Source organism: Phocoena sinus, chromosome 6 (assembly GCF_008692025.1).
Source record: "Phocoena sinus isolate mPhoSin1 chromosome 6, mPhoSin1.pri, whole genome shotgun sequence".
Lineage (NCBI taxonomy): Eukaryota > Metazoa > Chordata > Mammalia > Artiodactyla > Phocoenidae > Phocoena > Phocoena sinus.
Genome location: NC_045768.1, coordinates 6,980,036 through 7,202,211, shown reverse-complemented (window position 1 = coordinate 7,202,211; position 222,176 = coordinate 6,980,036). Strand labels below are relative to the sequence as shown.

The 222,176-nt window shown below is 50.9% G+C and overlaps 10 protein-coding genes across 30 annotated transcripts; 6 read left to right on the top strand and 4 right to left on the bottom strand.

The window, feature by feature from the left end:
- The first annotated feature begins 7,367 nt into the window (after positions 1–7,367).
- On the top strand, positions 7,368–23,012 carry TBC1D13 (TBC1 domain family member 13). Of its 4 annotated transcripts, XM_032634679.1 has the most exons (13): positions 7,368–7,518; positions 8,630–8,703; positions 10,322–10,362; positions 10,965–11,026; positions 11,181–11,280; positions 12,136–12,218; positions 13,973–14,132; positions 17,020–17,070; positions 17,164–17,230; positions 17,743–17,906; positions 18,840–19,000; positions 19,195–19,252; positions 20,385–23,012. In XM_032634679.1, the coding sequence occupies exons 1-13, from the start codon at positions 7,496–7,498 to the stop codon at positions 20,448–20,450; spliced, it is 1,110 nt and encodes a 369-aa protein (XP_032490570.1). In that variant the 5' UTR covers positions 7,368–7,495; the 3' UTR covers positions 20,451–23,012. The 4 variants fall into 4 exon arrangements, 3 of the variants coding, with proteins under 3 accessions (XP_032490570.1, XP_032490569.1, XP_032490568.1); XM_032634678.1 differs by having other exon boundaries at positions 7,369–7,518; positions 17,020–17,230; XM_032634677.1 differs by lacking the exon at positions 7,368–7,518 and adding an exon at positions 7,581–7,642 and having other exon boundaries at positions 17,020–17,230.
- Positions 23,013–23,134: 122 nt separating this feature from the next.
- On the top strand, positions 23,135–27,486 carry ENDOG (endonuclease G). Its single transcript, XM_032634685.1, has 3 exons — positions 23,135–24,618; positions 25,806–25,915; positions 27,139–27,486. The coding sequence occupies exons 1-3, from the start codon at positions 24,109–24,111 to the stop codon at positions 27,419–27,421; spliced, it is 903 nt and encodes a 300-aa protein (XP_032490576.1). The 5' UTR covers positions 23,135–24,108; the 3' UTR covers positions 27,422–27,486.
- On the bottom strand, positions 26,843–34,599 carry SPOUT1 (SPOUT domain containing methyltransferase 1). Of its 4 annotated transcripts, none has more exons than XM_032634681.1 (12): positions 34,520–34,599; positions 33,842–33,887; positions 33,402–33,527; positions 31,981–32,140; positions 31,676–31,765; positions 31,525–31,574; positions 31,166–31,323; positions 29,645–29,717; positions 29,449–29,547; positions 28,861–28,963; positions 28,573–28,720; positions 26,843–27,645 (listed from the first exon to the last, which is right to left on the bottom strand). In XM_032634681.1, the coding sequence occupies exons 1-12, from the start codon at positions 34,553–34,555 to the stop codon at positions 27,577–27,579; spliced, it is 1,158 nt and encodes a 385-aa protein (XP_032490572.1). In that variant the 5' UTR covers positions 34,556–34,599; the 3' UTR covers positions 26,843–27,576. The 4 variants fall into 4 exon arrangements, with proteins under 4 accessions (XP_032490572.1, XP_032490574.1, XP_032490575.1 ...); XM_032634683.1 differs by having other exon boundaries at positions 31,166–31,296; XM_032634684.1 differs by having other exon boundaries at positions 28,622–28,720; positions 31,166–31,296.
- Positions 34,600–39,123: 4,524 nt separating this feature from the next.
- Positions 39,124–72,489, bottom strand: KYAT1 (kynurenine aminotransferase 1). 4 transcript variants are annotated; one of them, XM_032635415.1, is made up of 14 exons: positions 72,297–72,463; positions 52,011–52,222; positions 49,540–49,598; positions 47,200–47,347; positions 44,046–44,195; positions 43,879–43,965; positions 43,508–43,636; positions 41,147–41,267; positions 40,726–40,802; positions 40,508–40,597; positions 40,202–40,388; positions 40,043–40,122; positions 39,787–39,873; positions 39,124–39,689 (listed from the first exon to the last, which is right to left on the bottom strand). In XM_032635415.1, the coding sequence occupies exons 2-14, from the start codon at positions 52,119–52,121 to the stop codon at positions 39,624–39,626; spliced, it is 1,392 nt and encodes a 463-aa protein (XP_032491306.1). In that variant the 5' UTR covers positions 52,122–52,222; positions 72,297–72,463; the 3' UTR covers positions 39,124–39,623. The 4 variants fall into 4 exon arrangements, with proteins under 4 accessions (XP_032491306.1, XP_032491305.1, XP_032491309.1 ...); XM_032635414.1 differs by having other exon boundaries at positions 39,124–39,873; positions 72,297–72,465; XM_032635418.1 differs by lacking the exon at positions 52,011–52,222 and having other exon boundaries at positions 72,297–72,462.
- A 6-nt stretch (positions 72,490–72,495) lies between these two features.
- On the top strand, positions 72,496–97,996 carry LRRC8A (leucine rich repeat containing 8 VRAC subunit A). Of its 5 annotated transcripts, none has more exons than XM_032635411.1 (5): positions 72,496–72,640; positions 75,992–76,098; positions 76,972–77,029; positions 89,863–92,027; positions 97,054–97,996. In XM_032635411.1, the coding sequence occupies exons 4-5, from the start codon at positions 89,871–89,873 to the stop codon at positions 97,327–97,329; spliced, it is 2,433 nt and encodes an 810-aa protein (XP_032491302.1). In that variant the 5' UTR covers positions 72,496–72,640; positions 75,992–76,098; positions 76,972–77,029; positions 89,863–89,870; the 3' UTR covers positions 97,330–97,996. The 5 variants fall into 5 exon arrangements, with proteins under 5 accessions (XP_032491302.1, XP_032491301.1, XP_032491299.1 ...); XM_032635410.1 differs by having other exon boundaries at positions 76,945–77,029; XM_032635408.1 differs by lacking the exon at positions 76,972–77,029.
- Positions 97,997–99,094: 1,098 nt separating this feature from the next.
- Positions 99,095–111,901, top strand: PHYHD1 (phytanoyl-CoA dioxygenase domain containing 1). 3 transcript variants are annotated; one of them, XM_032635419.1, is made up of 12 exons: positions 99,095–99,209; positions 102,040–102,118; positions 103,506–103,664; positions 106,674–106,749; positions 106,826–106,873; positions 108,062–108,117; positions 108,203–108,265; positions 108,913–108,934; positions 110,257–110,385; positions 110,483–110,599; positions 111,272–111,398; positions 111,551–111,901. In XM_032635419.1, the coding sequence occupies exons 2-12, from the start codon at positions 102,086–102,088 to the stop codon at positions 111,789–111,791; spliced, it is 1,071 nt and encodes a 356-aa protein (XP_032491310.1). In that variant the 5' UTR covers positions 99,095–99,209; positions 102,040–102,085; the 3' UTR covers positions 111,792–111,901. The 3 variants fall into 3 exon arrangements, with proteins under 3 accessions (XP_032491310.1, XP_032491312.1, XP_032491311.1); XM_032635421.1 differs by having other exon boundaries at positions 111,503–111,901; XM_032635420.1 differs by lacking the exon at positions 99,095–99,209 and adding an exon at positions 101,761–101,776.
- A 2,435-nt stretch (positions 111,902–114,336) lies between these two features.
- On the bottom strand, positions 114,337–116,444 carry DOLK (dolichol kinase). Its single transcript, XM_032635413.1, has one exon. The coding sequence runs from the start codon at positions 116,138–116,140 to the stop codon at positions 114,524–114,526; it is 1,617 nt and encodes a 538-aa protein (XP_032491304.1). The 5' UTR covers positions 116,141–116,444; the 3' UTR covers positions 114,337–114,523.
- On the top strand, positions 116,402–162,789 carry NUP188 (nucleoporin 188). Of its 3 annotated transcripts, none has more exons than XM_032635405.1 (44): positions 116,402–116,580; positions 124,481–124,535; positions 125,504–125,577; positions 128,398–128,482; positions 129,049–129,129; positions 129,611–129,655; positions 132,593–132,685; positions 132,822–132,941; positions 135,252–135,463; positions 136,817–136,931; positions 137,576–137,776; positions 138,671–138,760; positions 141,121–141,186; positions 142,171–142,290; positions 143,062–143,188; positions 144,648–144,800; positions 145,001–145,127; positions 145,332–145,419; positions 145,514–145,590; positions 146,303–146,417; positions 147,566–147,686; positions 147,805–147,871; positions 148,545–148,673; positions 148,981–149,120; positions 150,297–150,403; positions 151,432–151,638; positions 151,758–151,927; positions 152,439–152,508; positions 152,913–152,980; positions 153,411–153,606; positions 156,203–156,280; positions 156,597–156,682; positions 156,925–157,070; positions 157,288–157,469; positions 158,749–158,949; positions 159,100–159,192; positions 159,555–159,713; positions 160,062–160,199; positions 160,843–160,917; positions 161,005–161,229; positions 161,357–161,488; positions 161,707–161,780; positions 161,914–162,043; positions 162,182–162,789. In XM_032635405.1, exons 1-44 carry the CDS (start codon positions 116,435–116,437, stop codon positions 162,356–162,358), a joined length of 5,361 nt encoding a protein of 1,786 aa, XP_032491296.1. In that variant the 5' UTR covers positions 116,402–116,434; the 3' UTR covers positions 162,359–162,789. The 3 variants fall into 3 exon arrangements, with proteins under 3 accessions (XP_032491296.1, XP_032491297.1, XP_032491295.1); XM_032635406.1 differs by having other exon boundaries at positions 161,095–161,229; positions 162,182–162,788; XM_032635404.1 differs by having other exon boundaries at positions 160,843–161,229.
- A 1,108-nt stretch (positions 162,790–163,897) lies between these two features.
- SH3GLB2 (SH3 domain containing GRB2 like, endophilin B2) lies at positions 163,898–189,517 on the bottom strand. Of its 2 annotated transcripts, XM_032635964.1 has the most exons (11): positions 189,271–189,517; positions 184,894–185,035; positions 183,939–184,067; positions 170,966–171,099; positions 170,598–170,690; positions 168,411–168,473; positions 166,706–166,729; positions 166,093–166,182; positions 165,657–165,757; positions 165,014–165,254; positions 163,898–164,680 (listed from the first exon to the last, which is right to left on the bottom strand). In XM_032635964.1, exons 1-11 carry the CDS (start codon positions 189,331–189,333, stop codon positions 164,573–164,575), a joined length of 1,188 nt encoding a protein of 395 aa, XP_032491855.1. In that variant the 5' UTR covers positions 189,334–189,517; the 3' UTR covers positions 163,898–164,572. The 2 variants fall into 2 exon arrangements, with proteins under 2 accessions (XP_032491855.1, XP_032491856.1); XM_032635965.1 differs by lacking the exon at positions 168,411–168,473 and having other exon boundaries at positions 189,271–189,490.
- A 3,422-nt stretch (positions 189,518–192,939) lies between these two features.
- Positions 192,940–221,024, top strand: MIGA2 (mitoguardin 2). Of its 3 annotated transcripts, none has more exons than XM_032635458.1 (16): positions 192,940–192,997; positions 195,464–195,629; positions 196,593–196,803; positions 198,622–198,734; positions 199,661–199,778; positions 200,205–200,314; positions 204,429–204,546; positions 205,469–205,569; positions 206,170–206,285; positions 207,235–207,307; positions 207,461–207,547; positions 216,549–216,647; positions 216,888–217,022; positions 217,791–217,844; positions 218,777–218,893; positions 219,112–221,024. In XM_032635458.1, the coding sequence occupies exons 2-16, from the start codon at positions 195,486–195,488 to the stop codon at positions 219,316–219,318; spliced, it is 1,803 nt and encodes a 600-aa protein (XP_032491349.1). In that variant the 5' UTR covers positions 192,940–192,997; positions 195,464–195,485; the 3' UTR covers positions 219,319–221,024. The 3 variants fall into 3 exon arrangements, with proteins under 3 accessions (XP_032491349.1, XP_032491347.1, XP_032491350.1); XM_032635456.1 differs by lacking the exon at positions 192,940–192,997 and adding an exon at positions 193,088–193,265; XM_032635459.1 differs by lacking the exon at positions 192,940–192,997 and adding an exon at positions 193,180–193,265 and having other exon boundaries at positions 195,464–195,703.
- Positions 221,025–222,176: the final 1,152 nt, after the last annotated feature.

Here is a 222,176-nt window from a genome sequence, read left to right as displayed (position 1 = left end):
CTTATTTGCCCCCCCCCACGCTTTCATTCTCCAAATAAAGCAATTTTGGTTCTTTTAATGATCCTCTTCTCTTCCATAGGCTCAAATAATTTCTTCCCTACTAAACACTTTTCTTGCTCCCATCTATATCCTCGTCCTTCTGGTCTCAGTTTAGATGCTGTTTTCTTGACGAACCCTTTCTTGACACGACCCTCCTAATAACTACTTTTGTGGATGTTTTCGTTCTGCACAGTATCTTTTAGTCTTTAACTATGTGTAAGCATGTTTGTGCAATTTTGAATCCTTTAAAAAGCCTTTTGATTTTGAATTCTCAAAACAAGACGTGCTTGTTTAAATAAAAAATCTAAACATTACAGAAATATAGGGTGGAAAAAATGAAAAGTCCCATTCAAACCCTAACCCAACCCCAATTTCATTCCCTTCCCCAGAGGGCACCACTCTTTAACAGTTTGGTGAGTATCCCCTTAGTCCTTTAAAAATTTGCATGCATATGTAAGAGCTAAAACTATAAAATTCTTAGGAGAAAATAAAGGCATAAGTCTTTGTGATTTAGGGTTAGGCAATGGTTTCTTAGATATGACACCAAAAGCATAAGCACAAGAGAAAAAAATAGACAAACTGGATTTCATCAAAATTTAAAACTTTTGGGCTTCCCTGGTGGCGCAGTGGTTGAGAGTCCGCCTGCCAATGCAGGGGACACGGGTTCGTGCCCCGGTCCGGGAAGATCCCACATGCCGCGGAGCGGCTGGGCCCGTGAGCCATGGCCACTGAGCCTGCGCGTCCAGAGCCAGTGCTCCATAACGGGAGAGGCCACAACAGTGAGAGGCCTGCGTACCGCAAAAAAAAAATTAAAAACTTTTGTGCTTCAAAGGGCACCATCAAGAAAGTGAAAACACAACTCACAGAATGGGAGAAGATATTTGCAAATCACAAAGCTGGTAAAGAACTAGTAATCCAGACTATATAAAGAATTTATGACTAAATAATAAAAAGACAAGTAACCTAATGTAAAATAGGCAAAAGAGCTGACTAGACATTTCTCCAAAGAAGATACGCAAATGGCCAAGAAGCACACGAAAATATACTCGACATCATTAGTCATCAGGAAAATGTAAATCAAAACCTCAAAGAGATACAACTTCATATCCTAGGATGGATACAATCAAAGAGATAGACAATAACAAGTATTGGCCAGGATGTGGAGAAATGGGAACCCTCCTACGTTGCCGATGGGAACTTAAAATGGTGCAGCAGCTTTGGAAAACAGTTCGGCAGTTCTTCAAAAAAGTTAAACATAGAGTTATCATATAACCTTGCAATTCCACTTCTAAGTATATACCCAAGAGAAAATTGTCACAGCACCATTATTCGTAATAGATAAGAAGTAGAAATAACCCAAATGTCCTTCAACTGGTGAATGAATATGATATGGAATAATATAGTCATACAATGGAATATTATTTGGTGAGAAAAAGGAATGAAGTAGTGATACATGCTACAATATGCATGGGACTTGGAAACATGGTAAATGAAAGATACCAGTCACAAAAGATGATACATTTATGATTATATTCCTATGTCCAGAATACACAAATCTATAGAGACAGAAAGTAGATTAGTGGTTGCCTAGGGCTGAGGGGGTGGGGGAGAATGGAATTACTGCTAATGGGTACAGGGTTTCTTTTTGGGGTGATGAAAATGATCTAAAATTAGATGGTGATGATCATTGCATGGTTGATGGATGATAGTTGTATATGTACAGCTCTGTGGATATTCTGAGAAACAGTGAATTGTTCACTTTAAATGTATGCTCTAAATGTATTGTATATGTGGGGCTTGCCTGGTGTCGCAGTGGTTAAGAATCTGCCTGCAAGTGCAGGGAACACAGGTTTGAGCCCTGGTCCGGGAAGATCCCACATTCTGTGGAGCAACTAAGCCCGTGCGCCACAACTACTGAGCCTGCACTCTAGAGCCTGTGAGCCACAACTACTGAGCCCGCATGCCTAAAGCCCATGCTCCCCAACAAGGGAAGCCACTGCAATGAGAAGCCCATGCATCACAACAAAGAGTAGCCCCCGCTCAGCACAACTAGAGAAAGCCAGCATGCAGCAATGAAGACCCAAAAAAAAAAAAGAAAAAAAAAAAACGGTATGTGAATTATATCCCAATAAAGGTGTTAAAAATGCATTTATAAACGTGTATATGTAAACTCATAATGCAGGATGGATTTAACAACATAAATAGGATCATACTATACAAATTGTTCTGGGACATATTTTTATCACTTTTTATGTCAGATCATATAATCCTGTTTAATTCTTTAGAATGGTTGCATTGTATTCCAATAATTGCACAATCTTCTTATTGGTGGAATTTGGTTGACAAATTTAGGCAGAAGACCTAAATAGACATTTCTCCATAGAAGACATACAGATGGCCAAGAAACACATGAAAAGCTGCTCAACATCACTAATTACTAGAGAAATGCAAATCAAAACTACAATGAGGTATCACCTCAAACCAGTTAGAATGGGCATCATCAGAAAATCTACAAGCAACAAATGCTGGAGAGGGTGTGGAGAAAAGGGAACCCTCTTGCACTGTTGGTGGGAATGTAAATTGATACAGCCACTGTGGAGAACAGTATGGAGGTTCCTTATAAAACTAAAAGTAGAATTACCATATGATCCAGCAATCCCACTACTGGGCATATACCCAGAGAAAACCATAATTCAAAAAGACACATGCACCCCAATGTTCATTGCAGCACTGTTTACAATAGCCAGGACATGGAAGCAACCTAAATGCCCATCGACAGATGAATGGATAAAGAAGATGTGGTACATATATACAGTGGAATATTACTCAGCCATAAAAAGGAACAAAATTGGGTCATTTGTAGAGATGTGGATGGATCTAGAGAATGTCATACAGAGTGAAGTAAGTCAGAAAAACAAATATATATTAACACACATATGTGGAACCTAGAAAATGGTACAGATGAACCCGTTTGAAGAGCAGAAATTGAGACACAGATGTAGAGAACAAATGTATGGACACCAAGGGGGGAAAGCGGCGGGGGGGTGGAGGTGGTGCTGCAATGAATTGGGCGATTGGGATTGACATGTATACACTGATGTGTATAAAATGGATGACTAATAAGAAAAATTACATAAAAAATAAACATTAAAAAAAGAATATGAGGGCTTCCCTGATGGCACAGTGGTTGAGAGTCCGCCTGCCGATGCAGGGGACACAGGTTCGTGCCCCGGTCCGGGAAGATCCCACATGCAGCCGAGCGGCTGGGCCCGTGAGCCATGGCCGCTGAGCCTGCGCGTCCGGAGCCTGTGCTCCACAACGGGAGAGGCCACAACAGTGAGAGGCCCGGGTACCGAAAAAAAAAAAAAGATTGTCACTATAAAAAAGAATATGAAAAAGAATGTATATATATATGTGTGTGTGTGTGTGTGTGTAACTGAATCACTTTGGTGTACACCAGAAATTAACACAACATTGTAAATCAACTACACTTCAATAAAATAAATTTTTAAAAAATTTAAAAAAATCTCTCATAAATTCTACCAGACACTTAAGGGGTAAATATACCAAATAATACCAGTTCTACACAACTTCCATAAAATTGAAGGGGAGGGAAGACATTCCTACTCATTTTATGAGGCCATCATTACCCTGACATGACAAGAATATAAAACTATAGACCAATATCCCTTGTGAATATAGATGCAAAAATTTTAACAGAATTTTCAACAGAATAAATACAGAATAAACTGAATTCGTATTTTTGTTTGTTTTTTTAATAAATTTGCCATGCGCAGGCTTCTCATTGCAGTGGCTTCTCTTTATTGCAGAGCACAGGCTTTAGGCGCCCGGGCTTCAGTAATTGTGGCACGCGGGCTCTAGAGCGCAGGCTCAGCATTAGTGGCGCACAGGCTTAGTTGCTCCGCGGCAGGGAAGTCCTCAAACTAATAATTGAGTTTAGCAAGATTTCTGGATATGAGCTCAAGAAAAGCAATTAAAAATAAATAATAGGGGGCTTCCCTAGTGGCTCAGTGGTTGAGAGTCCGCCTGCCGATGCAGGGAATGCAGGGTTCGTGCCCCGGTCCGGGAAGGTCCCACATGCCGCGGAGTGGGTGGGCCCGTGCGCCATGACCGCTGAGCCTGCGCGTCCGGAGTCTGTGCTCCGCAACCGGAGAGGCCACAACAGTGAGAGGCCCACGTACCAAAAAAAATAAATAAATAAAACCAGCGGAATTCCCTGCCGGTCCACGGGTTAGGACTCCATGCTTTCACTGCTGAGGACCCGAGTTCAATCCTTGATTGGGGAACTAAGATCCCGCAAGCCGCGCAGCACAGCCAAAAAAAAAAAAAAGAAGAAGAAAAATAAAAAAGAAACCACTGAGGAGAACCTATAATATTTCAATATATAAAGTTAAAAAATTTTTATTAGTGCTTGTCAAATTGCTCTGTGAAAAGTCTGTACAGGTTAACTCTCTTTAAAGCTGTTTGAGAGAAGTCTGTTTCTCTACAACCTAGTGATGGTAGGTGCAATAAATACTGATGACTTTTCCCAGACCAAGAGGCACAGTATGGTTGTTCAATTCATATTCCTCTGAGTATTAGTCCAATTTATTGTTATTTCAGGTTCTAGTGAGACATTTTTATTTCTTCTTTTTTTAAAAAATAAATTTATTTATTTATTTTTGGCTGCGTTGGGTCTGCGTTGCTACACGCGGGCTTTCTCTAGTTGTGACGAGCGGGGGCTACTCTTCGTTGCGGTGCGCGGGCTTCTCATTGCAGTGCCTTCTCTTGTTGTGGAGCACAGACTCTAGGCACGCAGGCTTCAGTAGTCGTGACACGCAGGCTCAGTAGTTGTGGCTCGTGGGCTCTAGAGCGCAGGCTCAGTAGTTGTGGCGCAGAGGTTTAGTTGCTCCGCTGCATGGGGGATCTTCCCGGACCAGGACTCAAACCCGTGTCCCCTGCATTGGCAGGCGGCTTCTTACCCACTGCGCCACCAGGGAAGTCTCATTTCTTCTTTGAAGTGCCTGCTTATAAGCTTTGCTGTCTTACCTCCTTCAGGTGTTTGCTTAGACATCACCTCAGAGCAGTTTTCCTGACCCCCTATGTAAAATTGCAGCCCCTCCCGCTGCCCACTCCTGTTTTATTTTCCCCTGTCGGAATTTATCACCATTTGATGTACCATTTAGTTTACTTATTTACCTTATTTAATGTCTAACTCCCCTCACTAAAATGTCAATGCTTCGAAGGCAGAGATTTTTGTCTTTTATTCACTACTAAATTCCCAATACCTAGGACATACCTGGCACGTCGTAGGCACTCAATACATTTCTTGAATGACTGAATGCTTTTTTTTTTCTTCTTCTTCTTGGGGTGTTTGTCTTTTTCTTGTTGATTTAAGAACTCTCTATACATTAGGGAGATTAACCCTTTATCATAAAGGGTACATATATTTTCCCCTGTTGATGCTTGTCTTTTCCTTTACCATTTAGAGACTGAGAATTTTAGGTAGTTATATATCTGTCTTATATTTCATGGCTTCTGGGCCTTATGTCTTCCTTCTCCGAGATTCTAAACATTTTTCTATATATATTTTTTCTAATCCCATAGGATTTTTCCCTTGCAGAGCTTTAATTCATTCAGAATTTACTTTCCTGTCAGATGTCAGATAAGAACAGACCTTTATTTTTTTCCGAATGATAGCCAACTGTCTTTTTTTCTTAACACATTGTTTGTGTTTTTCCCTGTCTTTCTAATCAATCTTTCAAAGGGCTGGTGGTATTTTTTTTTAACCTGGAAAAAATTCCTGTCCTGTTGTGCAACTAAGTCAACATTTATTCATTTCTTATATTTCATGCAAAGGAACATAATCTTTGTATTCTGATGAAACATTTATCACAGTACCTAGCACATAGTGGGAGCAGAAATTTTGGGATGAGTGAATAAAGGAACGGGTCTCCCTGTGCTTGCTCCATGGAGTAGTGAAATCCTGGTGGGCAGCAGCTGAGAGCTGGAGGGGCTTTCGAGATTATACAGTCCAGTGACAAACTTTTCACCGATCTGTGGAGAAATTTAAAAAATAAGGACAGGAGTTCCCTGGTGGTGCAGTGGTTGAGAATCTGCCTGCCAATGCAGGGGACACTGGTTCGAGCCCTGGTCTGGGAAAATCCCACGTGCTGCAGAGCAACTAAGCCCGTGTGCCACAACTACTGAGCCTGTACTCCAGAGCCCGTGAGCCACAACTACTGAGCCTATGTGCTGCAACTACTGAAGCCTGCGCTCCTAGAGCCTGTGCTCTGCAACAAAAAAAAGCACTGTAATGAAGAGTAGCCCCCACTTGCCGCAGCTAAAAAGCCAGTGCGCAGCAACAAAGACCCAACACAGCCAAAAATAAATAAATGAATTTATTTAAAAAAAGAAAATCTGCCAGCCAATGCAGGGTAGAAGGGTTTGATCACCAGTCTGGGAAGATCCCACATGCCGCGGAGCAACTAAGCCCGTGCGCCACAACTACTGAGCCTGCGCTCTAGAGCCCGCGAGCAACAACTACTGAAGCCTGCACGCCACAACTACTGAGGCTGAGCACCTAGAGCGTGTGCTCCACGAAAGGAGAAGCCACTGCAAGGAGAAGCCCGGGCACTGCAACAAAGAGCAGTCCAGCTGGCTGAGCGCAGCAATGAAGACCCAACGCAGCCAAACATAAAATAAATAAAATTACCCTTCCGAAAAAAAAAAAGACAATTATGCACATATGCATATATAGGTGTAGAGAAAAAACTGAGAGGCTGCCAACTTTTTTCTTGGGAAGGATCCTGAAATTTTGGCTTTCCTTTTCTATTGTCCTGATATTATGATAAATTTCATGTTCATGAAATCCAAAAGTCAAGGAAACACTGAACTGTAGTCTTGCTCTTCCATCCAATGTTTATTGAACCATCTGCTCTGTGCAGTCACTGCTATAGGCCTCGAGGTTTCAGCAGTGAAAAGACCAGCAGGCAGGCCTTGTATAGTTTAGCAGGTAAGGTCTACATCCCTGAAACGATAACTCAATAGCTTATTGCAGGTGATGAACGTGTAAGGAAGAGGACAAGGTGACAGGTATACTGCCTAGTTGGAAGCTGAGGCCCAGGAAAGGTCAAGGAATAGCCTTGGGGAGCACAGACTGCGCGGTCACCTGCGCGACCTCAAACTTGGCGCACTAGGTCCGCGGGCCTCGTAGGTGGGGGAGCGGAGGCGGGACCGTGTTCCCGGCGTTCTCTTGCCCCGCCCACCCCGCCGAGCCGCCAGACGGCAGAGCGGAGAAGGGGTGGCACGTGAACGGGGCGGGGCGGAGCGGAGCAGAACGCGCGCGCCTGAGGCTGAGTTTCCGGTCGGAGGCCTTTGCCCAGCGCCCCGCGTCCCTGAGGGGCGGCGGCGCTGGCGGCGGCGGAGGCAGCGGGGGGATCCGGAAGTCAACACCATGTCGAGTCTGCACAAGAGCCGGTAAGGGGCCATTGGGGCAGACCAGCCAGGCCGCTCCTGGCCAGGTTGCCCATTCTGACCTGCGGAGGGGGCGCGCGGATGCGGCCATGAACCGAGACACCCCCCGCCCTGCCCCTGGCAGAAGGTTTTGGGCGCCTACTTTCCAACCTCTTTGCTGTGGGCCTGAGGGGGGCACGGAGCGTGGACACCTCTCCTGCCCCTCGGTGTCGCCCCTTTTCTCGCTTTCTGTCTCTTCCTCACCCTGGATCCCTTCCCCTGGTGTCTTCCCCTTCCAGGGCCTCGATGCCCGATCTCACCCCCACCTCCCGTCCTTTTTTCCCTTGTTAACCCTTTGCCCCAGTACCTTAGTCTATCCAGATGCTCCCCGTCCCACGTGTCCTTTTCTTACTAGAAATGCTAGAAAACCTGGATTCTCCAGTTTGTTCTCTCCTCAGGCCAAATCCTGCAGCGTTGGCTAATTTTGCTCTCTCTTCAGTTTTCCTCCAGGACTTGTTTTTTTTTTTTAGTTTAATTTTATTTACTTTTTATACATCAGGTTCTTATTAGTTATCTGTTTTATATATTAGTGTATGTATGTCAATCCCAATCACCCAATTCATCCCCCTCCCCACCCCCCGGTGGAGCAGGACTTGTTTTTTAAACCTTTTGTCCTTGCCTGCGGGCAGGCCCAGAGGTCTTCTAATGGTTATACATTTGAGCTTGGAATGCTGATTACACAGGTCCTCATCTACAGATCAAATTACTCCTGATTCCTAGGGTTTTTTGAGTTCAGATAGCAGCAGTGTGTTGGACCTGGCCAGCAGGAAGTGCCCAGTAAATGCCAGCTTACTAAATATTAGAATGTGTCTAATTTCATGGTGCTCATATGAGAACCTCTAGACAAGAATATCTCTACGTTTCTGGGCTTAGAGGAAAAAGTGATCTCTAGTTCTCCAAAGCTGCCTTTGGCCAGGTTTTGCTTGAGCTTTGCACATCTGTATGTCCCGAAGGGGAGGGAGGAACAGGTTGGAGACTGGTGGTGTAAGGGAGCTGTGGGCTTTAGGAGTGGTCGCTAAGCCTGTCATCTTGGGGTTTGGTTGTGCCTCATTTGCCTCCCCCTCCCTCCTTCTAGGATTGCAGATTTCCAGGATGTCCTGAAGGAGCCCACGATTGCCTTGGAAAAGCTTCAGGAACTCAGTTTTAGTGGTAAGAGGCAACTCTCCATTTTCAGGGTTTTCCTAGAGCAGCGTTGTGACTAAGATGGAGGGGAGGGTGCCCAAGGCCACACCTGGCCGGTTCTGGGGGCCAGCCTGCCTTTTGGGGCCATCTCCAGCTTCTGTGGAGCTGAACAACCAGTGACTACCCTGAGCTTGGAGGGGGTTCCTGGAGCAGTGGCCACAATTAGCATGCCTGTAGGCCTTAGACAGGGTGCTTATGGGCCTATAAATGATGCTGATTGCTTCCTGAGAGTAACTGGAGGGCGGAGGGGAGACTTCGTGAGCTGAGGTCAGGTCTTTCCTCATTCCTCAGCAAGCTTCCTGTCTTGTAGAATTTGGTTAGCTACAGAGTGGTTCCTGGTTCTATCCCTGGCTTAGAATCAAAGCTAACTCAGGCAACAGTGAACTTTGGTTAATGGTAAGATTCCAGCCTTGAGACACTCACTTTAAGGAGCTGAATCCCAGCAGCTTTTGACTTTGCCCTCCGTGGCCTGTTAACTTCGCAACACAGAGGCTTTTGCTTGTCTTTAAAAATACCCTAAGGTGTTCTGGGTAGCTTCTTGTGACTGCTCTGCCCTTGTAACTTTGTCAGCAAGTAATGCTTGAGTTGCCCCCCTTCATCCCCATGCAGATTCTGAGGTGGGGGTATTAGCTCCTGTTCACGGTACTGGGGAGACGGTAGCAACAGCTGCTTTAGTGAGGTTCATGATAGTATTTCAGGAGAAGTTTGTCTTTCTGTTCAGGAGTGATATTTAGGCCCTGAAGATCTTTTTTTTATTATTTTTAAAAATATCTTTATTGGAGTATAATTGCTTTACAGTGGTGTGTTAGTTTCTGCTTTATAACATGGCCCTGAAGATCTTGAGGGGTTCTGGCATCTGTGCTGAGCTGAAGAATCTGCCAGACCCCAGGGGTTGCAGCCTGCTGAGGTGGGCTCTAGAGTCAGACAGACCTGTGTGTGAGTCCTTGATTCCTCTAACTTTACAGATGAGTTTCTTTATCTGTAAGATGGGGACAATAATGCTGATCTTCCCTACTTACTAGGGCTATAATGAGGATTAAGTGAAACAATGTCCGTAAAGCCCAAAACACTTAGCATTCATAGCTTTGTTTATATTCCACAGATACTTATGGACTACCTGTTGTGGGCCATGCCCTGGGCTAGGTACTGGGACTGTAAGACAAATTTGGTCCTCGTCTTTCTGGGGCTTACCCAGTAGTAGGGGTTAAAGGTGTTAAATAAATATACAAATCACATTATACGATCCCATTTGTGGTGGATGTTGTGAAGGAAATGCAATGGAGTTATTATTGTTTATGTCAAGGGACCTGACTTTGTTTGGGAAGAGATGGTGGTTGGTAAAGGCTGCTCTGAGGAAGAAATATCAAGGGTGAGAAGGTGTTATCCTCCAAAGAACATTCCAGATGGGCCATGGAGAGAGAGTACACACAGGATTAGCATCTAGTCTAGTGATCTTTCTGGCAGAAAACCATCCTTGAAGAAGTAGTTCTTGCCCACTCCATTCCCTGCCGACTGGCTCCGAGGTGGAGGACTGGGGGGTTCTGGGACTCTGCGGGGGCGTGACCTTTGCCTGCTATGTCCACAGGCATCCCCTGTGAGGGCGGACTGCGGTGCCTCTGCTGGAAGGTGGGTGTGCCTGGGTTGGAGCTTCTGCTCTGCTGAGAGTCCCTGGGTTCCTGCATGGGCTGCCCCCACCTCTGGCCCCTTCTTCCTGTTCTCTGTCTTTCCTTGCTTGTCCCAGGAAGCTCTTCTGGGAAGTTCTGTGTTTTCTGTTTCTCTTGGCGTCCCCTCCAGGATCCCCTTGGGGATGGAACACTTTGTAATGCCAGCGAAGCCCTCTGCTTCCTGGTCCAGACAGCTCAATGGTAGTGATGCTTATTGGGACAAAAAAAGGCTGCGCTTCGCCTAAAGCCTTTTGCTGAGGTGGGAGCAGAACCCCGGTGTCCTGGTTTCCAACCCCTTTGAGCACAGAGTTTTATTATCGTTTGGAAGAGTCTGTGTGAGGAAATGCAGTAGAAAGGGCTGGCTCAGGATGAAGGTGGGGGAAGCCAGTGGGGAGAAAAGGGGAGGCTGCCCCCAGCCCATGCCTGTGTTCCTGGGTTTTATTTAGCCCATCTTGCTGTCTCCGGGGTTTATCAGACATTTTCTTTGAGGCCTCTCAGCCTCCATCTACTTCCAGGGTTGGGCTGGGGGGCTCGCCAGAGCTTTGCTCTTCTCTCTCTCTGCAGATTCTCTTGAACTACCTCCCCTTGGAGAGAGCGTCATGGACCTCCATCCTGGCCAAGCAGAGGTGAGACCCTGACAAAGGCGGGTGATGGGAGGCCCTTTGTATCAGACAGAGCAGGTGGTGTGAGCCCGGCCCACTTCCTGTTGCTGCTGCTGCGCTCCGGGCTCCCTGGGTGAGACCTTTGGGGATCATCCCTCTCTCCTCTTCTCTCCTACAGGGAGCTGTATTCTCAGTTCCTGAGGGAAATGATCATCCAGCCTGGCATCGCCAAGGCCAACATGGGTGTATCCAGGGAGGATGTGACCTTTGAGGACCATGTGAGTAGGGGTCCGCAGTGGGGACCGAGGCTGCAGAGTGGGGAGAGGTGTGGGCTTTGGAATGGACTAGGTCCCTCATGCCAGAGGCCAGGTGCAGCTGCTCTTGGTCCCCTCTGGCCCTCCCAGTACCTCATTTCTGCATTTAGCTCCTCAGCCCCTGAAGGCTGTTGTCTCTCCCTGTTCTCCGCAGCTCTGGGCCCAGTCGGGACTGTAAGCAATGACTGGGATCACAGGAGCGTGTGTGTGCAGCGCTGAGCCAGGTCCTCCACGTGCATTGTCTCCTTTCCTCCTCAGTCCCCTTCCTCGAGGAAGGTTCTGTGATATTATAGTTGAAGGGAGTTAGAGCCGGGTCAGCGGGAGGATAAACTGCCTTTGTGTGGCCTGGAGGAAGCCTCGTTCCAGCCACAAATACCGAGCTCCTCCCTGGTGCTTTGCAGTCGGGAAGTGGAGATGGATTGGACCCAGGCCGACTGGAATTGGCAACTCAAAGTAGTAATGAGTTAGATTCAAAGAGACCTAATGATACAATATTCATTCATTCAGCAGGCAAGTGTTCAGTGAGCACCTGTTACAGGCAGCATTCTAGAGCTACAGACAGGAAAGCCAGAGTCCTTGCTGCGCAGGGAGGTACTCAGAGCGGACTACGGGGCTCGGCTGCCGGGTGTGGAGTGTGATCGTGCTTTGGGAGGCTGCACGAGGCCTGTGCTGCCCCCCAGCTAGCTCACAGGCTGTCTCAGCGACAGCTGCGTCTCTGCTGGGAATGCTGGTTCGGAGGCACTGCTCAGGCCCCCAGACTGGTATCTGTCCCTGGGCTTCTAGCCGGCCGAGGACAGAGCAGCTCGTTTTCCCTGACAGCCACTCAACCCTAACCCCGACAGCCGATGGAACACGTACTTCAAGGACAACGAGGTGCTGCTGCAGATCGACAAAGATGTCCGGTGAGCCGGCCCCTGGGGCTTCTGGGGGATTTCCAGTTCTTCTGCCCTGTCCCTTCCCAGCCCAGGCCCGCAGGGGCGTGTTTGAGGAACTGCTGGTGAGTTGTCCTGGTAGCTGAGTCCAGGCCCTAGTGATAGCAGGCCTGGGCTGGGGCTGGCGGTGCGGTGAGTGCCCTGAGTGCCCGGCTCTCCTCTCTCCCTGCCTTAGTTTCAGTTGTAGCCCTGGCGTCTGTGGATTCATCTCTTCCTTCCTTCAGCAAATATTGAGACCCCGCTACATGGCAGGCTCAACGGCAGGCTGGGCGTTGAACGCGGAATAGACAGACATGGCCCCTCTCCTTAAGGAACCTAGAAGCTGGCAGGGAGGACGGGAAGACGGATGTTCAACAAAACAGATGTTCCGTGTCACTAAAGTTTGTGGAGAATGCTCTGAAGGCAGAGTTCAGGGTGCTTCAGGGCACCCTGAGGTCGAGAAGCCTCGCCTGAGGCGGCAGCTGAGATGAGAGGAGCGGGCACCTTGGGGCAGGAAGGAGGGGAGGGGAGGGGAGGGCCCTGTGGTGCTGGGCAAGGAGCTGCTGTGGGAGGCCCTGCGAGCCTGCAGAGCTTGGCTGTCCGAGGAGCAGTGCGAAGGCCTGTGTGCCTGCGGCCACACTGGAGGCAAGCAGGGGTCGGACCACCGCTCCATCCCAGGGGTGTGGGTCAGGCGCGCAAAGGTTTTAAGCACGGGAGCGACAGGGTCAGAAGTGTGTTTTTTTAAAACTGTGAGCTACGCTGTGTGCGTGTGCATGCCGCTCCTCCTGGTGGAGAAGTGTGGAGACGCTGGCTGTGCTGTCCTGTTGGGTGGGCGAGTCTGGCGGTGGGTGACTCTCCCACAGGGCTGGGTGAGGAGCCGGCAGGCCTGTCTGCAGTGGACCCAGTGCTTAGAGCTTGGGTTCTGAGTCTGCCCGCCTGCTTTCAGTTCTGCCTTCACCGTTTGTGTTTGCAGCCCCTCGCCACCTGGGGCTGCTCCTCTCCTGTGCTCATTGTGCCCGCAGTGGGACCCAACCCTGGGCGGCTCAGCCAGGGGGCAGAACAGGCTCTTGCCTCCTTCCTTCTCAGTTTGGAGCCTCTACTCACCAGGTGTTTAATAGCCCCATTTAAGTCAGGAACCACATCTTGAGCCCAGTTCTGGGGAAACAGGTTCTTACCCTGGTAGTGATTATAGCACGTTGTTCAGTGTTTATAGAGGGCAAGTTCGCAATGTGCTCTGTATAAGATCTTTGGAAAATGTGCGTGTACTGCAGTACATATATTTTAAAAACTTGATCACGATCTAGAGCCTGTCTCCCAACTTGCTTTTTTCTCTTGCTCTGTCTTGAGCATCTCCTATGTCAGCTGTGTAACATTCTGTTGTATAATGTGTGGCTTAACGGAACCTCTTTTACCATTTTAAGCCACAATGCAGTTAATACGTTTTTACATATGAGATATTGTTGACATGCAAAGACGTTTGTTTTAAGAGAAGAGTTAAGACCCTAAGGACACTTAAAAATACATATGCGTGTGTGTGTGTCTATTTGCAAATACACGTAAGATATATGGGTATGTATACATATACTGTGACTATATTGCTTTTGAAATAAAATGTTATTAATTTAAAAACACGCACACACATACAAGAGGCTTTGGGGATGCTGGGGCATCTGGCAGCAGGGTGCTGGTGGGATGCCTAAAAATTCCACGCTGAGTAACAGTCCTCTCCTGTTCCGTCTTGACAGAAGGCTGTGCCCAGACATATCCTTCTTCCAGAGGGCCACCGAGTACCCCTGCCTCCTCATCCTGGATCCGCAGAATGAGTTCGAGACCCTTCGTAAGCGGGTGGAACAGACGACACTGAAATCCCAGACGGTGGCCCGGAACCGGAGCGGGGTCACAAATGTGAGAGGCAACCTGGCAACCCCAGGGACGCCCCGTGATGGCCTTTTCCTTCCTGCTTCTCTTGGACTTGTGGCCACGGGCCATCAGACCCCTGACCATCTGCCCCGAGAGTTACCCAAAGCAGCCTTGGTCCTGCCCGGTCCCCCTCCAGGCTCTCTCTGAAAGTCAGGCATCAAAGGCTGGTGTAATGGGTGTGGGGGAGGGCCCTGCTGTGCTGTGAAGGAGCCACACTTCTGGTCTGTGGTGTAGACGGCGCTTGGAAAAGTAACTACCAGTGTGATGAGAAGGTGCGGTGGGAACAGTGATGGGGGGAGCCGACCTGGTCTGGGCATCAGGGAAGACTTCCCTGAGGAAGTGACATTTAAGCTGAGGCTCCAAGGATGAAGAGGAAAGAGACTTCCAGGTGGAGAGGATGGCATGTGTGGACGTCCTCAGGCCGGAGAGAGCTGGGTGTGTTCAAGGAAGGGAGTCCAGCATGAGGTGGGGCGGGGGGGGGGGGGGTTCGGTGGGGAGGGCTGCCGGAGGATGCTGGAGAGATGAGTGGTGGTGAGGCCAGCGGGGCCTTTATCCTGAGGGCTGGGGACCCCTGCACCATTCTAAGAGCAGGGATGTGATTTAAGTCTGCCTTTATACAAGATTTGACTGGCGGGGATAGGAATGGAGGTGGAGAGGCCGCCTGGGAGGCAGCTGAGGTGTCCAGGCAACAGGGGGTGGGGGTGGGGGCTGGGGGCTGGGGTGGAGTGGGGAGGGGTGTGAGAGACCTAGGAGAAAAGAATGGTAGGTCTTGTGCTGGCCGGGTGATGCCGAGTGTTTGAACCTCGGTCTTCTAGCAGGTTCCTGTGGTTCTGAGAAGCTGCTTGTAGCTAAACAAATATGTTGTCTTGTTCCTTAATTCACACCTACTGCTTTGGCACCTGGAGCTTTGACTTGTTCCTCACAATTTTTCGCTGTCTTCCAACAATGGAAAAATCCTCTGTAACCTCCAACAAGTTAAGCTCGTTTCCCCCAAGTGGAGTGACCGGTCAGGGCTTTGTGTTTCCAGGAGAGCAGCCGTTTTCCACCACAGGGGTGACGGGGCCGTTCTGGCTGATCCCCGGGTGCCACGTGCTCACGACAGCTGGGTGTGTCAGGAGGTGCCACGTGCTTGGCTAAGTGGCCCCGTGGCTGGGTTGGTGGCCCTGCTGCTTGGCTGCTGTTCTAGCTGCCTGGCAAGATGGGGACCCGGCTTCTGTCATGCATTTTACTACAGTAATTGGTGGCTGAGAACTGATTTTAGGTTTGGACCTGGTCCTGGTGATAGAGAACCGGACCGCAAGCTCCATCGCTAGACCTCTGGACCAGTGGCTGGGCAGTTTTGAGTTTAAGCAGACTGTTTGATCCTGGGCAACTAACACCAGACTCACCTTGCTGGGCCTCCGCCTCTTCTTCTGTAAACTGGGTGTAATTATTTCCGCCCTGTCTGGCTTTTGAATTGCCCAGAGGGTGAAATGAGGTCATGGCTGTGCAGATTCCTGGAAAGCAGTGGGCACTCTCTGAGGCCTGGGCCTCGGGTTCTAGAGTGAGCTGGTCTGGGCTCACTTTAGTGCGAGACGTCTGATGAGTGGCCTAACATTTCTGAGCCTGTTTCCTCATCTTGAAAATGATGTTGAGAGAGTATTCTAGGCCGTTCAGGGCATTAAACAGGAAGGCTTGTGGAGCTCTGTTCTGCAATAGAACACTCTGGGTAAACATTAGTGATGTGTGTGTCTGTGTGTGCACACGTACACGCATATGTATATGTGTATACGTGTGTATATATAGTGGAAAAGGGAGTTTCCTGTTTTCAGGACCCTGGGCTTCCAGGACAGTTTCATACTCTGTCCCTGCATGGGTGTGCCTGTGGCTCTCATACAGTTAATCCCAGGCACCTGAACCTTTACGAAGCTCCCAGGGGATCCTGATGTTGGGGACCTCGGCTCTATTGCATGAGTTTTCAGCGGGGATCATCTCTTCATTCATCTCCCAACTTTTTCTTATGAAAATTTTGGAACATTCAGAAAAGTTGAAAGAAGAGTACAATGCACACCTATATACTTTCCACCTAAATCCAACAGTTGTTAACCTTTGGCCATGTTTGTGTGTGTGTCATACATAGACAGACGTCCTGACCCTTTGCCTCCAAGTACTTCAGCAGGCATCCCGTGAGAATAAGGACATCCTCCTTACCATTGTCTCATCTACGGAGATTAACCATAATCCATAACAAGACCTCACATCCAGTCCAGGATCGGGTGTCCTCTGTCGTACCAAGAATATTTTGGTTGTTTGAAATCCAGACCAGCCCCTCTTCAGGGTTCATGCGTTGCGTTAGGATGTTACGTTTCTTTAGTCTCTTCATCTGGAGCATGCCTCCACCCCCGCTTCCTCAACATTGGACTTTTTTGAAGAGTCTTAACCAGTTGTCTGTTTTTGATATACTTTTATATTTTTTTTAAGTTTTTTTTAATTGAAGTATAACTTACAATAAATGCACAAATCTTAGGTATACAACTAGATGGACTTTTTCTTATGTGTACACCCGTGTAACTGCCAACCAGATCAAGACACGGAACATTCCCATCATCCAGAAAGTTCCCTCACGCCCCTTCCTAGTCAGTACGCCTTCCCTCAGAGGTAAGCACCATCTGACCTGTATCACCATAAATTAGATTGCAGCCCAGCTGGCTTGTAGAGCGTTGCACATTCTGGATTTGTCCGCTTGCTCCCGGTGGTGTTGGACGCCTTCCTCTGTGCCCTGGGTTGCCCATGAGATGGAAGTTAGGTTTCGGCTTGTGGGTGAACATATCCGGTGAGAACATACTGTCGGTAGTGCCACCCACCTTAACGGGCTGCTCCTCTTCTCCCCCAGATGAGTTCCCCGCACAAGAACGCGGCGCCCTCAACCGTGAACGAGTATCAGGTGCTGCCCAACGGCTGTGAGGCCCACTGGGAGGTGGTGGAGCGGATTCTGTTCATCTACGCCAAGCTCAACCCTGGCATCGCTTACGTGCAGGGCATGAATGAGATCGTGGGGCCCCTGTACTACACCTTTGCCACCGACCCCAACAGCGAGTGGAAGGGTAGATAAACGGGCTCCAGGCTAATGGGCTTTATTGTGTCTAGCTGTGCAGCTCACTTTCCTCCTTTGGGCCTTCATTTTCTTGTCGGATAAGCGGGTTGGCCTGGATCATCTCAGATCTTTTCTGGCTTGAACTTTCTAGAATGTTAGATGTTTACTGACCACTTGCTATCTGTAACTGAATTTCTGGTAGAGGAGATGAGCTGTATATACAGGAAGCTGAACGATAGAAAGGATTTAAGTAAATCACAATTTGAAAAAATGTCAGCAGAAGAGTATGTAATCAGTCGCTGAGCTGGTGTACAGCATTGTCAGGTGTGAGAAGAAAGAAGTGATGTCCTTAGTCGGGGGTGGAGAGTGGCCACGGACAGAGGAGGGGCGCAGCCTGACCAAGGTGGGGTGACTTGGTGAGGCTCAGAGGGGAGGGGTGTCTCGCGTAGCTGAGCGGTGGGGTGGGACACGGGAGGGTGCCAGTTCTCTCACGGCTGCCCTCACCCTGCCCGTCTCTCCCAGAGCACGCTGAGGCGGACACCTTTTTCTGCTTCACCAACCTCATGGCTGAGATCCGGGACAACTTCATCAAGAGCCTTGACGACTCACAGTGTGGCATCACCTACAAGATGGAAAAGGTGTACTCCACCCTGAAGGATAAGGACATGGAGCTCTACCTGAAACTGGTGAGGACCCCCAGCACCACACGGGCCAGGGCAGACAGAAGGGGGCAGAGGACGGCAGGCTCCTGAGCATCCCAGGCCCAGGGTGAGGACTGGCTGGAGCCTGGGGCTTGGACGTGGCTGCTGCTGCCAGGGAGTGCTGAGCCGGGTGCCGAGGTGGGGCCGGGGGACCTGGGCAGCAGGTGGTGGGAGCCTAGCGAGCTGGGGGTGGGGGAGGTGGATGCAGTGCCCCGTGTGCCAGGCGCGGTGCGGGGCCTTGACTGTGTGCTGTTAGTCCTCTAAGAAAGGAAGTATGAACTTCATTTTTAAAAATTAGTGGAGTGGCATTCCATGTTTATTTCAGGAAACAGTTCAGTAAAAAGGATATTTACTTATAAACAAAACAAGTTTCATGAACAAGAAGATATATATATAAACATATCTTTTTAAGCAAATATGGAATCACATCTTGCTGTTTTGTAACACGCTTTTTCGGTCAATAGTGTTTGCTGTGGCTGACCAGAGGGCTCGTCTCCATTGGGAATAATTGCCTTGCAGGGTTGCCGTGTGGAGTAAATAAGTGAGATATTTACCATGTTAAGCACAAGGCCAGACACGTAATGAGTGCCCAATAATGGTTTCTCTGTCCATAAATCCAGAGTTATAATCTGTGTAGTGTATTTATTAATCTAAGGAGCTGATATAAAAGTTCGGGTATCTGGCTTCTCTCAAAAAACCATCAGACGATCTGACAGCATTGGCTGGCAGCAAGCAGGAGCTGCCCCTTGCACTGAGCGAGGCTCCCTAGGCAGCTCCGTGCCATCCCCGCCCCAGCGTGCCTGGCGCTTACGCCTGGCCTGTTGCTTATATGAATTCATGTCTAACAGGTTGCATGGTGTTCCGTGGCAACCAGCCAACACGGATTCTTGCACCCACCCTGCACCTCTGTCTCCCCAGCAAGAGCAGAATATCAAGCCCCAGTTCTTCGCCTTCCGCTGGCTGACACTGCTGCTGTCCCAGGAGTTCTTGCTGCCTGATGTCATCCGGATCTGGGACTCCCTGTTTGCCGACAACAGCCGCTTTGATTTCCTCCTTCTGGTCTGCTGCGCCATGCTTATGTGAGTGTGGCCGCGAGCAGGGGGCGGGCGGGGCCTGCTCTTGAGAGGCTGGTGAGAGCTGCTGGGATTCTCAGGCGAGCATCAGACCAAACTTGCTGCGGGTGCGGTGGGGCGGCAGGAGTGGGAAGGGGCCCGGCGGGCCTGCACTCAGAGTGGCCCAGGGGCCCAGCACTTTTGTTGCTTGTTTTTCTTAGACTGATCCGCGAGCACTTGCTGGAAGGGGACTTTACGGTAAACATGCGGCTCCTGCAGGTAATGGAGTTTGGAGGGGCAGGCTCAGTCTTCAGCCATGAGACAGACACTTAGCAGGCGGCCGCCCCACGCCAGCTGCTGTGATAGGCTGCGTCAGGATCAGGAGAGGGTAGCAGGGCTTGAGTCCAGACCCCTGAGGCAGGTCTGTGTTTGGATCTGGGTTAAATCTGGCTTTGCCACTGACCTTGAGTGTGGTGTGGCCTTGAGTGAATGACTTGGCTTCTCTGAACCAAGCTGGTTCAGAGAAGCCAAGTCATTCACTCAAGGCTGTGACTTATTACCTAGTATGTGGTAATAATGCCCGTTGGTAATCGTGCTCAGACCAGGGGAAGGAAAGCGTGGGCCTTAGTGGTTAAGAACATGGGCTTGAGGGCTTCCCTGGTGGCGCAGTGGTTGGGAGTCCGCCTGCTGATGCAGGGGACGTGGGTTCGTGCCCCGGTCCAGGAAGATCCCGCGTGCCGCAGAGCGGCTGGGCCCGTGAGCCATGGCGGCTGGGCCTGCGCGTCCGGAGCCTGTGCTCCGCAGCGGGAGAGGCCACAGTAGTGAGAGGCCCGTGTACCGCAAAAAAAAAAAAAGAACATGGGCTTGAGAGTCAGACGATTTTGGGTTCACATCTTTGTTCTCCCGTGCTAGTCATGTGACCTAAGCTATGTGGCAGCCTCTCTAGGCCATAATTTCTTTGCCAACGCCTGGCCTGAGGTTGGTTTTCAATAAACTTCATTGACTAGATCTATAAAACGGGCCGATTCACAGTAAGCCCTCATTGGGCTGTTGAGGTGACCCAGTGAGCTAGTACATGGACAGTGTCCGGCCCTATTCCAGGCTCACTGTCAGTGGAGGTCAGGGTTCGATGGCAGGAGTGGGGAGAGGTGAAGCAGGTGGTCCTTGTCCTAGGGAAGGGGCTGTGAGACATTTTGGGTGGTGACTAGTTGGGTTGGTTAAGTTAACTGCTGCAGTGGGTGTAGTATAGCTCCATGCAAGGTTTGGGCAGACTGGGCCTATCCTGTGCTCCCTATCCCTTAGGCCTGGGGTCCAGCATGGTGACAGGTCTACTGGAGAGGGCTGGGGGCAGCAGAGGTGGTGAAGGGTGAGCTGAATTCTCAAGCATACTGTTGGCCTTTCCCCTGCCCAGGATTACCCCATCACAGACGTCTGCCAGATCCTACAGAAAGCCAAGGAACTCCAAGACTCCCAGTAGCCTGGCGGCAAGAGGCCCAGGTTTGGGAGAGAAGCCACCGCCGACGCCTGTGCCCTGGCTTCTGGGACGTGCAGGAGCCCGTGGGGTCCCAGCCAGCGGGGCCGCTGCAGGATCAGCCCGCTCCAGGCCTCTCACCCTGGTCGCTCCCACCGGGGGCCCGCTGGGCCCTGTTCTTCCCAACCACCGAGCCCTGGCTCCTCCCCCCACTCCACCCCTTCAACCCTGGACCCTTGGCCCAGGCTGCTGAGCAGGGCAGGAGCTTGTGAGGTGGTGTCCTGGGGCTGGGGCAGATGCGGGCTCTGCGGGCAGGCAGGGGCCCCTCCCTGCCTCTGCTCTGCTTCTCTCTTCCTGCTCTCCTGCTCTGTCTTCTGGGCGCTGGTTGGGGAGGTGCTTGGCAGATGAGCCAGAAACCACTTCTGGAGGTTGGTGCTTGGCCTTCTCCACAGGGAAGGTGACACCGTGAAGGAGCTAAGAGGCTGCCAGGCCCAGGTCTCACCCTCTGTCTCTGCCACAGAGTGTTTGTGTGTGTGTGTGTGTGTGTGTGTGTGTAGTTGTGGGTTGCTGTGTATGTCTTCTAATCCCCCTCGCGTGTGCTTCTCTTTCGTCTGTGTGTGTTTTCATGTGTATGGAGGGAGGTGACTCCCTCTTGGTCTTTGCTTCTCCTTGTCTGTCTCTGCCTCCGTCTCCCTCTCTCTCCTTCCACCTCTTTCACTGAGGGTGTGTGGCTGTCACTCTGTCCGCCCCTCTCTCCGTTGCTCACTCTCTCCCCTCTCTTGGGGTTGCCTTATCCCCCGCCTCTCCCCCACCCTCCTCGCTATGCCCAAGAACCCTGGAGACAGAATGAAGAGTCTGGCTGAGCCAGGCTCCTGGAAGTCAGCCTTGACCTTCGCAGCCTGTTCCCATCTCCCAGCTCTAGGCTCCCAGGGCCCCCAGTCCACAGTGCCTCACTCGAGGGCCCTGAACCCTTGCCCCACCACAGGATTCTTGGAAACCCAGAGTTGCTGAGAATTAATAGCCCATGAAGCTTTGAGCCTCACCCACCTGCCCAGGGAGGGAGTGGGGAGGTGAGGGAGAGCTGGGTCTTCCAGAGGTTCCCCCAAAGGTCCTTCTCTCCCAAAAGAAAAAGGACATTAAGGTTGGGATCCAGGTACTTCTAAGGTGTAGTCGTTCCCATGGCTTCCAGGTGCCGGCCCAGGGCAGGCGAGTCCCATAAAGGGCGGTGGGATCAAAGGGAGTCTCTCTGGGCCAGGCGTGGCCAAGCTCAAAGGCCTGGGTCCTGTCAGGGCCAGGAGAGCCATGTCTCCCTCAGGCAGGGGAGCTGAAGGAGGTGCAGGCCCTTCTCCGGTCACCTGCCGGGCTGCTCCCAGGATGTGGGGCCCATGCCTACCGAGTAGGAGCCGCCGGCTCCTCCCAGGCTGGGCTGTGGGACTAGTGGGCCTATTCTGACCAAGGCCCTCCCTCCTTTTGTGAGGAGGCAGCTGGTTTGCATCTGGAAGGCTGGGTAACGTAGCACGTAGCACGGGTCCTCTTCGTCTCCCCAGACTGGCCAGCAGGGACCCTCAGGCCCCCCGGAAACATCCTTAGCCTGACAGCCAGGACTTGTGGCTATGGGCCGGGGACAGCTTTCCCAAGGAGGCGCCTTTCCAGGCTGTCCATTGGATGCTTCTAGGACTCCATGCACTTGCCTTTTTCCTCCTCCTCTCCCAGCACAGTATTTGGGAGGTTTTTACTATTTATTCAGACTCCTGGTTATTTATTGCAGGTTGGCAAGTGCTTGATTTGGGGATGAAGGGTAGGGCTCGAATGGTGGAAACCAGCTGGAGTCATGGTCTTCCTGACTTTCCAAGGTCAGTCAACATCCTCTCCACCTGCTTCTGGGACCTTCCTTGTTTTCCAGCAGGTCCTGCCTGGGAGGGCCCTGAGCTCTGTAATAGAACTGGGTGTAAGGGAGACAAGAGAGTTGGTATCCTTGCCAGCCTCCAAGACACTGGCATGGGGTAGAAACGCTGCTTCCCAGCAGCCTGGCTCACCCTCTTCCCAGAACTTGTCAGCTGGTGGTTCAGTCACAACTTGATCCCTTCACAGCCTGTCGCTTGGGCCACAGCCTGGGTCCCAGCAGACACTGCCCAGGACACCTGATGCATTGCCTCTTGCCTGTCCCTCTACCTTCCCTCCTGGGACCATACTAGAATCACTGCATTTCATTTGCCTCAGTGGCAGACCTGGGTCCAGTGCCCTCTCCTTGACCTTGTGATGAACGTCAAAAGAGCACAGGGACCACGTCCAGGTTAGACTGAGCTCGCCAATGGGAGGACCTGCCCTTGGCAATTCTCCCTCCCCAGACTCTCAAGGGAGGTCCCCAGAGAGCTAGAGACCCCAGGCTTCCTGCGTGGGAAGCTGCCCCCAGGACTTAGGACGCTTAGAGAATGGGCTGTATGAATTCAGCAGGTCTCATTCCAAGGGTCAGAATGTTAAGTCTGCTTTTGTTTTTTCATCTGTTTCGTTCTTTGAATCAGTGCTGTTGATGACAAGTTGTCTTTAATAAATCATGTGTTCTTTGCAGTGGGCATTGGTTCTGTGAGGGGCTGAAACCTTCAAGACCTCTGAGCAGGAAAAATGTTTGAGCAAAGATGGAGTCAGGAAGCTCTTAGAATGGTCAAAGGAAAAGGTTAGGAAATTGTTGGAAGAGCCTATTCAACTCTTCAACAACTGCAATTTGCAGTTGTAGGGAGGAGAGAGTGTGCACTGGGGCAGAAGGTATTATTACATTATGATTTCATAGCAAGTTATTTTTTAGATTGAGAAAATTTTGAAATTCAACAAGTCGTTCACAGCCCACAATCTGGAGAAAATCACCGATAACATGTTGGTCTTCTCTTCGTTGATGTAATTACTATTATATAATTGTCATTTTCTTGATACGGAGTTTTGTGTATTGTCTCTCCCTTCACGTTAGGTGGTGAGCAAGTTGCTGTATGATTTAAAAATATTTTTATGGTCTAGATACTATTCTAATGTGCTAAAAATGTCCGGAACCAGTGCCTATTTCCGAATATTTTGCTTATTCCCCGGCCTCTATTATAAGTAATACGGTGGGGAATCCTTGCATCCCTGATTTATTTCCCCAGCTCAGTCTTCTAAGTGATTTAGAAGGTATGAACCTTTTTAAGGCTTTTTTTTTTTTTTTTTTTTTTTTGGTCCGCTGGGGGCTTGCGGGATCTTAGTTGGCGGAGCGGGAAGATCCCTCGGTGGAGACCAAGGCGACCTGGCGGGGCGGAGCCGGCTCTGGGGGCAGCCAATCACAAACCGCGACGGTGATGCCACGCCCTTTCAGCGCCCAGTCTTAACAAGGGCAAAGGAAGGGCCCTGGGAGGTCCAGTTGGGCCGGTTCTGACGCCTGGAAGGGTCCCGGGAGGTCCAGTTGGGCCGGTCCTGACGCCTACTGTTGGCTTCCTGAGTATAATATTAATAGTTTGGAGCGCTCGGGAGTGGAAGGGACCCGCGTTCCGCTGTCTCATTCCTCCACTCGGCGCTATCCTCGCGGTGGGCCCCGCAGGCCTGTGCGGCCTCTTTCAGAGCCTCCCGGGTCGGACGCGTGAGGTCGAGGCTTTCCTTCGTCTCCGCGGACCGCTCTCCATCCGCGCTCCGGCCACAATCCATGGCCAAGCAGTTGCTTCGGGGCGGCTTGACCCTGGCGCTGGGCGCAGGACTGGGTGCAGCCGCCGAGGGCTGGCGGCGGCGGGCGGGCGCACGGGCGGCGCCGGGGCTGCTGAGCCGGCTGCCCGTGCTGCCTGTGGCGGCGGCGGCCGGGCTTCCCGCCGTGCCCGGGGCTCCGACGGGCGGCAGCCCCGGCGAGCTGGCGAAGTACGGGCTGCCCGGGGTGGCGCAGCTCAAGTGCCGTGAGTCGTACATGCTGTGTTACGACCCGCGCACCCGCGGCGCGCTCTGGGTGGTCGAGCAGCTGCGGCCTGAGAATCTCCGCGGCGACGGCGACCGCCGCTCCTGCGACTACCACGAGGACGACTCGGTGCATGCCTATCACCGCGCCACCAACGCCGACTATGGGGGCAGCGGCTTCGACCGCGGCCATCTCGCCGCCGCCGGCAACCACCGCTGGAGCCAGAAGGCCATGAACGACACCTTCTACCTGAGCAACATCGCGCCCCAGGTATCGCCTGCGCCCCCCGCCCCGGCGGCGGAAGGCGAGGCCACCGCTCGCCTCTGAGCCTCGATTTGCTCCTCTGCAGATAGGAAAGCTGCCGAGTGCGCGCTTTACGCCAGGCGCCTGGTTAAACACACCGCGCGCCGCAGGCGGAAGGGACGGAGCGGTGGGGCGCTGAGCACCCACTCTGCACTCTGATCTTAACCGAGGGCCCCCGGGCGCCTCCCTGATCTTCAGTTTCCTTGTCTGTAAAATGGGGATAAAACGTTATTCACCTACCTCGTGCAGAGGCGCTGAGGAACTGAGGACACCATGCACGTAAAAGTACTGAGCACACTTTCTGGCACACGGCAAGCATTCAGTAAATACCAGCTATAATGAGGGAAGTGATTCTCGGAGAGACAAAGGGACTGGCACAGTGTCACAGTGGGAGGAGACCCAGGCAGCCTGCCTAGAGGACTCTGAGCTTTCAGCCATTGTCCTACCCTGCCTTCCTTCCAGGAGTAAAAGGAAAGATAGCTGCACGCAGTGGCTGTTAGTAGCAGTTGCTGTGCGCCTGGACTAGCCGCCCTACCTCTAGCCCTGTTCCCACCAGGGCCTGATACCCACGTGGAGACGGATGTCAGGCTCTGAGTGAGGCTTGTGAGGTCCTAGCCTCTCTGACCTGACTGTGCTCACCCAGGAGCACAGTCCCCTACCCATTTGACTAGACGCCGTGCTGAGGACTGGAGAGCTCAAGTGGTGGAGTCAGGAGCAGATTCCTGACCTTCCCTGCTGATCTCTGCATGCGGTTCAGACTAGGAAAAGGAAAGGAGAGATGGTTAGGAGAGCTGGTCTTCCCACGAGCCCCTGGGGGCAGTGGGCAGGACTGTTTCTATCTGGGAGGTTTGCTCCTTTCCTTCATATGGCTCTTTGGAGCTGAGAAACAGCTTTGAGACCTGGGATGCTAGTTCTCCCACTCTAGCTGGACGAAAGTAGCACCTCCTTGAGCTCTATCCAGGCCCCACCCTCGTGACTATGTAGGCTAAGTGACTCTCCTTCCATGAACCTGTTTCCTCCACCTGCTTGTTCCCACCCCCCACCCACGCTGGAACTTTCTGGCGCCATGCCAGTGCCAGCCCCTCAGGGCCTGGGGCAGCCCTCTGACTGCAAGTGTCCCAGTCAGTCTCACTGAAGCCCACTTCTCCTGCCAGGTGCCCCAGCTCAACCAGAATGCCTGGAACAACCTGGAAAAGTACAGCCGCAGCCTGACCCGCACCTACCAAAATGTCTATGTCTGCACGGGGCCTCTCTTCCTGCCCAGGTAAGGCTAGAGCTGGGGGGCCTGGGGACACTAGCACCTCCCGTTCATCCCGTCCACGCTTCCCCCAGGCTCTGTGTCAACACCACCAGGTCCCCACTCATCTGGTTTCTTGGCGAGTCTGTCCATTCCGTCTCGGGCCCCCCAGTTTTACTCCACAGAGACCTTTGGGGTACCCACCTAGACATCTCCGCTGCCCGTGGGCACCAGGCCCTGAGTCTACCCTGTTCCTCTCTCCTGTGTCATCTCTTTTCACATCCACCTGACTCTGTGTTCTGCGTGGGTAGAAACCCTTGCACTAGGCTCTCGCCTTCGGGCTCCCCTACTTGGAGCAGTCTTCCCCTATGCTTCCCCTGGAGCCAGGTTTGAACTCCATCTCCCTGACCCTGAGCCTTTACTCTTGTCCCTCTGCAGCCCGGCCTCCCAGGTAGAAGGGACTGAGCTCTTCTGAGCTTGCTTGGTGATTTTCTAGCCTGCTGAGCACTGGGATGAGTGAGGCTAGACGTTGTGGCCACACAGCTGGCTCTGCCTGGGCTGGAATCCAGGCCCTGTCACCTCATTTCTGGGTGCCGTGGGCAAATGAACTCAACATCCTCTCCTGTAAAATGGGGATAATACCCACTAGCTACCACGTGGTTGTTTAAGGGACAAAGGGGGATGGTGGATGTCACCGTAGTAAGGGCTCAGCACAGGCTTGCTGAGGCGCTGGCTGGGACACTGATGTACTTTAATTAGCAAGTGCCTCCTCTGGCCTGCTGAAATGGAGCGGACGCCGTGAAGGCTTAGCCTGAAGTCACCCATCCGGTGCTCCGGGCACCTGCTCTGCCCTGGGCCCTGTGCTGGTGCGGGGAATTCTGCTGCCACAGCCCTGCCCATTTGGTGCCCACCCTCCACAGGGAGAGACAGACAGTAGTCAAGGGTCCACACGGATGAATGTGAATGAAGGCCTGATCCTTTCTGCAGCGTTTATTGCCACCACCCACTCTACCTGACCCAGTGTTGGACATGAAGAAAACAGGGGAAGAGTGAGTCTCTACCCTGCAGGGAGCTCCCAGCTTCCTGGGGGAGCCAAGCAGGGCAAAGAAGCCTCACGCTGAGGGGTGGTCCTGCAGGTTGACACAAGCTGGAGGTCGGGTCAGGGAAGGCTTCCTGGAGGCGGTGGCCTTGGGTCTGACCAAGCCCCCCAGGAGCCCTAAAAGGCCATGTGTGCCTGGGTCTGCCCACAGGACGGAGGCTGATGGGAAGTCCTATGTGAAGTACCAGGTAATTGGCAAGAACCACGTGGCGGTGCCCACCCACTTCTTCAAAGTGCTGATCCTGGAGGCAGCAGACGGGCAGATCGAACTCCGCTCCTATGTGATGCCCAACGCACCTGTGGATGAGGCGGTCCCGCTGGAGCGCTTCCTGGTGCCCATCGAGAGCATTGAGCGGGCCTCAGGCCTGCTCTTTGTGCCAAATATCCTGGCACGGACAGGCAGCCTTAAGGCCATCACTGCAGGCAGCGAGTAAAGGCAGCCCCAGCCAGACTGTGGGGTCGGGGGGACTGGGTCGAATTAAAGGTGTTCATTTTTGGAGACAAGTCTTTGGTGTGTCTGTCCCAGGTGACCCATGGGAACCTCTGGCTTCACCACTGCTTCTGTGCCATCTTGGGCCCGACAGAACCTTCAGCTGGGCCGGGCACCTGCGTGGGTGAGGCCAGGCTGCAGGGCAGCCAGGGAGATGAGGATGGCTTCCTGGAAGAGAAGCACAGCAACAGGCTGGGGCCTGGGAAGCTAGCGGGTGCCCCACTGCCCAGGACCCAGCCCCTTGGGGTATGCTGCCCTCAGCAGGGCCTGGGGTAGGGGGGTTGTGAAGCACAGGCCCAGCTTCATCCTGCAAATCTTGTCACTGGCCAGGAAAGGGCCTCACCTCTCTGCTTCTAGGTATCTTCCTCTGTAAAATGGGGATGACCGTAATAGCTGCCTCCCAGGGTCGGGGAGGGGGAGGGGGAGGGGTTGGTGATGGGCAGGAGGGCCCTCTGTGCAGCTGTCGGAAGGGTGGGAGCAGGGATTCCTGCTGGGAGGCTGTAGCTGGCAAGCGTGCAACACCTGGCCCTGGCAGGGCTCTCAGGGACAGGTAGACTGAGGCTGTCCACCTGTTTGGTCACCACCCTTTGAGACCAGTGGAAGGAGTGGCACCTTCCCCCAGGAAGTGCCCACAGGTACAGCGTTCTGTACTGCCCTCAGAAGTGGCTGCCCAGGTGGAAGGCTCTCAGAGCTGGTCGCATCCTGTCCCCCGTGGGACAGAGGTGCCAGAGAGGAGGGCTGCCCTGCCCACCAGGGTCAGACACGGGGTAGTGGAACACGGAGCGTATAGCTAAGGGAACAGGCCTAGAGCAGGGATGGGTGGGGTCTCCTGGGTCAGCCAGGTGCTCCTGGAGCAGCTGGATGGGCACCAGCACCCAGGATTCCCAACTCCCAGCCTACTCTCAACTTGTCCCTGCTGCAGTTCTGCTGTGGTGAGAGGCCAAACGGGGCGAGGAGGCTGGCTCGGGGCAGCCCTGGGCGGGGTGGGGGACCGGGAGAAGTTGCAGCGCCCCACTTTGGACGGACCCCAAGGCTCCAGCCCCTGCTGATGGTGAGCAGGCTGGGCCTGGAGGTCGGGGGGGTGGGCGGGCTCACCTCGGTGCGGATGGTGCGGCTGCCCTGCTTGGGGCAGGTGTTGACGTACCGGTCGAAGAGGACACTGGGCTCAGCCACCTCCAGGTTGGGGTCAGCATCCACTCCAGCTTCCAGCCCTTGGAGGCCCCCAAACACCACGAGAGCGTGCCTGGCGCCCACAGGAGGGGGGTCACTGAGTGCAGCCCCCAGGGCTCTCAGCCCCCCATATGCGCAGAGGCCCGGTCCGTATAGCTCTGCCCCCACCAGTCCTGTCCCCTGCTGCGTTCCTCCTCCCCTGGCTGGACCCACCTGAAGTTGGGAAGCTGGGCGGAGGCCACGTCTGAGCCTCGCTCTGATGTCCCAATGGTCAGGTCATAGCCGTCCTGGAAGGGGGCCTCAGCAAACACAGCACCTTGTGGGGAGGCAGGCTCACTGGGGGCTCTGTTCCCCACAGGCCACTGCCACGTGGCTGCACGTGCGTGTTGGGGGGCGTGGCTTAGGTAAGAGAGCCACAGCCAGGCCCCTCCCTCTTGCTGGGAAGTCAGTGGTGGAACAGGCAGAGACCATGCGTGTACCAGCTTGGGGAGACAAAGCAGAGGGTGGGGAGGAAGGAGCTCCAAAAGCAAGTAGTGGACCTCTGACTTATCTGGCCCTTTTGCCCCCATTCCCGACCCCATGGCAGACATTATTAAAGATGCTTTTCCTCAGAAGTCCTTAAAAGCATTCCAGGCAGTGCACTCAAGGAGACCAAGGCCCAGAGAAGGAAAGGCACTTGCCCAAGTCACACGGCAAATGAGTAGGGTTAGGACCCCGGTCTGACTTTTGGGTCAAGCAAGGCTCTCTGTGGCCTCCCAGAGAGAGAGGACGGATATTCACAGGAGGAAGCTCTGTCCTTACTGAGGCAGGAGGCCAGGCGGACCGTGTAGCCCCAGTAGAGACCAGCTTTGGTGCGAGGGTCCTGTGACGACACAACTTTTCCACGGTAGGTCTTGCTTTCTGGAGGGGAAGCAGACAGGCTGTGAAGACGGGGTGAGGGGACAAGGAAGTGGCTCTGAGCCCGCAGGCGGGCCAGGCTGGGGACGCTTTAGGGTACCTGGGAGCTGCTGCTGGTTCAGCCGCACCGTCACCCGGAGTCCAGGCTCCAAGTGCTTGTCGATCTTCACCTCCTGGGAAGAAGCCAGAAGAAACTGGTGCTGTCCGCCGCAGGAGAGCGGGGGTCGCTGCTCTCCCAGACACAAGGGCACCCCAGGGGTCCACGTCACCCTTCGAGCCCCGCTCCCCGGCACCCGGGCCAGACCTGCTCACAGAGACCATTCTTTTATTATTAATTAATTAATTAATTTTGGCTGCATTGGGTCTTCGTTGCTGCACACGGGCTTTCTCTAGTTGCAGCGAGCCGGGGCTGCTCTTCGTTGCGGTGCACGGGCTTCTCATTGCAGTGGCTTCTCTGGCTGCGGAGCACGGGCTCTAGGCGCACGGGCTTCAGTAGTTGTGGCGCTCAGGCTCAGTAGTTGTGGCTCTTGGGGGTCTAGAGCTCAGGCTCAGTAGTTGTGGCGCACGGGCTTAGTCGCTCCGCGGCATGTGGGATCTTCCCAGAGCAGGACTCGAACCCGTGTCCCCTGCATTGGCAGGTGGATTCTGAACCACTGCGCTACCAGGGAAGTCCAAGAGACCATTCTTGCAAAACGACTACTGCAAGACACTGGTCCAGGCCTGGCACAGAGTAGGAAGTATTTCATGAGTAGATTAAATCCCAGTTTCCTACATTTTGGTGCCTATGCCACTTACTAGCTATAGCAGTTTGAGTGGTCACTTAACCCCTCTGAGCCTTAGTGTCCTAATCTGTCGAACAGAAGATGTTCCGTAAATAATACCTATTGTTACACTGCAGGGGGCCTGGCATGAAGTAAATGCTGACTACATAGGAGCCTGTGACGAAGGACACTTGATGTTTGCGTTTTGTCCCAGTTTTAGTTTATTTTTTCCCCCCACCGCGCTGCATGGCTTGTGGAATCTCAGTTGCCTGACCAGGGATTGGACCCACGCCCTTGGCAGTGAAAGCGTGGAGTCCTAATCAATGGATTATGAGGGAATTCCCTTGTCCCAGTTTTGAATTCAGGATGGGACACTTTCTCTTTTGAGGGTTTCACATTCATTTCTCTCTTCATCTGGGTCTGGGTCATCCTGTTCTGTTTTTAGCCAGTTACCTCAGATCTGTTCTTTTTGAGGGGAGGGGATCCTCATCTGTTTAAATGTTTCTGCCTCCTTCTCTAGGAGACTTAGGATTAATAGGTGGCAAATGAATGCTCCGAGCCCTGGCTTGGCAGCACCCTGGAACAGCCCCAGAGGCATTGTGAACTTGATTTTCCCGGGTTTTGTTTTGGTTTGTTTTTCGTATAAGGACTATCTTCTGTTGATTTGATTTTTCTAAAACAGTAAATTTTGCTCCTGGCTTTATCTGTTGAGCCCCATTTTAGGCACTTCTCTGGCCCAAATCTGCATCAATGGGGGACTGGCAGGCAGAGATGCCTGGGGCCAGGGCTCCCTACCCATGTGCCCTCCGTAGCCAGGGTGTGTCTGGGAAACGTGTCTCGACCCACCCTCCAATTCCTACCTTCTTCATGCCACAGTTGACAAAGGAGCCCTGGCCCGGCCGGGTGGGCCGGTCCACCACGATGCCCTCTCGGAACTCGGATTCCTCATCCTGACGCATGTGGTGAGGGCTGTCCAAGGGGTTCAGGAGCCCTGTGGTTGGGGAGGGCCAGGAAGATTCTGGGAGGTGCAGAGGCACACGGAGGGGTAGAAGGTAAGGCTGGGAACCCTGGTTCAGGTTCCAGCTCTGCCACAGATCTGCTGCTTACCACCAGCCACAGGCCTTGCCCTGCCTGGGCTTGCTTTCCCAACTGTATCATGATTTCTCAGGGTCTGGGGGATGATCCATGGGAAATGGGGGTCAGCCACCCCCAGCCTTACCTGCAAACTGTAGATCCTGATGCTTGGGGAAGAATGCTTTTCTTAGGTACCTAGGAAAGGACGCACATCTCAGGGAGGCCACCTCCCATCCGACCTGCACCGTGACCACCCCTCCCACATGCTCTGGCAAGTCTGTCCTTCATGCCCTTACTGTGGACACTCTAGGTACTGCAGGATCCGGGCCAGCTGCACGCATGCCTGCCCCTTCTTGCCGACTCCCCTGAATTCCCCCTCCACAGTCCTGGAGAGAGAAAGAAAGGGCTCAAGCCCACCGGGTTTCCTTCAAGAGCTCCTCCCCCCAGTATGACCTCTGCAGCGCCCCTGCTTTGCAACTCGACCCGCCAGGGTTACAATGGGGGCATTCAGACAGGATCCTCAGCCCAGGCAAGTAGGCAGGGAAAAAAGGGAAGCCCAGCCAATCATGGCAGCCCCGGGGCCCGCTGGATGGCCCCTCACTTGGCATCTTGGCCCTCTTCATCAAACACCACAATCTCATCCACACAGAAGATGGTGCAGGCTCTAGCAATCTGGCCGGCCAGGTAGGTGCGAAGCTCGGGCGACTGGGCGTTGTCCAGGATGGAGCCCGGAAGGGCCACGCTCAGGGTGTAGTGCCGCCCTGGGCAGGACAGGGGTGTTCATGGTCAGCCAGAGAGGCCAGGGCCATCCCTCCCCTCCCTTGCTCTAATCCCAGGGCCCAGAGTTAGAGAATTTTCCTACTGTGAGGAGTTTTGAGCTAAGCAGCATAGATCCAACTCCCCTCTCTGGGCCTCGATCTCTCCAGGAAGAAAATGGAATCAGGTCTCCAGGACTCCCGTAAGAAGGGCGTACCACTGGGCCAGGCAAGGGAGTGGTTAGAAGAACTGACCTATATTCACATCCTCTGCCCCCTACCGCCTCAGTTCTCCAGGCGTCAAATAGGGAAGATAATGAGTTAATATTTATTCTTAGTGCCTTTTATATGTGCACGTTTAACCAATAATCCTAGGAAGTAGGTACTACCATGATCCTGATTGAGAGGTGGGGAACCTTCAGCCCACAGAGGTCAAATATGTGACCCAAGGTCACACAAAAGGTAGGACAGCTGGCTTCAGAGGGACCACCACACTTTCCCTCCCAGAGTTGTCCAAAGGGAGCCACAGGAGATAAAGGGCTTTCCTGGTGTCAGACAGCTGACATGCTCAGTTTCTGTCCCCACTGTCACCATCATCACTGGTAACCACTGGGCTTACAGAGTACAGTATGGCCCCCTGACCCTCCAGACCTTTGGGTCTGGCCGAGGAGGAAAGATACTACTTGTTAGGGTAGATCCAAATGTACGAACACGGAAGGACATCCAGGACACAATGTGGGATGAGAAAAAACAGCTCCAGAAGTACGTGGATAAAGCAGTCTCAACTTTTGTAAAACTGTATCTGTATACCTCCCTATCTCTATATAAGTGGGTGTTAACATAGCTGGAGAAACGTTAACTGCAATGTTTGCTGGGATTTTTCCTTTCTTTATTGTTTTCTGTATTGTTTGGGGAGTTTTGTTTTGAGCATGTATTATTTAATGAGAAAAAAGAGACATTCTTATTATGAAATCAAAATAATTAAATGAAAAGTGAAATTAAAGCACAGTGATCAATAAAAAAGGAAAAAAATTAACTATCATATTACAATGATGAGGTTCTAGAGGCATAAAGTGGTGATATATGATGCTTACCCTCCACAGAATCGAAATCTACCTAAGTAGGAAGTTAGGACTCAGTTTTCTGGGTCCCTCCCATTCTCTGAGCCTCATTTTCTCCATCAGGACAAGATGTCTGGACCCACTGGCCCCTAAGGGCCCTTCCAGCTGTAACATTCTCTGCCCTACCGAGGGCCCAGCTTGCTCACCCCGATCCTCCCTCTGGGCAGCTGCCTCCTCCTCCTGCTGTCGCTTTGCCTGTTCCTCCTGCACTCGCTGCCGCTCCAGTTTCTTCATCATCTTGAGATCCTTCCACTTCTTTTTCTCCTCTTTTTCTGGATAAGAGGACATCCCGATTGGTGGAGGGAAGAGGGACTTGGAGGTGAGGAGGACTTGGAGCAGTCCAGGAGGTGATGTCCTCTCAGTAGGGGCAGCCTGGGCTCTCCAATGCTGCTGAGACAGCAGCCAAAGGCGCCTCCCAGGGCTCTGGCCCCGTCTTCTCCATTTTGGGTACTGTGGGACCTAGAGGGGCCAAATCTGGTGGCTTTTCCCCAAGATTCAGCTGTGCACTGATGGAGTGGCCTCGGGGAGAGGTGAGCACAGACGCTCAGCTCCCCATCTGAGCCCACCGCCCCGGTCCCTTACTTACTCTGTTGCTTCCATTTTCGCCACTCCACCCTCTGGCCATGTTCACCCTGGAGTAGGGGTGGGAGGAGATGTAGGAGTGAGGCTGAATGGTCACACCCGAGAGGAGGTCCCACTTGGTGCTCCACAGCTGTCCCCTCTCTTTAAATGGAGGTGGTGAGGAAACGAGGAAACCCTCCCCCCGCCCCCCACGCCACACTCCTGCTGCCCAGAGAAAGCGTCAGGAGGGCAGGGACCTGTCGTACCCCCAGTGCCTGAGACCACACCTGGCACACAGTAAGCGTTCAATAAATTGTTTAATGAGTTCCCACTGGAGAGAAGAGGAAACAGGTTCAGGGGGACAGGACCTGCCCACTGTCGCCCTGGTGTCAGAAGAGATACGCCACAAAAGGGCTCGGAATTCCGAGCCGGGTCCGGTCTTCTGAATCCGGGCCCCGGGCAATGAGTTACCCAACGCAGCCCCGGCTCCGACTCGAACCCCGGCTCCCACCTCGAACCCCGGCTCCCACCTCCGGTTCTCATCTGGACAGGGGTGCTTGAGGCCATGAGCATGTGGCACCTCGGGGACTCGGGCCGCGGAGCAGCGACGAGCAGGGCCAGGCCCCGCCACGGGCCCCCAAGCGGCTCTTTCTCCTGCCTCCACCCCGCGCCCTGCCGCGGGATCCCACATCCCTCCACCTACCGGGCCGCAGGGCCTCTTCCTCCCGCGCTCCGCCATGTTCGTCGCACACCGTCGGCCCCGCCCAGCCAATCAGACTCACCCCTTCCGCCAACACCTCCTCCGAGCCGTCCAATCGGAGAGCCAATGGCGTGCGAGGGCGCGGCCTATGCGCCGGGCTGAGGGAGTGTGTGGGCCTGGGACTGGTTCCTGGGGGCGGGCTCCCGGGGGTGGGCGGGGCTCATCGCAGGCCTGGGCGTCCAAAGACGCACGGTATCCGGTTCTCTCCTGAACCCTTGGACAATAGGAGAGCTACCCTCTCTCCTCCCGTCGGGCGCGAAACTCAAAGCTCAGCTTGGTTTTACACATGGGGACCCTGAGGCACAGAGCTGGAGTGTGATTCAGAGCTGGCAATAATTTAATCCAATTATTTTATAGATTCGTTCATTTACTCTCTTTTAATTATCAGACTTTACTTTTTTAGAGATTTAGGTTTACCGAAAATTGAACAGATAGTACAGAGTTCCCACATAACCCCCACTCAGTTTCTGTTGTTCACATGTGTTAATGTGTACATTTGTTATAGTTGATGAACCTATATTGATGCATTGTTCATAGTTTACATTAGGGTTCACTCTTTGTGTTGTACATTCTAACAGTTTTGACAAATGCATAATGTCATATATCTACCGTTACAGTATCATACAAAATTGATTCACTGCCCTAAAAATCCTCTGTGCTCCACCTACCTCCCCCACTCCTCAAGCCCCTGGTAACCACGGGGACCCTGATCTTTTTTACTGTCCCTATAGTTTTGCCTTTTCCAGAATGTCATATAGTTGGAATCAGACAGTATGCAGCCTTTTCAGACTCCCTTCTTTCACTAAGCAACATGCATTTAAAGTTCCTCTAAAGTAGGAGATAGATGGGCCCCTGGGCTGGACAGCTGGGGTTTGTCAAGTGGAGTAACACTGAAGCTGTGTTCTCACCCAGATGCTCCAAGGTCAAAGCTAGTGGCAGAAGCTGAGCTCTGCTGAAGTAAAGAGATAAGATAACCACTCCTGAGGTCAAGGAAAACTTCCTGTCTGGACATGTGCAGGAAGGCTCCTTGGGGGTCAAAAAGGGAGGGGGCACCACCCCATAATAAGTGTGGACATATACACACAGGCCTCTGCGGTGGAATCCATCTTAGCAAAAAGTTGCACACGCAGCTTGGGGAGGGTCCTAGGACCAGTCATGTGTGAAAAAAGAAACGAGATAATTGGCCAAAGGTAAACAAAGACCAGGAAGAACTGTCCTATATAAGTGATTTAAATCGCCTCTTTACTCCACTCCTCCCCATTAGAAAGGATGCCCACACCCTTTCTCTCTGGGTGTGTATTTCTGCCTAGCTTCGACTTAAATGAATAAACTGTTTCTCTGTGTGCTCTCCCATAGTGCTGTGTCTCTAATAATAAACTTTGTACCTGTTTTTTACAGTTTTTGCCTCCTTGAAACATTCTTGCTCTCAAATGGGGGAAAGAGCCAGGGCCACTTTGCTTCTAGCCTCTAGCCCCTGGTGCTCTAGCGGCTAGGATTCCTGGTTTTCATCTGGGCTACGCAGGTTCAATTCCTGGGCAGGGAACTAAGTCCTCACTGCTGTCTCTCCGAGATCTCCTCCATATCTTCTAATGGCTTGACAACTCATTTCTTTTTCTTTTTTTTTTAATAGTAGGTTGAAGATATAATTTTTTAAAATTTATTTATATTTATTCATTTATTTGGTTGCGCCAGGTCTTAGTTGCGGCTCGCCGGCTCCTTAGTTGTGTCATGCGAACTCTTAGTTGCTACATGCATGTGGGATCTAGTTCCCTGAGCAGGGATTGAATCCGCGCCCCCTGCACTGGGAGTACGGAGTCTTAACCACTCCACCACCAGGGAAGTCCCCGATAGCTCATTTCTTTTTACTGCCGGATACTATTCGTTGTATGGCTATGCCACTGTGTGTCTATCCATTCACCTTTTGAAGGACATTTGGTTGCTTCCAGTATTTGGCAATTATGAATAAAACTGCTGCAAATATTCATGTGCAGGTTTTTGTGTGGACATGAATTTTCAGCTCATTTGGGTAAATAGCTGGAAGTCTGATTGCTGGATCCAACAGTAAGACTATGTTTAGCTTTGTAAGAAATTGCCAAACTGGGAATTCCCCGGTGGTCCAGTGGCTAAGACTCCTTGCTCCCAATGCAGGGGCCCCGGGTTCAATTCCTGGTCAGGGAACTAGATCCCACATGCATGTAGCAACTAAGAGTTCGCATGACACAACTAAGGAGCCCACACGTGGCGACGAAGATCCTGTGTGCCGTGACTAACACCCGGCGCGGCCAAATAAATAAATAAAAAGAAATGGCCAAGCTGTCTTCCAAAGCGGTTATACCAGTTTGCATTCCTACCAGCAAGGAATGAGATACACTTTCTTTTTTAAATACTAAATTTGAGTCAATATTCATCCAATCAACAAATATTTATCAAGCAGATCCTATTTTGAGGCTGGAACTCCCTGTGCTAACCGCCAGGGACACAATGGTAGGGAAAGCAGATACTCATCTGGAGTTTACAACCTAGTAGAGGAGAGATTCATTTCTAATTCAAAGTGTGTGTTAACATTACAGGGGTTGTGTTTATTTCACCATTCCCCGCTCTCCCCTATCTGAATGAAAGGCAAAGTCATTTATGCATCTCAGGTTGGCTGAGGTTACTCAGTCTAAGATCTGGAACCTCTGTAGAGTCACAGATTTGAGTTATGGGCAGATTCTGGATTGGTTCATGAGACATGAAACCTTTGGTCAGGGTGGTTCTATCCAAGAAATCTATGGGTTTACCCCATTGAGGACTTTCTTATCATCAGGCTATGTGTAGTATGGCAAAGGGGCTCCAACCCTGAGCCTCTGAGTTGTTATTTTGTTTCATAATCTTGACTTTGGAACAGTGATATAGTATTACAAAGTCATAGTTGGGAAAGGAAGAAGTGTCCTGGGACTTCCCTGGTGGTCCAGTGGTTAAGACTCTGCACTTCCAGTGCAGGGGGTGCAGGTTTGATCCCTGGTCCGGGAACTAAGATCCCATGTGCCACCTGGCCAAAAAATAAATAATTTTAAAAATTAAAAAAAAAAAAAAGGAAGTGTCCTGTCATAACACCAAGTATGTTCCAAACAGCAATTCTCTGACACCAAGTGGGTATCCTACACTTCAATTAAATTCTGACAAGTTGGCACAGAACTCATAGGTTAAGGGATCAGTCCCACAAGACTGTCTCCCACTTCAGATGTCAGCAGCAAGTGGGGTCACCAGCCACCCCCACTTCTGCCTGGCCGACTACAAATTCCAGCATTTCCATGACCACCCCCCAGATTCAATAATTTGCTGAAACAATTCACAGCCCTCACGAAAGTGCTATACTTACAATTAGAATTTCATTAGAGAAGATAACAACCCAGGAACAGCCAAATGGAAGAGGTACATAGACTAAGGTCTTGGGAGAGGGGGGTGCAGAGGTTCCATGCCCTCTCCGGATGGGCCACCCTACCAGCTCATCGATGTGTTCACCAACCCAGAAGGTCCTTGAGCCTCAGTGATTCAGGGTTTTTATGTGGGATTTTATTACATATGCACATCTGATTAAATCATTAGCCACGTGACTGAACTCAATGTCCAGTCCCTTTTCCCTCCCTGAGGTCTGGGTTTGAGGCTGAAAGTTCTGACCCTCTAATCACATGGTTGAAGGGGTTCATTTTGAATAACAAAAGACACTACTAACACTCATGAAATTACAAGGGTTTTAGGAGCTCTGCGCCAGGAACCAGGGACAAAGACCAAATGTATTTTATCATCCTATATGTTCCCATCAGCTCCCCAGTTAAATATGTGATATGAGCAAAACCCATGAGCTTGCTATGCAAATGCAACTTCAAGACAATTCCCCAGCACCACCTTCCAAATGATTTCAGGAGTTGCGTTGCTTTCCAGTGGGAGGCCCACCCCTGGGATCAAATCTCATTTCTACATTTTACCAGCTGGATGGCCTCAGGTAAGTCCCCTCACCTCCAAAGCGGTTTCCTCACCTGTAAAATGGAGGCAGTAACTCCTGTCTCAGAGGGTCCTTTAATGAGATGGTGTGCATCCAAGTGCCCGGCATACAGGGGTGAGCAGTAAATGTTAGGGGAAACATTCCTTTCCCCTTCTGTCTAATTATGTAATCCCTGGCAATCCTGGCCTGGACTCTGATTCCTGTGGGGTGTGACTGTCCGAGTCTTCCCTGTTAGACACTCAACTGAGGCCCCCATCACACACACACACACACACACACACACACACACACACACACACCACACCACCACCACCACCACCACCACCACCACCACCAACAACAACGGTAACACACACCATCTGAGCCCCTAGGCCTGGTTTTACCATTAACTAACTGGGTGGCCTCAGACAAGGTCCAAGTCCCTGCCCTTCTTTGGGCCTCAAAACACATTTGTACAAAGAGTCTGGGATCTGAGGTTCAGGGAGGTGGGAGTTGCGTTCCATTCTGACTAAGCCCCCATCTGCAATCAGCACCAGGGTGTGAAGCAGAGAGAAGCAGCCAATAACAGTTTGAATAACTTAAAACTTTATTATGGGCAAAAGTACTGGCTTGAACAGTCAAGCCTAAGGGCAACTTTCCAAAATCAAGCTTAGATAAGGAAAGGGAGGGATGCCTGAGGCCTGGATGGGGCCAACGCAAGGCTGGGGCCAGTGCTGAGACCCAAGGTCAGTACACTATTGAACTCTGCCCTCTGAGTCCCAGCTGAGTCTGGGGAGGCCAGAGGGGACCCAAGACCATGTAGCCCAGCACAGGGAGGACCAGGGAGAGGCCTCGGTCAGGCCTCCTTCACCTCTGCAACAGGAACACAGCTATGCACCATGGGGAAGTGCTCCTGACTGTCCCAAGACCAAAAGGGGGGCTCTTCCCTGAGGTTATTCTGTGTTACAGAGAAGAGATCCTCCAGTACCATCTACCCCCAACCTGGGAATGGCTGAAACCTGGACAAAGACAGAGCCCTGCAGAGTGTCAGGGAGCAGGCAGTGCAGGGCCCAGGGGGTGATGTCAGGGCCTAAGCTCATCCTTCCACTTCTGTAGCTTCTTGTCCATGGCCCGGAGCGTGGATTCATCCTGCACCAACACAGATTGGTCCTGCCCCTCTCCCCATACCCGCAGGAGGCATGGGGAGGCTTGAGGAGGTCTTCCCTCCCCCAGGCCTGTCCTTTACCTTCATGAAACAGAAGCGGATATAGTGGTCAAAGAGCTCCTGATGTGGCACGCTGCAGAAGATGGAGACCGGGATGGCCATCAAGCCCTGTGGAGGAGGAAGCCCATGTCTCAGCGGCCCCACAGCCCAGCAGGCCTCTGGGGGGCTCCAGGGGGTCAGAGACTGGACTTTGGCGCATCAGCCCCCTGGTCAGGCACCCTTAGCAGTGCACAGCCTGTAACACGTACACAGCGGCCCTGGCAGAGGCCCAGCCCACCTTGTTCTTGATCATCCACTTGACAAAGCGTCTGTCGTAGGGCTCATCTGCAGCTCCAGGCAAGTTGGGCATCTTGCTCTCTGGGGGACAGAGGCCAGGCTGAGCCCTGAGCAGCCTCCAGGACCCTGTACCTGGCCCAGCCCGGCCAGTCCCACTCACTGAATTCCGAGATGTCTGTGATGAGGAAGTAGCTGCCCTGGGGGATCACGGGCCTCAGGCCTACAGACTTCAGGCTCTGTATCATGTGGTCACGGCAGCGCTGTATGGCCTGTGGGAGCTGCACAAAGTAGCTGCTGGGTTGGCCGAAGTGCAGTTGCTCCCGCTCAAAGCTCTGGGCTACTGCAGCCTGGGGAGGGCGGAGGGACAAGCAGGTCAGGTGTGACCTGACCTTGGAGCCAGCCCGAACTCCTTTCTTGCCCCACTCCCTCCCCCGGTGGGGTGGGTCCTGCCCCCCCCCCACTTCACCTGGGCCTGTGTGGGACAGTGGAAGATGGAGTTCTGGTGCATGGTGCGCAGGTGCTTCAGGAGACTGTCCGGGCCTAGGACCCAGCCCACCTGGACCAGGAACATAGGTAGGGGGTGAGGCTCTTCGGGGCCTGACCAAACCCTTTCTGGATTTCCAGGCCAGACTCGCCTACCAAGGCTTGTAGAGGGAGGGGTCACCCCCGCCCTCGTTGACTCACCTTCCAGCCTGTGGCGCTAAAGGTCTTGCCAGCGCTGCCAATGGTCAGGGTGCGTTCCCACATGCCAGGGAGGGTGGCTGCCCAAGGCCAAAGAACGCAGCCGCTGAGATGGGGGTGGGGGCAGGGGAGGGGTGGGGGCTGGACCCCAGCAGGCACTCAGGCTCTCAACGCTCCGGATTCCACCATGTGCTAAGCTACTCCCAGGACTTATTTGAGCTCACCCTCATGACAACCCTGGGAGGCAGGTGCCATGTGTTCCCCTGTCCTCAGAGAGGTGAAGTCACTGCCCCAGGTCACCTGACCTGTGTGGGTCTAGACCCCTCGGTCCTAATCAACAGGCCTGCGCTGACACCCAGACTGGGCTCAAGGCCCTGCCACAAATGTCCAGGGGAACGGGGGCACCCTGGCCGGCTCGGCTCACCGATGCTGACGTGCTGGCACCCGTCGTAGACCAGCCACTGGTAGACCTCGTCGGTGATACACACCACGTCATGCTGCTGGCACAGGCTGGCCACCAGCTCCAGTTCTGCCCTGGAGAACACCTGCAGGGACCATCCCCAAACAGAGAGGCCTACTTACAGAGATGAAAAGACAGGGCCAGAGCCGGTGCTGAGGGCTTTTCTGTCCCATCCTATCCCTGCAACAGTGACCCTGTGAAGTTGGTTGTGAGATAACAGAAAATGCATATATATATATATGTGTGTGTGTGTGTATATATATATACATACATATATATGTGTATATATATATATGTGTGTGTGTGTGTATATATATATATATATATATATATATATACACACACACACACACACACACACACACACATACATATATATATATATATCTGCCCCAATTCCTGGCACAGAACTCCTAAAACCCTTGTAAATTACTAAGTGGTAAGAGCACTAGGAACATCTTTTGTTCTAATACTTGCTCTTTGATCCTGACCTAGTCACAGGGCGGCTCTGGAAACTCTTGTAAATTCCTAAGTGATAAGAGCACTAGAAGTGGACTTCCCTGGTGGCACAGTGGTTAAGAATCCGCTTGCCTTCAATCCCTGGTCTGGGCAGATCCCACATGCCGCGGAGCAACTAAGCCTGTGCACCACAACTACTGAGCCTGTGCTCTAGGGCCCGTGAGCCACAACGACTGAGCCCTCGTGCCACAACTACTGAAGCCCATGCGCCTAGAACCTGTGCTCCACAACCACAACAAGAGAAGCCACCGTAATGAGAAGTCCGCGCACGGCAACAAAGAGTAGCCACTGCTCGCTGCAACTAGAGAAAGCCCGTGCACAGCAATGAAGACCCAACACAGCCATAAATAAATAAATAAATAAATAAATAAATAAATTTATAACCAAAAAAAAAAAAGAATCCGCCTGCCAGTGTGGGGGACACGGGTTCGAGCCCTGGTCCGGGAAGATCCCACATGCCACGGAGCAACTAAGCCCGTGCGCCACAACTACTGAACCTAAGCTCTAGAGCCCGTGAGCCACAACTACTGAGCCCGCATGCCACAACTACCGAAGCACACATGCTCTAGGGCCCGCATGCCACAACTACGGAGCCCAAGTGCTGCAGCTACTGAAGCTTGCACACCTAGAGCCTGTGCTCCGCAACAAGAGAAGCCACCACAATGAGAAGCCCATGCACCGCAACAAAGAGTAGCCCCCACTCGCTGCAACTAGAGAAAGCCTGCACGCAACAACAAAGACCCACTGCAGCCAAAAATAAATAAATTTAAAAAAAAAAGAGCACTAGAAGCATTTTTGCTCTAATGAGGCAACTCTAAGTGGGCTCTTGGATTGGGGCTGATCATCAGAAAGACGAAGCCATATTGTAAGTTTGGAATTTTCTCCAGAGAGGGCAGAGGGGCTGGAAATGGAGTTGATAATTGAAGCCTCCATAAAAATCCCAATAGGACAGGGTTCAGAGAGCTTGCAGGTGGGTGAGCACATCCAGGTACCAGGAGCTTGACACACCCCAGCTCCACAGGGACAGAAGCACCTGTGCTCGGGAACCTCCCAGACCTCACCCTACATGTCTCTTCATCAGGTTGTTCATCTGTATCCTTTACCGTATCCTTTAATAAACTGGTAACTGTAAGTAGGTGTTTCCCTGAGTCCTGTGAGCCACTCTAGCAAATTAATTGAACCGAGGAGGGGGTTGTGGGCACCTCAGATTTACAACCATAGGTCAGCAGCACAGGTGACAACCTCGACTTGTGACTGGTGTCTGGAGTGGGGTGGGGGGCAGCCTTGTGAGACTGAGCCCTTAACCTGTGGGATCTGACGCCATCTCCAGGTAGACAGTGTCAGAATTGAATTAAATTGAGTTGACTTGTGGGACACCCAGCTGGTCTCACAGAATTGCTTAGTGTGGGAAAAAAAAACACATATCTGGTGTCAGAAGCGTTTTGAGCGTGATAATGGTGTGACAGTAAAGGAGAGACACAGGTGGAAGCCTGGGTCTTCCTTCACATCAGTTCTGTCATGTTCCCATTTTCCAGATGAGAAACTGGAGAGGTGAAGTCACTGGCCCAGGTTCATGGGCAAGTCATGGAGATGTCCAGCCCGCTCCACCACCCGAGGCCTGATACCTTCCCTGGGGATCCCTGCCCCAGGCCCTGGGACGTCTGGGAGCTTCGGTCCTCAGAGCTCATCGCAGGTAGTCCTCCCACTTCACAGACAAAGAAACTGAGGCCCCATGGCAGCACAAGAGTAACAGAGCAGGGACGTGAGCCAATCTGGAGGGGTCCCCAGAGGAGGTCTCTCAGGTACCTTTCCCAGGGGGTTGTTGGGTGTGTTGAGGATAAGGGCTTTAGTGCGAGACGTGAACTTGCTGGCCAGCTCCGTGGGGTCCAGCTGCCAGCTGCTGCTGGAATCCAGTTCCCCATCCTGGTTGGGGCTCTGCAAGGAGGTGGGAGGGGGTGGCAATACTTACCCACATGACTTTCATCTCAAGAAAGTCAGCCTTCCTCCCCCCAGGTATCTCTCCCCACTGTCTCTCCTCTCGGGCTCTGGACACCCCTCTCCTCACCCTGGAGAAACTGCCCTCCTTCACTTCCTTCCTTCTTTCCCACCTCCCAGGGTTCAACCCAGCACACTCCTTGGACCCCTCTGCCCACCCACACCCCAACCAGCATCCTTACCGGCTTCAGGGACACAAACACAGGGCGACCCCCTGCCATCAATGTCATGGGCTCATAACAGTCAAAAAAGGGCTCGATGATGATGACCTGGTACAAGGATCAGATTGGCTGGGGTCGGCACCACCCTGACCCTTCACCCCCACCCAGCCCTGGCCTTGCCCACTCACCTCATCTCCTTCGTCCACCAGGGCCTGGAAGGCTGTGAACAGGGCCCCATAGGCACCCACAGTCACCAGCACGTTCTTGAGCGGGTCTATGTCCTGTCCCAGCAACTTCCCGAAGAAACTGGCCAGGATCTTCGTCAGGGGTGGATAACCCTGCCGGGACAGCAGGGGTCAGCGGCCTGGTTCAGCCTGGGCCCAGCCTCCCACTCAGATGCATCCAGGCAATTCTAGCATCTTCCAGCAGCAAGCCTTGGGGCAGAGTCAGTTCCTGTGGGGTGAGTTCTTTCATCTCCATCGCCAGCGCATGCCATAAAGCCTGCTCTGTGCCAGGCCTAGCATCCAGGGCTGGGATCAGTGGGAAACCAGACAGAGTGTATGCCTTCGTGGAGCACAGTGCAACGGAGCCCTCAAAATAGCAGCAACTCCACACTTTAAACACCTCCCTCTAAGTTTAAGTAGCACTTTTGTGCCATCTAATCCTCTTGGCAGCCTTGCAAAAGAGGTATTATTTGATCCCCACCATTTGACTGGTAGAAAAACAGTGAGCCAGAGAAAGAAAATGACTTTCCCAAGGTCATGCCAGTTGAAGTGCAGGAATAGGACTTTATGTTGCAGCTTTGGAAGTACCCCACTTTGAGAGGAAGACTGGATCTGTATGCTTGTTTGTTGAGGACACTTATAAAACACTCCAGGCTGGGCTTCCCTGGTGGCGCAGTGGTTGAGGGTCCACCTGCCGATGCAGGGGACACGGGTTCGTGCCCCAGTCCGGGGAGATCCCACATGCCGCGGAGTGGCTGGGCCCGTGAGCTATGGCTGTTGAGCCTGTGTGTCCGGAGCCTGTGCTCCGCAACGGGAGAGGCCATAATAGTGAGAGGCCCACGTACTGCAAAAAAAAAACCCCAGACAAACAGACAAACAAAAAAAAACACTCCAGGCTAAGCCAAGGGACTGAAACCTAAGGTCTAGAACTTAACTAAATAATTCACTAAACCAGAATTGACTACATAAAAATGAAAAATTTCTGTACAAAAAATATCCCATGAGCAAAGTTAAAAGACAAAGAGAGGAACACTGCAACATAAGAGAAAGAAATAAGATATTTAATATATAAAGAGCTCTTTCAAAGCAATAAGACAAAGATATACACCCAAATGAAAAAAACAACGTCAGGCATGAAAGAAAAAGTCCTGAGGCCCAATATGTACATGAAAAGAATGAACATTCCTGCCAGCTCTGAGACCAGCCTGTTGGTGGGTATGTGAGTAAACCTTACTAGAGGGCAATTTGACAATATCCAGCACAGGCTGAAATGCTTACACCCTTTGATTCTCTAGTTTTACTTCTTGGGATATATCTGAGAGAAATATTTACATATGTGTACAAAGGGATACACAAAGAGATATTCACTGTGGCATTGCTTAATAGTGAGATAACCAAACCAGATCATCAGTGTAGGGCTGGGTAAATAGATTATGGCACATCTAGGCAATCGGATACTATGCAGCCATCAAAAAGAATGAGGCTAATGGAGTACATATACACAATGGAATACTACTCAGCTATGAAAAATAATGAAATAATGCCATTTGCAGCAACATGGATGCAACTAGAGGTTATCATACTAAGTGAAGTAAGTCACAAAGAGAAAGACAAATACCATATGATATCACTTATATGTGGAATATAAAATATGACACAAATGAACCTATCTATGAAACAGAAACAGAATCAGGGACATAGAGAACAGACTGGTGGTTGCCAAGGGGGAGGGGGATGGGAGAGGGTTGGATGGGGAGTTTGGGATTAGCAGATGCAAACTGGTATGTATAGAATGGATAGACAACAAGGTCCTACTATATAGCACAGGGAACTATATTCAATATCCTATGATAAACCATAATGGAAAAGAATATGAAAAAGAATGTATGTCTGAGTCACTTTGTTGTACAGCAGTAATTAACACAACATTGTAATTCAACTATACTTCAATAAAAAATAAATAAAAAAAAAAAGAATGAGGCTGTTTTGACATGGAAAGATGCCTATATCATACTATTTAGTGAAATAAGTTATAGAACATTACTAGAGTATGAGTCCATTTGTGTTAAGAAACACAAATCTCACATATGGGCATGTGAATGTGTGTGTGTTTATACAAGCATTTTTAAAAGTTAAAAGTTCAGGGGACTTCCCTGGTGGTGCAGGGGTTGAGAGTCCGCCTGCCAATGCAGGGGACACGGGTTTGGGCCCTGGTCCGGGAGGATCCCACATGCCGTGGAGCACCTGGGCTCGTGCACCACAACTACTGAGCCTGTGCTCTAGAGCCCATTATCCACAACTACTGAGCTTGCGTGCCACTACTACTCAAGCCCACGTGCCTAGAGCCCGTGCTCCACAACAAGAGAGGCCGCCACAGTGAGAAGCCTGCGCATGGCAACGAGGAGTGGCCCCTGCTTGCAGCAACTAGAGAGGGCCCAGGTGCAGCAATGAAGACCCAACACAGCCAAAAATAAAATAAATAAATAAATTTATAAAAGTTAAAAGTTCAAAAGTCTAAACACTCAGCAAAGTAGCAAACTGTTAGCAGTGGTTACCTCTGGGTGGTGGCACTGGAGGGAACTTTCCCCCAGGGCGATGAGATGCACACCTAAGTTTAAGAAACTACTCCAAGGGGGCAAATATTTACTCTGTGGTTCTTCACAGAAAGACTTCGGATTTAGAGTCAAAACAATCAGCAGCTTGTCTTTCAGGGTTAAGCTTAGGTGTCACCTCCTTCAGAAAGCCCTCCCTGATCTCCCAGGTCTCATTCCCTCCTTCTTGCTCCCAAGTACCCCATTCTCCTCCATCACAGCATATCAGCTACCTTTGTCTTCTGCTATTGTTTTGGGTTTTGGTCTGCTTTTCCCACTAGACTATGAGCTCCTGGCTCATGCTTTTTTATCTGTCTTTCCCCCAGACCATGAACTGTTCCAGGGACTGGAACAAAGGAGACAGTCAGTGAACACTGAACCATGACCAGACTGAATTCCCGGGGCTCTGCCCCATGAACCCTGACACTCAGATGGGCCTGCTGCCCAAAAAGATCTGCTCCGTCCTCCCCTGGGACCTCCTCAGAGGCCCATGTCCAGGGACCCCCCAGAGGGGCTGGTAGACTCACAAATGCCTTCGTGTACTGGTTGAGCATGAAGTCCCCACTGACGGCGTGCTGAAAGGCTTCCACGGCGAAGTCTGGGGGTGGGAAGTCTGGGAAGCCTTGGCCCAAGTTCACGACATCAGCCTCACTGGCCAGTTTGACAAACTCCACCCTGGGCAACAAACAGAGAGTGGGTACCAGCCCAACCCTCCACCCCGACCTGTACTTCTGCTTGCTTCCAGGGCAGGGTGAGCAAGGCGTTGGGCTCCTTCTAGAAAAACTGCATGATCAGCATCCACCCTGGTCTGGAGATCTGTTCGTGGTCATAACTGGTTCCATGCTGATCACATGTCTTAGCCCAGGGGCTTTCCAACTTTCCACCACGATCCATAGTAAGAAATCACTTTTACATCCCAAGCTCTGTAGAGCACAAACGTGGACTCAACTTTCTCCTTCCGGTGTGATCCACTGCAGTATTTCCCATCCTATTCTACTCTAGTCTTTAGAAATACTTGGTGAGCGCCCCGAAATGGATTTCATGACCCGTTCATGTGTCTCTCAGCACCACACTTTGAAATGCTTGCTCACATCATCTCTGATAGTCTATGAGGCATGTTCTGCTCCTTGATCACAGGGGGGACGGAGAAGCTGCGGTTCGGGCGACTTGCCCAACGTCTCCCAGTTAGCACTGCCAGCCTTTGGTGTCTGAAGCACCAGTTCTGCGCTTGACGATTACCCTGGACAGACTGGGGCCTGCCATCTGCCGTCTCTGGCCCCTGACCATCTTTCTTCTGGCCCTGCCTAGTGGCTACCTGTTCAGGGAAACTGGAAGAGAGGCTGAGAGGCTGAAGAGGCTGGTATGCAGTTCCAGGTCGGTTGGGGGCAGAGGGGTCAGGCTGGGTGGAGTTGAATTTGCATAACAATAAATATCATTATGTCTAAAATTGGTCATTTTCTCTCCAGAGCGCCACAGTGTCTCTGAAGACAGAGTTGCTGAAGCTCAGAGAGGCCAGTGACCTGCCCAGAGTCACACAGCCGCTAAGGCAGAGCTGAGATGCAAAATCAGGTGGTGGATGTTCCATGGTGGCTGGGACAGGGGAGCCAGGCTCAAATACCCTACGGAGACCAGCTGCCCTGTGGGTTGGGCCTCTAGGGTCCTGATCCTCAGGCCACCACCCTGGGGTCAGCAGGAACCTGGGACCTTTCATGGCCCTCATCCCTCCTGACACTCCTCTGCTGTCCCGTGCATTCCTCCCAGGCCAGCTCCTGCTCTGCCCTGCCTTCGCATGAGACTTAGCCTCTCCTGGCCTCAGTCCTTCCTTCTGTACAATGGGTGTGACGGGTTCAAGAGTCTGCTGGGTCTGTGAGTCAGGAAAGATTCTTCCTGTCTCTCCCAGCCAGTCATTTCCTCCTTCGGAGTTGGACTTTACCTTATCTGAAAAATGGGCCATAAGCCTGCCCACCTGCCTCACAGAGAGGACAGAGTGTGGCAGCCTGGGGAACAGGACCCTGGAGGCCCAACCTAGAGGGCAACCGGACCCTACAGGGCCTTTGGGCCCAGCTCCCCCATCCCAAACACCATGGAGCATCAGAGGAGAAGATGGAGGTGGAAGATTTTTGCAAAACACAAAGCGTTGTACAGCAGGGGAGTTTGAAAGAAAAAATGGTTCTCTTTTTGGTAAAAACAACAGCCAATGATTTTTTTTTTTTAAACATATAGAGGTGGCTCAATGCCCTTGGCCAAAGGTAGAGCGGGCCAGGAGCAGTGGCTGGGGGGAAGCGGGAAGGTCATTAAATCTTTCTCACACATCTTCCATTGCATCCATCGAATCACGGGTGACAAGGGGCACATATGCCTCTCATATTTAGAATAGGTCAATAAAGAAAAGATGTCGACCTCTGCAAGTGTTGGTGAGGAGCTGCCCGTGTCTTACCTTCTTATATTCCTTAGCTTAGCTTGTTCTGTACTAAGTGTGAAATGAAAGAATCCCTGGAAAGCCCTCAGCCTGGTGCCTGGGTAATGCCTGGGTAATGGCCATCGCTCACATAGTATGTCACCTCATCCCCCCAGGCCCTTCAAGGGAAAGGGAATTACCTCCATTTCCCAGATGGGAAACTGAGGCTCAGAGCAGGCGAGTCACCGGCCCCAAATGCCACAGCCAAGCAGGGCGAGGCTGAGATCCGAACCTAAGCTGGCTGCTGGGGGTCTCACCTCTCAGGAGCTGTGGCTACAAATCTTCCCCCGTCCGAGTGCGCGGCCGTCCTGGGTACCACTGAGTTACTGCCAATCCAGGGACCGCCAGCCCTGCCCTGCCCTCGAGCCCAGGGGACCCCCACACCCCTCCCCAGCCCCGCCCAGCTCACCATGGGTTGTGGTCAATCCCATCCAGCCTTCGAGCCTGCAGCCGTTTGGTCATGGCGAGCTGAAGACAGAACAAACGGAGGGTCAGTGGTGGAGGCCCAGCAGCCTGGGCCTGCCCGGGAGGCAGCTTCTCTGGGGCCACAGCCTTGGTGCCCACTCCTCCAGGCGGGAGGCAGAGAGCAGGGCTCCCAGACAAGACAAGGGGGCGGGGTCTCCCGCCGCCCCGCTCAGCTCCTCCCACTCCAGCAGCCTGGACTCACCCACCTGCCAGCCCAGGGTCCACGTATCCTGGCACACAGCCTGGATTCCATCAGGCTAAAGTTTGACCCAGGAGGGGCTGGGGCCGAGGAGGAGGGGCAGGAGGAAGGGGGAGAGCAGAGCACGGGAAGGATCGTGGTGACAGTGACTGCAGCAGCTTCTCGCTAAGCTCTTCCTTTGACTTCTCAGGACCACCTGGCTGGTCCCGTTTTACAGATGAGAAGATGGGGGAGGGGGAGCGGGGAGAGGGATGTGTTCAAGGTCATACAACAGATACACTCAGACTCGGGGCTGTTTGAGACGAGGCCACGTTCTGACTCAGGCAAAGAGGACACTTGCTCGGTCCTAGGGGGCTCAGGGGACCTCCCCTCCCCTTCTCTATGTTCCTTCCAGGCCAGCTTCCCCCTCACCCGCAGGTGTGCAGACACTGGCCAGGCCTGAGAACCACCAAACTCGGGTCCTAAGCCCACCTTGGCTGGGTGACGTTGCACAGGTGCTTTAGCCCCCCTGGCCTCAGTCTCTCCATCAGTATAATAGGGGCATAGGCTCTGTGGTCCCTCCCAGCCTCCTGGTCCTGTGGCTTGGAGTCTCAGATGGCCGGCAGGTGGTGGGGCCACAGCTGTATCTAACAGTGAGCCCCCACTGTTCCTCATGGGCTTAGTCCCCACAGCACGTCTATCAGAGGGACCAGGATAATCCCCACGTAAAGATGAGGACACTGAAGCTCAAAGAGGTTCAGGGACTTCCCCAAGGTTGGAGGAGGAGCTGGACAGGACCCTGGTCAGGGTGGTGGCAACAGCAGGGCTCCTAGTGTCTGGTCCCTGCCCTGGAGAAGGGCATGGGGACCATCTGTATACGGGCCAGGCTTTTCCATCACCTGGGAGTCTTGCTGATGGGAATGATTTGCAGAGAGCCCAGCATGGGGCTGACACCTAGTAGGTGCTTTGCTAACATTGGCAGCCCTGTCCCTGACACCTCTCACCAGACCTGGCACTCAGAACATGTCAAAATAGTTAAAAATGAGAGCGTGATCCCTGCCAGGGAAAATCATGTCATCACCCAAACGTTAGTCAGCAGTGATTATCTTTAGTTGGTTAGTTGACAGATGTTTTTCTTCTCTTCCTTATAATTTTCTTATTTCCCAAATTTTCTAAAATAAAGGTTTTATTTTTATGATTAAAAAATGTGGGAGAAAATTACATTTTAGAGGAATGTTTGTAAATATGATATACCAACATCAATAAAACAGGCTACAAAATAGCATGTACAGGATGATTATATTTTTAAAAATATACCCTAATATATATTTTTATGTATATATATTTTTTATGATCATATGTGAATAGAAAAAAATTTAGAAGGAAACATACCAAATGTTAAGAAAGGTTCTCTCTGAGTGGTGGAATTATAGGTGATTTAATTATAAGTGTACTTTTCTATGTTTCTAAGTTTCTTGTATGGAGAGCATACCATGTTTGATTCTGTGTATTTTTTGCACATTGCACTTTCAGATGTGTCTTAGAATCTACAGCATGAGTTTAACTGGCAATTTCCCCACTTACTAGTCCATAAAATAACAGTGCATCTTAATATTGACGGCATTATAGGTTCAATGATATAAGGAATTACGTTTGAATCGGGTATGCATCATACTTAAAAAAATAAGGTGAAGATGAGTCAGGGCAGTGGGGGTGGGTGGGTAGAGGTTGGAGTGAGGGAGTTTGTGGAGGGCTGGGGTGGGCGAAGGAGTAGAGGGGTGCAGGGGCACAGAGAGAGAGCAAAGGGGGTGGATGGAGTTGAATGAGTTCAGGAAGAAGATAAAAAAGGAGGGACTCTAGAAACTTGGGGTGCTCAATGGAGTGACCTTTGAGTATGTCACACACTACTTGGATAAGTGAGGAACCAGTGCCTGTTCTTGAGCTTATGCATAATGTATTTATTCAGCCAACATTTATGAAGTACCTACTGTGTACCAAACACTGGGCTGGGCCCATGGGGTGATGCGGAGGCAGCAGCTCCGAGGAGACCATTCAGATGCATAGCTACAAGTTCTAGATTAGAAGCAAGGGCAAGGGAGAGGCCCACATCCAGGCTGCGGTCAGAGAAGGCCTCCTGAAAGAGGAGGCTCATGCACAGCTTTGAAGCCGGAACCAAGCCAGATCCCAGGAGCCCTGGGGCACGCAAGCAGCAGAGCACGAGGGGCTAGAGCACTTACAGTCTGATGCAAACACCGGGCGAGCGAAGCTCCAGACTTCTTTCCCCGGAAGGGCCCCACCAGGTGCAAATAGATGGCCGCCGCATTCCTGAACATGCCTCCCAGAGCCATGGGGCACTGACGACGTCTCCTCCAAGGGCAGAGGAGAAGAGAGGAGAATGCCCTGGCCAGAAAATGGCTCCGAGCTCAGGACTTGGGTCCCCCACACAGCTCTAATAACAACAACAACAGTAAGTGCTAATATTTATTGAGTCGTCCCCGTGTGCCAGGCACGGCAGCAAGTGCTTTGCTGCATGGCTATCCTTCAGTCCTTGAAACCCTGGGACCCCTTCCCCCGCAGCAACCAGAGTGACCCTTTCAAAGTGTAAATCACCTCTAATTAAAAAATGATCCAGGGACTTCCCTGGTGGCACACTGGTTAAGAATCCACCTGCCAATGCAGGGGACACGGGTTTGAGCCCTGGTCCGGGAAGATCCCATGTGCCGCAGAACAGCTAAGCCCGTGCGCCACAACTACTGAGCCTGAGAGCCACAACTACTGAGTCCCTGTGCCACAACTACTGAAGTTCATGTGCCTAGAGCCCGTGCTCCTCAACAAGAGAAGCCACTGCAATGAGAAGCCCGCACGCTGCCATGAAGAGTAGCCTCTGCTCGCCGCAACTAGAGAAAGCCCGCGTGCAGCAATGAAGACCTAACACAGCCAAATAAAAAAGATCCAGGGACTTCTCTGGTGGTCCAGTGGTTGAGACTCTGTGCTCACAATACAGAGTGTAAGAGTTTGATCCCTGGTCGGGGAACTAAGATCCTGCATACCACGTGGCAGCCAAAAAAAAAAAAAAATCCAGTTGAAGATTATGGATGGCCCCTAACATTGCAAACAGAGTCAACCTTACACGTTCTGACTCTGGAAACACACATATCACCTGCAAATTATTGCTGTGCTAAAACCAAATCTAAAGCAGATCATGCCTCTGGATTACTAAAATACAAGGGACAGAAGAACATGTTAAATTACACCATGGAGATGCAATTAACAAATTCAGACTGATGGAAACTCTATAGAACAAATGACCCTGTTTCTTCAACAAATAAAATGCAAGAGGGAAAAAAAGTCTGGGACTTCCCCGGTGGCACAGTGGTTAAGAATCCACCTGCCAATGCAGGGGACACGGGTTTGATCCTTGGTCTGGGAAGATCCCATATGCTGTGGAGCAATTAAGCCCATGCAGCGCAACTACTAAGCCTGCACTCTAGAGCCCATGAGCCACAACTATTGAGCCCGAATGCCACAACTACTGAAGCCCGTGCACCTAGAGCCTGTGCTCTGCAACAAGAGAAGCCACTGCAAGGAGAAACCCATGCACTGCAACAAAGAGTAGCCCCTGCTCACCACAACTAGAGAAAGCCCCTGCGCAGCAACAAAGACATAATGCAGCCAAAAAAAAAAAAAAAGCCTGGAGCGTTATAGATTAAAAGAGACTCAACAGACATAAATTAACAAGTGAATGCCTTGGGGCTTCCCAGGTGGCGCAGTGGTTGAGCGTCCGCCTGCTGATGCAGGGGACACGGGTTCGTGCCCTGGTCCGGGAAGATCCCACATGTCGCGGAGCGGCTGGGCCCGTGAGCCACGGCCGCTAAGCCTGCGCGTCTGGAGCCTGTGCTCCGCAACGGGAGGGGCCCCAACAGTGAGAGGCCCGTGTACCGCAAAAAAAAAAAAAAAAAAATTAGACACTTTTGTGTCTCAAAGGATACCATTAAGAAAGTGAAAAGAAAACCCACAGTATGGGAGAAAATATTTGCAAATCATAAATCTGAATCTCTCCAAAGAGATACAAATGGCTAGTAAGCACATGAAAACATGTTCAACATCATTAGTCATTAGGTAAATGCCACATTAAGATACCACTTCATATCCACTAGAATGGCTATAACAAATAAGACAGATAATTACAAGTGTTTCGAGGATGGTGAGAAATTGGAACCCTTGTATATTGCTTCTGGGAATGTAAAATGGTGCAGCTGCTGTGGAAAACCATCTAGAAGTTCCTCAAAATGTTAAACATAGAGTTACTATATGATCCAGCAATTCTGTTCCTAGGTATACACCCAAGAGAAATGAAAAAAATATGTCCACATAAAATCCTGTACATGAATATTCATAAGCAGCATTACTCCTAAGAGTCAAAAAAGTGGAAACAAACCTAAATGTCCACCAACTGATGAACAAAATGTGCTAAATCCATATGATTTAACAATATCATTTGACAATAAGAGGGAATGAAGCACTGAATCACGCTACAACATGGATGAACCCTGAAACATTATGCTAAGTAAAAGGAGCCCATTACCAAAGGCCACAAATTGTACGATTCCATTGATATGCAACAGGCAAATCTAGAGAGACAGAGACTAGATTAGTGTTTGCCTTGGGCTGGGAGTGGCATGGGAGGTGAGGGTGGGGAACGACTGCTAATGGGTACGGATGTCTTTTATTTTTTTAAGATTTATTTATTTATTTATTTTTGGCTGCGTCAGGTCTTAGATGCGGCGTGCGGGTTTTCTCTTCTCTAGTTGTGGCGCGCAGGCTCCAGGGCACATGGGCTCTGTTGTTGGCGGCACGTGGGCTCTAGTTGAGGCATGAGAGCTCGGTAGTTGTGGGGCACAGGCTTAGTTGCCCCATGGCATGTGGGATCTTAGTTCCCTGACCAGGGATCGAACCCGCGTCCCCTGCATTGGAAGGCGGACTCTTTACCACTGGACCACCAGGGAAGTCCCGGTATGGGTGTCTTTTTGCTGTGATGAAAATGTTCTAAAATTAGATTGTGATCATGGTTTCACAAGTGTGAATATACCAAAAACCACTGAATGGTACACTTTAAGGTTGAATGGTGCGTGTGTTATATTTCAATAAAGCTATTTTTTAAAATTGCCAAGGTTTAAAAAAAAGGCAGTGCCCTGGTAGTGGCCACGGGGATGTGTCTCTGCACTGCCAGGAGCCTAAGTGACAGAGGGGACGGCTGTGCTCAGAAATCCATCCCCATCCTTAGCACAGAGGCCGTGCTTCCAAGGGCTGCTCCCAGCCAGTGCCCAAAGGACAGTGAGACAGGCTGTTGCTGGGACATGTGGCCCTCTCAAGGACTCCCACTGGCTTTCCTGGAACTTTCTGAGAACTGCACTGCATCTGAGACTTTTCCTTCCTTCCTCCCTCCCTCCTTTTCTTCCTTCCTTCTTTCCTTCTCTCTCTCCTCCAAGGGGGTCAGAATACAGCCCTAAAAAAGAAGTGGGTGTCTGGGCGTGAGGGGGACTGTTCTAGATTAAAAGACTAAAGAGACACTACTCGGCCATAAAAAAGAATGAAATAATGCCATTTGCAGCAACATGGATGTAACTAGAGATTATCATATTGCAATACAAGTGAAGTAAGCCAGAAAAAGAAAGACAAATACCATATGATGTCACTTATACGTGCAATCTAAAATATGGCACAAATGAACCTACCTATGAAACAGAAACAGACTCACAGACATAGAAATCAGACTTGTGGTTGCCAGCGGGGAGGGGATAGGGAGAGGGATGGACTGGGAGTTTGGGATTGGTAGATGCAAACTATTACATTTAGAATGGATAAACAACAAGGTCCTACTGTATAGCACAGGGAACTATATCCAATCTCCTGGGATAAACCATAATGGAAAGGAATATTAAAAAAAGAATGTATAGGGACTTCCCTGGTTGTCCAGTAAGGGAAAATGCACACCAGGGAACCATGGAGTGTCTCAGTGAAAGGGTCTTAGAACTTATTATAGGACCTATAAGGGAAAAGAATCTAAAGAAGAGTGGATACATATGTCTATGTATAACTGATTCACTTTGCTGCACAGCAGAAACTAACACAGCATTGTAAGTCAACTGCATGCCAATAAAAATTTAAAACAAACAATTCGCTCCTCAAAAAAAAAAAAACCTAGCTTAGGATTTGGACTTTGGTGGGGTGATTTGGGTGAGGGTCCAAGGCGTGGGACTTTGCTCTGGATTGGTGCTTTCAGAAACAGGGATAATTTTATGGTTGGAGATCTCAATAATTTTATTTATAGGGAGGGCAGGCTAGAGTGAGACTAGTTATCATGGTAAGGAAGCTGCAGTCCCTCGGATTAGCCAGGAGAGGGGTGTGCTTGGTGTTGTGTGGCTTCAATAATATTCGGGTTTGTCTGTGTTTAGACATGATTATGGAGGGTCTTGTTTTTTTTTTTTTTTTTGCGGTACGCGGGCCTCTCACTGCTGTGGCCTCTCCCGTTGCGGAGCACAGGCTCCGGACGCGCAGGCTCAGCGGCCATGGCTCACGGGCCCAGCCGCTCCGCGGCACGCGGGACCCTCCCGGACCGGGGCATGAACCCGCGGCCCCTGCATCGGCAGGCGGACTCCCAGCCACTGCGCCACCAGGGGAGCCCGGGGTCTTGCTTTGTCTTGATTCCTCAAGGTCACAGGATGGCTTTGTCTGATGTCGATGTTCCGCGAAATTGTTCAGGTGCAACGCAAGACCAAATCTGTAGGTGCCGGACAGCTCCTGGATTCCAGATTCTGCTTTTCTTTTTTTTTTTTTTTTTTTTTTTTTTGCGGTACGCGGGCCTCTCACTGCTGTGGCCTCTCCCGTTGCGGAGCACAGGCTCCAGACGCGCAGGCTCAGCAGCCATGGCTCACGGGCCCAGCCGCTCCGCGGCATGTGGGATCTTCCCGGACCGGGGCACGAACCCGCGTCCCCTGCATCGGCAGGCGGACTCTCAACCACCGCGCCACCGGGGAAGCCCCTGCTTTTCTTTTTCTAAATCCTCATACCAAGAATAAAATCCAAAGTCTTTCCCCTGTACCATGAGGCCGTATTAGATCAGACGTGAGGCCTCCTGTGCCGGGGATATCCTGCCACTGTCCGTTTTGCTTGCTGTCCCCTAGCCACACTCACGATTCCTGTCTGTTAGTTGTTCTCCTTATTCACTCTCCTTATCCTACAGCAGCGCCAGCAAACGTTTTCTGCATTGGGCCAGTGCAAATATTTTAGGCTTGACAGGACAGACAGTCTTTGCTGCAGCTTCTCAAGTCTGCTGCTGTAGTGGGAAAGCAGCCTTAGACAACACGTACACAACGTACACAACGTACAACACGTACACAACAACAACAGGGCGGCAGCGGTTTGCCCTGTGGCCTCACGTTTCCGATGGATCTAAGGAGAGGTGTTGATATTTCATTTTGCTCAGCTTTTTATTCAGAAGGACAGAGTAACAACTTCTAAGCTCCTTATGTGCAGGACTGGAAACCGGAAGTCCAATATAACCTATCTGTTCACACCATTTCATAACTATCAGTACAACGCTCGAATTTTACTAGAGAGGGGAAATAAAAGGAGAGTAATTTATAAACCAGTAATGGATATTTTAATATGTAAATGCTCAGGCCTGTCCACACTAGAAGGTTCTAGGAAGTAGAGAGCTGTTGGCACCTGCTTATAAGAAATGTCTGACCTAAACTAGGCAACTCCCTAGCCTAGTCCCTTCTAAACCCCTCCTAACCTAGCCTCTTCCTCTAAGGTCTTTCAAAGCATCTCAGAGCCCTGAAAACTAGCCATCTGTCCAAAGGTGGGGCAATTCCTCCTCTGTTCCTCACTCCATCCTCAGCTTCTGCCAAGCATGTTCTCTGGCCAGGCCCTGACATAGCGCTGAGACTCCAGTGTGGACCAGGCCTGGTGAGAGATGCCCACAAACACTGTCTCCTTCATTATCCAGCAAGTATTTCCTGACAAGTGCAAAAATGTGTGTTATGGCTCGAATTGTGTCCTCCAAAAGGATATGTCCAAGTCCAAACCTCTGGTACCTGTGAATATGGCCTTATTTGGAAATAAGATCTTTGAAGATGTCATCAATTTAAGATAAGGTCATACTGGATAAGATTGGACCTTAATCCAGTATAATTTGTGTCCTTATAAGAAGAGGAGAAGAGACACAGACATTCAGGGAGAAGGTCATGTGAAGATGACGGCAGAGATTAGAGTAGAGCACCTACAAGCCAAGGAACACCGAGGATTGCTGGCAGCACCGAAGCTAAGAGAAAAGCGTGGGCCAGATTCTCCTCTGGAGCCTTCAGAGAAAGCATGGCCCCAGTGACACCTTGATTTTGGACTTCTGGTCTCCAGAACTGTGAGAGAATAAATTTCTGTTGTTTAAACCGCCCAGTTTGTGGTACTTTGCTGCGGACGACCAGGAAACATACAGCGGGACACTAGGGGGCGCTGGGGACACAGCCCCCCGCATGCAGGAGTTAGGGAGGGCTCCTTGGAGGATGTGGCCTTCCAGCTGAGTCCCAAAGGAGGGAAAAGGGTGCCAGGTGGTGCAAAGGCCCGTGGAACAGAACTGAGAGATTCCAGGAGCTGGGAAGTCAGTCCGGCCAGAGTTCACCCTCTAATTTCTCAGAATCGAGAGTACTCCCTGGAAACCGGAAGTACTCCCTGATCCCTGTGGATCCAGAACCAGAGCTTGGAGCAACAAAGGGCAGTGTGATTATTATCTGAGGAGGGGCATTCCACCATGTGTCATGTCAGGGGGTGGTTGTCGGCATGCTTCAGCTTCCCTCAGCCAGAGGACAAGAGGCCCACGGCTGGGTCTGAGCCCAGTGCTGGTTATAGTGGGCACCTTGTGACCACTGCGTGTTCTAGGGGGACCAACCATCCTGCTTGCCTGGGATTGAGGGGTTTCTCGGGATGCAGAACTTTCAGTGCTAAAACCAGGACCATCCTGAGCAAACGGGGATGGGTGGTCCCCTCAGATCGGCCAAATGTAGGGCTGCTGCTCCCGTCCTGTGCCTGATGTCCTGCTGACTCCTCCAGATGGGCTTAATCCTATGGGACCCCCCTTGACCATCTTCTGACCACTTGGTTCAAAATCTGTGGGTGCCTGGTAGGCTGATCCTCTCTCTGACACGGTCGCCCACATCACTCCATGTCTATGATTTCTGTCCTTTCTCCTAAGGTGGCTACACCTCCTCTGCCCCAAATCATGCTTTCATCATCTCACCAGATTACAGAGGTAGGAATAATATTAACACAACCAGCTCTAATTTGCTCACTTGGCACCAGGCACTGCAATAAAGACTGTACTTATGTCATTGGACCTTTTCAACAGTCCTGGAAAGCAGGTGCTATTCTTACCTCCATTAATAAGCAAGGAAATTCATAATAATGAAAAAATAATAACAAACACTCAAATGGAGCTCCTGAAGGTCGGGGGAGGGTCTGCATCCCTGGATACCCAGTAAGTGGCAGAAACTCACATGGGAAAAGATCCCAGCTTGTGGCCCTTTCCTCTCCTCTGCCCCAATCTCAGCCCTTCACCCTCACTGCCAGCTCTCAGGAAAGGTGGTACCTTGGGGCTGGAGGTGGTACCTTGGGGCTGGAGGTGGCCTGGGACACCTGGCTCCATGGAGGGCGAGGAGAGCCTGTGCTGGATGAGGATACGCTTAACCAGTCTCGCTGCCTCGGGGCTGGGGCTGGAAACCAGGTTGGGGCTTTCACTGCAGAGCACTGCCAGGGCAGGGGGCGGTGTGTGTGTCCGGGTGAGTCTGTGGGCACGGGAGTGAGCGTTACACTGCACCCCCTGTGGGGCAGATTTGTCCTGCCAAACATTTGGTGCTCCCCTGGGATCAGGCACCAAGCAGACCCCTGAGGAGAGGACTAGAACACAGCCTTTGGGGTCACGCAGACCTTGGCTGTGTGACCCAGGGCAAATCACTTCTCCTCTCTGAATGTCAGTTTCCCTGTCTATAAAAAAAATAAAAATAAGATAATTCATGGAGGGACTTCTCTGGTGGTCCAGCAGTTAAGACTCCATGCTCCCAATGCAGGGGACCCAGGTTCGATCCCTGGTTAGGGAACTAGATCTCGCATGCCGCAACTGAAGATCCCACATGCCACAACTAAAAGATCCCGCACGCCACAACGAAATCCCACGTGCCGCAGTGAAGGTCTGGCGCAGCCAAATAAATAAAAATAAAATAAATAAATATTTTAAAAAAGAGATAATTCATGGAAAGCACTTCACTTAGTGCCTGGCACATAAAGGGTGACCGTAAATGACAGGTTTTTCTATGTTTGTTTTGGCCACACCACACAGCTTGCAGGATCCTAGTTTCCCAACCAGGGATCGAACCTGTGCCCCCTGCAGTGGAAGTGTGGATTCTTAACCTGGTTATTGGACCACCAGGGAAGCCCCAGTGACAGATATTAATAATAGAGTGGGCACTTTTTGGAGCTAGATGTGTGTGAATTCACACATGCTCACTGGTGGGGCTGACTTCTCCGTCAGATCTCCTCAGGAGGCTTAGTGCTGAGGGCCTGTGATAGTTTCAGGAGCCTATGAAAATGTTTTCATTTTAATTTATTTTAAAATAAGAAATAAAGAGAATATAATAACAATGAATTGTATAATAATGAATCCAGCCTGGAAGATATCTGTTATTTACACCAACATAGTTGTAAAATATAATTTTGTTTTTGTAAAATATAACTTTTATTATTATCTTTTAATGGAGAAAGGGGTCCATGAAGTAAAAATGAATAGGGTTCCTGAAAGTTTTAATGTGACTTTAAACATGGGTATATCTGTGTGTGGTTGTGACGTCATGTGCAAATAACAGTGTTTGAGGGATGGGGGGGTGGGAGCAACTGGGAGATTGGGACTGACATATATACACTACTATGTATAAAATAGATAACTAATGAGAACTTACTGTATAGCACAGGGAACTCTACTCAGTGCTCTGTGGTGACCTAAATGGGAAGGAAATCTAAAAAAGAGGGGATATATGTATACGTATAACTGATGCACTTTGCTGTACAGCAGAAACTAATACAACATTGTAAAGTAACTATGCTCCAATAAAAATCAATTAAAAAAAAAAGTGTTTGCCCTTGAGCACTTGTCCACGTCTCTGTGTTTGTGAGCATGTGGGCGTCGTGGGGACAGTTTCCAGGAACTTGAAGGGGAGCGAGAAGCCACTGGGGGTCTGAACCGAGGGCAGGAAGGGCACAGGTGGCCACGTGGGCTGCCCTCACCAGCAACACTGCCTGACGTCAAGGCAGGAGGGGAAGTGGCTGAAGCTGCCAGCAGGGGGCATGAAAAGCCAGCCCTGTCTAGACTTCCAGGTAGCTGGCCCTGAGGATCCACACATTAGGCCACAGGACAACTTTCATGCCTCAAGAGGGGGCTGTGGCCTCACTTCATAGAAGAGGTCCACCGTGGGGAGCTTGCTGGTCCAGGCCCACCTCGAGGCAGGACTGCTGGCCTCCCAGTCCAGGGTTCTCCCACTGACTGGGCTGACCTAGAGACCTCCACAGGAACTCATTCATAAGCACCTGGGGGCTCTCACCGGGGACCCATTCAACTCATTCAAGGGCAGCCTTTCCCAGGCCACACCCACCTCCAACTCCCCATGTGCCTCATCTCTCATCTTCCAGGAGGCAGGTCTTCCCTGGACAACTCCTCTGTAGCCCTGAAGTCTATGCTAAGGGTAAGGACAATGGCCTTTTATTTACTGCACACTTTCTCTGTGCCAGGCTGCCGGCCGAGCACCTCACAGGGTCCATCACTTTATTTATTTATGAATTTTATTTTATTTATTTTTATTAGTCATTAGTCATCAATTTTATACATCAGTGTATACATGTCAATCCTAATCTCCCAATTCATCACACCACCATCCCCACCCCCCCGCGGCTTTCCCTGCTTAGTGTCCATACGTTTGTTCTCTACATCTGTGTCTCAATTTCTGCCCTGCAAACCGGTTCATCTATACCATTTTTCTAGGTTCCACATATATGCGTTAATATACGATATTTGTTTTTCTCTTTCTAACTTACTTCACTCTATATGACAGTCTCTAGATCCATCCACGTCTCAACAAATGACCCAATTTCGCTGCTTTTTATGGCTGAGTAGTATTCCATTTTTATATATATCCACTCGTATATCCATTCGTTTGTCGATGGGCATTTAGGTTGTTTCCATGACCTGGCTATTGTAAATAGTGCTGCAATGAACACTGGGGTGCATGTGTCTTTTTGAATTATGGTTTCCTCTGGGTATATGCCCAGTAGTGGGATTGCTGGGTCATATGATAATTCTATTTTTAGTTTTTTAAGGAACCTCCATACTGTTCTCCATAGTAGCTGTATCAATTTACATTCCCACCAACAGTGCAAGAGGGTTCCCTTTTCTCCACACAGGGTCCATCACTTTTAATTCCACCAGAAAGGTTCCATCAAGAGGCTAAGTCACACATCCAAGGCCACAACTAGCATGTAGCAGAGCCGGAATTTGAACTCAGGACACTGACTTCAAAGCCTGTATTCACTGCCACTGTGGAGCAAGGGGAGGCTCTGAGCAGTGACATGACGGCCCCTTAGGCCACTGACTCCTACTTCCAGAAAGAGCCAAAGAAGCACAGACTGATAGGTGTTCAAGGGGAAATGAGAGAATTTGGTCCAGTCGCTCACATTTTACGGATGGGGATACTGATGACCAGGGAGGGGAACTCACCAGCCCAGATTCCAGTAGGACCAGGTCACCTGAGTCACAGTCCTGGCATTTTTCTCATCCTAGCAGGCTGCTTAGGACATTATGCACATGGCCCAGAGGAAGCTGCTCAATAAACTTTTGCTGAATGAGAGAATTAATGTCTACTCTCCAACCAGACTGTGAGCTCCATTAGAACAAGGACTCTCCTCTGTTCATCTTTTTACTGTCAACATCTGGTTCAGGGACTTAGGTGCATACCTTTTTATCGCTTCAGCAAATATTTATCGAACTTCTGTTATGTGCTATGCCCTAGGCTAGCCGCCAGGCACACAAGGGTGAATAGGATACCTTCCTTTCCTTCAAGGTGTGCACACAGAATGAAGGAGACAAACAAGTAACCAGACCATTCTAATATAGTGTGAGCCTTAATATGCAAAGGATTCTTATAAATCAATAACAAAAGCCCAACATCTCAATAGAAAAAAAAAAAGTGTGCAAAAGATATAAATTCACACAAAAAAGAAAATAGCCAATAAACTTGAAAAGATGCTGAATCTTGTCATAATTAACAAAATGCAAACTAAAGTGAAACACTATTTTCTGCCTCTCAGGCAGAGAATAAGAAGATTAAGATCCACCAAGTCAACACTATGGTGCACTAAAAGTCATTGGTACAACTTTCGGAGGGCAACTTAATAATAGTGACTTATATTACTCTTTGACTTAACACTTCATCTTCTAGAAGTATCTTACAGGAATATTCATACATATACATAAAGAGGTATCCACCTGGATGATTTGTGCAGCATTGTGTGTAAGAGAGAAAAACTTGGAGACAATCTGATGTCCATCAGTTGGAGGCTGGTTCAATTTGTTATGATTTATCCATACAATGGAATATTGTGCAGCCATCAAAAGGAATGAGATCACCCCTAGCATTCTGACATAAAAAGATATTCAGGTTACATGAAAAATGCGTGTTGATTTCAAAACTTACTACAAAGCTACAGTAATCAAAACAGTGTGGTACTGGCATAAGGACAGAAATACAGACCAATGCAACAGAATTGAGAGCCCAGAAATAAGCCCAAGCGTCTATGGCCAATTGATTTTTGACAAGGATGCCAAGACCATTCAATGGGGGAAACATAACCTCTGCAACAAATGGTGGTAGGGGGACTTCCCTGGCAGTCCAGTGGTTAAGACTTCACATTCCAATACAGGAGGTGTGGGTTTGATCCCTGGTCAGGGAGCTAAGATCCCACATGCCTCGCGGCCAAAAAACCAAACAGAAGCAAATTGTAACAAATTCAATAAAGAATTTAAAAATGGTAAACATCAAAAAAAAATCTTTAAAAAACAAAACAAAACAAATGGTGCTAGGACAACTGGATAGCCCCTCGCAAAAGAATAAAGTTGGACCTCTATCTCACTCCATCTACAAAAATTAACTCAAAATGAAACAATGACCTTGATCACATTCTTGATAGTGTCCTTTGATGCACAAAAGTTTTACATTTTTATGAAGTCCAAACATAGAATTACCTTATGACCCAGCAATTCCACTCCCAGGTATATACCGGAAAAAAATAAAAACATATGTCCACAGAGAAACTTGTACATGAATGTTAATACCAGCGTTATTCATAATAGTCAAAACGTGGAAACAACCCAAATGTCCTTCAACAGAAGAATGGGTAAATTAAGGTATATTCATACAATGGAATATTATTTAACCTTAAAAAGGAACAACAGACATATTGATACATGGTACAATACAACTTGGATGAACCTCGAAAACATTATCCTAAGAAGTCAAGCACAAAAGGTCACCTATTGTGTGATTACTTTTATAGGATATATCCAGAAGAGGCAAATCCATAGAGTCAGAAAGCAGATTAGAAGTTACCAGGGCCTGGGAGGGGGAAATGTGGAGTGATTATTCAATGGGTGTTTTTCTGAGATAATGAAAACATTTTGAAACTAGAGGGAAGGGGTGGTTGCACAACACTGTGAATACACTAAATGCCCCTGACCTGAACACTTTAAATGGTTAATTGTATGTTATGTGCATTTTACCTCAATTTTAAAAACGTATGGTAGGAAAAAAAGGCAGGTTGAAGACAATATACTCCATTTGCGTTTTAAAATTATACAGATAGATACATATGTGGTGGTACATGCATACACATACACAGTCCTCACGTCCCACTGTACTGTGGGACTGTAAAAATGACCATGCAAGCTGAAATCATGCAAAGAGAACTTAATTAATGGGAAAAATTATGATCGTTCTGTGACCTTTCAAAGTTGTTGTTGAAGCATTAAAAACTCTTGATGGTCTGTTACACATGTAGAGACAAATGAAAAAGTAGTAAAACTAGTAATAAATTTAATACTTATTAAATTACTAGTGTAATTTAAATTAAAAACATTGGAATTCAAGAGTTTTCTTTCTTTATCAAAATGTATCAAGGACAATCCAGCAATCCCACTTCTGGGTATACAACCAAAGGAAGCGAAAACCCTGTCTCAAAAGATACCTATACTCCCATGTTCATTGCAGCATTATTCATGAGAGTTAACATTTGGAAACAACCTAAGGGTCTGTTGATGGTTAGATGGATAAAGAAAGTGTAGTATTTATGTATATACAATGGAGTATTATTCAGTCTTTAAAAAGAAGGAAATCCTGCCATTTGTGATGACATGGATGAAACTGGAATACATTATGCTAAATGAAATAAGCCAGAAAGAAAAAAGACAAATACTGCATGGTATCACTTATACAGAAACAGAGTGTATAATAATGGTTGCCAGGTGCTTGGGGATGGGGGAAGATAGGGAGGGGTTGATAAAAGGGTACAAACTTTCAGTTATAAGATGAATGAATCTGAGGATCTAACTGGTGACTATAGTAGATAATACTGTATTGTATAATTGAAATTTGCTGAGAGAGTAGATCTTCTCCCTAAAAAAAGGGTAACTATGTGAGGTAATGGATGTATCAATTAACTTGATTGTGGGAATCATTTCACAATGTATACATATATCAAATCATCACATTGTACATTTTAAATATATTACAGTTTTATCTGTCAATTATGCCTCAATAAATCTGGGGAAAATTATCAAGAGTAGTTTGAACAGTGCTTGCCTTCTTCCTGTAGTGTAACTTGAGATACAGAACGAGCATCTTTTCTATGCATTGGTGAGTCATCATACTCCTTTCTAAGTTTAGATCAACTTAAAACATTTTATCCTTTGTACTTTCAATGTCATGAAATATATCTGGCAGTTCCTTTAATGTGATGTTTTTGCTGGCATCACTTCCTCAGGACAACTTCATCCTTTTTGTCAGAACCACTCCCATTCATATGTCGATAGGTGTACCTTCACCAAGTTTCCCTGGCTGCATACCTAGAGTTTCTGGAATAGCAAATAGCTGTGGTGTCAACATTCCCAGAGCCAGCTATTTTTTAAATCACTCCATTTACCTTCAGTTCAAATTGCACTTTCAGTGTTATCACTCTGCATTTCTGTGCTGCACTTTCATGTGTGTTGGCCAATTCCCTCTTTTGCTGATACATTTTTATAAAATGTCACATGGGTTTATCACAGGGAGACGGGAGGCAACACAAGGACATGCTTTGCTGTCTGTGTAGGAACCGAATAACACGCATGGTGACCAATCAACAACAGGCTTTGAAAGAAGTGGTGTAACTGGTCACTGGCCATTATGCATCTGTCATTTCCACAGCGATTTGTGGATGGAAGAGCTAGCAGCGAAGTCCATACTTAATGCAATTACTCACAGTTAACATAACATGGCAACTGAAATTTGAACAGTGTTATTGAGGGACTGGTGTTATTTAACTAAACCGTGGTATCTGAAACTCATACAAAGCAAGTACTGCCTGATTATATACTGTATATGTTTGTGCATGAATTATTAACAGTGGCTCTCCCTGGGATTGGCTTGGGGGGGGTGTTATAAACTTCCATGTAGTTTTTGTTTTGTTTTGGTTTTTTAATGAGGCTGTGAAGTTCTGGAATCAGACTGTGGACTGAAGTCATTTACTAGCTGTGTGACTTTTGGAGAATTACTAACCCTTTCTGAGAATCATTTTTGAAGTGAGAATAATGATAGTTCCTGCCCCATGGGTTGCAGTGAGAAGTCAATGAGACAACACGTGAAAACCACTTAGCCTGGTGCTGGGCAAGGAGTCAGTGTTCCACAAATGTCATCATTGTTATTGTTATTACTAAAATTTAGTCTGAGAAGTGCTGAAATGCAGGCAGCTCTTGGGAGGCCAACCCTGCCTGGAGAAGGGAGCAGAGATGCACCAGGTGACCTTTAGGACACCTTCCTGTGCAGCCTCCCAGACATCTGAGGTCACAGGTTTCCTTGCTGCCAGGCGAGGGGCTGGCACCCGGCGGTCAGTGCCCTGCCTAACACACGCCTCCATCAATCCGGGCAGCTATTGGCCACCTTCTCAGCCAGAAGGCACCACGACTAGTGAACAGCAGGTGGGTGACCCTTTGGAACACGCCTCAGCGACCAATACTCTGGCGGCTGATGTCAGCTACACCTCCCGCTGGGTACAGCCTGTGTTGAGACTGGATAAAGTCCAAAGCCTCCCTAGCCTGGCCTTTGGAGCTGGCCTGAATCCAGACTCTGCAGCTTCCATGTTCTCTCCTCTTCCAGACATACGAATCCTTTGCTCTTGAACAGAGGTTGCCCATCTTTGCTCAAGCTGTGCCCTGCCTGACATGCCCTTTAATCTGATCCCCCTGGCAGGGCTGAGCCCCACCTCTCTCCGCCTCCTCTGTGAAGCCTTCTGGGTCGGCCTGGGCCTTCCTCTGAACTCAGAGCACCTACTATGCACCTGCCCCCCTGTGCTAAACTCTCATCTTCACAGCAGCCTATGGGAAGGTGTCATTGTCCCTATTTTGCTCAAGAGGAGAATGAACAAAGCTTACTCAGCTGAGAGAGCCTGAGCCGGGATTCAAACCCTGGTTCGTGTATTTCCAAAGTCTAAACTCCCCCCCCCCAATCCTTCTTTCAGGAGGTGGGTGCTGCTGCCTCTATCAGCTCAGGAGCCCATCAATCCCTGGGGACAGGAGCCACGCCTACAGGAGCCCATCAGTCCCTGAGGACAGGAGCCACGTCTTTTCCAGCTTCCACCCTGCATGGCAGCTTGCAAGGACAGGCAAGGTGATTTTGTCTTTGCAGCCTAGCCCCACATCACCTAAGCCAATTCTGTGCAGTAAGGATATTTGGTTTTCTTTATTTATTTATTAAAAAAATTTTTTTTTAGGGCTTCCCTGGTGGCGCAGTGGTTCAGAGTCCGCCTGCCGATGCAAGGGACATGGGTTCGTGCCCTGCTCTGGGAAGATCCCACATGCCGCGGAGGGGCTATGCCCTTGAGCCATGGGCGCTGAGCCTGTGCGTTGAGAGCCTGTGCTCCGCAACGGCCCGCGTACCGCAAACAAACAAAACAAACAAAATTTATTTTTTCAATTTTTTGGCCGCGCGCGCAGCATGTAGGATCTTAGTTCCCTGACCAGGGATTGAATCTGCGCCCCCTGCGGTGGAAGGGTGGAGTCTTAACCACTGGATGGCCAGGGAAGTCCCAAGGATATTTGGTTTTAGTGTTTCTCAATAGTGGTACACTTGGTATTTGGGCTGAGTCAGTTCTTTACTGGGCAGATCTATACAGTGCCTAGAATGATGTTTAGCACAACTGGGCTCAAAATGTCAGAAGCCCCTTCCCTCTCCAGTTACTGAGAAAATACAAACCATGGCACCTCTGGAGAAGAGGCCTGGGAGGGGGTACCATGCCCAGGCAAGACCAGTCTGTTACACGAAAAACCACAGAAGATGAAAGCTTGGATTTGGAACTTGGACTTGGATAAAATGGTCCCAGCTCCATTCCACTAGCTATAGGATCTTAGTCGTGCCATACCAGGGTTAGCTTCCTCATCTGTGCAGTGGGGACAATAATAATGCAATCACCCCCAGAAAGCACGTAGCACAGGTCCTAGCCTACTTAACATGTCAATGACAATAAGCTAGTAACATTTAAACCTATAAGACTTTCCATAAGGGCTTTCCTGGTGGTGCAGTGGTTAAGAATCTGCCTGCCAATGCAGGGGACACGGGTTTGAGCCCTGTTCAGGGAAGATCCCACATGCCACAGAGCACCTAAGCTTGTGCACCACAACTACTGAGCCTGCGCTCTAGTGCCCGAGAGCCACAACTACTAAGCCCGCGTGCCACAACTACTGAGCCTGTGTGCCACAACTACTGAAGCCCACGCGTCTAGAGCCCGTGCTCCACAACAAAAGAAGCCACGGCAATGAGAAGCCCGCGCACCGCAAGGAAGAGTAGCTCCCGCTCACCGCAACTAGAGAAAGCCCGCGCGCAGCAATGGAGACCCGACGCAGCCAAAAATAAATAAATAAAATAAATAAATTTATTTTTAAAAAAAAGGAATGCAAGAAACAAAAGAAGCAAAACTAAAAAAAAAAAAAAAGACTTTCCATAAAAATTAGTTAACCAAAGAGGACAACAAAATCTCTTGCAGTTAATGAATCCTGATTTTTCTGTTAAGTTTGCTTTGGATCTAAAAACACAGAGTCCCTACAAGACGAGTGTTTGGTGAAAACTTGTCAAGTCAACGGTTCTGCCCCAAGGGAGGTGACAGCCTATCTGGGGAGCCCCAACAAGTACACTGACTTAAGACACAGTTCCCCTTGGCTTTGGAATTGGCAAAAGAGAGAGAAATGGCTTCCGGAGCCCAGACTGCAGGTTCCGGGCCAGAGGGGTTGGCGGGTGGGGATCCTAAGTTAGATACACAGTAGCAAAGCCACTCCTTTTTCCTCCTGGCACAGGATCCAGATCCAGAATCGGAATCTCACTCTTTAGGGCAGTTTTACACATGCAAGAAAAAACAATATATGTATATATATTTAGTGCCTGGCAGGAAGATTAGAGAGCGTCATATCAGTTTTACAGATGGAAAAACTCTCAAAGTGGAGAAATGACTTACCCAAAGTGAAAGTCTTAGAAAAGCACAGAAGGACCCCAGCTGTGAATCCAAAGCTTGTATCACTGTCCAAGAATGAGGAAGTGAGATGAGGGTTTGGGAAATATTTCAGGGAGATGGCAGTGCCATCTGAGAGTGGGATGTGGCCCCAGGTCTGTTAGGGTAGGAGCGACGGTGATTCCTCACTTGCTGCAGCTGGAGTGACTTTGGCCTGCTGGCTACAGAAGCGGGGGCGGGGGGGGGGCATGCCCAGCTAGATGTCACAGCACACAGGCAACCTGATAACCCCAGTGGGCACAGATGGCCAGGGAGACAGGAGGGACATTCCTGTGCTGACACACCTTTGTTCACATGGGCAGAGTTTCTACGTCAGCAAGTGTGGGCTGCCACTCTGGGGGCCGAATGAATGGGGGGAGGGGGCACCAGTGTGAAGGACTTCCTCACTGCTAACTCTCCTGTGTTCCTTTGTTGTCTGCATCTGGATTATGAAATTAGGGAGTCCTACCCTTTGGGGATGCAGAAGGTTAAGTGTGGCCTGGAGGGTGGGAAGCCACAGATGTTGCCATGAGGAGACATTCTCTAGGAGGAAAGAGCAATTCAGGCAGAAGCCAAACTGATCATTTCTAACCTGCATAGTCTCTGATCATGTCAGTTATCTTCAGGCATGAGGGCGTCTCTGCTCCAGTCTCCAGCTTCATCATTTCTCCTCCCAGATATCTTATGTATCTTTCAGTCACAGATTAAAAGTTACCTCCTTTGAGAAGTCCTCTGTGACTCCACCCAGGCTGGACTAGGGGCTAGACTAGGTGCTACCTCCTCTGTGCTCCCAAGGCCTAAGCTTCTGCTCACCCACCACAGTGCTCATCACAGGTGCTAACTGCTGGGTTGTCTGTTGCCCTGAGCAGACTCCAAGGACAGGAACTGTGTGTCTGTCCTGTTCTACATCAGCTCCACAGCCTCTGGCAGCTCAACTAGCCCATCTGAGGTGTCTCAAAGAATTAGTGCTGGGGCTTCCCTGGTGGCGCAGTGGTTGAGAGTCTGCCTGCCGATGCAGGGGACACGGGTTCGTGCCCCAGTCCGGGAAGATCCCACATGCTGCGGAGCGGCTGGGCCCGTGAGCCATGGCCGCTGAGCCTGCGCGTCCGGAGTATGTGCTCCGCAACAGGAGAGGCCACAACAGTGAGAGGCCCGCGTACCGCAAAAAAAAAAAAAAAAAAAAAAGAATTAGTGCTGATGACCCCAGGAGGCTGAGGGAGAGACCAAGGAGCTCAACAACCTCTCCAGAAGTGGGGGAGTAAAGACTTGTGGGGACCCCCTTTGGGCAACTTTTTTTAAATTGAAGTAGAGTTGATTTACAATGTTGTGATGGGCAACTTTCTTAACTTCTCTGTACTTCACCTACTGACCTGTAAAATGGAGCTAGTCTGCCTGTAAAGCACAAAGTAGGACACGAGGGAGCACTCAGTGTCAGTGACTGTAGTTAGTTCTACAGGAGGGGGCGTGGAGGCTCAGGGAAGTACATGCCAGGCCCAGAGTCTCAAGGCTGGAAAGGGTTCTGGCCTCCAATGTGTGCCTCTCTTCATTTTGCACTGCTGGTTGTCTCCTGTCTGTTCCACTTGCTCAGTCCATAAACAGCCAATAAATAGCTGCTGGATGCCTGCTGGGTGCCAGGTCCCAAGCTGAGTGTTGCATGGTTGATAACAAAAAAGCTTTTCAGGAGGGAGTGCGATGAGAAAGAATGGTGGGCATTAGCATAAAATCCTCCCTGGCTCAAATTCCAGCTTTTCCACTTCCTGGCTACGAGATATTACTAAGGTCCCAAATCCCTGAGACTGTTTCCTCCTCTAATGATGGGGAAATACAAGACCTCCCAGCAGGAGTGCTGAAACCAGGCACTGGTCAGCTAGATAAACGGGAGCCAGTTATTATCTGCAGCATCCCACTTTATTTTTAACCAGCCTGTTCGCTTGGTAGTAAATTCTTCCCCCTTGTCCGGGCACCCACGACCCTGGTTCTCCTGTCGGAGGCCACCACTGTTAACAACTCGTGCATCTCACCAGCCGGCTCGTGCACACACCGGCAGACACCCATGCCCCCACACGCGTTCTTTCACACAAACGGTAGCACCAATCAGCGCTGTTCTTTTCGCCCCTTCCCTTTTCCATCTACGGTATGTTGGAAGTGGTCCCATATTAGTGCATATTGAACATTTTTCTTTTTAGCGGCTGCATAGTATTCCATTGTATGGATTCTCTTTTGGCGTGCTTGCCGTTACTATTATAAATATGGGAACTCCGAGGACTTAGGATCCCTAGAGCTGTCGAGCTGGAGTCCGGCACCCGGTTCCAGCCCCGGCTCTGCCCAGAATTCTCCCAGTCGCCTTGGGCTCCCTCTCCCCACCGGTACCGGTACCGTACGATCGCGGGGGTGGGGGTGGGGCGGGGGATGGGGGTGCAGAGAGGACCAGCCTGGCGGGTCCCAGCGTCCGAGTGAGGGTCGGCGAGTAGCACGCGCAACAGCTCCCGGCTGGGTCAACCTTTCAGCGTAGCCACTCCGCTATATCAGAAGCACCAAACGCAACGAGTAGTCTGGCACAATCAACCTTGTAACCGGTTTCCAGGCCCTCCCGCCTCGGCACCTGACCCCGGGGCAGCAACGCTCCCGCACCAGCTACTCACCCCTGCCTCGGCCGCTTCACCCTTCGTCCCCAGGCGCCGAAGGTTACAGCCGTCCCTGTCGTTTTAAGAGGGCCGAGCCCGGGCTCCGCTACTTCCGCCCCAAAGCAACATGGTGCCTGCAGGGAGAGGGTGCAGGCGTGAAGAGAGCTCCCCTCAAAAAGATGGCAACGCCCTGGTGGCCCCGTTCGCGCCCGAAGGTGACGTCACTTCCGGGGCGGAGGAGGCTGAGTGGTGCAGTGAGGGACAAACAAAAGGAGGCGCCGGAGGGGCGCAGCGGCTGGCGGCGGGACAGAGCGGCAGGGGCTCGGGGCTGCCGGCTGGGCGGCCGCGCGCGGCTGGCCCAGGTGAGTGGGTGGGGTGGGGAAGGGGGTGCGAGCTGTCATCTCTCGAAATACACTCCTGTACGTCCCCGGCTTGTTGGCTGGCCCCGGGCACCCTGGGTAGCTTGGGCTCTGCCCGCCAGGGCCGGCTCCCTGGGGGCCTCCCGCGGCAGCTCAGTTCGGCCTACCTCCGGGTTCCCCATCCCCCGGGTCACCGGGCCCCCCCCCCGCCTCTCTCTGGTGCCGCGGCGCGCGAGCCCCCTCCCAGGCACCCCAGTGCCTCCCTGCGCTCTACATAACCGGGAGTTTCCGCCTCGGCTCCCCAGGTCCCCTTGTCATCTCCTGGGTTCCCCCAGATCCTCACCCCTCCACACACACACGCCCCCCTTACTAGAGGTTCCACCTCTGGGCTTTCTCCTTGGCAGGTTTTTTTTTTTTTCTGTTTTCAAAGGTTCCCCTTGCTCTCTTCTCCTGGGTTCCTGGCCCCCTCCTCTTCCCTTACACCCCTCCCTCCTCTTGATTGGGCTGGAACTGTGCCCTGACTTGGGGGCAGATCCCTGGCTATGCTTGTGGGGCCTGGCTGGGCTGGGGTTGCTGGGAAGCCCAGTCCAGGGTCTGAGGCTCCGGACCCTGTCGGTGTCCTGTGCATCCAGATGGGCCTGAGAGCCAGGTCTGATGAGGTCTGGGCTGGAGACCCAGCAAAGTTGGCTGCCCAGCTGAAGCAGCATAGCCGCTGGTTCTTGAGGTTCATGATGATTCTGCTCCTTTTGTTGACTGCTTCTTTCCCCTGGTCTGGACTGGACTGAACCAAGATTGGGCTGGTTCTTAGCTGATGCATGTGCTGCCTTTTTTGGAAAGGAGGAGAGATGGTTGGGGGGTGGCTGGCAACCTCCTCCTGGTGGGGACTTGGCTGGAAGGGTGGGGCCGCCCCTTGGTGACCATGCTCCCCGGAGGGCTCTTCTGCTGCCCCACCCCCGGAAGCCTTTTGAGGATGAGGTGTGAGGATGAGGAGGGAGAGAGCTTGGTGCGGGAAAGGGAATTTGGGCCTAAATTGTGGAGGAAGGATTTGGGGGAGCTGAAAGGCTCCCAGGGGCCTCTCCCACCTTTTCCATTAGGAGTACCTTTTACCCCTGATGAACTGTATCCTGCCCTTTGAGCAGACAGACAGACTGGAGGCAGGAGGAGGAGGTCTGATGTTGGTGATCCCTCCTGTGGAGGGGATGGGGGAGTGAGAGCTTTGTTCAGAGGGACTGGGCAGTGCCGACGGCTCAGTCACACTGGCATTGCCTTCGTGAAGGTCAAGTTTTCCTCTGGCTCAGGAGGGGAGGCAAGGACAGATGACAATGCTGGAGGACTGGCTTTTGGAGAGGTGCTGGGGCATGAATGACTGGCCCCTGCCTCCCTGTCTTCCCAGTTTTAGAGATTCTTTGGGGTTAGCTCTAATGCCCCTCTGCCTTCCGGGGGCTGTGAGGCACAGCACAGGAGCCCAAGAAATATTTGTGACTTCCCCCTGGAACTCAACCAAATACTCCATCCCTTGGGCACATCCGCTAGGAAGCTGTTTCCTCTGCAAACTTCGAATGGCCTTTCTGGATAGTGGAAGCTCCTGAGGATTGCCCCAGTAGGTCAGAACTCAGGGAGCTGGCTTGGCCTGGACCTCGCCTGCAGGAGTTGGAGTGAAGGGATCGGCCTGGTTCCTGACTCTCCTGAGAGTGGAGGTGATTCTGGGTTTTCACAGGCTTTCACGGGGAGTCAGGTGGGTTGGATGTGGGGCCCTGGAGCCCAGCACACCATCTCTCTATCCCTTGACTCATTCATTCATTCATTCATTCAACCATCCTTTGGTAAGTGCCTGGTCTGGGCCAGGAATGGTGCTACGAGAACACAGTCCCTGGCTACAGTCTGGGAGGAAAGGCAGACAGGAATACGTTGATACAGTGGCCAGCATAATACTAGAAATATTACAGAGGCAACCCAGAGGAAAGAGGCATCAGCTGTGGGTGAATGTGTAGGGGGTGGTCAGCGTGTGTTTCCTGGAAGAGGAAGGGTTAGAAGAATCAGTGCCAGTGAGTCCAGAGGCCTCTGTCATGGACAAGTGACTGGCTTTCCCAGCCCCCGTGAGTATCCCTCTCTTTGCCGAGGAGGGGAGGGGTTGGGGTAGAGGCTGGCTCCCATGGCTTCTGTGCCTTTACAGACGCAGGTGCTTCGCTGTCTAGCTGCCATCACTGTGTGGGATTGCCAGGTTACTGACTGTCTCTCCCTGTGAGGCTGGAGACTATCTCCTGCTTCTTTCCTCCTAGCACAGTGCCTAGCATTGAGTAGGTGTGATAAATGTTCAGTGGTGTAAACAGCTGAAAGGCTCCACGATCCCTTTGTCTGTGTAACCACGCCTCCCCACCCCCCTTCCTGCTAACTCCTCCTTGTCCTTTGGCCTTCCTTGATGGCTGGGTCACACTCCCAGCGCCTGGCTGGCTTAAATACTCCCCCTACCCTGCTGTAGCCTGACCACACTTTTCTCCCCGCCCTCCTAACTTGTCTTGTTCCCTCCTGTGAACAGTTCTGAGCAGAGTGCCTGGCATGTAGTAGATGCTCACTAAACAGTTCTTGACTATAGATGATGGTTGGGTTTTTGGTTTTTTTGTTTTTCTTTTTTGCGGTACGCAGGCCTCTCACTGTTGTGGCCTCTCCCATTGCGGAGCACATACTCCGGACGCGCAGGCTCAGCGGCCATGGCTCACGGGCCCAGCCGCTCCGCAGCATGTGGGATCTTCCCGGACTGGGGCACGAACCCGTGTCCCCTGCATCAGCAGGTGGACTCTCAACCACTGCGCCACCAGGGAAGCCCAATGGTTGGGTTTTGTGTTTGAGTCGAACTCATGTGTCTGGGTTGAGGGTGTGTCTCTGCCTGGATCCAGCTCACCCTTCTGTAGCTCACCTCTCGCCACTTCCCGCCTCCAGTCCTAGATCCAGCCAGAACGCTCAGCAGGCTCTAGATGTCGTGTTCTCTCCCCTCCAGGCAAACGTGCTGGTCCTTCTCCCTGGAATGCTCTCTCTCCACCTCCCACTCTTCCCCAGCAGTCAGCCCAGGCAACACCCTCTCTGGGGAGCCTTCACTGACCCTACTAGTCAAGGTCTAGTGCTTCTTCCATGTCCCCATAGGGCCCGGGCACCCCCCAGCAGAGCCCCGGGCTCTCAAGAGCCAGTTGTAATTGTTGCCTTGGCATATCCCCCGCAGACTATCTGATTCTCTGTCATCACCCCAGAGCCCAGCCCAGGCCCTGCACCGAGCAGGGGCTCCGAAACTGTCGGCAGTACAGCAGGTAGCGCTGATAGTCACACACGTCCCTGCTGACTGTAGCTCTTGCTTCCTTGTAGGGAGGCAGCTTCCATGGAGCAAAAGGAATGCCAGGACCCTGCCCAGACAGACGTGGGCCAGCCTCAGCACGGACAGCCAACTCGCAGATAGCAGAGCCTTCCGCAGGGTAAGGACTGGGCCCCCACCCCCCAGGCCAGCTGAGCAGGTGCCTGGAGGGCAAAGGGTGGTGTCTCTGTCCCTGCAGCCCTTTGCTCTTCTCTCTGGAAGGCCTGGGCTTCTAGGGCAGAGATGCCAGGAAACAGGATTCTTCCTCCTTCTTCTGACTCAGTGGCCAGCTGAGTAGTATGTGCTGCCATACTCAGGCTGGCGTGAACTTGTATGGTGAACCCCTGGCTTTTGTCACTCTGGGTGGTGGTTCGTGCTGTCTCGTGACCACGTTTCCTGAGGTGTGTTCTGTGGAACACCAGTTTCTTTGGTCACAGTGGTCAGGTGATTCCAGGAACAATATCTTGTCGTAGTCTGTGCTGCAGGACTTCTCAGAGCCTTGAAGGATGTCTCAGAGCTCACTGAGAGCATGACGAGTCTCTGAGAGGGAGCTAGCAAGTCATGTTTCCCCACACTTATCTGATCATGTGGACGTCTTTGGGCATGGGGGTTCCTCGTCCTGAGCTTTGGAAAACAGTTTCCAAAGGCAGGAGCGTGCACTGGTTAGGACCCAGACTTTGTAGTCATACCTGGGTTTGAGTCCCAGCTGTCACATGCTCGACAAGTGATTGTGGGCCAGTCACTGTACCTCTCTGAGCCTCAGTTTCCTCATCTATGGAAAGAGGATAATATTAGCACCTTGCCTCCCTTTAGGGTATTTTGAAGATTAAATATGTTGATATAAGGAAGGTAGCACAGGGTGTCTTAGAACGTGTTCCCTAATCATAGCAGGTGTATGTATAAGCTGCTTAATAATTTGTAAAACAAACCTTATCAGTGATCTCTTTGGTCATTTGCGGAAACTCAGGGAGTGGCCTTGATCCCCCGTTTACAGACGTGGAAACTGGGGCTCAGAGGGAGGAAGCAACTTGCCCAAACTCATCGGGAAGAAGGTAGGGATGTGGGACCTGAGCCAGGTCCTGGAATCCTGGGCTGGGGTCCTTTGTTCTGTGTCTGAGGGCTCCCTGCCTCCACCTCTCCCATCTAGGCTTTTTTTTTTTTTGGCGGCTGCGTTGGGTCTTCGTTGCTGCGTGTGGGCTTTCTCTAGTTGTGGCGAGCGGGGGCTACTCTTCGTTGCAGTGTGGGGGCTTCTCATTGCGGTGGCTTCTCTTGTTGTGGAGCATGGCCTCTAGGCGCACGGGCTTCAGCAGTTGTGGTGCGTGGGCTCAGTAGTTGTGGCTTGCGGGCTCTAGAGTGCAGGCTCAGTAGTTGTGGTGCACGGGCTTAGTTGCTCCGCGGCATGTGGGATCTTCCCAGACCAGGGATCAAACCCGTGTCCCCTGCATTGGCAGGTGGATTCTTAACCACGGCACCACCAGGGAAGTCCCTATAATGTCTTGATTTTAATGTCATGTAGAAAGTGAGAGTCTCCCTTGATCTCTATCTCCAGAGATTTGAGTGAGGAGGGGTAGGTTCTCCCACATGTATTTTTACCATTTGCTTATTTTCCTAAAACCAAGTCCTGTTAGAGCTGCTGGTTTGCACCTTGCTCTCGTTTCATTTAATGGTCCGCCCTGGACCTCTTTCCCAGGCGAGGGTAGAGCTGTGGGTGAGTCCCGTCAGAAGAGGGAGGTGGGAAGTGCCTGATGTGTGATTTTGTTGACTATCCTGTTTACTGGGACAAGGTCAGCAAACCCCAGCCCTGCCCTGTAGGAGTTTCCTGTTGGTTTTGAGGAACTCTTACCTCCCCCCACAAGAAGGGAAGACTGAGCCGAGGTCTCTGGCCAGTGATGAGCAGGAAGCAGCAGGTCCTACTTATCTGAGGTCAGAATTCCTCCTCTGTGCCAGGGAGGAATGGCATGGGCCAGCCTGACAGGTTTTAGCCTCCAGGTTTTGGTCCTCCTCTGTCTGCCTGAGGCAGGGGCTGCTGTGTTGTGTTGGCCTGAGCCTGGCCCTGAGTCCTTTCACCTGACTGTCCTTGTGGACAGCCCGATCTTGGTCCCCCTGGACGCTCCTCTCAGGTTTTAGCCTTGAGGGTGGACAGGTGAGGCGACGGGGTTGGGGGCGGGGGGGGGGGCTTCCCTGGGACCTGGGTCTAGAGATGCACTGCTGGGGCGTAGACACCTCAGGCCGGGTTTCGGCAGGAGGAACCCCCGGCCTGGCAGCCTGGCTCGGCAGGGACCACCCTGGGGGTGAGGTCTGTGCAGAGACGCGTCCCTTGGCCGGCGGTGTTCAGCTCTCCGTCGGGACCCTCTCCCTCTCCCCTGTTTCTTTCTCCCAGTCTTTCCTGGAGTCATTTTCCTTCTGGCACAGGCCACTTCGGGCCGCTTCCTGTGGGAGCCCGGGAGCTGGCCTCTCGGTAGACGATGCTCTGCTCGCCCTTCTTCCAGCAGCAGAGCCTTCACGTCCACGGTGGCCGCGGTCCGAGCCCAGGCGGCGCGCCGGTCACTGTGAAGTTTGCCATCTTACCCGCCACCGTCTCCTGGGTGAGGTTGTGTCACTTTTACAGGCGAGGAGACCAGGGCTCGAGGCATGAGGGCTCCCGCCCAAAGCCGTACAGTTCAGGTGACAGAGCCGGGATGTGAACCCGGGTCTGTTTGCCTTGGAAGCCTGTGCTCTTTCTACCCCACCTTCCGTTTGTCTCTTTCTCTAGGTTCTCGGGCTTCGGGGTGCTTCAGAGTCTCCCGAGAGCTTGTTCAAAATGCTGGTTCCCCTGGACCCATCACCGCAGCCCTGCAGAGTCCAAGTTGGGGGGTGGGCCTAGGAACCTGCACTTTGAAGACACTCCGCAGGCCGTCGTGAGGCTGGGGGTCTTCCGACTGTGCCGGCCAACACTGACCAGCACGACTCTTTCGGTGCCGGTCCCCACCAGCTGCCACCAGAAGGGTCGCCCTTGGTGTAGAAGCGGGGCTGGGCTCCCTCAGGCCCTGGATTTCAGTGTGTATGTGCGAGCAGATGAGGTTTCTGGAACAGCTTTTACACCCAGCCACAAACATCTCCCTGTGCGCTTTCCCGATGCGTTTCTACTGCACCTCACATCTCGTAAAAAGTTCTTTGTTTAACTGTCTCTTGAGGACGTAAAACCTCAAAATTAAATAGACATTGCGATACAGCCTCATGCCGGGAGCCGTGTTCCACTGGAGTAAAAGTGGCTGTAAAATTCCATGGCTCTCACATGGCACCTAGGCACCCTCAGAGACGCCACTGCCAACCTCATCCCCCGGCAGAGTTGACCTGTTGGCAAACGTGCTGACCGGGTGGGGCGGCATAGGAATCCTTCTGTCACATCTCCCGGCTGGTGGCCTGGGTCAGGATCCCTGGGGGCAGCCCCCCAACAGCCCAGAGAGCCAGGCGACAGATGGCTTACCCTCGGCCAGGCCCTCTTGGTCCCAATCCCCTTGGATCTCAGCAGATGAGTCTGTGGCCTCCTGTGGGCGCTCCTGCCCACTTTTCGTGCGCTGTCCAGGAAAGCGGTGCTGGTGTTCAAAGCAGATCAAGGCCTGTCTTCAAGGCCCTTCTGCCCGCCATGGGCCCAGACCCAGCACCTGGCTTCCGGGCTCAAACCCAGAGCTGGGCTCCCCCACCAAAGTTTCCTGAGTATGGCCTGCTAGAGTTCCCTGCAGAGACCTTGATTCCATGTACCCCTCCGGAAATGGGGGTCTTGTCCCAGGAAGCATTTCCAGGGTCCTCTGGGTGCCCAGGTAGGTCCAGGAGACCTGCTGGCCTTTGAGACAGGTGGGCACAATGGAAAGGCAGACCTGGGTGATCTTCCACACCATCTTCTTCTAGCTGTGTGGCCTTGGGCAGGTCAGTTAACCTCTCTGGGCCTCAGATTTCATACGCCTAAAGGGACTGATAAAACGTCCCATGATGGTAACAGCAGCTGACGTTACAAAGGCTTACTGCGTGGCAGGCCCTGAGCCAAAAGCTTTCTATGGACCGCCTCATTCATTCCTCACCACCGCCCTACCAGGAATAGACTCAGTGGCCACTTCATGGATGAGGAAACCAGAGCCCTGGGAGGGAAGTGACTTTACCAAGGTCACATGCTGGTGAAGTGGGGAGCCGCCGTACCTGTGTTTCTGGAAATTGGGGGCCGAGGCCCAGGAAGTACCAGGCTCAGTGCTGGCATGTAGTCCACGTCAGTGACCCGGAGCTCATGTCAGTAACACGTCAGCCTGGTGGGGTGAGGGGATGGCCTGAGCCTCAGGCCTGGGCTGTTGCCTGTGAGTGCTTGGCTCAGGGAGCCATTGCCAGAAGCCCCAGGTGGGTGTCCTTCACCTGTCACCCTTCCCCCGCCCCCAGGCCACCTGTACCCTTGCAAGTTTGCATGAGAAGCATGAGGACCAACCTGTTTGGGAGGCCCAGCCCACATGGTGACGAGTTTGGAACGGAAACTTGTTCCCTCCCCCCTCCCACCCTGGGCGTCTCCCCTCTTCTTTCCCCAGAAAGTGAGGGTGTGCCCTTCTACGCAGGGTGCACGGAGCCAGGTGGTGCCCCAAGCCCGCACGCTCCCTGGCTGGGTGTGGGGACCTCCAGGGCAGTGCCCGTGCTGGGGCGGGTGCGGGCCGTGTGCACCAGAGTGGGCCCTCTCCTCCCTTCCTGCTCTGGGAGCAGAAGAGGCCCCAGGGTGCTGACCGAGGAGCAGATTCACAGGCCCAGAGCACTCCCAGGACAAGACCTGTGACCCAGTGTCTTCCTCCAGCCTCTTGGGTGTGGCCCTTCCCCCTTCCCTGGGAGAGCCTTGGAGGGACAGCCTCCCCAAGGTAGGAGGAGGGGCGAGAGGAGGGGTGAGGGGTGCAAGCCTCCTGCCTCCCCTCCCTCCCGCCTGGGAAGTTTTCCCAGCCTCTCTATCTGGGCTATAACAAAAGGCTCTCTGTGCCCTGTTTACCCACAGCCTAGCCTGCCTGCCGCGGCTCAGGTGTGAAAGCCAAATCTCTGCAGGCCAGCATGGGGGTGGAGCATGCTTGGGTGGTCGCCCAAGGGGGCAGCGTGTCATTTCTTTGACTTCTTTCCCCATCTGTGAGAAGCTTCAGGAGGAAATCACCAATGTGGACCAGGCTGGACACCTAAGGGGTGATTCTGCGAACTGCTCACCAGCTCTCTGTCTCTGTCCTGTCCTGGGGTCCTGAGCCTGGGCTCCAGAAGTTCAAGGCCATTGAGTGTGGTCTCTGAGTCCTGGGAGGTCCTGGGGGCCTTGGGGAAGCTTGGAGGTATTTGTGCTTGTGGCTCAGTGCTCTCCTGGGTGTCTTCTCCCACTAAATTCTGGGTGGGTTTCTGCAGTGGCATGTGGGTTGGCATAAGTATGGTGCGCCTTCCTCTGTGCCAGGCCTGGGGTTGTCCCATAATATGTGCATTCTGTTATTTTTAATTCTCACAATAAGCCTCTGAGGTACTGCAATATTCTCATTTTACAGGTGAAGAAACTGTGGCTTAGAGAAGGAAAGTCATTCGTCCCGGGGTCTGAGCTCACCCACCCTGAGGTGTTGCTTCCCTGCGCCCTGTCGAAGTGTGTGTGTTACCTGGGTAGGGCAGGCAGGGGCAAGCTAACCTTTTCCTTACATGATAGATGGCAGGTACTTCTTGTAAACTCTTACAATATTTAGAAACGACTCGGTGAGGGAGGTCTTTTGTTTTTTTCGCAAGTATTTTTTTCTTCTCACAAAAGTAGCAAATTTAAGTACCACATACTGGAGTCATGAAGTATTTGTTGTTTTGTGCCATTTTATATTGTTTTATCATGCATGATATGTCATATCATATGCTGGTCAACATCTTTTATTTTATTATTACTTAATATCCCTTGGACATCTTTTGGGTCGCTGTATACAGATCCGTGAGGTGGGTAGCACTGTTCTCACTTTAAAGTTGCAAAAACGGAGGCTTGGGCTAAATAATTTGCCTGGAGTCATGGAATTATTTCATGCTTGAGCTGGATTTGAACCCATGTCTCCCCAGCTCTGAAGCTATTGGTCTTCACACTCCCCGAGATCTGCCTGCCACCATGGGGAGGAGAGGGGCTCTCTGGGTTGCCCTAGTTCTGCTGCAGGAACCTGGTCCCGCTTCTCTGCACCTGCGTGTGCTGGACAGTGGGAAGGGTCTAGCTGCATCCTACACACTTCTGCATCTCCCTGGGGCAGGGCAGGACTGGGCACGGGTGATGCTGCATCCTTCAGTGTCCTCAAAGGCCGCAGGTGCCTCTGCGCCAGCCAGGAGCAGGCCAGTTGGAAGGAGGACCTGAATCTGCTGCCCTGGCGATCATCTAGTAGAGGCTGCCCCCAGCTGAGCCCAGCAGGTGTGAGGACCAGAGAGAGGAGCAGCCAGGAGTAGAAACAGATGCTTTTGTTCCGGTAAACTTTGTAGGAAATAGTTTAAGCACACACGAACGTTATAAAACTAGAGCAGATATCTTTGTTCCCAGGGCTCAGCTTTGTTCGACTTTCATGTTTGGCAATAATTGCTTCAGACACACACACACACACACAGACACACACACACACACACACACACACACAGAGAGACACACACACATACCCCTTCTCTCTCTCCCTGTCTCAAATCATCTCAGGCACAATATAAGCCTCTTCCCCAATCCCATTTTCTTCCCTCTCTAGATGAAATTAGCATCTTGGTTTTGGGGCTCTCCATGCATGTGTTTATTTATTTTTGGCTGTGTTGGGTCCTCGTTGCTGTGCACGGGCTTTCTCTAGTTGCAGTGAGCAGGGGCTTCTCATTGCGGTGGCTTCTCTGGTTGCAGAGCACGGGCTCTAGGCGCGAGGGCTTCAGTAGTTGTGACACACAGGCTCAGTAGTTGTGGCTCGCAGGCTCTGGAACGCAGGCTCAGTAGTTGTGGCACATGGGCTTAGTTGCTCCGTGACATATGGGATCTTCCCGGACCGAAGCTCGAACCCGTGTCCCCTGCATTGGCAGGCGGATTCTTAACCACTGCGCCACCAGGGAAGCCCCCGTGCATGTGTTTATACCTTCACTACACTTGGATATGTACATTACAGAACACCTTATATAAGGTATGTATTATTCTATAGCTTGTTTTGGGGTTCAGCATTGTTTTGAGGTCTGTCCATGTTGGTACGTGTAGCTAAAGTTTACTAACTTTACTGCTTTAGCATTTCACCGGATGCTTAGAGCAATTTATACTTTCTCCTGTTGATGGACATCTAGGTTGTTGATTTTTCGCTATTAAAAACAGCTCCGGAGTGATCATTCTTGTCTGTGGCTTCATGCGTATGTGTAAAGTGACTCTCAGATCTTTACCTGGGAGCGAAATTGCTCCGTTGGAGGATGCATACATACATTCTATCTCCTCATTTAAGAATTCAACATTGTTGCCAATCGCAAGGGAGCGAAATGGCATGTGACTGTCTTAATTTGCATTCCCCTATTAGTGATGAGATTAAGAATTGTTTCATCCATGCATTTCCTTTTGTATTTTTCTCCCATAAATTGTCTAGCCGTACGTTTTGCCATTTTTTGCCTGTTGGATTGTCTTTTTGATATATTTGTAACAGTTGTATATTTGTTCTGGATAGTAATCCTTTGGTAGTTACACCTATTGCAAATATCTCCTCCAGGTCTGTGGGTTCTTTTCATTTGTTTATTATTATGTCCTTTGATGTGCAGGCATTTTAACTTTAATGTGATCAGTAGATCAATCTCTTCCTGTAAGGATTTTTATTCTTTGTGATAAGAAATCCTTCCCTGTCTTAAAGCCATCGAGATGGTCTCTTAGATTTTTCTTTAAACACTTTCAAGTTTTACTTTAGGTCTTTAACTCATTGGAATTTATTTTCCTGTAAGGAGGTAGATGGAGCTATGCTTTTCTCATGTGAGTAACTAAGCCAGCTCCTTTCCTGGACACCCATTTTTCCCCCCCGAACCTGCATAGACACTGTCATGTCTAAGTTTCCAGAAATTTTGGGGTCTGTTTCTAGGCTCGCTCTTCCAATCCTCTGGTCCATCCATCCATCCCTATATTAGCACCACGCTGGCTGAATTCCTAGAGCTTTATAGTAAGTCTCCTCCCACGTTATTCTTCCGAATTGTTTTAGCTATTCTTGATCCTTTGGAATCTTGATTTTTTAAAATCTTTTTTCTTAATTACCTGAGTAACATATGCTTATAACAGAAAATAGAGGTACGTTTGGGGTGAAAAAAGATTATAAACAGCAGGCTGATCTCACCGCCAATATTTTTCAAATATACGTCTAAGTTATTGCAGGAGGCTTCTTACTCTATCACAGTTTTGTTACCTACTTTTTGCATTTAACGTATTTTGTCATGTCATCAAGTGTTTTGCTCGAACATGTTTTCATTATTTCATAGTATTCCATCATCTGATCATTTAATAGGTATTTACCAATCACCCAGTAACAGGCATCTAGATTGTTTCCAATTTTCCTGGGGTATAAATAACACCGTGATGAACGTTCCTGTGACTAAACCTTTGTCCTAGAGTCTTTCCCTGACAATTGCCAACCTCCCTCCTACTTCCTCTCCCTCCTGGCTCAGCCCAGTTCAGCAAACCTTTACTCTACCTTCGGTATTCCGGGCTCTGCACAGAGACTGGGATGAATCTGGAGTGGTCCCCATCCTGTAGGGCTCCCAGTCTACCCCCATCCCCACCCCTTGGTGGTCTCTTGCCCATGAGCTTTACCTGGTACAGCCAGGGTGAACCCCACCTCACTGGTGGGTGTCAAGCCCTGACCTCCAGGAGGGCACAGTCTGTAGCTTTAAACAATGCATCTGTTCTGGAAGAAGGAGGATTAGCTGGACTGGAGCTCAGAGGACAGCAGGGCATGGGGCCTTTTTGTCTTTCTCAGCCACCTCGATTTCAGCCCTTTAATCTTTGCCCTCTATTCAGGATCCTCTGCAAATTCTCCATCTCTTGGGGCAGAGATCTGATCTGACCCGACTCCCCATCACCCTCCCGAGATTGCCCTCTGAGAGCCACAAAAGAACACCTGAACTCTCCACCTGAGAGCTTATTTTTTTCTTTCTTTTCTTCTAGACTGTATTTATTTTAAATTCTGTACTACTTTTCAATCACAGAGGTAAGGCATGCTGGTAAAAAATTCCAGTTTCCTTTCATCCTGCCTCCTATTCCCACTCTAAGAGGGAGCCGTTCCCCAAGTTGGTCAGGGTTTATCAGCATGGGATTGTATTTATTTATTATTCTGGCTCTCGCTTTTTTCCAAAATGGCATTACATACAGAGCTCCTTTATTCTGCTGAAAAGGCCCTGTTGTATTCTAGAGGCTTCTTTAAGCGACCAGGATCTGCTTTCTGCCCGCCTCCTTTGTGCCTGGCCCCACCTAACTCTGCCCCTTTGCCAGGTGTCAGGGCAGGCGTCTTGGGTGCTTTTTCTCCTTCCGTTTCCTTCCTTCATGCTCAGGTTCTGCGCTCTTTTCATCTGCCCATCGACTGCCTGTTGAAGTCAGGATTGCTGTCGGGGGCCAGGTCTGCATCTGTCTTAGCCTCATTCCACAGATGGGGGAACTAAGGCTTAGAGAGGTGAAGTCATCTGCCCAGCGTCACAACATTGCTGAGTGGCAGAGCCCAGGCTGGCCCAGCTGGCCCTCTCCCTCCAAGCTCCTATCACCGTTCTTCCTTGCTCTCCACCTGCCTGAGATCCCCACCACAGGCTGTCGGGGAAACCTCACTCTTGTGACTTCCTGATAGTCCTGAGAGCTTGGCAGGGCATCTGTTACCACGTGCATTTTATGGACGGGGAACCAAGTCTTGGCTGCTGGAGGCGCCTCTCCCTCCCTGCTGGCTGTAGGCAGGTACTGCCAGGACCAGGGAGTGTCTGTAGTGGTGCCAGTGGGAAGGGAGGTGTCAGGGTGGGTGGAGGCCTGGATCACGTGCCCCTTGGTACCTTGACCACCTTATACAAAATGTGGGCACATCCATGACAGAGTCTCTGTTCCCTTCCTGACGGGGAAACGGAGGCCCCAGGAGAGAAGCTGTTGCACACCTCTGCTAGGGGCAGTCCTGGCTGCGGAGGACCGGAGGCCTCAGTGCAGGGAAGGGATGAATGCACTGCCTACGGGAAACTTCCTGAAAAGGGAACTCTCCGTAACTAGGAAAACAGGCCCCTTTTCCCTTATGGTGCTTTCCTGACCACCCCCAGGTGTGCCCTGGGGCAGCTGTCAGCTGGGATCTGCTCCATCTGAGTGACTTCCTGGAAGTGCTACTTGTCAGCGCTCCACCCCAGAACTGGGTTTGAAGGTGGCCTCTAATCCCTGACAGGCAGTGTGAAGTTGGGCACGTGACTTCTCTCCCCAAGCCTCAGTTTCCATATCTATAAAATGGGCATGAGGAATATTATTCAGCCTAGAAAAGGAAGGAAATTCTGGCACCTGCTAAGACATAGATGAACCTTGAGGACATTATATTAAGTGAGAGAAGCCAGTCACAAAAAGACAAATATTGTATAATTCTACTTGTATGAGGTACCTAGAGTAGTCAAATTCATAGAGATAGAAAGGAAAATGGTGGTTGCCAGGGGCTGGGGAGGTGGGAATGGGGAGTCGTGTTCACTGGGGACAGAGTTTCAATTTTGCAAGGTGAAAAGAATTCTGGAGATGGATGGTTGGTGATGGTTGCACAACAAGGTGAATGTACTTAATGCCACTGAACTGTTATGGTTAAAACACTAAAAATGGTTAAAATTGTAAATTTTATATTTTGTGTATTTTACCACAATAAAACTGTTGTGAGAAAAAAAGAAAGGGTGCCAAAACAGTGTGCACCTCTTGGGCTCCTGAGGATTCTGGGCTGGGCCGTCATTCTCAGAAGGAGCTGTTCCCCACAGGGCCCTCGGGGTGGGCAGGAACTGGGAGGGGACCCAAAGCTGCCTCAGCTTCCTCCCTTGCCCCGCCCATCTGAAGCTGTGGCCCCACCCACCACCCAGGCCCCGCCCTTCCCCGCCCCACTTCTTCCCCATCCCTCCTCAGGCGCTCTCTTGATACCTTTATTGAGCACCTGCTGTGTGCGGTAGACCCTTGTCCTCCAGCAGCATCTGGAGGAAAGGTTGAAGATTGACGACACCAATGCAGACTGCCTGCTGCCCTACTCTGTCCTAAGTGCTTTAGACGCATGGAGCCCCCTGGGCTCTTCCGGGCAGCCCTGCGGGGAATCTGCCCCTGACATTTGTGAAGAACCTGAGGCTGAGAGCCAGGGAGGACCCTGCCCGAGGCCAAGGCAGCAGCAGAGCCTTGGCCTGCACACAGGTCACATGCTTTCGGCTGCTGGCTGCCCCCTGTCACCTCCACTCCAGAGGGGCTGCCCCGACCACCTGGCCGTCTCCTCTTGGGGCCAGTTGTGGGGAAGGCGCGGTCCCTGGCACCCTGGGGACTAAAGCCTGGGCTTTGGCACCTGCAACTTCTTTCCAGATTTCCCCGAAAACGCCATCAGAGAGGGGCAGTGACTTGTCCAGAGCCCCACAGTGAGTTGGTGGCAGAGGTGAGGCAGAAACACGGTGCAGCTAAAGGGTGACCCCTCCCAGACAGGTCCCCCACACGAGGCCGGGCCTGCCCTTCTAAGCTGTGTGACCTGGGCCCCTGGCTCTGCCCCTCTGAACCTCTGAGGCCTCCTCGGCACAGTGGAACGGGCGCCGGCCTGGGCTGAGGAGGCACCAGCAGCCTCGGGGGCCAGCACAGGACCGTCCCCTGCACGAAGCCCTTCTCAGCAGGGAGGTGGCATCCATCTCTCCTGTCATAGCCATGGCTGCCCCCTGCCCTGACTCGAGTCTAGTTATTTGGACACTCCTCTGTCCCTCCCACCCCTCCCCACATGCTCACACTGGCCCGAGAGCCCCCTGGGGCAGGGGCGTTTTATTGGTCACATTTATTACCCATAGAGGAACGGGCCAGGGGCTGAACGGAGAGCTTAGAGCGTGCTTCGAGACAGGTGTTTGGGGGCCGGGGGTCGGGAGGAGCCAGACACGCTCGGTGGATGGGACTGTCTCCTACCTCTTGGAGCCTCAAGGTCTCTCACCTGTGACGGAGCTGTGGACAGTTCCCACCTCAGACCCAGAAGGAGTTAGGAAGGCGACATAAGCAAAGCCCCAGGACAGCAGGGGCCCGGAGACAGCTCCTCACCGGGAGAGGCTGAGTGTTCTCCAGTACGTGACACACCCACTCCCCCGAAACAGTGAGGTGGTAACCACATCCTGCCTGGTCATCAGCTGCCCCCACCCCCAGCGTCTGGCATCCTGCCCTGGCAGTCTCATCCTGGACTCTCCAGGGGCAGGCTGTTGCACATTCTTGGGCCCTCCGTCCTGGCCCCTCCTACCTTCCGGCCCCCAGTCTTTGGGCGCCTGCCTGGATGTGGCCAGGAAGGGAGGGGGGAGTGTCGGGGTGTCTTTCAGCTGGGGGCCGGCTGCGTGATTCAGCAGGCCCTCCCCTGGACAGCTGCTTGCCCAGGAGTGTGGGTGGTGTGAGGGGCCAGCTGGTCATTAGAGGGCCCGGGCCTTCCTGTGGGGCCGGCTCTCACCCTGGCCTGTGAGTCCCGGCCTCACCAGGAGGGCTGACCCCTGGGCTGGAGCCGCCGGCTCAGGGCAGGTGGTGGTGGTGTCTGCTGGCCTTGCGGTGACCTGAGCTCTGGGAACCCCGCGGGGGCAGGGAAGCTGAACTCCTGGACTCTATCTCTTGGCCCTGCCCTGCGTGGGGCCTTGGGCAGGTGGATGGCGAGGCTGTGCAGTGGTGAGGATCTGAGTGGGGAGGTGGAGGGACAGGCCTGAGTTGGATCTCGGCTCTGGCCCTGAGTAGTAGAGTGACGTTGGGCAGGTGACTCTCCCCTGAGCCTCAGTCATCCCACCTGTGAAATGGGACCAAAGACAGACCTGCATCTGGATGTCAAAGGGACCCCGCGAGGAGGATTCCATCGTAAGGACCAGCCCGGTGCCTGGCACACGTTCTCTGTTGAGCACCTCTATTCCCTCAAGGGGTCTAGGTTTGCTTTCCTCCTGTCCTCACCCGTCCCGGCGTGCCCGAGGAAGATGAGATGGGAAGCATCTGGTGTTTGCAGGGAGGCCCTGTTTTATGAAGTGTCTGTTACTTACTATTGTCACTATTAATATTATAAATAATCAAAATAATGTGGCCCCGTCCCATAACCTGGGCACCCTTGTGCCTCTCCCAACAGAAACAGACCCATTTGTCAAAACACAGGTATTTAGGGACCTCCCCAGCAGCCCAGTGTTTAGGAATCTGGGCTTCCACTGCAGGGGGCATGGGTTTGATCCCTGGACAGGGAACTAAGATCCCACATACTGCGCGGCACAGCCACAAAAAAAAAAAGTTCATACTAAGCCCCCTCTTCTGCATTTGGCTTTTCTCACACTTTGAATAAATCTCTTCGGACCACTGGCGCAGCTTCGTGGCAGCTGGTGAACTGGAAGTTTTCAAGTAGCCCCTCTGGTTGGTCTGATCATTAGCAGGATGGGGTCTCTAGACAGGAATTCAGGAATACTCCTGCTGAAACGTGGGGGTCCCTGTGAGGCTGCTTTCGCAGTCTGTCAGCGTGACCTGGATCTCAGTGCTCAGCCTTCCTGTCTATGGAATGGGGAGGCTGCCTGCCTTCCCTCTGGTGGTTTCCCAGCCACCTGGTGAACATATGGTTTCTGGACAGACGCCGATCCGTGGGCTGGCCCATGAGTGTTGCCCAGCTAGTGTGACTCACAGCTAGACTTGAGGTAGAATTTTGGACAGTGGGTCCACCCACTGGCCACCCTGTAGTAACCCCCTCCCGTGGGTCCCTTTCAGGTTGAACCATGATTCCGGTGACAGAGCTCCGCTACTTTGCGGACACGCAGCCAGCGTACCGGATCCTGAAGCCGTGGTGGGACGTGTTCACCGACTACATCTCCATCGTCATGCTGATGATCGCGGTTTTTGGCGGCACGCTGCAGGTCACCCAGGACAAGATGATCTGCCTGCCGTGTAAGTGGGTCACCAAGGACTCCTGCAACGACTCGTTCCGGGGCTGGGTGGCCCCCGGCCCAGAGCCCCGCTACCCCAACTCCACCATCTTGCCGACCCCCGACACTGGCCCCACGGGCATCAAGTATGACCTGGACCGGCACCAGTACAACTATGTGGACGCGGTGTGCTACGAGAACCGCCTGCACTGGTTCGCCAAGTACTTCCCCTACCTGGTGCTTCTGCACACACTCATCTTCCTGGCCTGCAGCAACTTCTGGTTCAAGTTCCCTCGCACCAGCTCGAAGCTGGAGCATTTTGTGTCCATCCTGCTCAAGTGCTTCGACTCGCCCTGGACCACGCGAGCCCTGTCGGAGACGGTGGTGGAGGAGAGCGACCCCAAGCCGGCCTTCAGCAAGATGAACGGCTCCATGGACAAGAAGTCGTCGACGGTCAGCGAGGACGTGGAGGCCACCGTGCCCATGCTGCAGCGAACCAAGTCTCGGATCGAGCAGGGCATTGTGGACCGCTCGGAGACGGGCGTGCTGGACAAGAAGGAGGGGGAGCAGGCCAAGGCGCTGTTCGAGAAGGTGAAGAAGTTCCGGACCCACGTGGAGGAGGGGGACATCGTGTACCGTCTCTACATGCGGCAGACCATCATCAAGGTGATCAAATTCGTCCTCATCATCTGCTACACTGTCTACTACGTGCACAACATCAAGTTCGACGTGGACTGCACCGTGGACATTGAGAGCCTGACGGGCTACCGCACGTACCGCTGCGCCCACCCGCTGGCCACGCTCTTCAAGATCCTGGCATCCTTCTACATCAGCCTGGTCATCTTCTACGGCCTCATCTGCATGTACACCCTCTGGTGGATGCTCCGGCGCTCCCTCAAGAAGTACTCGTTCGAGTCCATCCGCGAGGAGAGCAGCTACAGCGACATCCCCGATGTCAAGAACGACTTCGCCTTCATGCTGCACCTCATCGACCAGTACGACCCGCTCTACTCCAAGCGCTTTGCCGTCTTCCTGTCGGAGGTGAGTGAGAACAAGCTGCGGCAGCTGAACCTCAACAACGAGTGGACGCTGGACAAACTGCGGCAGCGGCTCACCAAGAACGCGCAGGACAAGCTGGAGCTGCACCTGTTCATGCTCAGCGGCATCCCCGACACCGTGTTCGACCTGGTGGAGCTGGAGGTGCTGAAGCTGGAGCTGATCCCCGACGTGACCATCCCGCCCAGCATCGCGCAGCTCACGGGCCTCAAGGAGCTGTGGCTGTACCACACGGCCGCCAAGATCGAGGCGCCCGCCCTGGCCTTCCTGCGCGAGAACCTGCGGGCGCTGCACATCAAGTTCACGGACATCAAGGAGATCCCGCTGTGGATCTACAGCCTGAAGACGCTGGAGGAGCTGCATCTGACAGGCAACCTGAGCGCGGAGAACAACCGCTACATCGTCATCGACGGGCTGCGCGAGCTCAAGCGGCTCAAGGTGTTGCGGCTCAAGAGCAACCTGAGCAAGCTGCCACAGGTGGTCACGGACGTGGGCGTGCACCTGCAGAAGCTGTCCATCAACAACGAGGGCACCAAGCTCATCGTCCTCAACAGCCTCAAGAAGATGGCCAACCTGACGGAGCTGGAGCTGATCCGCTGTGACCTGGAGCGGATCCCGCACTCCATCTTCAGCCTCCACAACCTGCAGGAGATCGACCTCAAGGACAACAACCTCAAGACCATCGAGGAGATCATCAGCTTCCAGCACCTGCACCGCCTCACCTGCCTTAAGCTGTGGTACAACCACATCGCCTACATCCCCATCCAGATCGGCAACCTCACCAACCTCGAGCGCCTCTACCTGAACCGCAACAAGATCGAGAAGATCCCCACGCAGCTCTTCTACTGCCGCAAGCTGCGCTACCTGGACCTCAGCCACAACAACCTGACCTTCCTCCCCGCTGACATCGGCCTCCTACAGAACCTGCAGAACCTGGCCGTCACGGCCAACCGGGTGAGTGGCTCGTGGCGGGGGTGCTCCCGGGTGTGGAGTCTTCAGCTGTGGTTCCCAGGACCCCCTGGGAGGAGCTGGTTGAAAATACAGATCCCCAGGCCCCGGACCAGACCTGCTGAATCAGAATCTGTGGGCTTGGGAGGCCGTCTGTGCCGCAGAACGTGGCAGAGTTCACCTGCCAGGAGGGATGGTGTGGTCAGGCGGGGCCTGTCCCCGAGGTGGCCTTGGGCGGGTTCCTCGAAGGCAGTGATGTGCACGGGCAGGAGGTCCACGGCCTGCCCTGCTCTCTCAGAGCTCGGTCGTGGGAGGTGGGACTTAGCCTGGAGCTTGCAGTGTCTTTCTCAGCTTGTCCTGGACCAGATTTGGAGCCCAGGATGGGCCCACCAGGGACAGAAACTTTGTGGGTGACTGGTGCGACTCCCAGCGCCACTCACACCCTTTCCCCTCTGTGTTTTGAGGGTGGCAGAGGGCAGAGTTGAGCTTAGCTGGGGCTGGTTTGTTACCACTTGCCTTTCTGGAGAGGAAATTGTGCGAACCGGTGTGGGCCACGCCCGGGAGACGATCGAGACCTCTGGCGGCTCCCGTGCACCAGCCCCTTGCCTGTCTGGACAAGCCCCCCACCCAAGGGCCCCTCCGCGGAAGCAGGCAGGTGAGGGTTGAGGGCAAGTGGTCCTGTGGCCTTGTGGCCTGGCCTCTGCCGTGGAAACAAAGCCACAGCTGCTGGGGGGACCTCTCCCTGCCCTGCCCACCCCTTCCGGGGCCCTGCAGGGAGGTTGATATTGGAAAGAAAGTCTTCCCGGTTTGTTCCTACTCTGAGTGGAAACCCTCTTGCAGTGAAGAGGGTGGTATCAGGGTGGACACTCTCGCAGCGAGGCCAGGGGTGATGGAAGCCCGTGGCCGGGGGCTGGGATGCTGAGGGAGAGCCAGTCCAGCCAGCACCTCTGCGCCTCTGTTGCCGGCAGCAGCATGAAGCCGCCCCGTGGGCTTATGGAGCTCCTGCTCTGTGTCCACCCTGCGCTGGGCACCCTGCTCCCGGCACCCTGTGAGTCCTCCTGGCAGGAGCTCTCTCCAGCAGCCTGGAGGCAGGCAGCCCCTGAAGTGTCCCGTTCTAGGAAAGGACGTGCCTTCTCCAACATCACCCAGGTTGGAGGGTCCAGGCACCCCAGACCTCTGACCACCAGAACCCCTCCCGTCTTCCCTAAGCTTCTCTCCCTGTAAACCACAGAGATTTTGACAAATCCTTTCTCCCTCCCTCAAATTATACCTGTGTGCATGTGTGAGAACGTACAGGGGTGAAGGTCAGATCCCAGGCTGCTTCACTCTGGAGAATCCGCCTCCAGGGCCTGGGACAGGCCCACTGGTCAGGAAAATTGGCCTCCCGGGGAGAAGCCCCATTTGGGGAGCATAGGACAAACACACACTTCCTTTAGCATGTTGAGGGGGACCAAGGGCCCCCCCCCGGAGCACAGTGCGGGGCCAGATTGCCCCTGGATTCGGGGCTGCCTTGGGCATCCCAAGGACCCCTCGTGGTGCCCACTCTGTCCCGGGAGCTGTGTGGGCACCAGGTCTTGATGGGCCTTCCCAGCCAGTGGAGGGTGGAGGGTACAATTCCCGACCTGTCCCCACCCCCAGCTCCTCACCCCAGGCATGGCTGCCAGGTCATGCCTGTTGGCTGAGGTCACCCCTCAGGAAGAGCTGGGGGCAGGCACGCTGTCGCTGTCCCGAGGAAGGAGACCCTCTGACACCCAGTTCAGCACAGTGCTTAATCATGTCCTGTCCCCGCCCACTGGAATGCTAGAGGCCTTTGTGGGGAAAAAAGTTCGCTTGGGCCAGTCCTAGTCAGGCTCCTCCTTTTAGGCAGGAGCCCCCCTCCCTTCCTCCCTCTGGGCCTGGCGGTTCCTTGTGAGCCACCCCGGGCTATGGGCCTCGTGTGAGTGGACAGGCAGGGGCGAGTGTGGCCCGGCTCAGGCCCTCGGCCTCTGTTTTCTTAGGTTTGAACTCATGTTAGCGAACACCTCGATAAGTGGGCGTCCACTTGTTTGGTTATTCATTGGTTCATTGATTTGGGGAATGTTTTTTGAGCACTCCTAGTGTGGAGCAGGGAGCTGAGGACCTAGGAACAAACAGGCGGCTGCCCATCCTGAGCTCACCTCTCTCAGGGAAAGACAGGCAACCAGCATTTAGCACAGTGGACGAGACTAGGCTGGGGCACAGCGGAGTGGCCTCAACCCGGACTTACCCCAGGGCAGGCGGGCCTCCTGGAGGAGGGCGCATCTCATCTGGCCCTGCAGGACAAGGAGTTAGCCAGGTGAAGAGGAAAGGGAGAGTCTAAGAGGCTCTGTCCACAGAGAGCTGAGAGCCCAGGGGGAGGAGCCGTGAGCTGAGCCCTGGAATTTGGACTTTCCCCTGAGGCCAGGGCTTGAGGAGCGTCCAGTTCTTCCCACTTGGTTTCAGATAATCTGTCTCACGTCCCTTCCCTCGACCCTCTGACAACAAGGACCTTGGCTCTTCCGTCCAGTGCCTGACGTGGACGTGGAGCAAAATGTTCACCGAATTCCCATTGACTGAGCGAGGACGAAGGAATTAGGCTGCCTTGGAATTTAGAGAGCTCGCTCCTGCTGCAACTCGAGGGTATTGGGGGTGGGGCAAGATGAGAGGTCCAGAGCGGATAGAAAGCCCGTCGGCAGCCATCAGGCGGGGGCGAGGCCTGGACTGGCAAGGGCTGCCAGGGATGGCGAGACGGACGGATGTGGGGGAGACTTCGGGGATGGAATCCACAGGACATGGGCGGGATTGGATGTGGGGAGAGAGAGGTCTGACGTGACTCGAGGTTTCTCACGTGGCTGCCTGGGTAGCTGGAGGGTCATTGAGGCCAGGTGTGGGACAAGGCACAGGTTTTCAGAGAGGAGAGAGTAGGTCCCATATTGGGACATCCAAGGGACCAGGTTGAGTCAGCCTGAAGCCCAAGGAGTCATCCCCCCAGGCTCCTGGGTGAAGATGGGTCCTCGATGAGGTCACGGGGGAAAGGATGGAGGGAAGGGGAGTCTGGCTCGAGCCTTTGGGATTGACGGCGACGAGCCGGGCCAGGCAGGAGTGGGTGGGCACACAGCCCACGGGGGAGTCCGGTGAAAGGAGAACAGTTGCATGTCCGGTGGATTAGGAGTGACCGCTGCTGGCTCTGGCCAGATAGTTTCCAGGGTGGGCAGCGGCAGAAGCCAGATCACGGCGGGCCAAGGAGAGAGACGGCGTCTTTCCAAACGGTTTGTTGGGAAGCCTGGAGAGGCTCCTGGGAGGGTTGTCTCTTTTGCAAAGACCAGGTGGACTTGAGGGGGAGCCAGTGCTGATGGGGGAGCCGTTGAGGCCCCTGAGGAGGTGGGAGAGGGCAGGATTGGGGTGACGGGACACGACTTCACACCTTCAGCGCACGAGCACACCTCACGAGGGACAGGAGTGGCCTGGGTGGGGCACTGAGCCACCGAAGGCACCTTCTTTTCTCTCCACGCGCCTGGAAAGAGCTCGCTGATGGGCTGGGGGTGCTCCGGGGAGGGGACGTGTCAGGGGGAGGGCTCCGATGTGAGCCCCAGCTCTGCCACCTGCTGGTCCAGCCTCTCCCACTCCCTGGCCACTGTCTGTGTCACCAGAGGAAGCCAGTGTTGGGCGCAGTGGGGTCTCTGGGAGGCTCTGGCCCGTCCGTCCTGCCGGAGCCCACTTCCCATCTGCCCTCTCACCTTCATGTCCCTGCTGACCTGGAAGCCACCTCTGCCCCATACCTGACCAGTGGGCCACGTTGAAGCCCCAGGTCAGGAGTCCCCTTTAAAACAGTCACAGTGTCCCTCATGGCATGGCCTCTGCCTTCTCAGCGGGAAAATGGGGACGGTGACAGAGCAAGCTCCCCGTCACCCTCACATGGGCTCGGGCCCAAGTCCCTTGGCTCCTGCCCTGCTGGAAGGGTCCCTCCTGCCCACCATATCTGAAGGAGGTGGTTGTAGGAGAATAGGCTCAGTCAGAGCTCGTGTTTGTAGCTGATTGCTCACAGGAGGGCGGGGAGGAAGCTGGCTTTTATGGGGCTCTTCCCGTGTGGCAGGAGACACGGCAGGTCCCCACCCAGGCTGCACCATCAACAGTGTGGACATTTAAGAGCACGGACTGTTGAGCCACGTTCGAATCTTGGCTCCACCCTCTCCAGCTATGAACCTCTAGGCAGGCTGGCTCCTTCAGGGCCTCAGTTTTCCCATCTGTAAAATGGAAAGAGTGTTTACAAAGTACTTACAGGTAGTTCCGAGGGTTCAGTGAGTTAATAGCATCAGCGCTCAGAGCGAACCTGCCCTGTAGTAAGTGGCATGTGGGTGTTGTCCATTATTCAAATTTTGCAAAATCAGAAGGAGGGGGCTCTGAATGGCCAACACTGGGTTCCCCACACCCACCATCAGCCTGTGACTTGACAGGTAAGGAAACTGAGGCCCAGGAAGGGGAAGTGATTGGTGAGCTCTCCCCAGTTCTCAGCAACAATTAAGGCTGTGGAATTTTCTCAGCAGGTTGCTCTGCTTTCATAAATTGCTCTTAAACCAGGCAGGACCAACAGCCTGGCTCCTGGTGAGCCCTGGGCGGTGGAGGACGGGGTGTGATTGGGAGTAGCTGGCTACTGTGATTTGCTTCTGGGGTGCTAGGCGCTGGGAGACAGCGGGGAGCACAGCACACCCAGCCCTGCCCTCTCAGAGCCCCCTGTCTGGGGGCGACAGGAGATCAAGCAGTTTGACCATGGAAGGGATCAGTGCTGTCCGGGGGACGTTGGGTGCCATAGGTTACCAGGAGGTCGGGGAGGCTTCCTGGAGGAAGTGACTGCAGAGCTGAGACCTAAAGAACAGGGGAAAGTTAGCCAGACTTGGGCCCAAATTGTGCTGGTCCCTGGGGTCTGGGGTAGCTGAAATGGGCATCAGAGAAGGTGCTGGTACCCAGGGCAGGGAAGCCCAGAGGCCCAGGTCCGAGGTGCGCCTGCCTCACTTCGCCCTCTGCTCCTTCCCTGTAGATTGAGGCGCTGCCCCCGGAGCTCTTCCAGTGCCGGAAGCTGCGGGCCCTGCACCTGGGCAACAACGTCCTGCAGTCACTGCCCTCACGGGTGGGCGAGCTGACCAGCCTGACCCAGATCGAGCTGCGGGGCAACCGGCTGGAGTGCCTGCCCGTGGAGCTGGGCGAGTGCCCTCTGCTCAAGCGCAGTGGCCTGGTGGTGGAGGAGGACCTATTCAACACTCTGCCTCCCGAGGTGAAGGAGCGGCTCTGGAGGGCTGACAAGGAGCAGGCCTGAGCCACCACGGGCACTGAGCACAGGCCGCCCAGAACAGCCAGCAGCGGGGCCTCCGGGGAGGCTTCAGGCCCAGGAGCCCAGGAGGCTCTGACTGACGACCGGCCCAGCCTCTCAGTGGGGGCAGGGCAGGAGCTGGGCCACAGGACCGCCCCTGAAGGGCTGGCCCCTTTCTCCTCAAGACTCACGCCCCCCGCGGGGCAGGCGCCTGAGGGGGAGATCAGAGACCTGTAGTCCATCTCTGAGCACAGTATTTGGACAATCAGGGCCTCCTCCCTGGAGGCCATCTCTGCCCCAGAGGCTGAGCCGACACCAGAGGTCCAGGGACACCTACTTAGTTCTTGGTATTTATTTTCTCTGCCTCCCACCCCCTCCCTCCAGATAACTTATACATTCCCAAGAAAGTTCAGTTCCGATGGGGGGTGTCTGAGGAAGGGTGGGCTGCGTTTCCCTTTTCCTTTTTTTGGTGGTTTCAAAACCATTTAGGGCCCACCCAGCCTTGAGCCGAGCGGTCCAGGGTGAACCAGCTGTGGGATGGTCACCCCAGAGGTGCCAGGCTGGGCTCTGGTGGCACGGCCCGTGGGAAAGCAGGCCACCAGGCGGAGAGGCCAGGCCTGGGGTTTGCCGCAGCAGTTTAGATTTTTTTTAAGTAAAAAAAAAAAAAAAAAAACAAAAAATTTTTAAACTCTAAAAATTGATGGTTTGGGTATTAAAAAGAAAAAACTAAAAAAAAAAAACAAAGGACACTAAAGGCCAGTGAGTTGGGGTCTCAGGGTGGGACAGCAGTTCCCCTTGAGAGCGGCAAGACACTGAATTGTGTTTCCTCCCCCCGGGGTGCAGGCTGCAGGATGTCTTCCGAATCTGCTGTGACCTTGGTCCAGGAGTCTGTAGTTCCTCTTCCTGCCTGGGGCGGGGATTGTTGTGTCTTGTTTTTGGTGTCTTGTTTTCTTTCTCCTCCATGTATCTTGGCAGGCTCTCATTTCTGTGACTGTTGGCCGAAGAGAATGTTCCGGAGCTTCCAAGAAGGGAGGGGACTCGGGTTGGCTAATCCCCAGATGAACGGTGCTCCATCCCCCCCCCCAAATCCCTTGTCGCGGTGTTAAGGAGCCCAGAGGAGCCCCCTCACCCGGACTCTGTTTTCCCACCTCACGCTCACGAGTTTGACCAGTGCTACTACTGGCCTCAGCCGCTGACGTCAGTCCTGTCACCACCTGGTCCTTCACAGCGGACACTTGGAGGCGGGGCCACGGGTGAGGAGGTTGCCGCCGGGGAGGGCGGGCTATCCAGGTTCTGGTTCCAGTTTCTGTCCCAGGCGCCTGGCACGTGCAGCCCACTCAGCGCCTGGCGGCAGGAAGCCAGCTCACTTTAGATCAGTCACCGGGATCCCCGCTTTAGAAGGGTCCCCACCTTAGATCGATCACTTGGACATTAAGGCACGTTTTAGCGTCTCGTCTTAACGATTATGTCCACTTGTCCATTTGTGTTTTCTGCGTCGTGTCATTGGATGTAATCCTCAGAAATAACGCACACTAGCCTCTGACAACCATGAAGCAATCTGTTACACGTGGGTCTGAACTTGTAGACTCGGTTCAAATATCAAATAAATCTATAACAGAAAGTAGCCTCTGGAGGTCTCCATGTCATGGGCGGACCCTTCCCTCATCTGTCTGAGGCCCGCTCAGCCCCGTGGACTGGTTTGTGGAGTGATCATTTATCGGGCACCTAGAAGATAATGAACTCTGCTCCTCTGCCTGCCCCATGATACAGGAAGCTCCTCGGAGGCAGCTACCGGACATGAGCTGGACGCAGCCCCTGTTCCACATCCGGTGTGGGCCCCACCAGGATCCCACAGCCAGCACGTTCTCTGCTGGCTGAGGCCTAAGGTTCGGGCCCTCCCGAGCTTTGATGGGAGGGAGGGAAGGGTGTTGGAATGGGAGCCAGTAGTCTCGGGTCCTTTTCCCAGCTCAGTCATCCCCTTTGTCAAACTGGGCAAGCCCCTTTCCTCCCGTGCCCTCCACATCCCCAGCTGTGCAGTGGGCACTTCCACTCTGCTCCCATCTGTCCCTTGTAATTCCAACAGCCAGTCTCCAGGGCTCTGCAGAGGCAGGACTGAGTCACCGTGGGCAGGCCTGACCCAGCTTCTAGCCCCTGTGGGCTGGAGGTGCTGAAGGTGTTGGGGTCAAGGGCAGAGGCTGGGGGAGATGGGCAGAGTTGTCTTCAGATTCTAGCTCTGCCATTTATTTGATGTGGACCCTCGGTTTCCTCATTTATAAAATCAGGATTGTTCTGGGGCTTACTCAGCTTTGTGATAATTTTGCTGGTAGGTGGAGTTTTTAGCAGAGGGCCTGGCTCCTGGAAATGAATAAATGATCTATCTTCCTCCTGGCCCAGCAAGGCTTGTGCTGGGCCAACGTGGGCCCTGGGGCAGGGGTCTTTTGGTGAAGAAAAAAGGTCATTGTGGGGGGCTTCCCTGGTGGTGCAGTGGTTGAGAGTCCGCCTGCCGATGCAGGGGACGCGGGTTAGTGCCCCGGTCCGGGACGATCCCACATGCCGCGGAGCGGCTGGGCCCGTGAGCCATGGCCGCTGAGCCTGTGTGTCCGGAGCCTGTGCTCCTCAACGGGAGATGCCACAACAGTGAGAGGCCCGCATACCGCAAAAAAAAAAAAAAAAAAAGGCCCTTGTGTCAGACCTTGGCCTTAACAATGAGTCCTTACCTGCTGCTTGGGCACCTCCTCTGGGACACACCAGAGTCTGTCCTCCCTCCCTACATGGGACTTTGACCCCCCAGGTGACCTCAGGAGTGAGTCAAGAGTCCCTCTCTCTTCTGCCTCTGTCGTGGGATTTTTGCCTGGGAGGCCAAGCAGCTGGGCTGGGCAACCCCCTAGAATACCCTCCTTTATCTCGAGAGTAGAGGTCTTCCTCTCCTGTCTGGTCTGGTACCTCCCCACCAGTGCCCGCTACCCTGCCTCAGGCTTGGGGTGGCCCAAGCACCGGATCTGGAGCTGGTTAGCTTTTGGAAAAAAACAGCAATGTGGAAACACCACCCACCCACTTCCCAAAGCCTGAGTGGAATGAATGAACAAGTCGTGGGAGGCCCAGCCGTCCCCCCGCCTCCCCCCAACTCAGGGCTCTTTACTCCATTTAAAACCACACTGCTGGCCTTTTCTCTGATGATAACAGCAGTTTGGAAAACTTGGGGAAGTTCAAAAAGTAAAGTAAAAATACCCTCACATTCCACCGAGAACAGCTCAGAACAGCTCCTGCTAACATACGGTGAACAGCCAGTGGGCACTTTCCAAGTGCCCAGGAGGTACTTCTGTTATCCCCAAAGCACAAATGGGGAAAGTAAGGCCCGGGTGTGGATGTAAGCCTTGGATGGGGGTTCCCTGAGGAGTTGCTAGCCCAGCACTACTGGACCCTCACTGTGTTCCTGGCACATGGCAGGTGTCTCTATGGATCTGTTGGGAAGGGGCCAGGACAGCTGGGATCGCTCCCTGCCTTGAGTATTGGCTGTATTTCCCCAAAGGGTTCTGTCTTCCACCTGTCTTCCTCACCCGGCCTGTCCCCTGGGAACCTCTTCACCCTCCAGCCTCAGGAGCCTGCCGGAGCTCTCCCCTCCCCTGGCTCTCTGCTCTTGGGAAGCAGGGACCAAGCAGCTATATTCCCAGTGCGGTGGCACAGAAAACACGACTTGACTTAGGGCCAAGGCTCCTGAGGGCTGAGCAGTGTCCCCACGCTCGCTCCTGAGACACTCTGTCCCTTCGCCATTCAGAAAGCATCATTTCAGGGAAGGCCAGTGGCGGCTGGGTTTCAGAAGCCGCAGCCAAGAAGCCGCAGCCAGAACGGCCCCGTCAGCTGCTGAGCAGGGCTGGTTGGAAGGGTGGGTGTGCTGACCGCGGCCTCCGCTGTGCCAGCCGGCCTCAGGCACCAGCATCTTGGGCCTGGGGGTGGGGAACAGGAACCATGGCTTCCCTCGCTCTCATTTTGAAGACCCAGGCCCCCGCTCTAGCCCCTTCCCCTTTCTAAGATCCCCCCTTATCTTCTCTCTTCCTCTGAGCTGCAGACAGATCTGTAATCCCTTTAGGACCTAGAGAGTCCCAGGGGATCGGAGCTTGGGGGGCAGGGGCGGGGGCCCAGGCAATCCTCTGAAGCCCTCTTCCACCTTTGGAATGCAGAGCTCAGAGTCTGTCTGATGTGTGTGCCCCCAGACCCACCTTGCATCCCATCCCACCCAGATGCTGCTGCTGGTGGCCTGGGCACTTTCTAACCCTGCCTCGACCCAGGGGCAGATATGGGGTGGAGGTTACAATTAGTTGTGGCACCTGGGCAGGGACTCGGGTGTCCTCCTGCCTGCCCAGACACTCCTAGGACACAACTTCTGGGCACCTCGGAAACAGCCAGCCGGGAGTGGTTTCTGGAAAGAAACTGCAAGGAGGCAGTTAAAGATCTTGTAGGAGATCAGAAATGGCTAATCCTGGATTAGCTGGGGGGATGGACCCAGGGTGTGGGGCAGAGACAAGGGCCCCTACCCAAGGACAGAAGTGAGAGGGGGTGGGGTGGGTGTGTTGGGGGCTGGGAATAGGTTTTCTCTGGATGGGGGGCAGGGAGGAGCTGAAGGCCAGGATTCGGTTTTCTCTGGGCAGGGAAGGGTTAAATCCTCCTGGGCCTCCCAGGCTCTGGCCTCTCTCCCCTCCTGACCTTTCTCCTCTCCAGCCTCAGGCACAGCCGCAGAGCCACCCGTGCGCCCTGCCTCGTCCTCATGGCCTACCTGAGCCCCTCACAGCTCCAGAAGGTAGGGCCCTGCTGGGTGGGTACCCCGAGGGTCAGGTAAATGTGGGGGGCCCCTCCGGACTTGGAGTAGTCCCGGGGAACTCGACCCACCCCCTTACGTTTTTCAGAAGAGGAAACTGAATCCCAGAGTGGTCGGTTCACAGCCATGACCCCTAACTTCTGCACACACAGCCAGGGGCCATTCAGGCCAACGCACCGCGGTTGGGGTGGGAATGTTTGCGTGAAGAAACCAGAAGAGAAAACAGGATCCTGTGAACTGGGGGCGGGGGTCTGGGAAGAGGCGGGGCCGACGAGGGGCGGATCCACCCGCCCCACCCTACCCACAACCCACCTCTAGCGCGGGGCGGGTGGCCGGGCAACCACCCGGTGGGCGCGTTCAGACCCGAAAAGGCTAACCCATGGGAATCACAGCGACGGAGACTTTTAAAAAACATGACCCTTGTTGTTTGTTCCTGATGGCAAGAGGAAAATGCAAAAAAATACAGGAAAGCTCAAAAAAGAAAATTTAAACCCACCTATGGATTCTATGCTGAGACAATATTTTGGCATACAGCCCTTGAATCTCTAAAAGTTTCAGGGGACTTCCCTGGCGGTCCAGTGGTTAGGACTCCGCGCTTCCACTGCAGAGGGCACGGGTTCAATCCCTGGTTGGGGAACTTAGATTCCACAAGCTGCGCTGGGGGGCCAAATAAATAAAATAAAAGGTCCATCACAATACACAAAAGCTGTCGCCGATTGCTTGCTTGCTTGCTATGTGTTTCATAAAGGAGGCACTACTGTGCTCCCCATCTGATAGCCTGACAGTCAGAGAGGGGAAAGCATTTGCCCAGGTTCTCACAAATTAGGATACTAATTTGTAGTTGGCTTTTTTTTTTTTAACTCACAATATGTGTGGAACACATTCCCATGCCAATAAATATTTTTCTATCAGCTGTTTTGTATTTCAGGTAGATAAACCATACTTTGTGTGATAAGTTCACCTGTGTGCTGGTTTGTTTGATATCCACCTCCTTCCCTAGACTAAGTTCTGAGAGGCAAGCATCATGGCTGGCTTGCTCATGACTGAATCTCCAGCTCCTAAAACCATGTCTGGTGCACAGGAGATGCTCAGCCAATATTAGCTGAATAAATGAATGAGGTTGTATTCCCTGGAAGGTTAGGGCGGGGACACCTCCCCTTCCACTTCCCCTTCCTTCATTCAAGCAGCCAACACTGATTGCTCTTCACTGGGCGCTAGACACCATCGCCAGGGAGGGGGGCAGAGCAATGAACAGGATGCTTTGTCCTGCCTCCACACGGCTTATGGTTTGGGGTAGGGTCAAATCAGTTCTCATCAAGAGCGTTTGAGGGCAGGGAGAAAGAAGCCTGAGTCTGCTTCCTGCCTGCAGTTTCGGGAGGATGGATTCCTGGTGCTGGAAGGATTCTGGTCTGCCGACGAGTGTGTGGCCATGCAACGGAGGATTGGCGAGATACTGGCTGAGATGGATGTCCCTCTCCACTGTCGCACGGAATTTTCCACCCAGGAGGAGGAGCAGCTGAGAGCCCAGGTAGGTGCCTGGAGCAGGTAAGAATGAGATTTGGTCTTTGATGGGTGGCTCAGTCCCCAGCCAGCGCAGCAGCCTGGAAAGGTTAGGACCCCAAGGCCCATGGGCTCATGCTGGTAACGAATCAGGCCCCAAGCTTACTGTGGGCCAGGCTCCAGGCTAAGTGTCTTATATGCATATTTCCTTCACTCCCTACTACGAATTTATGAGGTCAGCATTATTGCCCCCATTAGACAGTTGGGGCAAATGAGGCTCAGCTCACTTGCCCCAAACTACACAATTAGTAACTGATAGGGTCAGAATTTGAACCCAGATCTGCCTGATACCAAGTACATGCTGTCACTGCCCTGCTGTACTTTCTTAGAAGTTTTCCTGCCACAAAGGACCTCTTTGTGGCCAGCAAGCCGGCATGAGCCAAGTGATTCTGATGGGCCCACCTGGGTAAGTCATCCCCCAATGAGACAAGGAACTGCTTGTTTCCCCCAGTGACCTACTAGGACTCAGTACAGCTTGAGATGGGTAAGTTGAGGCCCAGGGGTTCTCCCACACAGTTCTCTTAACCCTTCATAGGCTGAATTTATGAGCCTGCCTGCGGCTGGGCCCCCAAGCCAAAGCTGTGGTCCAGGCTCAGTAATGGGGCTTACGCTTACTCATGGCAAGGAGCTTCTGCCATCTGGTGGGCATAAAGGGAATTACAATGACTAGAAGGCTTGCAACCAACCCAGAGAATGGGGACTTCAGAAAGAAAAAGGGTTACAGAATGACACTTTCCTCCAAACAGTCGGTTTCATTTGGCTGCACTGGTATTCAGTAAACCCTCAATATTCACTACTGATACTGTGAAAGACTTTGAAATGGGTTTTTAAATAATTAATTAATTAATTAATTTTTGGCTGCGTTGGGTCTTCGTTGCAGCGCGCAGGCTTTCTCTAGTTGCGGTGAGCAGGGACTACTCTTCGTTGAGGTGCACAGGCTTCTCATTGCGGTGGCTTCTCTTGTTGCGGAGCACGGGCTCTAGGCACGCGGGCTTCAGTAGTTGTGGCTCGCGGGCTCTAGAGCGCAGGCTCAGTAGTTGTGGCTCACGGGCTTAGTTGCTCCGCGGCATTTGGGATCTTCCTGGACCAGGGCTCGAACCCGTGTCCCCTGCATTGGCAGGCAGATTCTTAACCACTGCACCATCAGGGAAATCCCTAAAAATGAAAAAAATATTGGCGGTGTCCTGTCTAGTAGTGCTCCGATCCAGCTTACCAGCACCTTTCATTGTTTTTGAGTTATTATACAACTCTGTAAGTTAGTTATATAGAACTGATAGTAACTCACATGATACTCGTCCATAGAAATGGGTATGAACTGGGCCCGGCAGGATGCAGTTATTGCCCTTGTGGATCGATTCAGTTTTGCATTGATATGTAAATTCATTTCAGCGTTTCTTATTGCCTATATTTGTGTGTTTCTCAGAATTCTCCTTTCAACATGTTTCTGGTTCCCTTGTGAATTACTGAGTTAAGTAAAAATCTTTGACACGCGTGTAGCGTCACCGTCTTTATTATTATCAGTTATGCTTCCCAGACTTGTTTCCCTGCTAGTGCAGAGGAGTTAAGAACGTTGAATAAAAACTTTTAGTTTTCAGTGGGAAGGGTGTGGAAAGGGCCAGAGAGGTCACTGAGTTGAGCCACGCAAGGCACTGTGACAGTAGATGTGTGCAGTTGAGGCAGTGCTGGGGCTGTGCCATATGGGAACCCAGGTAGGGGTGTCGGTGACACTCAAACTGTACTTACGTCACCATGAAGGAAGATATATATGGTGATCGTAGGTGGCTAAAGCCACAAGGAAAGCATGGGGCATCTCCCTGGAGCATCATTTTCTTCTTTTTTAAAAATTATTTATTTATTTATTTATTTATTTATTTATTTATATGTGTTTGGCTGCATCGGGTCTTAGTCGTGGCACTCGAGCTCTAGAGCATGCGGGCTTAGTTGCCCTGCAGCATGTGGGATCTTAGTTCCCCAACCAGGGATCGAGCCCACGTCCCCTGCACTGGCAGGTGGATTCTCAACCACTGGACCACCAGCGAAGTCCCTGGAGCATCATTTTCATATGCTGCTAGGAAATTTAAAACATGATATTCAAATTAACAAGAAGGGAGTTCCCTGGTGGCCTAGTGGTTAGGATTCGGCACTGTCATTGCTGCGGCCCGGGTTTGATCCCTGGTCGGGGAACTGAGATCCCAGAAGCCACAGGGTGTGGTCAAAAAAAAAAAAAAAAAATCAATAAAATTAACAAGGAGAGGTTATTAAGATAAAAGAACAGGATTAGTAATAGCTTGTGTTTATTGAGAATTTAGCCATGTCCTTGCTGGGTGTTTTCTGTTTAGTAGCAGTAGTAATAATAATAATAAAGGCAGATATTCACATGACACCACAGTCCAAGGACTGTTCTTATATGCCTTATATATACTGATTCATAATCCCTACAACACCCTATGAGATAGGTGCCATTAATAGCCTCTATATTTTATGAGGAAACTAAGCCTGGAGAGGTTCAGTAATGTGGTTGTGACTACAGTCAGTTAGTGGCAGAGCTGGGATTTGAACCCAAGTATTCTAGCTCCAGGGTCTGTGTTCTCAACTTCTATAAGATTCAACCTCTACCTGAACCTGAAGCCTCCAACAGTCCAGGGAGGTCAGTTCTATTATTATTCCCCTTTTACAGATGAGGAAACTGAGGCTTTGAGAGGTAAAACAAGTGGCCCAAGGCTCCCTGGGAACCAGGTGTGTTTGATCTAGTACCTGTGTTTCATGCCATTATGGAGTATGAGTCATGTGATTTATTTAGAGGTTTCTAAGAAATTCCATGCTTGTAGCTTCCGGCTGTGCTTCCAGGTCCTTGGGGTTCCTCAGAGGCGTCTGCAGCTCTGTGGGGTGGGAAGCATCTGAATCCTCTTCCTTCTCTGCCAGGCCCACCTGGGACCCCCGATGCTCTCTCAGCCCCTCTGTTGTCCCCTCTCCACAGGGCAGCACAGACTATTTCCTGAGCAGCGGCGACAAGATTCGGTTCTTCTTTGAGAAAGGCGTCTTTGATGAGAAAGGTTTGGAACTGGGGCCCTAGAGGCGGGGGTGGCTGGACTCCAGTCCTTCCAGCTTGACCTGTCCCTTGTGCCACAGGAAATTTCCTGGTCCCTCCGGAGAAATCCATCAACAAAATTGGCCATGGTAAGCAGGGGCTGGAGAGAAACTGAGGTCTGAAGAGTTTGGGGGCCATCCCCCAAAGCACACGTTAAGGTAGTAGCCCAACAAATGGCATTTCTGGGCGCAGGGTCCTTCTTGGGCCCTGCTCTCCTGCATCTTATGAGGCTAATCACATGACACTGCCACTGTATCCCTGGGAAGAGGGGTCCATTTGAGCCCACCCCCCCCGTGCAGATGGGTGTGTGCAGGCTCCTCAACTCTCTACTGCCGGGCCTGTGTATGATTCAGGCCCCAGGCATGTGGGGATTCTGGGTCCCATTGCTCCCTGAAGGCTTCTTAAGGAACACCAAACATGTTGACAAGGTCCCTGTTCCAAGACCCCTAAACCAAGCTAGGAAACCCTCTTTTTTTTCTTTTTTTTTTCAGGATCGTGCATTATAGTTATTTTGTAGGGAGTTCCCTGGCGGTCCAATGGTTAAGACTCCGTGCTCTCACTGCCGAGGGCCTGAGTTCGATCCCTGGTCAGGAAACTAAAATCCCACAATGCGCGTGATGTGGCAAGAAAAACAAAAACAAAAACAACCCTTATAATTTATCTTGTAGACTGATTTTTAAACATGAAGTTATATCATGGTAGCTTTGCTTTTTTTTACAAATTGTGGTAAAATACATATAATAGAAAATTTACCATCGTAACCATTTTGAAGTATACAATTCAGTGGCATTAAATACGTTCAACCCTCACTTTTTGTAATAACAACAGTAGTGAATAATGAGAAGAGTGACTGTTCTGTACCTGGCCCTGGGCTGTGCTCGCACACGCATTAGCCCATGGAGTCCTATGGCAGCCCAGGAGGCAGGGCTGATCCCATTGTACACAGGAGGAAACTAAGGCTTAAAGGAGAGAAATCGGTGCTCAGAGTCCGACAGAGCAAGCGGCAGTACCAAAACTGCTACCAAGTGATGGGTCCCTTGGAGTCCTTGGTCCTCTGAAGGGCGGCCAGTCAGGGCTAGAAGGTCAAGAATAAGGTCATAGGTCAGGTGAAGGCATCTGTGGGGCCCATTTCTCAGTTATAAGCAAGCAGAAAGCTTAATGCACAGAAAATAGGTGAGAATATCAAAGCGAGGCCTGACCCTGGGTGCCCAGGCCTAGGCGTGGGAGGGATGCATGGGGACTGGGGACTGGCTCTTCAGCCCACCTCTGTCCCGCAGCTCTGCACGCCCATGACCCTGTCTTCAGGTGTGTCACACACTCCCCCAAGGTGCAGGTGAGCAGAGGTGTCGGTGAGGGTGGGCCGGTGGGCCATATGTGAGTGTGGGCGGGCTGGCCATGTGACCTCTGCCCCCTTCCAGGCTTTGGCCAGAAGTCTGGGCCTCCGGATGCCTGTGGTGGTGCAGAGCATGTATATCTTTAAGGTGAGCTCTCCGTCCTCCCCAGGCCTCCATTTACCCTCTGTAAAATGGGCACAGTGCTCATACCAAGCCCTTCCTTACAAGGGCCGCAAGCTGCCTCCCTGAGGAAGTATTATTAAGTTGGTGGGAGAACGTGAAAACCGGGTCTCCTCTGGTTAGAGTGTCTGGCACTTAGTTGGGGCTCAGTTAGGGTGCCGTGGAAGGAAAGGGGATCCTGGGGCTGCCTCCTCCCTTTGTTGGCTATTGAAATGCTCTGCTCCCAGTTTTCAAGGCCCAGCCCAGTGCCACCTCCTCCAGAAAGCCTTCCAATGCCCTTGGGAAGAGAGGACACATCTCTGATCCTGGAGCCCAGAGGCTTAATCGCTGGCCTGGGCCCCAGCCTCTCCCACTGCCCCTCACTTCTGCCTTGTGTTCTCGTTAGGGACGTGTGTGCTCAGACTGGGAGCTCCCTGCCAGACAGGGTGGCTTTTCTCTTTGCAGCCCTCCTGGGCCTGGCACATAGTAGGTGCTCGATAGCTGGGTGCTGACGTGGAAGCCTTGCTTATAAACACCTGTGGCGGGGGGAAGAGCATCCTACTGGGAGGACTCAGGGCAGCCCCTGCCCCTCCCCGCTCTCCCTGGCCTCACCCGGCCCCTCCTCTCTCCTGCAGCAACCTCACTTGGGCGGCGAAGGTGAGCCAAGAGCAGGCTGGGGGGCCAGCAAAGGCCCCGGCGGGAGATCTGGGACTTTAGTGGTTGTCAGGTCTCCAGAGGGAGGGAAGGCGCCTGCCAAGACGTCCGTAGACAAGAGCCTGGGCCAGCAGAGGAGAAGCCATCTTCTGCTGCTTCCTGAAAGAGTGGATGCCGGGGGGGTGGGGTGGCGTGGGAGGGTGGAGGGGGGTGTCCTGGAGCCCTTGACCCAGTGGTTCCCAAACCTGGCAGCGACTCCTTGCTGGTTAAAAATACAGATTCCTGGGCCCCATTCCCTGAGATCTTGAGTCAGGAGGGTGGCAAGGTCCTGGGAATCTGTATTTTACCAAGTTCCCTGCAGGACTGATTCAGCATAGAAACTGCTGATCTGACTACAAAGCCCCTGGATACCCAGATACCCTTTCCAGCCTCCCTCATGGGTGATGATCCACTTCTCTCAAATACCTCCAGTGACAGAGGGCTCACCATCCGTACAGGCAGCTCTTCCTTTCCTGACATGAGCTCAAGTCATTCCCCTTGTGAGGCCCCCTCCTCCCCACCATCCAGCCTGAGGACAGTCTCCTGAAGGGATGGCCATCCTCTCCCTGAGCCTTCTCTGCTCAGTCCAGCACCCCCAGCTCCTTCAGCCATTACTCCTCCAAATGTTTTGGGGCCCCCACCATCAGGACACCTTCATCTGGACACTGTCTGGATTGTCAAAGTCTGACTTAAACTTTGGTGCTTAGAAAGCACACAGTTCCCCAGGAAGGGATGAGGCGAGACTAGCACCCTCTTCTTGTTACAGACTAAGGTCCTCTGTTCAGCGGTTCTCCATCCTGCCTGGGCCCCAGCATCACGCAGGGGATGTTTACAATGTGGATGCTGGGTTCGTTTCCTGCTTCACACCCAACTTCCAAGTCTTAGACCACTGGTGGCTTACACTGGACCATCTGGTGGCTGGAGGTGCTCTCGCTGGTTAAGGACGGCGGCTTGAGTTACCTGGCTGGAATTAAACGATAGCAGCTGCTTTTCAGGCAGCGATTACAACGTCAGGCCCTGTACTAAGCACTCTTCCTACACTGTCTCAGAATCCTCCAGCAACCTCGTGAGGTTAGGTTATCGTTGGGGCTGCTTTATGGTTTAGGAAATTGAAGCTTGAGAGGTGAAATCTCTTGCCCAGAGTCTCTGGGCCAGGAAGCAGTGAGATTCTAACTACTCATGGGAAGGCTGGGCCTGGAGGGCCCTGGGAGGACCACGGAGTGAGTAGAAACGAGGCCAAGGTGGGGTGAGGCCAGGCGCCTCATGCCCAGGCGGGCCTGCTGCAGTCTCCCCTCACCAGGACGCCTCCTTCCTGTATACGGAGCCTCTGGGCCGGGTGCTGGGCGTGTGGATTGCTCTGGAAGATGCCACGCTGGAGAATGGCTGCCTCTGGTTCATCCCTGGCTCCCACACAGGTGAGGCCACCTGCCTCTCCCTGCCCACTCGTCCCCACCCCCCACAGGGGAGGGACCCCGAATAAAGAGAGGCTAAAGTCCCCACCTTGGCCCGCAGGTGGAGTGTCGAGAAGGATGGTCCGGGCCCCTGCTGGCTCGGCGCCTGGCACCAGCTTCCTTGGGACCGAGCCAGCCCGGGATAACAGCCTCTTTGTGCCCACACCGGTGCGGAGAGGTAGGGGGTGTGCAGAGGGGCCCGGAGGCCATGCCTGGGGGTCTGTGCTTGCTCTGACCAGCCAGCTCACCTGAGGGCTGGCAAGTGACCACATGAGGGAAGGTAGGGCTGGGTGGGCACTGGGAGGTCTGAAAGCTGTGTGGTTGACAGCAGGGTCTCCCAGATCAGGCTGGAATTCAGACCCTGCTACTTCCCGGCTGTCTCTGTGAGCAAATGACTGAATCTCTCTGAGCCTCAGTTTCCCCAAACATAAAGTAGGGAAGCCAGTGAGATGGCATATGTAAGATGGTGCACCACAAGTGCTCACAAATCCTGGCTGTCAGCACACCCTTCCTTTTAGAAAAGGGAAACTGAGCCCCAACTCTGCATTCCCGGCTGAGGCCCCAGCTGGCTGGCATGGGACAGAGAGCTTCTGTCTGGTTCTGCAAATGCCATGGAGGTGGATGCCCTTGCTGAGGCTTGCCAAGGGCACGGGCCACAGCGGAAGGGACTTGACCCCAGGGGAACCCATGTCCAACAGCACAGCCTCCGATGCTGGGGCAGACTCCAGGCCCCTGAGCGTCCGGGGATGGGAATGGGGATGAATAGCCCACGACACCGCTTAAGGGAGGGGGTGCCCACCATGTCCCTTCCTGCCTCGAGTGCGCTTTTGACTCGCTGTGTCCCTGCCAGGGGCCCTCGTCCTAATCCACGGAGAAGTGGTGCACAAAAGTGAGCAGAATTTCTCCGACTGCTCACGCCAGGCCTATACTTTCCACCTCATGGAGGCTGCTGGCACGGTCTGGAGCCCAGATAACTGGTAGGTGGCAGGGTGTGTGTGGGCCCCAGACAGCTCCCGAAGAGGTCCTGGAGGCTGGGAGCAGTGCTACTAGCACCTCGAGGTCCTCTCCCCATCCTCTGCAGGCTCCAGCCGACAGCTGAGCTGCCTTTTCCCCCACTGTACACCTAAAGGCCCTCTGAGGGCAGGGACGCCACCCCCTCTCGGGAGAAGCTGTGGGCCACCAACGCCAGCGCCTCAACCCACCGCCCGGCTGCAACGGGGAATTCGCATCTCTCCTCCAGGGCTTTCCTTCTGCTGGTGTCTGTGCAGACAGGCAGGCAGGAGCAGAAGTCTGGGCTGGGTGCCTTCCCCGAGATCTGTCTCTGTCTGTCCCGACCCCAACACAACCTCCCCCTAGCCTCACGGCCATGAAAGGGTTCTGGCTGCTTCTCTGCTGGCTTCTCACTCGTCGTCTCCCCTCTCACATGGAACTCTTGGTCATTACGGTGGGAGACACTGAATAAAAAAGACTTCCAAATGCAGCATCTTGATCCTTCTTCCCTAAGCAGCCTTCCTCTCAAGATGGGAACCCTGCTGAAAATCATCGCAGGTAGCCCAGCCCTGCCCGGTGAGGTAGGCACGGTGTTAATAACAGTAAGTGACATTTAGTGGGCATTCATGGTGCCAAGAGCTTTCTGTGCTTTATCACTGGATCCTCACCCCTTTCAGGTAGGTGCTGTTTACAGATGAGGGAGCTGACACATGGGAAGGTTAAGTGACCTGCCCAAGTCCCACAGCTGTTCAGGCATTTGGCGAGGTCAGCCGGATCCGGAGCCTGTGCTTCTAACCTCTATGCTCTCAGTTCTCCTTTCCTGGGGAAGGAAAAAACCAGAGCCTGGAATCTAGTCTGAGATTCTGGTCCTGGCTCTGTGACCAACTCGATTTCCGGCCTCAGGCCAGGCCCTTCTCTCTGGGCCCATTTGGCCACCTGCACCATCAAGGGGCCGGACGAGGGCCTCCACAGGTCACTCCTGTTTGGACATGCTTGGCAGGCACCCAGAGCTGCAGGAACAACTACCAAATCTGAAACCTGCCTGGCGGGGGTCTGCTCAGAGGTTGCAAACTGGGGGCCACCAGCCGATTTCACAACGCAGAATTGTTTTGTCTGGGCCTCGGCATTTTAAAACAAACGAACAAAAAACCCACAACATTTTAAAATTGGGAGATTTCACGTAACAATTCAGGTTTCCAAGCTTCTTTTTTGTTTTGTTTTTGTTTTGTTTTGTGGTACGTGGGCCTCTAACTGTTGTGGCCTCTCCCGTTGTGGAGCACAGGCTCCGGACACGCAGGCTCAGCGGTCATGGCTCACGGGCCCAGCCGCTCCGCAGCATGTGGGATCCTCCTGGACCAGGGCACGAACCCGTGTCCCCTGCATCGGCAGGCAGACTCTCAACCACTGGGCCACCAGGGAAGCCCTCCAAGCTTCTTTGAATGAGCAGGTCAACAGCCCGGGGGCCTGTGGTCTAGCCTACGTACCACTGGCTGAAGCTGCCTTCTTACAGGCACACGTGCTCTCCGCTTCCCTTCCCTGTCCTCCTTCATTGCATTACCTGCCGGGCCTCAGCGGCCTTATGATTTTATGACCTTGACTTCCAACCCCCACTCTGTATGGGAACAAACCACCCAGGGAGTCAGTGGGGCAAAGCCAGCACTCATATACACTACACCCTAATCAGCGAGCAGTCGCGGGGAGCCTGAGCCAAGGGAAGGGTTTGTTAAGGCTCCTTTGAGCCCGAAACCAATGTCGTAATACTCTCCGAGGGAAAGGGCTTGGCAGTGATGCTCAGGCAGAAGCAAGCTCCCAGAGCTGGGCTCCTGGCTTCCGGCCTTGGTGGGCCCAAGTTCTCACCTCTTCCTGCCTAGGCCCCTCCCTGTCAGGCTGGTGGCAAGTGGGGAGAACCCGGTCCAGCCTTGAGAAACCTGCTGTGCTATCTTCTCACTGATGGGAAACGTTCATCCATTCAGCGAAGGTCTGCCGAGTTCCTGCTATGTGCCAGGCTGTGCTGGCACTGGGGGATGCGGTGGGGAACCAGGGAGAGCTGGACTCTGCCCTCCCAGAGAGCAAGGCTGAAGCGTGCACTGCCCCCTCCCCCCGCCCCGGAAGAGCGATCCTGAACTCTCAGTAAACTTCACCAGACCTTGCCTCTAATTTCTCGCCAAGAGAAGAGACCAACACAGGTGTGGACGTGACTGGAGGGTGAGAGGTCTCAGGAGGGACCCCCTGACAAGGACCCTGTGCTGTCCAGCCTGTCCTTCATCAGCACCACTCGGCCAGGCAGCAGAGGCCTTGAGGCAGGGTGGGGTTGGCTGCAACAGGTAGGCGGCCCAGGACGGATCCTCTTCCTCCAGCCCTTCCAGGGATGTAACAAACAGATCCCATCTCTCCCCTTCAGCTCTTCCTAGCCCAAATGGGAGAAACCACATGCACTTGGCTATTTTCCTCTCGTAGTCTCCTCTGAATGAAGCCAGGGGAGTAGGGTCACTCTGGTCTCCAAGTACAACCCATATAACCCTTTGGTTTGCCTGGCTTTTTGCTGAGATGAGGACTGGCCTTGGGTAACAATGACACTTTCCCTCACTTACGTGACACTTCCGCACTTGAGTGCAGGCTCTGGGCTGGTCACCTCACACACGTCACTTCGCCAGAACCTCACGACACCCCGTGAGGTGCAGGCTCTTATTATTCCCATCTTGCAGACGTGAGAATTGAGGCCCAGGGCGATTAAGCAACTCACGCAGTTAAGACGTGGTTCAGCCAAGGATTCTGACCAGATGAGTCTGACACCAGAACCTGAAGTGTGAACCACTCTGCCCTACGGCCTCCAGTGTCCACTCCGGCCCCCCCGAGGACTGCAAGGTGAGGGGGGGCCCTACGGTGCACTCAAGCTCTTTGAGCTGTTGCACCATCGGTTAAGCCTTTTTGCTTTTAAAAATATCAGGAAAACTAAACCCGGGAGTGCTTTGATTTTTATTTTAAATCTCAATCAACTGAAAAATTAAATCTGCTTCTCCCCTCCTGGCTCTTCAAGCCCAAGTGGCTGGCTGCCGTGGGGACCATTTGTCTTCCCCATGTCCCTGTTTCCTTCATTGCTGCTGCACAGCACCTAGGCCATCAGCAGTATCAGGAGGTAGAGAGGCAAAAGGAGATTGTCTATCTGCGTAGTGTATGCTTCTAGGAGGGACACGGTGCTGATGGACCCCAAAATCCAAGCATAACTGTAGTTTAAGTCCACTCCACTGTCGAAGATTAAGATCAGAGCTACAGAAATGATCTGGGCAAATATAGATGTCATGGTCCCCTCAAAAGTCTTTTTAGTTCCAGGCCAGCGGATCTCCCCCACGGTGCTGCCGAATATGGAGGCCACAGTGTCGCCCACACCGACGGCCAGGACTCCTGCATAGGGGACTAGGGCCCTGGCTCCCCCGAGGCTACCCTTCTGTGTGCAGGGTCTGGGGACTAACCAAATGGGAAGAGACATGCCTAGGAGCAGGTAGATGTGGGTCAGGATGAGCGGTCCACTGTCTCGTTCGTCCAGGAAGAGGGACAGGAGGCTTCGCAGAGTGTGGCCCAGGGGCTTGATGCGGAAGTAGCGCACATACTCTAGGAAGATGAAGACCGCCAGACATATGGTGGCGGCCACGTAGAGCAGTGGCCGGTCCAAGATGATACCTGGGATGTAGGTGGCTACCACAATGAAGTGGAAATACTTCCGAGCAATGGTGGGGGCCTGGTGCTTCTTGGACTCGGAAGATGACCGCTTGGCATTCTGGTATAGCACCACCAGGCAGGCTAAGGTGGCCAGCAGAGACCAGTAGGCTAGGAGGTAGACTCGGGTCTCTGTCTGGAAGAGGAATTGAAAAAGCCACAGCAGGGGGTTCCTGCGGATGAGCCGGTGCAGCCAGGGCAGGACCACGCCGAGGCCCAGTACACAGGTCATGAGGTGGAAGAAGATGGAAGAGGCCCAGGTGCCTGAGTCCATGAAAACAAAGAGGGTGCTGAAGAAGATGCCCATGAGCACCATCCCTACCACCACTACCAGCAGGAAGAAGTCCAAGGGGTCCCCCTGGCTTTCCACCACAGTCAGAGAGCGCTTGATGAGCTGGTTGAGCACGAAGCTGATGCCACCCAGTACCAGCAGAGCCTCTCCAGGGGTGAAGCAGCGGGGCAGCAGATACAGCAGGATCATATTGAGGTAGACAAAGATCAACAGGACCTCCAGGACCTCGATCACCTCGCCTACACTCAGCGAGTGCTTCAGGATATAAACGATGACACCTCCGGCCAAGCCCGAGAGGACACAGGTGTTGGTGGGCACTGGGCGAGTGATGCCCAGTGCCAGTACCGATGAGAAGAGGGCCACTGCCATGCCAGTGGCCGCCACCACAATTCCAAACCGCTCGAAGTATGGGTTCCCCGCAGCCTGGCAGCGCTCCTTCATAACCAGCCCGAGCAAAGGCATGACCACCGAGGCGGGCAGTAGGCCACTGTTTGCGGACATTCGAAACTGGAAGACAGCGCTTCCCTGCTGTAGCAGCCGGTCCCACTTGTATTGGACGTAGAAGGCCTGCACCGCGAGGGCCACGGCGCACCACGAGTATCGATCCCACACGGCTGCGTGGATGCTCAGCACCACTACGAACACCACTGCCGCCTCTGCCAGCACCGAACCGCTCAGCGGAGCCCCAGGCCCAGGGGCCGGGGAAGCGCACTCTCGGGTCATGTCTTTAGACCTGAGACTCCGGGTAAACTGGGGTGACCAGGAACACCCTGGACTCTGGGCCCTTTAATCCCCGCCAGGCAGAGAGCGGTAGCTTCGCCCAGCCAGCACCTTCTCAATCCGTTCTCCAGCTGCGAGAAGGAAAGCTCTACTGTAGGCCACTCTCTGACGCCTGGGAGCTGGCGTCGGGCTACCCTCCACCGCCTCACACCTATGGCGTAGACGTCGACCCTCGGCCACCTCCCTCACAGCCTCGGCCGCCCTAGCCCGGACTTCCTCACCTCTCTGGGAATCGCCATGTTGGCCCCGCCCCGGCGTCACGTGACGAAAAGCCCCGTCCACGCCCTGGAGGCGAGTGATCACGTGGGCGTGGCGTCTGGGGGCGGGGTTGGAGCGCGCGCGCGCGCGAAGATGGCGGCGGCCGCCGGCGATCCGTGTGTGAGGTGCGGAGCGGGCCGAGTCGGCGGGCGTGACTGTGAGGCGCGGGGTCGAAGCCGAGCGGAAGCGGGGCGGAAATTGGGGGCTAGATGTGGCAGCAGTGGCTGGGCGAAGGCCGGCTAGATGGACGGGCTCCGGGACGGGAGGCGGTTACAGCCAAACGGTCCCCGCGCGCGGGGGTCTGAGGTGACTTCTCCAAGAGGGGGGCCGGTGCCTCACCACTTCCCTGGACTCCGGCCTCCTGTCTCCCTACCCGGTCCCTTTCCCTTCCTCCCCTCTCCTCTCGGCGAGTCCCTCGGCGCCCCCTCCCCCCCAGCTCGCTTCCTGTACGGCGTGACGCTCCCTCGAGGCGAGACTCGGCGCTTCGCGGTCGCCCGGGGGAGCCCCTACCCGGGCCCCGCTGCAGCCTCCTGTGCCCGGCCCGGCGGCGCTCCCCAGGTTACCCCCTGTGCTCTCGTTGGGAGGTCTGTTTCGGACGTCGCCGAGCCACCTCCTGGCAGTTTCAGCCCTCTTTCGTTGCTCAGCCTTTCATTCATCCCATCCGTCTAGTCGTTTTCTCATGCATCGATTCCGTCAGCGGACATCCCAGGCGCTGTACTGGGTTTTGGGGACGGGAAGAGAAAATATTAAAAAAGAAAGAGACAGTTCTTGCTAGCGTACAGGCGCACTAGCGCCAGACACTGGCGACGCGCTTTCTTTTATCCGTGTTATCTTGAACTCCCACAACTCCGGGAGGCACCCTGTAATTTACAGATGACTCACAAACCCAGCTCCGAACGGGCTGCGTGTCCGACTCCGAAGCTTTAACCGGATCGCCACACTTCCATCTCTCACTTATTAGCCTGAAGTGTTTTTCCTTTCCAGCCTCCCGCCTAACCGTCCCTGTCACTTCTTGCTCCCTGTGCCAGCAGTGGTTCCCCACTTTTTTGTCTTGTTCACTGCTGTAGCCTCAACACCCAGAAGAGCATGTAACAGGCTCTCGGTAAATGTTTATTCCGTTTGCCATTTCCTTCATCTCTCCGCTCTAGTGAGGTTTTCTTCTTTGGAATTTCCATGGAACTATCCGAACCTTGTGAGGACCTTTTTTGCTTTTTCTTCCTCTGCTGTTTCGTGTCAGCTCTTCTGTCGGGCAGCATGGTGGTCGCTGTGCTCTCCTTTTCTTAGGCTTATCTTACAGCCATTGTGGAGCTTGGGTAAAGTTTAGCTCCTGCAGGGCAAGGCGCGTTCTTAATGAAAGAGGACAAGGAAAGGAAAGCTGTTAGTTTGCCTGAAAGATGCTCTCTGCATCCTGGAGAACCTATCAAGCTCATACCTGAAGGTGGAAGAAATGACACTAGGATTTCTAGGCGCTGCTTTGCTCATAGCTTGTTTTAGGAGCGATCTTTTTTTCTTTTCTTTTTTTTCCCCTTTCCTTTCTATTTGTGTTGGAAGGCATGCTATAATGATTGGGATTATACTGAACAGCAGCCTTCTGTTTGAAATGCCTAGAGGTCTGAACTAAGAAGAAACTTAAATTCTATTCCTGGTGCCTGCTGATTTGCAGATGACCACAGACAGGCCACCTTACCATATGAGTCTGTTTCTCCAAATGAGAATCGTTTTCAGAGCAGTATTGAGGTGGCTGTGAAGCATGTATGTTAATATGAGTTGGCACTAGTCAAAAATGCAATAATACTCTCAAATCACTCAGGGTTTTGGGAGGATCACTGAGGGTTTGACGGGAAGTCAGTTTGAATTTTGGCATTTTGGCGTATCTGTTGTGTTCTTCAGTTAATGTGTGCTTAAAAAACAAACAGGGCTTCCCTGGTGGCGCAGTGGTTGAGAGTCCGCCTGCCGATGCAGGGGACGCGGGTTCGTGCCCAGGTCCGGGAAGATCCCACATGTCGCGGAGCGGCTGGGCCCGTGAGCCATGGCTGCTGAGCCTGCGCGTCTGGAGCCTGTGCTCCACAACGGGAGGGGCCACAGCAGTGAGAGGCCCGCGTACCGCAAAACGAACAAACAAAAACCCCGTGGTTTGAAAAGCTTGCTGCTTAGCTTAAACCCCAGTTCATGCAAGAGAGGTGTGCCTCATCTGTGGAGTCAGAGCATCCATGAGCATTCATTATTTCCGTGTGGAATATTATAACAGTGTTTCTCAAAAGAACTATCTCAGAGTAGATTGACTGTGTCTCAGGCTTTCTATCGAAAGGACTCAGTTGTAGAGACTGTTAATTCTAATCTCCTGGTTGCTTTCATCCAAAGGTTTCCAACCACATGGATCTCTGTAAGGAAGATAATTTCCAGTTTCATTAACTTCAGCTCTTTTAGGAATGGAATTCCATGTTGTCTGCTAGAACATTGGACTGCAAGTCAATATTTTTTTTTAACCTCACCTTTGAGGCAAGTTATTGAATTTCTGTGCCTTAGTTTCTTCCCAAAACACTTAGCTCAAATTTATTTATTTTATTTATTTACAGTGTCTGCAAACAAATGACAGACACTGTAGCACTTATTTCATTTCTTGAAAGTATATATGGAAGATGTTACTCTGAGGCTTGAATTAGACATCACAATTCCAACCTTGTCTGTTGGGTCTTGAAAATCACCTGCTCAAACCTCCAGATCTCAATTTGAGGTGAAATCTTTCATTGATCCCTGGATCAGTACCCAGTGGTCTCTCTCTTTTCTGTCCTATATGGTTATTTTCCTTTGTAGTGTCTAATTATTAGGATCATGCCCTTTGGTACTTTCTACTTTTTTGCTGATTGTGTAAGGTATGTTTAACATCCTTTATCATTCCCAACACTAAGCTTATGAGTATCGTGAAGGTCTTAGATTTATTTGGATCCCCATTATTCCTAGACCATAAATGTGTAGGAATTGAGGATCCAGTAACACTCATTTCCACAAGGATTCCCTTCCTGATAAACCACTGTTTTCTCCTTTATTCTGCCTTCTCTTGGCACTTCTGTGTATAATATTTGTTATTTCTAGTTTTTCTGTTCCAGGTCTAAAAAGGACTTATATCATTCTTATTCTTTAATATTTGCTCATCAGCATGTGTATTTTGAGCCTCTCCTGTGTGCCAGCCGCTGTGTTAGGGAATGGTCTGCCACTGTAGGACAGAAGGCTTCGCCTCAGTCTTTGCCTGCTTGCAGCATGAAATTCTTGGGTGCAGCTTGAGGCAGTGTAATATAATGATTGAACTCTGGAGTCCTGCAAACCTGGGTTCAAGCCCTGGCTCTATTATAAATTAGCTTTGTGGTCTAACAGAATTTACTTAACCACTCTGAAACCTTAGTTTCCTGATGAGATAATGGGGATAATAATAGTATTTGCTTCATAAGTAAGTTGAAATATTCAGTAAGACAAAGCATTAAAGACTTACTTAGCACAGTGCCTTACATAACTGCTCAATAAATGTTGGCTAATCTTGTTATCAAACTCATTCTCAATAAACATTATTGTTTTTGACACCTTATAACAAAAAGACCATAATATAACTTAGTTTTGCAAGTGAGAGTCTTAATTTCTAAAGATATAGCTAACTTTTTTTCTTTTAAGTAGTAAGTGTAAAAATTACTGTATTTTTCTAGGGCAGTGATCTATCTCCATTTTTGTTTTGTAGCAGAATCGTTTTCTCCCCATTCCTCCCCGCCAAAAAAATAAAAAATAAAAAAGCCACTATATCAAGCATAAAAGGCAAAGAAGATCGGGACTTCCCTGGTGGCGCAGTGGTTAAGAATCCTCCTGCCAATGCAGGGGACACGGGTTCGAGCCCTGGTCTGGGAAGACCCCATATGCCGCAGAGCAACTAAGCCCATGCACCACAGCTACTGAGCCTGCGCTCTAGGGCCTGTGTGCCTCAACTGCTGAGCCCGCGTGCTGCACCTACTGAAGCCCACGCACCTAGAGTCCGTGCTCTGCAACAAGAGAAGCCACAGCAATTAAAAGCCCACTTTCCACAACTAGAGAAAGCCTATGTGCAGCAGCAAAGACCCAAAGCAGCCAAAAAAAAAAAAAAAGGCAAAGAAGATCTATACTGACCAGGTCTTTTACCTGCTCCTCTGAGACAAGCTGATGCCCTAGAGCAGTGGTAATTTAGGAATTCATTTGAGTACTCATTTTAAAATGTAGATTTACCATGCCCAACCTCTGAGAAAGAGTAGCTCTGGGTGATGACTAGGATTCTGCAATGTTGCTATGTTGTTTCCAGCTGATTTTGCTGTTTGGGCTGAGGACCAACTACATTTTGAGAAACACTCTTAGAACATTTTTTTGTTCTTTTTTAATAAATAAATAAATTATTTAAAAAAAAATCCTTGACGTACAAGGGAACACCTGTAACACTGTTGGTAGAACGTAAGTTTGAACAGCCACTATGGGAAATAGAATGGAGGTCCTCAGATATTAAAATTAGAACTACATATGATGCAACAATCTCATTTCTGAGTATATATCCAAAGGAAATAAAATCACTATCTTAAAGAGATATCTGGACTCCCAGATTCATTGCAGCATTATTCACAATAGGCAAGATATGGAAACAAAGTTAAGTGTCCATCATCAGATTAAGAGATAAAGAGGATTTGGTATCTATACACAAAGGAATATTATTAAGCTGTGAGAAACATGAAATCCTGCCATTTGAGACAACACAGATGGAACTTGAGGGTGTTAGGAAAATTTAAAAATTCAGACAAAGAAAGACAAGTACTATATGATATCACTTACATATGGAATATAAAAAAGCCAAACTCGGGCTTCCCTGGTGGCGCAGTGGTTGAGAGTCCGCCTGCCGATGCAGGGGACACGGGTTCGTACCCCGGTCCGGGAAGATCCCACATGCTGTGGAGCGGCTGGGCCCGTGAGCCATGACCGCTGAGCCTGCACGTCCGGAGCCTGTGCTCCGCGACGGGAGAGGCCACAACAGTGAGAGGCCTGCGTACCGCAAAAAAAAAAAAAAAAAGAATAATTTAGCTCAGGCATACAAAAGCCTTCAATTAATGATAAATTTCTTTCCATTAATTGTGATGTAATGTTAGCCCCATTATTAGCTATTTATTATATAATAGGTATCTAATCTGTTTTGTGCAAACCAGAAGCTATCCTTGGTAAAGTAAAAGCATATGCCATTTTAAAGCCCCCCCCCTTTATTTTTTGCTAACTCAGATTTATCAAACAAGTAAGTTAGATGATAATTATTCTCTTTACAAAAGGCATTCTTCCAAAATTTACTATAAATTTCTTTAAACAGTGAGCTTGCTTCTGTCTTTAATTTCTTAGGGCTTGGCTTATTCGTACCTTTTAATATAGATTATCAGTACAAAGAGATATATTTGTTTCATCAACTGGATCTAATCTCCTAATTTTTGAATAGTGAATGCTCTCGTTATCAGAAAGATGATTAGTGATTCCACAGTGCAGTTGTGGGAGTTGGTGATTATTGATTCAGCAGAATTGAAGTTGTTTTCTTAAAAGCATTAACCTTTAGGAAAGATTTATAATTTTTAGGTGTCTTTCATCCTCTTTTGATGGGAAAATCCTGAACATTTTTAAATAGGGCTAGTGCTTTGTGTTACTGTCTTAATGGGGAAAAGATTTTTCAATTTATCCTCGTAGTTAATATAACTTGCATTCTTGTTAACTGTCTAGTATATTTTTTTTTTTTTTTTTTTTTTTTTTGCGGTACGCAGGCCTCTCACCGTTGTGGCCTCTCCCGTCGCGGAGCACAGGCTCCAGACGCGCGGGCCCAGCCACTCCGCGGCACGTGGGATCCTCCCGGACTCGGGCACGAACCCGTGTACCCTGCATCGGCAGGCGGACTCCCAACCACTGCGCCACCAGGGAAGCCCTCTAGTATATTTTATTAGGACCTTTTCATCGTCTCTCTGAAAATAGTCTTTCTAAGCAGTGTTAATTATTTCAGGTTACTATTCTAGGGCTTATTTAGGATCTCCCAAAATATAATCCCTATGCTTTTTATAATACTTTCTTTTTTTTATGACTTTAAAAAAAAAATTGGGGCTTCCCTGGTGGCGCAGTGGTTGAGAGTCCGCCTGCCGATGCAGGGGACACGGGTTCGTGCCCCGGTCCGGGAAGATCCCACGTGCCGCGGAGCGGCTGGGCCCGTGAGCCATGGCTGCTGAGCGTGCGCATCCGGAGCCTGTGCTCCGCAACGGGAGAGGCCACAGCAGGGAGAGGCCTGCGTACCGCAAAAAAAAAAAAAAAAAAAAAAAAAAAAAAATTGTTACTTTTATTTATTTATTTATGGTTGTGTTGGGTCTTTGTTGCTGCCCGTGGGCTTTCTCTAGTAGCGGCGAGCGCGGGCTACTCTTCATTGCGGGGCGTGGGCTTCTCGTTATGATGGCTTCTCTTTGTTGCGGAGCATGGGCTCTAGGCACACAGGCTTCAGTAGTTGTGACACGTGGGCTCAGTAGTTGTGGCTCACAGGCTCTAGAGTGCAGGCTCAGTAGTTATGGTGCATGGGCTTAGTTGCTCTGTGGCATGTGGGATCTTCCTGGCCCAGGGCTCGAACCCATGTTCCCTGCACTGGCAGGTGGATTCTTAACCGCTGCGCCACCAGGGAATTCCCCATAACCCTTTCTTGAGAGAATTTCTTAATGATTACATTTTGAAATTTAATTCTAGATTAAAAAAAGAACCACAAAACATGTTTCCATGGATGAGGGAAGGAACTGGGGTTAGCACATGGTTGGGAGTATATTTGAAGAGCTCCCTGAGGGCAGGGACTATATCTCATGTGTGTGGGGGGTATTTTTTTGGTATCAATGTTAAATTTCTTGATTTCAATTGTTGTACTATGTATGAAGTTGTCCTTGCTTTTAGGAAAGATACACTGAAGTGTCTAGGGATAAAGGAATATGATATCTCTAATACAATTTTGTATAGTTTTGGAAAAATATGTGTGTGTACAGGTACACAAATAGCATTTTTGTGTTGTATATATAATACAGTTATACACACACACACAAAGAGGGAGAAAGAAAATAATAAAACAAATAATAATTGGTGAATCTGAGCAAAGGATATATGAAAATTCTTTGTAATATCAGAAGCAGAAGTTGCTTCCATGGCTCCACGGCTAGAGAGAAGACAAAGCCTGTTCTGGGAGATGGATTCACCAGTTCACTCTGTTCCTACTTTTTTTTTTTTTTTTTTGCTTCCTCTTGCTGTGATGTACATTCTTTAAAGGACTCACTTTTGGAATCTTACTGGAATTAAGTTAATATAAATCTGAAGTAGATTCTGATAAGATGTATGTGATAAGCCCTTGAACAGCCACTGTTTTTTCCATCACTTTATCCATATTCCCCAGAGATGCCACATTTCTCCAGAAATACGCCTGTTGTTGAATGATGAGTTGATGGTCTTGGAGGGCCTTCTGGGGAGGTGCGATGTGGGGGGCAGCTTCGGCTCACTGCGGGGTGAAGGACACTGGTGGTGGAGGTACTGGGGATACTCATCGGTATGAGCTGTCCTGGAGGCCGCCATTTTGACACCAAGACCTGGCCCTGCTCCTCATGTGTGTTTTTTTAATCTCCTGTATTTAGCACTGCGTGTGGTACCTAGTGGGAATTCATTAATGATTGAATGAACGTAGTGCCATTCATAATGACTGTTAGACTTTACTGGATTGAGAAAGTGCATTATGTCATGTATTTAGAAAATTTTCTGAAGGTGTTGGGGGTCCTGAAACAGATTAGTCTTTTTCTGGACTTTTGTTCCTTATCGGTCATTACATTTTAATGAGAAGGGAGGAGATAGAAATACTAAATTGAGGCATCTTCTTAGCATAGAAGATGTACTGTAATTCATTAATTACTGTGTTTCATTAATTCTAAAATATACATTTTTCTTTTTTCCGAAAGAGCAAGATTACCTCTGCTTTCTGTCATTTTTTAGGAGTAGTAGAGAACTGTGGACAATTTTGCTTGGAAGGTCAGCTCTGAGAGAACTGGTAAGTGGTGTGTTCTTGAATGGATTCTGTGGTTCTTTGTGTAGTTTACATGACCAAAAAATGCCCTTCTCTTTGAAATAGGAAGTAAACACCTTTTATTATTCCTAAAATAGGCATTATGCATTCCCCACTTCTCTTTGCTGAAATGCAGTGTGTCTTATAGCCTAGCTGTTGAAGTTTTCGAAATCTCCACTTTTCTTTGTACCTCAGTGATTCCTTTTCTGAAAAGATACCAGTGCCACTTGACTGGCTGCTGAGAGTAGGGGTACAAACACCATTTTACTACTATAGGCTAACAGAGATTCTCAGGCCTTTTCTCTGTCTCATATTCACTTGCCTTTTCTTCCTTTTCTGTTTAGCTAGCTGCTTAGGTCACAGAGGCTGAGGTTTTTAGGACATTTCCAAGTATATAATCAATAAAGAACAGTTCTTCATGTGGATCCCTGAGTGTTCTGACTCTGTGAGGCTGAAGTGTTAAGATGACATATAATTATTACTAGTGTTGTTATTGTAATTAGCATAATGAATGTTAACATCATTTTTAGAGCTTTAACAGTTTTTGATATGCCTTCATCAGATAATTCCATGTCTGAGAATATATTTTAAAAGAAAGAAATTGTTTTGGGCACAAAGCTCTTTACCATAGTGTTATTCATATAAATAAAGAATTATAGCCAGCTTAAATGTATCTAACATTAGAAGAATGGTAAATAAATTATGATCTAGCCACTTGATAAAATATTATGCAACCACTAGAAAGGATGTTTATCAAGATTTTCATAATAAGGTTAAATCATTATGTTAGAATGTTAAGCAAAGAAAAGCAGACTACAGAATTCTATATCCAAAATTATTTCAACTGTGGGGGAAAATGCATATTAAAAAGACTCAGAGGAATATTTTATCCTCAGTGTGATCCTGGAATCTGATTAAAATTGCATTTGTATAATTTCCTTCTTCTTTTCCAGAATCAGATTGAGGCAGAGCTGAATAAACATTGGCAGCGGCTGTTAGAAGGGCTTTCTTACTATAAACCTCCCAGGTATGGCTATTCTGTGGGTCTCATTTGAGTAATTCCCCTGAGGAACCTGACATAGATGAAACCACCCTCATGTAGGATTCTGTGATATTACTGGGTTAGTTAGATCAGAGGATATATAATTTGGCTAACCAGGGAAAAAGAGTAGGGCACATTTTTTTCTCTCTGTTGAAGAAAAGGAAATTCCTTCTGGAAATACAGTATTGTTGAATCCGTTGTATAACCCTAGTATCCAGGGATGAGGATTTATTAAATACTCAATTAAGATTCCTAATACTTATTTCAGTCCATCATGTTTGTGTGAGAGACCATCAGCACCAAATGCTAGGATATAGCAGTGAACAATGCTGACACAAAATAGCAGCTGACACTCATGTATTTTTTGCTATGTACCAGTTACTGCTGTAAGCAGTAGACTTACGGTAAGTTATTTAATCCTCACAACAGCCCTTTGAGATAGGTACTATTTTTGTTCCTTTTTTTTTTTTTTTTGGCGGTACACGGCCCTCTCACTATTGTGGCCTCTCCCGTTGCGGAGCACAGGCTCCGGACGCACAGGCTCAGCGGCCATGGCTCATGGGCCCAGCCGCTCCGCGGCATGTGGGATCTTCCCGGACCGAGGCACGAACCCGTGTCCCCTGCATCGGCAGGTGGACTCTCAACCACTGCGCCACTAGGGAAGCCCTATTTTTGTTCTTTGTTTGAATATATAGATTTTTTTTGCTCGGCAGTGGAAAAGAACAATAATAAAATAGAAAGTGGTTAAAAAAGAAGACTCTTTTATCTTAATTCCTAGTCCAGCTCTTATTCTGTTATGCATCATAGTTCTCAAGCTGCCCTCATTTCCCTTCTACTTCTGAACACCTGTTGATTTTATTACATCTTCCCCTTCCATCTTCATTCTCTTAGGTTAGTGAAGAACTTTCTTTTTTTGATCATCTGTTAACCCTTCCCCCATAATTATTTTGAAGTAACTCCCAGACATCATGTTGTTTTATCTGTAAATACTTTACTATGTATCCAGAATATATGGACTTGAAAAAAGAAGATAAGCACTATGTTATCACATGTAGGTATTTTTATTATTATTGTTTCCATTTTACAGATGGGGAAACTGAGGCACAAAGAGGTTAAGTAACTTGCCCAAGGTCACACAGCTAGTAAGTGGTAGAACCAGGATTCGAACCTGGCAGTCTTACTCCAGTGTCTGTGTTCTTAATCATCATTCTGTGTTGCCTCTTTCAGACCTTATTGTTTAACTTTATACTAGCCTTTGTGTTGTGGATTTTCTGTGAAATGTGAGAGTCTCTCTAAAAAAAAAAGAAAAAATCCAACAACAATATGCTTTAGTTCACAGAATGGGCATTTGTGGTATGAATTTCTTTTTTTAAAGACAAAAGTTCCTTTTGTAGTAGCATGGGATTTTAAAGTCTGACAGACTTTTTTTTTTTTAACTGCAGGCTTAATTTGAATTTAACACAGATTTTTAAACATTTTTAACTTTTTTTTAATGTCCTCTTTCTGTTCCAGGATTCAGCCCAGGGTATCGTATTGCATTTAGTTGTCATGTCTCCTTAGCTGTTAGCTGTGACAGTATCTCAGTCTTTCCTTGGTTTTCATGACCTTAAATAGTTTTGAGGAAGACTGGTCAAGTATTTTGTAGTAGAATACCGTCAATTTGGAAGTCTGTTTTTTTTTTTTTCATTATTAGATTGAGGTTGTGGGTTTTTGGAAAGAATACACTGAGGTGAAGTACCATTCTTATCACATCATGGCAGAGGATACATGTTATCCACATGAAGTCACTGGTGATGTTAACCTTGCTCACTTGGGTAAGGTAGCATTTGCCAAGTATCTCTTCTGTAAAGCCACTCTTTTCTCTTTCCCTACTCTATTTTTCGGAAGTGAGTCACTCAGTATAGCCTGCTTTCAGTGTGTGGGTGTAGTGAAATTAAACTACCTCCTGAAGGGGGTAGCATATATGTGTGTTACTGGAACTCCTTCTGTAAGGAAGATTTTTCCCTTCTTCCCCATTTATTTATATATATATTTATTCATTCATTTATTTAAATCATTATGGACTCATGTATATTTCATACTTTGTTTTTACTTTGTTCTAGCTTTGGCCATTGGGCATTCTTTGAGGTTTTGACATGTCCCCATGCTTTTGTTTTCTGAGTATTTTCTTACTTTCTGGCATTACAAGATGCTCCAAGCTCATCTGGTATTTTCCCCACCCCAGCTCTAGAATCAGCCATTTCTCCAAGGAGTCCTGATACCTTTTGTTAGAGAATGGTATTAGAAATAAAGATCTGGGTGCTGGGTGTGCGCGCTGCTACTGGAATGTCATAGCTTCTAGGCCTTCTGAGTGTACATAGACAATATATATATGTATACTAACAGACCTGGTTTTAAATTTCACCTCAACTTTTTATTAGCTGTGGGATTTTTGGTAAGTTATTTATTCTTTCTAAGTGTTGGTAATTCCATTTGTAAAATGGGGATAGTAATGTTTACCTTCCAGGCTAGTTATAAGGATCAAAAATAATTAATGTAACTAAGTAGATCTACAAATAATATAGTTATAACTATAGTTTGTAACAGACATATACTGTATTTATTACTTAGACATAGTTTTGTGTTATAAAGTCTGTAGAGATGAACTTGTGTGTGTGTGTGTGTCTGTGTGCGCACATGTATGTGTATTTTATAGGCACCTAAAAGGCAGAAAAAGGTCTGTGGTAAAAATATCTTTAATATTTTTGTTTTAAACCCCTAGAGGGTCATTGAGAATGAGGAAATGATTCACTGTTCTTTTCATAGTCCAAATTCAGCTGAAAAAGTGAAAGCTAATAAAGATGTAGCTTCACCACTGAAGGAACTGGGTTTAAGAATCAGCAAGTTTTTGGTGAGTAAAAATTAGCACTGGCTCTGTTTATTACCTGCAGGGTGGATATGTGTGGTTTTGTTGTTAGTGATTGTTAGTGAAAATTCAGTTTATTTCAGTTTTAGAGATTAAACTGAGCATATTATATTTCAGAAATGCCCAAGTTGCAATTCTTCTTGCTAAAAGCCACAAGTCAAGTTGCCTGACCCTGTTTACTGCATATCATAGAGTTTTCTTCAGCATACTTGGGGTGTTCTTTAAGTCGCCCAGATTGTATTTAATTATGTAGCTGTTTCCTTTTCATTTTGGAAACCCATATCATGCCTGCTGCTATATTAATGTTCTTGGTGAATAAGCACAGTTGTTTCTGACATGTAAGTTTAACTGGCATGTAAATTACATGTCAGTGGCTGCTCCTTTTTTCTCCTGTTTGGGTTAAAATTATGTTGTGTGAAATCTTTTAAAATAATTTTTGTTTATTCAAGTTCCGTGTTCATTCTATAGAACAAATCTTTAGATTGCTTTGCGTGCTCTTTGTGGTTTCTGACCTGAGGTGGCTGTTCCTCCCTTGTAACCTCTGTTTTCAGGGTCTTGATGAAGAACAGAGTGTGCAGTTACTCCAGTGTTACCTTCAAGAGGATTACAGAGGTACTCGGGACTCACTAAAGGTTTGTAGTTATGTCCAGCTCCCTTCTCCTACCTTTATCCTTTTCCTTGTTGGTTTTAGATAATTCAGGATTTTGGTGCCAGTTCTCTGCAACAGAGATAGGTGATCAGATACAGCCATTCTCAGGAAAGACTTTGTAAAGCCTTTAAAAAACCTATGCTTAAGTCGAGGTCTGTCCTCAGACTTGGAGGGGCCAAGAGGTCAAAGATTGACATGTTAATCATAGAATCGCAGGATGTCAGAGCTGAAAAGGACCTGAGACAACATCTAGCCTTTCCAGCCCCTGATTTTATATATGAGGAACTTGAGGCCAGAGGAGAGGGGCAGGGATTTGAGCACAGACTTGGATACACTTAGGTAAAAAAATGTATCCAGAAATGAACGGGCAATTATAATCTTGAACGGTAAGGTAAAGATGTTTACCTTTTTCTTTGTTAATTGATTTTGCTAATAAGATGGCTCTTTGTTCTTTTTTCTTTCAGACGGTACTGCAAGATGAGAGGCAGAGCCAGGCCTTAATCCTGAAGGTCAGTGCTAGTCGCCATTTCCATTCTTTGATGTAAAATTGGGCAACAGATTCTTGACCGTGTTCTGAGCATTGCTGGCTTTTTTAAATGCAGTAGGATTAATTTGAAGTTTTAAATTTCTTTATCTTTCTTTCTTTATCTCCCCCCACCCCCAAAGTTGTATTTTTGTTTTATGATTTTCTTTGCTGTGCAAAAGCTTGTAAGTTTGATTAGGTCCCATTTGTTTATTTTTGCTTTTATTTCTATTGCCTTGGGAGACTGACCTAAGAAAACATTGCTATGATTTATGTCAGAGAATGTTTTGCCTTTGTTCTCTTCTAGGAGTTTTATAGTATCATGTTTTATATTCAAGTCTTTAAGGCATTTTGAGTTTATTTTTGTGTATGGTGTGAGGAAGTGTTGTATCTTTGATGTTGATTTACATGTGGCTGTTCAGCTTTCCCAGCACTACTTACTGAAGAGACTATCTTTTTTTCATTGTGTATTCTTCCCTCCTTTTTCAAAGATTAATTGACTGTAGGTGTGTGGGTTTATTTCTGGGCTCTCTATTCTGTTCCATTGATCCATATGTCTGTTTTTTTTTTTGACCGCACCATATGACATGCGGAACTTCCCTGACCACGGGTCGAACCCACGCCCCCTGCAAGTGTGGAGTCTTAACCACTGGATCATCAGGGAAGTCCCCATATGCCTGTTTTTGTGCTAATACTACACTGTTTTGATTACTGTAGCTTTGTAGTATTGTCTGAAGTCTGGGAGGGTTATGCCTCCAGCTTTGTTTTTTTTCCTCGGGATTGCTTTGGCAATTCTGGGTCTTTTATGGTTCCATATAAATTTTAGGATTATTTGTTCTAGTTCTGTGAAAAATGTCATGGGTAATTTGATAGGGATCGCATTAAATCTGTAGATTGTTTTGGGTAGTCTGGCTATTTTAACGATATTAATTCTTCCAGTTCAAGAGCGTGGGATATCTTTCCATTTCTTTGAATCATCTTCAATTTCCTTTATCAGTATTTTATATTTTATAGTTCTCAGCATATAAGTTTTTCACCTCTTTGGTCAGGTTTGTTCCTAAGTTTTTTGTTTTTGTTTTTTTTGGTGTGATTTTCTTTTTTTTTTTCCTTTCTAAAAAATTTTTATTTTATTTTGGAGTATAGTTGACTTACAATGTTGTGTTAGTTTCAGGTGTACAGCAAAGTGATTCAGTTTTACATATACATGTATCCATTCTTTTTCAGATTCTTTTCCCATATAGGTTTTTACAGAATATTGAATAGAATTCCTTGTGCTATACAGTACGTCGTTGTTGATTATCTAGATGTGATTTTAAAAGGGATTATTTTTTACTTTCCTTTTATGATATTTTATTGTTATTGTAAAGAAACACAGCAGATTTCTGTATGTTAATCTTGTATCCTGCTACCTTGCTGAATTTGTTTATCAGTTCTAGTAGTTTTTGTGTGGAATCTTTAGGGTTTTCTATGTTATCTGCATGTAATGGCAATTTCACCTCTTTTCTTCCAATTTGGATACCTTTTCTTTTTCTTCCCTGATTGCTGTGGCTAGGACTTCTAATACTGTGTTGAATAGAACTGGTGAGAGTGGGCATAGGATCTCATTTTAACATGGAATTTGACCATGACTTCTGAAGTAGTTTCCTATTTGGTATTTAGTGAGAACTGGGTACATCAGTTACAAGCAATTAGGACATATACTAATGGTATTTTTATATTTGCTTTCATGTATTTGGCCTGTCAGTTTATTTATTTATTTTAAAATATTTATTTATTTATTGGCTGCCTTGGGTCTTTTTTTAAAAAATAAATTTATTTATTTATTTTTGGCTGAGTTGGATCTTTGTTGCTTCACGCAGGCTTTCTCTAGTTGCAACGAGCGGGGGCTATTCTTCATTGCGGTGCGCGGGCTTCTCATCACAGTGGCCTCTCATTGTGGAGCATGGGCTCTAGAGCGCAGGCTCAGTAGTTGTGGCGCACGGGCTTAGTTGCTCCGCAGCATGTGGGATCTTCCAGGACCAGGGTTTGAACCTGTGTCCCCTGCATTGGCAGGTGGATCCTTAACCGCTGTGCCACCAGGGAAGCCCTGCATTGGGTCTTAGTTGCAGCACATGGGCTCTCTAGTGGCTTGTGGGCTTCAGAGCATGTGGGCTCTGTAATTGCAGCGCAGCGTGTGGGTTTAGTTGCCCTGTGGCATGTGGGTCTTAGTTCCCTGACCAGGGATCGAACTGGCATCCCCTACATTGCAAGACGGATTCTTAACCACTGGACCACCAGGGAAGTCCCTGGCCTGTCAGTTTATAGTCAGTTTATTACTTGAATGCCCAACTGAGAAGTCATGCTAGAAAACTTGCTTATATTTTTAAATAATTCCTTTTATCTTGTATAACTTTACTTGTATCCTAGTTCATGAAGGTCTTTTGCTTTCTTTTGGCCTAACACTGTTTCCATTTCTGTGATTGTTTATACAGATCTAATTTTTCCATTCACATCTTTTTTTAAAAAAATTAATTAATTTATTTTTGTCTGCATTAGGTCTTCATTGTTGTGCGTGGGCTTTCTCTAGCTGCGGCGAGCAGGGGCTACTCTGTTGCAGTGCGCGGGCTTCTCATTGCAGTGGCTTCTCTTTGTTGCAGAGCACGGGCTCTCTGCATGTGGGCTTCAGTAGTTTGGGCTCGCGGGCTCTAGAGTGCAGGCTCAGTAGTTGTAGCACACCGGCTTAGTTGCTCCACAGCATGTGGGTCTTCCCAGACCAGGGCCCGAACCCGTGTCCCCGGCATTGGCAGGTGGATTCTTAACCACTGCGCCACCAGGGAAGTCCCCCATTCACATCTTTAAGTGATTTTTTAATCAATAAATTTAAAATTGAGTATCTTCCATGCAAAGGTGAGTAACTGATTTTGAATCTTTGGGTTCTTCCCAGATTGCAGATTATTACTATGAAGAAAGAACGTATATTCTTCGTTGTGTCTTACACCTTCTCACTTATTTCCAAGATGAAAGACACCCCTATAGGGTAAGCCCATTTAGTCCTCTTGTTTCTCTTTACCCTGTAAAATTCAATCCTTTTTATAATTTATTCATATTTCTGTTTATTTGAATATTTACCTTTTACTCAACATATAAGTTACTGTTTTGGATTTTTTTTTAAGGTTGAATATGCAGACTGTGTTGATAAATTGGAAAAGGAACTAGTTACAAAATATAGACAGCAATTTGAAGAGCTTTATAAAACTGAAGCACCAACATGGGAGACACATGGAAACCTCATGGTATGTGGTTATTGGGCCCTCCTGTAACACTCAGGAGAATTGTATATCTGCTCATAGAGCTCTAGGTGAAATTATTTATTCACCTATGAACTTAAAACATTTATAAATTGTCATTCTTTAGAATAGTTTAAACATGTGATATGAATCAAAACATTGACTTTAACTAATGGTATTTAATTTGGGCCTTCCCCTTGACTTTGTCTCTCCAGTTAATTTACTTTTTTTCTTACCTGAAATATTCTCTTAGTGGTTAATGAAACTCTAAACCCAAGATTTCATCTTCTTTATTATCATTATCTATTAAGTGTGTGACACTAGTCTAATTGTTTTATCCTAAATCTTAAACCAATGTGCATTTATAGATTAGAACATGACCTTTTTTGTTTTGAAATTATTATTATGTTTATTAAAACAATTCAACCAAAATACAGACAGTAGCTATTTAAAATACTTAATAGAAGAAAAGAGCTCACTTGTAATAGCAACAAAAGCATAAATTTCTCAGGAATAAGCTTACTATAATCCAAAATCTAAATGAAGGGTACTTTAAAATGCTAAAGGGATATAAATAGTCATAATCAAATGGAAAGACATGGTGCCTTCTTAAAAATAAAGACTCAGCACCAAGTGTCAGTCCTTCTTATTTTAACCTATAAATTTACTGTGATCCTAGAAAAAATACTAACAAGTATTTGCTTTGCCTTTTATTTTGGAACTAGACAAGCTGGTTCTAAAATTCATTTGAAAAATAAATAAGAATAGCCAGGAAGTTTTTCAGAAAGGAAGATAAGCTTTATTAGATAATAAGACTAAAATAATTTAAAGCATGGCAATGGTACATGAATAAATAGACTGATGAATAGCACATAGTAGAAAGTCTGGTGTAGACCAAATGCTGATAGGGAATTAGTATGATAAAGGTGGCATTTCAAATTAATGGGGAAATGTTGGGTTTTTCAATAAATGGTGTTGGAACTACTGGGTAGCCATCTGGAGAAAAATCAAACTGTATCTCTATCTCATTCCTTCTACCAGAAGAAAATCAGAGAGATATCAATGATTTAAGTTTTAAAAATTCAACTATAAAAATACTAGAAGACACATGGGAGTTGGTTTTGTTTTTATTTTTTCGGATTGGAGAAGACTTTTTTTTTTTTTTTTTTTTTTTTGCGGTACGCGGGCCTCTTACTGTTGCAGCCTCTCCTGTATGTGGGATCCTCCTGGACCGGGGCACGAACACACGTCCGCTGCATTGGCAGGCGGATTCTCAACCACTGCGCCACCAGGGAAGCCCCTGGAGAAGACTTTTTAAAGTCTTCTTCCTGGACTTCCCTGGTGGTTCAGTGGTTAAGACTCCGCGGTTCCACTGCACGGGGCACGGGTTCCATCCCTGGTCAGGGAACTAAGATCCCTGGTCAGAGCACTAAGTGCCATGTGGCCAAAATAGATAAATAAATAAAAATAAAGTAAAACTCAGAAGCCATAAAAGAAAAAAGAAAAGATAAACCCGGCAACATCAAATCAAAAACTTTTACAAGGCAAAAAAACAAAAATAGTGCTATAAGCAAAGTCAAAAGACAAACTAATAGCATAAAGGGTTCTTGAAATAGAAAGAACACCTGTAAGTCAATAAGCAAAACCGAACAGAGAAACAGGCAAATGAAATACATATTTGCATGACAAAACTCACATCCAAGGGATGGGATAATGGGCACTCATACTTTGCTCTTTGAATTTGTATACTTTTTAATGGAAAACATTATGACAATATCTAAAAATTGAAAAGCACATATTTCTTGGCCTAGTAGTTCCACTTTAAGAGTTTATCCTATAGATACATTCACACTTACATGAAATGACTGTGTAAATGACAAATCTGTAGCATCCCTCAGCTTTATTCAGATATAATTTACATCCAGTAAAATTCATTCATTTTAAATGTACAGTTTGAATTTGGCAGTTGTATATAGTTACATGCAGTAACCACCTTCATGATCAATATATATTGATAGAACATTTCTGTCTATCCAGTAAGTTTGCAGTTAGTCTGTGACCCCTGGCCCCTAGCAACTACTAGTCAGAATGAATGAATGTGTGTGGCATATTATTGGAAGGAAAGACAAACCTCTAACAGTGGTTGCCTCTGGGGATAGATTTGGATGACTGGGCAATAGGAATTGTAGGGAGGGATACTTTTTTTTTAATCTTATTTTTATACATGATTTACCTAATAAAAATAACTCGAAGAATTTAAATGTGTTTTAAAATCTGACTTTATTTCTCTCCCATTTTTCTTCATTGGTTGTGCAGACTGAGCGCCAGGTGTCTCGCTGGTTTGTTCAGTGCCTTCGGGAGCAATCCATGCTGCTAGAAATTATTTTCCTTTATCATGCATACTTTGAGATGGCACCTACTGACCTATTGGTATTAACCAAGATGTTTAAAGAGCAAGGATTTGGTAGTAGGCAGACTAACAGGCACCTGGTAGATGAGACCATGGATCCTTTTGTGGATCGGATTGGGTAAGTCTGAATTGAGGTCTCAGAACTTGTACAATGTTTAGAGTTTAGAGCATTGATATTAGAGTGGTCCTGTGAATGGGTGAAGGTGGGGGCTAGGTATACTTTTCACTTAATGGGTGGGGAAATAGATGGGCGTACTACCATGTTCTAGGTCATTCAGGGAGTGAAGACTTGGATTGAGAGGGATATCTTCTCAAAATAAGTATCACATTCTATTCTTTTACTTACTGTTTTCATCTAATAGTTCATCCTTTCGTTCTACAAAAAATTCGTTGAGCAACTGTTGTAGACCAGGCACTGTGCAAATGCCAAGAAGACAGTGATAAATAGGGGAGATGTATTCCCTGCCCTCTTTGACGTCATAGTCTATGTACTTTGAATTTTATGGAAATGGGTATATCCACATTTTGAGGCCTGTTTCTTCTGTGAACAAAAGTACACACTTGACAGACTTTCCTCGTGGCACAGTGGTTAAGAATCCACCTGCCAATAGAGGGGACACGGGTTCGAGTCGTGCTCCAGGAAGATCCCACATGCCATGGAGCAACTAAACCCATGCACCACAACTACTGAGCCTGCACGCCACAACTACTGAAGCCCACGTGCCTAGAGCCTGTGCTCTGCAATAAGAGAAGCCACCGCAATGAGAAGCCTGTGCACCACAACGAAGAGTAGCCCCCGCTTGCTGCAACTAGAGAAAGCCCGTGAGCAGCAACGAAGACCCAACACAGCCAAAAATAAATAAATAAAATATTAAAAAAAAATACACACTTGACCATTGAGACATTTGATCTGGCCTAGATGTAATTGGTGGCTGTAGAAACCTTCAGTACTAGATCTGTGCTTTGATAGGCAGAAGCCACATGAGCCTACCAGCATTTAAAATATGACTGGTGGACTTCCCTGATGGTCCAGTGGTTAAGATTTTGGGCTTGCACTTCAGAGGGTGCGGGTTCGATCCCTGGTCGCGGAACTAAGATCCCACATGCTGCGCAATGCGGCCAAAATAAATAATAAATAAAAACTAAAAAATAAAATACGACTGGTCATGGGAATTCCCTGGTGGTCCAGTGGTTAGGACTCTGCGCTTTCACTGCTGAGAGCCTGGGTTCAATCCCTGGTTGGGGAACTAAGATTCCACAAGCTGAGTGGTGCAGCCAAAAAAATAAAATATGGCTGGTCAAATTGAGATGTGCTGGAATTGTAAAATACATATTGGATTTAGAAGTCTTAGTATGAAAAAAGAATGTAAAATAACTCAACCTTTTTGACACTAAAGTGTCTTACATTTCACCTTAGTCTCCATTGAGGTTCAGAGTAGCATGTATGACACCATGATATTTTTCTTTCCAGCTACTTCAGTGCCCTTATCCTGGTGGAAGGCATGGATATTGAATCCTTGCATAAGTGTGCTTTGGATGACAGAAGAGAACTGCACCAGTTTGCCCAGGACGGGCTTATTTGTCAGGTGAACTTGGAGCAGCTTCTTAATTTTTTCAGATGGTTTGTAGTTAGTAGTAAGTTTTTAACCACTCAACTATACTGCCACATACAATTTTCCTTATTGTGGAATTTGTGGTTCTACATTGTTAAGAAGTTAATTGGATCTGGAAGAAGTGTCAGATTTGTTAGTTATTTTCACAGAGGTGAGAGTTGAATCTGTGAGAACAAGTAGAGTGACTCAGGGAGATGATATAAGGACAAAAGAGGCCCAAGGACAGAACCTTGGCTGTTGTCTGCATTCATGTAGCCTGTGAAAGAAGAGGAAAGGGGAAGAACATGAGATGGGATGGTCAGAAAGATAGAAAAAGAGAGAGATCTGAGAAAGTTCTAGGAGGATCAGGGAAATTTTCTAAGGAGTCTCTATTTGAACATGTATGTTATAATCTTAATACTACTTAAAATCAAGAGAGAAAACTGTGGGTAAAGGGAAGAGTAATTGAGGGGTCTAGTAATGAAGTGGCTGTGGCTTGGGAAGAGTAAAATGTCAGAATGGGAGAGAGGGGCCACTGAGGATGAATGGAAGACTTATTAAGCATGGTGAAGGATCCTCTGGAAGGGTCTTGACCCTTTCTGTTAAGTGACACAGACGTTGTTTTCTCTTTCCATTAGGATATGGACCGTTTGATGTTGACCTTCGGGGACATTCCACATCACACCCCCGTGCTTTTGGCTTGGGCTCTCCTCCGTCACACCCTGAATCCAGAAGAGACAAGCAGTGTTGTCCGGAAGATAGGTGGCACAGCCATCCAGCTGAACGTATTTCAGTATTTGACCCGACTACTCCGCTCACTGGCCAGTGGGGGAAATGATGTGAGGCTTGGGCTATTGGTGTTTGAGCATGAGAGTGGGCAAAGAGCGAGGGAGAAGCTCATTAATGAGTCATGATAATAATAATAGTAATTGTCAAGGACATGGATAATGAAAATAGTTTTGTAACTAACCTTTATAGAGCATTTACTGTGACAGACGTGCTTGGCACTTTCTGTACAATATCTTGTTCCATCCTTAAAATACTGTGCACTAGGGCTTATCATCCTATTTTACACATTAGGAAATTGAGACTGAGGGAGATGGAATTTGCCCACAGAAACAATAAATTGGCAGTAAATCGTGGATACAGTTTGAACTATGTCTGACTCTTTGCTAGTATGTTATGCTGCGCCACTTAGTATCTCTTAGAAGATAGCTTTGGTCATAATGACTGGAGAAATCTTTTTGGGGAGCTTATTCATTCAACTGTACAGGATGAATTAGAAATTCTCTTGAGTCTTGTGTGTTGGGACTTAATTTGAGTGACACAGTTTAATCAGCTTGTTTTGACATGCTAAAGGAAACCTCAGCCAGCTTGTTGGCACTGGTTGATTTATCTCGGTGACAGTTCAGGCAGCTGCATCATTCATACCAGCACATAGAGACTCTATCCTTTTTGTAGGCTGGAGGTGGTTTTATTCCCCACAGAAACTTTGATCAGTTTGAAAATGGTTCCTTTTTGATGTTATTCTTGACTATGTTGTAATATTTATGGTTCCTGCTTTCTCTTTTCTCCCTTTGTCTTCCTGATCTTGGGACTAAATTAGGAATTGTGAAGCCTCAGGTTCTCTTCCCATTTGTTTACAGAGACTATATTAATGTGATGGGATTGTGCTGAGTCTAGAAAAGAGTGGTGTTACTCAGAATTACCCACTGATTCCTTTGTCATTACAGTGTACCACTAGCACCGCGTGCATGTGTGTCTATGGACTCCTTTCTTTTGTTCTGACCTCACTGGAGCTGCACACACTGGGCAATCAGCAGGTCAGTGTCTGGCTTTCATGAGACTGTCTACCCTGCCCCACTTTGCAATCATCTTCCTAAGATACCCCTTTGAAGCTGATATAACACAGACCCATTTACTTAAGTATGATTTGTTTATTGTTGTTTTCCACTTATTATATTATAAAAATGATGCATATTAATGATTAAAAAATTAGAAAGTGCTGATAAAAAGAAAAAACTATAATCCCACCTTGCAGGATAACATATGTTAACATTTTGATGTGTTCCCTTCCAAATATAAAAATATAATAATTCTCTAGAAATGGAATCACAATGTATATACTGTTTTGTAACCTATTTTTTTTACTCTGTAGTGCATCTGTCCCAAACAGCTGTGGATGCTAATTAATATTCTTGTGCAATATTTTTTTAAAATGAAATATTTCAAAGTTATTCCAAAGGAGACAAAAATTGTCTAATGATCCCATCACCAGCTTCCAAATTATCAATGCACAGCTGATCTTATTCATTTCTGCCCCTTTCCTCCTTGATTATTTTGAAGCAAATCCCAGACATCATTTAGTAAATATGAATATTTTAGTAAAATTTCACAACCATTATCATATCTAAAAAAAAAAATCTTCAAATAATCAAGGCAGGGTTCAAATTTCTAATTATAAATGTCATAAGTTTATCATAAGTTTGTATCAGGATCTAAATAAATAAGATATGTACATTATTGGTTGGTAAGTCTGTCAAATTTCTTTTAGTCTATAGTTGTGCTGTCCACTATGGTAATCACAAGACACATCATTGTCTAGATCCATTAGTTCCTTAGGAGTTACGAAATGGCACTATTCTGACTCTATCTCTCCTCTTTTGTTTACTGGTTGGAACATTGCTATAAAAAAGAAATTTGTTTCACCATATATACAAATATCAAATCATTATCTAGTGCACCTGAAACTAATATAATGTTATCTTTCGATTATTTCTCAATTAAAAAAAGAAATTCTCTCTCGTTAACTATTTGATACTCTGGTATAGAGTACTGTACATGCTTCTTTTCCTGTATTTACCACTTTTCCCTAGCATCCTTAGTAGCATCCCAAGTTGGCTACTGAGGTTTATTTTTTACATGGCATTGTGAACTCATGGATTTATACATATTAGTTGTGTTTTAATTCATTGCAGTCATTATTCTTTTCTCATTTTTTGTTTGTTTTTTGTTTTTCTGCAGTTAGTATTCTTAGGCTCAGGTTGCCCCATCTTTGGCCAGTAAGAGCTTTTTCAGATTAGCTTCTGAATCTGTTTGACATTTCTCTTACACATTTTGATAGCTCTATTGCTTTCTGATATGACAAAATCTTGCAGGATTATCTTAGAAGATTCTTGCCCCAGACTTGGAATCTGCCGTTTCTCCAAGGAGCCCTGGTTCCTTTCAGTGGGAAATGATATTTGAGTTCTTTATAACTAAGTCATTTTATTCATTTACGATGAGTGACTTATTTTGGAAATTGAAGAAATTGATTAAGTTGATGAAAATGAATATTTCTTATCATTGGAGAGAAAAGAAATTGGTGTTAATTGAAAGACTCAATTTCCAAAGCTCTAGGAGCATAGAACAAGCTTTGTATCCTTTGCCAAAATTCTGGTCACATTTGGACCCTACTATATGCCTGGAGGATTGGTGTTAACATTTTGGGGTTACAGGTGTCCTAGTACTTGGAATTTTTTCAATAAATCATTTCATAAGCCTTCACTAGATTCCCATTGTGTGCCAAACTCTGTGCCAGGTGCTGGGAATAAAAAATTTAAAAAGGCGTTATTCTTGACCTCTAGGAGCATAGTTCAGCTGAATCTAGTAGTACCTAACATTTACATGGCGTTTTAAACTTTACAGTTCATTTTCTCGTACATTATCTCATTTAATCCTTATGACAACACTGTGAAGCAGATAATAGTTTCACCATTTTAGAATTTGAAGTTCAGAAAGGTTAATTTGCCTAACATCATACAACAGATTAAGATTACATCCCTTACTTTTTTTTTTTTTTTTATGCGGTACACGGGCCTCTCACTGCTGTGGCCTCTCTCATTGCGGAGCACAGGCTCCGGACGCGCAGGCTTAGCGGCCATGGCTCACGGGCCCAGCTGCTCTGCAGCATGTGGGATCCTCCCGGATCGGGGCACGAACCCGTGTCCCCTGCATCGGCAGGCTGACTCTCAACCACTGCGCCACCAGGGAAGCCCTATCCCTTACTTTTTAATCCCAGAATTCTTTCTGACATACTATATGAAGGTATTATTCATGTTTTTATTTTAACAGAATACAGTTAAAAAAAGATGGACTGGTTCAACTAGGGAAAATAAGCATTTTCTTTTTCCCTCCCCAACAGGATGTAATCGACACAGCATGTGAAGTCCTGGCAGACCCTTCTCTTCCAGAACTGTTCTGGGGAACAGTAAGTATGTCAGAGGGAGCCATGCTACGGTATTCTCTATAGCAGAAGAATTTATTAATCACTTACTTTGTGATAGGTCTTATACTAAGCTTTTAAGTCTATTTTCTCATATAATCTATACAGAAATCTATGGATTGGGTAGTATTATTATCATCACCATTTTGCATGTGAGGAAATGTGATGCTCGGAGATGTGAAGTGATTTGCCCAAGCTAGTCACAGCTAGACAGTCAGGATCAAGATCTAGTTCTGTCTGACTTGAGTCCCTAGTCCACATTATTAACCAGTGTGTTCTCTCTCCTACCCATCAAGTCTTTTTTTACATTGAGAGACTCAGGCACCAGTAGTGCTATTAACTCCTGAATGTACCACTGGGCGATTGTAATTGTGTCTTAAGAGATTTCAGAATATTGTAACAGGTTTAGAGTAAGAATGTGGCTTTGGAGAGAACAGTTTCTCACCGGTACTTAGTCTTACCATTGACGGCCTCAAGCCTCAAGGTCCAGCTCATGAATAAATCTGTTTTCCCTTAAACTGTGGCCTGACTGATTTGCCTGTATATCTTATCCTCTTTTTCCTGAGATGCTATCCAGTCTCACAGAATCAGTGTTCCAGGGAGAATCCGGTGGGAAACAATATTCACATTGAGGATGTGTTGCTCGTGTGTTTGGTGCTATCTGCTGACATGTTGTGGGTGCTTTTCACATTAGTGGAAACAGGTCATGCACAGGTGAATGGTGTTTTCCTATGGAGAGGACGGCAGAGGTCACTGGAGGCAGCAGTAGTCTCTCCTCAGGTCCTGACTCAATCACTTGTTGATAGCCTTTTTCAGTGGAAACGTGGAAGTCTTAAATTATTAGAGAGGAATGATGTCTGCCTAAAGGAAAGGATTAATTTTACTCTTCCTTGTGATTGCTGGGCAGTTCAGAGATGTGTTAATCCGTGGATAATGTGAAGGTCGGTGACTTCTACCCTTCCATCATAGGAGCCAACCTCTGGTCTTGGGATCATTCTGGACAGTGTATGTGGAATGTTTCCCCATCTCCTCTCCCCACTCCTGCAATTGCTACAAGCCCTCGTATCAGGGAAGTCTACTGCCAAGAAGGTAGGTTTTATTCAGTTAGATGCCTAAGTAGAGTAGGAGATGTTTTTTAGGAATCCTTTTTGCTTTCCACATTGAAATTTCATTGCCATGGCAGGAATTAGTGTGAGGTTGAATGAAAAATGTCAAAGACAGTGCATCAGTTCTATAAAATTAAATTTAAATCTTTTTATTAAGTACCTATTGTAGATATTTTGGGAGTGAGACAAAATGTGAAGTCCCTTAGTATCTAGATGGAAGAGAGTAAGGGGTCTAAGAAATAAGTAATAAAGCCAGGTGGTATGTAACTAATGTCATCTGAGTGGTAAAGACCATACTGTTCAGGAGAGGCAACTCTGTGTGGAGTGAGGGGGGCCTTGACTTGGGTGTTAAAGAATAATAAGGAGGGCTTCCCTGGTGGCTCAGTGATTGAGAGTCTGCGTGCTAATGCAGGGGACATGGGTTTGTGCCCCGGTCCGGGAAGATCCCACATGCCGCGGAGCGGCTGGGCCCGTGAGCCATGGCTGCTGAGCCTGTGCGTCTGGAGAGACCACAGCAGTAAGAGGCCCGCGTACCGCAAAAAAAAAAAAAAAAAGAATAATAAGGATTTGACAAGGAGTGCAGAGGCAAGTCTAAGAAGAGTCACAGGGGTGGGTTTGTAAGAAGTTTGAGAGTCAGCACAGTCTGGCTGACCACACAGTTTGGCTGAAAGAGCAGAAAAGCAGATGGGAAAGACCCCTTAAATGTCCCCCTGGTAAATGTGTGGCTGAGTTTTTTTTTTCTGTGTGTTGGCAGGTGTATAGTTTCTTGGATAAGATGTCTTTCTACAATGAACTTTATAAGCACAAGCCCCATGATGTGATCTCCCATGAAGACGGAACTCTCTGGCGGAGGCAAACACCCAAACTCCTTTACCCTCTTGGTAAGATAGGCAGACCCTGGTTCAGCCGTCTCTTTTCCATGGCCTCTGTGTGGACCTTACTGCTGTTTTAATATTTCACATGCATGCCTTTAAAGCAGGTCCTTCTCCTCTCCACTGTGCTTGTTGATTTGCTAATAAATAGTTAGTTTCTCACTTCTTTCCATCTTTAGATTGTTTTACTTCAAAAATAATGCATGTTCATTATAACAAGGGAAACAATGCAGAGATACATTTTAAAAAGCTAATCTCTCTTTAGACCTGTCTCCATCAGATGATTAACGTTAAGAGTTTGGTGTGTGTCCTTTTGCACATTTCTGTGTTCTTTCAAAATTCATTCGCAAACTGATTTTATTACATGTGGATCTGACTCATTCTTTTTAGTAACTATGTAATTATTCTTGATGTCCCATCATTTTTTATCTTTTCCCTTCCAGAGGACATTTAGGCTGTGTCAGGTTTTTGCCACTATAATCAACGCTGCTTTGGGGACATGTACCTTTATATACTAGTGCTTTTATTTTTAGTATATAGAATCCCCAAAGTGGGATTGTGGGTAAAAGGGTATATACAATAAAATTTTTAAATGCATGTCCACTGACAGATGAAACGGATTTTAAAAAACGTGGTATATATAGGTGAGACATTAAGTCTTCCCAAGAGCCAAAATGTGGAATATTATTCAGCCTGAAAGAGAACAGGAATTCTGACACATGCTATAACACGGGTGAACCTTAACGGCATGATGCTAAATGAAATAAGACAGTCCCAAAAGAACAAACACTGTTCCACTCATATGAGGTACTTAGAGTAGTCAGATTTACAGAGACAGAAAGTAGAATGGTGGTCACAGGGGCTGAGGGATGGGGTAATGGAGAATTATTGGTTAATGGGTATAGAATTTCAGTCTTGCAAGATGAAAACAGTTCTTTGGGTGGATGGTAGTGACAGTTGCATAACCATGTGAATGTACTTAATGCCAGTGGACTGAACACTTAAAAATGGTTAAAATGGTGTATTTTATGTATTTTTTACCACAATTTAAAAAAATAATAAAAAGTTTTGAATGGTAATATCAAATTAAGTTGTAGAAAAATGTTGTAGCAATTTCCTTTCTTACTGTCAGTGTCTAAGAGTAACAGCCTTACTGTCCTAATCGTGGCATCATTACTGACTTACCCAGTCACCCAGGCACCTACTGTCCCATAAGGTGGTCTTCCTATAGTCATCATTTGAGTGGAAAACCACTCTGCACTCAGCTGTTTTTCAGACACATGGAAAGAGTCACTTCCCCAATGACAAGAGAGGGCTTTTGTTTTTCTTTTTCTTTTTAATGGAAAAAGCTGTAGCAGTGTTGGATACTAGGAAGAGAAACTATGCATCTCTGAGTGATTAAATATTGCTGTCTGTTATAGGAGTCACCTCTTCCTATTAGACTAATTTCTCTTTCTCCCTTCCTTAGGGGGTCAGACCAACCTTCGCATACCTCAAGGCACTGTGGGCCAAGTAATGTTGGACGATAGGGCCTACCTGGTACGCTGGGAATACTCTTATAGCAGCTGGACCCTCTTCACCTGTGAGATTGAAATGCTGCTTCATGTTGTTTCCACTGCAGGTGAGGTCAGCTTTGGGAGACATCTCTGTGGGAAGAAAAATGGACATGCTTAGAGGATTTGGAAGATAGAGAATTTCAAGATAAGATTCAGAACCTTCCAGATTGTGATTAGCATAATTTGTTCATCTGGGTCTCAGAGACTGCTCAGTGATCTTAAAGGAATTGTTTTCATTGAGATCACAAGCTTCCTTCCCCCTCAGATGTGATTCAGCACTGCCAGCGGGTCAGACCCATCATTGATCTGGTCCATAAGGTCATCAGTACAGACCTGTCGATAGCAGACTGTCTCCTGCCCATCACGTCCCGCATCTACATGCTGCTGCAGCGGTCAGTATCTGGTAACTCCACTGGGCTCAAGTCTGCACATGTTGCACTGTGGACAGCCCTGGTGGTATCTGTCCCCAGCTGAGGGCTTTCCTGTCTCCACATCCCTGCTGCCAGGAGGGATTTGGGAAGAGGACTGGGAAGTACTTGGGATGCAACGAGCCGCATCGTTCATTTTACTGAGGACAGTGCACTGCTCTCCACCAGGTTAACAGCCGTGATCTCCCGGCCTGTGGATGTCATTGCTGCTTGTGTCAATTGCTTGACCGTTCTGGCTGCCCGGAACCCAGCAAAGGTGAGACGCCAAGTCCTCCTAACAGCCGAAAAACGTCACGCTTGGTGTATACCTGAAGACACATGGACATTTGACTCTTCTTTTCCCTTCTCAGGTCTGGACTGATCTTCGTCACACAGGCTTTTTACCTTTCGTGGCCCACCAGGTCTCCAACATGAGTCAGATGATTAGGTGAGCCAGGTCCTAGGTATAGAGTATACATACTTAGAGTATATTCCCTGGGAGTACCATATACATTTCAGATCTAAGCTAGCTTCGTTAGTTTTAAAGATGCTTCTCTGCCCGTTTGCTCCTTGTCTGTTCAGCCCTCTCACCGGAAATGAGTGAGGGCAAGGCAAAAGAGGTGATGGGACTTGGGGCACAGAGGCTGCTTTCCTCTTAGGCCAGCACTGATGGTTCACAGTCTTGAAAGCCTGAGAGAGAGAGACACAGAGAGAAAGAGGTATTTCTCATTCACTTTAGGTACGTGGGAGTTAACTTTCCAGTCTAGAGTCCAGAGGTTTCTGGATCCAGAGGCTCAACTTCCCCTTTTTAAGCCATAGTCACTCTGTACTTTTCCTTGATTCATGGCCACTCGGGCTTGCTTGGTAGACCAGTTATTCATACACAGGCTCCATCTTACTACCTGAACATTCTCTCCTTGCTTTCTTTTGCTTACAAGATGAGGATGTTTTCCTCATGTTTATTTGATTTTTCACTTTTGAGGTTGTATATCAATAAAGTCTTTAATGCTTACCCTGGGTATTACATAGCCTAGATTTGATTAATTCCTGTGCAGCGCTTTCCTGTTTTATGCCCAAGCCATCTAAATAATAAGAAGAATGCTCTGTGATTATAATTTTTTTAAACCTTTTTTTCCCTCTGCCTCTCTGTCTTTTCCCAGTGCTGAGGGGATGAATGCTGGAGGGTATGGAAACCTCTTGATGAATAGTGAACAGCCCCAGGGCGAGTATGGAGTCACTGTTGCCTTTCTGCGCTTGATCACCACTCTTGTCAAGGTAAAATCTAATCAGATAGAAGCATCTGAAATAGTTTCCCTGCCCCCAGCTACTGTAGTCATTTTGTTTGCAGCTAGACCAGTTGTCCTGATGTTATGGTGATGACAGTTTCTGTGTATTGAGTATTTATTGTGTGCCAGATTCTGTAGTAGATGCTTTATCTGTGTTAACTTATTTAATGCTCAGAGGCTGTATGGTATAATGCAGCAACTCTCAAGCTATTTTGACAGAGCCCAGGGTAATATGTACACATTACATCATATCCCAGGATACACATTGTATGTTTACTTCTAAAGCAGAGTTTCACAGTACAACACTACTTTTATTATGCAAGATGCACTCAGATGTTTTCTAATAAGTTATCTCACAATCCACTAATGGGTCACAGCTCTCTTTGAAAACTACTTGTGTAGCATAGACTTTGGAGTCAGAATTAGGTTTACTTTTCAGGTTGACCACTTACTAGCTGCATGACCTTGGGCAAGTATTGAATTTCTTAGAACCTCTCTAAACTGGGATGATAAATATCTCTGCCTCATGGAGTTGTTGAGAGGGCCACACATGCAAAATACTCAGCACACTTCCTGCCTGCAGGAGTCAGTCAATCAGTGAGTGCTTAAAAAGATAGAAACAATCCTATGTAGAGGTAGGGATATAGATATTGATGTTTATATAAAGAAGCCCCATTTTTAAGATAAGGAAGCTGATGGTAACAAGTAATATTAGGACAAAGAATTTGGACTGTCAGATCTCCTTTCTGATATCCGAGTGATGGGGTAGAGGTTGGGGGTGGTTGGTGATCACGGCAGTGAAACTGGCATTCTCCATCATCAACAGTCCTATATCCTCTGTGTTTAAGATAGACCTCTCTTCTGCTCAGATTTAGCCTTCATCCCTCTCTTTTCTTGCCTTTTGTGACATTGTCAAATTGTCTTTTTAGTCCCTTTCTCTGTTCTAGAGAAACCTACAACTTGGATTCAGTTGAACTAGAGTATTCTGATGTTTCTTTTTTTTTTTTCCACTGATGGCCAAGGTTTGCCCAGATTTCCTTTGGACCTATTTGGACCTATGGTTTTGGAGTTAAATCTCTAGTGACAAAATGACTTACCTTTAAGTGGCATAAACCTTCACAGCATGGTTTCTTGTAGGGGCAGCTTGGTAGTACCCAGAGCCAAGGGCTGGTGCCCTGTGTCATGTTTGTGCTGAAGGAGATGCTGCCGAGTTACCACAAGTGGCGGTACAACTCCCACGGAGTGAGAGAACAGATTGGTAAGGAAAGCGTGGGCAGGGAAGATGGGAGGAATTGTTGGTTCCCTGGATTTTTCTCTCTTGGGATAAGGTTCATCACACAAGGCCGCGTCATTCCTCTGTCTTTTCTGGAGTCCAGGTTGCCTGATCCTGGAGCTGATTCATGCAATACTGAACCTGTGTCATGAGACAGACCTGCACAGCAGGTAGGAGGCGGGTGATTGCTAGAGTTCGGTACTCTCGGATGCTGCCAGTCTGCAAGGGAAGACACAGGCTTCTGCTGTGCAGAGCTAGCTCATTCTTCCAGAGTACTCAACTTGGTTAGGCCCAGAGCTCAGTGCTCCTGGGTTCTGACTTGCTTTCCACCAGGCTGTTTCTCCTTTCTCCCTATGAAGAGAGAAGAGCCAATGAAATGGGAACAAGGTTGTTCCCAGTGAAATTGTACACACACACACACACACACACACACACACACACACAGACCTTTTTTATGACCTTTACAAAAATTATGCATGTTCATAGGGAAACAGGACTATTAACAAGTTAATGTGTATCTTCTAGGTTTTTTCCTCTGCTTGTACTAACTCTCTACCTTTTATTTCTGTGCCACTGCATATAGATCTGTCTTGTTTTAATGGTTCCATGCATTCCACTGTATGGATTAATTATGATTCATTTCAGTAAGCATATCCATTAATTGACGGACATTTAGATTGTTTCTCAGGGTCTATTTAAGGAAAGGAATCGGAGTGGCTTCCACTGGCAGCGAGAGCTGATCTGTTTCACTAATGTCCAATTGTTTAGGTTTGGACAATACCCTTTCCTTCCAGTAGTAAATTTGGCAGCTCCCAGGTAACTCAGAACATGTCTGTCTTCCAGTCATACCCCCAGTCTGCAGTCTCTCTGCATCTGCAGCCTGGCCTATACGGAAGCAGGACAGACTGTGATCAATATCATGGGCATTGGCGTGGACACTATCGACATGGTGATGGCTGCTCAGCCCCGCAGGTAGGCCTCCCTTGCCACCTTCCCCCATTTAACTTTATTGTGCCTGCATGTTGTAAGAACTTCAGCATAAGAAAGACAACCTTGTTCTTCCTAGGGCATAGCCTTTGTGTAACCTAGTGGCTGCTCTGTAGACTGGCACATAGCAAAGGGAGTTGATTGCTCCTCCTCTCTCCTAGTTTGGACTGGGGCCTCTAAAAGAAGCTGTTGAACTCTGGGATTATTGTTGGAATTTAATTCATGAGAGCACATGTATTGCGAATGAAGTCATATTGTCTGAATCAACTTTGGTTTCCATTTGGCACCCTAGTGATGGGGCAGAGGGCCAGGGGCAGGGCCAGCTGCTGATCAAGACGGTGAAACTGGCATTCTCCGTCACCAACAATGTTATTCGGCTGAAACCTCCTTCTAATGTGGTGTCCCCCCTGGAACAGGCTCTCACACAACATGGTATGTAATTTTCTTCCACTCAGCAGCATTTCTGCCCATAAGTACATACTTCAGGCTGTGTTTTTAGAGGTTAACAATATTTTCTGATGGAACTCTTTGAGGAAATTTGGGAGTGATCACCAGTTCCCATCCTGGACTTAGAAATAAGACGACTGTATCATACTTCATCTCTTCCTCCTATTGATGACAGAATAATAGTAAAGAACACATGTTCAAAGTTAGACTGTCTAGGTTCAAATTCTGACTTCAACCAGCTTTGACCTTGGGCACGTAATTAAACAACTCTGCTTCAGATTTCTCATCTATGAAGTGGGGATAATAGCAGTATCTACCTTATGAGATTATAATGAAGATTAAATTACTACTTGTAAAACCTGGTACCTGTTTAGTATTGACTGTTATTACTCTTTGACCTTAAACTACTCATTTAACCTCTTTGGGACCCAGTTTCCTCATTTTCAAGTAGGCGTTTGGGTAACGTCTCTGACCTTTTTTGAGCTGTATCATTTTGGGACTTTTAGCATTTCAGTGCCGTGCTTTAATGTGGTGGCACTTTAATGTGATGCTTTAATGTGGTTAGGTTTTCCTAACCTATTTGTTAACATGCTGTTTTCTTAAAAATGTATCTTTTGTGCTCTTTTTTTTTTGATTTATTTAATCTATTTTTTAAAAATTTTTGGCTGCGTTCGGTCTTTGTGCGGTGCACGGGCTTCTCACTGAGGTGGCTTCTCTTGTTGCGGAGCATGGGCTCTAGGCACGTGGGCTTCAGTAGTTGTGGCTTGTGGGCTTCAGTAGTTGTGGCTCACAGGCTCTAGAGCGCAGGCTCAGTAGTTGTGACACACAGCCTTAGTTGCTCCGCAGCATGTGAGATCTTCCTGGACCAGGGCTCGGACCCGTGTCCCCTGCATTGGCAGGCGGATTCTTAACCACTGCGCCGCCAGGGAAGTCCCTCTTTTTCTGCTCTTAATGAATTGGATTGAGCTGTTTACCCCAATCCTGCCTGTCCCCTTGGCTACTGAAAAAAGAGGATGATACAGCCACCTAGATTTGCTCTGGCCCTCCAAGTACTTGAGAGTAAATTCCCTCACATATATGAGCCTTTTTGAGCAGAAGGCTCTCTTAAGAGCTTGAATCAGGCATGCTTTGGTGTCTAAACTGCTTCCTGTACTTCTTCAGGTGCCCACGGGAACAACCTTATTGCTGTTCTTGCCAAATACATCTACCACAAACATGACCCTGCTTTGCCACGTCTTGCCATCCAGCTACTGAAACGTCTGGCCACGGTAGGATCCCACCTAACGAGTCAAAGCCCCAGAAAACTGACTTTGTGCTTGAGACCACTCTTGCTTTCTCCCCAGAGAAGTAGCTAACTTGGACTTTTAAAGTGATGTAGCCAAAAAGACACACACACACGCACGCAAATTGTGTTTTATGAGAGGTGTTTTTTTCCCCTGTTTATAAAAGACATACAAATTCATTTAAAAATGTTTATTTAAATGTTACAGATAAATGTAACATAGAAAGTTAAGGTACCCTATGATCTCCTCATTCCAAGAATTCCTATGAGCAGGTTGGTACGCATTGCTCCAGATTTCTTTTTATCTGTGCTTATATATTAAGGGATGTTTGGTGTGAGCTTTTGTTCTTTCCAAAAGCAGAATTCCACGATACATACTGTTTTGTGTCTAGCTTTCTTCACTTAACACGATATCCTGCAGTATTGCCGTGTGGGCACATTTGGAGCTACTTCATTTTCTCATGCTTGCACGGCATGCCATAGAATGGATGCCTCCTAATTTATTTGGACTATTTTCTGTCTTAGTGTTAAACAGTGCTGTAGTGAATATTCTTATCCATAGAACTCTGTAAACTTTTGTTTACAGTTCCTAAAAATTAGATAGATATCAATGGGCATTTTAATTTTTATTAGAAATTTTGAAATTACCCTCCAAAAAGGATTATAACACTTTATGCTCCTAAAACCCAAGTCTTGTATCCTTGCCACAGTGGCTCCATCAGTTTTTTAATCTTTGCTAATCTAATAGACAAATCAATACCTTTTTTTAAACTTTGCATTTATTTAACCATGAGAGAGGTTATGCATCCTTTTATGTTGATTACTATTTCTTCTGGGAGTCGTTGGGCATCTTTTGCTGTAGTTTGGAATGATGTCTCTTCTGACCCAGAGCTATCCATCTGAATGTTTCCCTTTCTGGCATTTTCCGAGAGTTGTTCAGCACCTTTCTTCAGGAGTCTGTTGAGGTTTCTCTGGAGGTAGAGCTCTAAGCCTGTGTGTCCCGGTCTCCACCAGGTGGCCCCAATGTCAGTATATGCCTGCCTGGGCAATGATGCGGCTGCCATCCGCGATGCCTTCCTGACCCGACTGCAGAGCAAGATTGAGGACATGCGCATCAAAGTCATGATTCTGGAATTCCTCACAGTTGCCGTAGAGACGCAGCCAGGCCTCATTGAACTGTTTCTGAATCTGGAGGTGAAGGATGGCAGTGATGGCTCCAAGGTGAGCCTGCACCTGGGATGAAGCTGGGAGATGGCTCCCTGGGAGGTGGGTGCTGGACTCTGCGGGTCCAGTTGATGGCAGAAGCTGTGGGGCTGAACTGTCACCTGCCCCTCTTGCAGGAATTCAGCCTTGGGGTGTGGAGCTGTCTCCATGTGGTGCTGGAGCTGATTGATTCCCAGCAGCAGGATCGCTACTGGTGCCCACCGCTGCTGCACCGTGCAGCCATTGCCTTTCTGCATGCCCTGTGGCAGGACCGTCGGGACAGTGCCATGCTGGTCCTCAGAACCAAGTGAGTCTGTCTCCAGGAGTTACTTAACCTCCAGAGCTCATGTCCTTGTCTGTAAGATGGGGTAACAGTCATTCTGAGAGATTTGTTGTGACAGGTCCCTGGGCACATGCATAAAAGTGCTTAGTGCCTGGGTCGGTGTGTGGGAGTTTATTCTCTGTTTAAAGCTGCCACCAGCAGGTGTAACCTTTACTCTGATGTGTTTACCTTAGAGTTTCCACCTTTTGCATTTCTGCCTTCTGCCAACCCCCCAAAGCCATTGTTCGTGAGAAACGGTAGATTCAGATGAGAGTGGCTCACTCAAGCCATTGGACTGAATGGAGCACCTCTTCTCTTGGAGCCTGTTTTTTCCATGGAACCCTTGATGTTTATGTAGGAGCAAGCGGCCCACGCAGCAGATGTTAGGGTTGTGGGAGCGATAAAATGTGGGGAAGTAACCACCAAGGGGAGGTGGAGAGAGGAGAAGGGACCGGGTAAGAGAACATGTGATTGCCAACACGTATTTTCTTTTTAGATCCAAGTTCTGGGAGAATTTAACCAGTCCACTATTTGGAACCCTTTCTCCTCCCTCAGAAACATCCGAGGTGAGCAGTGGTGGAGGGAGGGACAGTGACTGAAAGTCCCTGGGAGTCAAGGCTGGGCTGTGAGACTGAGCTGTGGAAAGTGACTCCTCCCCTAATTAAACAACCAGAATGTTTTCTTCACTAGAAACTTCTCTCTCAGAGAAGTGCTTGCCTCCTCTTCCTTTGCTGTCTTGCTCTGGGAAGGAGAGCGGCATGCCCTGCTCTGTTGCTGGCTCTGTGGTCTCTGCTCACTTGGAGGCACTGTGGACCTGATGCTTCTGCTCTTGCTAGTTAGATGGCCACCCACATTCGACAGGGAATGTGCTTTCTCGTTTTCTAGTGTCGGGTTCCTGCTCTGTTTCCTTGTGGAAGGGCGGGGCACCAGGGGAGAGGTTCTCATGATTCTCTGCTCTCCCCCTCCACAGCCCAGCATCCTGGAAACCTGTGCCCTAATCATGAAGATAATTTGCTTGGAGATATACTATGTAGTTAAGTGAGTCCTTTCCCCTTTTGAGATTTTAATTAGAGGTTTGTGGCTGGGGGACCATGGTAGTCTACGGCTGAGGGCACGGCTGTATGAGCCAAGGCAGAGGAGAGAGCTGGTTTGGAGCCATTTATGGAGGGCCACTGGTCTGTGTCCCTGGCCAGTCCATTGATGGCATTTATGATTGTCAGAAAGAGTTATTGTGAAGCAAACTCCATGTGCTTGGGATTTTATGGAGGAGGAATCTTAGAAAAGGCCTCAGCCTAACCCATTATGCTGAGCAAGAAGTGTGAGCCCCACACATCAGAGCTGATTGGGAGCTGTCTGCTTTTAAGCCCATGTGAGGTGGTTTTCTCTGCCTCAGCAACGATCTGTGCCCATCACATTCCCATCTGCTTTTAAAACCTAACTGTAGGTTTTGTTTTTCTCGGCACCATAGGGGCTCATTAGACCAGTCTTTAAAAGATACACTCGAGAAATTTTCCAGCGAGAAACGCTTTGCCTACTGGTCAGGGTATGTCAAGTCCTTGGCAGGTCACACGGCTGACACAGAGGGCAGCAGCTGCACCTCCCTGGTAGAGTATCAGATGCTGGTCTCCGCCTGGAGGATGTTTCTCATCATCGCCACCAGTCATGTAAGAACCTCCTGGGGTGCGGTTTTCACTTTGGTATCCTAGCAACGATATGCTGGGATGCCTAGCAGATACAGCCCCTTGGGATAAAGAATGAATCAGGATTTTTCTCTGAGAGCTAAAACATAACAGGTTCTGTGCCAAATATGGGGTGTTTGAGGGCTTTGGGGCAAACAAGAGACCCTTAAAGAAAGTGCAGAGAAGTCATTTTAAATCCCTTCAGACATTCATGAAACCCTCCTATAGCCACCTTTGCAGCCCTGGATAGGTCCAGGGGCTCCCTTCATTCATCCACCTCTTGTGCATGTGGGTAGTTGGCCTTCTCACACTGTGTGCCCTGTGGACGCTAAGTACATATTTGTTGACTAGTCAGCAGGTAGCTACAACGGCTGCAGCAGCACCCTCTCTAGGGAACAGTTGGTTTTCCTTGGTTCTAGAAACGGCATTTCCTGGGCTTCTTAGAAAAAGAACAGAGGCCATTGTCTCTGCAACGTGTGTCTACAGAGCATTGGATTTTAGAGAGAGAGTTAACGTTTGGGAAGAATTTGCATTTTCCCTTGGCGCGCGCGCGCGCTTTGACAATGCCATGCTGTGGAATAAGGACTTGATATTGACCTATTTTGCCTTAGGGAATCCAGATTATTATCTTGATTTCATTACTAACTTCAGCTTAATAGATGCCCTTTGTTCCAGGCACACTCTTACATCTTCCATGACTTGTTCCCTAGTGCCAGACTGCCCACAGCCTTGGAGCTTGGCTGTGGCAGAGTGGTTTTGGACCCCTGAGACTGTAGACACACTAAAAGGCTCAACCATCTTGGGGGAATGATTGATTCCCCAGGCAGTAATTTGTGTGTCACCTGCCTTTTATTTCCTACCTGGGCAGCAATTCTTTTTTTTTTTTTTTTAATAAATTTATTTATTCATTTATTTATTTTTGGCTGTGTTGGGTCTTCGTTTCTGTGTGAGGGCTTTCTCTAGTTGTGGCAAGCGGGGGCCACTCTTCATCGCGGTGCGCGGGCCTCTCACTGTCGCGGCCTCTCTTGCTGCGGAGCACAGGCTCCAGACGCGCAGAGCTCAGTATTTATAGCTCACGGGCCCAGCTGCTCCGTGGCACGTGGGATCTTCCCAGACCAGGGCTTGAACCTGTGTCCCCTGCCTTGGCAGGCAGACTCTCAACCACTGCGCCACCAGGGAAGCCCGGCAGCAATTCTTGAATTGCAGCTCTGAAAATCTCACCATCCTCTTTTCCCCTAGGAAACCTATTTGGTTTAGTCCAGGATATTGATCATTCATTCATTTAATGGATAGTAATGGAATGCTTACTATGTGCCAGGCACTGGGATGCAGCAGTGAATAAGGCAAATAGGGTCTTTGATCTCATGGAAGGTGGCCCATGAGAGAGGCAAATTGTGAACAAATTTACAAAGAAATACAGTTTGGGATTGTGGTAGTTCACTTGGAAGACGCTGTGGTAGGGCTTCCCTGGTGGCGCAGTGGTTAAGAATCCGCCTGCCAATGCAGGAGACACAGGTTTGAGCCCCAGTCTGGGAAGCTCCCACATGCTGCGGAGCAACTAAGCCCATGCGCCACAACTACTGAGACTGCGCTCTAGAACCCACGAGCCACAACAACTGAAGCCCGTGCACCTAGAGCCCATGCTCCGCATCAAGAGAAGCCACCTCAGGCTTCCCTGGTGGCACAGTGGTTGGGAGTCTGCCTGCCGATGCAGGGGACACGGGTTTGTGCCCCGGTCCGGGAGGATCCCACGTGCCGCGGAGTGGCTGGGCCCGTGGGCCATGGCCACTGGGCCTGCGCGTCCAGAGCCTGTGCTCTGCGGCGGGAGAGGCCACAGCAGTGAGAGGCCCGCGTACCGCAAAAAAAAAAAAAGAGAAGCCATCTCAATGAGAAGCCTGCACACTGCAAGGAAGAGTAGCCCCCGCTCACCACAACTAGAGAAAAAAGCCCGTATGCAGCAACGAAGACCCAACACATACATACATACATACATACATACATACATACATACATACATAAATATATATATATATATATATATATATATATATATATATATATATAAAAGAAGATGCTATGGTAGCGACTGCTAAAGGAGGATAGGAGTGGTCGGGAGGCCCTCTCTGAGGAGGTGCTGTCCACACTGAGGCCTGAGTGTGTGAGGAACCTTCCAGAGGGTGCTCTAGGCAGTCAGAGTCACAGATGCAAGTGTCCAGAAGTGGGAAGAGCTTGGTGTATTCACGGAGGAGGAAGGAGGTCTGTAGGGCTGGAGTCGAGTGAGCACAACGGGGATGATACCAAAATCAGGTGGACCAGATCCTAAGGGGCTCCCAGGCCTTGTAGAGGAGTTTGTGTTTCTAGATGGGTTCCACTGGGAAGCCTTGAAGGGTCTGAGCAGAGGAAGGATGTCATCAGGGGGAGGAGGTGAACCTGGGCTTGGTTCTGAGCATGACTAAGGTGGACAAAGAAACAGCGGGGCCCTCAAGCCCCATTTTAAACAGGCAGTCGGTAAGGACCCCACCTTTCTTGGCTTTTAGAGTCTGGGAAATTTTCCAGACGTTTTTTTTCTGTTCCTTTGCAGGCGGAGATAATGCACCTGACTGACTCTGCAGTGCGTCGCCAGCTCTTTCTTGACGTGCTCGATGGGACCAAGGCGTTAGTAAGTGTGTCTGGGAGATTTCCCATTCCTCCCAGGGAGAAGGTCTCCGAGGTCAAATAGCTGCTCGCAGCCTGCAGCCGCAAGAGTGGTCAGGTCAAAGGGCTCAAGTGGCCTGGGAGGCCCGAGGCTGCAGTGGGAGGCAGAGGCCTGCTGCCGCCGTGCCAACCCCTGGCCTCTTCCCCGTGACCCACCCCTGTGAGCTCGCTGCTGGGAAAGAAAGGCCTGAGGCCGAAGGTGCCTGTGGACGGAGCTCACATCTGCCCGCCTTGTCAGCTCACAGGAAGCCTGGTGTTAACTGTGTGCCGTCTCCCCTCAGCTCCTAGTCCCCGCCTCCGTGAACTGCCTCCGCCTGGGCTCCATGATGTGCACTCTGCTGCTTATTCTTCTCCGGCAGTGGAAGAGGTGAGCCCTGTGACAGGAGGGGCGGCCTGTCCCATCCTCTTTAGTGACGCTTGCCTTACCCTTCCCGAAGGGGAGGAAGTGGGTGTGAAATGGGCTGGGCTCCCCTCGTGGGGAACGGGACTCAGGCAGACACCTGACGTGAGGCTCACTGCTCCACAGGCATCCTGAGGGGGAGCAGGGCAGTGTGTGGCCTTTCTCTGAGGTGTGTTCTCCCGGCCCTCTCCTCTCCACGTTGCTTCTAGTGAGTTAGGTTCTGTGGATGAAATCCTCAGACCCTTGACGGAGATCCTGGAGGGAGTGCTGCAGGCAGACCAGCAACTCATGGAGAAGACCAAGGCCAAGGTGTTCTCAGCGTTCATCACGGTGCTGCAGATGAAGGAGATGAGAGGTGAGGGGCAGAGAGGAGCCGGTGGAGCGGTCTCCTGGCCCCTGTGCCAGCCAGCCTGGACAGGGCTTCCTCCACTTCAGAGCCAGATGTTTCTCCTGTGAGGCTTGAGTTTTTGGTCTCGGAACTCTTATCTTCAGGAAAACTCTTTTTCTCCTCCCCTCCCATGGGACAGATGCCTTGGTGAGCATGACAGCATCCCCTCCCGTCTGCTTTGCAGTGAGCGACATCCCCCAGTACTCCCAGCTGGTGCTGAACGTCTGTGAGACCCTCCAAGAAGAGGTGATTGCGCTCTTCGACCAGACCCGCCACAGTCTGGCATCAGGCAGTGCCACAGAGGACAAGGACAGCATGGAAACTGACGACTGCTCCCGGCCCCAGCACAAGGACCAGCGGGATGGGGTGAGGGGGCACCCTGTCTGTCCTTCCCACACGCATCCACAGATATGAACTGCTGCCTCGTCTGTGCCAGGCCCTGGGGCTGATTAGTGACCAAGATAGTCACAGCCTGATGGGGAAAGTTAATAAATCAGACTGTGCAGAGATGTGTCAGAATTCCATTGTGGAAAGTCCTGCAGGGGTGAAACAGGGAGCATGTGCAGCATAGAGTTCTCACATCATCTAGGGACTCAGAAAGAAAGTGCCCTTTCAGCAGTGACTTAAAGTACTGGTAGAGCCGTGCAGGCCACGGGAGCAGGGGAGCTTCGGGCAGCAAGGACAGTGTGTACTGAGCTGTGGGTAACAGTCATCTGGTGTGAGCCAAGATGAAGTGAGGCCTGGAGAGCTGGGGGCTAGATGACCAGCAGCCTTGTCAGGGTCTTTGGTCTGGGCTCCTAAGTGAAATAGGAAACGATTTAAGGATTTTAAGCAAGGGAGAGGAAACATGAGATTTGTACTTTAGAAAGTGTGGTGGATGTAGTATGGAACACTTTTTCAAACTGTGGGTCAGGACCTATAAATGGGTCCTGAGCTCATTTGGTTACAACCAGCTTTTTTTTTTTTTTGCGGTACGCGGGCCTCTCGCTGCTGTGCCCTCTCCCGTTGCGGAGCACAGGCTCCAGACGCGTGGTCTCAGCGGCCATGGCTCACGGGCCCAGCCGCTACGCGGCATGTGGGATCTTCCCGGACCGGGGCATGAACCCGTGTCCCCTGCATCGGCAGGCGGACTCTGAACCACTGCGCCACCAGGGAAGCCCCACAACCAGCATTTTTTAAACGAATTAGAATAAAACATAAACGAAAATATCTGTGCTTTGCAGGAGATAAGGGTAGGTTTAATGAAAACATGTAAGTATGCCTATACTGGAGCGCAGTGTAAAACGTATTATTACTTTGGGTGGCTCGTGGTCAACAGTAAGTGTGAAAAGCCACTGGGATGAAGAATGGAGTAGAGAGGATCCAGAGAGAGTGAAGGCCCATTTAGTAGGTGACTGCAATAGTGCAGCTAGAGGGGAGGCCACTTTGACTCCACGCAGCAGCGGGCTCGGGTGGTGGAATCGGGAAGGAGCGCTGACACGGCTTGATGGCAGTTTGGGGTGGTGGGGAGGGCGCTGGAGTCCTGTCTCAGCCGGCTCACTCGGAGTGGGGGTGACCGGGGGGCAGTCTGTCCTCGTCCTCCCCTCCTCCTCCCCCTGCACTGCCTCCTTCCCTTTCACCCATCTTTGCCCCTGGGCCCCAGCAGGTGTGTGTCCTGGGCCTGCATCTGGCCAAGGAGCTGTGTGAGGTGGACGAGGATGGCGACTCGTGGCTGCAGGTGACCCGCAGGCTCCCCCTCCTGCCGACCCTCTTCACCACCTTGGAGGTGAGCCTTCGCATGAAGCAGAACCTGCATTTCACCGAGGCCGCGCTGCACCTACTCCTTACCCTGGCTCGCACCCAGCAGGTAGGAGGCAAGCCCGAGGGAGCCTCTTTGCGTATGCTGGGTGGGTTCTGACGCTGCCTGTGAGTCTCCCAGCCCAAGACCTCCACCTGCCCTTGGGTGGGGCGGCTGCGGTGACAAGCTTCCATCTCATTCTGCATCTTTCCCTCCCAGGGCGCCACAGCAGTGGCTGGAGCCGGCATCACCCAGAGCATTTGTTTGCCCCTCCTGAGTGTGTACCAGCTCAGCACCAATGGGACAGTGCAGGTGAGTGCCAGTGGCCTGCCACTGCCTCCCCCAGCCCCACTTGGTGCTTTCACTTGCCCCAGAAGTTGCTCTCTTTAGTGGCCTAGTTAATGCACTGATGGTGCAGAATCCTCCCCGCCCCCAGACTGACCTCTAGCAAGAGTAGCTCACACAGTTAGTTAGTGCTGGACGCGGGTCTAGAACCTAGATTCCTGTAACTGCTGCCTTCGGACCCCATCTGGCCCTGCTGCCGTCCATTCCAGGAGCTTTTCTATTCTGACCAGCCAGGCTGCCTCAACTGCTGGGCTGCAAGGAGGCCCCGCTCTACCTGTCAGCTGGGTTCCTCGGCGCTGTCGTGATCCTGTCTGTTGTTTGTGTCTCAGACGCCCGGCACCTCTCGGAAGTCGCTGGACGCCCCCTCTTGGCCGGGTGTCTACCGCCTGTCCATGTCCCTGATGGAGCGGCTCCTCAAAACCCTGCGCTACAACTTCCTGACCGAGGCCCTGGACTTCGTGGGGGTTCACCAGGAGCGGGCCTTACAGGTGAGGGGCCGCTGGGATCCTTGGGGTCGGGGCTTGGGGTTCAGGGGCATCTAGACTGTTCGGGTCTGAGGCTTGGCAGTTGAGCGGTGCCAGTACTCCCGCTTCTGAGATGCCGTAAGGACTGTTGGCTGACAGGCCAAGCAGTGTGGCTGCCCTGCTGAGGGAGGGGAACGGTCTGGGATCCGCTCAGACAGAAACCTCTTAGTCAGAAACCGCTTCGTCCAGCCCCCTGTTAACGCTGCCACCTCAGCGTATGTGGACCCAGGACCTCTCCTCCCCGTGGGAGGGCGGGAGCAGGCGTGGCAGGTCCCTGAGTCACCCCATCCTTCCCCGTGTCCCCCCTCCCAGTGCCTCAATGCGGTGAGGACGGTGCAGAGTCTGGCGTGCCTGGAGGAGGCGGACCACACCGTGGGCTTCCTCCTGCAGCTCTCCAGCTTCAGGAAGGAGTGGCACTTCCACCTGCCTCAGCTTATGCGGGACGTCCAGGTGGGGCCTCAGACCTGCTTGTTGAAGGGTCTGGGGAAATGCTCGGAGGGGATGGGGCAGGCAGTGAATCGCAGGCCTGTTCCTGGAACGTGGGCTTTTTCTTTAGGTATCACAGGGTTTGGTTTCACACTGCTCCCTCTGGAGCTGAATTTTCCCTCCACAGGACAGGGCAGCCTCATAGGTTGAGAAGCTGGGCTCTGTGGGATCGACCTTGGTTCACATCCCTTAGAACAGGACTTGGGAGCCAGCCGAAGAGGGGGGCAGGGAAAGAACACAGGCTCTGGAGTCAGACAGGCCTGTCATTTGCTGGTTGTGTGAGCTTGGTGAAGTTACTTCACCTCTCTCTAAGCCTTTTTCTTCTTCTGTAAGATGGGAAAATTATCCCCATCTTACTTATTTACTTAGGACCTCATACTGTGCCTGGCATCTAGCTGGGTCCCAGGGAAACCGTCCAGGCATCTGTTGACCCACAGTCTGCAGTCGAGCGTGCTTGGTGGCTGTGAGATTTTGAGATAGAGAATGTAGGGAGGGGCTCAGGGGGCCGGAGAAGTGCGTTGTTACCATAGAGACCTGCAGGGTCGGTCTAGTTGGTTGGGCTGCTGCCTCGAGGCTCCCCCTCACCCCTCCCCTGGGTTTGCTGCAGGTAAACCTGGGCTACCTGTGCCAGGCCTGTACCTCCCTCCTGCACAGCCGCAAGATGCTGCAGCACTACCTGCAGGTAACTGAGCCCTTGTCCGCTGCTGCTGCCCGGACCGCCTCGCCCCTGGCTTCCGTGGGCTCCAGCCATCTCTTGTCTCCCCCCCAGAACAAAAACGGGGAGGGCATCCCCTCGGCTGTCGCCCCCCGAGCTCAGCGAGCACCCACAGCTGCCCCCTCCTGCTCCTCCTCCAAGCAGCCCACTCCTGACACAGAGGCCTCGGAGCAGCGGGCCTTGCACACCGTCCAGTACGGGCTCCTCAAGATCCTCAGCAGGACCCTGGCGGCCCTGCGCCACTTCACCCCCGACGTATGCCAGATCCTGCTGGATCAGGTACCAGCCACATTGTGCCACCAGCCTCCAGTGGAGCCGTGAAGGCTCTGCTGTGCCCTGCTCTGCACCAAGAGCTGCCTGGGCCCTGTGGGGCCCTACATCGCTCTCGTCTTGCCTTGCCTTGCAGTCCCTGGACCTTGCTGAATACAACTTCCTGTTTGCCCTGAGCTTCACCACTCCCACCTTTGACTCCGAAGTGGCCCCCTCTTTTGGGACCCTTCTGGCCACAGTGAATGTGGCCCTAAACATGCTTGGTGAGGTAAGTTGGCCCCTCAACCCAAGTCTTCCTGTGGGCACATTTATCTAGCCTTCCCTTCATAAAGGGAGTGTGATAGAGCTGACCTGTAAGAATTAGCATGAGACTTAAATGAGTAACTGATAAAACAGCTTAATGTAGGCCCTGCAAAATGGAGGCTCTCAAGGAGTTGGAGCTGTTACTGTTACCTTATTTTTTTAACCCCATTTCTTTTTCTCCAGCTGGACAAGAAAAAGGAGCCTCTCACCCAGGCAGTGGGGCTCAGCACACAAGCGGAAGGGAGCAGAACACTGAAGTAAGAAAGCCTCCTTCCGGGATTGGTTTGGGGCTGGGGCAGTCTTGGGCTGGCTCTTCTCTTGGCGCAGTGGCCCACCGCACACTGCCAGCTTGGCCCTCCCTGCAGCAGCGCCCAACCTGCCCTCCTCCAGGTCCCTCCTGATGTTTACCATGGAGAACTGCTTCTACCTGCTCATCTCCCAGGCAATGCGTTACCTTAGGGACCCGGCTGTGCACCCCCGGGACAAGCAGCGGATGAAGCAGGAGCTCAGCTCAGAGTTGGTAGGATGGGTAGCGGGCCCTGCCTGGTGGGGCAGGGCCACTGGGGAGGGGCCCCAGGAGGTCCCAGTCCCCCACTTCCCGTGGCCAGTCCTGAGGGTGGGGGACACGGGGCCTCATCAGGTGCTTTTTCTCTTGCAGAGCACTCTGCTCTCCAGCCTCTCACGCTACTTCCGCCGGGGAGCCCCCAGCTCCCCTGCTGCTGGCATCCTTCCCTCGCCTCAGGGCAAGTCCACCTCTCTCTCCAAGGTCAGCCCTGAGAGTCAGGAGCCTCTGATCCAGCTAGTGCAGGCCTTTGTCCGGCACGTGCAAAGATAGGGCCTTGGGCCCGCCGCCACTCTCCACCAGCCTGCATGGGAGCCGTGGGCAGCAGGGGTGCTGCTGGCCTGAGGGGCCTGTCTGGGGCTGAGAGCAGCTCCTGTCACCCTCCCCAGAGTAGCCACGACTCCAGCCACCAGCCCCCAGCATTATTTTTGTAATAGATCAAGAGGTCAACAGCGGGGAGCCACGAGTCTACTGCGCTCACAGTCTCATGTTCAGAATGCCCCCAAGAGGTGTATTCCTTTCCTTCAAGCATTCCCCACAGCATCTGACCCTGGCCCCGGGGAGAGATGGGGGAGCCAGTGTCACGTGCAACCAGGAGAGGCTGTACGCACGGGTTTGAGAATCTCTTTTCCACGCTCTGTTCTTGCAGTTTTGGGTAATATTGTGGTCTATTTATACAAATATTAAAATACTGTTTATACACAACCGTGTGGGGTGTACCTTCAAAGCCCAAGGACTAGCCAGCTCTCAGAGCATCGAACCGCCTCCGTCGGCCGAGGGCCCAGAGTGGGGTGGAGGTTTGGGGAAGGCGAGATAGCCACCACTGACCTAACGAACATTCCTCCGTTCACGTCTTGGTGTTGGGGGTGCTGGGTGGGCGCTCAGATTCCGCCCCCCAACCCCTACCACGCACCTCCACTTACAGCTGGCTGAGCTCACCACTGGCTAGAGCCTTCCTTGAAGCTCTGCTCCTGTTTATAGCTCTGTGCCTCCCCCTCCCTTCAGAAGGCCCGCCAGTGAGGCCCACCAGCCTCTAGCCTCTAGCCTCTAGCCTCCTTGGGACCTAATCACAGAGTTCTGGGCCCGGCTACAGGCCTTAATCTAAAACTGGCTTGTAGCCCAGAGCTACCACTTGAAGTTTCTGGAACCAGACTGACCTGGGCTAGAGTCCCTGCGTGGCCACTTGCCAGTTATGGAACGTTGCGGAGGTGACTTTCTGATCTCTTCTTCCCTCATCTGCGAGGACGACACGAGAATACACGTGAACGTGCTTGGCTCAGTGCCGGGCCCCTGGGAAGCACTGTCAGCCGGCAATTACTCGAGCTTAAACTATCGTGCAAATTTTACAGTCCACTCTACCCGATTTTAGGCAAGTCTTTCTTAGGAATAAAACATCTATTATGCAGCTTCATGGGACTTCCCTGGTGGTCCAGTGGTTAGGACCCTGCGCTTCCACTGCAGGGGGCCTGGGTTCAACCCCTGGCTGGGGAACTAAGATCCTGCAAGCTGCACGGCGTGGCCCAAACAAACCCCCCGCCCCCCCCCCCCAAAAAAAAACGTAATTACGCAGCTGCAGTAGGAGAACAGCACTCCCTCCTGAGCAGCACAGGCAGCGTGGGAGGAAGGGAGGTGCTGGCTTTGCCCTAAGAGCTCTCCCTCCCTCTGCCCTAGTGCTTCTGGGAGGGGCCCACAGCAGGCACGTTGCTCTCTCTGTACATCACGCCCTCCCCCCAGAAGGAGGGGTGGTGCAGATGTGAAGTCTCCTCTTCCCTTTCCCACCTGTGAGGCCCGTGACCTGACCGGAGCCCAGGCAACATGCACACGAAGGATGGTTTATTATTTGTCACTGGCTAGAGAGCAAGCAGACAGGCAGAGTAAAAAGATCAGTTAAAAAGTGAGTGTGGAGAGGTGCAGGCTGCAGCCACCATACTTGGCTTGAGCTGTATGAGAGGGGAAGGGTAGCACCGGGGAGATGCCGCTCCATGGCCCAGGCTCCCCTCTGCTCCAGCTCATCCAGAGAAGACATCCGGTCCTCAGGCCTCCACACACCTGCCTGCCTTTCCCCCTTTGCTGCTTTTGGCAACTAAAAGGCAGGAGCTCCCTCCCCCAGGGTGCGCCCCAGGGCTTCCTCAGGCCTTCTGCACTGACCCCCACGGGCCTAGGCGCTGAGTGCTGCCGCTGCAGCCAGGCCCTCCCTCCTTAGCAGGAGCCGGGAGGGCTGGGGAGCTCAGAGATGCAGGTGGGGGCTGGGGGGGGGCGCGGGGCGGGGGGAATCTCCAGAACCAGGTCAGAAGCAGGGCTGGGGGAGGGGCCAGGATCATTCAGCCTCTGGGGCCCCTCGCAGCTGGAGGACCACGGGCGGGATGGGATGGGGTTACTTTCCCCACCCTGAGCAGCTGGGTCACCAACAAACAAGACAAGTGGCAGGGCTGCACCCATCCTCTCCTGCCCAGGCCAGAATGGGCAGGGGCCTGGGAGGGGGCCTGCTTAGCTAAGCAGTTCCAAGTAGGTGACAGGGACCTTGCCCTTCTTGTTGCCTCTCTCGCCAATGAGCCAGTCAGGGTCCATGCCAGGCAGGCTGTAGACAGTGATGAGCTGAGGAGGGCGGAGAAGGAGGGTCACGCCCCGGCCAGACAGAACTGGCCCCAGCCCTAAGGGGGAACAGACTTGCGGTCTCCCCTGATACATAGGAAACGACACCTCCTGAGCTGCTCACCTCCTCAGCTGCTCTACAGAGACAGATCAGAGAGGCTGCTTCCTCAGAGCTGGAGCCGTCTCTGCCTACCCGACTGGCCCCAGCTCTACCCGCAGGGCCACTCGGAGGCTGGAAGCCCGCGGTGCAGGGTCTGCAGGCCCCATGCCCCCAGCTCCAGTTTCCCGGCGCCCGTGAGCCGGCCCTCCCCCCGTCCTCGTGGCCCCCAGGCCTACCTCGTCAGCCAGCAGGGCCAGCTCGCTGCTGTCGGCCGCCTCGTAGTCGTAGAGGACCCGGGCCTTCCGGGTCCCGCTGGCAGGAGGCGCCACCTCCTCCAGGCAGAGAGCGGCCTCCCCCGGAGGAGCCAGGCTGGCCACAGAGGGCCCCCCAGGCATAGTGGCCGCGGCGGTGGTGGGCGAGGTGCTGCTGAGGGGCGGGGAAGCGGGCTCTGTGGTGCCCACGAAGGTGCCTGGAAATCTGGAGAGGAGAGTGGGGGCACACCTCAGCAGCCGCGAGCCACACACCCCCGGGAGTCCCATGTGCCCCGCTAAACGCCAGCTAGGTCCACGGCCGCGGAGGCGAGGAGACCCCGCTACTTACATGGCTCCCTGGGAGCTGGCGGCATGAAAGGAAGAGGGAAACGGGGAATGTGAGATGCTCCCGCCATCCCCGCCACCCCCCACCCCCCACAGTCTCAAGAAACCACGCCAGCAGTCCCCAAGCCCAGCCACCTCGCTGTCATGGTGAGAGGGTGCCCGGGCCCAGAGCGCAGTGTGATGTCGCACCACAGTCGGCAGCCCTCCACCCCGCCCTGGGTGTCACGGGGCTTTCCGAGCTTGGGGCGGTCGGGGCTGGGAGCCAGGGGACCCCGGTGGGCACCTGCCCAGCTGTTTCTGTAGGTCCAGCATGTGGCGGTAGCACTGGGCATAGTAAGTGGTCTGAGACTCAACGAACTCATGGAGGCAGCGAAGGTGGTTCACCTGCGGGGAAGACGCCCATGGCTGACGGGGGGGATGCGAGGGGCCAAAACATCCCATTCCCCATCCTGTCCTCTGCAGACCCTGGCCCGGCATTCTGATGTCTTCTGCCCAGGCCACTTGCTCCCTGGGGTTGGAGGGAGGTACCCACCCTTTGGGACCTGCTCTGCTGAGGCTAAATCCCATCCTTACAGACTGCGGGCTCAAGTACACCCTTCCCCACCTGCCTTCGAGATCCAGGTTCACTTGCTGCCTCAATATGGACTAGTTTCATGGGGACACGAGGGGCGGCAAGAAGACGGTGGACGACAGAAGGAGGAAACGGGGGCAGGACTCACGTGTGTGCTACTGATTCCCTCCAGCAGGAGCCGGGTCACTTCTGCCTGCCGGTCAAACTCTGTCTGGGCCACTCGGAGCTCCTGCTCAGCCTGGGAAGGGCGGGGCATGAGCGCGAGAACAAGAACCGCCCCCCAGCTTCCCTCCCACCGCCTTCTCCCGCGCCCCTGAAGCCGCCCAGGAGCGGCCTCCTCTTCCCTTCTGTGGCAGCTGTCACTTCCCCCCAGGGATGCAGACATTGGTGGCAGGAGTGCACTTCCCACCCCTGACTTCAGGCCTGAAGCCCTGACCACTGGAGGAGCCCCGCTTGGACCCCACCCCCTCCTGAGGCCAGTTCCTGGACAAGCAGACAGAGCCTCGGGCGCCCTGCCTTGGCCTTTCATATTCATTTGCCCATCTGACGCCATCACGCATCAGGGACAAATCCAACCAACAGTTGCCTCCGGAGGGCCCACTGTGTGCAACAGGACAGAGGTGAAGTGACAACCCCTACCGTGGCCCCAGCGAGTGAGGACAGAGCCCAGAACTAGAAACAGACCTGCCCCTGACGGCAGCAGGTGAGCCTGGACTCCCGGTGCCCACCCCCTGCAGCCTCTTCCCTGAGCCCCGACTTACCTTGTCCACCTCATCATTCCAGAGCTGCGGAGACCACAAGAGGACAGGTCAGCGGGGGAGGGAGGGGGGCACCGGTCAGCAGGGGAGGGGAGGACGGCTGAACCCCAGAGCCCAGGCCCTGCCCCAGCTCCCTGAGACCCCAACCTCTCCCCAACTCCCTCCCCACAGCCCAACGAGGGGCTGAGGCTGGGGTGAGGCCTGGTGTGAAAGGGGGGGCTCCGACATCATAGTCCGTCTAGTCCCACATGCCACATGCGGGGAGGGGGGACAGCCAGCTGGGGAGTCCTACTTGGGTTTCTCCTACAGTGCCAGTCCCCAGGCTCTGACTGGGGTCTCAAGGGAGATTGAGCGTCCCGCACCCCACCCTGACACTTGACTAAGGCTGGTGGGCTGGGAGGCAGGACTGTGTGACCCTGGACCAGTCACTGAACCTTTCTGTCCTTCGGCAGAGAAAGGCAGCCTCGTGCCCGAGTCACACTGGGGTTCAAAGGCACAAGGAAAAAACAGGGCCGTCTCCACCCTCCTGGATACTCCTCTTTCCACTCGGCCCAGGAAGGGGGGCGGGAAGTGTCATCCAGAGTCTAAAGAAGAAAGACCCCCCTCCCCCCCCCCCACGGCTTAGGAGACCCATTTCTCCTGCCCCCTGCTACCCTACGATGTGACCTGAAATGCGGAAAGCAAAACAAGGCCAGCCCTTGGACAGATGTGTCCCACCTCAGTGCCGTTTAGCAAATCACAACACGGGAAGCAACCTCCACGTGGACACACGTCGGAGACCCAGCCACAGGGGCCCGGTGGACTACACTGTGGTTCACGCCCCCGAGGACAAATGACTGCACACGGCAACATGCTTATGACAGATGGAGAAGAGCCAGAGGGTCCTGGCAGAAGGTTGTCACCCGTCGGGGGGTGGGGTGGGGGTGGTGGAAGGGACAGAGAGAGGCAGAGACACAGTGGTGGTTTCGACAGGCATGATGGGATAGGTGTGATCTGTCTATTTCCCAAACTAAACAGTAAATACCACAAATCTCAACAGAGCTGTAGGAAGAAAAGACACCAAGACATTCAACGTCCTCCTGATCCAGCCCCGCCCATCCGACCTCCAGAGTCCCCGCCCCCGCCCCGCCCTCACGCTCAGCTTCAGGCCAGCTCAGGACACGCTCTGTTCTCCAACGTCTGGGCCTAGGGCCCAGGCGGCTCCTTCCCCCACCCAGCTGTGCCCTCCCACCCTCCCTGTTCAGTCTCAAGCACTTCCACGACACCTAGCAGATGTGCTACGGAGGCAGCTGGATGGACAGCGCCGTCCCTGTCTCCCGTGACCCCGTGGCAGGCCAGGCCCAGACCTCCTCCCTCTCCTCCGGGCCGCACGGCCGGTCGCTCCGGGACGGTGAGTGTGAGAGGGGGCGGTGCCTGCTTTGGGGGGATCAGGGCTGGGCAGACTCTCAGGTGCCCTGGAGGTGGGGCCGCTGCCGCCCCAAGTGCACCGGGCTGTGCCGTGCAGTGGGCCAGGCTCACCTTCAGCGCTGGGCAGGGAGAAGCAAGGCCGGCAACACGGGCACAGGGCACAGGGCAGAGGCGGGTGGACAGAACTTGCCTGACCAGGGGCGCGGCCCCTGCCTGCCCCTCTGGCTCCAGTTCGCTGCACGTCAGGCCCAGGCCCGAGTGTGGGAGGGGAGGGGGGGCGGGGCGGGGCAGGGGCGCTTACCGCGGAGGCGCTGGCCGAGAGAATGTAATTACGAGGTCTAGTCTCCTGAAAGTCAGGCACCGTCTGGCGGGGAACAGAGTTCATGGGGGGAGGGGGTCATGCGGGGCCGGGGCCGGGCCGGAAGGCCGCCCTAGACCCTCCCATGGGAGATGCCAGGAGCCCCCGACCCCACGGACAGGAGGGTACAGACAAATACAACACGGAGCCCCCCGCTTCTCCCCAAGCCAACCACCTGCAGATGAGGCGGGCCGAGGCGAGTCCAGACCAAGATTAAGTGGGTGGACATGCCTGCCATCAGGGCCCTTACCTGGGGCAAGCCACAGACGGGTCCAGCCCCTGGCCCGGCGGCCACGGACCCTTGTCCCCAGGCCCCGGCCTCACTCAGATGCCCCAACTAGACCCACCGTCCTCCCAACAAAGCCCGCCCCGCCCAGCTCTCTCCGTTCAGAACCTCCGCACACCACGTCTCTCGCTCCTGCAGCAAGGACCAGGCCCCTCTCCCCACAACGAGGATGGACAGACGGATGCATGGATGGACACAGTGACAGGCTTTCAACATTTGCAAAAAGCTGACTCACAGGCTCCAATGCCTGGCGTCCCCCCGAAGCAGAGGCTACACATGGTAGAGCCTCCGGTGGGGAGACCAGCTGCTTGCAAAACGCCCCGAGGACGTCCCCGGCCGACCCGGCACTGTGGGCCCGAGGCCGAGATGGGCAAACCAGAAGCAGCACAGCACGTGGGATAGGTATACTCACATCTCCCTCACACTGAGCCAAGTTACCCAAAGCAGAACAGAAAGGAACAAAAACAAAGAGTTAGTGAGTCCACAGCGCAGGCGGGAGCAGGCCCCTGGGGTCACACAACCCTGCCCTCTGGAAGGAGTCCTGACACGTACGTGTGTGTGTGTGTGTGTGTGTGTGTGTGTGTGTGTGTGTGTGTGTGTTGAGAGGGGTAGGAAGGACGCGGTGCACTGCTGGGCTGGAGTCCTCTGGGATGCTGTATCTGGGCTGCCAGGGCCCAGCTCGGGACGGGGTGTCCTGCCCAAGCCAAAGACTCTGGGCCAACCAACTGGAGGGGAGGTTGTGCCGTCCCAGTAACTAAGGAAGGGCTCCCCCGCCTGGCTGATGTAGGAAGAGCTTGTCCTGGCCAAGTTACTCCAGAGAGGTGGTCCACCCCTGAGTGGCGGGGAGACTGTCCTGTCCAGGTGACTTAGACAGACATAGGTCATCCTGCCCAAGCCAACAAGACTCCAGTGGCTGAGCCCCTGCCTCCAGTTTGGACCCCACATAATTGGATGAGCCGGGACCTTGCCCACGGCTCTCGCCAGACGCACTGCCCAGGCTCAGCGGCCCCAGGTGGCCACACTGAGGGAGGGGAACGTGAGAAGGGCTGGAGGCTGTAACTCTCAGGGGAGCAGGGAGCCCAGGCCGGATGTTTCCACGGTGTGCCCTGGACCTGACCTGGGGATTCCCTCCCCAGGGCGTGAGGTGGCCTTTTGGGCCCTGCACCCCAAGCAGCCTGGCCACCCTCAGGCCCAGCTCTCCCAACCCTGGCCTAGCCCTGGTCAAAGTGTCCCACACTGTGTCCCATCGGCCTGGCTGAACAGGCCTCCGTGAGCCGAGAGTGAAGGGGGAGCGAAGACAGCCCAGGCCCTACCCAGTGCCGTGGGGCCCCCAGAGGACCCCTCAGACACGCCCCTGGGCAGGCGGGTAGTCCAGCTCCGGGGCCCTCCGCACCACCACAGGGGAGCCTGAGCACAGGGCACCCTGCGACCAGCGCTGGAGCAGCAGGTGGGGGAGTTAGTAGGGGGAGCCATGCCCGGGCAGAGCCGGGAACAGAGCCGAGCACCCAGGGAGGGCAGGGCAGGGGCATGCAAGAAGCCAACTGGCTGTCGGTCTGGGGAGGCTGCGGGCCGCCCTGAGCCCAGGTCGGGGCACTGCTGGTCCGCCCACCCCATCAACGTCTGCCCTGGGTCCCAGGGCTCTGGGCCGCCAGGGGTCCGTTGCAGGTGGGGCAGAGAGGTGTGACCTGAAGTGGTCAGCCCAGAGCAGCAGCCCCCAGCCAGGCCTCTCCAGGCAGGGACAGGGGAGAGAAGTCATGCCAAACACCAGGTTCCTTCACCCCCTCCTTGGCTCCAACCAGGACCGGTGGGGGTGGGGGGGGGCAGGAGGCCGGCACGACACCTACCGTGGCTTTGGCTTCTGCGGCCTTGGCCTTCTTCAGCCGTGCTTTGCAGGCATCCAGGTCCAGACGCCGGTTATGGAGGAGCCGCCTCTCCTTCTGAGGGGGTGGGGACAGGGAACAGTGAGACCTGGGCAGCCCTGGGAGACCCCTGGCCCTGGCAGGACCAGCCCCCAGGACCATCTGGTCAAGACGGGGAAACTGAGGCCTGGATGGGGGGAGTCATCCACTCCAGGCCACTCAGTCCACAAGAGCCATGTCTGGGGAGGTCCCAGGAGTGCTGGGTCCCAGCATGGGAGGAGAGCCTGGGCTCGGCAGCTATGAGGAGAGGGCTGCCACCATTACCAGGAAGCAAGTGGCCCCAGGCCCCTCACCGAAATCGTCTTCCAGTCCCCTTCCAGGAAGGTGCGCAGGGGTGTAAGGAAGTTGATGGAGGCCGTGTGGATAAAATCCCTCTCTGCGGCTCCCAGGCGCTTTTCTGCTTCTGCCACCTTGATCAGTGTCTTTCCTGAGAAACAAAGTGGAGGGGCGAGGAAGAGGGTCTGGCTCAGGCCGCTCTGACCCCCAGGAAGTAGGGGAGAGCTCAGAGAGAGATGTTCTGAGAGGCAAGAGCAGAATGGCTGGCCTGGGAAGATGTGGAAAATCTACATATCCATATCCCTATCGACAGATAAATAGTGGGATGCCTGAAGAACGGACCGCTACACAGCCATTAAAAAGATGTGTGGTGGGGGGGACTTTCAGAATGACAGAGGAAGGAGCTCAGCAAATCCTCTCCCCAAAAAGCAATAATAAAACTAGACACAGGGACTTCCTTGGTGATCCAATGGTTAAGACTACACGCTTCAACTGCAGGGGGCCCAGGTTCAATCCCTGGTCGGGGAACTAGATCCTGTATGCTGTGCAGTGCAGCCCAAAATAAAATAAAATTAAAAAAAAGAAGAATATCCTTTAAAAAAACCACAACTGGACACGGTTCCCCAAAACAACAATTTCTGGACTCTGGAAGTTAACCTAAGGCAAATAACAAATTGAGAAGCATTTATTCCAGAACTTCTGGACCTTGGTTAAAAACAATGGAGCCTGTGGCTTTTTGGCCTGGGGGTGCTCCCATCTCCTCAAGCTCTGTGGTGCTGTAGCTCTAGCAGGGTGGGGCAAGCCCTGAGGGGGCTGACTTGATTTGGGCTGGAACACAGAAAACCCATGGGACAGGACCACAAACAATAGTGATCTCAATGGCAAATAATCAGGAACATCACAGCTAACATGAAGCTGGAATACCGGTTGGAACAAGCAACAGAGCTGCCGGAAATTTAACAGGACATCTGGGAAATGAGATAGTCATAGTGGGCCTTGATAAAATCCAGATATCTCTGGTGGTATGGAAGGCTATGCATGTGTATAGCACACTTGGGAGAGATGGGGGAGTACCCCAGCTATCAACTCATTCTTGGCTAGTGGGATGCTTTGCACATTCACAAACTAAAAGATGGGCAGACATGTAAATTGCTTGAACTTTGAGTGTGTTCCCCAGCCCACTCATAGATTCATCAGTAAAGCCTTAATGGTGCAAGATGTTTGAGCACAACCTCTGATTAATCATTGGCTGACCACTAACATATGCTGACCTGGAAGAAACCCCTAGGAAGCTAGGCTTAAAAATAAGGATAATTTAAAAAGAAAAACAAGTAGACATCAGTAGCTGCATACTGCAGAGAACGCAGACTCTAAACAATTAGCTCAGGCAAGTCTCTAAAGAAACAAACAAACAGCAGTAATAACTCAACAAAAATTATAAGACATGCAAAGAAATAGGAAAGTATGGACAGTACACAGGGAAAGAAAAGCAATCAACAGACACTATCTCCAAGGAGGCCCAGACATTAGACCTCGCAGACCAAGACTTCCAAGCAGCTATTACAAATAAGTAAAAAAACAAAAACAAAACAAAACCCTGACGGTGGGGAGGGACAAATTAGGGTTATGGGATTAAACTACTATATATGTAATAGATAAGCAACAAGGATACAGGGACTTCCCTGGTGGCGCAGTGCTTAAGAATCCTCCTGACAATTCAGGGGACACAGGTTCAATCCCTGGTCTGGAAAGATCCCACATGCTGCGGAGCAGCTAGGCCCATGTGCCACAACTACTGAGCCTGCGCTCTAGAGCCCACGAGCCACAACTACTGAGCCCACATGCCACAACTACTGAAGCCTGTGTGCCTAGAACCTGTGCTCTGCAACAATAGAAGCAACCTCGATAAGAAGCCAGTGCACTGCAACAAAGAGTAGCCCCTCTCTCCACAACTAGGGAAAGCCCACGCACAGCAATGAAGACCCAACATAGCCAAAAATAAATAAATGAATAAATTTGTTAAAAAATAAAAAAGAATCCACCTGCCAATGCAGAGGACACAGGTTCGAACCCTGGTCTGGGAAGATCCCACATGCCACAGAACAACTAAGCCCATGCGCTACAACTACTGAGCCTGTGCTCTAGAGCCTGCGAGCCACAACTACTGAGCCTGCATGCCACAACTACTGAAGCCCATGCACCTAGAGCCAGTGCTCTGCAACAAAGAGAAGCCACTCCAATGAGAGGCCCACACACCACAACGAAGAGCAGCCCCCACTCGCTGCAACTAGAGAAAGCCCGTGCACAGCAATGAAGACCCAACACAGCCAAAAATAATTTTTTTAAAAAAAGGATATACTGTATAGCACAGGGAATTATAGCCATTATCTTGTAATAACCTATAATGGAATATAATCTGCAAAAATACTAAATCACTATGCTGTACACCAGAAACACATATTATAAATCAACTATACTTTAATTAAAAACTAAAAAACCTAATAGAAGCAATGTTTAAAGATTTAAGGAAAGTATGATGACAATGACTTCTCAAATAAGGAATGTCAATAAAGAGATTAAAACTATAAAAAAGAAATGAAAATTCTAGAGTTGAAAAGTATAACAACTGATAAGAAAAAATCGCTAGAAGGGTTCAACAGCAGATTTGAACTGGCTTCTTATCAGAAACAAGGGAGGCCAGATAGTGAGAGGATATATTCAAAGTGATGAAAGGAAAAAACTCTCATCCAAGAATTTTATATACAGCAAAACTGTCTTCCAAAAGTGAACACAAAATAAAGACATTCCCAGATAAACAAAGGCTAAAAGAATTCATTGCTGGCAGACCTGCCATAGAAGAAATACTTCAGGTTAAAGTGAAATGACACTAGATGGTAACCTGAATCTACATAAGGAAATACAGAGCAGCAGTAAAGGTAATTATATAGGCACATATAAAAGACAAACTTTTTTCTCTTTTCTTAACTGATTTCAAAGACAACTTCATAAAACAATAATTATAAAACTGTGTTGTTGAGATATAATGTGTATGACAATAATGGCACAAAGGAAGAGGGCGAGAAGGGAGTTATACTGGAGCAAAATGTCTTTATTTTACTGGAATTCAGTTAGTATTACTCCAAAGTAGATTGTGTTAAGTTAAAATGCATATTGTAATTTAAATTGTAAAACCACTAAGATGGACTTCCCTGGTGGTCCAGTGGGTAAGACTCCACACTCCCAATGCAGGGGATATGGGTTTGATCCTTGGTCGGGGATCTAGATCCTGCATGCATGCCGCAACTAAGAAACCCACATACTGCAACTAAAGATCCTACATGCTGCAATGAAGATCCTGAATGCTGCAACTAAGACCTGGCACAGCCAAAATAAATATAAATAAATATATTTTATAAAAACCCACTAAGAAAGATTTTTAAAGTAAAAAAAAAAAGCAACAAAGAAATTAGAATATTACACTAGAAAATATCTATTTAACTCAAAAGAAGGCAGTAACAGAGGATCAAACAAAAAACACCTGAGATACAGGGAGACAATAACAAAATGGCAATCTGACCACATCAACAATTACATTAAATGTAAATGGATTAAACACTCCAATCAAAAGGCAAAGGCTGTCAGATTGGATTTTTTAAAAAAAGATTCAAATATATGCTCTCTATAAGAGACATACCTTAGATTTAAAGACATAAGTATGGTGAAAATAAAAGGACAGAAAAAGATACATGCCCCTGTTTGCATATAACAATATGAGAATAGGAGTGACCATAAGAGAACAGGAGTGGCCATACTACTATCAGATAAGCAGACTTTAAGACCAAAAAATGTTAACTAGAGACAAAGAGTAGTATTTTACAATGATAGAAGGGCCAATTCATCAGGGAGATATATAATTATAAACATACAGACCTAACAACACAGCTCCAAAATACATGAAGCAAACACTGACAGAATAAAGACAGAAATAGTTCAACAGAAACAACTGGAGACTTTAATACTCTCAATAAAGGATGGGGCAATAAGACAAAATCAACAAGGATATAGAAGATAAACAACACTATCAACCAAGATGGCCTGACAACACTACCCTACAACATAAAGTACAATATCTAAGTGAACATGAAACATCCTCCAGTAGATACCACACACTATAGGCCATAAACAAGTCTTAATACATTTAAAAGGATTAAAATTATGTCAAGTATGTTTTCTGACCACAGCGACATTAAATTAGAAATCAACAACAGAAGGAAACTTGGAAAATGCATAAATATCAGGAAATTAACCACCACCCTGCTGGTGGGATGTAAAATCACACGGCCACTTTGGAAAACAGTCTGGCAATTTCTTAAAAGGTTGGTGGTCCAGTGGTTAGGACTCTGCACTTTCACTGCCGAGGGCCAGGGTTCAATCCCCGGTTGCGGAACTAAGATTCTGAAAGCTGCACAGCACAGCCAAAAATAAAATAAAATTTAAAAAAATGTTAAACATAAATTTACCATATGACTCATCAATTCCACTCCTAGGTATATACCCAGTAGAAGTGAAGACATATATCCTCACAAAAGTTCATATGCGACTGTTTAAAGCAAAACAACCCAAATGGTACGTGGACAAAGAAAATGAGATCAGCCCATACAGTGGAACACTCTTCAACAGTAAGAAGGAATAAAATCCTAAAACACATTATAACATGGATGAACCTCAAAGACAAAGAAGCCACGTGCAAAAAACAACATATCGCTTGATTCCATTTATATGAAATATTCAGAAAAGGCAAGTTTATAGAGACAAAACCACATTGGGATTTCCCTGGTGGTCTAGTGGTTAAGAATCCACCTTCCAATGCAGGGGACTTGGGTTTGATCCCTGGTCGGGGAACTAAGATCCCACGTGCCGCGGGGCAACTAAGCCCATGTGCTGCAACCACGGAGCCCATGCACTCTAGAGCCCACGTGCCACAACTAGAGAGCTCACATGCCGCAACTACTGAGCCCACGCGCTCTGGAGCCTGTATGCCACGCAAGTAGGGAGAACCCTGTGTGCCGCAATGAAAGATCCCACATGCAGCCAAATAAATTTATAAAAAATGACAAAAACAACGAAAAATAACAAAGCCACATTAGTTTTCTGGGGGTGGGAGTGGGACTGACTATAAGTAGACACAAGTTACTTTTTTGCAGGTGATGGAAATGTTCTTTAAATTGGATTGGGGGAGTCACCCAAGTCCAGGAAGCACAGAAAGTCTCATACAGGATAAACCCAAGGAGAAATACACCAAGACACATAGTAGTCAAACTGACAAAAATAAAGACAAAGAGAAATATTAAAAGCAACAAGGGAAAAGCAACAAATAACATACAAGGGAATCCCTGTAAGACTATCAGCTGATTTTTCAGCAGAAGCTCTGCAGGCCAGAAAGGAGTGGCACAATATATTTAAAGTGATGAAAAGGAAAAACCTACAAACACGAATGCTCTACCCAGGGCTTCCCTGGTGGCGCAGTGGTTGAGAGTCTGCCTGCCGATGCAGGGAAAACGGGTTCGTGCCCCAGTCCGGGAAGATCCCGCATGCCGCGGAGCAGCTGGGTCCGTGAGCCATGGTCGCTGAGCCTGCGCGTCCGGAGCCTGTGCTCCGCAACGGGAGAGGCCACAACAGTGAGAGGCCCGTGTACCGCAAAAAAAAAAAAAAAAAAAAAAAAGGAATACTCTACCCAGTAAGGCTCTCGTTCAGATTTGATGAAGAAATCAAAAGCTTTACAGACAAGCAAAAGCTAAAATAATTCAACAGCACCAAGCCAGCTTTACAATAAATGCTAAAGGAACTTCCCTAAGCGAAAAAGAAAAGGCCACAACTAGAAACAAGAAAATTATGAAATGGGAAAGCTCACCAGTACAGGTGAACATACAGTAAAGGTAGGAAATCATCCACACACAAACGGGATATCAAGACCAGTAATTGTGAGAGAAGGAGAGCACAAGTGCAGGACATCTGAAATGCATTTGAAATTAAGAGATCAGCAACTTAAAACAATCATGTAGTTATACAGACTGCTATATCAAAACCTCATGGTAACCGCAAATGAGAAATTTATAACAGATACACACATGAAAAAGAAAAAGGATTCCAAACATAACACTAAAGATAGTCATCAGCGACTTCCCCAGTGGGCCAGTGATAAAGAATCCACCTTCCAAAGCAGGGGACACAGGTTCAATCCCTGGTCGGGGAACTAAGATCCCACGTGCCATGGGGCAACTAAGCCCGCACGCCGCAGCTACTGCGCTCACGCACCTCAATGGGAGAGACTGCGTGCTGCAAACTACACAGCCCACGCACTCTGGAGCCCACGCACCACAACTACAGAGCCCACGTGCCACAACTAGAGAGAAGCCCACATGCTGCAACAAAGAGCCCACGTGCCACACTGAAAGATCCTTTGTGCCGCAACTAAGACCCGATGCAACCAAATAAATAAATATTTTAAAAAACGTTTAATCCATCTATCCTAAACCCTTAAAAAATAAATAGCCATCAAATCACAAGAAAGGAGGAAAGAAAAGAGGAAAGGAAGAAAAAAGACCTACAAAAACAAATCCAAAACAATTAACAAAATGGCAATAAGGGACTTCCCTGGTGGCACAGTGGTTAAGAATCCGCCTGCCAATGCAGGGGACACGGGTTTGAGCCCTGGTCCGGGAAGATCCCACATGCCACGGAGCAACTAAGCCTGTGCACCACAACTACTGAGCCTGTGCTCTAGAGCCTGCGAGCCACAACTACCGAGCCTGAGAGCCACAACGACTGAAGCCCGATGCCTAGAGCCCATGCTCCACAAGAGAAGCCACTGCAACAAGAAGCCTGTGCACCGCAACAAAGAGTAGCCGCCTCTCGCCGCAACTAGAGAAAGCCCACACACAGCAACAAAGATCCAACACAGCCAATAAATAAATAAATTAATTAATTAAAATAAATGTATAAAAAAATGGCAATAAGAACATACACATCGATGATTACCTTAAACGTAAACAGATTAAATGCTCCAACCAAAAGACACAAATTGGCTGAATGGATACAAAAACAAGACACAAGACCCATATATATGTTGTCTACAAGAGACCCATTTCATTTTTTTTTGGTTGTGCCGTGCAGCATGTGCGATCTTAGTTCCCTGAACAGGGATCGAACCTGCGCCCCCTGCATTGGAAGCACAGAGTCTTAACCACTGGACAGCCAGGGAAGTCCCAGACAAAACAGACTTTAAAATAAAGACTGCTACAAGAGACAAAGAAGGACACTACATAATGATCGAGGGATCAATCCAAGAAGAAGATATAGCAATTATAAATATATATGCATCCAACACAGAAGCACCTCGATATATAAGGCAAATGTTAACAGATGTAAAAAGAGAAATCGACAGTAAACAATAATATGGGTCTACTTAAACACCCCACCTACATCAATGAACAGTTCATCCAGACAGAAAATCAATAAGGAAACACAGGTCTTAGATGACACATTAGACCAGATGGACTTAATTGTTATTTATAGAGCTTTCCATCCAACAGCAGCAGAATACACACTCTTTTCAAGTGTACATGGAACATTCTCCAGGATAGATCACATGCTGGACCACAAAGCAAGTTTTGGTAAATTTAAGAAAACTGAAATCATATCAAGTATCTTTTTTGACCACAATGCTATGAGATTAGCAATCAAGTCCAAGAAAAAAACTGCAAAAAACACAAACACGTGGAGGGTAAACAATGTGCTACTAAACAACCAATGGCTCACCAAAGAAATCAAAGAGGAGGGACTTCCCTGGTGGTCCAGTGATTAAGACTCTGCACTCCCAATGCAGGGGGCCCAGGTCCGATACCTGGTCAGGGAACTAGATCCCGCATGCCGCAACTAAAGGAGCCCGTATGTTGCAACTAAAAGATCCCGCATGCCGCAACTAGGACCTAGCGCAGACAAATTAATTAATTAATTAATAAAAAAAGAAATCAAAGATGAAATTAAAAATACCTAGAGGGAAATGAAAACACTATGCTAAAACCTATGGGACACAGCAAAAGCAGTTCTAAGAGGCAAGTTTATAGTGATACAAGCTTACCTCAGGAAACAAGAAAAATCTCAAATAAACAACAAAACCTTACACCTAAAGCAACTAGAAAATGAAGAACAAACAAACCTAAAGTTAGTAGGAAAGAAATCATAACAGAGCATAAATAAATAAATTAGAGACTAAGAAAACAACAGAAAAGATAGATGAAACTAAAAGCTGGTTCTCTGAAAAGATAAACAAAATTGATAAATCTTTAGCCAGGCTCATCAAGAAAAAAAGGGAGAGGACCCAAATCAGTAATATTAGAAATGAAAAGGAAGAAGCTACAACCAACACCACAGAAGTACAAAGGACTGTAAGAAACTACTACAAGCAACTATATGCTACTAAAATGGACAACCTAGAAGAAACGTATATGCTACTAAAATGGACAACCTAGAAGAAACGTACAAATTCTTAAAAAGGTACAATCTCCCAAGACTGAACCAGGAAGAAAGAGGAAATATGAACAGACCAATTACAAGTACTGAAATACAATTTCTGATTTAAAAACTTCCAACAAACAAAACTCCAGATGGACCAGATGGCTTCACAGGAAAATCCTATCAAATGTTTAAAGAAGAGTTAACACCTATCCTTCTGAAACTATTCCAAAAATTGCAGAGGCAGGAACCAAACTCATTCTACGAGACCACCATCACCCTGATACCAAATACCGACAAAGATACCACACAAAAAAGAAAATTACAGGCCGATATCACTGAAGAACACAGACACAAAAATCCTCAACAAAATACTAGCAAATTGAATCCAATAATACATTAAAAGGATCATACACCATTACCAAGTGGGATTTTTCTTCCTTTTTTTAAAAATATTTATTTATTTATATTGGCTGCGCCAGGTCTTAGTTGCAGCACGTGGGCTCTTAGTTGCAATGTGTGGGCTCCTTAGTTGTAGTGTGCGGACTTCTTAGTTGCAGCATGTGGACTCTTAGTTGCGGCATGCATGCAGGATCTAGTTCCTTGACCAGGGATCGAACCTGGGCACCCTGCATTGGGAGCGTGGAGTCCTACCCACTGGACCACCAGGGAAGTCCCTGTAAGGATTTTTCAATGTCCGTAAAACAATCAGTGTGATATACCACATTAACAAATTGAAGAATAAAAACCATATGATTATCTCAATAGATGCAGAAAAAGCTTTTGATAAAATTCAACATCCATTTATGGTAAAAACACTCCAGAAAGTGGGCATAGAGGGAACCTACCTCAAATAATAAAGGCCATATATGACAAACCCACAGCTAACATCATACTCAATGGTAACAAACTAAAAGCATTTTCTCTAAGATCAGGAACAAGACAAAAGATGTCCACTCATGCCACTTTTATTTAACATAGTTTTGGAAGTCCTAGCCACAGCAATCAGAGAAGAAAAAGAAATAAAAGAATCCAAATTGGAAAAGAAGAAGTAAAACTCTCAATGTTTGCAGATGACGTGATACTGTACATAGAAAATCCTAAAGATGCCACCAGAAAACTACTAGAGCTAATCAGTGAATTCAATAAAGTTGCAGGATACAAAATTAATAAACAGAAATCTGTTGCATTTCTATACACTGACAATGAAAGACCAGAGAGAGAAATTAAAAAGAATAAAAATACCTAGGAATAAAACTACCTAAGGAGGACTTTCCTGGTGGCGCAGTGGTTAGGAATCCACCTGCTAATGCAGGGGACATGGGTTCGAGCTCTGGTCTGGGAAGATCCCACATGCCGCGGAACTAAGCCTGTGCGCCATAACTGCTGAGCCTGCGCTCTGGAGCCCACGAGCCACAACTACTGAGCCCACGTGCCACAACTAACGAAGCCCGCGTGCCTGGAGCCCGTGCTCCGCAACAAGAGAAGCCATCACAATGAAGAGCAGCCACAACTAGAGGAAGCCTGTGCACAACAGCAAAGACCCAATGCAGCCAAAAAAAAAAAGACAAATAAATTTATTTTTTTAAAAAAAAGCTATCTAAGGAAGCAAAAGAACTGTACTCTGAAAATTATAAGATGCTGATGAAAGAAATGGAAGATGAGGGAATTCCCTGGTGGTCCAGTGGTTAGGAACTAAGATCCCACAAGCCACGTGGCACAGCCAAAAAAAAACACCCAAAGATGACACAAACAGATGGAAAGATATACTGTGTTCTTGGATTGGAAGAATCAGTATTCTCAAAATGACTATACTATCCAAGGCAATCTACAGATTCAGTGCAATCCTTATCAAATTACCAATGGCATTTTTCACAGAACTAGAACAAAAAATTTTTTAATTTGTATGGAAACACAAAAGACCCTGAATAGCCAAAGCAATCTTGAGAAAGAAAAATGGAGCTGGAGGAATCAGGTTCCCTGACTTCAGACTATACTACAAAGCTACAGTAATCAAAACAGTATGGTACTGGCACAAAAACAGAAATATAGACCAATGGAACAGGACAGAAAGCCTAGAAATAAACCCATGCACCTACAGTCAATTACTCTAGGACAATGGAGGCAAGAATATACAATGGAGAAAAGACAATCTCTTCAATAAGTGGTGCTGAGCAAACTGGACAGCTAAATTAAAAGAATGAAATTAGAAATTCTCTAACACCATGCACAAAAATAAACTTAAAATGGATTAAAGACCAAAATTTAAGACCAGATACTATAAAACTCCTAGAGGGGGACTTCCCTGGTGGCATAGTGGTTAAGAATCTGCCTGCCAATGCAGGAGACACGGGTTCGAGCCCTGGTCTGGGATGATCCCACATGCCGCGGAGCAACTAAGCCCACGTGCCACAGCTACTGAGCCTGTGCTCTAGAGCCCACAAGCTACAACTACTGAGCCTGTGTGCCACAACTACTGAAGCCTGCGCACCTAGAGCCCATGCTCCACAACAAGAGAAGCCACTGCAATGATAAGCCTGTGCACCGGAAGGAAGAGTGGCCCCTGCTCACCACAACTGAAGAAAGCCTGCGCACAACAACGAAGACCCAACGCAGCCAAAAATATATATAAAAAACAAACAAACAAACAAAAACTCCTAGAGGAAAACTCTTTGACATAAATTGCAGCAGTATCTTTTTGGATCCGTCTCTTAGAGTAATGGAAACAAGAACAAAAATAAACAAATGGGAATTAAACTTAAAAGCTTTTGCTTAGCAAAGGAAACCAAACCAAAGGAAACAAAACGAAAAGACAACCTACAAGATGGGAGAAAATACTTGCAAACGATGCAACTGACAAGGGATTAATCTCCAAAATATACAAACAGCTCATACAGCTCAATATCAAAAAAACAAGCAACCCAATCAAAAAATGGGCAGAAGATCTAAATAGACACTTCTCCAAAGAAGACATATAGATGGCCAAAAGGTACATGAAAAGATGCTCAACATCCCTAATTTTTACAGAAATGCAAATCAAAACTACAGTGAGGTATCTCCTCACACCAGTCAGAATGACTATCATCAAAAAGTCTACATATAATAAATGCTGGAGAGGGTGTGCAGAAAAGGGAACCCTCCTACACAGTTGGTGGGAATGTAAACTGGTGCAGCCACAATGGAGAACAGTATGGAGGTTCCTTTAAAAAGTAAAAACAGAGCTACCATATGATCCTGCAATCCCACTCCTGGGTATATATCCAGAGAAAACCATAATTGGAAAAGCTATATGCACCCCAATGTTCATTGCAGCACTATTCACAATAGCCAAGACATTGAGGCAACCTAAATGTCGATCAACAGGTGAATGGATAAAGAAGATGTGGTATATAAGTACAATGGAATATTACTCGGCCATAAAAATGAATGAAATAATGCCATTTACAGCTACATGGACACAACTAGAGATTATCATACTAAGTGAAGTTAAGCCAGAGAAACACAAATATCATATGACACCACATATATGTGGAATCTTAAACAATGATACAAATGAACTAATTTACAAGACAGAAACAGACTCAGAGACACAGAAAACAAGCTTATGGTTACCAAAGGGGAAAGGGGGGGTGGGAGGAGGGATAAATTAGGAGGTTGGGATTAACATATACACACTACTGTATATAAAATAGATAACCAACAAGACCCACTGTATAGCACTGGGAACTACACTCAGTATTTTGTAATAACCTAAAAGTGAAGAATTTGAAAAGGAATATATATTTATGTTGTGTATGTGTGTGTGTGTATAACTGAATCACTGTGCTGTACACTTGAAACTAACACGATATTGTAAATCAACTATACTTCAATTAAAAAATTAATTAAATAAAATGTCAAAAACACAAATTGGATTGGGGGATGTTTGTTCAATTCTGTAAATTCACTAAAAATCATCAAATTACACACTTAAAACAGGTGTACTTTATAGTGTATAAACTGTACCTAGATAAAACTTAAAAAATAAAGATTGAGGTGACTCTATAAGTGCTGTGAACAGATTATTTGTAGTACAATGCCAAGTTTAAAAATCAGGTTGCAGAATAGTACACATAACATGATCCCATTGAAAAATACACACAAACCAAACCTGGGTAAGGGAGGTTTCAATTTTTTTTGTTTGTTTTTTGGCTGCACTGTGCGGCATGCGGGATCTTAGTTCCCCGACCGGGGATCAAACCCGTGCCCACTGCACTGGGAGCGCAGAGTCTTAAGCACTGGACCACCAGGGAAGTCCCGGGAGGCTTCTATTTTTTACTCTATTTTCATCTCCATTGATTGAGGTGTTTACAAGCAGAATGAATCCAGGTATCATGTGTGCAAATTAAAAAACAGAGAAAGGAAGGAGAGAAGGGAGGGAAGAAGATTCATGCCAGAGACCGTGACCCCCGACCCTGGCTGTGGGGACTGGCTCACCGTAGGGCGTGGTGGGCCCCAGCTCACTGGCCGCCTCTGCCATGTACTGAGCCAGCAGTTCCCCGTTGGTGACCCTCGAGGGCACCTTCCTGTCCAGCTTCTCATACAGGAACTCCTCCACTCGGGCACCTGCGGGGAGACAGCAGCCAAAGCCACAGGGCTCTTCGGTAGGAGCCCAAGGATGAAAGCCGTGGTGACAGAAACAGATCCAGACCAGGGCCTGCCCACAGGGGTCCAGCCTGGTGACTTCCAGAATACTCTCTTGCTGATTCTCAACTGTGTGAGACTGGCACTTGACCCCGCGAAGCCCTCACTCTAGAGAGGAAGAAGCCACGGCTCAGACACGTGAAATGCCTGCCCGAGGTCACACAGCTGAAGGCAAGTGCCACCCCTTCCCACCTCACAACTTCTCCCTCCTTACACTATGGATTTACAGGGCACAACACACACGCGAGCAATGCCCTGGCCTGGCCCCAGAAAGCTCTCAGTACACTCACTCAGCTAACAGCAGACATACAGGCAGACAAGCCCCCCGACCCCAGGCCAGCCAGCCCCTCTCTTCCCACAGGTTCTCCCACAGCTGCATCTGCCTGCACCATGCTGCGTGTGACTCTCGGCAAGTTCTCTTTCATCCCTGAGCCTCGCTGCCTTCCCTCCAGTGACCTGGCTCCCGTTTCTCCTGCCTCTTCTCCCAACTGTGTTTTAGTGTCCAGGCATTTCTTCAACTCCTCTGTGCGACACTTAGCATTTCCACTGTCCCAGAGAGCGCATCCTGGAGCCCGACACTGAGTCTGCTGTTTTCTTTAAGTGGGACCCCCCAAAACAGCAGCCTTAAGCCCCAAGAGTCTAACCCAAATCCCACCTGCCGCCCAGGCCCACCTGCACGGTCTCAGCAGCTGGGGCTCCTGCCCGCTGCTTCCCGCCCCGAGCCCGGGGCCGGCCCGTGTCCACTCACTGGGGTTGGGTTGCAGCAACACCTCTGTCTGCCTCAGGATTTTCTCCGTCCAGTTCTTGGTGCTGTCTGCCCGGGCCAGAAGGTTCTCAAACTGGGCATCAAGCTCAGTCTTCTCGGCCTGGCCGAATTTCTCCTCTGTGAACTGTGGGGAGAGCACCCAGGGCGGAGGGCTCAGAAAGGGGGACGGGAGGAGCACCCCTGCCCCGCCCATCTACTCCTCCCACCTGGCTGGAACTCAGGCCCCAAGGTCAAGAAACTTGCTCCTGCCCCTGACCTGCTCTGTGGCCTTGATCAAGGTGCAACCTTGCCCTGGGCCTCAGTTTGTTCCTCTGTGAAATGAGGTGGTTGGACCAGAGTTTGGGGATCATGGCTCCTTTTGGAAATCCAATGAAAGATACAGACTCCCTCTCCCCAAAAAAGCACATCAAAATCAGACATACAGCTTAGGGTGTAAGGAACCCTTGGGAGCCTACCACTAAGGGTCCGCCCAGCCCGACTCTGAAGGAAAGCACTTTGGTTACAAGTGCTCAGGGAACAAAAGGGGCACAGAGCAAGGTCTGGGGTTATCAGGATGTTCCAGGGGCAGCTGGGAGCCACGGGAAGGGGATACCAAGGGAGGGAGTCAGAGGAACCCAGGTTCCAGAATCAGAGGGACTTGATTCAAGTCTCAGTCTGATGAGCTGTGTGACCTTGGGCAAGTGGCTTTGCCTCTCTGAGCATCAGTTTCCTAAGCTGAAAATGGTAATAATAGGTAGTAGCATCTCCCTCATAGGTTGTAAGAATGAAATAAAAAAGATGTGGATAAGACATGAAGGCTAGGATCTGGCAGGCAGGCAGTGCTCAGTGTAAGAGCTAATGCTGTTAAGAGCTGATGCGCAGAGAGATGGCTGGGAAGGAAGGGGAATGCAGGGGGCGGGGGGGGGAGGATGGCCACATGGCTGGCCTCCGGTTGCCTGGAGTGGTAGATGGGGAACAGCGCCAGCTCATCAGAGCCAACTGCTGGGCACACCCAGGGCCCAGAAAGCTCAGCAGCCCCGCCCCAAGGCCAGGAAAGGACCAGGATGTCACAAGGGTCCCCCTTCAGAGCTGGCAGAAACCATGGGGGCCACCTAAAAAAAACCAGAAACCGGCCCAAGTCCTGGCCTCTCTGATCTCAAAGGCCCCGTCCAGCCAAGGGGAGGTCACAGGCAAACAGCAAAGGGGTGAAGACCTGCAAGAGTAGATCAGCCCAGACAACAACAGACACTGCCCTCAGGCCGGCCAAGTTTCCCATTTCACAGAAGATGCCGCTGAGACTGAGTAAGAGGCAGGCTGTGCTGGAGTCACATAGGCTGGGGGTCTGGAGGCCCTTCCCAGATGACCAGGCAGCGGTGAGGCATCCAGAGGCCAAGGACAGGTCCAGCTGCAAGGGGCAGGAGGCACCTCCAGTGGTCAGGCTGCCCTGTCGGGTTGCTCCAGCTCGGCAGCCATCAATTATGCATGGGGGCTTGGGTTTCCCTCTGCAGAGCTGGGTGGGCCAGGGTTAGAGCCTGCGGCTCCTCACCTGGGAACCAGCTGCTCCTGGCCTCCTCCCGGTCTCCCGACTCCTCTTCTTCGTCACATTCCCCAAGCTGGGGCCTCCCCGAGCCAGGCCCTGAAGAGGCCTCACCTCACCCAGACCCTTCAGGGGTTAGCATTACCCCATTTTGCAGATGAGAAAATCGAGGGTCAGAGGCAAAGTCACCTCTCTGGTCCTCAGTTTCCCCCTGGAGGACGGGGATAACAGGACCTATCTCACAGAATATTTGGAAGGTGCTTAGTTTCGTGGTCAGCACACAGTATAGGCCTGATAAACGTTAGCTGGCGTCATCATCATCATTAATAAAAGGTCTCCCTCAGGTCCCTCCTTGGCTCTCAGGAGCCACCTAGGGACACCCTTACCCCGATGGCACCAGCCAGTATGATTCAGGTGATTGTGTCACCCTCAGTGTGCACCTCAGCATCTCCCCTTCTTACCAAGGTTAATAGCAGCACTCCCCGCCGTGCCACCTGGCCACCCATCCCTCACACCACACACCCACCCAGGTTCAAAGTCCTAGCGGGCTTTGCCAACATCTTGGGCATCCTTCCCACGTTCACCACTGCCTGCCTGGCTCGGATGAGAACGATGCCACAGCCTCCCTGGCTTTTATTATCATTACTCCTACCACTGCTATTAGTAATACTGCAATTACTACCAACAGCATTAGTACTAGCACTTCCACTGCCCACTCCCACCCCCACTGGCATCTTACCCAAACATGCCTTAGGTTTTCCTGTCTCGGTGTCCTTAGCTGGGCTGTTCCCATCACCTGGACCAACTCGGCAAACCCCTCCTGACCTTCAAGGCACAGTTTGGGGACTGAGAAGCCATCCTAGAATCTCCCATGCAAAAGGGATCTGGTCTCCAGATTCTTATCCCAGGGCCAAGGTCCAGTTCCCTACCGGATGGGGATGAGGTGAGGCTCCTAGAAGTGTCCTCAACACATGGAGGGGCTGAGTGCTTACCCAGCATGTCGTGCGTAGGTAGGTGGCACCTACGCAGAGAAGCTGCCCACACATTAATAATAAACCACCCCCATCCCTCCTGGCTGACTCCTACCCCAGGGCAGACTGGCCTCAGGAGGGTCCCCTGAGTGTGCTCTCCTGCCCAGGTCACATTTCAAGCCCTTCTCTCTTCTGGCTGCCACCCTGCCCCATCCCTGCCAAGAGGAAGGGCCCAGGCTTCAGAGGCTGCTCCCTGCAAGATGGCAGCAGCAGCGGGTGGGCGTGCAGGGCCAGAGAAAGCCTCTATTTATAAAGCTCCCAGCTCCCTCCTCCACTCTGGAGGCGGGGGCCTGGGCGCTGGCTCCCACTCCAGTATGGGCGAACCAGTGGGCCTGCCCACCCCCAGGAGAAAAGAGGCCACAGGGACCAAGCTTCCCCATACCCCAGGCTCTGCAGGCCTGGCCAGGTCAGGTGCTAGGGCCCCAAAGTAGCAGGAAACTCGCAGATCAGGTTCTTCCCAGATGTGGGAGATAAAGTGGTTGCCATACCAACACTGGGGAGAATTCCCTACCTTCTGAATGGACAGGGGCTGGCCAATGAACTCCAGGCTGCTAGCATCCCCACTAGGGCTGGGGTCCACGGCAGGGCTTCGAACACTGAGCAGCAAACCCTCTCTGGGGGCGCAAATCCTCAACGGGACACTGTGCTTTCTAGTAAACATGGGTGTGTGGGCTTCCAAGAGACTGTCTGGGGCTGGGCTCCTCCAAAGAACCAACAACCAGGGCAAGGACAAACAACAGAATCTGTTCCCAGAGCGCAGTGACGGGCCAAGCCCCAAGGCAGCAGCCACCCTGGGAGGCAGACTGGTGCGACCCGATTGACAGAAGGGAACACGGAGGCTCCGAGACTTGCCTAATGTCACATGCTGCACAGCTGCAATACTAACCACGTTACACCAAGAATGACTTGCCTTTAGTGAGCATGTTCACGTGGAATGCCTGGGACACTCACATCCACGCTGGGAGGGAGGGACTGCTAAGGCCATTTTTCAGACTGAAAAACTGTGGCCCAGAGAGGTGAAGCCCCCATCTTCAAAGTCACTAGAGGGGCCTCCACACCCACAGCTGACTCCCGGTCTTCACCATTACACTCAGCTGCTTCTGTTTTTTCCCTTGTCCCCAAATGGATAGGACTTGTTCTAATCCCAGCATCACCCACTGTACAGCTTCCCAAGGAGGGCACCCAGCCAGCCCCCGGGGCCTGGGGAAATAAGAGAAACAGGCCTCCCACGGAGCAGAAAGTAAATAACCCCAGCCCTCCTGGCTTCCGGACTATCGAAAAAGGGACCTGAGGGAATCAGTACCACCAGTCCATTGCACAGGTGCGGAGACTGAGGCTCAGAGAAGGGGTCAGGGCGGGTGCACGAGTCCTTAGGCCTGAAACTCAGGCCTCCAAACGCCTGCGGGGAGTCAGAGTCACCGCTGGGCAAGGGCAAGGAGACAGGAACCACCTGGGGCCCTCTGCCCTCAGCGGAGCCCCCCACCGGGGGCGGGGCGGGCGCCAGGAGAGCGGGACTACCCGGCCGTCGGGTCGAAATGGTGTTGGCTCACACCTCCCCCGCGGCAGCAGGGCCGAGGCAGGCCCGGCTCACTCCCCAGGCCTGGGCCACGCTGAGGGTGCGGCCAGTGTGGCCGGCCGCCCCGGGCTCTTTCTCTCTACTGGGCACCGCAAAAGGAGGAGGGGCTGGGGGGGCGGCTAGGGCGACTCCGCAGCGGGGAAGGAGCGGCGGCCGCGAGGGCCTTCTCCCGCGGCCCCGGGCTCTGCTGCAGGGGTGCCCGCCGGCCGCGCGGGGCCCAGGGCGTACGGCCTCACCTGCACGGCCCGGGTGAAGAAGATGCCCGCGTCCGACGCCAGCTTCTTCATGTTGAAGTCCATGGCGCTCCGCACGGCCGGCCACGTCCGGCCCGTGCGCCGCCCGGCAGCCCCCGGCCCGCCGCCGCCAGTCCGCACCGCGCCCACCTGCTGCCGGTGCTCTGGCCCTTAGCGCGCCCGCCTGGCCCAGCCCCAGCCGCCTCCGTCAAGCTTGCCCGAGCGCGCAGGGAGGGGCAGCGGCCGCGGGGGAGGAGCCTCCGGGGGGCGGGGCGGGGCGGGGCGGGGCGGGGCGGGGCGGAGGGGCCCGGCTTGAGGCTGCTCGCGGCTGCCCCCTGCGGCCGCCGCCGGGCCGGCCTCTCGCTTCCTCGTCCTATGGCCCCCGCCCATTTGTGCCTCTTCCCTTTGTCGATTCGCATCCTGGCCTGCTGGGCCCTCTGGCTCCCTATTTCTCAGCGTCTTTTGACCTGGAGCTTTCTGTGTCGACCATCACCACCACCTTGACCTCTCTAGCCCCCCCCTCCTCTTCTGCCCCAACCTTGGTGACACTAAGTACAGTTGAGCCAGGGGATAGGCCAGCTGGGGACTGGTCCTCCACCGCTGGGGAATGGCTGTTTGGCCCCCGGAAACCCTCTGGTTCTCCAAGTTGGGTGAGGGTGTGTGCAGGAGTTAAGGGGAAGGAAGGAGAAGAGAAAGAGGGGCTTCCTTTCAGCCCAGGTGGAGGAACGTGCTACCCTCCAGGCCTGGACATGTGCTGACCTTGAACCAGCTTCTCACAGCCCCAAACAGGCAAAAGGATGGCCTGCACATACATTTCCCCCCCTCCCATGGGGCTTGGAAGGGGCTTATTACCTGTTTCCACTGCTCCCCACTCTCTACCTCTAGACTCCATCTTCTTACCCAATGGAGAGCTCTGTTCCTGAACTGGTACCCTTTCCTCTCTGGCTCTGTCCTCTGGATTCCTGGCTTCGATTATCTCCCTGCACTTATACCAGTTCCCCATCTTCTATCCCAGCCTGTCTGTCCAGAGTGAGCTTCAAGTCATCTGGAGGTTTATGAAAAAATCCCTGGGCCCACTCCCAGCCCTGGTTCTCTCAGTTCAGGTGGAGCCCGGCAGGTGGAGTCTTGAAAAGCTTCCAGGTGACTTAAATGTGCACCACAGGTTCAGAACTACTGATCTGCATTATTATCTACATGGAGCCATCATCAACCTTTGTGTCACTCACACACCTGCAGTTCATCATCTCTATGTGTTTCTTTGTGTGTTTCTATGTGTTCACTACGTATTTCTATTGGTATTGATCACTGACTTATTTACCAGTGTCTGTCTGTAGCTAACTATATCATTTATTTAGCCATCACACAATCATATCATCTTTCAAGAGCCATAAATCAATGTAGTTACATGTTCATTCATTCAATAACCACATTGAGCAAGGTTAAAGAAAAAAAACATTCATGATATTTATTAAGGACTGTAAGGAAGACTTCATTCAAGAGAGCCTAGTGCAGTGGGGGGCTGTTGCAGTAGGGGAGAGAGATTGGTCTCAACTCCAAATACAACAAGGACAAGTGGAGATTTATAGACAATGAGCAGAGTGGGGATGTCAGAGGATGGAAAATGACTAAGTGGGAACGTCAAGGCTAGTGAGATTCTTGCGGAGGGCAGGCTAGGGGGATAAGATATTGAGGATGGAGGATGAAGAATTTGATCAAATATGGAGGGTGATCAGATACCCAGGGTTGGGGATTTTACTAAACTGACCCTGCAGAATTCTTGTTAAAACTGGACTCTACAAGATGGAAACTCAAGGTTGCACCTAGTCAAGCAGAGGGCTGGCTCACAGGAGCCCGACTCTGGTTTGGTCAAGGAGAAAGACCTTATCGGCACCAACTATGTGCCAGGGGCTGTTCTAGGTGCCATGGATGCAGCAGTGAACAAAACAAGGCTCTTCCCCTCTTGGATAAACAGATATATAACAGGTCAGATCCTGGGAAGAAAAACAGCAGGGTAAAGGAGAGAGAGAGAGAGAGAGAGAGACAGTAGGTCCTAGTTACTCCCGATCTTGTAGCTGTCCCAGTCCGTATGTTGCATCGATTTATCTAGCTTTCTACTTAGCTATTGCAGTTTTTCTAACAGCAATGGCCAAAATGTCCTAAGACCACGCCAGGCCCAACACTGAGCACTTTTAAGTGAATAATCACTTAAGGTCCTCGTAGAAGCTCAGAAACCACCATTCTCCTCATTTTAGGAAGCTAAGGTTTAGAGAAGTTAAGTGATTTGCCCAAGGACACGGGGGAGGAAGCAGTGGATTTGGCCCCAGACGCAGGCAGTTCAATGGTGGAGCCTGCTCTCCTTTGCTCTGGCTGCCACTTCCTTGGCTCATCAGCTACCACTCTCCTCTCTCTCTGCCACCTTGAGTCAAAGATGCCAGGTTTGGGGACTTCTCTGGTGGTCCAGTGGTTAAGACTCTGTGCTTCCACTGCAGGGGGCACAGGTTCGATCCCTGGTCGGGGAATCAAGATCCTGCATGATGTGGGGTATGACCAAAAAGAAAAAAAAACAAACAACATGCCAAGTTTGCTCTTGCCTCTGGACCACACAGCCCATGCTGTTCCTGAGCACTCCTTCCTCTTCTCTCTGCCCAGCTGACTCTTAGTCATCCTTAGGTTTCTGTTTGGACGTCACTTTCTTTCGGGAGTCTCTCACCTCCCCATGGGAGCGCAGGTGTCCCTGGGAATCCCCATATTCCTGAGTTTCCACCATTAGAGCAATATCACGTAAGATTGTAATTAAGTATCTTAATTATATGTATCTTGTCCACCACTGCACTCCCAAGTCCAGCCAAAGGACTGGCACACTGAAATATTAGTTGTTGATGAATGAAAGAATGTGACCTTACTGATAATTACACTAAAAAAACTTAGATGTGTCCAGTTCTTTGGTTATGAAAGGGCTGCCACACTGTTTTCTTATGATCAGCACCAAAGCCCTGTTACTCAGGCAAGGCAAGAATTCCATTCCCATTTTACAGAGGGGTAAACTGAGTAAACCCCACAAAGCTGATGTGTCAGAGCTTGATTCCAACTCAGGGAGGCCTGATTCCAAACCCAGTGTTTAGTGCAAGGCACAGTGAACCGAAGCACTTGACGCCAACTCTTAGGGAGACGACGTCTCGTAGGGGAGGCGTGGCACTCCTGCAAACAACCCCAGAAAGTGGAGAGTGGCAAGTGCTCAGGAGGATGCTGTAGGAAGTTAGAGGCGGTGGCGTTGGAAAGTGGGCGCTCGAAGGGCGGGAAGAACTTGTCCGTGTGGGCACCAGTGGAGGCAGAGGAACCAAAGATGAGAGCTCAGACCACCGGCAATTCCTTCCACAAAGCGCCTTCGAAACCTGTTTGCTCCGCCTCATCCCTTTAAGAGTGGCCCCGCCTCACTCAGCCACCCGGGTCAATCTAATCTCGATGGCCAATCACAGGAGAGAAAAAAAATCACTTCCGCGCCTCAACCGCACTTAGGGGGAGGAACAGAGGGAGAAGGGAGGGTGAGACAATATTGGTCACGTGGCCCACCCAATTGCACAGAGGCCGGGGCGGTGCAGAGGAGTTCGGCGACACTCATTGGCCAAAGAAAGGTTGGCCCTGCGTGAGGCAACGCCCCCCGTGGCCCCGAGGTTGGTTGCGCGGGCGCCGGGGAAGGAGACGCTGTCCTTCCGCAGCGATGGGATCCTGGGTGAGTGGCGGCGGTCCGGGCTGAGCCCGCGGAGCAGGCGGGCGGCGCGGCAAGGTCCGGGTCTGAGGCTTGCAGCGGGCGGGAGCCGTCCCTGAGCGGGGAACTGGGTAGGGTTGCAGGTGTCCCAGCTCAGCCGGACTAGAAGGGCCAGCGTTGGAAAGAGCAGGTACTCGGGCCGTGGGCGGCGCGAGAGGTGGAACGGAAGGTACCCGGTCAGTGGGAAGATGCCCGGGCCTGGAACATTGCAGAGATCGGAGCAGGGGCGCAGGTACTGGACCCGCGCTGGGCAAGTACTGGGATGGAAGGACCGGGTGCGCGGGCTGTGGAAGGCGGCGGCAGTGGGCACCTGGACGACCCTCAGGGATATTCCGGGGGTCGGGGCAAGAGAGGAGGGGGCCTGACCAGGGCATGCGCAAGGAATTGTCTGGGATGGAAAGAGCAGATTCTGAAGAAGGGGGTATTGCTGAGGTCCAGCGTGGGAGTGCTCAGTGCCTGTCCTGGTCAGACTGCTGAGGTGTCCCACCGGTGTGGAATGAACGGAGACTGGGCAGAGGGGACATTGCTGGGGTCAAGGCGGCATGAAGGGTGCTCAGACTAGAGTCATTTACGGGGTGGTTCAGGGCAGGGGAGAAGGTGTCCGGGATGGAAAGCGTGGGCATCCAAGCTGAGAGGTTGTGAGTGCCCTGGTGGGGGTGGAATGAGCAGGTTACTGCCCAAGGTTACAGGGCAGGAGAGGTGACTTTCCCAGGTTGGGACGACATTAGGAGTGTCCACGTGGTGGGGGGACATTGCCATGGTCTTGTCGTCACAGAGAAGAGGTGGAGGCTTCTCTCATTCAGCCCTGGGTCGTGCCAGGAGGAAGAATGGGGTATGGTTGGGCTGGATCTGGATCCATCCCTGGAGTGAAGCTGTCTTGGGGTGGGTGTCGTTACCTGGCACCTGCCACTCTTCCTCAGTCGGGGCAGCAGAGGCTGCTTTTGACTTTCCTGCAGGTAAATGCCAAGCCTTGGGGTCCCCCAGAACTGAGGTCATATCCCGGCTTGGCCATTTACTCAGTGACCTTGGTAGGCTTGATTACCTTTTGGAGCCCCAGTTTCCCCATCATTGAGATAAACAGTGCTTGCCTTGAGGGTTCTGTGGGTGACTAGACTTAAAACCCTCCATGGGGAGTCTGTTCCAAGCCTGGCCTGTTAGAGTAAGTGCTTGGGAAATAGTAGCCGCTGATCCTCTGATGTTCTTGTCTTCCCTCGTTCGTTCTGAGGCTTGGGCCAAGTTGGGGGTGGTGCTGCGAGAGCTGGCTTGTGACCACTGGAGGTCACATCGCTCAATTTGTAGCCTCCTGGCAGGATGTCCCCTACCCTACACACACACACACACACACACACACACAGCCCTAGAGCTAACTGATAGGATCATTCACCCTTCCCACTCACTGAGGATAAGCCGTTTCTTGTGCCAGTCCAGTGACTTTGGCCGCCATCCCAGGTAGACAGGGTCCATCTGGCCTTCGTGGTCATTTCGTTTGAAGTCCCAGGAGACCTTGAAGGCCTCCTTGGCCTTGGTGGTGGTGGTCGGGGAGCTCTCTGAAGGATCTTGGGGACTGGGTTATATGTGCTCAAGCCACTTATTCACTGGCCTTGGAATGGGCCGTGGGGTACCCTGGGGGGTCTCACAAGGCCCCAGGGGAAAGTTGCCCTTGTAGTCTGTAGTTCTGCTGAGGCTCCCACTTCCTGCTCCATGTCAGATTTGGCGAAAGGGTTGTGTTAAGCACAGGAGTCGAAAGTCCGTTAGATCTTGGTCCAAGTCCTGACTCCGCCTGGTACCAGCTGTGTGACTTGGGACTCCTGACTTAGCTTTTCTGAGCCTCAATTTCCTCGTTGGAAATTGTCAGGGGTGTGGGAGGTAGATCACATCTACTTCATAGAATTGTAATGATTCAATGAAATAATGTACGTAAGGAACTCTGCACAGAATACCCACACACGGTGTAGTAGCTGTTATTATTTGAGGAAATACCCTGCTGTTTTCGTAATATGTCCACAGGAAGTACAACATTCTTGGTTTCGTGGGAGGTGGAAAAGATGCAATGATTCTCACTCAGGGGTCTGACCCTTTAGAGGCCTAAGGTTTTTGCTTAGCACGTGGGCCATGGGTTTAAAAAGATTGAGAAAGTGTGGTATAAAGCCCCAAGTTTGAGAGCGACCTATCCATCTCCCAGGCTCTGGGTCCTCACTTGGGCCAGCATGCCAGACACTGCCTTCTCCCAGGGCTCAAGGTGGGCAGAAAGTCTGTGGGGCGTTTGGCTACCTTCCTGCTGGCAGGTGCAGAAGGCGGGGGCCTGGTTCCAGGCCTCGCATTCCACACGTGGGCTTTGCTCCCACCTCATCCCCCAGAGCACTCTTGTGTGTGTTTCTTTATGCTCACATGCACACACCCTTGTGGCTGACTTGGTCGTCTGTCTCTCAGCTCTGTGGAGGGACCTTCTGGTATGTGTGTCCCTGTCCTTTCGGGGCGTGGATGGTGCCCGGGACCCAGCCAGCAACCAGTTGAAGACGTTCTCCTTGGAAGCTCTCGGCCCCGAGGGCTCTCGCCTGGGGTGCCGATCCTGCCATGGCATTCCAGAGGACTGAGGGTATGTCCATGATCCAGGCCCTGGCCATGACGGTGGCAGAGATCCCTGTGTTCCTTTACACGACGTTTGGGCAGGTAAAGATCGGGGTGGGTTGTGGTCCTGCCCTTTACCTCTCTGGTCCCTGAAACACTGAGCCACTCATCCCAGGGTCCCTCAGCATCCAGGAAAGTTGGGCCCTCGTGATTGCTGTCCCAGGCAATCCTCTTTGAGCAGAGTAAGGAGGACTGGGTTAGGAGTCTGGGGTCCCAAGCCCGGTCTCCACCCCAGGCCTATGTGGACTCTTGACCTCAGTTTCTCAGTTTATAAAAGAGGTCAGTAATGCCTGCCAACTTTAAATGTTTGTGGCTGACCAGTCCTCTTGATACTTCCTGAAGCTCTGCCCTGTGGGATGCCGCCTCGCTCGAGGGCCTCCCAGTCCAGCAGGCAGAGTGAGGGTGGAGCAGGGGAGTGTACAGATGGACCATCGAGTAAAGTGAACGTCATTGTCTTTGAAGAGTGGAGAAGCGGGGTGGGCAGACCTCAGTTCCATTTCTACCTCTCTGTCCCCTTAAGCGTGCGTCCTAACCCATGTAAGCTTCAGGTGCCTCACCTGGAAAATGATGGGCATTCGGACAGGTAACACAGGTGAAATCCTGGCGCGGTAGCTGGCATAGGTGCTCCGTCGGTTCAGCTGGTAGAATCCTGACCGATGGTGTTGGGGATACCTGCTGGACCCCAGATATGATCTCCTAGCCTTGTCATTTTGCCATCCCCCGTCCCCCTCTTTTACATCTCTGTGATCCAGGTTTCAGAGGCCAGGGCCCCCAACTCCCACCCCCACAGCGCCCTGCAGGTGGCTGCCTCTCAGTCATTCCTGGTCAGGAGGTATCCCCTGGGGGCCTGATGCGTTCCCTGCCCCTCACGTGTTCCTCAGGGCAGCTCTCCCAGGGAGATGTAACTGGCTGCCTCCCTCTTTTCTTGCAGTCTGCCTTGTCCCAGCTGCGGTTGACACCAGGCCTGAGGAAGGTCCTCTTTGCCACGGCCCTGGGGACTGTGGCCTTGGCCCTGGCCGCCCACCAGCTCAAGAGGCGACGGCGGAAGAAGAAGCAGGTCGGCCCCGAGATGGGAGGCGAGCATCTGGGCACAGCGCCCCTCCCCATCCTCATGGCCAGGAAGGTCCCGTCAGTGAAGAAGGGTAGGTGTGAGGTGGTGGGGAAGGGCCTGACCTGGAGTCGAGTCTCAGCTGGACCCCTATTAGCTGAGATCTTGGGCTAGTGACATCCTGTCTCCAAGCTGAGTCCCTTTCACCTGGGAAGCAAGTCATTGTAAGGATTTGCTGGGTGATGTGGCCGGATGCACATGTCGTTGGAAGCGATGGTTCTCATTATCTGAGGACACTTTGGGAGCCCTGGGTCCAGAGTGGGCTGGTGGGGTACAGCTCCTCCGTCCAGCGATGGAAGTGCCCTGGCTCAGGAGCAGAAAGGGCCAGATGGTTCCTGAGCCTTTTGGTATTCTCACCATCCCCCTCTTTTTCTCTTTGCATACAGTAAGATTCACCCTTTTTTGAGTTTTGACAAACACTTATAGTCATACAGTCACTACCACAATCAAGGACTGTTGCTCTAAATCCCCCCAGGGCCCTTGGTAGTCAGCCCCTTTCCCCTTCCGCCAGCTCCTGGCAGCCACTAACCTGTTTTGTGTCTGCTGATGTGGCTTTAAAAGCCTCTTATGGTCCCGTTAATCTTGTAAGCCAGTAACCCAGTGTATGCTGTATACAGATTGCTTTCTAAGGCAAGGAGTCCTCAAAGGCTCTCATGTTGGAAGAAACTTGTTTTAAGAGGCAAAATCTCCTTCCGGGCTCTCCTGCCTCCTCGCTCTTCTGAGCTCCCTCTTGAGCGACGTCGTGGGGGGCATGGCTGCTCTCCCTCTGCTGGGGGCCTGACACCCTTCTCTCCCGTCTCCCCCGCCCACACTCAGGCATGGAGCTATCAAAGTGACAATGACTTTTTTAAAAAAAATTTATTTATTTAAATTTATTTTTGGCGGCGTTGGGTCTTCGTTGCTGTGCTCAGGCTTTCTCTAGTTGCGGCGAGCGGGGGCTACTCTTCGTTGTGGTGCGCGGGCTTCTTATTGCGGTGGCTTCTCTTGTTGCGGAGCACAGGTTCTAGGCGCGCGGGCTTCGGTAGTTGTGGCACGTGGGCTCCGTAGTTGTGGCTCGTGGGCTCTAGAGCGCAGGCTCAGTAGTTGTGGTGCACCGGCTTAGTCGCTCTGCGGCATGTGGCATCTTCCCGGACCAGGGCTTGAACCCATGTCCCCCGCGTTGGCAGGAGGATTCTTAACCACTGCGTCACCAGGGAAGCCCGACAATGACTTTTAATTATGAATTATCATTGCAAAAGGGAAGTTTTTGTCTTTTCAATTGGACAGAGAAGTTTGTAGACCAGTCTAGAACAAGACCACGAGACATGCTGGCACAGCTGGCTTTCCATTCTGCGTTGGCCCCACTGGAAGCCTGGAGTCGTTTCTGGACTAACTTCTTGCTTGCCTACTTTGTACCAGCACCATCTCTGGTTCCACCTTATTTTGCCTTCCCTACTTTTCTCACTTAAAAGAACCAAACCAAAACAAAACTATGTCTTTTGAAAAGTTGGTACCTCAAATCCTTTTTCGAAGGAGGAGAATTCCAGATCAGTCAGTCAGTCAACAACACAGGGGAAGCTGAGTCAGGAGGGAGAAGTGGCTGGGCCTCATTCTCAGGCTTAACCCAGCAGATCCAGGCCCCTCCGGGCCAGGCCCTGCGCCGTGTAACAGGGGTACAGAAGTGAGCAGGACAAGGGGCAGGGGCCCAGCCCTCTGCTGCTAGGTGCACGCCCTGGGGGTGCTCTGCGGTCACCCTGACTTAGAAGGTCAGGGCAGACTCCCAGGTGAAGACGGGGAGAGGGATCCGGAGCGGGCAGCAGCCGTGCGAAGGCTGGGTGGGAAGCTGGCGTGACCCCTCTCCTGTTCCTCACAGGCTACTCCAGCCGGAGGGTCCAGAGCCCCAGTAGCAAGAGCAACGACACTCTGAGCGGCATCTCCTCCATCGAGCCCAGCAAGCACTCAGGCTCCTCCCACAGCTTGGCCTCGGTGAGGGTAGCAGGGTGCCTGTCACGGCCTTGGGGCTCCGGTCTCTGCCCTCGGGGGCTTCTGGGCTGGTAGGAAGATGGGAGAAGAGGTTCCACCCATTCATTCGTTGGTTCATTCACTCATCCATCCGTGCAGACTTCCAGAGATTGTCAGTGATCACTGCGTGCCGGGCACTGGTGCGGGAAAGGTGGATAAATGCGGAAGAGAAGCTGTGATCTCTTGGGGAAGATACTTACCCATGAAAGTGCACTCATTCATTCATTCATTCATTCATCAGACACTGAGCGGGCACCGGCTTTATGTCAGAGACTACTAGGCGCTGAGGATAGATAAGACAAAGAAGTTCATTTTCTCTTGGGGAACGGCTTTGGCTCATTCACTCGTCTAGTTGTTCATTCATCCAGCGAGCGCTGAGCCCCAGCTCTGAGCCGGCCACTGCCCTGGGGACCCAGGCATGAGCGGGAGCTGGCTCTGCTCCCGCCTGGGAGGCGGGTGGCTGCTCGTGTGGGAGAGATGCGTGGGTGAGAGCCGGGCCCTGCCAGCCCGTATGTAATGGGTGCACGTTGCGTCCTCCCTATCTCACTTGTAGTGTAGCCCCGGAGCAGGGAGGGGGTCATGCCTTTCGGGAGTGGAGCTCGGGGTGGGTTTCGTAGGAGGCTGCAGCTTCCTCGGTTGGGCATCGGCCTCAGTGTTTCCTCCTGCTTTGGCCATTTCTGTGACCCGTCCCCAGGCGCTTGGAGTGGACGGAAGCAGGCTGTGCCGAGGGCTTGCCACTGCGGCGCGGGGCTGTTTTCAGGGCTGGTATTGCAGAGGGCACGTGGCGTGTGGTGAGGGGTGGGGTGGGGGGTGGGGGCTCAGGGGTCCCGCAAAGGGTCCGGGAAGGCCTCATCCCTTATTCTCGGGTTCTTGCGCTACTTGGCACCCAGATGGTAGTGGTGAACTCATCCAGCCCCGTGGCTGCATGCTCGGGGCCGTGGGACACCAGAGGGATGGAGGAGTCCGTGACTACCAGCAGCGGCAATGCTGAGAGCCTCTACATGCAAGGTACGGGCCAGGAGGCCGGCCTTGGGCACCCCCTGCCCAGCGCTCGCCCCACCCCCGCGGCCGGGGCAGGGTAGTGGGGAGCGTGGCCTCCTCCCGGGAGCCTGGGCTGGGTTTTCTGGGTGCTGCTTTCAACCAGTTCCAAAACCACCCACCCCAGATCCCCGGCTCAATGGTTTCCAGCCATTTCTGGACTGGGCAAAGTCTCCAGGAACAGATCTGGTCTGAATGAAGACCTGCAAGCTAGCCAGCCCTGAAAAAGGGGTCAGGACCTGGTCCACACGGTCCTGGCTGTTCCCATCCTTCCGGGCTCTCCTGCCTCCTCGCTCTTCTGAGCTCCCTCTTGAGCGACGTGGTGGGGGGCACGGCTGCTCTCCCTCTGCTGGGGGCCTGACACCCTTCTCTCCCGTCTCCCCTGCCCACACTCAGGCATGGAGCTATTTGAGGAAGCTCTGCAGAAGTGGGAGCAGGCGCTGAGCGTGGGGCAGAGGGGGGACGGCCTCCGGAACCCCGAGACCGCTTCAGAGGCGCTGTCCGAGGTAGGCAGTCCTCCCCCGGGTCTCTCCTACCCCCGGCCACCGAGAAGACTGGTGGTGTGGCTGGTGGGGGGTCACGCTTGGGAGGCGTCTAGCAGCGCTGCCTTCTGCCAGCCCATCACGTCCTCCTGGATGGGAGCTTCCGCTTGACCAGGATGTTGACCCAGCTAAGTAAGAAAGTTCACGTAAGGTGCATTAGCCCATGCCTGGTACTTGGTAATTACTCAGTAAACCACACTGGTGATTACAGCCTGATCTTGACTACATAAAGAAAATAAGGGGGGCTTCCCTGGTGACGCAGTGGTTAAGAATCTGCCTGCCAATGCAGGGGATACGGGTTCGAGTCCTGGTCTATGAAGACCCGACATGCTGCAGAGCAACTAAGCCTACGTGCCGCAACTACTGAGCCTGCGCGCCACTACTACTGAGCTCGTGTGCCACAACTACTGAGCCTGCGCGCCACTACTACTGAGCTCGTGTGCCACAACTACTGAGCCTGCGCTCTAGAGCCCATGTTGCCACCACTACTGAAGCCTGCGTGTCTAGAGCCTGCGCTCCACAAGAGAAGCCCCCTCTCACTGCAACTAGAGAAAGCCCGCGTGCAACAACGAAGACCCAACACAGCCAAAAAAAAAAAAAAAATGGGGACTTCCCTGGCGTTCCAGTGGGTAAGACCCCACACTTCCACCGCAGGGGGCATGGGTTTGATCCTTGGTCAGGGAACTAAGATCCCGCATGCCCCTTGGCAAAAAAAAAAAAGCATTCTTGAAGGGCTGGAGGGAAATAGCCTGTGTTCATAGTTGATTGGGTCACACAGCTTTTGTCTTGTCTTTTCTTTATACGGTTTTTTTTTTTTTTGGCACAGTCCATGTTTTCTATAAGTGAATATTTATCTCAGTATCAGAAAAGAGAGATAAAGTGGAAAAGCCAAAATAAAATTTTTTTTGTGCAAAACACACTAAATATATGTCCTAGGATGAATTGTTTTGTAATAGTTTTTGTAAGTGCCCATCAGTAGGGGTCTGGAATACCAGGCAGCCTTTATGGTGGCGCAGTGGTTAAGAATCTGCCTGCCTGGTGGCGCAGTGGTTAAGAATCTGCCTGCCAACGCAGGGGATACGGGTTTGTGCCCTGGTCCAGGAAGATCCCACATGCCACGGAGCAACTAAGCCCATGCGCCACAACTACTGAGCCTGCGCTCTAGAGCCCACGAACCACAACTACTGAGCCCGTGTGCTGCAACTACTGAAGCCCGCAGGCCTAGAGCCCGTGCACTACAACGAAGAGTAGTCCCCACTCGCTGCAACTAGAGAAAGCCCGTGTGCAGCAACGAAGACCCAACGCAGCCCCCCGCCCCCCCCCAAAAAAAATAAATAGAAAAAAAGGAGGGACTTCTCTGGCGGTCCAGTGGTTAAGACTCCGTGCTTCCAATGCAAGGGGCGGGGGTGTGATCCCTGTTTGGGGAACTAAGATCCCACAAGTCGCGTGGTGAGGCAAAGAAGAAAAATAAAAGGCTGAAGGAAAGCTGTAGGGGCTGTTAGGTTGTCTTCTCCACTATATTTTATGAAGTGAAAAAAGCAAGATATAGAATGTGTATAGTGACCCATATCTACATTTTTTTCTATTGAGATGTAGTTGATGTGTAGCATTATGTAAGTTACAGGTATATAACATAGTGATTCATGACCCATGTGTACGTTTTATTTATTTATTTTTATTGAAGTATAGTTGGTTTACAATGTTGTACTAATTTCTGCTGATGTGTACATTTTTAAAAAGACATCCATCCTTGCCTACATATGCCTGTTGGTAACTGCTGGTGTGTATGTGCACTTTTATTTCCCTCTGGACAGATAACACAAGAGATTTTTTTTTTTAATATTTATTTATTTATTTATTTTTATATCTTTGGCTGCATCAGGTCTTAGTTGTGGCATGTGGGATCTTTTGTTGTGGCACTCGGGCTTCTCTCTAGTTGTGGCTCGAGGGCTCAGTAGTTGTGGCGTCGTGGGCTTAGTTGCCCCGCAGCATGTGGGATCTTAGTTCCCTGACCAGGGATTGAACCCGTGTCCCCTGCATTGGAAGGTGGATTCTTAACCACTGAACCACCAGGGAAGTCCCCACAGGAGATTGTTAACAGTGATCTATGAGGAGAGGGTCTGCAGGGAAAGGAGGAGAAGGCTTTTCTTGTACTTTTTTGGTCGATGTTTTTTCTCATTCTGGGGGTTGTCTTTACACTTTCCTTTTGTTTTGGCTGCACCTCACGGCTTGCAGGATCTTCGTTCCCCAACCAGGGATCGAACCCGTGCCACCTGCATTGGAAGCGCAGAGTCCTAACCACTGGATGGCCATGGAATTCCCAATCTTTTCACTTTCTTGATGGTGTCCTTTGAAGAACAAAGGTTTTTAATTTTGATGAAGTTCAGTGTATCTAATTTTTCTTTTGTCACTTGTGTCGTATGTAGGAAACCATTCTCTAACCCAAGGTGGCTTCCCAGAGAAAGAGCTGGCAGATCTGCCAAAGCTACAAGGCTCTGCTGGCCACACTGAGCAGCATTACTAAGCAAGATGGCCAGCAGGTCTGGGGTCCCATGGGCTCCGCCAGGCTCTAGCTGGGTGCACTGGGCCACATAACCTCCTTGAGTTTTCTCTGTGAAGCGGGGTCATGGCAATCCCTGCCTCAAGGAAGCCCTGAGGCTGAACAGCGAGTTGCCTGTCCAGGGCTAGCGCTCAGTGAAAGGCAGCCATTACAATCTTACTGTCCCCCTCTGAGTGCTTCCGCCTCTTTCTCCCAGTGGCCTGAGGCCCAACTTGGCCCTTGTCTCTTCCCCAGGGTCTGGTTACATGTACTTGCAGGATCTGGCAGCCTCTGTGGAAAACAGGGTCAGGCCTGCCCATGCCTGGCCCCCTGGACTAGAAGCTCCTGGGTTCAAAGGAGCAGTGCCCCCATCTTCACACACCCTGGTGTGGAGGCCAAGGGCAGCGAGGAGGTCACTGAGGCCACAGGCTGTGGTGCCAGCGGTGCGATGCCTTCCCAAGTGCACACGGTTAATAGGAACAGTGGGGTTGAACCCAGCTCTTTCTGGGCTCCTAACTGCCCTCTGATTATAATAGCCAGCACTTACAGGCCATCACCATGGGCCAGTCTTGTAGGAAGTACTTTATATACCTTATTTCATTCACATTTTCCCTAAAATCCTAGGAAGTAGGTTCTCTTACTTCAGCTGACAGATAAGAAAACCGGGGCTCAGAATAAGGGAGTTATTTACTCAGGGTCACACAACTCGGAACTGGTGGCGCCAAGGTCTGGACCAGGTCTGCTCAGGTCTAGAGCAGTGCTGTTCAGTAGGAGGTCATGTATCTTATTTAAAATTTTCTGGAGACCACATTAAAAAGCAAAAGGAAATGGGTGAAATGACTTTTTAAATTTTATTTATTTAGTTTTGGCTGCGTTGGGTCTTCATTGCTGTGCACTGGCTTTCTCTAGTTGCAGCGAGCAGGGGCTACTCTTCGTTGCGGTGCACGGGCTCTAGGCGCGCAGGCTTCAGTAGTTGTGGCACGTGAGCTCAGTAGTTGTGGCTCGTGGGCTCTAGAGCGCAGGCTCAGTAGTTGTGGCGCATGGGCTTCGTTGCTCCGTGGCATGTGGGATCTTCCTGGACCGGGGTTCGAACACGTGTCCCCTGCATTGGCAGGCGGCTTCTTAACTACTGCGCCACCAGGGAAGCCCTGAAATGACTTAATAATATATTTTCTATAGTCTGGTATATCCAAAATATTGTCATTTCAACATGTAATCAAGATGAAAAATCACTGAGGTATTTCATGTTCTTGTAGTCTTGGGGGTTTTTTTGCGGGGGGATACTAAGTGTTTGAAATTGGTGTGTATTTATGCTTATGGCCCATGTCAGGTGGGACTGGCCGAGTCTCAAGTGTGCACTGGCCATGCGTTGCCGGTGGCTCCTGTGTGGGGCAGCTCAGTCCAGACCTGTGCTTGCTGCTGGGCCTCAGAGCTGTCCCCTGTTTCCCTGGGGGCTGGGCCCCCATCATGGTGAAGGAAGGGGCCGTTGGCGTGGGGAGCTTGGGGGGCCTGGGTTGACCGTCATTGTTTTACCCACAGCCAGAGTCACAGCGAAGGGAGTTTGCGGAGAAGCTGGAGTCCCTGCTGCACCGGGCCTACCACCTGCAGGAGGAGTTCGGGTCCACTTTTCCGGCCGACAACATGCTGCTGGACCTCGGTGAGCGGGGCCGGGGCGAATGATCCCCAGGGCCCACGACCTCATCCGATCAGTGCCTCCCTGCACAGACGGGGAAACTGAGGCCCCACAGGCAGGAACAGAATTGGAATGAGGCCCCGGGAGTCCCTGGCCGGTGTGCCTTGCCCCATCCCCTTGGGAGCGGGCTTTTGGGGCTTGTATGTCAACATCTCCCCTGCTGGCTGTTCCAGGTGTTTGGTTTGAGCCCTGTTCTGCGGGCACCGGGTGGGCGGAGGGTGGCTCATTGAGGTCAAGGGGTGTGACATCACTGAGATGGAATGAAGTTATTCAGCCAAGCAGCCAATGTTCTCCTAGTGCCTGCTGCGTGCCAGACCCCGTGTGGTGACTGTGACCCCCCCAGGGCCCTTCCCTGGGGGCTGTCCGCCCCCAGGGGGGAACATCAGACTACTGAGTGTCGGGCTCCCTGGCTCTTCCAGTGGTGGCACAGGCCCAGTGAGGGCTGGCCAGGGTGACACATCTTCCACTTCTGTCCCCATCCGAGCAGTCCCCACTTCCTCTGGCCTCCCCGTGTGACAGAGAAGGCTGGTGGGGCATTCAGGCTGTGAACCTTTCCCAAGTCCCCTTGAGTGTCCAGACCCCTCGCCCTTGAGCGGGTGGGATGGAAGTGCTGAGTGAGGGGCCCTTTGGCATCAGAGGCTGTTTCAGCTTGTCAGAGAGGGGGAGCAACTTGCCCAGGGCCACACAGCACAGCACAGCCTGCCCTCAGAGCTCAGGGCCCACAGTCCTCAGGGTCAGGCGGTGCGGACGTGGCACAGAAAATAGGAGCTTTGCTACCATCGGCGTCATTCGTCCAGAATCGGGCGTTGGGAGGCTTGGTGTACGTTTAGCTCGATCGGTGATTTCAGGAGTCTCAGCTCAGCCCCTCCCTTCCCTCTCTGCCCAGAGCGGACCCTCATGCTGCCCCTGACCGAGGGCTCGCTGCATCTGCGGGCGGACCATGAGGACAGCCTGACCTCGGAGGATTCCTTCTTCTCCGCCACTGAGGTTGGCGTGGGTTGGGGGGATGGCTGCGGGGAGAGGGGTGAAGGCCGGGGCTCCCGCGCGGCTCCTTGGTGGGCGAGCACTGGGTTGTGGGAAAGTGAAGGCATTTCCTCTGATGGGAGCAGAATCTGGAGGTCGCCAGTGCTGCTCCCGGGGGACTCTTCAGTGTTTGCTGGAATGGGGAAGCCTGAGAAACCAGGGGTCGTAGGTCCTATGAGTGAGGGCAGGGGTCCCCGTCCCCAGCAGCTCCAGCCCACGCCGGCCTCTCCCTTCTCCAGACCGAGTGCTCATTGCTTGGTTAGTTTCCTGCCATGGCCACGTGTGCCAGGCGGCTGTCCTTTCCTGGGATGGGAGGACACGGGTGTGTGTCCAGTAGATGGTCCCTTTCGGAAGGGCACCCGGTGATGGGGATGCTGAGAGCCAGAGTAGAACTCAAACCCGGGCCTCTGCCCTCAGCCAGCATTCCTGCTGACGTTCCCTCTGAAGCGTTGGCCCCTAGGGCGTACTCCGCCAGAAGTCCCCTGGGCAGGTGCCCTTGACCCACCCCAAGGCTCCGCCCCCGCCTGCCAATGCTGCTGACACAGGCCTCCACCCTCCCCCCAGCTCTTTGAGTCCCTGCAGGTTGGAGATTACCCGAGCCCACTCTCCAGGCCTGCCGCCGCCTACGAGGAGGCCCTGCAGCTGGTGAAGGAGGGCAGAGTGCCCTGCCGGACCCTCAGGTGAGCATGGGAGGGAAGGAGGCAGGTGTGGGGGGGGGCTGTCCCCTTGGAGGAGGCTGGGGAAGCCAGCAGGGCTTGGTGGGGACCCAGCTGAGCCAGGCTGAGGGTGGGATGGTCTGGCCGTGGCTCCTGCCCCAGCTTCGGAGACCCTAGGATGGCCCCGGTACAAGACAGGCAGGTCTAGGGTTGACGATGACAATAACTAATTAATATAAGTAATTAAAATAACAATCATTCGTACATGTTCTAAGGGGTCCAGTCATGGAAGCACCGTGGGCGCTGTCCCTAAGCCCTGTGTTCTGACACACTACTTTAAGGAGCCGTCCAGAAGCCAGGCTTTGGAGACAGACAGACCCCACGGTTGTCTCCAGGTCTTGCTACTTTGTGGCGTGTGGCCCTGGACAAGTCTCCTGACTTCTCTTAGCCTCAGTCTTCTCCTGTGTGGTATATTGACGGCTCTTATCCACCTTAAATTAATTGTTCTGTATGATGGTCATGAGTCCAGATTTAAGTATGTGTGTTTAAGTTCACTGACTGAAAATGGCCAAAGGCCCCAGCTGAAGCCTTGGGATTTGGATAAAGTGCCCAGATCAGGGCACCTCTAGCTGCCCCAGAAAGCCCTGCCCTGGCCTTGGGAGCAATTTGGCCATTTTGGTCCTTTGCTAGAGAGGGTCCTTTGCTGGTTGGGGCCTAAAGGAGGCCGGGGTCAGCCCGATCCCCAGTGACCACACCTGCCAGGGGCGCCCAGTGCCATCGAGGCAGCCCGTCCTCAGGGAGCATCCTGTCAGCCCCTTCCTCGGGTTTGGGGGAGACTGAGGCCTAGAGGGGGGCAGCCACCTGCCAGAGGTCACACTACCAGGTGGAGGCAGGGCCACCCAGGGCTCCGCCCTGACCCCACGGGGGGTCGCTGGCTGGGGCCCAGGTGCTGTGACTCTGCGCTTCCCCTCAGGACAGAACTGCTGGGCTGCTACAGTGACCAGGACTTTCTGGCCAAGCTGCATTGTGTGCGGCAAGCCTTCGAGGTGGGTGCGGTCCGGGGCGCGATGGGGGGATGGGGGCAGTCAAGCAGGCTCCTCTACGCGGATGGCCACCTGCCCAGCGCACGGTGTTGCCCTGTCTGCGGCTTGGGGGGGCCGCCAGCCTGTCAGCTCACCGCCTCCCTCCTCACCCCTTAGGGCCTCCTGGAGGACAAGAGTCACCAGTATTTCTTCGGGGAGGTTGGCCGGCAGATGGTGACGGGCCTGATGACCAAGGCTGAGAAGGTAGCAGGGAGTGGGGGGCTCTCTTTTCGGCTCTTCTTCCCCCTGCATTGTTTGTTTTTTTTATCTTTCTAACTTTTATTTAATTCTGTTAAAAAAAAGAAAAGAAAAAGAAAAAACCCAATCTAAAAGCGAGCTGACGAGCTCTCACTTCATCCTGCAGGCCACAGGAGAGCAGGGAAAGGGTTGGATGTTTTTGCTCCCTGTGCTAATTCTGAAAAGTACGGATCTGTCTTGCCTCTTATTTCTGATTACAGCATGACACAGTTTTACAAAGTTCGCCGATTATGAGACGCAAACCGTACAGGGTCTCCGGGAACCCCACTTGCCAGGGGAAACCGCTGTGCACAATCTGATATATGTCCTCCTACTCGGTTCCATAGACTCTAACCTTTGAACATTGTAATTTAACTTCCAGAGCTTGGTTTGTGTTCTGCGGGCTGTTCTGCAGCTTTATTTTGTTCTGTAAGAGTCCATCTCGTCCATCTTTCCGTGTCAGTAGACGGACAGGTTGTGTGGTATCGTGTCAGGCGGGTCGGCTCTGGTTAGTCTGGTCCTCCCAGGGATGGACATTTGGGTTGTGTCTGACTTTTCCGGAATCACAGACACCGCTATTGTACTCCGTCTGTTTATAATCAGTCCTCTTTCGGTACCGGTGGGATTTTCTGTGGGGCAAAGCCCAGGTGTGGTAAGGCCGCGTCTTGGGCACAGACGTTTCCAAGGCTGGCAGATCTTGCCCGTTTACCCTCCGAAACGCCTTAACAACTTGAGCCCCTCTCAGCAGTATAAGGCTGTGTCTCCTTACATCTTGGCCAATACCGGATATCAGTACAGGCATACCTCGTTTCGTTGTGTGTGTTTTGGCTTCATTGTGCTTCGCAGTGTTTTACAAGTTGAAGGTTTGTGGCCACCCTGTGTCGAGTAGGTCCGTTGGTGCCGTTTTTCCAATAGCATTGGCTCACTTCATGTCTCTCACATTCTGGTAATTCTTGCCGTTTTTCAAACTTTTTAATCACTATTGTATTTGTTATGGTGATCAGTGATCTTTGATGTTACTGTTGTAATTTTTTTTTGTTATTAATTTTTATTGCAGTGTGGTTGCTTTACGGTGTTATGTTAGCCTCCACTGCACAACAAAATGAATCAGCCAGGGCTTCCCTGGTGGCAGTGGTTGAGAGTCCGCCTGCTGATGCAGGGGACACGAGTTCGTGCCCCAGTCTGGGAAGATCCCACATGCTGCAGAGCGGCTGGGCCCGTGAGCCATGGCCGCTGAGCCTGCTCGTCCGGAGCCTGTGCTCCGCAACGGGAGAGGCCACAACAGTGAGAGGCCCGTGTACTGCAAAAAAAAAAAAAAAAAAAAGAATCAGCCATACACAGACAGATATCCCCTCCCTTTTGGACTTCCCTCCCATTTAGGTCACCACAGTGCCTTAGGTAGAGTTCCCTGTGCTATGCAGTATGTTCCCATCAGTTGTCTATTTTATACTTAGTATCAATAATGTATATGTGTCAATCCCAGTCTCCCAATTCCTCCCACCCCACCCCTTTCCCCCTTGGTATCCATACATTTGTTCTCTACATCTGTGTCTCTATTTCTGCTTTGCAAATAAGATCATCTATACCATTTTTCTAGATTCCACATATTTGCATTATTATATGATATTTGCTTTTCTCTTTCGGACTTACTTCACTCTGTATGACACTCTCTAGGTCCATCCACGTCCATTGTAATTGTTTTGGGGTGCCACAAACCGCACCCATACAAGACAGCGAACTTAATCAATAAATGTTGGGTGTGTTCTGACTGCTCCACCGACTGGCTTTCCCCTGTCTCTCTCCCTCTCCTTGGCCTCCTACTCCCTGAGACACCACAGTATTGAAATTAGGCCAGTTCATAACCCTACAGTGACCTCTAAGTTTTCAAATAAAAGGAAGAGTCACATGTCTCGCACTTTAAATCAAAAGCTAGAAATGGTTAAGCTTAGTGAGGAGGGCATGTTGAAAGCTGAGACAGGCCAAAAGCTAGGCCTCTTGTGCCAAACAGTTAGCCAAGCTGTGAACACAGAGGAAAAGTTTTGAAGGCGATTAAGTGAACACGTGACAGTGAACATGAATGATAAGAAGGCAAAACAGCCTTATTGCTGATACAGAGAAGGTTCGAGTGGCCTGAATAGAAGATCAAACCAGCCACAACGTTCCCTTAGACCAAAGCCTCATCCAGAGCAAGGCCCTAACTCTCCTCAATTCTGTGAAGGCTGAGAGAGACGAGGAAGCTGCAGAAGGAAAGTTTGAAGCTGACAGAGGTTGGCTCATGAGGCTTAAGGAGAGAAGCCATGTCATAACATAAAAGTACAAGGTGAAACAGTTAAGTGTGGATGAGTTAATCAAGGTACTACACTAAACAACAGATCTTCAGTGTAGACGAACTAGCCTTCTGTTGGAAGAAGGTATCATCTAGGACTTTCATTGCTCCAGTGGAGAAGTCAATGCCTGGCTTCAAAAGACAGCCTGGGGCTTCCCTGGTGGCTCAGTGGTTGAGAGTCCGCCTGCCGATGCAGGGGACGCGGGTTCGTGCCCCGGTCCGGGAGGATCCCACATGCCGCGGAGTGGCTGGGCCCGTGAGCCATGGCCACTGAGCCTGTGTGTCCGGAGCCTGTGCTCCGCAACGGGAGAGGCCACAACAGTGAGAGGCCCGCGTAGCGCAAAAAAAAAAAAAAAAAAAAAATAATGCTAAATCTACCCTGACTGTTCTCTATAAATGGAACAGCAAAGCCTGGATGACAGCACATCTGTTTACAACACGGTTTACTGTTGAGACCCACTGCTCAGGAAAAAAGATTCCTTTTAAAATATTACTGCTCATTGACAATGCACCTGGTCACCCAAGGTGGATGGAGATGTACAACAAGATTCATGTTTTCATGCCTGCTAACACAACATCCGTTCTGTAGCCCATGGATCAAAGACTCATTTTTGACTCTCAAGTCTTATTATTTAAGAAATACCTTTTGTAAGGTTACAGCTGCCATAGACATTGATTCTTCTGGTGGATCTGGGCAGAGTAAATTGAAAACCTTCTGGAAAGGATTCACCATTTCGGTTGCCATTAAGAACACTTGTGATTAGTGGGAAGAAGTCAAAATATCGACATTAACGAGAGTTTGGAAGAAGTTGATTTCAGCCCTCCTGGATGACTTTGAGGGGTTCAGGACTTCAGTGGAGGAGGTAATGGCATGTGTGGTGGAAATAGCAGGAGAACTAGAATGAGAAGTGGAGCCTGAAGATGTGACTGAATCTCTGCAACCTCATGATAAAACTTGAATGGATGAGGAATTGCTTCTTATGGATGAGCAAAGAAAGTGGTTTCTCAAGATGGAATCTACTCCTGGTGAAGATGCTGTGAAGATTGTTGAAATGACAACAAAGGATTTAGAATATTACATACACATAGTTGACGAAGCAGCAACAGGGTTTGAGGGTATTGACTCCCATTTTGAAAGAAGTTCTGTGTGTAAAATGCCATCAAACAGCATTGCACGCTACAGAGAAATCGTTTGTGAAAGGAAGAGTCAGTAGATGTGGCAAACTTCATTGTTGTCTTTATTTTTTTTTTTGTTTTTGTTTTTGTTTTTGTTTCTTGCGGTACGTGGGCCTCTCACGGTTGTGGCCTACTCCTGTTGCGGAGCACAGGCTCCGGACGCGCAGGCTCAGCGGCCATGGCTCACGGGCCCAGCCACTCCGCGGCATGTGGGATCCTCCCGGACCGGGGCATGAACCCGTGTCCCCTGCATCGGCAGGCGGACTCTCAACCGCTGTGCCACCAGGGAAGACCTCTTTTTCTTATTTTAAAATGATTTAATTAATTAATTTTTTTTGTTTGCGTTGGGTCTTTGTTGCTGTGTGCGGGCTTTTCTCTAGTTGTGAGCAGGGGCTACTCTTCATTGTGGTGTGCCGGCTTCTCATTGCGGTGGCTTCTCTTGTTGTGGAACACGGGCTCTCGGCGCGCGGGCTTCAGTAGTTGTGGAACACGGGCTCAGTAGTTGTGGCTTGCGGGCTCTAGATCGCAGGCTCAGTAGTTGTGGCGCACAGGCTTAGTTGCTCCGTGGCATGTGGGATCCTCCCGGAGCAGGGCTCAAACCCATGTCCCCTGCATTGGCAGGCGGAACCTTAACCACTGCGCCACCAGGGAAGCCCCACTGTTGTCTTATTTTTAAGAATTGCCGCAGCCATCCCAGCCTTCAGCAACTACCACCCTGATCAGTCAGCAGCCATCAACACGGAGGCAGGACCTTCCACCAACACAAAGATTATGACTCACCAATGGCTCAGATGATGGTTAGTGTTTTTTAGCAATAAAGCATTTTGGAATTAAGGTATGTACATTGTCTTATTAGACATAATGCTATTGCATACTTAATACACTACAGTATAGTATAAACATAACATTTATACACACTGGGAAACCAAAGAAATTCATGCAGCTTGCTTTATTGAGATATTCACTGTGTTGGGGTGGTCTGGAACCAGACCTGCAGTATCAACGAGGTCTGCCTGTAATTTTTTAAAAAAATATTTATGTATGTATGTATGTATGTATTTGGTTGCGCTGGGTCTTAGTTGCATCAGGCGGGCTCCTTAGTTGCGGCTCCAGGGCTCCTTAGTTGTGGCATGTGAATTCTTAGTTGCGGCATGCATGTGGGATCTAGTTCCCTGATCGGGGATTGAACCTGGACCCCCTGCATTGGGAGCGTGGAGTCTTAACCACTGCACCACCAGGGAAGTCCCTGTAATGTTTTTAATCTTTGTTTCATCCATTACTTTATGTTTCTTGGATTATTAACAAGGTTGCATACATTCTCATGTTTATTTGGCCACTTGTGTTTCTTTTTTTTTTTTGATGGGTTTGAGCAAAGCTCTTGAACCCGCCTCTTTCCTCTAGAGTCCTTCCTCCTCATGGGCTGGGCGTAATGTGAGGTAATGGTTCTGAAATGTCACCTCTGACACATCACCCAACTGCTTAAAACCCACCCTCGCTCCCACTGCCCTTGGTGTAAAGACCAAGCTCTTCTGCCCTGTGGCCTCAGGGCTTCTGGTGCTCACAGACTTCCTCCCTGATCTGGCCTCTGCAGATGCTGGCCGCTCAGCACCTGGAACGCTGTTCCTCAACTCTTTTTGTTGTCGTTAGTTACCTTGTTGTAAAATACGCACATAAGAGTATCAAAAGGTAGGATGTGGACTTCCCTGGTGGCACAGTGGTTAAGAATCTGCCTGCCAATGCAGAGGACACGGGTTTGAGCCCTGGCCCAGGAAGATCCCACATGCTGTGGAGCAACTAAGCCCGTGCACCACAACTACTGAGCCTGTGCTCTAGAGCCCACGAGACACAACTACCGAAGCCTGCGTGCCACAACTACTGAAGCCTACGCGCCTAGAGCTCATGCTCCGTGACAAGAGAAGCCACTGCAATGAAGAGCAGCCCCCGCTTGCTGCAACTAGAGAAAGCCCGCGTGCGGCAACGAGTGCCCAACGCAGCCAAAAATAAATAAATTTTTTTTAAAAAGTAGGATTTGGGCTTCCCTGGTGGTGCAGTGGTTGGGAGTCCGCCTGCCGATGCAGGGGACACGGGTTCGTGCCCCGGTCTGGGAAGATCCCACATGCCGTAGAGTGGCTGCGCCCGTGAGCCATGGCCGCTGAGCCTGTGCGTCCGGAGCCTGTGCTCTGCAACAGGAGAGGCCACAACAGTGAGAGGCCCACATAACGCAAAAAAAAAAAATAAAATAATAATAATGATAAATAAATAGTAGGATTTAATGAATGGAAAGATGAACCCCTGTGTACCAGCCCCCAGGGTAGAAGGTGGAACACATACCAGTATCCTGAAGTCCCTGTCCCACTCCCTCCTTCTCTTCCTTGGTCACCTGCCTTCTGAGTCCCAGCTCTTTCCCCAGGAGAACCTCACCTGCCTTGTCCCCTGGGTCCCGAGAGCCCTTGGGCTCATCCTGCCCCGTATGGCCCCATCACCCTGCATCCTCATGCCTACGAGGGCCAGAAGCCCCGCTCTCCTGGCACAGGTATGTGCCCAGCCCAGGGCCTGGCACAGGGCAGCTGCTCCATAAACGTGAATACTGTTGGCTCTCCGTATCCATGGGTTCCACATCCGCAGGTTCTGCATCTGTGGGTCCAACCAACCTCAGACTGAAAATACTAAAAAAAAAAAAAAAATCCAGAAAATTCCAAAAAGCGAAACTTGGATTTGCCATGCACCAGCAAATTATTTATTTAGCATTTACATTGTACTAGGTGTTATAAGTAATCTAGAGATGATTTAAGGTGCAGGGGAGGATGTGCTTAGGTTATATGCAAATACTGTGCCCTTTTATAAAAGGGATTTGAGCATCTAGATTTTGGTATCTGCATAGGTCCTGGACCTAATCTTTTGCAGATTCTGAGGGACAACTCATTATCCTCCCAGCAGCTGCCATTTACCGAGCAGCACAGCGAGCCTGGTGCTTCACTCACATTTCGTCACCTCCGGTAGCTCATTTAATCCTGATGTCTCCATCTGCTCGGCCGAAAAGGAAAGTGAGCCTGGGGAGGTAGAGGGGCTTGCCTGGTCACTAAGCAAGGTTAGGGTGGAGCCAGGATTTGAACCCCAGTCAGCCTGAGCCCAGCCATGCCCTTAGCCTGTTCTTTGTGGCCTCCCCAGGAGGGTGAAAGGACGAACAAGTGAAGAAGGGCAAGTGAGGCTACAGCAGGTGTCAGGGGCTTTAGTGGACGGCCGATTTCTGCGGCTGCTCCCAGAAGGGCCCGGAGGCTCGGCTTTTTTCTCTCTGGCCTCTGCACCACTACAGGACTTGGCTTGATTTTATTTATTTATTTATTATTTATTTGTTTGTTTATTGGCTGCGTTGGGTCTTCATTGCTGCATACGGGCTTCTCGTTGTAGTGGTTTCTCTTGTTGCGGAGCGCGGGCTTTAGGTGCGCAGGCTTCAGTAGTTGTGGCGTGTGGGCTCAGTCATTGTGGCTCGAAGGCTCAGTAGTTGTGGCTCAGGGGCTCTAGAGTACAGGCTCAGTAGCTCTGTGGCATGTCATGTGGGGTCTTCCCAGACCAGGGATTGAACCCCTGTCCCCTGCATTGGCAGGTGGATTCTTAACCGCTGCGCCACCAGGGAAGTCCTTGGCTTGATTTTGATTAAGAAATCAAGAAGAGGCTCGGCTGGCTATCTAGCAGCTCTTGAGCGCCAGACCCCACTCCCAGCCCTGGACTGAGCGGTAACTGACAGCCCTGTCAGGTTTTTCCAGGCAGCAGACCTGGGGTGGCCTCTGTCTGGGAAGACGCCAGCCCCTGCACACACCCAGGCTCTGGAATTGTGGAATCAGGCCGCCTCCTTGCTATGCCTGGGGCCAGACGTGAAGCCTCCCCAAGCCTCAGTCCCCTACTGTGTAGATGGGCGTGTCCTGGGGATGTCACGAGCTGATGCCAGTGGCCATCAAAAATGTCAGCAAGGGCCAGCCCACATCTTCAGCTTCGTTGTCAACTTTTACATATGAGGAAACTGAAGCTCGGGGAGGTTAAGGCACAGCCCAGGGTCATCCTAGCAGATTCTCTTTAAAACTTAATGAAAATAGTTTTTAAAAAGTTTATAAAAATGGGAGTTCCCTGGCGGCCTAGTGGTTAGGATTCCAGGCTTTCACTGCCATGGCCCGGGTTCAACACCCAGTCGGGGAACTAAGATCCTGCAAGCCGTGTGGCATGGCAAAAAAAAAAAAAAAAAAAAAAAAAAAAAAAAAAAAAGAAAAGATTATAAAAATGACTCATGCTGGGCTTCCCTGGTGGCGCAGCGGTTGAGAGTCCGCCTGCCGATGCAGGGGAACGCGGGTTCGTGCCCCGGTCCGGGAAGATCCTACATGCCGCGGAGCGGCTGGGCCCGTGAGCCATGGCCGCCGAGCCTGCGCGTCCGGAGCCTGTGCTCCGCAACGGGAGAGGCCACAACAGTGAGAGGCCCGCGTACCGCAAAAAAAAAAAAAAAGTAACAGGAAAGTCAAAATGTCAAAATCTCAGAGCATCAGAAAAAAAAAAAAAAGACTCAAGCTAATTGTAGAAAAAACTAAGATGATGCAAAAAGCAAGAAAAATTGTCCCCAACGCCACCCTGTTCACATCTTGGTGAACATCCATCCAATGCCTCCTCTGCCTGTGGTTCTTATAAATGGCATCAACCTGCCCCTGCTGCTCTGTGTCAGTTCCACTCTGCCAGGCTCTTGGGCACATCAATGATCTGAAGCCTCAGGATTCATATCTGTAAAATGGGCACAATATTGGACCATCCCTCATAGGACTGTATGAATTAAATGAGTTGATCCACGTTAGATCAGCCCTGGCACGTACTAGCTTTCCACGTCCGTGAATTACATCCGTGTCTGCAAACTTTGTCGTAAGCCCCAGCTAAGCCTCCCAGTCCCAGAGAGTGAAGAATTCCTCCTGTGTGCTGACCATCTCCGTTCCTGGCAGCATTAGTCCTATACACTATTTATTGCCTGATTGTGTTACACAAACGAGCTTATTGACTCCCCCAGAGTAGCCCCAAGTGTGGGGCTGTAGCTTCTCCCGTTTCACCAGTGAGGCCGATGATTGCGGAGATCTGAAACTTTGGCGGCTGGCTCGACCTCACACCCTTGCCCATCCTTCCAAAGTGAGTGCCTTCTGTGGCATGTGCACATCTTTTGGAAGGCGGTCGTTGCTCAGCAACGAGCTGGTGTGAGACATTGCTGGGCGCCCCTGGTGTTGCATCCCTCTGGGACGTGCCCTGGGCGCCGCAGAGGTGTGTGGAGGCGGGCACAGGACACTTCCTGTCCCATTCTCTCCATGAGTGCTACTCAGGGATTGGCCTTGGCCCAGCCTTGGTGTGTCCCTCTTGCACAGGCCAGCTTGCCCCTGTGGGTCCAGTCCAGCTGCGTCTTGGGGCCTCTCCCACGGCCAAAACAAGCTCTGCTTCTCCCCCCAGAGCCCCAAAGGCTTCCTGGAGAGCTACGAGGAGATGCTGAGCTACGCCCTGCGGCCGGAGACCTGGGCCACCACGCGGCTGGAGCTGGAGGGCCGAGGGGTGAGTTGTTTGTGCTGAGCCTCGGTGTCCTGGGGTTCCCCACACCTGAGCTCCTCGAACCGGGTGGAGGTGCCTATAGGAGCCCTGCCTTGATTCTGAGGCTCTGAGATGGCTCCATGGCTGCTAGAAGCCCGCATTCCTGCCCTGCCTGCCCCAGGCCCCTCCTCACACCGCCTGGTGTGCCTGCTCAGCCCGGTGTCCCCACCCGCTCTGCCCTCAGAGCACTGCTGCCCCCCGCAGGTGGTGTGCATGAGCTTCTTCGACATCGTGCTGGACTTCATCCTCATGGACGCCTTCGAGGACCTGGAAAACCCCCCGTCCTCGGTGCTTGCCGTCCTGAGGAACCGCTGGCTGTCAGACAGCTTCAAGGAGACGGTGCGTGGCCGCCCCACTCCCAGGCACACACACACTCACGTGACCCTACGCGTGCGCCTGGGCATCAAGGCTGGCTCCCCACCCATCAGGGAGCAGTCACGCCACTGGGATGCTGCCTGCCGCTGTGATCCAGGGCTGCTGGGCACACCAGCCCCCTGCCCTGGAGAACTTCCCACAGGATCCCCTTGCTCTCCTCTGACCAGTGTAGCACGGAGGGACGTGCACTTCCCTTCTGCACTGTGGTTTCACTTAGGCAGTCTACTCATTTCTGAGCTGCCATTCATTCTGTTCCATTTGAATGCATTAAATAAGTTAAAATACGGGGGGAAAAAAAGAAAAAAGAGGTACAGCAGGAGAGCATTGAGCACAGGGCCCCTGCAGGGCGGCCGTGCTGTGTGCCATGGGGGTGGTCTGGAGAGGGGTGGGGCTGGTCTTTTATAGGTGGTAACCATGGATCCCCACAATCACTGAGTGAGGTGGGGCTGCTGAGTCATGGCCATTTTACAGAGGAGGAATCTGAGGCCCAGAGAAGACTGGTGGCTAGTCCAGGGAGCCGCCCAGTAAGGGTTAGAGTCAGGATTCAGATTTAGGTGCGCCTGACTCGTAATTGAGGGCAGGGAGACGACGGAGCTCAGACAGCCGTCCCTATCTCCCTGCTTGGGGTGGGATGAGCTGGGGGTAAGGGCCTGGTTCTGGACTGGGGGTGGCTAGTGGCTGCCGGCCCGGCCTGTTAGTCTGACCCCCCGGGGGTTCCCATCTTTGATTTAGGCCCTGGCCACTGCTTGCTGGTCTGTCCTGAAAGCCAAGAGGAGGCTGCTGATGGTGAGTGAGCTGACAGGGCCCCTGGGGAGCGCCACGCGGGGGCCTTGGGTGTGGTGCCCAGCTCAGTTGACCCTGCATTTGGTGTGTGCTGGATCCTGGTCTAGGGGCAGGACGTGTGGGCTGGGCAGAGGAATGGGGCTCGTGCAGGGAGGTCTTACTGAGCCCCCAGGCCCTGCTGCACCTTTTGGCCTTTGTCACAGCACCGGCCACCTGTCCTGCCATTACTGCTCCCTTGACCAGGAGGGCCTCAAAGGCACACGTAGATCTGTTTCATCTTCCCACCCAGGGCTCAGCACAGAGCAGGCCACTGTGAAATGTCAAAAGCGGGGAAAGGGTGTCTTCAGAGGGAGGAAGGGCACGTGTAGAGCAGTGGTGGTTGGCTTGGTGGAGGCACCTCGGCGGGGCAGGATGCTCCCGGAGCGGGCAGAGCCTCCCTCCCGCCCATCGGGCTGCATCGTCTGCCCTCCCAGGCGGCGACCGGCTGCACTCTCCGGGCTGCTGCGATCCACTGTGCCCCTCTGCCAGCCCGGCTCTGCTGCCCAGCTCATACCAGCTGCCACTGCCACATGCTCTGGGCACTTCCTGTGCTGAGCGCACCCCGGGCCCCTCGTGCAGCCCTCACCACAGCCCCAAGGTTGCCCCTATTCTTCAGAGGTGAAAACCAGGGCTTCGAAAGCCCCGGTCATGGGAATTCCCTGGCGGTCCAGTGGTTAGGACTCGGCGCTTTCTCTGCCAGGGCCTTGGGTTCAGTCCCTAGTCGGGGAACTCCTGCGAGCCGCGTGGTGTGGCCAAAAAAACCCAAAAAGCCCCAGTCACCTGCCCGGCATCACCTAGCAAGGACAGTAATGAAGCCCCGGCTCTTAATACGACCCCAGGGCCTGGCTGCCTCACCCTGCCTGGGTCCCAGCCCTCAGCCTTGCCACCCTCCACAGGTGCCTGATGGCTTCATCTCCCATTTCTACTCCGTATCGGAGCACGTTAGCCCCGTCCTAGCCTTCGGCTTCCTCGGACCCAAGCCTCAGCTCTCTGAAGTCTGTGCTTTCTTTAAGGTAAACAGGGAGCTCCGTGTCTGAGAGCTTGTGCTCCTTCCACTGGGAGCCTGACCCGGGTGGGTCCAGAGGAAGCCCCGGGAGGGCAGGAGCTGAGGACAGAAGGGGCTGGGTCAGGGCTCCAGCGGTGAAGGAAGAGGCTTTGGGTGGCCCGGACGACCTCAGCGCGGGGGGTGCAGGGGCCCCGGCCCAGGCCCAACGCCCGCCCTCTCCCCCAGCACCAGATCGTGCAGTACCTGAGGGACATGTTCGACCTGGACAATGTGCGCTACACGTCGGTGCCGGCGCTGGCGGACGACATCCTCCAGCTGTCCCGGCGCCGCAGCGAGATCCTGCTCGGCTACCTGGGGGCGCCGGTGGCCAGCAGCATTGGCCTGAACGGTGTGCTGCCCCGAGATAATGGGCCCCCAGAGGAGCTGCAGTAGTGGTGGGTGTGGACCAGCAGGGGTGGCTGGCTGGTCCTCATTCACGTGGCTGATGGCAGAGAGAAGGCCTTGGGGTTGGCATTGGAGGCCTGGGTGTCTGGCCGTCAGCAGTGGCAGAGCCCAGGCCACGGTGGCCAAGGGTGCTCGCCCCTGACCTCGCCCCCACCCCAACCTCCATCACCTGGAATCCCCGAGGCCCAGGGGATAAACTTCCTCGGAGCGGCGTGGAGCCCCGAGGGGCCCGCCTCAGCTGTTCGTGGGAAAGCAGAGGCTGGACCAGTGGCCAGTGGGGCCTGAGGGGTTGTGAGGAGAATCAGGACAGGCAGAGATGGGATGCCCTGGGGGTGGGTGCCCAAAACCCCCTGCCACCCCAGGGCTGCTGAGTGGGGCTGGGAGGGTAGAGATGAAAAAGGGGGTGGCCGGGCGCTGCGGTGGAGGAACCTGGGCTGGACAGTTTCAGATCCAGGCATCTGCCCGGCCAGTCCTGACGGCCTGCTGCCACCCGAGAGAATGTGCTGCTCCAGAGATGGAGGGTGGGAGCCACAGAGTGTGGCCGGGGGGCACCTTGGTGGGCGGCGGGCCTGGGCCATCCAGAGGCGGGCCCGCTTTCTTTGCGCTCACGTCAGGGCGGGGACCAGGCCCTTGAACAAACCCAAGCACTGAACTGGGACAGCGTCCTCTGACATACCCTGGCCCTGCCAAAGGCCGTCACTTCTCCCACCTACCTCTGCCACCACCAAAGACGGAGGAGGTGGGGCTGGTCCCCTCGCCCCTGCCCTGCCCTCTGTGAGCCCGGAACTCCCCAGCTGGTGCTAGGCACTGAGCTGGAGGCTCTGACCACGGGTCACCAGGAGCAGGGCCCCTGGAGTGAGGGGGCCCAGGGGCCACATCAGGGGAGGTTAGAGGATGTAGGCGGCTGGACCAGCATCAGGACAAGAAACTTGCCTGGCACTTTGCCTTCAACTCGATGACAAATGCTCTCAAGCCGTGTAGAGCCCGCCTCCCCGCTGGTCCTGCAGAGGAAGGCCAGCCGGCATTTGTAGACTCACTTCTCTTACAGTGTTTTCATCTGAGGTGGGATGGGCTCTTTTATTTATTGCCTTAACACTTTATTTTGAGGTCGGCCCCTTTCCAGGTGGAGAGGCCTGCAAGAGAAACAGACTCCTGGTTCTCCACACTCTGGAGTTGGGACTGGCTCAGACGGGCGGTGGGGGGGCACCCTCCCCTGAATGGCAAAGGGGTCCGGGGCGGGAGGTGGTCTGGCCCTTGGGGGCGGGAAGGAGGGGGGATGGGAGAGGGCCCACTATCTCTGAGCCCAGTCCCTCCCCCACGTGGTCCCTCCTACCCACCAGACTGTAGGACCGCTGTACACTAACTGTGCTTCTGGCTCCAAACCCACCTCTCAGGAGTCGCTGCCCTGGACGGAGCAGCCTCCTGGGTGGGAAGGACCTGGGCAGCCCCTCCCTTCTGACATTCCGTTCATTTGCACTTCCCCGCGCTGTGAATGTAATCTTGGGCCTGGGCCCCCGGCTGCTCTGACTTGCTCCCAGAAATGCTCCCAGAAGTGGCATATTCATTTCGTCTTTGTTTACACGTCCATGCACTGCCTCTCGCACTTGATTTGTTGCAGCTTCCCACTTTTGTACGGTAGGGCGTGTGCACATTGACTCAGAGTCAAATAAATGATTTAATGATTTCCTTCCACACTGCCGTGCACGTGTGGCTGTTGCTTCCTGGGGGCCTGCTCTTTGGGGTGCAGTTTGGGGGAGGCTCCAGGAGGGCAAAGGTGGAAGGCAGCCTGGTGGGAGCTATGAGCCGCTCGGCAGCCTGCCAGGGCCACGTGTCCCTCGGGTGAAGGTGGGGAGGGTGCCACTGCAGCGCTTAAGGGCATAGATGTGGGTGGGGCAGCCTGGGAGTGGATCCTGCCCCGGCAGCATCTAGGTGAGGTCGCTTAGCTCAGGGGCCTCGATGTCAACAGCTCTTAAGATACAGGCAGGGGACCCGGCAGGGGTGCAGACTCAGCCTCTCAGTCACGGTAAATGGCTGAGTGGGTAAGAGCCAGAGGGGAGGGCTGGAGCAGGAATGCAGCAGATCTGAGCTTACCAGGTGTTCAGAAGTTTTCATGGGCGGTCAGACATCACAAAGTTTATTTGAAAGGTGCAGTAATCCCCTCTATGGGTGGGGGATACATTCCAAAACCCCCAGTGGAGGCCTGAAACCATAGGTAGTACTGAACGCTATATATTCTACGTTTTTTCCTATATACACATACCTATGATAAAGTTTATTTATTTATTTATTTATTTTTTGGCCACGCTGTGTGGCTTGCGGGATCTTAGTTCCCCCAACCAGGGACTGAACCCACACCCTCGGCAGTGAAAGCACGGAGTCCTAAGCACTGGACCGCCAGGGAATTCCTAAAGTTTAATTTCTATAAGTCAGGCACAGTAAGAGATCGATGACAAGAATAATGGGACAATTGTAACAGTATACTGTAATAACAGTTACGTGAATATGGTCTGTCTCAAAATATTGTACAAATTTAATGCCTTTTCCATCTCAACTAATCACATCACACACTGGCTGTAGCTTGCAGCTTGAGGTGCAACAGCAAAACTAGCACAAATTTCTTTTTCCTTCTTCATAATTTCATGGATAAGAGACTTGTTCTTACTGTAGATCTCAGCAACCTCAGTACGTGATTTTTTTCCTTTCCTAACTAAGTTGAAAACTTTCACTTAAAGGAAGCACCTGACAGCTTCTCTCTGTCATATCTGGATTGCCAGCATCGCTACTCTTGTGCTGGGTGACCATCTAGTAAAGTAAGGATTGCTCACACACAAGCACTGTGACACTGT

Excerpts from the sequence above, each read along its gene's own strand:
- TBC1D13 (XM_032634677.1), top strand. The coding sequence starts at position 7,605 with ATGAACCGAGACACCCCCCGCCCTGCCCCTGGCAGAAG. Across the intron at positions 7,643-8,629 it reads CGCCCTGCCCCTGGCAGAAG|GATTGCAGATTTCCAGGATG; the intron begins GTTTTGGGCGCC and ends CCCTCCTTCTAG. Across the intron at positions 10,363-10,964 it reads TGCGGTGCCTCTGCTGGAAG|ATTCTCTTGAACTACCTCCC; the intron begins GTGGGTGTGCCT and ends CTCTCTCTGCAG.
- ENDOG (XM_032634685.1), top strand. The coding sequence starts at position 24,109 with ATGGCCAAGCAGTTGCTTCGGGGCGGCTTGACCCTGGCGCTGGGCGCA. Across the intron at positions 24,619-25,805 it reads TGAGCAACATCGCGCCCCAG|GTGCCCCAGCTCAACCAGAA; the intron begins GTATCGCCTGCG and ends TTCTCCTGCCAG. Across the intron at positions 25,916-27,138 it reads GGGCCTCTCTTCCTGCCCAG|GACGGAGGCTGATGGGAAGT; the intron begins GTAAGGCTAGAG and ends GTCTGCCCACAG.
- SPOUT1 (XM_032634681.1), bottom strand. The coding sequence starts at position 34,555 with ATGGCGGAGCGCGGGAGGAAGAGGCCCTGCGGCCCG. Across the intron at positions 29,718-31,165 it reads TCAACTGTGGCATGAAGAAG|GAGGTGAAGATCGACAAGCA; the intron begins GTAGGAATTGGA and ends GCTTCTTCCCAG. Across the intron at positions 29,548-29,644 it reads GAACCAGCAGCAGCTCCCAG|AAAGCAAGACCTACCGTGGA; the intron begins GTACCCTAAAGC and ends CTTCCCCTCCAG.
- KYAT1 (XM_032635414.1), bottom strand. The coding sequence starts at position 52,121 with ATGGCTCTGGGAGGCATGTTCAGGAATGCGGCGGCCATCTATTTGCAC. Across the intron at positions 43,966-44,045 it reads TGGTGGACGAAGGAGATGAG|GTCATCATCATCGAGCCCTT; the intron begins GTGAGTGGGCAA and ends TCCTTGTACCAG. Across the intron at positions 40,389-40,507 it reads ACTGTCCCACACAGGCCCAG|GCTGCAGTAGCCCAGAGCTT; the intron begins GTGAAGTGGGGG and ends CGCCCTCCCCAG.
- LRRC8A (XM_032635408.1), top strand. The coding sequence starts at position 89,871 with ATGATTCCGGTGACAGAGCTCCGCTACTTTGCGGACACGCAGCCAGCG. Across the intron at positions 92,028-97,053 it reads TGGCCGTCACGGCCAACCGG|ATTGAGGCGCTGCCCCCGGA; the intron begins GTGAGTGGCTCG and ends CCTTCCCTGTAG.
- PHYHD1 (XM_032635419.1), top strand. The coding sequence starts at position 102,086 with ATGGCCTACCTGAGCCCCTCACAGCTCCAGAAG. Across the intron at positions 106,750-106,825 it reads AGGCGTCTTTGATGAGAAAG|GAAATTTCCTGGTCCCTCCG; the intron begins GTTTGGAACTGG and ends CTTGTGCCACAG. Across the intron at positions 108,935-110,256 it reads ACCTCACTTGGGCGGCGAAG|TCTCCCCTCACCAGGACGCC; the intron begins GTGAGCCAAGAG and ends GGCCTGCTGCAG.
- DOLK (XM_032635413.1), bottom strand. The coding sequence starts at position 116,140 with ATGACCCGAGAGTGCGCTTCCCCGGCCCCTGGGCCTGGGGCTCCGCTG.
- NUP188 (XM_032635404.1), top strand. The coding sequence starts at position 116,435 with ATGTTGGCCCCGCCCCGGCGTCACGTGACGAAAAGCCCCGTCCACGCC. Across the intron at positions 150,404-151,431 it reads TACTGAAACGTCTGGCCACG|GTGGCCCCAATGTCAGTATA; the intron begins GTAGGATCCCAC and ends GGTCTCCACCAG. Across the intron at positions 156,683-156,924 it reads CTTCTCCGGCAGTGGAAGAG|TGAGTTAGGTTCTGTGGATG; the intron begins GTGAGCCCTGTG and ends CGTTGCTTCTAG.
- SH3GLB2 (XM_032635964.1), bottom strand. The coding sequence starts at position 189,333 with ATGGACTTCAACATGAAGAAGCTGGCGTCGGACGCGGGCATCTTCTTC. Across the intron at positions 170,691-170,965 it reads GGGACTGGAAGACGATTTCG|AAGGAGAGGCGGCTCCTCCA; the intron begins GTGAGGGGCCTG and ends CCACCCCCTCAG. Across the intron at positions 166,183-166,705 it reads GGAATGATGAGGTGGACAAG|GCTGAGCAGGAGCTCCGAGT; the intron begins GTAAGTCGGGGC and ends CGCCCTTCCCAG.
- MIGA2 (XM_032635456.1), top strand. The coding sequence starts at position 193,222 with ATGCCCGGGCCTGGAACATTGCAGAGATCGGAGCAGGGGCGCAG. Across the intron at positions 205,570-206,169 it reads CCTTCTTCTCCGCCACTGAG|CTCTTTGAGTCCCTGCAGGT; the intron begins GTTGGCGTGGGT and ends CCCTCCCCCCAG. Across the intron at positions 216,648-216,887 it reads TGGAGCTGGAGGGCCGAGGG|GTGGTGTGCATGAGCTTCTT; the intron begins GTGAGTTGTTTG and ends TGCCCCCCGCAG.